Source organism: Poecilia mexicana, unplaced genomic scaffold, assembly GCF_051168715.1.
Source record: "Poecilia mexicana isolate PSO_F unplaced genomic scaffold, ASM5116871v1 scaffold_17, whole genome shotgun sequence".
NCBI classification, from domain to species: Eukaryota; Metazoa; Chordata; class Actinopteri; order Cyprinodontiformes; family Poeciliidae; genus Poecilia; species Poecilia mexicana.
In genome coordinates, this window is record NW_028263386.1 from 6,856,823 (window position 1) to 7,142,395 (window position 285,573).

Below are 285,573 nucleotides of genomic sequence, written 5' to 3' on the forward strand. Positions count from 1 at the left end.
AAAATAATCATTCATAAAATGTGGATGTTTATTCTGGCGAACGTATAGAAGATAACTGAATTGTAATTAAACGATGAGAGGAACACTTTCAAAGACAGTAGTCAAGGTCGATCAAGATGACATATTAATGGATTAATATGTCATCTGCAAAAGATTAAAGATGTTCATCTCTTGCACTGTCATTATGTTCATTTATTTCTGCTCTATCCATCTTCTGATTTTAACGTCGTCTGCTTTTTTTACATGCCATTTCTAAGAAAAATGAGAGATAAACCTGATTTTATGATTAGTTCAACATTCAAACTGAACATCCTATTGCAAGACAAAGATTGGCTTCATGCTATTGTGTCTGACTGGTTTCGTTGTTATATATGGGGATAATTACTACTTCCTTATAAGTTATTGATTTGGACATCTTTGGATTCAAATATCCTCTCCTGCGAGTTGGCAAAAAGCTAAAAGTAAGAATTTAAATATCTGCTTGCTCTGAAAGGAGGAACTATGCAAAATTTCTTCATCCAAGTCCAGCATAGTCAGCTTGATCAGCAGGCAGCATCAGAAGCAGCTCTGTCAAACAGCAGGGTGTGTGATTTCAGAGCACTGAAAGCCACTCTAATCCCTGCTGCTGCTTCTGCTGCTTTGACCTGCTGCATCCATCACTTCCCCAACTCACAGCTCATTATATAATAATGAAATCTGTGAAGTGCAACTCAAGCTACTGTCTTAAACTTTTATATAATTTTTAATCAGAAAAGCAGGGAAGAGACTGGAAAGAGAGACAAACCAACAAAGCCTAAATATATAAAACAAACCTCTGAAATACTTTGGAGCCGTAATAAAGTGGTGGTCCAGATTTTAAAATAATCAAGATTCATATTGATTGATTATTTGTGGAAAGTTCACATTACTGGTGAGATGCAAATACATTTTACTTAGCTAATAATATTTATACAGAAGTAAGTAAAATGCATCAACATAATAATATACCAAACTACACAGTTACTTTTTATTAATAGTCTACGAATATTTACTTTGTAAATATGAATTTAGCCCAGTCACATTTTGAAAGGAGTCTTCTATCAACTTGGCCTTAAATGCCACTCAGAGAAGAAGAAGACAGTTAAAAAGTGGGAACCAGAGTACAGTTTGCAAATGAATAAAAACCAGATAATCAAAACACTCACATGTTGAGACGATACCAGAAAATTATAGAGAAAAATTAGAAATTTCTTATTTTGAAAAGTCAAAAATATGCTAGAAAAAAATCAGAAAATTTGAGATTAATCTCAGAAATGTTCTAAACAAAAACATTTTTTTTGGAGGAAATGTTCTCCCTTCTTTATCTACACTCACCTTAAATTAATAAGCTGTCGTATAACCGTGTCTTCCATGCTACATCATTTATAAATCTGCACTTTATCCACACTAAAAGCTTGTCCTAATTTTCTTTTGAGTTTTAAATTTTTATGGTGTATATTCAAACATTTATGATTTTAGTAAAAAGTCAGAAACAATTTGCATGACTCAGAGAAAACAGTCGTAATTCTGAGTTTAAGAGCAGACGGTTTTTTCAGTGGCCCTCATCCTCTTTTGTGTGGACGCGCTGTGCGTAAACATGAAGTTTCAGTTCTAACCGCAAACGCCACCAGGAGGCGTGGCATGCGCTCTTTTGCATACAGAACCCGCAAGCTGCTGTCAGCAGAGCACAGACCGTCCAAACCGGAGCTGCACGCTGCAAGCGAAGCGCTGCGGGAGGCGAGAAAAAGAGTCCAACCGAGCCACGCATCCGCACCACTGAGAAAAGGAGCGGGCGGAGGAAAAGGAGGAGGAGGAGGGCGGCGCGGTGGCATCACCTGCAGGAATCCACTTGAGAAGTCCGCAAGGACAGGAGCGGAAAAAATGCGCTGAAAGGAGATCTGTCACGAACTCGCTCATTAACCAAAGATAAATCAGAGGGGAAACAGGTGGGAAAAATCCGCCTCCGATAAGTTTTTTCATTTAAAAATAAAGAGGAAATCCAGCTGGAGATGAATACCAACGATGCCAAGGAGTATCTGGCACGGAGGGAGATACCTCAGCTGTTTGAGGTGAGAGATGGAGCTGACATGATGTCTGAAGCGTTGCAATGTGCGCTGGAGAAGGTCTTATGTGTCATCTTTTACCAGTGAAGCAGAAAATATTACAGCTGAAAGCTTAAAAACAAGCGCATCGTGCTGGTTTAATGATTCAGAAGCCGTTTTAAAAACTGTAGTGAAACATATATATTATGCATTTTAAGTTATTGCAGATGTTTAGCAGATAAATGTAAAAATAATGACTGTTTCTGCAAGAATGCACGCATATTTAAACAATATAAGTGGCAGTCTTCCCACATTTCTCTCACTTCTCACATCATTACGTTCTGAGTTTGTAGCAATGTTGATATAAGATTACTTCTGCGTGGAGGACAGTAAATTATCTCCTCCACTTACTTACAGTCAATTCCCACTGTGTTGTGTGGCTAATGTATGCAAGCAATCAGTGCAATCACTGCTGCTTATCTGCAGTCATCATAACTACTATTTTGGTGCATGCAACTGATGCTCAGATGCTGTTTTCATCATCTGTCTGACCAAAAAGTAGATGAAACTTCTGGAGGCTTTTCAGGATGTATTAGAGGTGGAGGAAGGGTGGAAATCAGGAAGGAAGTCCCTGAGGAAAGTGTTGTTTGGGAACAGTTAGGGGAGAGGTTTTTCCTTTTTTAATAGTACCAATAGAAAGAAAAGGTCATCGGGGTCCTCACTGCCAAAAGGACAAAATCTTAACAAGCATTTTTAGTCCAGACTTGTGGAAATATCTTAGTAGACTTGAAATGAGGCAGAAACTAACTTATAAGTAACTTTTTAGCACAATATACTAGCTTCTTTTAGGGAAATAATTCATTAACATGGATTAAAAATACTAGTTTCACTGGCAGAATATTTCACTTATAACAAGACATTTTTCCAATTTTATAAGCAGAGTACCCAAAAACTATAAGTATGAGTAGTGATACTTCTACATATTTTTACTCAAGTAAAAGTAAGTAGCCGTCCAAGAAATTACTTAAGAGTAAAAAAGTATTATTACTGAGTAACTGATTAAATTATCAATAATATAATTTAACATTTAAAAATTACATCATTAGATGGACCAAAATATAAAGTTAAGTGGAAAAGTTTGTATTTTAAGGATGAAAGTGACAATAATTCAGGCAAAAAATAACAAAATCAGGCAAAATAAAATTTTTCCAAATCAGTTTCTTTCAATACAAAACTTATAAAACTTTAACAAAAACCGCAGGTGTGTGTCTGGTGAATTTCTGGTCAAAATATGTTTCTTCTTGATTGAGTGGGTAGAAAATCCAGAAATTTTACTCAAATAACAGTAGAAATACTTCATAATAAAAATACTGTAGTAAAAGTAAAAAGTATAGCGTAGTAAAAATACTCCTAAAAGTTTTTTTGTTTTGTTTTTTTCAAGAAGTTAATTGAGTAAATGTACCAGATTCTGGTTATGAGTGAAATAATCTATCAATAGAACCAGTTCTTTTTTATCAAAGTGAAGGAATTGTTGACTCTAAAGATCCCGTATGTTGCTGAAAAGTTACTTATAATTTAGTTTTGTCTTATTTCAGGTGTAATAAGATATTTGCAAGAAAAACTAGACCAAAAACACCTGGTAAGATTGTGTGTTTTTGCAGTGCTGCCCTGTTTTGCCAGACAGGGTCATGGACGAAATGAGATGATTGGTTCCCCAGCCGCAGCCCAGACAGCAGGCAGGTTTTGAACTTTAGATCTCATTAGTTGCTCAGCTCCACTTTACTCCCACAGAACAACAACGATGCGCTGTCGCCTCTCTCCTCTAACTTTACACCTCATCCTCTGCGCTCCCCACAGAGTCTGCTGACAGGTTTGATGTACTACCGGCCCGATGACCCCATCGACTACTTGGAAGGCTGTCTGAAGAAAGTCCGGGAGCTCGGCGGCACCGAAAAGGTGCGGTGGGACACTTTTGTGGGCCAGGAGAGGAAGTCCCTTCCTCCGCTCAACGGCGGCCAGTCGCGCCGGTCGCTCTTCAGAAACGGTGAGGCTGCAGAAAGGTCAAGGTCTTTTAATGCGAACTACTTGTCCATAAAAGTAGGAAAACGTTTTATCACAAACTGTATTATCAGTGTTTCACTGATTATGTGGTACACCAACACAAAAGAGTGCCGAAACATGAAGAAATATTTATTTATTTCAAACTGGTTTTTAAAAACAAAGAAAGCCAAGAACAAAATAATACGTTAAAAACATGTTGTGGTATTCATATGTCTATTCAGTTTGCTAAAGAACCAACAAATAAGTTATAATCCATTAAAACCAAATAATTACAAACTGACAAGAAATTAGACCTAAAGTATTTAGTAAGATTTTGTGTTTTTGCAGTGTAGATTTGCTCACCAGCGGCTTAGACTGAGCAGTTCAAGGCCTTTTAATGGGAATTTATCCACAAAAGTCGCCAAATGCTTAAAATATAACCACATAAAATATATTTCTATCTGCTAACAAACACAAAACTGCAATAAAAATGTTTTAAAAAGTAGTTACCCGGTGAAAGTCCTTGTTGGCCCCACTCACTAACCCGTGAACGTTCGCCTCCAGCCGGTAAATATCCCACAATGCACCTGTACATTTAAAATTTACAGCACAGCTGTGCACATGATGCAATCACATCCCAAATACTTTCAATATGCATTTCAGTTCAAAACCTTACCGTATTATCATGATGTAGTTTTTACAGCCATTTGTTTCAGCGCATTTGGTCACAAACTGTATTTTATTGATTATGTGAAACATCAACACAAAATAGCACCTAATTACCAAGAAATGCAATTTGTTACCAAGAAACTGGTAATTATATAGTTACCAGTATACTTACCAACACAAAACCTTACCAAGTATATTTGGTTTACTTTCTAGTGCAAATATTTTAGTTCACACAAAACTAACTTACATGTAACTTTTGAGCAACATATCGGAGTTTGTTTTAAGTCAGTAACTCCTTAATATTGATTAGAAAAAGTACAAATTGCAGATTATTTAACCTGTAACTTGTGAAAATGTCTTATCATTGTATTAAATTTACTTAAAACTAGTTTGTCTCATTTCAAGTGTGTTAATATATTTGCAGTAGAAACTAGATCAGATTCTTGGTAAGGTTTTCTGTTTTTTGCAGTGTAAGTATATGAAGTATATGCATTCATATTCTGCCATAACGAGTAAAAACTTTGGTGAAATTACTGTCGCAACTTCTTTTGATTATGTCTCAATGAGTTCTTCACCTCTGTCTGACACTTTGGGTTTTGTTCCTCTTTGGTTCGGTCAGTCTTGTTCCTGTTCTCCTTTAGTTCAGCTCCTCATCGTCTTCTAGTTATGTTTGTTTCATATAGTTATTTATTGTTACTCTAGTTTCATTCGGTTTCGTTTCATTGGGTCTAGTTATTTCTTAGTGTTTGTATTTTTGCTTGTTTGCTTCCCAATTTATCTTTGCAAAACAGCTGAAGCTCAGACTGAAGGGAGAGCTGGAGAGCTCATGTGAACTTCAACATTTAAGTCTTGCTGCAGATTATTAATTATATTTGACGAGGCCATTTTAACACATGCATACTCTTTGATGTTAGCTCTGCCTGCCTGTTTCGGGTTGCTGTGCTGCTGGAAGACAAACCTCTCTCAATCTTAAATTGTTTTCGGCCTCAAACATCTTTTATTCCCTCCATCGCAGTTTAATCGTCTCCACGCCTGCAGGTTAAGGCGAACGGCCTTGTGATTGTCAGATTCACTGCAAAAACACAAAACCTTACCAAGTATTTTTGGTTTAGTTTCTAGTGCAAATATTTTAGTACACTGGAAATAAAACAAAACTAATTTACAAGTAATTTTTCAGCAAGAGATATGAGCTTGTTTTAAGTGAATAAATGCTCAATGCTGTTGAGCAAATATTAATTCCAGCGGCTGATTATTTCACTTATATTATGGGGAAAAGTCTTGTTGTATATTTGACTAGAAACTAGACCAGAAATGCTTGTGTTTTTGCAGTGTGAGACTGGAGACAGTGGGATATTGTTTTATCACCTAACCTTGCCTTAAACTTCTCCACAACTCGGTCTTCATCGCGATGTTTCTCTACTAATGTTACAAGAATCAGAATTAACTTCAAAATTTGTAATTTGACTTTGCTTTTCCATTGCTCACAGCGTACACACATCAAGTATAAACATACAAACTTATGGAGAAATAAGATAAGAATGAGGGAACCTTATGTAAATATATTTGCAGACATTAAAAAAAAGGTTTGATGTGACAGTGCAAAAATGCTTTTTATGTCTCGGCAGAGTATCTGACTGTAAGATGCTCATCAGAGAGGCTATCTGGAGGAAGAAACTGTTTTTTGTAAACGCCCTGTATCTGTAACAGTTTGTGTCCAGGATGTGTGGGGTCTGGAGAGATGCTAGCTGCCCTTTTTGTGACCTTAGACTTGTAGTCAGCCCTGATGATTTATACTGATACTCTGATTACTAATTAGATAACTAATGGGAAAAAAAGGTTGAACTTGTTGTATCATTTATCATGAAAAATTTCTTATCATGGTGACAGTTTCATTCATTGTTGTCACAGTAAATCCCAATTAATGTTTAAAAACTTCAAAACTGTCCAGGTCAGGATTGTTTTTAACATTCTTCTCCACTGTTCGTTTAATAAATATCAAACTTGAAAATCAATAAAAACAAACAAAAACAAATAACTACCCATCGTAACCCCAGTTAGTGTGCAGTTTAGTGATATAAATCACATTTCTTTATGCGACTTGCGTCATAAAGAAAGCATCACAGATGGGAATGTTTAACAGTATTTATGTCATGCAGACATAAAAAGAAGTACCAGTAGCAAATAGTTCTTATCGACAGTAATTCCACATAATATTGTGATAAAACTTTAAATCCATACTGTAGGCTGAACTGGGTTTTATTTAGGTTTATCAGCATAAAGTAAGATGAATACCACGCTTCTCGATTTTTTATTTGTAAAAAAATAAAATAAAAACTCAATGTGATGCAGCAAGGACAGTCACGCATCATTATTTTTTCACTTAACAGTTATGTGCTACTGTTAGGTCTGTCATAAAATTACAATTAATCACATTTAAATTTATGATTCTAATATGAAAAATTGTGATGAAATACAAGGGACATGAATGCTTCGTAGTTCTGACAAAAGAAGTAAAATGTTTTACAGGTAATACCTAATTTAATAGCAAAAAATTGTCACGAAATGTACGTAAAAGTAAGAAATAAAATGTTTTTCTTTTGAAGAAAGCTAAGAGCATCCCATTCTGCTCCGTGTTTTAACGGTGAAGGGTGCTGACATTTGCAGAGCATCTTGAGGAGTTTATTCGCAGATCCTCTGTTCAGGCTTTTGTGTTTTCCTTTGAAGTACAGGACGGAGAATAAGAGGTTTCTTCCGCTGGCTCTAATGTGATGTGTATCCATGTGCGTCACCCACTCACGCTCTGAAAAGTGCCAAAAGTGAGACACCTGAGCTCTCGCTGCAAAATTGATGTTTTTTTGTTTTTTTTTGTTTGTTTGTCAGATAAGCCGTTTCCTGTTCAGAAACAGTGTGCAGTGTGCATTTAATTGCCAACGTGAATGAACTCACTTCACTGGAGACAAACTTGTGCAGTTAATCAGTAATCTTTGTAATCTTTGCTGTCCTTTCAGCGGTTATCAATTACAGTTACAACCCTGTGCAGGTGGATGCAGTGCGGAAAATCCCTGTTTATGCAAAACCTGGTCGAAATTTGCAAGGCAAAATCTAATTCAGATACACAGAGGCAGAATCGGCAGGCTAATGTTTTTATTTAAACTTTAACGCTTCCTTTCTTATTTTCCGAAGTATGGTATTTTTGCTGCTTTGAAAACAAAGATCTGCAACATCCTGTCTGTGTCTGAGCAAGTAAAAAAAAAATACCTGTAGTCATTCTGGTTATGCCACAAAAGATCGTACAAATAAGAAAAGCAGTGACCGGCAGGTTTTCGATTTCAAGAAAAAGAAAGTCTGAAAGCGGCAGTGTTTTGCTGAGCAGAGCGGCCGGCTGATGAGCGTTATTGATAAATGGAGCTTGTGGCTGAAGCTCATATCTGCCAGGTTTCAAAAGCCTGAGGAAAGGAAAATCTGCTCTGATGTCTTAATTTCATCCCTGCCTCCCGTCTGATTTATGCCACTGCAAAAACACAAGAATTTTTGGTCTAATGGACTATGATATTTTAACAAATATGATAGTTTTGTCTTATTTCTAGAATACTAACTTACAAATAACTTTTCAGCAAAATATGAAAGTTTGTTATAAGTCAATAATTTATAATATTGATGAAAAGTACTAGTTCCACTGGGAGATTATTTCACTTATACTCTGTGTTGGTTTATCACTAAAAATCTCATTAGAATGTGTTGAGGATTGTGGTTATAATGTGGGAAAATGTACAAAAGTTCAAAATTTAGTAATAGTTTTGTATAGTAGAACATAAAAGTAGAAGGTAGCAGATTGTATCAGTAATTTGTAAATGTATTAATAGCATTAGTGTTGTGACAGATACCGTGTTTCCCCGAAAGTAAGACAGTGTCTTACTTTCTTTTTATCCCCAAAAGCCCCACTATGTCTTACTTTCGGGGTATGTCTTATATTGGAAAAAAATTGTCGAATTTTTTGTTTTAACCATAAAATTAACGGCAGTGACAAGTGCAGGGGACGGCGCGGTGACGTATGGAGAGGGGGACGGCGCAGGCGTGGGCAGGAGGCGGCGCTCATTTGGATCAGACGGAGGCGGCAGACGCGGTGAGGTATGGAGGGGGGGCGGCGCGGAAGTGGGCAGGAGGCGGCGCTCATTAAGATCAGAGGGAGGTGGCAGACGCGGCGACGTATGGAGAGGGGGGCGGTGCGGACGTGGGCAGGAGGCGGCGCGCAGCTAGATGAGAGGTGTTTCCGGTTTATATTAGCCGACCCCCCTGAAACCCCCGATACGTCTTACAATCGGGGGTGTCTTACTATCGGGGAAACACGGTATGTATTCAATACTTAAATCACCAGAAACTGAATTATCTTGTTTTGCTTAGTTATGCAAGTTTTACTTGATTGGCCATTCAGACAATTTTCACTGTTAGTGTGAATACTGGTTGTAGATAATGTTCACTATAAATATACGGCACTAGCAAGCAGTAAACTTGCTAGTGCCAGCAGACAGAGACAGTGAAGTCTCTGTCTGCTCCCTGTATCAGTCATAATCTAGTCTTCTGATAAATTAGCCCGTTGACTCTGTTAAATGAAGTAAACTGTTAAAACATAGATATGCTACACAGAATATTAGCAACCATAACGACGCAGTTCTGTTAGCATAGGTAGCTAATATGTTGTTCTCTCTAATTTACTGTAAAGTCAACTCATCAATTCCTAAAACGACTGAGACGTTTCAGGAATAGTCGTTTATCGATGTATAAATATAACTTTGTTTCAGAAATCTGAGTTCATGTAATCTCGTTGCTGTCTTTGTGCCACAGTTTTGCCCGAAAGCCCCAACTTCCCCTACAGACGGTATGACCGCCTCCCTCCCATCAGCCAGTTCTCCATCGAGAGCGACTCGGACCTGTCAGAGACGGCCGAGCTCATCGAGGAGTACGAGGTGTTCGACCCGTCCAGGCCGCGACCCAAAGTCATCCTCGTCATCGGTAAGGGAGCGCTGCCAAAACGCCAACATTCACAGCGTGTTTTCCGTCAGATGAGAAGCAGAAAAGGTGTGTGAGTGTGTGTTGCGTCACAAACGGTCATGGGCGGAAAACCCGGAGAAGTCGGAAAATATCTTGGAAAAGTCTAGAATTGTCCCCACAAAGAAATCATAAAAGAAACATTTGAATCTAAACAACATCAACATGAAAAGGCGAAAGAAACAAAGAACTAAATGAATCCGCCATTCATCAAAGAAAACAAATAAGAATAATTTTTTAGGCCCCCCCGCCGTCTCTGAAGGAATGGTTCAGTCCAACGTGTAGGAGGAGCAACAGCAGCTGAAGTGCCGAGCTAGCTGTGGCTAGGCAGTACAAACACTCTTCAGTAAGTAAAAACTTAAAGCAAAAGACGTGTAACACATTTTATTTACTCTCACTGCTCAATAGGAAGAAACACATTAACAATAAAAATCAGACTGCAGTTCGTTATTTCATTACTTCGGCTGAATCATGATAAACTGCCTTGGAAATCAAAACAAGCATAACTCGTTACATTGCTCTGATAGACTTGAGCTTTTTTGTCAAAGGTAGCAAATATTTGAATCATATTTAGCCCTTTAACTGATATTAATGAGAACAGTTTGAAACGGGAGGGGGCAGAGGAGAGAAAGAGCAGATAGAAAAACAGAAAATTATGCCTTTATTTCTTACCATCAGTGTAGAGCCTTTATATTGGGTTCCATTTGTGTCAAAAAATAAGTAGAAAAACATGAGGATATTTTTCAATAAAAACCCTGGTGCTTTAAGTGTTAAGTTTAAGTTATGGTACTTCCCAGATAGTTGTTATTTCTACCTACTTATAGGTTCTTAGGCATCCAGGACATGGAAAAATCTATATTTATGAGGAATTTTATTAAATGGAGTTACTCATTAAACCTTGTTTTTATTTAAAGCCTTAAGTGTTTGTAAAGGTGTAGCAGAGATTAGATCAGTGACACTGAACCAAACCAAATATCAAAACATTTCAATATGAGTTTGACTTCTACAGTTCTCAATAATTTGTTTACTGACAAAAACACATGTTTGATGTGCATTTCCACTTGATAGTCATTTTTGGTCCTGCAGCTTTAACACATCAAAAAACTTTTTAATCCACATTTTACATGATGTTTCACTATAACTTTGCCAAGCCCCCCAAAGTTGATCTTAAGAAATTCCCCTGTTCATGGTCCCCCCACCGATAATGAGATAGGATTTCCTCCCTTGCAAACGATGCTCAGTGCTTTCATATTAAAGGATTTAGAAATGCAAAGATGCTGAAGTAGAACTTTGTGGTCTGGATAGGAATCTAAGTCTATTTCCTGGTATCCGAGCTCTCTACGTTTGTATCATCAGAGCTGATCTTGCTTCATGTTCCTCAGTGTGTTTGACACTCCTAATCTGATTTCCTTGGCGTGCCTGCTTTAAACTGTCAAATAATCTCATTTATCTTGTTAATCATTTCCACAACAACCTACCTTAGCTCAAACGCAGCCTCAAGTCGGTTTATAAAAAATCGAGAAGAAGCAAGAAAACAACTTCGGTCTCTTCTTGAAGCTCTTTTTTTTGAATGGCTCCCTGTGGAGGGGCTGATGGGTGTTTGTCCTCGCAGCACAAAGCCAGTCCCTGTCCGTCGCTTTAAGAGCATGCTGTGCCCCGGTTTTGAAGGGAAAAGCAGCATGGCAGCTGCTGCCACCTCTGCAGAAGATCATGTGAATGTTTTGTGTGTCAGGTTTCGCAGAAAGCTGTTAGCTGTGAGGAGGATGTTAGGATGTGAAGAAGAATTACAAAGTGCAAATACAAAGGACCTGTCACGACGACAAATTATCCCAGACGTTACTGCAAAAAATCATAATATTGTTGTTTTGAGACCATTTGCAAGTAGTGAAATTGTAATAATGCAAGAACACGATGTCAAAGATCAATAAACTTTAAGTGGAAGACATCTTGCATATCCAAAATAAATAATCAAAACAAATCAAATGGATACTAAAGTCCCGGTAAACACAATTTTCCTGAAGCTTTTTGTCATGCGGTCTTTGGTAGAAAGAGACACGAGGAAAACAAACAATCACGCAAATGGAAATTAGTAGTTTTAATTTATCTCGCTGTTATTTGATTTATTGCTTTTTGTGGCTTTCAAACAGATTTTGATTTTATGCTTGTCTGAATCCCTAAGAGGAAAAATTAAAATAAATACCTTCACAGTCCAGACTCTTGTGAAATTCACAAAATTATCAGATCAACAGCATTTTCTGCCATTTTTATTAGTAAAAATGTGCAAAAACACTTAAAGTAAATCCATCTTTTATTTTAAAAACTCTCACTGAAAAAAGACAAACAATAGAAATTTAATCTGAACACAATTCATGTTCCTGTTGAATATTTGCTTTTACAGAGAGAAGAACTTTTATCATTCATCTTTGAACAATCTCTTTAGACCAAGGGTGTTCAAAGGAGGGTCTGGGGGCCATTTACGGCCCCTGCACTCATTTTGTGCGGCCCGTTCAAACACAATCCATGGAACCTAATCATCTGAATTTTATTTTATTTACGACACACTATAGTCTCAACCTGGCAAAACTCAGAGATTTCCAGAAACCTGGAAATGAAGCAAAACTCTGAAAAAAGAGCATTCAGGTTTCCACAAGGTTTCCCTCGGCGTGTAAGATGATCTTACTCAAGTTTCTGTTTTTCTTCATCAACATTCAGGCAGTTTTACTCAAATGATCAACTTCATAAGGATCTGTCACTGTTTGTTTTGCTGGAATATAATCATTTTATGTTTGCAATTCTGCTTTAGGTTGATAAGAAAATGTTGACACCATTAATCCAAAGATATTCGGTGAGAAAATGATTTTTTACCAAATGTAGGAGGTTCACACGTACCTGTTTCTTTATGTCCTTCTCCTCCTCCACAAACACACTCTTACACACACAGGCCTGATTTCTCTCACCAACACACACTCACCCACACACACACGACAACAAACCTCCCCAAAAACATCAACAGCTCTCTCTCTCTCTCTCTCCCTCTGTACTCAGGTGGCCCTGGCAGCGGCAAAGGAACACAGAGCCTGAAAATCGCCGAGCGCTATGGCTTCCAGTACATGTCTGTGGGCGAGCTGCTGAGGAAGAAGATGATCCACAATGCCACCAGCAACAGAAAGTGGAGCCTGATCGCCAAAATCATCACCAACGGCGAGCTGGCGCCGCAGGTAGCCGAGAAATAGGGACAGAGACGTGTTGGCGGGGGGGCGGGTGAGATGGACTAAATATTTTGGGAGAAATAAGCGGCATGTCCAGACACTCGGGTCAGGTTGTTATCACAGCATGAATGCAACGAGGAACTAATTGGCAGAAGGCGCATGACAAGCATGCTGGGGAGAGAGGATGCTTATCTGTCTTATTAGCATCCATCTTTCTAAGGTAATTACTCCGCTTGGAAGAAAAAGAGCGCTGACCCCCTCCCGTGGCTGTTTACGCTTCACTCTTTCTAACAGAGTACCTAGCATAATTACAACACAATAACATATCCCCAGTTCAGCGTCTGACATTAACTGGCTTCACCTCAGAGGTTTTTTGTTCTCTACCTGTTATTAAAAACCAACTCAGAGCGACATCTCAAACAACAGAGAGCAGGAACCTTCGATAAAAACAGCTGCAGCCAAGATTAAACCGGCAAATGCTCAGCAAAACTGACAGGCAGCACAAGAGACATTTTCTTTATGCTCTAAAGTCTCGTTTTCAGTTTGGAAACTCTTTTTAGATTTCAGTTCATCCTTAAAGCTGCAATATGGAATTTTTACAAAAATGTTTTTTTGTTAAAACTGCAACCATGTTGTGACAGAATAATATGAGACAGATAAAAAAAATGGTCTTAGTGCTGTCAATCAACATCACGTACTTGCTGCTAAATGTGCTAATGGTGGAGAAACAACTTACTGTTACAGGAAAACCATTTTTCAGTGGCTATGCTAGCTTGAGCATTTACAACAAGATATGCTATCAGGAAGAAGCTCTACCATAACAGAGAGAAACACAGGAGGGTGATTGACAGCACTAAGACCCGCCCCCTGGCTCTGACTGGTTGTTTCTAGTTAGCACTGGGAGAAAGCAGAGGAGTTCCGTTTTTTTCAAAGATTATCTATCTCATACTGTACTTTCACAATAAAGTGACAATTTCAACAAATATGGGAAGAATATATATATATTTATGTTGAAAAAAGTTACATACTGCTGCTCTAAGCTGTCAGACAACTTAAATCCTCACAAGTGGAGTGAAAACTGTGGATAAAACAGCATAGATAACATCAGCAGTTTGACAGTATTTCAGACATTTAAAACAAAAAAAATAATCAGTTATTGATCTCAACTGAAGTGAAATGCTTACATTGTTTTTCAGCCCTAGATTGATGGATCATTAATATTAGAGAGTATAAGTAGGTAATACTGAAAACCATCTGAGTGATAAATCGTGTTTGCTCTTATTGTAAAATATTCTACTCCATATATTAAAATACCAAACAGGTGGAGTAACTCCACTCGTTTTTATTGAAAACATCTCCAGAGGAAGGTTTTTACGACCTTGTGATGTGTTGCCGTCGCTGCAAGGCCGTGACACAGACATAAGCCTTGGACCTTGTCATAAAGAGCCCGTTTTAGCTTGATGATTCTCATGAATTATCCGCACTAACCGCCTTACTCATCGTTCATCTTCCTTCTCCTGACATGTCTGAGACGTTAGTCGGTTCAGTCGAGATGAGGCAAACAGCAAAGTGGGCCAACCAGCGATCATAAATCAAAAAGTGGCTGCTTGGCGTCGAGTCATACTGTAAGTCTTGGTTTATTTATGAATTAAATTACGAAGCTGCGGCTTTAGTTATTCCTACATTGTTTCTTGTTGTTGCATAAGGAGTTAGCTAAGATTTGAGTGTGCCTTGTATGAAGGAAAATCCACATTTTGTCAGATTACCTCCAGAAATTTCTGCATTATTTGCTTTTTATCTGATAGACCAGCAGAAAAATGTGCTTGTTGGTGAAGTAAACAGAAAATTGAGACACAGATTTCTAATTTTGTTTTGCAGAAATCAGTGAAGTGTGTTGTGCATCTGTTTTCAAACCTATTTACTCCAGTAAGTCTAGATAAAACCCAGTGCAACTAATTAGTTAGTGGAGTCCATCTGTGTGTAGTTTATTCTCAGTATAAATCCAGTTGTTCTGAAAACACCATAGATGTTTTTTAAATGGTTTTTCGCTGAGCAACAGACAGGTCAGAGATGAAGTTGTGGGGAAGTTTTATTAAACAGAAGCTGTTTAATAAAAACAAAACAAAAACAAACAAAGTGCTTATAAAGCAAGATGGCCGCCCTGGGCGTGATGAAAAAAAAAAACATCCAGATTTTCCAAAAATTAAATCTTTACAAACTAAAACCTAAATGAATCAATAAAATCGATTTAATACCCAGCCCTACAGCCTGAACACAAAATTTCTACTCTGAATATGTGGTGGCAGCATCATGCTGCACAGTTAAAACAAACAAACAAAAACATAATTTTTACGGTAAAACACCATCAGCTCTAGTTGCCAGAATCCACCATAAAATTCCAGGTAAAACTGTTTTTTCCTTAGCAGTTAAATGTCTTTCTTGTTGTTAATTTTACGATGAAAAATGGTGCTGGAGTCAATATTTTACCACAATAGAAAATGTTTTAAATGTGTTTATCCATAAATAAACATGAAAACAACCTATAAAATTAATGTACAAATGTAAAATATACAAATTATTGTTTTCACTGATTAGTTTACCGGTACATCAGATGAACAGTTTTAAATAATTTATAGTTCATAGATTTTTCCTGTCACAGTTTTACTGTTAATTACCGTTGAATTACAGATATTTTTGTGGTCAAGATGCTCAAGCTTTACTGAGATTGAGTTATTTTACAAAGATGATTAATCAAAATGTCCTGAAAGGCTTGTAGTTGTTTTTCTAAACAGTGTTGACTAAGGAGGGATGAACGCAAATGAACTTTCCAGATTTTTATTTCTAAATTCTTGGAAAACCATGAATGTTTGTGGTCATAAATGTGAAAAGAGGCGACTTCTACAAGGCACTATTCAGGATCGATTGGAAAAAACTTGAGTTATGTTCATCACATAAACACATTTTTCTAAATGTGATTAGAGCTGTAATAGCGCTGAAGTTGCAAATGATCCAATAAGGCTGAAAGCTCAGATGAAGCAGCACTTCACTCAGCCAGAAGCTGTTTGTCTCTCTGAACCTTTTTCTCTTAGAAATCCCACCTGTCCTCTGAAAGGAAGCTCTTGGACTGTCGACAGCCAGCTCTAAAATTAAACACAGAAAGCACAATTGCTTTTATTCTCTTAGTCTCTGAAGTATCTGCATCTTCAGCAGAGAACAGGGCAGTTTTAGAACCAGCAGCGCATTATTTTGAGGAGTCGCTTCTCCTCACTCTTCCAGCCATTTACAGTCTCTCTCAATGAAACCATCTTGATCTTTAGATTAGTTTGAATCCCTGCATGGATGGATGGCAGCTCCCATTCGGAAACTAAACGCCTCGGTTAGTTGGGTTATTTTTAGAGCAGAGCATTGCATCAAGCATCTCTGCCATACTGCAAATTACTTTCTGCCCAGAGAGATGCGTTCGAACATGTTGACCTCCTCCAGCCATGGGGAAGTAAGTGATGCTAAGAGAAGTTGACGTCCTCTGGCTTCAGGAGGTCGTCGCTCTGCCGCAGTTACAGCCATTAAAGAAACCATTAGATAAAGATGAAGACATCAGTGGAAAATGCGCAGCTTCAGTCACCTGTTGTCACTTTACTACAACAAACTTTACTGGTTTTCATCAATTAAGTTCATTTGTATAGCACATTTCAGCAACAACTGTCAAGTGCCATCGCTACACATCAAAATGTTGATTAATGTTTTATTTATAATGAATCAAAAGCGACTCTAAACTTTTTAGTCTACATTTAAAGAATCTCGGTTTTTCGGCTGTTTTGGAGGTTTTTTTAAAGTTTGTTCCAGATTTGTGGTGCATATAAGCTGAATGCTGCTTTACCATGTTTGGTTCTGGGGATGCAGAGCAGAACCAGAACCAGAAGACTTGAGAGGTCTGGAAGGTTGCTATGGCGACAGCAGATCTTTAATGTATTGTGGTGCTAAACCGTTAAGTGATTTATAACGGTGCGTTCACAGAAACACCTCAGACGCTTCAAGTTTGACAAGTGTGCACTTTTGGTGCATCCACTCCAAACGCATTTTGAGCGTCGGACGCGCCTGGTTTACGTTCAAAGTTTATGTAGAGCGTCGGACGCATTGGACGCGCTCGACATGTCAAATGCTCAAAACGCTCGAAACGGTTCAAATCGCGCCGCGCTAGACACTCGAAATGAGCTGCAACTGACCGTCGACATGCCTCCACACAGACTATGAAAGGTAACCAGACGCTCAAAACGTGTTTAGTGTGAACGCACCATAAACTAACAACAGCATTTTAAATTCCACTCTCTGAATCTGAATATTTTTTAAGCACTGTAAATTATTATTTCTTTATAATCTGTTGCTGAAATGATTCTCTCTAAGGAAAACACCTACCCTCTCGGTTGTTTTGTATTGATCCAGAAATTAATGACCGCCCTGCAGATATGGCAGAATCTCTTTTATCGCTTTTTATTAAAAATAAAAAAACATCAACAGCTTAGGCACCGGATGAAGGCACTCATGAATCATGTTGCTTTTGTTATTTCTTTCAGGAAACCACAATAACTGAGATCAAACAGAAGATTATGAAGATCCCAGACGCCAACGGCATCGTCATAGACGGCTTCCCGCGAGACGTTGGACAGGCCCTGTCCTTTGAAGACCAGGTGAGTCTCTGTTATTAGACCCATCTGTCCTCGTCTGTCTCTAGGATGATATTCCCACGTTTACTTTTCAATCACTTTCAAGGAAAAATCATCACTGCAGGGTTGTTATTACACATGGATTTCATGGAAGTCGTCTTGCTCTCGGCTACAAGACAACATGTTGCTGTGGAAACGTTCAGAAATAACCAGAAAGTCGTACTTGTAAACATGAGCTGCAAGCTTAATAAAATATGCAAATGAGGCAGTCCCAGTCCAGCTTTCTGGCTCAGATGTGAGGACGGCATCATCAGCTGCTCTGTGGGTTGTGTAACCCCACAGGTTATTTAATGCGTTTGATATCAAGAGCTGAGCAACATCACAGCGTCACTGTAAAGGCATTTAGACGCTTTGATATCCACGCAGAAATGCCAATGAAGGTACTTTACAAGTTTAAAGGGGAACAACTGTGCAAAATTCACATTTTGCACGTTTTTTGGGTCTCAACTGCTTTTAAATACAAACAAACATCCAGCCGTTTCTTGGCAATAAGTTAATGTCTTTTGGTGTCTATTTCAAAAACCTTCTGAATGTAACAAATCAGCAGTTGCTGCCCATCACCTAGCAACCCCAGCGAAGGCTAGCTGGTTACCTGGCAACCCAAGCAGAGTTCCAGCACATTTGGTCAGCTGGTTTTTAAATATTTATTTAGGTTTTCACATTATATCAAAAAAAATATATAAAAAATTGCAATTCCAACCAGGAAGAAGGAAGAAAAAATTTAAAGGCCCTAAAACAGCTCATTCTGAAAGGAGCTCAAAAGGAGGTCAGACTAACATTTCATTATTTAAATTTGATTTTGTGTAAAAAATGTACTGAACATGTTCTTATAAACAATAGTCCTATTCTAACATGTTCAAAGACACTTCATGGGTTACAGCTAAAGCCTGTGAGAGTTAAATGATGTCAAAAAGTGCATCTGGAGAATTTCTCATAGTTTTTAATGTATATCTTTTAGTTACGATACTTGGATTATTTTTGGGAAAGTTTTTGTATAAACTCTTTTAGTTACACAACATTGGCAAAATGGTCTGAAAAGTCGACCACATCCAGCAGCTAAATTATTAGAGGCTGCTACTTACCTTTGAGCAAAGTTAAAGTTACACCAGCTGATAAAAAATGTTCTGCTGAACTAAGAATCAAATGGAGACTTTTTAAAAATCAGTTTGACAACTTGTCTTAACCATTAGCACCATTTTCTCAGGTATATAAAGTTTATAAAGGCGTAGAAACTGGAGCAGAGGGTATTGATCCTGATACTGAGTTGAAATCCTTGGATTTGAGACCAGCATGTTTTCTCCCCTTCTCTCTTTGCCTGTTTCCTGTCTGACTGCTCTCAGTAACAGCCCTGAGCACCATAAGGATAAAAAAAACAAAAAACAACACTTTCCTGGCGCTGTAGATAAAGTTCTGCTTGGCTGAGTAAACAGAAAAATCACATTTTCATTTCAGAAATCTCTTATTTGATAAGTGACAGCTCTGATTTACAGGGGAATCATTTAAGTGGTTTAATTTTTGATCCAGTGTTTATTTTTGTTGCTGAGAAACAGGGCACATTTCTGAGAAGGACAACATCCAAATAGTTAATTTGTTTGGGTTTATCTGTCTGTGGCATCAAATTGAGATGCTGTATTTTTCTCCTGTGCAACCTGGAGTTTCATTTATTTATGTGTGAAGTGTGTCGTGCCTTCATCACCACTTTGGCTGTTTCATCACTCCGTGTGCGTCACGTCCCTTATCAGCACTGGCATGAGTTCACACCAATCCCACTCATTGTGGGAGCAGAGGTAACATGGTGACATGCTGCTGCTGCTTTCTTATCCTCTTACCAAACTGTCCAATAATTATCAGCTAATGAACAGGTATTCATTTAGCCTTTTCAAGTATCTGAGCCGTTATAATCCAAGAGCACACATTTTCAGTCTGAAATCAGGATTTCATGTGTTTCTTCTCAAATCTTGTAATGCTTGTACTCAAAACTTCTCTTCGTGCTCAGACATAGACTCTGCTCGGACTCTCTGCTCACTTACAAAACCTTCTCTGCTTGCTTCTGGAACAAAAATGCACCGTCGCCTGGCAACCTCTCAGCCAATAGAATGAAAGTGCTGTACTGGGTGTATTCGTTTCCTTCTAGCGGGTATGCCTGTGTGGCTACTATCGATTGCAGCAACCTGCGCTAGTCACTGGATGTAGGGAGAAACATTGACGTCAGCTTTCTGCTCTAAGTTGCACTAAGCATCCGCCAGCAGTGATACTGATCGCTAACAGCTACTGATCGCTAATAGCTACTGATCGCTAACAGCTACTTATCGTGTTTTATGAAATTTTAAAACAGGGTCAAAGGAGATCGGCGGCAATAACGAAACCAAACGCTGTTTCTGCTAGAATTAAATGTGCTCGATTTATTTCCCCACAGATTACAGCAAAATAACATGCATCAAACACTGTTGCTGCTAGAACAAATATGCTCGATTTATTCCCCACAGAATACAGTACAAAACACTCTATGACTAAACACGTGATGCTCGATTCATTCAAGTTGTCAGCGCTTACCTCGTGAAACTTGGCCGGAGAGCCTTCGGCCTAGAGACAAGCAGCAGCATCAACGTAGCTGGGCATTCGAACGCAATCCACAGCAGACTCTGACAAAAACCGCGGGCTTTTTCATATTTTATCCCTTAAACAAAGGGATGCCTGCGTGCAAAGGGGGAATGGCCATTTCCATCCTTGCAGGCGAGCCATCCAATCAGAGGTAGCCGCTCTCTGACCATGAGCCAATCATGGCCTGAGAGCGTGAACCAGCAGACCAATCAGAGCCCAACCCAAGTCAACCAGAGCTAAGCACGCCCTGTTCACGTGATCCGCATGAGCTTGCAGCATGATCAATTTGTATCAAACACTGAGCAGAATAAGTTTTATCAAACAAAGAAAGATCAAATTATAAAGAACAATAATCAAATTATAAAGAACAATACCCTGAGCAGTTTTATCAAAGAACAAAATAAATGAATGATTATCAAAGAACATAAAAATACAAAATACCAGATCATATCGCTAATAGCTACTGATCACTAATAGCTACTGATCGCTAACAGCTACTGATCGCTAATAGCTACTGATCGCTAACAGTTACTGATCGCTAATAGCTACTGATCGCTAATAGCTACTGATCGCTAACAGCTACTGATCGCTAACAGCTACTGATCGCTAATAGCTACTGATCGCTAACAGCTACTGATCGCTAACAGCTCCTGATCGCTAATAGCTACTGATCGCTAATAGCTACTGATCTTAGGCAGGAGTTTGTTCACCCAACCAACCACATCCAGTGGCTAGCACAGGTTGCTACAATCAACAGTAGCCACGCAGGCATACCTGCTAGAAGGAATCAAACGCACCCAATACAACACTTTCATTCTATTGGCTGAGAAGTTGCCAAGCGACGGTTCCAAAAGGCGGTTCCAAAAGCAAGCAAGCAGAAAATGTTTTGTAAGCAAGCAGAGAGTTCTGCAAGAGCGTGAGGAGAAAGATTTGAGTAAACATTACAAGTTTTGAGAAGAAATACATGAAGTCCTGCTTTCAAAATAAAAATGTAAACAAAAATATTAAAAGTTTTGAGAACAAAAGACATGAAATCCTGCTTTCAGACTGAAAATGTGAGCTCTCGAATTATGGCAGAAAAATTCCCCCATAGTTAACTTAGAAATACCCATCAGCTGATACTCTGAATGTTTCACTCAAGGGATTTGATAAATCACCCTCTAATTCAGTAAAAATGTCAGAACAATAGCATTTTGTAGATGTTTTTTGCTGGAGATTTATAATGATTAATTTGAGCTAACATCACTATGCCAATAACTATGAGTTCAGCTTTGTTGGACAGGGTAGTAACTAGTTACATTTACTTGAATAACATTTTTGAAAAAATTTATGAAATTTTTCTGTTGCTTAAAATGAATTTCAGGGATGAAGCAGGTTTGGCTCAGAGAGAGGCTGCTTGCTAAACGTTTGTGTTGTGCTGCATCTCATCTTTGCAGTGACATGTAAAAAGGGCCGGTTAAAGTGGGCTGCCTTAGCTAATCAATTGGCTATATGAGATCTGCTTATGTCAGCTGATGGGCGACGTAAGAAGCCATTTCTTGTCAGGGACCGCATTACATATTCCTTCTGTGCCACCAGATACAGTGCAGGCACACAAATGGAAGTAAAGATGCATAAAAATATGTATCTGCCACGATATGAGAGTCCTGAATGACTCATAGCTTATATTATAGATATATAAATTAACACAGTCCAAACTACAGCACCACAAAGCAAACATTACAGATTGAACCCCACAATTAAAAGCACACACAGAGGAATTATTGATGCTGAAAGTTAACATAGTCACACATTTTTTGTAGTTTTTACAAGATTTGTCGTGTTTCAGGAGCTGCTGACTGTAAAATGTGCCTCCACTTCAGCCGTCAAGTTTAAGCTAAAGTCTCTATTTGCACTCATTATACTGTAGCTTCCCAGGAGGTTTCAGAGCTTTATTTAGCTGTCTCCCTCACAATGTTGCCATTTTGGTTCACTACCGCTCTTCTCGCTGCATTCGCTCCTGCAGACACCTCTCCTCTTTTAAAGCATAATTTCTGCCTGTGACAAATTGTCTTCAATGCTCAGAAACCGGCTGAAATAAGAAAGTCTATTCCTTTACCAGACTCAATATGGTTGGAGTTTGTGAAAATGGCTTTTTGGGCTCTTCTGTCAAACATCTGTAACATGGAGGGTTGCACTTCCAGCGGAGTGTGTTAAGTATAACTCCCGGGTTTCGTAATGAACTGTCAGTCTGTCTGCGATGTTCCTCACCTTTCATGTAGCGAAAGCAGGAAAATGCGAACAGGATAATGTCAAATAAGATTCAGTGCAACAGAGATATACTGTAAAAAGTCAACAGTAAAACTGAAAAAAGAGAATGTTAATTGGTCAATGGAGTTCATTGAACTAATTTTGTTTACATTTGTTTACCATAACAAATTAACTTAAATTAACTTAATAAATTAACTTAGATAAGCTTAATTTGATTAGTTTTTACCAGTTAATGCATTCTGCAGCAGTGCATTATGGCCAATGTAAATAGAACTGAAACTCGGAAATATTCTAGAAAAAACAAGGACATTTCTGCACTCCAAAAGTCAGAAAAAAACTCAGAAATTTTGAGATCTGTCTCAGAAATTTTCTAGAAAAAAAACAAAGAAATTTCTGAGCTCCAAAAGTTGAAAATTTGTTGGAAAAGTTCAGATATTTTGAGATTAGACTCAGAAATTTTCTAGAAAAGCCAAGGAAATTTCTGAGTTTCAAAAGTCAAACATTTTCAAGTTTTGAAACTCAGAAAATTTCCTTGTTTTTTGGCAGGAATTTGCTCCTATTTTTTTCCACATCTACAATCAAAAAAATCAATCAAATTTTATTTGTATAGCCCATTTCAGCAGCAAGGCATTTCAAAGTGCTTTACATAATTAAAATAAAATTAAAATAAAAACAGCATGTGACATTGAGAAAGAGAAAGACGACCCTACTACGACGCCGTAGCATTCCCTTTCTTTAGTTTACATTCTTCTTTTTTTGCATGTGAAATTTTTTAACCTTACGACCAGATGGAGCCATAAAGCGCTAGAGGGTTTTTTATTCTTTTGTGGGAAAGGATAATTTCTTTGCAGTATAAATGAATAATTTTAGCAACATTTATGCCATGTTGAATTTTACCAGCCTTCCCTTCATGGTTAGAGGAACCAAACCAGACATTAAACCATTAACTCTAATATATTATTTATCAGTAACTGTTTATGCACTGTGCAAAGTGCATTAACACTTTTGGTAAAACAAACCACCAGAAACTGCTTTACTGAACCGAAACCAAACAGCCGTTTTTCATTGTTGAAGCATTTCAATGAAGATGCAAATACCGGTAATGTGTAATTAAATGAGTTAGTTAATCATGCTTGTCCTAGTTGCCTGTTCTGCTCTTTAAAATGAGCAGAACAGGTCATGTTAACTCATCTCAAATGAGATGAGTCATTACTTCATCTCATTTTAATGGGCTATATTAGACATGTTTTGTCCCTACTGTTTGTTTTTTTGCCTCCTACTGAGTGACCCAAAAGAAAACAGGAAAAATAGTTTATATAGATGCACATGTGGATGGAAAATATTTCTGGTTCACGCGACGCTAAGATATAAAAACCTGACAGGACAGAGAAACCGCCCTGAGGAGAAGAGCAGTAAACACATTTAAAAATCCTAAAGGAGGATTTTATATAGTGTTTGCTCTCCTGCTGTTAGTAACTGTTGGATCACATGGAAATGTTTTCACTGTAGTCAAGTTTTTAGCTTGCAGGAATTTGTTTTTCAGCCCATTTTTATAACAGATTAACTCTTTTTACATGACTGTTTATAGCTAACGTATCCAAACTGCTGTGTGCCCCACAACCTTATTTGTCTCAGTAGCAGGTGTGATATGAGGCTTTTGATTTGCTTTATAATTGCATAATAGCAGAACAGAAAGCCGAGGATGAGGAAGAGGAGCAGGAAACGGGGAAACCTGGCCGTAGGAGGAAGATGTGTACGTGTGAATAATCTATGCATGAGGAAGACTCAAACACAGAGCTTCCTTTTTCTCAGTCAGATTTATAGATGAAGTTTGATGTGAGGTTCACGACCTGCTGGACTGGATTTTATTGCAATAATAAATACAAATGGGTGACATTAAATTCATGTTTGAATTTACCACTAAATCTAATATTTATTTAAGTTATTGGTTTTTCTGACAGTTAATGATTAATCAGATAAAAAGGGCATTTTCTTTACTATTTCACTTATAACCAGGGTTCTGCAGTAACTAGTTACATTTACTCAATTATATTTACTTGAGTAACTTTTTTTGAGAAAAAACAAAAAACTTTTAGGAGTATTTTTACTGTGCTGTACTTTTTACTTTTACTGAAGTATTTCTACTCTTGAGTAAAATTTCTGGATTTTCTGCCCACTGAATGAAAAACAAACATGTTTTAACCAAAAACTCACCAGACACACACCTGCAGTTTTTATTAAAGTTTTATACGTTTTTTGTTGAAAGAAACTGATTTGCCTGATTTTACATGAATTATTGTCATTTTCATCCTTAAAATACCAAAATTTCCACATACATTTATGTTTCGGTCCGTCTGTTGATGTAATTTTTAAAAATTAAACGATTGATAATTTGGTCCATTACTCTGTACTTCAGTAGACGTTTTACTAAATACCTTTTACTCTTACTTGAATCATTTCTTGGACGGCTACTTTTTACTTTTACTTCAGTAAAAAATATGTTGAAGTAGTGCTACTCTTACTTGGTGATATTTTTAGGTACTCTACACACCTCTGCTTATAACAAGTCATTTTTCTAATCTTATAAGTGAAATAATCTGCCAGTAGAACTAGTACTTTTTATACTCTATTGACTTAAAAGTCTTACGATTGGCTTTGTCTTATTTTAAGCATTCTAAGATATTTGCAGCAGAAACTAGACCAGAAAAGATTTTGTGTTTTTACAGTGCAGATTTGTTCATCAGCAGCCTTGGTTTCTTTTAATGTGAATTTATCCACAAAAGTAGGAAAATGCCCTGAAAGTTGACCTATTTTGTCCCAAACTGTATTTTTATTGATTATGTGACACAACAAAACAAAAAGACTTTGTGTTTTTGCATTGTGTCAACACTTATCTTGCTAACCCTTTCATGTTATTAACATAACTTGCTCATTTAGGATGTAGGTCAGCTGGTTGTTCGCAGCCTTCTGATGCGATTAGGAGCTTCTCTTCCTGTAGAAGTCGTATTTACCTCTCTGGACAGCATCTCTGAGTTGTTTCCCTCCGTCTGTGTGGCGACTGGACCTCTTCTCGCCGTTACCGTGAGGAGGAAACATCTTGGCTTAACGAGAGCTCCTGTGCTCTCGTCTCCCCCGCTCCGCGCTATGTGACAGCAGATTCCTCCCAGAATAAGCTCCCTGCATGAAAGCTGCCCCAAGGCTACAAAACAAATAAACTGGATGGCATAGTATGAGGCTGGAACAGCGACAACACAACAGCGACAATTCCTCTGCAATTACTGGCTCGGCGGTGGAGGTTATAAATTAGCTGTAATCGTGGTTATAATAAGCACCTCCAGCTGTTTAAGGCATGAAGCAGATTGGTTGTGATTAAACATAGTTTTATCTCCTCGCCTCCACATCTGCTGAGAGTGAAAACAATGGAGATAAATACATGGTTAAAGGCGAACATCCTCTTCCTCATTTGGCATTCAGGGAGCCTGGAAGTCACATTTAGCAGTGCTGTGAATTGATTAAGAAATTTAATCAGATTAAACACATTCTTATGGAAAAGGATTAGGACCACTGGGGAGAAAAGAATTATGACTTTTATTCTCAGGATTATTTGATGGCTTATTAAAGCCGTTTGTAGCTAGAAAAAACAAACTCAGACATTTTGAGATTAATCTCTGAAATTTTATAGAAGAAATACAAAAAATTCACATTTGCAAAAGTCAAAAACTTTTGAAGATTAATGTCAAAATTAATTTATCTAGCAAATTTTTTGACTTTTTGTGTTTTTTCTGTTGAACATTTCTTAAGGATCATTTCAAATTTTCCAGTTTTTTTATAGAAAATTCTCAAATTGATATAAAAATTTCCAAATTGTTTTAATAGAAAACTTTTTAAATTAATTGATTAATTTTAGAAATTCCACAGTATTTTTTTTCTAGTTAATTTTTGACTTTATAAACTTTTTTGTAGAATATTTTTAAGATTAATCTCAAAATTTCTGTTTTTCTAGCAATTTTTTTTTTACTTTTCAAACTTAGAAAATTTCTGTTTTTTCTAGAATATTTGAGCTTTTTCCAGTAAATATTTTTATTTTTGAAACTTTGAAATTTCCTTGTTTTTTTCTAGAAAATTTCTGAGATTAAGTTTTTTTCCAGCAAACTTTCAACTTTTCTTCCAGCAAACTTTCAACTTTTCAAACTCAGAAATTTCCAAGATTTTTTTGAAGAAAATAAATAAATAAATAAATAAATTCTGAGATTAATCTCAAAATTTCCGTTTTTCTGGCAAATTTACAGTTGATCAAACTCAGAAATGTACAAGTTTTATAGAAAATCTTTTAGATTAATGTCAAAATGTTTGATTTTTCTTCCAAATTGTTGATTTCTGGAGCTCAGAAATGTTCTTGTTTCTTCTAAAAAGAAAAATGTCTGAGGTGTTTGGTGGAAATTTCCTCCTTTTTCTATCCATATTGGTCATAATACGCCATCACAGAATTCTGACTTTAATCTCACAAAACATTTTGTTTTGTGTCAAGGAAGCATAATTGGTCACCTTTAAGCTTTTTAGATTGACGCATTACAGTTGACAGCGGTAATATTTAATTCCTCATATCAGAAATTGCTCAGTCACGCTTCACAAATAATAACCTCCAGAAGTAGTTGAGCTCACGAGGTTGTTTTTATTGATGCAGGTTTATTGGAATCGCTGTTTAGATCTCTTTTTAAAAGGGAGAGTGATGGTTTGAAGACGGACCCTGAGGTTAGATAAGGTGCCAGGGGACATTCAATGGAGATGAAAACACTCAGATAATACAAGCTTGCACTTTTGTTTGCAGCCGTGTCCAGGCGACCGGGCAAAAACAGCTCCTACAGTCACCGATGACTAGACAAGAGCTGATGCCCACTCTGTCGTTAATGTGCACAAGCAGCAGGCCTTGTATTCACAATCGAATAAAGTGACAACTGGTTATTAAACAGGGGTCTGTGAAGCTCGGGAGCAGAGGAGAAAACAAACAGTGCTGTCCTGAGACAACATGAGGCACTGACGAGAAAGTGGAGGAGCAGATGAGAAACATTTGATTTCCAACAAGCACGACGGAGTATTTGAGTTGTTAAAAGAAAATATAAAAGAAGAGCAAAGATTTAGCACTGAAAGCTGCAAGAAAAATGTATTTAAAAATAAAAGTACACAGCAAAAGGAATGGATGGCTGACAAGCAGAAAACAACCTGAATTAAACAGATTCAAATAGAGTTCAAGCAGGCTAATGGTGGTCTTTGTTTCTATAGTTACATTAACTTTTAATGCAACTTTGCTGACACTAAAAATTACATTAAGTCAATTATGATGGCATAAAATATGTTTGTTGCAAATTCTCAGGTAAATATGAAATATTTTCTTGCTTTTTATGTTTTTCAAAAGAACTGTGGTAAAAATAATCATCCACTAGGCAGAAAAAATAAAGATTTTATATTGAAGTGAGTAAGTTTATTGGGTCAGATGAGAGAATCCAAAACACCTGCAAAGACTTAGGATGGCAGTTTTATTTCTGGGGAATTTCAGGTCTTCTCTGCTTTAGCCTTAATTATTCTGTCACTTTACAGCATGGGCGTAGGTTTGGGTAGGGACGGTAGGGACATGTCCCGACCAATATTCACGGGATATGAAAAAGTCCCGACCAATTTTTGCCATATTGGCTCAAAGAACGTGGATCTACGATCTTTGATTAGCAGCAACAGGCGGTGCGCGGAACGGAAGCTTCTTAGTTTGACATTAATTATGAGCCTCCGAGACCGTGTCGGAACGGTGCTGTCGGGGGGGGTGGGGGGGGAGGGGAAGTCAGTTGAATCGTCGGACGATCTTTGATTAGCTGCAAAAGGCGGCGGCTAGCTGGGCACACGCGTCTCCTTCTGAGTCTCCGAGACCATGTCGCCACCAAAAAAGAAAAGGACAGACATTAGAAGTTATTTCGCTACGTCGGCTGTAAGTACAGTGAGTGGACCCATAAGTTAGATATCTATCACGCAACGCATTTGTTGTAAAGTCCGGTGTTTAGTAAGGTCAGCACTGAATGTGAGGTAGAATAGGTCTGTTAATTATGTAATATTTTTTCTTTTTTATTTTATTATTGATTTCTTCTTATCTGCAATTGTGTTTGCTGTATCCAGAGGATATTTCTTTTGATCTTACTTGTAACGTTTGCTGAATTTCGTAAAGGAAAAAGTAAAGTGTTCTTGAACTGATCTGCTGAGTATGACTGTATCTGGTTGATGTATGATATGGTTATGGTTGGGGGGAGGGGTTATTAAGCCAATGTGGTTCCCCCCCCCCTTCTCAAAAATGTTTAGTGCTCTTGGGCATTTCACTGTGCTGCCGGGGGGTGTCAAGGTCCCCACCAAAACTTAGACCGAACCTACGCCCTTGCTTTACAGCTTTTTATTATTGCTGACACTAAAACAAAGAAATAAAAGCCTAATTTTCCAGCTCTGAAACGATTGTCGCCGTAGCTCTCTGTTGCTAAGAAACATCTTCGTGTCGATTCAGGATCCAGCTTGGTATCTGACATATTCAGCTCGAATTAAACCTCCTGCAAATCCCTGTCGTCCAAAAGTTAAATATGACCTTCTAATCAGCAGCAGATAATGCAGAACAGAGATGGGAAGTGATAATACGCAGGTTGTGAGTGATTCCAAGTATTTTTCATATGTAATCAAATCATAGGCAGTAACTGATGTAGAGTGCTTCTATATATAGAGAGGAAAGTTGTGAAGCATGTCTGAAGGAACTGATTGTGTTATATTTATGATATATAACAATTTGAATCACAACTAATCAGTGCAAAACTAAATATTTCATGGATTTTAACTCGCTCCACCAGAAAAAGACTGAAAAATAAATCATAGTTTAAGTGAACTCACTGTTTTGCTGGTAAATGTCCTGAAGGATCTGCTGAAAACTCAAGTGGAAACTCCTCTCCTTGTCAGCAGCAGCTCCACAGCTCTTAAAGGCTCAGACAGAGGGAGAAAGCCTGGAAGACTGTCTGCTGTGATTAAAATACCCACACAGCCGCAGAAAGTAACAAAGTTAGACTGTCTGGAAACCTCACACACTGCAAAAACACAAAATCCTAACAAAATCTGCAAAAACACAAAATCCTACCAAGTATGTTTGGTCTGGTTTCTACTGCAAATATCTTAGTACACTTTAAGACAGAACTAATTAACAAGCAACTTTTAAGTAATTAATAGGAACTTGTTTTAAGTCAATAATTCCTTAATATTGATGAAAAAGTGAGATTATTTCACTAACATGGGAAAAATCTCTCACTATAAGTGAAATTAAGGACTTCAAACAAGCTTCTATATCTTGCTGGGAATTTTTTTAAATTAATTTTGTATTACTTCAAGTGTACTAAGGAATTTGCACTGGAAACTACATAAAAATACTTGGTAGGATTTAGTGTTTTGCAGTGTTATGCCTTGTTGCCTTGCTACAAGAAGCATATTTACTCAAGAATAACAGAAGTGATCTCAAAATATGTTAGATCCCCACAAGAATCACCTGTTTTGAAAAAAATATATAATTTTCTATTTTATTATGAAACAGAATATAAAAATTACTTCATGGTGCCTTTGGGTTCAATAAAGTATTTTTTTTTAATTTAATCAAATTAATAATTAGTAGAAAAATATTTATGGACATTAAGGCAATACAACCCTTTTATGATTTTACATGTTTTGTTTAGTTTTTATAGAAATAGAATAGAAATATTCTTGTCCTACAGTGGAGAAATTCAGGTGCAACATAAAACCTTTGGAATGTAAAGTCACAAATCAGCAGGCACTGCCCGTTACCTAGCAACCTCATGGAAGCCTTGCCTGTTACCTAGCAACCTCATTGAAGCCCAGCCTGTTACCTAGCAACCCCAGCGGAACTCCTCTATAATCGGTTTTGTTTCTTTACTTGTTTATTTAAGGATCCCCGTTAAATAAAGAGAAAATTACTAGAGGCTGTTCTAAATACAAACACACAAAATCAAAACACAAAAATACAAATTAAAAAATAAAACAGACATCAAAAAATACTTTCAAACACAAAATCAGCAGTGCACTATACAATGGCTGCTGGAAAAGAGAAGTGTTTTGTTGTTGACTTACTGTTCAGAAACCACTTGCTACATTCTTGCTGGTTGTGCAGGAGGCTCCACTTCCACTTTTCATTGCATCTGTTTGCAGCCATTTTCACGTATGAGTGTAAACGTTGACGTAGGGGGCCTAGCCAGGAGATTATTTGGATTTAAAATGACAGGAGCCCCTAAAACAGCTCATTCTGAAAGGAGCTCATATTAGGCAGACTAAAATCTCACTATCTGTGAAAAAAAATTAAATAAATTAAGATAGCCTTTAAACCTATGTTAATCTGTTCAAGAAAGCATGATATGTGACCTTTAAAACATCAGCCTTTATCTAATTAATCTACATAATGTTTGTCTAGGTGATGGAGTTAGTGAAATGTATTGACTTTTCAATAATATCCTAACTTATTGAATCCTATATGAAAGGGTTAATAATATTGATACTGAGGTGGATTACGTTGAAGTATAACTTCCAGAACTGACAACACAAATCTCAGAAAATATCAGTGAAACAACCTGAAAATGGAAACTCCTTCAGTGTCGTTGAACCGCCATACTTTGACCTTTAAAGGATTAAAAAACGATTCACTGACCCTCACATTCAGTGTTACTTTATGCATCATTCAGCTCTTCTCCTGAAAGGTTCACTTCTTTTCTTTAAGTCCTCGGCTTGGGGGAAAACCGTTTGGTCCTCTGAGAGTCTGCAGCATCCATTTTCATTACGCACCCCATGCGGCACTTTGTCCTTTAAAGCGTCAGAGCGGCCATTCATGAGCTCCCTTTATGGCCGCCCAGAGAGACCGTCAAGCCCTCCGTCCTCACTTACAGGCTTTTCACAAACAGAACCGCAGGGTGGCAACACTCTGTCATCATCACTCCTGTCAATCTGGAAGCAAAAATGCTCAGCCGACACTCTGAAGCTTACATTTATAGGTCACACATTCTCATCTTAGCAAACGTATACTCTGAAACCAGTTAAATGATCTGTTTTACGTCATGTTGATATAAAAAAACAACCCTGGACTGGAGTAATTTTGGTGATGATGTTGTAACTCTCTAACACTTCAGAAAAGGAATAAGACATCCTGTTCTGGCAGAAACCAATTACAGGATCATCTGAGAGCGCAGCGCTGATTTAAATGACGGCGTATTAGGGGCATTGTAGATATGAAAAAAAGAAAAAGAATTTGGTAACACTTTATTTAACGGGGTGTGCATAAGACTGACATGAAACTGTCAAAAACATGACGTAACACCTGTCATGAAGATGAAGGTGAATGTTTACAACTGTTGTCATGAAGTGTCATTTGATAAATAATGACACATTTGATGCAAAGCTGCATTAAAACTTGTATTAAAAGTTCATTAAAATGGTCAACTTCGCATTATATGTGTAATTATTTACCAAATGACACTTCATGACAAGAGTTGTAAACATTTATAAAGGTGTTATGTCACGTTTATGACAATGTCATGTCAGTCTTAAGCCACCCCATCAAATAAAGTGTTACCAAGAATTTCTCTAGAAAAACAAGGAAATTTCTAAGTTTGAAAAGTGGAAAATTTGCTTGAAAAAACTCAAATTTTGAGATGAGTGTCAAAGATAAAAAAAAAACTTAAAAAAAAAACTTGGAACTTCATTTGCCAAGTTGCAAATGTTTTACTTTTGAAACTCTTCAACAAGGAGCTTGTTTTAAGTGGAGAGTTCCTCAATATAAAGTGAGAAATTATGAACAAATTCTTAGAACAAATAAATGTGTGGATGTGCCAAAACTTTCTCCAGCTGAACAGAAACAAAAATGAAGTTATCATCTTCGGACCCAAAGAGGAACAATATAGAGTCAACGCCAAGCTTCTGTTATTACAGCTGGAAACTAGAGATCAGGCACAAGATCTGGGAGTAATGATGGACTCTGACCTGAATCTTCAGAGCCACATAAAGATAGTTACAAAGTCGGCCTTCTATCACCTGAAGAACATTTCCAGGATTACAGGACAATTGTAGACATTGTTACAGCAAGATCTAGAGCAGGGGTGTCAAAGTCAAATGGATGGAGGGCCAAATAAAAAATTTAGCTACAAGCCGAGGGCCGGACTGATCGAATGTTCATTGAAATTTTTTTAAATGACATATAGTCTAGTGAACCTAATTGAACCTACTGAAAACCTAACAAATATATTCCAATATGATCATATAAATAAAGCAATATTTTCTTATGGCTCTGTCAGTAATCTTTAATTTTCAACAGACACAACTGAAATATTTTTAAAATATAATTGGATTGAAATACAATAAAATAAAGTGCAAAAATCTATTAATCCACACATGGGCGTAGGAAGCGGGGGGGACGCAGGGGACATGTCCCCCCCAATATTGGAGAGAGCCACATTCGTCCCCCCCAATAATTTCACTGCAGTTGCGAAGAATTTTAAAATCTTCCACTCGCGTGCTTTTATTTTGAAGGCGCATAACAGCGCATTCAGCAGAGCGCTTCCTCCCCCTCCCCCCTCTGAACGGCTCAGAGTAAAGGCAGCAGCAAACAGAGAAGGAGGTAAACGATCTGTCAGGAATTTTGCTATGAATATCGCTCGTTTATAACATCTTGTTGTCAGTTTACTTTCATATATAGAACTAAATCTTTTTGGTTTAGCTGTTTAAATTCTGGAATAGTCACATGTCCAAAATTTTACTGCTAACTTTAACAGTTAGCTAGTCTAGTCACAATGATTTAGACTGAAACAGCAGCAAACTGAGCAACACCTGATCATACTCGACCACTTAACATGTGTTTATATTATATTATATTATATTATATATTTAGGAGAACAGCAGTGCTAGAATGATGTTGAAGAAAGGTGAAGAAGCTCTGGTGAGGTCTTCATTTAGTTTATTGAAATATGTATTAACTGTTTTTAATTTTTAAATAAACTAAACTATTTTATTATGAGAGGAGCAGGTCAGGGAAGACATAGGAGAGCCAGTTGGCATTTCAGGGTGTGAAGATATAAAAATTATATTAATTATGATAGAACCAGAAAGGAGAACAGGAGGAGACTGATGTCAGGTTAATTTCTTTCAACGTTTCAATATTGTTTCATTATTTCCACACCATAAGGTTAATGGTTAGAAGACAATAAAAAAAGTGCTTGAGGAGAGGTTTAAAAATAAATTAGTGAAAATTTTTGCTACACAGTAAATAGAGTTGAGATGTATAATAATGTATACATCTGAAAATTAAGTTTAAATTCTCATTCTGTATGATAAAAACATTTTTTATATATTTAGTTCACATTCTGACACTGTACATTACTAAAGTGTCTATTGTAAATACATGAATCCATGCAGGAACATCAGGCTGCAGAGAGTCAGAGGGAGGCAGAGACAGAAACACATATCCGTAGATATTTTAGTTAAATGTTTGTGGCTGAAAATGACAGGAGAAAAAAAACATTTAGTCTTTTTGCCTCAGTATTTTTCATGGATCTTTGGTAAGTTACTGAATGCAGGGCTGGAAAGTGAGACTGAGTTAACAGTGAGGAGCTCAGGTGTCTGTTAGACGTGAAAAGTATAATTTTTATTTATTTTGTAGATCAAACTGTTGCACTGATTGTTGTTAAAGAAGATCAAAACTTGTTTTTTTAGATTTTATTTTTGTTGGTCAAACTGGTGTATTGAGTTTAAAACTGTTGTGTCTTATTTTATGAGCTGTTTTCTACTTTGGTTTTAGAAATAAGTAGAACCTGTTCAATTGCCAGTCAATTTATATCAATGCATTTTGACCAATAAGATACATCAGAATCTGGTCGGCTCTGTGCTACCAGAGCATGTAGCTTGCTAGTTGTGAGGCAAATGCTAAAGTGAGTGTTCATCCTGGAATGACAGTCATTATGCTGCATAACTTTAATCTGATTATTGGATTGTAAATAGTAACATGTTAGAATACTTGTTACTGAAATAAGGGTCAGATTAGAGTAACACATTACTGATGTGTTGATGGCATAATTGTTTGACATTTCTGCTCAAGCTATTTACTGATCTGTCAGGTTTCCGATATGCGTCCCCCCCAATGACAGACTCGTTCCTACACCCTTGAATCCACATATGTCAGAGTCAAGGCATTTAGATGTGTCGCCGGCGAATTACGGTACTGCAAATTTAGATGTGTCGCCGGCGACACATCTAAATTTGCAGTACCGTAATTCCACCACACGTAGCGCTAAGTGGAAAAATTCCAACGGTTTCTGAAAGGGGAGACGTTGCACTTTCCAGCAAGTATCGGGTTAATACGGTAACTTCGCAGCTGCAGCTGCAGAGAGTGTAATTAATCCGGGGGGCACTCGTTTAATAGACGGTATATTTCGGCAATAACTTGGTGGATATTGAAAGTTCCGGTTGTTATGGATACATGGGTAAGTACATCATCTCACAGAACATTTAAAGAACTACTTACAGTTCAAATAAGGAAGATATTTTTTTTCAGACGGGGTGCCGGCTTGCTGCGGTCTGCGGGCCGGTTCTAATAATAAATCAAGATCATCCTAGGGGCCGTAAAAAACCTTCTCGCGGGCCGGATGTGGCCCGCGGGCCTTGACTCTGACATATGTGATCTAGAGAAACTCATCCATGGGTTTATCTTTAGTCGCATTGATTACTGCAACAATATGTTCACAGATCTGACTAAAAAATAAATCTGATCCAGAACGCTGCTGCTGCTAGAGTTCTGACTAAAACCAGGAAGTTAAAGCTCATCACCCAGTTCTAAAGTCCTTTACTGGCTCCCTGTAGCTCAGAGAACAGAGCTTTAACAGTTTAACAAGTAAGTTAAACTGTTAACTTACTGGTTAACAGTTTATCAAGGTTGTTGTCATGGCAACCTTTCAGACCTCTCAAGTCTTCTGGTTCTGGTTCTGGTTCTGCTCTGCATCCCCAGAACCAGAACCAAACATGGAGAAGCGGCGTTCAGCTTCTATGCACCACAAATCTGGAACAAACGTCCTGAAAACTGCAAAACAGCCGAAACACTGATTTCCTTTACACCAGGACTACAAACTGCTAAAGCTGCTTTTGAAACATTATAAATGAAACTTTGATCAACAATCGTTTCAATTGTTGATTTTTGTGTTTTTATGATGTAAAGCATTGTAGCTGAAATGTGCTATACAAGTCAAATTTGATTGATTTTTCCCATGTTACAGCTAAGATAATCTGCCAGTGGGACTAGAACTTTTTCATCAATAGTAAGGAATTATTTACTTAAATCAAGCTTCTAGAGATTTATGAAAAGTTACGCATTAGTTTCGTCTTACTTCAATTGTACTTTACTCCTTTAATCATGACGATATTTTAAACTAAACAAATACTTGGTAAATTCTGTTTTTTTGCTGTGTATGAGCTAAAAGAAACAGCTGTACATTTAGAAAATCATCCCAAGAATTCACATTTGTAGATATTTCTCATGTTTATTGGAAAAAGTCATGATACGTTCCCATAAAGCCTGCGGACACACCTGAGATCAGAAAATGATGCGCTGAATGCTGAAGGAGAAAAACTGGGATTGTTTATGCTGACAGATGGAGATGCCTGATGGTCTGCAGATTTATCAGAAGCAAAAGGAACAAAAGAAAATTTAATAAAGAACAAAAACACCAGATAACGCCGCCTTTACCACTCCTTTCTGCTCTGCTTTGTTTGCAGCAGCTGTGACGCCAATTTTAACTTTACTGTTTTACAAAGTGAATTTTTATCTGTTATTTTCTACAAAGGTGTGAAAATTCTCTAGTTAAAATAATGATTAAAAAAAAAAGTCAGTAGCAGACTGAAATACTACCATTAAAATGTCTTTTTTGTTTTGATATTTTGATTTGAGCCAGTGCATTCAGCAGATCGTCACCTTATTGATTTTGCTCGTTTTATTTGTATTTTGTCCGAAACCTTTTTAAGAGTTCCTAAGTTTTTTTTTTTTTTTACAAAACACCTCTCTGACTCGACAGGTGGTGCAAAAATTAACCAAGTCTGCCGTTTAGCTTCTTCCTCTCGTGTGACGTGAGGAAAAGATTAACAAGTAATAACCTCTCCAAACAAACACTGGCGGTGTCCTACTGTCAACATCAGCAGCCAAATGTGAGAGAAATACATGCATGTGTCCATGGTTTCCATGGAAACTGAAACTTTAACTGGAAACAGTGGCATGCACCTCTGTAGACGCCATTCGTGCTATTTCTGTCCATCGCAGTGTGCCAGATCAGATGCAGACTGAGGAATCCTCATCGCATGTATTTCATGTAAATACAGGAAACAAAAAAGTGAGACAGTATGAATAATGACTGTTATTACAAAAGGATAACTTCCTGTTCCAGTGAACTGGATGGTCAACCATCAGTAGCTGCGTTTTCATTCACCACATACTTGCACAATTTGACATTCTGAGAATAAATTTGCTTAATAGAAACTCACCAATTTCATAAAAAGCTCTCGTTGACTACTAAAATGTTTTGGAGCTAGAATGAGGTGGGATTTTTCCAACCGTATTTAAATTGATTTATTTTGCAAAACTGCAACAGAAACACTTTTTTTTTTTTTTTTTTTTTTTTACAATATACGAGTCACATGATCAATAACTAGATGTTACCGCTGGTGGAAATCACGAAAAAGAAGACGACAAGAAGTTATTTTTATCGCGTGATAAAACTTATTCACGTGATTTAATCGCATTTCTCATTTAATGGAAATTGTAAAATTGTGGGGGTTTTTACATTAGCAGAATATTGACAAAATTTTGCTCAAATTGGAAATGGAACGGTATCTTCTGATAGTTTAGTTGGGCAAAACTTTATTTGAAGGGGTGTGAATAAGACTGACATGACATGAAAGATTTGTCATGAAGCATTATGCATGCACTAAAACTCCATTAAAAGTGTAAACTTTGCATTATTTGGTCAGTAATGACCCTTTTAATGCAAAGTTCAACTAGAATTTGCATAAAAGGTCCATTAAAAGTGTCATTATTTACCGAATGACGCTTCATGACAACAGTCGTAAACATTCATGTTCATGATGGTTATGTTTATGACTCCGTCATGTCAGTCTTATCCACACCCCTTCAAATAAAGTGTTACCTTTAGTTGTAATAGTAGGAATCAGAGTAACGCTCATGTCAATGTCAATTTATCTATTAAACACTTTAAAAACAGCTATAAACTGCTTCAAAATGCTGTATTGTACTCTTAAAACCACAGATAAAAAAGTCTAAGAATAAAACACAATAAATTAAACAGGAAATGTAGATTACAATACTACTTACGTAAATGCAAAAGAATAAAAGTGATTTTTAAGGAGTGATTTGAAGTGTGGGCAGATCTACTTTTCTGCCTCCCCTGACCACACGTCACTGGCCTTTTGTTTTTTTGCTGTCATTTATGAATCATTTATAAAGTTGAGTTGTTTTTTTCACTTTTCTGGTGTCTTCCAACCTGGATTACAAAATGTCAATAATTCACCCACAGAAGCAGCCGTTACAGGGAGGCTGGCTGTTTTACATCGATTCAGGCCTCGTCTCTTCGCACTGGTTCCCAGTTCAGTTTAATTTTAAACCAAGTGATTAATTTCCAGGCTCTCTGGGGGACAGACCTTCTTAGTGGGATCTCAGCTCCCAGGTTTCTGGGATGAATCGTAAATCATTCCTGCTCTCACGGTTAAACTCGAAACATGACGCAGCCTTAGAGTTACTGACCCAACGCTGCAGAACCGGTTATAATACAGCAACTTCTCCCCGTGGTTTTAACTGAAGGCCAGAGAAGTAATTTACTTTACACCAGATTTTTTTATTTTTCTGGTTTTGTTAAACCTATCCTGTCCTAAAAGCAACAAATTAATGTTGAAGTGTCAAGAACGTCCTTGCAATACCTTCGCCAGACCAGTAGGAGGCAGGACTGGGAGATGTGGCTTAAAAATGTTAAAAATTATTTCCATTTTAATTGATTTTTTCTTCTCACTTTCTTTTCTGAAAACATTAATTAATATATTATAAATATTTTTCTAAAAGTTTATTTCAGTCGAGGGAGTATTAGGCCCAGGCTACGAAAATTTTAGGTTAATTTTACAAGAATATAGTCATATTAACAGAATAAAGATAAAATCTTAAAATATAAGAAAAAAGTTATTTTTTGAAAATAATATTTTCTCATAAACTGTATTTAATTTTATTCTAATATTATGATTTTATTCTGATAATATTAAGAATTTATTCTCATATTTTGATTTTTTGTGTATGACTTTATTTTTATATTAGTACAAATATATTATTATGAATATTATGACTTAATTTTTAAAGAAAAAAACCATCATGGAAACCCAAGGAATGTATTGGTAAAAAAAAATAAAAATCTATTTTTAAACTAATTTAATCTTCAAAAACCAATAAAATGGATTTATCACCCAGTCCCAGAATGACGTAATTTCAAACTAACATAAAAATACAACAATGGAATATTCTTAAATTTTTAGCTAATTTTAGCAAATCACCGTTTTTTCACTGTTTATTTTAACTATGACAGTATATGCAGGAATTTTTGCAATTTCAAAAAAATCCTGTTCAGTAACTTCCTGTGAGCGCCACAGTCCTGTGTTTGTCAAGCAAAAACATCGATTTCTTTCATGAAAACTCTGCCACAACAGTGTCTTTTGTAAAAGCTGCAGGTTATTTTCAGAGATAATACCTGCAGTCATTCAGGTATTTAAAACAAAGGGAATGGGTGTAGTTTACATCTTCATCCTCTGAAATCCTGCCTGAGATGAGCTCTTTGTTTCTGTGAACCTCATTTTAAACATGGCGACATTTTGACCCGACTGCGCCACGTTTCTGAATGATATCAACCCCTGCAGCTGCTCTCTGCTTCACTTCGGCGAAGTATTCAGCTCACGGTCAGATTACAGCCATCATGCATGAATGGAGCCTCTTCCAAGCTGTTCACAGCTTCGCACGTGATTTCTCTCTCTGCAGATATGCACTCCAGACCTGGTGGTTTTCCTGGCCTGCACCAACAGCCGCCTGAAGGAGAGGCTGCAGAAAAGGGCGGAGCAGCAGGGGCGACCCGATGACAACCCGAAGGCCATCGACCGACGCCTGACCAACTTCAAGCAGAACACCATTCCTCTGGTCAAGTACTTCCAGGAGAGAGGCCTGATCGTCACGGTGAGGCTGCCGTTTACTGCATCTCTGCTTTTAAACCATTAAAACGGGAAAAAATGATTAAATATAAATAAACAGGGCTGAAACTAACAATTATTTTAGGAATCGATAATTCTATCTATTCTGGTGATTAATCGATTATCACAACACTTAACTAAACAATTAATTGTTTATTTAGACAATTAATCAAATGTTCCTGTGATTAATCCAGGGAAATAATTGGCATGTTCTAAAGATTTTTCATTTATAAAATGAAAAATTTTGTAAAATGAAAACAAATGTATATTAGAAATACATTAAAAATGTCATTCAAGTCCTCTATTAGATGAGAAAATAAACATTTTATTGCCCAAAATGCAATAAAATAGCATTCCTTGAATAAATTTGATCTGGATGAAGCTAAAACATTTTGACAGATACAGGCGCCTTTATCTTAAATGCAAAATGCATATTTATTTCATGTAGTTTTGGCTTAATTACTACATCAGCTAGAATTGTTCTGAAAACGAACAAAACATCTCTTTTTTTCTAACTAAACTTCAAAACGACACATAAAATGTTTAATGTGAACAAATTGTGTCCGTGACCTCAATAGTGGCGACTCAGTCCATCTAAAATCTATATTTTTGAGTTTAATTCACAATGAATCAGTTATTTCAGACAAACTCTACATCCAAGAAGCTGATAATGACGCCAGTAATGAATCAGCCTCGGTAGAATATAAATGTCTGTATCTCATCTTCAGGCAAATTTAGACTCATTTGACGCCAATCTGATAAAAACGTCATCGACATTAGAGGAACAGCCTGAGCATAAATGCCAGCTGGAAATTATAAATCCATTTAATTGTTTATCAGATATGCGACTGTTTTGTAGAATAGGTCAGCATTGTCATCCTGCGTGAGGAGAAGGGCGACACTTACAGATCGCTACGTTTTGGTAGCATAACAAAAAACATTACTTACGCACGACAAGATAAATAACAGCAGGGACACGTGAGAAGGTCGCCTGAGCTGGACGCCTCTGGGATCCCCGTCGCCGTTCGAGGTTTGGTGCAGAAGCACATCGACCAAATCTCAATCTGCGCCCGCAGAGCGCTAATAGGAGAAGTGAGCTTGTGCAGCACTGAGGCTCTGGTGGGAGTCTCATCGATCTGTCCGCGTCTCGGGGTGACCGGATCTCCCTCCGAGAATACTGAACGACTCCTCCAACTCTAACAGACTCAGCTTGCATGGTTGAGTTTGAAAAGTGCATCACAATCTACAGTGGATAACACATTAATGTTGAGTTCTGTCTGCAACAACTGAAAATCTGAAATCTGTTTGATTCAAGGAAGTCAAAATGTTTTTGTTCTGTTGGTGATAACTGATTTTTCAGTGGTTAAGTTTATCGTAGGCACACAAGTGTAGCTCATTCTGGTTAGAGCTAAGGTAACAGCTCAGTTTTTTTTTTTTAAATGGGGGTTATGTGGGGCGGGAATGGGTTGTCAGTGTCTTGTCTGCAGTGCATAGTTGACTGAATGCATACAGCATATCAATACGAGTTCAACACATTCTGATAAATTAAATTGTCTGCACTGTTATACAAGCCGGATGAGAAAGAAAGAAAGAAAGAAAGAAAGAAAGAAAGAAAGAAAGAAAGAAAGAAAGAAAGAAAGAAAGAAAGAAAGAAAGAAAGAAAGAAAGAAAGAAAGAAAAAGAACAAGGAGGGAAGAGAGGAAGGAAAAAGAAACAAGAAATAAAGAAACGAGGAGGGAGGAAGAAAGAAAGATAGAAAAAAGGAAAATTAAAAGAAATAAACAAACAGAAAACAAAGAAGCACAGAAAGGAAAAAACAAATTTGATATATTCACATTTTAAAAACACTATGTATTTAAAAATACCTACTTAAATTATTAAAGATACACATATCAAAAACAAAAAACTTTTAAATCAAGATCTTCGTAGCTGAAAAAAGAAAATAAAAGATGCACATTAGCAGGTAAAATGAATAATGAAGCTTTTATTTGTCAAAAACGTCAGGGGGAAAGCTTGCATCTAACCCTATTAAAAATGTTAACAAAATAACTGAAAACTGAAGTCATTCATGAAAAATAGGTACAAGAAAACTGCACATCTTTGGAACCAGAGAAATAACTTGACAGGAATAAAAACTTTTATGCCTTGTTAAATTAAATGTAAGCAGGAGTCAATGAAGAGGCAGAGAGAAAAAAATCATAATTCTCATAAGAACTGTTTCTGTATGTATGTTTGGAAAAAATGGCTTGGAAATGTCATCTCTGTTGTCAAAGGATTGTTGTTCATATGGCAGAATTCACTTTGAAGCCAACAGAAATTAGACGATTTCTCCTTCAAATCTGCAGAAAGTCTTTTGTTTCTTTGTTGCTTTTTCACATTTCTATTCTTCCAGCCTCTTCTGAACTCACTTTGTTTCCATCAACCTGCACTGGTGCAATATCCATGTTTGCCATGAGGCCATTTCATTCAGCTATACGGCTGGACTTTGGTTTTAGTATTCATGAAAAGTTGTATTTGCTTCTTGAGATCCCCACTATGTGTGCAGAGCAAACAGGGCTGGAAATACATGGGTGACCCAGGAGAAAAACCTTAAGATCTCACAGGATGTGAGATTTAGATAACTTGGTGTGTTGGTGTTTGCACCGAAGCTCACATTTTTAGATTATCATAAAATTGTGTAACCTGAATGGAGGCATGTGGCGACACAGGCGCGATGATGAAAATTGTTATTCATGCAGCAAAGAAGTTGAAGTCACAGACAAAAACAACGAGATTCTCGCTGTTTTTCTCTTGCTGGTGTATTTATACCGGGTGAGGATCGAGAGGAGCACTTAGCAGGAGGCGCGGCTAACCAAGGTGTGAGGAGAGAGCAACTAATTAGGACAAACCACAGGTCAGAAATAAGAAAACAACACATAAAACTCAACACTAAAAACATAGAAACCCTAATAAAAGTTAAGGTTTTATTTATATAGCGCCAATTCACAACAGATATCGTCATTTTACAAAAAAGAAGTCATTTCAGTTCAGACTCAGACAGTCCATTTAGTTACCAAACATCAAGTTCAGTTCATGGTTCAAATGAGTTTAATGTGTTTTCTATCAGATTGCATTGACTCAGTAGCTGCATTTGCTTTTCAAATGTGCACAAATCTTTGTCTTTATCCTGCTAATGTTGAAAAAACTCAATTTTGTTATTGCAATGTTTCCATTAAATAAGGAATTCAATTAAAATGACAGGTGAATACGTTATTTCACGCGATAAATCATAAAAAGTCATGGCGCCAGTGTTAATCATCTATCAACCATCAAAGGAGACGTTAGTGTTTGATTCAGAGCAACAAACCTCTGATGCTTTTGAGCAGCTATATGAGCTGCGTTTGGGGAAATTGTAGTCAGTGATTTTACAGAAGAACTGTGGATTTGACATGTTCGAATTACAACTTTTTCTGAGCCAGCTGCACATTGTGCAAAAAAAAAAAACTAAAATAAACCATCATCCTCCAACCCAACCACTTCCTGTCGTCTTCTTTGTCATTTCCGTCAGAAGTAGCATCTGGTTGTTGACCGCATGACTCGTTTGATGCGAAAAAAGTGTTTCCATTGCAGTTTTGTGAAATTCTATTTCAATATGGCTGAAAAACCGCATCATGTTTCCACTAAGCAAATTTGTTTTTGTAAATTCAATTTGTTCAGTTTTATGGTCATTGGAAACAGAGCTGCAGATCTGCAACATTCATTTCTCCTGGACTTGGTGACAGTAGATAATCGTTTGCGTTTTGTGGATTTTTGCAGCAATTCCTCAGACTGAGCATGCATGTAGCGACAGTGGAGATAAAAAACTCCCCTGTAACAGGAAGAAAGCTCCAGCAGAACCAGAACCTGCGGTTTAAGGAGACAGAATAGATTGTGCAAAAACGAAACAGAAGCTCTGATCCTGCAGATGTTTTGTGATAAACATGTCTGTAATCCAAGCTCCATAAATCAAACGTTTTGCAACCTTACCAAAGCCTGATGGCAATCATTTAAAGGTAAAAGCAGATATTATTTTTTATTCCTAAACCATACTTCAGAAATAAATAACCGTGTTATTTGCAGCAGGCGTTTTGCAAACATGCAAGAATCACTTTGTAAATTTGCAACTAAAAGATTTTGTCTCAAGTCTTCAGAATCCAAAAGAAATAAACAGTTTATCATTTTAGCACATGTAACAATTTTTTTAGAAGTTACACTGAAGTGGGAAATAATTTTCTGCTTCACATCCCTCCAAAACCTTTGTGCAGTTCCCAGCGGAGTCCGGCTAATTAAGATACTAAATCAGTTATTCTGCAGGGTTGCATCTCTTTAATAATGAAACACATTCCTCTTAATCTGTCCCATAAAAAAGTAACCTTTCAAATTACTCACCGTTTAATCTCTTTTATTCTTGCAATTGTTTCAAGAAATGTGAGTTATACACATATCACTTACGTTTACCTACATTTAATTAAATACAAAACCTATAAATAAAAAGTAAATCCTTTAAATCTTGCTGAAGACATACGAATCCTGTCGAGGTAATGAGACATTTTTCATTCTTTCTAACAATAACAAAATGTGTGAAGGTCTCATAATAAAAGTAGCTTCATTTAATGGTTAATTGCTCAATGGTTCATATTCTTTGACAGGTTGGAGAGTTTTTTGTGATGTTTTTGAGTATTTAGTGAAGTTTGAGTCATCCTTGATAAAAGAAAACCAATTTCGTGTAAAAAGAATTCTGATAAACCTTTTAACAACAAAACATGAATTAAAAACTGTTGTTTTTCCCAAGGCTACAACACAAACAACTTCTTGATTCACTTTAAACCTCATCTTTCTCTGAAGTCCATGTGTGTTAGCATTCACACACTGACTTCACGTTAATCATTTGTGGTGTGGTAAACATAAAGAAACACTGAAAGTTTAAACTGTTACCGTTTGTAAAGGCAACGTTTGAAACTGACTCATGCAATAATAAGCGAGACGCAGCCATAAAAACAGCAGAGAAAAACTAAAAGTAATACGACCTTGTTCTCATGAAAAACTGGGAAATAAAATATTAAACTGAGAACGAAGCCACAGCGACTGAATCTGCTTTGTGTCGTCAAACGTTTTCATTTCAGTGAAACGTCTCTGGTTTAAATGTCCAATGCAGAACTTTAAAGGCAACTATTTCATGTTTTGATTATTAACGTTTTATGCACTGTACAATGGCTGCTGGAAAAGACAAGTGTTTTGTCGCTGACTTACTATTCAGAAACCAACTGTTGGTTGTGTAGGAGGCTCTACTTCTGCTTTTCAAAGATGTACCGTTGTATAATTCTGCATCTTTTGTCAGCCATTTTCACATGTGAGTGTAAACACTGAATTGGGGGCGTGGCCAGCAGCAGCGTATGGATTTAAAGTGACAAGACGTCCTAAAACGGGTCAACATGAAAGGAACTCGAAATAGGCAGAACTGCTCAGACTAAAATCTCATTATCTAAGAATGATTGCATGCAAAGAAAATGTAAGGATCTTGTTTTATGTAGCCCATAGACTCGTCTTAACCTCTCTGAGGAAGCATAATAGGTCAATTTAAAGATCCTGATCTTTATAGGACAAAAAAAGACGACAGAAATGTCTGCCATGCTGAATTGGAGCATCTGTGCAGACAGATCCTCAACCCAACATAAACCTTTTTCTGAAGCCAACTGCAACACATTAACCATAATATGCGATGTAGTACATGTTCATCACAGCCTTTGAAAGGGAGGAGAACCGACCAAGCTGGAAGAACTTTTAATTTTATGACAATAATCTGGACTGAGGTCTTCCAATGTCACTCTAATAAAACATGTCTAAACTTTTTGGGTTCATAGTTTCAAATATTTGATCAGCTGGTGAGCAGTTTGTTTTATCTTAAAAGTGATTTTCAAAAAGTTTTCTTCTTTTCTCCCAAACGCTGTATTTCTGTAAGACACCTGGAGAAAACCCAATTTCCTCTCCCTTTACAGCCGTAAATGAAAGCACGCCTGCAGCCACCGCTCTGTGATTTGAACGTTTTGAGACCTTATCGATGGCATGAACCTGCTGTAAATTGCTGTTGCCACTTTCTGGCAGGTGAGCGTGGAGCAAGCAGCGTCACTCGTCTTCGGTGTCTGTCTGGTTCATCAAATCTTCCCTGCAATCACTTCGTTTTACGCCTCAGAAAACAAAAGGCTGTCAGAAACAGAAGTAATAATAGTAATAATTACGTTTGGAGTCATCTCTGAGGTTGTTCAAAATCCAAAGTGAAGCCTTCTCTTCAAAATATTCATCTGACAACTCTGATAAATGGACTCACTTTTTGGTCAAAGAAATGGTTCGTCTTTTAATTATTTTAGCTTTTCAGCTCCTGAGCAACTTGGTTTTTGATTTATTTTACTTTAAATTAAATGGTAAGGAAACAGAGTCTCCTTACTCTGTTTCCTGATTGTTGATTTAAATCTTCCTTCATCTTCAACCCCATAAAACTGTTCAAATTTTACCAATAATCCATCAAATTTTAAGGCCAAAGCCATGAAGGTTGTTATATAAACAATAAAGAAATCTCAAAATCTTATCTGTGGGATTAACAGCTCAACCTCATCTTTACGTATTAATAAAACATGATTGATTGATTGATTGATTGATTGATTGATTGATTTGATGCTGAGCTTATTTCAGTGTGATTTAAGACAGGAGAAATCATGTTTTTGTTAAATTCAAGATTATGAGAAAAAAAAATCAGAATTCTGAAAAAAGTCAGATTTCACAGATTAAAGTTGGAATTCAGATTAAAGTCAGATTTCAGATTAAACTCATACTTCACAGATTACAGTCAGGTTTCACATATTAAAGTCAGAATTCTCAGATTAAAGTCAAAATTATGAGAAAAAGTCTGAATTTTGAGAAAAGTCTGAATTTACAGATTAAAATCAGAATACATGGATTAAATCAGCATTGACATATTAAAGTCAGAATTCTCAGATTAAATTGAGGATTCTGAGGGGAAAAGAGTCAGATTATTTTTCCAGTGGCCCTAATCCTCCTCCGTATCGTAATAACCGGAGGATATAATTGGAAGAATCTCAGCTGTGAGTCATAATGACTCCTAAACTCATGCATGGACTGATGTGAGTCTTAATTGTTTTTGCCCAGTGGAGGCCTTCGTTATTAGAGTAGCTTGTTTTATTATGTCAGCTCTGGTTTGTGGAGCTTCGACTTCTCTTATAAACACTGGATGTGAATCACTGCTGGATTAATACAAGTCTATTAATTGTTCGTCTTTTTTGCATTTAAAACCACATGGACACCAGTGTCTGAAATATTCTGTTTTCACTAAGTTTTCCACCTCAAACGTTACATTTAAGTGGCTGGGGGTTTTTTGCTGTTGTTTTTTACCAGCGATAGTTGCTCTCACAAGCATCTGCTGATCTCTGAAGGCACCAACTGCAAATTGCAGAGAGTGGAGATAATTGTTTGTTGAGGCCAGGACTGAAGCCGTCGTGTCGTTCTAGGAAATCTGGCTGAGCTAATTAAATATTCCCAGAGTGAGCTCAGCGCCCTCCTGCCTGCACGGCGTTAGAATCCAGGCAGATGTAAACAAACAAAGGAGGCATTTCTGGGGCGTTTTCAGACGTCTGTAAAGCATTTTATTATGAAATCCTGCTCTGGAAACAAACTAACACTATCGTTCAGTCGTTAAATCCATCTCTAAATATCCTAAACAAACGTTTGAGTCAAATATAAATCCTTGACAGCCTCTCATCTATATTTAACTCCAACTCTTTGAGAAGCTCCCAAAGTAAAAATAGCTGTATGATCAAACAGATTGCACTGAAAGAACAGAAACAGCTTCACAGTACAGGAGATGCTGCTTAAATCTCTGTGTGAAATACTTGTCTGTTTCCTCAAATCTTCTTCTTGTTTTGAGATGTTTGCGATTACAAATGTTAATCTGAACTGTGTAAAAGTAAAATATTATAATGCTGACTTTTTATTTGCTAATAATAGATTTTTAATAAGCTTAAAGATGCTACAGTTATCTTTTTAAAACAGGTATGCACAATATATTTGCATCACATAGAACAATATTAGTTACTTTTTAACACAAAGGCATCAGTCTGATCAGTGGAACTGGGCTGGTATTAACAGCTGTTTATTTCCTTCTGGTTGCCGTTTGTGTTTCAGGATGGGGAAATCACATGTAAAAGTTTGGACATGTCGAATTTGTTCATGTTTTTTTGGTGTCTGGAAAATTAGCTGTTTCAAAAACCTTCGGAATGTAAAAGTTACAAATCAGCAGGCACTTCACTGTTACCTAGCAACCTCAGCAAAGCCCAGCCTGCCTGTCACCTAGCAACCCAAGTGGAACTCCAGCACATTTTATCAGTTAGTTTTACTGCTGTACAATGGCTGCTGGAAAAGACAAGTGTTTTGTTGTTGCCTAACTATTCAGAAACCACTTGCTGCATTTTTATTGGTTATGCAGGAGGCTCAACTTCTGCTTTTCAAAGATGCACGGTTGTATAATTGTGCATCTGTTTGCAGCCATTTTCACATGCGAGTGTAAACGTTGAGTTAGGGGACATGGCCAGCAGAGTATTTGGTTTTAAAGAGACAAGATGCATTAAAACAGCTCAAAATAGGCAGAACTGAGAATAAAATCTCATTATCTAAAATGATGTTGTGCAAAAAAAAGTAATAAAGTTTTTTGTAGCCTAACCTGTTGAAGGAAGCATAATAGGTCACATTTAAATCCTTACTTTCTTTGTACACGTCTTCAAAACTATCTGGGAGTTTTGTATTCATTGGTTATTTTGATTAATTTTCCAAATTTAAACTATTTTCAGCCTAATTTTGTTCTGTCTGAAAAATACCAATGATAAAACAGTTTAATAAACAAATAATTCACAGCTAATGCTGATGATGCATCTCAGGGAATATTTTCACCTATTCCTGCTGTGTTCTCACAATCAGACATTTACACATTAAAATGAGAGAAAACATTTAAAACACCTCCAGGCTGAACGATGTTTGACTCCGGTGTATATTTGTGTGGATCGGCCTTTTTGAGGGTGATAGTTGTGGCTGTGAAGGGAAGCGCGGCGGCGAGCTGCTCTCCTGTGGCTCAGACCTGTCTGAGCAATGCTCAGCCTGATCCCCTCTGCTCCTCCTCTGCAGGTAGACTCCAGGGAGTCTCCCACGCATCTCACACTTAGATGCAGGCTCTCATTCTTTGGTGGGGGGGTTGTTGTTACCATGGTGACCTCCAGAGGAAGCTTGTTATCTGTAAAGGTCTATCCTTTTTGTACATTTCTGCTGACTCCCACTGTCACCACTTACTTTAAGTTTGGAGTGTGCAGCGAGTTTCTCTCCTGGCGAATATTCAGCAGGAAGTTCAGTCATAGTTCAAGTCAGAAGGTCCTTTTGTTGCTTTATAACCGCCATTAATATATATATTTTTTTGGTTATTGATTGTTTCAAGTTTATATTATTTTTAAATGAAACATTATGTATTAAGTAACATTTACAAGAAAATATGTGTGATTATAGCTAAGCGGCTAATTTCCATCTCTAGTCCCATTGGCAGGCTGATGGATATGATTTTAATAAGAAGAAGAAGAAGCAGCAGCAGCCTCAAACAACTACACAAAAAACTCTTCATAATGGAGAAGGGAGGGCAATTAGACAGTTGTTCGCAATTTTTAGTTTATATTTTTTCAATGACTTTCACTTTAAGTGAATAGAACTAGCTGAACAGCACTAAAAATAGTGTATAAGCTACGCTAAGCTAAACAGGCTAATTGTGAGAATTAAAGGGAGTAATTAAACACCTGTTTTTAATTTGTAGTCTATAATGAGCCAATAATTTTCACTTTAAGTTGATAAGTTCAATAGAGTTAGCTTAACGGCGCTAAAAATAGAGTTGTATACAATTAAGCTATGCTAATTCAGCAGGCTAATTGTGAGTAGAAAGGGGAGTATATTAAACACCTGTTTGTAATTTGTAGTCTATAATGGTTAAATAATTTGCACTTTAAGTTGATAAGAAGAGTTAGCTTAACGGTGCTAATAAATACAGTTGTTTATGATTAAGCTACGCTAAGCTAAACAGGCTAATTGTGAGTAAATTAGCCTGTACCCTAAGCCGCTATAACAAAATCTACTGCACAGACATGATAAACAGATCCATGTGTATTGTCTGGTTAAATATTTTGTTGTAATCAAAGACTGCAGTGCATTTAGATTAAACTGCCATTTTACTGTGGCACCTTCAGTCTGCGGTCACTTTTTGCCTTTCTGCTGCTGTAATTTCTTCTGAATGGCACATAAGGGTTTCCTGGAAGCAGATTAGTAAAGTGAAGTCTCAAGTTCACTCAGAAACCTTATTTGTCACGGCCCTCTTTCCTCCTGATCATGTAGAGGAAGCGAGCCGGGCTTCTGAAGGCTCTGAAAGGGGGCGATCGACACGCAGGAGAAGCTAATTAATGTGGTGTTAATAAAGCTTCCGGTGTGCTCTGAATGCAGAACGACCCGAGAGCGCCTCGGCTCGTTTCAAGCCTCATTCATCTGTCAAACTCAGCCGGGAACAAAGGGAGAAGCAACAAAAGGTAACGTCAAGAAAGTGTTAAACAGCACAGTTAATATCATTTTCCTCTCGCCTGTTTCAGCTGGATGCTGATCGAGATGAGGAGGAGGTTTTCTGCAACATCAGCATGACTTTGGATAACAAGCTGTTTCCCTCTAAAGAGCCCGCCGCCGGTAAGATCAGCTTTTTATTCATTAGCAGTGACATGCGGTAATTATGAAGGACTTGTGAGGACGCGTAAAACGCTCTGTTCAAACTGAAATAAAGACATTAGTGCACTTAAAGTATTAAGTCACCATTTCCATGGCAGAAAGTGGCTGGTAAAGCTGCAGGAACTTATTACTGCCGTAGATTATTCTTCTTTTTAATCCCGTTACAGTGAAAATAACTGAAGTTGGAGAAAATGAAAATGGTTTAGAAAAAAATAATACATTATATAGTCAACAATTGTGAAAACCAGTAACATTTTGTTTCATTTTGCTAAATACTGTCATTAAAATCATCAATGCACATCAAATATGTTAGTCAATGTTTCATTTCTTATGGTTCAAAAGCAACTCTAAGTAGTGAGCATAATGTGGAAAGACTTCATCTGTTAGAAAACATAATGCATAACAACAACTACGTTAAGACAAGTTAGGAGTTAAAAGCAATTTGAACGTTGTTCAATCATCCAAAACTGGAAAGGCAATGCAGTCTGCAAAAACATGGCCGCCTACCAAAATGTAAAGGCCAGGCAAGAAAAACATTAACCAGAGAAGATGAAATAAAGCTGTGTGGGTTTCTCCACCATCACTGTTAGGCAGATTTGAGAAGTAACTAGTTACTTTTACTTGAGTAACTTTACTCTTAGGAGTATTTTCTCTACACTGTACTTTTTACTTTAGTAATTTTATTATGAAGTATTTTTACTCTTACTTGAGTAAAATTTCTGGACTTTTCTACCCACTGAATGAAAAACAAACATGTTTTTACCAGACACAGACTCCTGCAGTTTTATTAAAGTTTCGTAAGTTTGTTAATGAAAGAAACTGATTTGGAAAAACATTTCATTTTGCCTGATTTTGTTATTTTTTGTTACTTACATGAATTATTGCCACTTTTGTCCTTAAAACACCGACATTTCCAGTTAACTTTACATTTTGGTCCATCTGATTGTGTAATTTTTAAATATTAAATGATTGATCATTTGATCAGTTACTCAGTACTTGGTTAATACTTTTATAACCAAATACTTTTTCACTCTTTCTTGAGTAATTTCTTGGACGTCTACTTTTTACTTCTACTTGAGTAAAAATATGTTGAAGTACTGCTACTCTTGCTTGCGTTGGGTACTCCACCCATCTCTACTTTTAGGTTATCTGGTCTCTTCAAATTGTCCTAAATTGCTTTTTTTCCCAAACATGTGACCCGTATCCAACTTTTTTATGGCCCATTTCTGATCTTCATCCAGCTTTTATGTCATTGATGTGAGACATGAATCATAATTCTGCAGCAGCAGAAGCCAGACGCTGTAAATCTGGACGTAAACAATGGCTGAAAATAATTATTAATTTATGAAAGAAGTCTGTGTCACTGAAGCGCATCTCGTCACAATCAAACCGCTCTTCGCTCTGACTTCACTTCTCTGCAGAAACTGCGATCAATGCGCCACAAAAGGCCGTTGCTTTTAGTCGTTCTTTCTTTTTATTAGCTTCGTTATGATCTTGCCGGCTCCCATTGCTGAATAACTTCAAACAGATCCATAGATGGCGGCGTCCATTATTACTTCTGTAGTCACTGCGCTGCTTTTTACAAACACTGCAAAAATACAAAATCTTACCAAAGAGTATTTGATCTAGTTTCTAGTGCAAATATCTTGTTACACTTAAAATAAGACAAAACTAACTCACAAGTAAACTTTTCAGCAAGATATAGGAGCTTGTTTTAAGTCAATCATTCCTTAATATTGATTAAAAAGTTCTATTGGCAGATAAACTAACTCATAAGACATTTTTTCCATGTAACAAATGAAATAATCTACCAATTGAATAGGTATTTTTTAATCAATATTAAGGAATTATTTATTTAAAAACAAGCTCCTATATCTTGCTGAAAGGTAATCTATTAGTTAGTTTTGTCCTATGTCAAGTCTACTAAGATATTTGCACTAGACAATAGGTCAAAAATACAGTTTTGCAGTGTAATTCTTCTGTAAACTGTTCACACAGAAGTCTGACTGCTTCAGCCTGGTCTGAATTACCTTTAATAAAATGTTTAAATATTTACTAGACATCCAGATGGAACTATAAAAACATCCCACTTAAAGAAAAAATCTTGAATCCTGGAAATTTAGTATTTATTTGCCGAATATGAGAAATGATCAAAATAACAAAAAGATGCAGCCCTTTCAGACCTCAAATAATGCAAAGAAAACAAGTTTATATTCATTTAGAAACAATAATACTAATGTTTTAATCAGGAAGAGTTCAGAAATCAATATTTGGAGGAATAAAAATGAGGTTTTCAACGGCGTTCAGTGCAGAGGGCTGTTCATTTTTACAGAGCTGTACTCTTCAGCTTCACCAAAGAGGCCCACATTCAGTGGAGGAAAGAAAAGCCATCGCCCACAGACTTCCTGGTTAACGCAGCCAGATTGAGAGAGTTAGCAGCTCTGTGAGAAACACAGACTGAGGTTGAAACTTCACACCCTGCAGGTTGTTATGTAAAACCTGATGAGCAGCTGCTCACAGCGCTGATCCGAAAGGTGCGACCAGTCGGTGCTCAGTCGGCGCTCTGAAGGCGTTTCTGTGCCGATTTCATGGCTGATGCGTTTCATAAGACGGTTAGCTAAAGGAGACGGACGAGGGCTTTGAGTTGGCAGGATGAAACCATCGCTGAGGGTTTCATAACGGATCATTTCACTGGACAATCCTTATGGTTCAGGTCAAAATGTTTAAAATAGTCGATTATTATTATGTTACTTATTTATTTATGAATTCAGGGAAGTTGTTTTGTTTGTTAGGTGGATCATTTTGTGTACAGGTTTTGTTACAAACTAACAATTTATTTATTTAGTGGATTCCCAAGTGTCCATCCATCCATCCATCCATCCATCCGATTATCAGTCCATCCATCCGATTATCAGTCCATCCATCCGATTATCAGTCCATTCATCCATCCATCCATCCATCCATCCATCCATCCATCCATCCATCCATCCGATTATCAGTCCATCCATCCGATTATCAGTCCATCCATCCGATTATCAGTCCATTCATCCATCCATCCATCCATCCATCCATCCATCCATCCATCCATCCATCCGATTATCAGTCCATCCATCCGATTATCAGTCCATCCATCCGATTATCAGTCCATTCATCCATCCATCCATCCATCCATCCAATTATCAGTCCATCCATTCATCCGATTATCAGTCCATCCATCCATCCATCCATCCATCCATCCGATTATCAGTCTATCCATCCATCCATCCATCCATCCATCCATCCATCCATCCATCCATCCATCCGATTATCAGTCCATCCATCCATCCATCCATCCGATTATCAGTCCATCCATTCATCCATCCATCCATCCATCCATCCATCCATCCATCCATCCGATTATCAGTCCATCCATCCATCCATCTATCCATCCATTCATCCGATTATCAGTCCATCCATCCATCCATCCATCCATCCATCCATCCATCCATCCGATTATCAGTCCATCCATCCATCCATCCATCCATCCATCCATCCATCCATCCTATAGTCAGTCCATCCATCCATCCATTCATCCTTCCATCCATCCTATAGTCAGTCCATCCATCCAACTGTCCATCCATCCAACTGTCCATCCATCCATCAGTCCATCCATCCATTTGTCCATCCGATGGTCCATCCATCCTATAGTCAGTCCATCCATCCAACTGTCCATCCATCCATGCATCCATCCATCAGTCCATCCATCCATTTGTCGATCCATGCATGCATCCATCCATCCAACTGTCCATCCATCCAAAATAATTTGATCCGCTCATTATTCTTCATCCTCAGTATTTTGGTGTTTGGCATCAAGTAAAACTGCAGCAGCCATATTTGAGTCTAATGGAGAAACATTTTAACCTAATTCTGATGTCATAGATGGTAAAACCTTCTGAAATCTCCAAATGACTGTTTAAAAATCGGATCTATAACTTTTAATTCCACTCCATCACAGCCACAATGCGTCTGATACTGTAAAGAAACGATGACGCTGCTGTTCCTCTTTGTTTTAAAAGCTGAGCATCATGGGCAGCTTCTGCAATTTAGTGAGGAACAGTTATTGCTCAAAATGAGGCAGATTCTCATTAGGAGGTGAAAAGTCACCATGAAGGTGACATAAAAGCAGCTTGTGACAAAAGCACGTTCAGAGTTTTGGTATTGACAGCAATGCTGCTGAATGGTGAATCTATTTAGAGTAATCTGAAGATAAAGGTTTAGGATAGGACCCGGGTTAGAGAGAAAATCCCTGCAGAATCGGCTGCTGTTTCAGGATTTCAGAATTAGCCTGACCCACAAACCACCCACATGTCTGTTTCTCTGAATGGTCTGTGTCGGATCGTTTGGTTTGAGCACATAATGAGACTCGGAGCCCATTCTCATTTCAATCCTTGACAATCCCTCAAGCTACTTGACAGCAAACTGACGCTCTATTCCCCCCAAACTGAGAGCAGTCAGCTACATGATGCAAATGTTAAAAACTAAACAGATGCAGGGGATGGATGGTAACATCTTCACATATTTTGCAGTTTTAAAAAGTACTTCCATAAACAAAATGCAGCTCAAACTGTGTCATATTTACACATGAAACTTCATTACATTATCTTTGTTGCACTTGAAGAGGGCAGAATCTCAGTGTTTCAAACGAGCGCACTTAAAAAACAAATCTTACCAGGTTTTTTTGGTAGTGCAGATATTTTAGTGCAACTTGAAATAGGACAGAAGAAACTAACTTGAACATTTCTGACTAGTAAGTCAATAATTTCTTACTATTGAAATTATTGTAAACTAGTTCCACTGGCAGACTATTTCACTTTTTCATCAAGATTAAGGAATTATTCATTTAAAACAAGCTCTCATATCTTGCTGTAAAGTTAGTTGATAGTTAGTTTTGTCTTATTTCAAGGCTAGCAGAACACACTTTGTAAGTTTCTAAGTTTTAAGTAATTAATGCTGAATATTTGACCATTTTGTTTGATCTTGGGCTTTAATTTTTCTCTGGATGTTTCCAAATATCTTCACCTCCTTCTGTTATCTCTTCAAAACAAACAGGTTACTCTGCAAATTAAAAATGCCTCGTTAAAAGCAGATTTCAGGAGGTAATTAGCTGCTGTCTGCCAGCGACGCTGAAGCTTGCAGGTTTGGATGTTTGCTAAAAACAATAAGAAATTTCTGCGTCTAGTTTGGTTTGGCTTCAGTTCTAAGATTAAAACGCTCGCAGCAGGGATGTAGAAGTAAAAATAAAGACGTGGAATGTTGTGCAGCATAAAAAGCTTGGATTCACGGAGAATGAGCTTCACACGTTTCAGTGATGAGTTGATGAAGGATATAAAAATAGACTCTAAGGACAAATCGTCCTGTAGTATTTTCGTGGCGGTTTCCCAGAAGAAACGAGGCCGTTGTCCTCTCTGGTTCTGGCAGCAGCAGCAGCAGCAGGAGTTCTGGGCCGAGGTGGCGCTGACGAGCCCCCCCCCACCTGACACCACCCGGTAAAAGCAGAGCCGTCTCCACGCTGACGGAGCCAGATGAACCCGGACAGGCTGCTGACTCTGTACTCCACTGCATCACGAAGCTCTTTATTATTATTATGCATCAAAAACCGAACAGGGGAAACGTTTCTGGATTAGTTTTCGTCTGAACATCTGAAGCTGCATCTTGAATTAATTTGAACTGTTAGGCAGAGGAGTTTTACTAAATTCACGGAAGATGATGATGAATTTATCTGCCAGTTAGAAACCAGAGCAGCTGTCTGGGATTTTAAGGTGCAGCAATTCGCCTGATTTCTGTCGCTCAAATAGATGCAAACCAAGGCCTGTCACAATAATCAATAAATCAGGTAATCGCATGATAAATTGAAACAAACTCACTATATTCCATTGGCATGATTTATCATTTCTCTTTTTTCTACCAAAAACTGAATGATAAAAATCTTCAGTCTGTTGCTTTGGTTTCAACAAGACTTCAAAATTAACTTTAGTTGTTGCTTTGTTTATTTAATTTGGATATTTAAAATGTCTTCCAGTTCCTCTGTGTGTGTGTGTGTGTGTATATATATATATATATATATATATATAGAGAGAGAGAGAGAGAGAGAGAGAGTACCCAAAGATTGTACTCAAGTAGGAGTAAAAAAGTATCAAGTAAAAAGTCAAGAACTGAGTAACTGATTGAATTATCAATCAGTTTAAGGACCAAAATGATGATAATTCATACAAGTAAAAAAAATAAAATAAAATCAGGCAAAATAATTTTTTTTCAAATCAGTTTCTTTCAATTAAAAACATATGAAACTTTAACCAAAACCACAGGCGTGTTTGGTGAATTTTTGGTAGAAACATGTTTGTCATTCGGTGGGTAGAAAATCCATAAATCTTCTAAATTAAAAGTAGCAATACTTTATAATAAAATTACTGAACTACATGTAAAAAGTGCAATGTGGTGAAATACTCCTAAAAGTAATGTTTTGTAATGTAATCAATCAAATTTCATTTGTACAGCACATTTCAGTAGCAAGGCATTTCAAAGTGCTTTACATCATAACATAAAAATACAAAGTCATGCAACATAAAATCAACAATCAAAACATCACATTAAGTCAAGTGTCGTCTTTAAATTTGTAATTGATTACGTTTAAAATCCAACTCTAAACAGGTGGGTTTTTAGTCGAGATTTAAAGGCACTCAATGTTTCGGCTGTTTTACAGTTTTCTGGAAGTTTGTTCCAAATTTGTAGCGCATAGAAGCTGAATGCTGCTTCTCCTCGTTTGGTTCTGGTTCTGGGGATGCAGAGCAGAACCAGGAGACCTGAGGGGTCTGGAAGGTTGCTATGACAACAGCAGATCTTTAATGTGTTGTGGTGCTGACCCGTTCAGTAATTTATAAACTAACAGCTGTATTTTAAAGTCTGTTGTCTGAGCTACAGGGAGCCAGTGAAGGACCTTAAAACTGGTGTTATGTGCTGCGAGCAGCAGCAGCAAATCTAACTGGTTTCTGCCCGCCGCTGCGTGTTTCTCAGCCCTGCAGGTCTCAGCAGGTGTGTCTCAGAAAACAGATCAACTGGAGCCAATTAGGATAACGAAGCTCCGGCTCTGAGAAAACTGTTTATCTGCTGCTGGAAGTAGGAAGCAGACAAGTGAAGGAGTTCTTACAAGAGGTGGAGGCCATGATTGATTTATGCACTTCTGCCTCCAGATGTTTCTCATTCAGCTGTTACAGCCTTACAAGGTTTTTACAGCTCGAAATGAAAAGGATTCATGGTTTTGGATTCTAGATGTTTTAAATCATGAAAAGAAAAGGATTTAGGAGAGGGAATGTGAATGTGTTACCACTTCTGCTCATCTCCGTCCCACATTCAGCTCTGGAAAAAATGAAGAGCCCACTGCTGCTGCACTGAACCCCATAGAAAACCTCCTCCTTATTCCAACAAATATTGATGTCTGAACTCTTCCCGAGTTAAAACATTAGTATTGGTGTTTCTAAATTGTTTCCTTTGCATTATTTGAGGTCTGAAAGCACTGCACCCTTTTCCTTATTTTGACCATTTTTCATTTTATGCAAATAAACACTAAATTTTTGCAGAGACATGTCAGGGGTTCATATAATATAATAATGTTCATTTTACTCAAACATATACCTATAAAAAGTAAAATCAGATAAACTGATAATTTTAAATGGTCTCCAGAGCTGTGTATAATATATTTATTCCCTTCAACATTGAATATGTTCTCTAATTAGATTGTGTCTGCTGTCCACAGATTTCTGTTAGATTAAGTTTTGGATTTTTCATGCAGTGAAGACATTTTTGCTCACAGTGATGCAGAAAAATCTTTAGTTTAAAAGCATGTTTTGAGTAAAAACTGAGTGGCATTTAGTAAAAACTTCATAATTAAAAAAAACTTTGGTCCTATGTTAATTAAAGTAACCCCAGAGCATGATGCTGCCACCTCCGTATTTTACCCTGTGTTGTGTAGATTCACTGCTGTGTCCTGTTTTCAGACAGACGGCCTTGTATTTGACTCATTTGTTTACAGAAAAACTGCAAATTAGGCCTACATCACCACCCCACCAACACCGTGCTTTACAGTTAGTTTGAGATTGAGTTTTTGGTAATCTGCTTTTCTCATCTGTTCAAATTGTTCCACTAATCTTGTTTTTATTTAGACAAATTTGCCAGGCTGTGCTGCAAAATTCTTAATAAATAAGAGCAAGTAGCTGCTAGTAAATAAAGTTCATTAGTTCTTAAATTTTATTGAAACATGAGTAAGGGGTGTACTTACTTCTTCATGCACATCTTTTCTCATCTGAAGAGTGTGTGCATTATGTTTTTTTACACATTAGAGTGAATTTAAATAATTTATTTAACCTAGTAAACAGCAGAACATTTTTATTATGTCCTGATACAGTAAACGGATTGAAAAAGGGTGTACTTTTTTCACTCTGCTCCTAAAATACCAAGCTGTTAAAGTGATCCTGTTACGAGTTATCGACTGGGTCTGTCTGTGTTCAGGTCCGAGCGAACTGGATCTCAATCTGCTGGGGGAAACCGGCAGCCTGGCAGAGGAAACCCACAAAGAAAACCAGGTGAGATAATTTCCCAGCGCTGGGAACATGCGCTGATAAACGCAGTGATTACTCAAACTGCACTGCAAAAACAAAACCTTACCAAGTATTTTTGGTCTAGTTTCTCGGACAAATATCTTCGTACACTTGAAAAGAGAAAAACTAATACACAAGTAACTTTTCAGCAAGAAACAGGAGCTTGTTTTAAGCAAATAATTCCTTGATATTGATGAAAAACTACTAGTTCCACTGGCAGATTATTTAATTTATAACATGGGAAAAAGTCTGGTTATAAGTGAAATAATTTTCTAGCAGAACTGGTATTTTTCAATAATATTGAGGAATTATTTACTTAAAACAAGCGTTTATAAATTGCTGAAAACTCGCTTGTAAGTTTGTTTTGTACCAAGATATCTAGAAACTAGACCAAAAGTACTTGATAGAATTTAGTGTGAAAACATAATGTGAAGCTTTCACCCTCAAACTTATCCTAAAAACCCGAGAAAAACTCCATAAAAATAAAAGTGTAGAAAATCCTGTAGTGTTTTCTTATGTTTATCCGAATCCAGAAGCTTCCCCTTTAGCCTTTTTAACCTCACTTTAATATCAACATTTTAATATTTCCCTCCGCATTTTAAATAAAGATTACCAACCAGATAAACTCTGATTTCCTCATCCAGCGCTCTTCTTTTCTCCTTGGTTTCTAACATGAGCGACAGCCTCAAAGCAGCTTTAAAAAATAAAAAGGTGTCGGTAAGCTCGTCTCAAAGGCCAGATGATTCAGCGCTGTAAATGTCCTGAGATAGCAGCCATTGTTGTGCAACGTTTGGCAGCGTTTCAGATCAGCGCCGTTCCTCCACACAATCTGGATGCTGCTGCTGTCGGTGGAGCAACAACTTCAACCTCTGTCTGATCTCTCATCCAACTAAACGACTCAAAACATCTTTCTGAGCTCTTTTCCACTTCTGATTCTCTACGGCTGTTTTCTAACCAGGTCGGGTTTGTTTCATATACACACACTCTCTGCGTCTCCCGTTTTTCTCTCCATGTCTTCAACTGAATGTTTTCAGATCAGGGAGCTGTTAGTGAAAAACACCCTTTGCCCCAAATAATAACTGCGTACCTTTAAGGTAGATTTCCACCTGATATTCCAGTAAACTTGGTTTGATTGGGGACCAAGGTTGCAACATTTTTACTTTCATGCTTCACTGTGTCAAACGAGCCAAACTAACTGAAAACCTGTTCCCCTCCTCGCCTGTGGGGGCGCTGCACCAAGAACAACTGAAGGAAACAACACAAAAACCTCTGAAGAAGACATGAGCTTAACTTCCTTCTTCACAAAATGAAAACAAAAATGGATTAGCGTCGTATTTTACCGTTTTTAGCATTTCGCTTTTGTCTTTGGTAAAAGACTATAAGCCATTACTCCCACTAGCAGTAGACTAGCTCATTTGTTTAGGTTGTTTTTACCCAGAATGCCCTGCACTGTGGTCCACTTCGTGCTTTTGGAGCTGTCTCTATTAAGTTTAGCATTGATACTGCACCAGAGTTCACTTCAACCGAACTGAGAGCGAGGTTTTTAGGCAAACCGGAGTTCACTTTTTGGCATTCGTGCCTGCTCTTAAAAGAAGAGGTGACAGTGATAAACTTAAGAGGCTTATATAAATATATATAAAGCCTTTTTTAATGTGTTTAAATTTTATATAATGTTTATATTGTTGTCTCTAATTATGCTAATTTATCACAGATGTCTCTTTTTTGGAGGCCGATTAGCCCAGCTCGATAGCATGTAGCTGAAACAGGTTCTTTTTAGCTCACATTAAGACCTTTATATATTTATTTATGGTTATTTCCCTTTTTTAGTTTTTCAGAACCGGGCACCCATTTATTTTTTTCCCACTACTTTTCTTGCTTTTTTGGTCCACATCAAAGATTGATTGCGCATTCACACCTCTCCAAACGAACCAGACTTTCTAGACAAACTCAAACTAAAGTTTGTCTAGAAAGTAGACAAAAGAGAGCTGGTGTGAACGCACCTTGATTGAATTTTGTTTTCATGAAACACTGTCTTACAGTTTCCCCAAGTTCTTTAAATAAAAGTCGACTTGAATTTATTTTTGAATGTAGCTTTTAGATCATTCTCCATCTATAAGATATAAAAGCTTGTTTTGATGACGTCCCAGTAAAATGTTTTTTTGCGCTCACTTTTTACTGCGACAGCAGCAAACTCCTGAAGCTCTTAGCAGGGACAAACTAAACCCTGATAGGAAGTGAAGGAATGGATTAATGTAGACAAAAACATCTCTGGATGGAGGTGACCGACGTTCACCTTTCAACACACCAGTGACCTGAATCCATCTGGCAAAACACAGACTTAAAACTCTGTGAACATCTGCAGAAGAGGAGTTCACCGGCAGTTCAAATCCAGTCAGCCGGCGCTTGACTGCAACCGTCAGGAAGAATGCAGCCCAAGAAAACCTAAAAATACAAAAAGCTACAGCCGTCCTGAGTTAGGTATGAAGACTGAGAGATAATATATTCAGGAAAATATAAGTGTTAGGGGTGAAAGTTATTGATAAGCGGCCATTTTCTTCTTCTATAAAGAGGGACAGACGTCGTTCTATAGCATAAAGACCTACATTTTTTACAATATTTTGAATAAAAAAACCCATTATTTTGTGTCAGTTGTATTAAGTACAGACTGAATAAAGATAAAATTGTGGTTCTCACATTGTTAAACTTATACATATTTATAAAATATAACAAGTCAAGAGCCTCTTAAGTTGATGAATAGAAGCAAAAGACTTTAATTCCCCATGAACAGAGAAGCTTTCAAACAGAAGCACAGTCTTGTTGCCAGAGTTGATTAGTAACTGGTTACATTTACTTATTTACATTTACTTGAGTAACTTTATTGAAAAATTTTACTTTTAGGAGCATTTTTACTTTAATTTGAGTAATTTTATTATGGAGTATCGCTACACTTAAGTAAAATTTATAGATTTTCTACCCACTGAATGAAAAACAAAACATTTTTTAACCAAAAATACACCAGACACACACCTGCAGTTTTATTAAAGTTTCATAAGCTTTACAGTGAAAGAAACTGATTTGAAAAAAAATTATTTTGCCTGATTATTTTCGTTACTTATATGAATTATTGTCATGTTGTACTGAAAATACAAATTATGTAATTTTTCAGTAATAAATGATTGATGATTTGATCAGTTACTCAATACTTGAATAGCGTTGTACCAAATACATTTTTACTCTTAACTTGAGTAATTTCTTGGATTGGACTTTTACTTGAGTAAAAATATATCTAAGTAATGCTAGTAAGTACAACTTTTGAGTACTTCCCCACCTCTGCTTGTTGCTGTTGAAGGAATATTAAACGTCATTCCATGAGAAACATTAATTAATAACAGCTCTAAAATACTCCGTCCCATCAGTTTAAGTTCCTCCGTCAAACCTAAGAAGCTTGTCGAGTGTTTGTTTACATTTCGAAACGGAACCGGAAACGTGCATTTTTCATCCCAAACCGGACTCTCTTCCCTGTTATGTGACGCTGCTTAAAAATGACCAGCGACGCCCTCTGCTGGACGGCGGCCAAACTACAACACAGAAGGTCAAAGAGGACCTTATAAGTTTAAAAAATTCACTTATTTCTATCTAATAAACCATTAATCGACAATAAATCGTAAGTTTATTAAATGTTTGCATCTCTAAGGGGTATTTTGCCTTTGAAACACATTCAGTCTAAAGGAAATGCTCAAAAAGTCCTTCATAGTCATTATTTCACCTGCTCAATAGGGGGAACTATGACCTGGAGTTTAATGAGAGTCCTTTAAGAGTCTGCTCATTCTGCATGAAGTGGCTACGCAGGGTGAAATAAACCCTGAATCTGCTCCACTTTTACAGGAAAACCAAACAAGCAGTCTGACGTTTTTACTTTAAGTTGATCACAGAGCCAGATGCTTCCTTACCCGAGTCCCGACTGTCCCTCCTCTCCCAGGGCTTCACAACCGGTTGACGCTCTTTGTGGAGCCAGAATACGTTGACCTTTGAATGAGGCTGATCAATGACTAAATGATGTCATCCACTCATTATTCAGACACGTTCAAAGCCTGGGCAGAGGCCGCTCTATTCATACTGTAAGTCATTAATCCGTGCAGAGGTGAAACGCAGAGAGGCTGGAGGGCGAGCAGAGTGCAAACAAACGAGGCGAGAACGACTCGCTGAAGACGGTCATGTCCCTGCGCAACCTCTCGCCACGCCGAAGGGGGACGCGGTGCGTCCTGCGAAGTGGAACAAAGACGCAGCAACGCCCCGTCACCCTGTGTTTGCAGCGTCTGATGTGAGGAGGAGATGGGTTGAGTAATCGTGCTGATCAAAGAGGATTGCAGCAGGAGGTTTTGACGTGTGCTGTCCAATCTCCTGGAAGTTTTTAACAATTATTCCCAAACTGTCCACCTGCTCTGATTAATTCCTGATGAATTAGCTGCGCCACGGCTGACATGTTAAAGTATTTATACCCGCCTTGCTGCGCTCATTGTAATTAGAGCTGCAAGTTCTACTTCGGGTCTCGACCAGCATCTAAGTAAAGATTTTTACCAATTAACCAATTTTTTTGGCTTTTGAATGTTTAACTTTTTAGAGAATCAGGATTTTTATTTTTTACCAATGCACTCTTTAGGTTTTCTTAGTTCAAAGTGATGTTAGTGCACCAAGTGCTGCCATCTTGTTTGACACCTTCTACTTATTTGGACTTTGAACATTAGAGCCAGGCCACAATTTCTATTACGAGAATAATGTCATAATAGTACAAGAATACAGGGGTAATATTAGAAACATTAACTAGTAATTTTATGAGAAATGTTACAGAAAAAAAATCTTTCTAACTTAAATTAGAATGGTTGAGAATCTTACTATTGGTTTATAAGGAAATACTTAATATATTTACAGATCAGCATCAAATTATTAGCAATAACAGGACTTTGAAACCTTTGCACAGACAACTATGTCTATTTCAAAGAAAAAAGGACCAATGTGATCTTGATCTATTAGCTTTTTCTCGCGAAAATTACTTTTCTCCTAATTTTAAGATGTTTTTCTGATAATATTGCATCTTTATTTTGTTAATATTATGATTATTAGAGGTGTGCCGATCGATCGACCACCTATCATAATCGGCCGATTTCCGTGAAAAAGTGTTTGATCGGTGATCGCCGATCACGGTCTCTTGTTGCCGATCACACAAACCGATCATCACCTGCATCTCATTTCCAGCCTGCTTGTGCAGCTGGTCTCCTCTTTCCTTCACACTGCGCAAACGCGCAGCAACAAATCCTAAGCGATGTGGAACTATAACTCACTGAGTGAATGGGGAAGTTTGCTGTTGCGGCGGAAAATTGAAGCACGTCAAAATGCATCAACACGACGAATCTAATATGGCATAAAAACAATGAGATACTTGACGGAGTTTGGCTACATCGAGGCTCATTGCAGTAAAAAAAGACATACGGAGGATCAGATAGCAGGTAAAGCAGCGCACAGCTACAAACACTCACCCGGATTAGCATGACGGTCAGAAAGCTAAACAAATAACCCGCAAAATTATTTAAGTCTTCGAGCTGCGATGTAAGACGCTGGTTCTGCTCTCCTGTTGAACCGCTGCTACAGGTAGTAATATTTCACAGACGGAGCTTCGCTTCTGCTCCACCTGGTAGTGACTCTCACCGAACCTCTGTTTAAAGCTGCAGCATCTAACTTAAAAAATAAATTTTACATACGTATTAAAACTTTCACTGACCTAACATGAGACAGATAATCTCTGAAAAAATAATCGATCTCCTCCCTGTTCTGCATAATTACTCCGCTCAGTCAGAAACAGCCACTCAGAGCTAGCAGTAATCAGCTAGCCGCCATGCTAACAGGAAGTTTTCATTCAGTAACTCAGGATTGTTTATTGTAATGGATCCTGGTTTTGCCTTTGAATGTTAAGTTTTATACTTGAATTTTTTTGGCAATGTTGAGAGGTTTTATTTTGGCTCTTTGTATTATTTAACCTTTTCAGAGCCTTCATATGTTATCAGTCTGTTAAAGGTAGTATATCAATAGCAGTACAATTTGCACAATGCCTGTTTTGTTTAGTTTTCTTCTTGGAAAAAGTTATTAAAAACAAGTTTTTGTCTAAATTAAGGTGAATTCATGGTTCCCTTTTCCACATAATGTAACCGGTAGTGTTTATGATAAAAAATGATAATAATTATGTGATCGGTATCAGTGATCGGCCATGATCGGCCCTCATGGGTGATCGGAATCAGAATCGGCAGGAAAAACCTGCTCGGCACATCTCTAATGATTATATTTTCATAATTAAACGAAAGTTATCATATCCTGGCCCTAATACTCCATTGTACAACCCACAGCCACTTTTTGTAAATATTTTCTGTCTTTTCTAAATTATTTTTTAGAAAAGAACGTCAGAAAAAAAAGAAATCAGAAATCTGAAGTGGTATAAAACAAACTGGAGAATTTATTTTTAAAATCTCTCATCTCCAGCTATACTCCTTTTTCTGATGGACTGAAAAGAAAACATGCATTTTTTTCTTCTACTTCACAATTATGAGCTGCCTTATGAAAGTCTGTCACCTAAAAATCACAAACAACTCAACCTGAAAAAAATGTTAGAACATGCTTTTGCATCTTTAAGATTCTGCCAGACAAATGAAATGAGCTTTTATTTCCTTTATACCTATTCTGCAGTTGCAGTGAATAATAATTAAAGTAGTGAGACTCTTTCTGACCTAATTTTTCATCAAAACAACTTTTACGTAACATAGAGGGGAAACTAGTTTGCCAGCCTTGCCTTAAACAAAGGCTGTGGCACAGTTTATAGCTGGTGTCATATTTTTATTCATGTTTTCAGGGAAGCGGCAGGGCTACGTCAGTGTGAAGCGACTGTATTTGTGTCACACCTCATTAGAGAATAGGTCCCAAAAGGTTCGGTCTTCCCTTGGCTAATGAAGCAGCGGCTGCACCACATCATTAACACCAAGGTTTCATTCACAAATGGACCCAAAGCTGAAGCGCCAGCGAGTTCGCAGCCAGAGCATCGCATCCGAGCTGAGCAGCTGCAGCTCTACTTTCTGCCAGCGGCTGTTTCCTGTCACTGCTCAGCCTCACGAGGCGATTAATGAGCAAAAATAAAAATAATGCATCAGCTACACAGAAGCATCTTCTTCCATGTCTGGCAAATCCAGAATGAGTGTCGCTTCGTAACAGCAATCCTTTAGAGCAGGAGGATTTGGAAAAGTCTCCACTGAGTTCAGATGATTTCCATTTAACTCTCCAGTTTTAAAAGCAAAGGAAAGGTTTCTTCTGTTTTCTTCCACCTCGATTAAATCATTATTCTAACTCCTTTTGTGAAAAATAGGTTCAAAGCCATCAGACCGGGTGGAAAACATAATTCTTTTAGTTTCTCCACAGATTCTCCTTATTCCAAACAAACAAAATAAAAAAAATAAAAAAAACAAAACACCAACTTTTTCCGGTTCCACCATCTTCACAGACATTTTGAAAAATAATGTCTGTCAAGCCCTTTCATGCATAGTAGTCACTACAGTGGACAGCTGTCTAAAAGCTATTTTCTTGCGTTTCTTGTGGATTTTTATGTTATAAATGCACACAGACCACTGAAGTGGACAATCATGCATCATACAACACACTGCCAACTACTGGCCATCCACTGCAAGTGCAAGAAAAATTTTCGTTAAATCCAACATGGCCGGCAGACAAAAAAGCAACTCGGGAATATCCAGTCCCTCTTTCTACTGTAGAGAACTGGAGCAGGTGAAAAAATTTTTTTTTATATATATATATATATATATATATATATATATATATATATATATATATATATATATATATACAGGTGCTGGTCATAAAATTAGAATATTGTGATAAAGTTCATTATTTTCCATAATGTCATGATAAAAATTCAATTGTCATATATTTTAGATTCATTGCACACCAACTGAAATATTTCAGGTCTTTTATTGTTTTAATTTTGATGATTTTGGCAAACAGCTCATGAAAACCCAAAATCCCTGTCTCAAAAAATTAGAATATTATGAAAAGGTTCTCTGAACGAGCAATAAAAATAATCATCTGAATCAACAAAGTAACTCTAAACACCTGAAAAAGATTCCTGAGGCCTTTAAAAACTCCCAGCCTGGTTCATTACTCAAAACCGCAATCATGGGTCAGACTGCTGACCTGACTGCAGAAATTTCTGTTTCTCACCCTCTTGCTTGAGGATGTCAGTGATGGCCTTCTGGACAGCAGTCAGGTCAGCAGTCTGACCCATGATTGCGGTTTTGAGTAATGAACCAGGCTGGGAGTTTTTAAAGGCCTCAGGAATCTTTTTCAGGTGTTTAGAGTTACTTTGTTGATTCAGATGATTATTTTTATTGCTCGTTCAGAGAACCTTTTCATAATATTCTAATTTTTTGAGACAGGGATTTTGGGTTTTCAAGAGCTGTTTGCCAAAATCATCAAAATTAAAACAATAAAAGACCTGAAATATTTCAGTTGGTGTGCAATGAATCTAAAATATATGACAATTGAATTTTTATCATGACATTATGGAAAATAATGAACTTTATCACAATATTCTAATTTTATGACCAGCACCTGTATATATATATATATATATATATATATTTAGAGAGAGAGAGAGAGATATCTCATGACATCAAGGAACCCCTAAAGAACAATACTAGTGATGTATTTTCCAAATAACTTTGTATTTGGAGAAAATTACAACTAATCACATAAAAAAATCCCCACTTGTTTTCATGCTTTAAGAAAATCAAAAGCACGTTGGAAAAATATCCTGACATGAAGAGCCATAATTCATGCATGAAAAAGTTCAGCTTGTCAAGCTAGAAAAGCTGATTTAATGGTTGGAGAAAGCAGCTATTTTAGTTCCCATTGACCATGTAATTGTCCAAACTGGCATTACAAAAATAATTTTGCTAGATGAAAACAGGCCATTCTGAAAAAATGTTTTTGGTTTTTAGGCTGTATGGAAATTTGTATATTTTGCAAAACTGCAATGGAAAAAAAAAATTTCACATCATGCGAGTCACGTGATCAACAAGCGGATGTTACTATTAGCAGAGAAGATGAAGACAACGACAGGAAGCGGTTAGAGGATGAGGCTTGTTCACCACGTGAACAAACTTATTGTCTTCTTCAGAGGTTTTTAAGTAATTTCCTTCCCTGGTGCAGAGCCACCACAGGCGAGGAGGGGAACAGGTTTTGATTAATTTGGCTTGTTTGACTCGGTGCTGTGTGAAAATGAACCACAACAGCTGAAAATATAACAAATGTTGCAACTTTGGTCCCCAATCAAACAGAGTCTAACGGACTCTCAGGTGTATCATGCAATTAAATGTATAAACAATGAAAGATTTATGTTAACATGCACAACAGAAAATGGGTTAAAAGCTCCAAATCAGATTCCAGTAAATGCCAAGTCAATGAAAGCAGTTAAAATCTATAACAGACGGAGTTATTTTTGGACGTTTGTGTAAGCCTGAGTGCATCGTCTCTACTGTATCTCCTCCCTACAAATGAACTGATCGGTGCGTCTTACTGAGGGTTTTGGTGTTCATGCATGAATATTTTATACCCATCGCGTGGGAGTGTTGTGTGCCGTGCATGTGTTTCTGCCTGTGAGTCATCACACCAGTTGGTGTACCCACATGACAAGCTGGCTTGTTACTGGCACCCACTCCTCCACACTGACACCATTTATTTATCACCAATAACAGCGCCGGGCTCCGCTTTTACCCGAGAGGCTCCACCGATCCCCAAACTCCAGCTATGCTTGGGCTTCACAGCAACAGGCATCCAAATGTTGTAATCACCTCTGCAGTCAAAGCACTGATTTTGTTTTTATTAAATCACAATAAAAACAAGTAACAGAAGTATTCACGCTCATGAACTTTGACATCCCTTTCTTTACTGAAAGGCTTTATTATAACATTGACCAAACATGAAGGCTGACTATAATATCCAGGAGTGTTTTTATGGGAGAGTTCTTCCATAAGTGCATTTCTGAGGTCAGACACTGATGTTGGACGGGAAGCCCTGACTTGCAAACTCCACTCCAATTCATCCCAAAGCCACAGAGCTGAGCTGAAGTGTTTAATGTTGACATTGTCACCACCTACTGGAGAGCCACTGGTACTACAATGCTCCCATTTGTAGTTGTGAATATAAAATTTTTCTTGTTTAAAATCATAAGGGAAAATATATTGAGTTTTATTTGTAATCTTCTGTTCACTTCCTGAAACATTTTTCTCCTCCACCACTTTATACATGCAGAATAAATCTGAAAAGAGCTCCCCTGTCATATTTGCTTTGCATTTGTTGTTTGACCAAAGTTAAATTTTTAGGACGCAATTTATTTTCTCACATTCATCCATTTCATTAGCAGCAGTTTGAGGATGTCAGATACCGCATCCTATTTCTGTAATTATGTTTTTTGGGGTTTATCTCCAATGTTTATCCAGTGAAAAGCAAACAGAAGCAGGAAAAAAAAAAGTTGCAGTTTTAATGTGACAGGCAGTCCAGATTTGCCCAGTTAGCTCTGAACAAGAAACTGCACATATTTAACTTCCAAAACATAAAAAAAGTCTTGAGTGTAACTAATTACTTCACCCTGACCTCATCTGCATGGATTCGATTTCTAAACGTCAAACAACTATAACTTTTGCCCTAATAAAATTAGTTTCACTGATGGAGGAAAACACTGTAGGTGTTGGAGCAACCGGAGTCATTCGTGATATGAGAGCGGTTTTTAATTACCTCCTGTTTACAGAAATGCAGATAAATCTTCTGGGAGTTGTGTTGGAAATTCGTGAAACATTTCATCAAAAGATCTATTATGTTTGCCGTGCGGCTCGCTTTGATTTTGCTTTGACAAAAAGAGCACAAAACGTATTGTCTGGAGCCGCCTCGGACTGGAACGAGAACACATTTCGCAGTTGTGCTTTCTTTTCTGCACGTAGCTGCCAGACAATCACCTCACTGAGCATTCAGTGCATGATGAAAGCCGTTCTTTAGACGTTAAGCGAAGCCTTTGCATATCCAAACGCATTTCAGTGGGACGTGAAAGAAAAGCAGGAGGTGATGAAAGCTCACGCTGAATTGTTAGGAGGGAAGACAATAGTTGTTTGTTTCAGATTTTTCTGAATGCGTTGCACAATCTGCACTGTTTAAAATGCCAACAGACTCACTGCTACATTAACTCACTACTTTGGATGCATTTCTTTTTTTCTTTTATTCAACTGAATAGAAATGACTCAGTTTTTGATGTGGTTCACATTGATTACCAGTCAGAAACTCAAATCTAATTCTCAGGTTTGTCAAATTTTGTACAGTTTTTATATCTTTGTTTCTGCAAATGCAACATTTGCCATCAAGGTTCTTCATCCGCCGAGAAGTATGAATAAATTAATATTCATATGCAGTGCAATGGGACACAAATCACAGTTTGGTAGGTTTTGTTTTCCTTTTTTTTAAATAGTTGCTGCTTCGACTGTTTGACGTGGCAGCACAGCAAATAAAAACTGATTAAAATGCTAAATAGCATGTTTCAATTGGCTTCTTTTAAAAAACACCCATGTAGAAAAATCTGGATATGAGGACTAGAAAATTTACTTAAAAGAATAAAAACATAATTTTTTATTCAGCCTGACCAAAACAATGCTCTGCAGACATTTAACTCATGAAATTTGAACATGTGATCTAATTTCATAAAATAAAACAAAGTGCTACTTAGTTTAGCACTTTTTCTGGGTTGCTAAGAAAACCAACAGGAGTTTCTCCATGCAAACTAAAAAAAATGACCATAATGAAGATAAATAAAACAATTCATATTTGACATTGGACACAATAAACAACATCTAAACTTGTGAATTATTTCAAAGCCATCTGAATTTCTAAAGACCAAAGAATCAGATTAAAACACAACAGATAACATCTTAACTTCTCTCCTTCTCCAGGCTGATGAAGAGGAGGAGTATGCTGAAGGAGCCACAGAAAGTAAGTCTACTAGAGATGCTAATTAAAAATGAGAGGGGAAAAATAACTTGTACGCCATATTTTCTGTCCCAGCTGCTGATTTAATTAGAAACAGCCTTTTATCTGGAAATGCCAAAAGTGTCGTAGCATTATTAGCATTATTGACCAGACGAATGAATGAACTTCCCTCTACGGCCGACGTCAGTTTGGGTTTGTCACTCTGCATCAACAGTATTGAGCCGTTATCATCTGGGGAGGCCGGTCAGTGGATTCAGGCCCGATGTCGCTCATCTCCGGCAGACGGACGGCAAAACAAACTCTGCATTCAAGCTGCTTAAAGAGCTGCATGAATGTCAGGCTTTAATGTTGGTCAGTTTTATTATTCATGCTCATAAAAGTTTAAATTAAAATACCTTCAGGGCTGTCACGATAAATTTTCCTGGATGATAAATTGTTCCAGAAATTATTTATTGCGATAAACAATAATATCAGTTTGAGACAGTTTTCAATAAAAACATTAATGCAAGAACACGCTCTCAAAGATAAAGAAAGAGACATTAATTTCCAAAGGACAATAAATAAAACAACTGAAACAGTAATTAAAATGTATTATGAAGTCTCTGTTACTAAAATAACTTTTCAAAAATATTAATCGCTGAACATTGGCAGGGAAAACAAACAAAAGTGGCAGGAAGTGCAAACTAACTACTTTGTAATGGGGGTCAAATAAATTTTTTGCAGCATTTTTCAAAAACAATGAAATCTAATCAACAAGTTTCAACAAGAACTGCCTTTTTTGGTTAAAAAAAATCTATTTGTTTTCCACTGAACCTCTGTGCTCATTTGCTCTGGTCAGATTTAGTTTTATAAGGATTGGAAAATTTTTCAGCACAAAAAATAAAAATGTTGAATGGCATTTCTGCCTAAAGGCGTCTTTAAATACCCAGTTTGACGTTTTTATTGTTGCATTAAAAAAAAAGACTGAAAAGGAGAAAAAGTCTGTGCGTCTTGTGAAATGTTTGAGTTGCGACTCGTTCTTACTTTTGAGGTTTTTAAGTGAACTGTTCACGGTCCAGGTTTGATTTTCAGAATGGACAGATTTACAGAGAGGTCGTCACCTTTGGAGAATAAAAATCTGGTTTTCAGGTCACAGAAAAAAAAGTGTGATCGAAAAGGCAACACAGCTTTTTATCTTGGTCTGGATCAAATGTTTGAACACATTTTGTTGTTCCTCTGACAGGTCACTGCACAGAAAAGAAGAAACCAAAGGTCATCTTCATGATTGGTACGTAAACCTTAAATCACTCAAACACCAACGCCTTATATGATTATACTAAAGATGTAAAGTATGGAGGGTTAGGAGTGACAAAATTATATAAATATACCATAAAATATGTGCGTTAATCTCCCATTAATTAATTAAATTAAATGCATCATAAAATTATTAAAAACATTAAGTAATTAAATTATTCAATTTAATTAATAATTATATCATGAAATTGTGAAATATGCAGTTAAATAATTACATGCAACTTGAAAAACAACCTTTTGAAATAAGTAAAATGTCTAAAGAAAACTTATTTAAAAATACATTTTGTTTATTTGATGGCTCCTGTTATGAAATAGTTTAAACGTTCAAACAAAGCCATCAAACCTAATTAGCAGAACTTGTGTATTCAAAAAGACTCAAACTGCAGTTCAGGTAAAAAACGGACACTTGTGTTCATTTTTTTAGAGGGGGGTGGGGGGGGATCAGGATTTATTGTTACGTGATGATAACAGCTGTGGTTACAAAAGAGCTGCACAAGAAGCAATTAAAAAGAAAAATAGGTCCAGCAGTTTAAAGCTGAAAAGCTTAAATCTCTAATGCATGTTCACATGCTTTAATGATTGTTACATGATGTTTGAATGCTATGAAAAGGCAGCATTTTTTTTCTCTGTGTCTGAGACAGAGCTGCATATTTTTTGGATGCAATATTGGATGGGTTTTAATGTTTTTATGGCTGTGGAGTTGTATACTTGGCTCTGTAAATGGGACCTCTCAGTGCTTTAGCCCACAAGTGAAACAGTTTAGCTGTCAAAGTTTAAAGAGGGCGGTAGAGACGTTGCGACGAAAGAAAAAGAAATGCGGCGATCAGTATTATCACATTATTCAACTTATAAATGCCAAGCAGACCGGAGACCAAAGTAAAAGCAGGAAGTGGACTACAGCGCAGGGCATTCTGGGTGAATACAATCAAAGCAAACGTGTGTCAAGCGCTGGCAGGTGAAATAATCTGTGGCTTTTTACCAAACACAAAAGAGAAATCCTGCAAACACTAAAATGTGATGACACTCCATTTTTGCTTAAGTTGCACTAATGTCTTCTTCTGAAGTTTGGGTGCCGTTTCCATGCAGTAGTTCTTGGTGCAGCGCCCCCACAGGTGAGGAAGGGAACAGGTTTTCAAAATGTTTGGTTCATTTGACAGTGCAGAGAAAAAGCAAAAGCATATGTAATTTTGCTCCCCAATCAAACCGAATCTACCGGTTCTTTTGTCTTGTAAGACAAAGGAACGTGGATTTCAGGGCCATCAGACGAGGCCACAACCTTCTCCTCATAAACGGAGAACAAATGGAAACAGTTTCCTGATTACTCGCATCATGTTCAACCTCTTACCAACACCTTGGTAAAAAGCAATCTAGTCAAGAAACGGCATCATCCCTCTGAGGAGAGTTTTCTAACATACTGTCCCTGTGTGGGATGCAAAAGCTTTAGAGAAATATTGTCCAAAATATAAATAAATACACCATACGATGCCCTCTCCCCTCTCTGGATGGCATATCCATTTCCTGTGGCCTCAGGGACGCACAGATTCCTCCCAGGAGACCTTTCATATCCCACCCATCACCTGTCTGTCCTCTGGATGGAGCTTCATCACATTTACCAACAGCAGATTCTGCCCTGAGCTGCAAATAACCACTGAACATATTCCTCCCTGCAAACACAACCAGCATTATTCAAACACTCACAGACGATTCAGGATGCCTAGACATCCTGCAGTCCATTAGTGGGCTCTACCTTTTTATTTTAGTGTCTAAATTCGAGTATATTTTTGTATTTTTACTGCACTTTGTTTATGTTTGCACAAGTGCACAATTGTTTATCCGTACAGCACCTTGAAATTAGGGATTTAATGTAAGAGAAACAATAATAAACTCTATTATAGCTCTAATATAAAACCTATTTGAGTAAAAGTGCATTATGTCCGTTACATAAATGACTTTCTTCATGACAGAAACAACTTTGCCTTGAGAATAAAAACATGGTTATTTTTTGGTCCTTTAAGATGCTCTACATCACCGTCAAGACCACATTTATTTTAGTGAGACATGAATAATATAAATCTGTGCAGCCGTCATCCGTTCTGCAGCTCATCCATTGTCATCTCTTGTGTTGGTTACAGCAAACACCTGAGGTGTTTCACAAAACCAGGATAGCGGATTAAGCCAGATGTCCTGGCTTAATTAATCCCTGATTCGTAACACATAAGTTACCATGGCGATATATTCCCTGCTCCACACCAGGCTTAGTTAAGCCGTTTATTGGGTTAAAGTTTTTTTTTGGAGCAAATGACAGGTATGATTATGATGCTTCGTTAGTTAAGAATGGTTTGAAAAAGCATATTTCCAAACCTTTTAAGTTGATAATTCCTTAATATTTATGAAAAAGTACTTGTTGGTAGATATGGGAAAATTGACTTACAAGTTAAACAATCTGCCAGTGGAACTGGAACTTTTCCATCAATATTAAAGAATTAGCAGCGTAAAACAATCTGCTTTAGCGTGCCAAAAAGTTAGTTGCAAGTTAACAAACTTGAAATAAGACAAACCGAGATATTTGCTCTAGAAAGTCGATCAAAAGTACTTGGTAAGATTTTGTGTTTTTGCAGTGAAGTGAGAACAGGATGGATGATCAGTGTATCAGTGTCATGGTTGGTGGTGAGGAGAGACGCAGAGAACCCGGGTTATGAAGAAAATTATGAATTTATTGATGAAACGCTCGACAGTCCAGTTCAGGCGGCACGGCAGAAAACTAAGCAACAGCTTGAAACCGGTAGCAACTGAAACTAAAGACTGATATACATGAGCTAACGCCGTCACAGGACCATACAGTTCTACTGTGACGACTAAGACAAAACTGAGAACTGACATTAGACGAGGATCTGACAAAACACAAAGACAACAGGTCGACTTAAATACACAGGGAGGGTAATCAGGTACGTAGACGCACCTGGGGAGCAATCAACAGGGAAGACAGACAGAGACTCACGGGAAACAGAATCACACAGAAAAACTCAAAACTAAACACAGAAACACGGATCATGACAATCAGGGGCCATAATGTGGATCTGACATTATGGGTTCTGTTCTAATATTTGGTGTTGAAGAACAAGACAAACCAAAAATAAAAGCTCTCAATTTACCAATTTGTGTTGATAAAGACCCTCACCTGTCGTCACGACATGAGAAAATGATGAGATCCTAAATACCAGGTACTGAAATCAGTTTTCTCTGTAGCTTATCCCCTTAAACATTAGAGGTTTCAAACATCAGACAGTCTTAAGGGTCTAAATAATTTATTCCAAGCCAGTTAAATCAAGATGTTTGACAATCACCACCAGGCGAAAGGAATTACACTAAAATGTAGATTAGAGGAGCAGTAGTCTTGGAATATAGTCGTTTCTAATCAATTTGACATAATTAAAAGGAGTTTATTCTCTAAATGACTCCTTTTCTCAGTAGTTTCTTTTCAAAAATGGATCCAATAAAGTCCAGTTTGGCTTATATTACCGAGTGAGTTAGCAACCAGGAAGGGCAGTTTACTGAATGTAAGATAGTCTGTGCTGTATTTCTCATCATACTTTCTGCATGACCACAAATGGTCATAAAATGAGGAAAATGTTAGCAGAAGTGGGCATCCACTCATTAAGCGTTTTAAAAACTGCTCAGAGACACATCCGAGTCTGCTGGGCTGACATTTTCCTCCAATTATCTGCTGCTGCAAAGGAAAAGCTTTTCCTGTCTGGCTTTGCATCAGCTCCTGAAATATTCAGACAAACTGCTGTTAATTAAGATCAGAGAGGATTTAGCTTGTTAGTTTCTGGGAAAAGGGTTGAAACACTCTAGTGCGACACCGATTAAATGACAGATATTAATGTTTCCTACCAACACCCAATCAAGGGTGGACACTTAAAAGAAAACAGTTCATTAATTTGTAGAAAAATAGAATAAAATAAACAGATACTTACATGCTATTAAACTGCTATTCCAGAAAAGCAGAATCAAAATAGTTCTAAAATTTTCAGATTCATTGCTATAAAAATATTGGCTATAAATGGTCTAAAAGCTGTTAAATAAAATCTAACTTGGTTAAAAACTAAGCAGCTTTTCCATTACAAATGTGTGCAAATCTTTGTTTATAATCTGCTAATTTTGAGAAAAAAAAAAAAAAAAAAAGCTATTTTGCAACTGCACTGTTTCCATTAAATAGGAAATTAAAATCACAGGATTAAAATCACTGTAGTTCATCTTATCGCCAATGGTGACATCCACATGTTGATCAGGTGATGCAAAAAGAACGTTTCCTTTGCAGTTTTGCAAAAATACATCAGTTCTGATACAGCAGGGAGAAAAAAAACACCTCATCCCAGTGGAAAAACTTTCCATCATAAAACGAGAGGGTTTTTTAGAAATTACTGCGTTTCCATAAAGCAAAATTATTTTTGCAATTTTAATTTGGGCAATTTTATGGTCAATGGAAACCCAGTTAATGTCAGAGAGCTGGAAACAGTGTGTAGCATCAAATAAGAGATTTATTAATAAAATGGCTGCCAAGACCCAAACACACTGGATCAGGACACAGTAAGAGCGTTTTTATGCGTCTGCAGCTAAGAAATGCTTTTATCAACAACGTGTGAAAATCCGTTCTGCTTGACTTAACATCCACAGTGTAGAGCTGATCTGTTGATTATTCCTTTGGATTAACAAAAAAAATTGTAGAGCAAAAAGTGTTTAATAAGATATTATTTTTACTTGAGGAGTTCTGGGTAGAACATATTTAAAGGCAAGTTTCTTTTTTTCACCTTAAATGCAAAATGTATATTTTGTTGTATATATTTTGGCCTATTTACTCATCTAAGAATATTCTTACAGCAAAAGGCATTTTTTGAGTCTCTATTCTCCAGTTAATGATTACTTGATCGTTAAATTAGTTCAGTAATCGATTAATCACGATTAATCATTTCATGCAGCTAAAAAATGATAACAGTCGCCTCTATTCAATACACTCTACTTTACCCGGTCGGTACGTAACCAACCTAAAACCAACGCAGATAAAGACCCTGTCATGGTGTAATGCTCATAAATTAGCCAAGAAGATTAATGATCACTGGCCGAAGGTTAAATCAATTAACTAATCAATAAGCCTTTGAACAGAGATGAAACCGATATTGACCGATCAGAATTACTCTTTAGATCCACATGAAAACGCTTTGTTACCCTGAGATTTAATTTAGAAAGTAAAAACCACAGTTTTAGTCAGCCGTATGTTGGAGCGGGCGTCCAGACGCTGCCGTCCTCATCGCCGCTGTTCTGGGTTCAGGTTTTGATTTTCAGACTCTCTGCCCATTTCCTCTCCAACACCACAAAACCAGCAGCACCAAGAAACATAAAAAAGAGCTGCTTTTCATTAAAAGTTGTGCATAAAGTTTTCTTCCATTTAAAATTTGCTCACATATTTCCACTAAAACTGGTGGAAAAGTTTTTTATATAGTAAAAGGAGAGATTATGGCTTTATGAGAAAATACTAACGTGAAATTCTAAGGATTTTATGTAAATTTCTCTTCGTTTCTGTCTCTTATCCTGTCTGCTGCTCTTGCTTTCATTCCTCTCATTATAGTCTCCTCTGTCTGCAAAGAAATTACCATTTTATTCCCTTACATTTAAAGAGTGAAATCCCCGCTGCTGGGAAATATTTTGTCGTGTGAAAAGATGCAATTTGTAAGCAGAATCCTGTGTCATCAGTCCAATTTTCCACAGAAATACTTCGATCTCATTAGGATTTATTGATGAATGAACCACAGATTATAAATGAAAGAAGTAAAAAATGTTTAATCCTATTGTAGTTTTATCGAAAACTATTAAAATCACAAACTGTGGCATGAACAAACCAGCGCTGAAGTGACATTTTACACAAGTGGAAAGTTTGGTGAAACTAAATTTAAAGTAAAAGATGGACCAACTGATGTTCTGATTATTGTGAATCTTTTAAACAAAAATTGCTGGCAAGTTAAATAAGATCAGTAGATTTTGGGTCAATTAAAAATCTAATAGTTGATGGTGAATGTTTTCGGTTTTCTCCAAACCAACCCAGAATATGTAAAGAAATTAAATCCTACAAGCTGTTGGAAAACTAGTATAAGAAAAGGAAAAATATGGTATTCTGTAAGCATTTAAGTTAAAATGTATTGCCGTACTGTGAAAACAAGAAGTAGTTTTATTGTAGCTGCAGGCATTTTTCCTTTTTGTTGTTTGACACCATTTGTGCTTCTGTTTGCAAACCATTTAAAGCAAAAAAAACAAACTAATTTTACATCTTCTTCACTCAGTCACACATCCACACTGAAGAGCCACAACAGAAAATAATGGAGTTGGTCCAACGGTCTAGTCAAAGTCTGGCATTCCCTGACTAAATATAGAAAGCTGAGTTTATTTTATTTCAATCTTCTTGAACATCAAACTACAACATTTCTGGAAAAAACAACTACACTTTTTATATATTAGTTTATTTGTTAAAATTTTTTACATTTTAACCGTCAATATTTTTTTTGTTTTTTTATTTCTGCATGAAACATGAAAAAACTCAAGAAAAGAGTAAATTCACCATTTTTAGGCTCCAGAAAACTGAATCTTAGGACCTTAAGGTTTTATTTAGATACCAGTAAACAGAACAAAAACACTGATACTAAAGAAACATAAGCAAACAAACTTTACTTTAAATAAACTATATTTAGCCCCGATTCGTTTTTACTTGTAATAGATTCTGAAATGGAGATGATGCAAACCAAAAAAAAAAAAAAAAAGATAGATCTATATAAAATCTGAAAGCTGTGAAAGTTTTGTTACGTTTCTTCAACTTAAATATTGAAAACAGAAAAATTTACACTTTTTCAGACTCAAATTTTTAGATTTTTTTCATTTTGAAATGGAAGAAAAAAATTAAGTCCTTGTGAAAATAACTTAGTGCTGATAAAGTGGATCCTGTAAGCTTTAAAATCTATAGTTTTCCACAAAATGTCCCAATTTTTGGCTTTATTTCAGTTTAAGCAATGACTGTGGAATTAAATATAAATTAAAGCAGATAAAGATCAGGAGATCTACAACTGATCAGGGTTTTACTCGCCTCCCAATAATCATGAAATCCTGCTAAAAGATGTCAAACTGACTCCAATTTGACTGTTTTTTGGAGTTTAACAGCTTGTTTCTGTTTTCATTAAGTAACATTTTTACATGACTGGGTGAATTTTAACAAAAACAGAAAAAACAAAAAAAGGGATAAAGAGGGGTCATAATTTTGAAAGTTTTCCTTCAGAATAAAAGTATTTTACACCTGAGGGAATCAGAAACCAAATCAAACCCGACAGCGCAAACATTAAAGAAAATTTACTTTTAATAAATGTAAATTTAATAAAGATGAAGCAGGAAGTCATCTCTCCTCCTTCAGTGTGTGTGTGTGTGTGTGTGTGTGTGTGTGTGTGTTCACTGCCAACCAGCAGCCCCTGTGTGAAAAACTGAGACGTCTTAATTAGTGGAGGCAATAAGCCGTCTCTGCTGCTTCCCATTTATCATTTAAATATCAGCCACTAAAACATGAAGAAAATGATTACGCATCAGAGCAGAATCAGGAAATTGAATTAAATCTGTGATTTTTCTTCATTTTTCCACCTTCCTCGCCTCGTGTAACATCACCTTCCTCATTTATTTCCTGTCACTGTGTCTCATCATGTTCTCACATTCTGGGATGTTTCAGCTCATCAAATCTGAGAGGAAATAGATGAAGCAAATCTGAATTATCTTAAGTACATTTGCATGTTTTGGTCTTTCATAACTGCATTTTTTGCTGAAAGCCAATCAGTTTTTAGAATAATTTTGCAGAACAGAGTCGATTTTGATGCGATCGCTTTGTTTTACTATAGCTTTTGTAAACATAAAAACTTTCACATCAAAGTCAACATAAATCGCTTTGGTCTGGAAAAAATGCAAAAATAATTTCTGCAACTCTGTTAGTTTCTATTTCTAAGTAGAAACAGAACCGTAGAAATCTGATAAAACAGGAATAAAAGTGATTTCTGTAAAGTTACTGTTAAACTTTATCATATTTTTAGATTTTCTAGTTATTCTGATTTAAAATGGTTCATTTATATCAACTTCTGGATAAATTGTTGCCACTTGTTAGGTTTTATTTACGTCGTTTCCTTGCATCTCTTCCTCCAGTTTCTTTTTAAAGTCCATTTTGCTGCGAACACAACAGTTTGACCTCAGTCACATGAAATAAGCATTAATTTTGGTATGATATTTTTTTTCTCTGTCTTAAGTTTGAAATTGACTCATTAACTTATGGACAGCAGGAAATCAATAATTTTTTAATCATATAAAGATTGCAGGTTATATCTGGATGCACAGGTTTGATTTTTCTGGTGGATTTTCTCAAATTATTATGATGTCAAAATTATACAAATAATCTGGTTTCTAGTTCTGAAGCTTGTTTGAGGATCAATCAGTAATTTTATTTTAAGTTTATTTCCTTTTTTCTGAAGTTTTTCTCCAACAATAACTCACAATTCTTAGAAGATTGAATTGAAAGCTACTTTTTGCTACTTTTTAATTTTTTAAATAGAGATAAAAATTGGAAAATAATTTATTTTAAGCTGTATTCGATCCATGTCATCTCCGATCTAAATGCATCCTGCTGGCTGTTAAAACGTTCAATCGGTGCTTTTTGATAAAAGTGCCAGATAAATCTATAATCTGTTGTTTCCTTCGGGCTGTGAGGCGAGCTCACATCGGTCTCTGAGGAAACGGGGACGTTTTGTTTCTGCATGCGAGAGCAGCGACAGTCCAACTCCCGGAGGATATCGATGAATATAAAGCACCAGCTTTTATTACTTGGCTCCAGGCTGCTTTGATAAATCACCCGGCTTTGCATTTCACCTGCAAGCGTTAAAATCCGCCTGCAGGGGTTTCCTCTGACCTTAAACCCAAACTAGAATGCAATTAGCAAATGGTAACAGCTTTATTGTGCTGTATGTAATGTCGCCGTCTTTGTTTTCCTCCCTGGTTTTATAGTCTGTAAAATATGAGCTGCATCTAAATTCAGGCATTGTGAGGATGGTGAGATCCATCTGAGCGGGAAAGATGTGTTCAAAACTAGCAGTTAAGATGGTAAAATTCAAAATATTCCACATCTGGCCAGCTGCAAACTGAAGACATGCAGGTTATTTAATATCCATCATAATGTTGAGAACAATGAATCCATAAAACAATTAATCCTTAAAGCTGACACAAGTGAGAATAACTTTTTTACAGCAACTTTCAACACCTTGTAATATGCAGGGCAGCCATTTTGGATTTGGAGGTCAGTGCTGGAGGGAATCAGTTCGAAATGGACTTAGTAATTGGTGAAGTCTACTGAGTTACTGAGTAACAGATCAAAAATATCAATTATTTAATATCTAAAAATTACATAATTAGACTAAAATACAAAGTTAAGTGGAAATGTTGGTATTTTAAAAATCAAAATGAAAATAATTTATATAAATAATTATAAAATAACAAAATCAGGCAAAATAAATTTTTCCAAATCAGTTTCTTTCAATAAAAAAACCCTTATGAAACTTTAATAAAACTGCATGCGTGTCTGTTTGGTGAATTTTTGATTTAAACATTGTTTTTCATTCAGTGTGTGGAGAATCCAGACATTTTACTCAACTAAGAGTAGAGATACTTCATAATGAAATTACTCAAGTAAAAGCAACTCAAATAAAAGCAACTAGCACAGGAAAAATACTTCCAACAGTAAATTTATGCCAAAAACTCAACCGAGTAAATGTAACTCTGGTTTAAACAACATATGTTCATTGCAAATATACAAGTTGGCTAAACATTTTACAAAATTACAGCAAAATAAATAGATAATTTAGATTTTTTTTTAAATCAGTTTGTGCAGTGCAGGTATGTTTTGTTAGTGAAAACCGATAATTATTTGATTTCCTCCATTATGTTGCTTGTCTTGTTTTCTTCTCTGTTTTCACTCCTAAAAAAAAAAGCAAGTGGCCACACACAAATAAAGCTCGCTCGCTCACTCACTCACCATCCTCATTCTGCCTCCTTGCTCTTCTCTCACCTTTCAATTTCCTCCCCTTCATCCTGCCTGCTCTGCGGGTCGTTCCCCGCAGCTGCTGAGGATATTGACTGATCTCCGTCTGTGTCTCAGGCGGGCCGGGTTCAGGGAAGGCTCTGCAGTGCGAACGGCTGGAGGAGCGGTTCGGCCTGCGCCGCGTCACCCTGGGCGACCTGTTGTGTAGCGAGATGCAGAGCCACAGCGAAAGAGGGCGCCACCTACAGGACATTCTAGAGAGAGGAGAGAAACTGCCAGAGGTTAGTCTTTAACTTTGACATTTCATGTGAGACTAACATAAGTAATAATATGTTAGGAAACAAACAATGATTTTTAAAGAATCTGAAAAGTGTGGCGTGCACTTATATTTAACCTCTCCAGAGTTTCCAATGAATGCATGCAAAAACCATGACGGCGTATTAACAGTATTCATAGAAAAAAATTTAAAAATTCATTTCAAACAAAAATGTTTCCAGAAATAAGTAAATTTCTGAGCTCCAAATCAAATCAAATTAAGTTTGTCAAACTATTTATGTTTGTTTAACATGACAACATAATAAAGTTAATATATTAGTTTGAACAAACTTAATTTGAAAATTTGTAACATTTAAATTTTAAGTTGGATCACCCATTTTATTTTTTCAGTGTATTTTTAATTGTCAGTTTTTAAAATAATACAAATGACGTATTCAGTAGTAAGCCTATTCAATTTTTGTTTGGTTTAATATTCAACCTGAACAAACTGAACAGAGAACACACATCAAGCACATGAATACTTCAAATTTTTCCTCCACAAGTGGCGAAAAACGTTGATTGAGATCCTGATAACTACATACAAACAATAAAATTAACCAATTGAACCCAAGTTATGAACCATTCACCACATTTTTAAAGAAATATTTTTTCAAAGAAGTTGCATTAATGATCAGGGTTTCCTCAAACACTTGGAAACTGAATGAGCAGAAAAGCTCTTTGCACCAATCTGATGGCAGAATAACCTGAACAACAGATCAAAAACAATAAACATCTTTGTTTTTGACTGAAAATGTTGCTTATTTTGTCAATATGTGGCTTTTGATGAAAATGTAATGAACTACAGATCCTGCAATTAACTCAATTAAACGTTTTAATTGATAGCAATGAGATTAAGCCAACATTAAGCTAATCTTTGTTGTTCATCTTTCGTTTTTTGTCTGGATTAAAACATCTGCAGCTGCAACCAAGAGCAACACAGCGACCATTTAAACCTTTAAACAATATCAAAACCGAAAGGCACAGGAAGCGTCATTACGTTCTCTGAATCCAGTTGGATTCTACACATAATGCAAGGCAAAAGCCAATTAAGCTAACAGAACTTTTTATCAAAAAAAAACTTGAAAAAATGTTGTGATTTCATAGAAATATCATCTGAGGATTAGATCACCAAAAGGCACATCTGGAGCAGATATGAGAGCAAGCGATTCGCCAACTGAACAGAAGAATCAAAGCTCAAACATGCTGCACTGAAACAGACCGATGAATGGAGAACGGAGTCACCAAACCAAGACACGAAAGATTATTAAGGCATAAAGCTATGAGATAAAAGATTGTTGATTCAGTATTAAAAGATTTCTCTCCTTGTTGATAACATGTTTTCCTGCCAAAGATTAATTTTGGAAATGGAGGGGGGACATTACACGCTCAAGACGGCTTAAACTGGCTTACAGAGAGACTGATCGGCTGTGCAGCGTACCAGACGGAGCTGGCACAGATGTCTGCGTGTGTTTACTGGAGACCCACGCTGTGAAACCACATGTGATATAATAAGATAAAAACCAATCAAAAAAAAAACTGTTATGTTCCTGGAATCCAACCAGGCAACCAATAAAAGTGATTTCATTACTGGGGTGGTAATGGTGTGAACTCCGCTCTTCCTAAAAGGAGTGAAAAAAGGAATCTGAAACAAACTTCCAAAAACTGCAAAACAGCTGAAACACCAAGTTCATTTAAAGGCCGAAATCCCCATTTAGAGTTAATTTTGAAACGTAATAAAGGAACCAACATTTTGATGTGTCATGACGGCACTTGGTAAATTGTCATGCTTACTGGTTTTCTCAGTTGTTGAGTGTGTGGCGTCATCAGAGGTGGGTAAAGTACCCAAAGATTTTACTCAAGCAAAAGCAGCACTTCTTTGACATATTTTTACTCAAGTAAAAGTAAAAAGTAGCCATCCAAGCATAAAAAGAATTTGGTAAAAAAAAGTCTACTCAGGTCCCCAGTAACTGATCACATTATCAATCGTTTAATATTTTAAAATTACGACATCAGCTGGACCAAAATATCAACTTAAGAGGAAATTTTGGTGTTTTAAGGACCAAAATGACAATAATTCATGTAAATAAAAAATAAAACGTTTCCAAATCAGTTTCCTTCAATAAAACTTCACACACAGGTGTGTGTCTGTGTCTGGTGGATTTTCAGTTGAAACATGTTTGTTCTTCATTCACAAGAGAATCCAGACATTTTACTTAAGAGTAAAGATACTTCATAATAAAATTACTGAGTAAAAGTAAAGCGTAGTGAAAATACTCCTCTAGTAAATGTAACCAATTACTACCCAACTCTGTCTAAGGCTTTGGATTTTTGTGTTTTTAACAAGGTATAAAGCACTTTAAAGTGCACTGATGCAGTTTAAAGTGGCCAAGCGTTACATAACACATTGATCCCAGGAACTGAACCCATCTCTGAGGTTCTGCAGCTTCAGTTCTCCGAGTTTAGCAGCAGCCATTTCTCCCTTCACTAATCCTGTCTTCCAGGTAATCTGCTACGGTGCACAGTGTCATTGTGCACTAAATCTTACATCCAAACTGATAAGCACTGTGCGCATATGTAGATTTTTATCAGTTTGACAAATAGCGCAGCCCTGAAGGAGTAATATTTCTTACTGTTGCTCAGGTTGGGCTGATATTTCAAGGCTCCTAAATGAGTCCAGTTTCCAACAGTATAAACCACTCGGTTTCGTTCACTAATAAGTGGTGAGGCTCGATTAAAGTATCTTAATTAATTCTCAAATCTAAACCACATAAACAAAATAAGCAACATTTTTTATTCAAAAGCGGTTTTGCTGCTAATTGTTTTTAATATGTTCTTTAGGTTATTCAACCATCATATCTGCTTAAAGTGTTACTATATCCATCTACCTTTCAGGTGTTTTATGTAGCTTCTGTAGAAATGTGGACGTTGGCGGCGTCTGTTTGCTGCTACATGTTTAGCATTGAGATGCTAATTTAGGTTTGACTAGCTTCACTAATAGGCTATCTCCTTTTAGCACAACTTGTACACAACAATAATCTTTTTCAGCGTCTCCTCCGGTCGTTTTTTAAAAGAAAAAAATTTACCTGGGTGTGTCAAGAGAAGCGGCTTTGTCCTCCATCGCTGTTGTATGCGGATGCAGCTTGTGCGTCAGAGTTGGGGGCGTACCGGAAACACAATACGAAAGGTTCCGGCTCGCTTTTAAAAGTGAGTTATTGCATAATAAATTAACACATTTAAATCTATGTAATTAACATATTAATCAAAATGAACATGTTAAAGTCCCAGCCTACGACGGAGTATTAGAGACACTGCAGATAGAGAAAGCAGTACATTTCTACCAAAACTGTTGAAATCTCAGAAATTTTTTACAAAAATGTGGACATTTTCTGAGTTTGTAAAGTAGAAAATTTTGGAGTTTTGAAGTTCAACTTAAAGTCTATTAATTTTGAAATTAATCTAAAAAAATTCGGAGTTTTTCCTCACATATTTTTACTGTTGGAGAGCACAAATGTCATTTTTTCAAGAACATTTCTGAGCTTAATCTCAGAATTTGAAGGGTTTTTTTGTTGTTTTTTTTTTGTTTTTAACCATAACAGCCCTAATACACCATCATACCATTCCCTAGTTGTTATCTTAAATCTCAAATGGAGATTCAATTTTGCCTTGTTTCTTGAAGAAGTCATGGGACGGTCATAGCACGTCTTAAAAAGCCTCTGACTGAAGAAACATTTGTTGAATCAATGCGTTCTTCTTTGCAAGATCATCTCCAAAGGTTCCAAAATCACCAGAAGAGAGCTAAGCTTCTTTAGTGGCTTCCTCTTTGTTTGAGCCACTTTATTTGATGCTGCTACTCCTTTCCATCAACACCAAAGGATCTAAACCACATTAAGCACAACAACTTGCCTTGTGACAATTTGCTGTTATGATAGAAAACATCAACTTGGTTCGATTAGGACAAAGGAAGAAATTTGATAAAATCAGAAATATCTTGAGCCATTAAAAAATCCCAGAAGGTTTAAAATGTTTTCCCCCAGGGGGTTGATTGGATGTTGATTAGCAGGCATTGGCTCAGTTTATTGTCACGTTGCTCTGTGGGTTGGAAAAGCTTAATAAGGACAATAATAAAGGCCTGCTCATAACAAACAAGTTTGATTTTGTTTCACTGCCAATATGAATAGAGGTGCATCAGGATTTAAGCTACAACAACAGTTCAGATTTAGTTTGTTTCTTTAAAAAAAAAAAAAAGAAAAAACAAGCCATTTTCTACATCCAGGCCTCCAGAGTGCCTTTTATCCTCCAAGTGTAGAAAACTATTGATTCCTCCACTTGTGATGTTCCCTGCCTCCGTCTGATGGATTTGTTTTGTATTTGTGGTCGACGGATGACAATTTCTCTCCCAGCGAGAGCTGCTTTGGTCCAATCACAGCAACAGCTTTCAAATCCAAACTGCCTCCCCTGGCATTACTCCAGTCCCTATTCTGGTCCACCTCTCCATCTCCTCACTCCTCCTGCTCATCTAACAAAGTCCTGATTCTGTGTCTCCATCTTTTCATGCAGTTGAAGCCAAAGAGGGGAGGCACTACAACCTGACATGCATTTACTGCTTCGGGATTCACTAGTGATAATACACCTCACACTAGCTGCATTTGCATTAAACAGAATTGCACAATTTGAAATTCAGAAAATAAATTCTCGCCAATTTTGGAAAAAGAAATTCACCTTTCCAGATAAAAAGTTTTTGTGCTAGGAAGAGGTGGGTTTTCAGCCATATCAAAATGGGTATATTTTGCAAAACTCCAATGGAAACACTTTTTTCAAGTTACCTGACTAACAATTGCATGTTACTACTGGTGAAAACAACAAAGTAGACAACAGGAAGTGGCAGGAGGATGATGGTTTGTTTTTGTTTTAGTCACATACTGTGCAGATGCTCCACCAGAGCTCTCAGAGCGTCACACAGTTTATAAAAAGGTGTGTCATTCTAACGTTGTTGGCAACAATTTCCCCAAAATATCGCATATAGAGCCGATCTTAAGTATAAAGGGGTTTTCTCTCCAATGCCTAAAGAAGAGGTCATAGCTGAATTAGCAAGCTTATTCACGTACAATTTTAATTTCATTTCTTATTTGGCGAAATAAGAAATGCAATCGCGAAATTGCAGAATATCGACAGTGTTGAAATGGAAACAAACGCAGCTGATGTTTCCTTGTAAATGCGGCAAAAAATTGAGGTTTACCTTTTGCTCATCTTCTACACAGCCATTAATGATTCTGTCTTGTGTTTGTCCATCAGCAGCTGTATTTCTATTACACACGTATGTAAAATGCTGTCACTATTCAGCTAATAACAAATTTCGCAATTGCTGCGTTTCCGTTAAATAATAACCGCAATGAAAACTAATGTGAATAAGCTTGTTCACAAGAAAAGTTAAAAATCATGACCCTCCATCTACTTCTTGTAGACTTCTTCTTCTGGTTGTTAATCATGTGATGCAAACAAAATAAAAAGTATTTCCACCGCAATTTTGCAAAATAAATCAATTTCCATCCACCTCATGCTAGCACCAAAACTTTTGAATTGAAAAAAACTTTTTAATTTGCGTGTTTGCAAAGCTTATTTATTTTCAAAATGTCAAATTGCGTAATTTTATGGTCAATGGAAAAGCAGCTACAGTGTGGTTTGGCTCATACAAGACATGTCCAAACTGGTCAAACAGGAGAGGATCATCATGGCTGATCTTCCTCCCTCCAGGACCTACACTGGTTCAGGACTTGATGAACTTTAAATAAAATAAAATAACAATAAAGGGTTAAAGATGAGGAAAATTTTTCTTAAGTATTTTAACACTGACCATTTTTCATAAAAGTACTAAATGATTTTTTTTTTTCAAAAAATAATGGTCACTTTATATTATATAAAAAATATAATAAGTAACTGCTTGTGCAGTAAAATAACTTACGTCTTCATTTCATAATTTCTCTGGACGTTTTAGGAACAATCAGGCTTGAGAACATAAACAAGCGCTGAACCGAGTTACAGGCTGCATGAAAACTCCCACGCACAGATTTGCTTCGACTTTCATCGACTGGCAGGAAAATCCCGAACGCTTTCGAGCTCGGCTCACGCTTAAGCCTCTTACCGCACATTAGGGCTGCGTCCCGTGTGTTTTCCAACATGAGAACTGCTCTATGCTTTTTTTAATATATACACACAGAGAGAGGACAGAGGAAGACTGAGATTTAAGAGGAGGATTAATAATTAATAATCCCACCGTGGGATTACCAAAGTGCTCCTCTCAAGGTTTTAAAGCTGAATCGTTCGCAGAAATCTCTCTCTCTGCAGAAGTTAAGGGGTTTTTTCATGCCACAGTGAGATAAACTGCAGTCATGTGAAAACTAACAACACCAGGAGAGTTGATTTGTTGACATGCTGCTACTGATTTGATGCATTTTTGATCATAGACCTGGACACAAATGCTTATGCTGCAATATATTTTCTGCTGCTGACGAAGTGAAATTGTAACATAAATCTCACCTTCCTCTTCCAATCTGAGCAGATTTTCTCCTGGAGGTCAGATTCAGCTGAAAAGCTTTTCCACACCAAACTTTTATTCAGCGATGACAGTTCTGACTTTTTGAAAGAAAAACACCAAGCAAGCATCAAGTAAAGTAAAAACTGCAGAGATTTTAGTGCACACAGCTCTACAAAAGTGGAAAAAACCAAAATCTAAATCCACCTTCTAGCCTTGCTTTTGGACTGAAAGGAACTAAAACCTTAAAATTGCATCAACTTTCTGTTGATTACAAGTCATATTAAGCTACATTCCATAATAAATATCATTTAGGAAGTTTACAGTACACTCCATTTTTACTGGCATACATAGTAACAAAAGAGCAACAGGAATCATAAAACTGGCCTGTGCATTAAAGGTAATTTATTATGCTTCCTTGAACAAGTTAGCATATGTCTATGGGGGATACAAAACATGCTTATTACATGTTTAGCACAAAATAATTCTTAGATAATGAGGTTTTAGTCTTCTCAGGTTTGCCTATTTTCAGATAATTTCAGAATGAGCCCCACTCATCGTTTACACTCGCACCTGAAAATAGCTGCAAACAGATGCCCAATTATACAACTATACATCTTTGAAAAGCAGAAGTGGAGCCTCCTGCACAACCAACAGAATGCAGCAAGTGGTTTCTGAATAGTAAATCAGCAACAAAAACACTTCTTTTGAATTTTTGAGAGATTCAAAAGAAGTGTTTTGAATCACTTCTTTCAACCCAGACTATCCACAATTACAACTCGTAAGCCAACTTTGCGTTTCAAAATGGCCGCTCCTTGTATCAACAGTATTAACCCTTGGTGGAAATGTGTATTTTACAAAAAAGTTAAGTAAGAATGCGTCTAATATTAATGTTACTTGTAGCACCTGAAATTTTAAATTGAAAATTAAAAGTGGTTTTTGCTTAAAGAAAGTAAAGCTTAAAATTATGTTTGTAAGAGGCAATGCAAACAGTGTCTATGTTGAAATTATTAACGAAAATGCTGTTACCTGTCAAACCCAGCTTCAACTTCTCATTTCCCAGGTAACTTAAACGCATCATAAATCCCAGATGCAAACCAGATAAATTAGCTTCCTGTCAGGTGGTTGAGCTCAATGTTAGGTGGTGACGTCCAAAATTATCACACTGGACTACGTAAATCACAGGTTGAAAATAACGTCATTTTCCTCACAGTAAATTGTGAATTATTATCTTCCCACCTGCAATTTTTAATATAGCATCGCAGAAAAGAACTAAATTACTGTAGATCTCAAAAAGCGTCTCAGACATTCGGAAAAGTTGTGCAGTTTCCAAACATTTTTAGGTCACATTATTAGACCAAAATGCACACAGGAGAACTGAAAATTGTCATAAAGTATATCATTTAATGGGGGGAAGAAAAACATATTTACAGGAGAGGAAACTGCAGCAGCCAGTCGAGAACAATGAAACCAGGGAGCAATACATACATTGAAGAGTGGAGAAGATGAGCTAATCAGAAGCAAGTAAAAACAGCTGGGGGGAGAACAGGCAGAAGGAAAACATCTGAGCAGGAAGCAGACTGAAAGGGAAGGTGGAAGATAAGCAGAGCAGACAAAATGGAGGAAGGGAAAACCTGAAACATAAAAAATTAGTAGAAAAGATAACACTAACAAAGACAGCTAATGAGGAAAAACAAGAAATCATAAAAAAGAACACAAATGAAACCTAAAACTCAAACACCAATGGATCACCACAATATAAATTTTGTCTAAAAAAAGTTCTGAATGTATTTCCAACAACAAAAACAACAACATGCATCTTCTAGGTGTTTCCCTGCTGCCACACACTTGACTTAATGAATGGGTGATTAACAACCTTCTGTTATTATTATTTTATTAAAAATATAAGATAATATTCAGTAATTATGTTAAAATAAATTTATTCCAAAAATCAAACTATGGGAATAAACATATGGATGTGAATCCCTGGTAGTTTTCTAGTGATAATTTGTTTTTTAAGTCATACATCAAGATTTAAAGGAGATCTATTATGCAAAATTCACATTTTGCATAATTTTATACTTCAATTTGTGCCTCTACTGCTTCTAAAAACAGACACATAGAACCATTATTTGGCAATAGTTCATGTTTTCTGGTGTCTGGAAAATGAACCGTTTCAAAAACCTGCCGATTCTGAGTCACATTCGATGGGCACTGCACCGTTACCTAGCAACCCCAGCCAAGCCCAAGCCCGTTACCTAGCAACCCAAGCAGCGTTCTGCCCGTTACCTAGCAACTCAAGCCCATTACCAAGCAGTTCAAGCAGAGTTCCAGCACTTTTGGTCAGCTGGTTTTCCTGCTGTATGCGCTGTACAATGGCTGCTAGAAAAGACAAGTGGTCTATTGTTGACTTACCATCCAGAAACCACTTGCTACATTCTTGTTGGTTGTGCAGGAGGCCCTACTTCTGCTTTTCAAAGATGTAGGGTTGTATAATAGTTTATCTGTTTGCAGCCATTTTCAAGTGCAAGTGTAAACGTTGAGTTGGAGGATGTTAAAGTGACAAAAGGCCCTAAAGCAGCTCATTCTGAAAAAAGCTCAAAATCAGAAGAACTGACCAAAGAAAAATATCTCATGATCTAAGAATGATTTTGTGTATAAAAAAACCATAGTAGGTCACCTTTAATTCATAACATGATGAATTATTTGTGTTGAATCTCAAGGAGACGCTGCTGGAGCTGCTGTGTGACGCCGTGGCGTCGGCGGTCCGACAGGGAAAGGGTCTGGTGGTGAGCGGCTTCCCCAGAGACCTGAGGCAGGCGGAGGAGTACGAAGCCAAGGCAAGGCAGCGCACTGACACTGACCCCACATCTGGTCAGAAACATGAATAAAAGATGGAAAAGTCAGAAAAGTTCATCCAAAGAGGAGGGAAGCGAATGAGTCAGTCATGCAGCAGTCAGAGACATAAATAGGTGTTAAAGGTGATATTTGCAGGAAGAGATGAGGCAAACAGGAAGAAATGAGATGGTCACAGTCGGGATTTGTCACATACGGATCCACTGAGACGTTTTCTCCTCTGTGGGATCAGATGGGGGAACCGAGTGCCGTGGTTCTGCTGAGCTGTTCTCCAGAGACGATGACCAGCAGGGTGCAGAGCCGCAGCAGATCCTCCTCTTCCTCAGAGAGCGCCCTGCAGAGGAGAGCCGAGAGCTTCTGCAGCGACGCCCAGGCCGTCATCGCTCACTATGAACGCAAAATGCTGCTGCACATCGTAAGACAGGGCGAGGGTTCAATTCCCTACCGATCCTCTGTAAATCCACTCAACTCAAAAACACCAAATCTGTCTAGTTTCTGGTGCAAATGTCTTAGCACACCTGAATTAAGAAGAAACTAATTCCAAGTAACTTTTCAGCTTGTTTTAAGTCAATAATTCTTGAATATAGGTTAAAACTACCAGTTACATGAGTTACATAATCTGCCAGTGGAACAAGAAGTTTTTCACCAATTTTAATGAATTATTTACTTAAAACAATCTTTATCTAGCTGAAAAGTTAGCTGGAAGTTAGTTATGTCTAGATAGTTTCACTAGAAACTAAACACAAAATATTTGGTAAGATTTTGTGACTTTGCAGTGAACACCACTTTGCATTTTGTATTTTCCCCCTCCTTTGAATTTCTGAATTATATTTTAAGGATTTTACTTACATAAAGGAAAAAATAAACAAAGGATAAATATTTTATGTAATTTGAATAATTTGATGTGTCTGTGGTCGAACACACCTAATTATGTGTTTGACCTAATTATTTGATGTGCATGGTGGGGATCTTTAAATGAGACTTTATTCTGAAAATAGAGCCTATTCTAAATGAGAATCCATATTTTCAGATTTAACAAAAGCTTTTTGTTTTGAAAGTAACTGGAACAGTTTTACTACAGAACTGGCCATAAAGTTAGTGAGTTTATGGATTATAGTTTGTGAAAGTTGAGCATTTAGATAATAAATGACTGAATGATGTATTTATTAATTGCAAACATAAGGGAAATTGAATTTTTGAACAGTTGACTCTTTTGTCCTAAAAGTTTTTATTTATTTCACCTTTAATTATCTCCTTTCATTATCTCACTCATTACAACTTCCACATAACTTCAAACTTTAAACCCCAACGTTTTTAACTTAAAGAGTTAAGAGAAATAATTACAGCAGCAGAGGTGTCCAATCTTCTCCAGTCTATAAACTGTAAGCAGCTTTCTATCATCTCCACACCACAGCCGGATAATTGGGAATATTATTGCTGCTTTAAAAGGTCAGCGGTGACCTTAAAGGCAACATCTGACTCACTGTGGACTTCACACACCTCACTGATGTTCCCACTAACATGAGGCCAAGTCAAAAACCACAGACCTTCTGTTTGGAGATGATCCGCTTCTTTAAAAATAAACTGTCTGAACGCTTGAAATGCCACATCAGCTGCATGCATGCGTCTGCGTGTGTGTGTGTGCGTGTGCATGTGTATGTGTGTGTGTGTGCGTCTGCGTGTGTGTGTGTGTGTGTGTGTGTGCTTAAATGCCAAGGTACAGAGGCGAGCCCAGACCTGGCAAAACGGGTTTTTAATTTAACATAAATACACAAATAAAGATTTATGTAACCTTTCAAATAAAACATTAATTTCTAATAGAAGATAAACAATGATTATGTAAATAGCTACATTTCCATTGGTCGTTGAGCTGTCCTCGCCCTGAGATTTTAGTTTTCACCGGCTAGGCAGCAAGATAACGACGCTCCAATAACCAGACTTGTCTTTCCTTCTTTTTGCTTGTTTGTAGAAGAATGGCGTCTGACCACTGCCTTCACTATGACCATCGTAAAACTGAAATATACAAGGCATAGGATTAGCTAACATTGCAAACTAGCCATGCTTACTGCAAGCTAACCAATACTTACGAACAAATCTCGTCCAAAACAACAACGTATCAAGGTGATGTCAGTTTAATTTAGGAACTCTCCGGTATTACGTTCCGCCATCTTGGATCTCTGTTTTCTTTTTTCAGCGTAACCAAACGATGTATCGAAACATCCACCAGGGGGAGTTCTAGTGTGGTTTACAAAAACGTGATCCAGTTTAACGTATAAAAGGCAGAATAAACATATGATTACGCAATTTCACGTTTTGAAAAAAAAAGGCAATAGCAAAAAAAAACTTGTTTTGATAAAAAAAAAAAGTGTTTGTCTCACACAAGTCACATGATCAACAACCGTATGTTGACACTGGCGTAAACCACGAAGAAGAAAACCACAGGAAGCAGTTGGAGGGCAATTTTAATAATTTATCTTGAACAAACTTATTCATGTGTGATTTTTATTGCACTTTTTTATTTAATGGAGGCACCACAATTTCAGAATTATGATTTTTTTGACATTAGTGGAATATTGACATTTTTGAAACGCAGCTAGCAACGTGGAAAATGTAGAAACGCCCACTTTAGTCTGCAGAGAACCTCCCCTCCATCAAACAGTTTAATGGCTGAAAAACAATGCAGGCAATAGAAGGCACTGTCCCTATTGCATAAAATTAATACAAAAGTAAATAAAGCTGGCTCTTTTAGGAGAAATATTTTAAGTAGTCTGATGTGTCTCTGGTCTGACACACCTGCTAATTACCTAATTATTTAATTCAGATATGTTGAAGAAGACACACCACATTTCTCTTGTCTTTCTTGCTTTAAACTTTCTATTATTTAGGAATAATAGAAAGTTGGCGACTGCAAGATAAAACAAACAAATAAAAAAGTAAAATAAACAGCTTCTAGTCCAGGCTGGGCTGTGAGCACTCTGTAGAAATGCTAAATAGTTTCTGAAAGTCCTTTGTTTGTCTCTGTCTGCAGATTGACGCCGAGCGGTCGCCACCTGAGGTTTTTGTCCACATCTGTCAAGCCATAGAGTCTTCTGCCACCTTCTGATTTCCACCGTTTACACCAGGGGTGTCCATTGTCCAGGACTGATTTTGTGTGGCCCCCAATCACAATTCGAAAATTACACAAGTTTTGATGCAGATGGAGACCTTTTGTTTTAAATCAGGGTAAAATTATTACCATTTAAAATCTTCTTGTATGGAAAATGTTTGATGCAATACAAAGTATTCGTCCTTTTATTACCACACTTTCTGCATTCTCTTTAATTTTTTAGCTAATAGGAACACATCTGTTTCATAATTTTTATTTAAAATTAGCTTTTAATGTATTACATATGGCTAAAGTTTTATCCAAAACCTGACCCAAATCCTGTTTTTTATAACTGAGACTACTTTGCCCCCCAAACAAGTCATTATAAGGCAAATGTGCAAAATCTTTTTTAACTTGTGGGTATGCAATGATTTACACGCCCTATTCTTACAAAATGTATAGTTTATTTGTTTATTTCCTGCAAAAATACAGAATATTGTTAAATATTTTGTGTCTAGTTTCTAGTGCAGATATCTTAGAACATTTAAAATAAGACAAAACTAACTTTCATGTAACTTTTCGGAGATATAGCTTGTTTTAAGTAAACCATTTATTAATATCGAACAAGTACTGATTCCACTGAGAGAATATTTCACTTATAAGACATTTTTTCCATGTTATTTGTGAAAGAATCACAATTAAGAAGTTATTTACTAAAACAAGCTCCTATATTTGACTTAAAAATTACTTATTAGTTGGTTTTGTCTTATTTCAAGTGTAAGATATTTCCATAAGAAACTAGTAAGATTTTGTGTTTTTGCAGTGTTTTAATTATTGTATGCTTAATTTATTGTTGAGTATGTAAAAATGTCATAATATTGTTTTAGAAATTGCATATTTTTTAGTCCACAAGTAAATCTGTCTTGATGATTTTGACCCATTTGACAAAAAGTTTGGACACTCCTGGTTTACACCCTGATGTTCAGCCGCTTGAAGACCTTCTTCTTCTTCTTCTTCTCTCACCTCCACATCACCCTCACACCTGCACCAGCTTATTGAACTCTTGTGGTATGCATGCCTCACCTGCAATCACTTGCTCCCTCCTCTTCATTTTGTTTCACCCACTTCCTCTTCCTCACATCAACTTCAGTATAATACTGCCAACTGCCGGACCGAGGCTCATAACTGTACAGAGAAAACAGCGACCCCTGCTGCCACTGGGTGCACGCTGATCGTTTCCACCAGAGATTGGAGACGTCGGTGTGTGTTCATTCTTGTGCTCAGCACTTTGCTTTGTAACGTAACAAGCATGCAGATCTAACAGTTAAAGCTTAAAACTGCCTTTTGTTCATTAAATAAAAATTAAAAAAACAGCGGAATATTAAAAGTATTACGATTACTGCATTTGTGTGTTTTACAAGTTCATTATATGGGTTCTTGTTTGAGTCTGGTAATCTGACATTCCAATAAAGCCTGTGCATTTGTTAAATCGAGTATTTCTCAGTGTTGTTTGTTGTGTCGCTCACCCTGTGATCCGGCAGCGCCATCTGCTGGAGCAAAAAAAGCATCACATGGTGTCAACGTCAGAAAGTTCCCTGCAACTCAGTAGAGAGATGAATACGACTCACAGACACATGTAAACAATATAAACAGCAAAATAAAAAAGGAAGAAGATTATATACGTAACCTCATAATACTCCGAGGGAAATACCACATACACAAATCTAAAATTATTCATGGTGTTACAAAAAGAGTCTGAACAGTAAATCATAAACACCTCTGATTCCATCAAGAAGGATAAAGGAAATATTAAATATTTCTGCAGTAAAAGAATTCATTTATTTTTGACACTTTTTTGGCAAATAAGTCATTGTTTACATCTTCTAAATTTCTTTATTTAATTCAATATGTGATTATGCATGATGATTTTTGACATTACATCTATCAGTATTTAGGTTTTTCACATGATAACTCCATACAAAATAACTAAAAAAGAAATCAAAGTTTAGCTAACAAACTCATTAGTCACAAGAAAACTTAAAATGCAGATTGATCTGGACCTGAGATTTTAAAAACTGGAAAACCAGCAGAGAAGTTTTTGTTATGAAGAAATGTGTTACATAGTTAATAAGAAAGGACTTCACATTGTTAAAGAAATGCAACATGCTATTCAAAGTGTCCTGTATTATATATTTCATCGGACAAAAGTTTCTTCAATAATAATAATGCATCTGTTAAGATAGGGTTTATTTTTTTAGTTTGAGGAATGCAGTTGGATCATTTCATCCTGTCTAGGAGTCCAATGTGCTATCCATTGCACCACAGAGCCTTTGAACAAGTCAGTTGAGTCTCAATAAGGCTGCATATGCTCTGTTTTCACTATGACTTGAAGAAAGATTGTCCTACTAGTTGGTACAAATATTCAAAATGCCTTGTATCATATATTTTTTATCTGACTACAGTCTCTTCAAAAAATGACAATGACCATTTATTAGATCAGAATTTGCTGAAGAAGTGAGTGACAATTTTATTATATTTGAGAAATGCATAATGTTATGACTCTGGTGGGACTTGAACACACAACCTTTGGATCACTTCATCCTGTCTAGAAGTCCAATGCACTATCCATTGCACAAGCCAGTTGGGTCTCAATAACACTGGATATGCTCTGTTTGCTGAATACGTGTGTAACAACTTTAATTATATTTGAGAAATGCATAATGCTATGCCTCTGGTGGGACTTGAACCCACAACCTTTGAAACACTTTATCCTGTCTAGGAGTCCAATGCGCTATCCATTGCGCCACAGATCCTTTGTACAAGTCAGCTGAGTCTCAATATGGCTGCATATGCTCTGTATTCACTATGACCATTGAAAGATTGTCCTACAAGTTGGTACAAATATTCAAAATAACTTGTCATTTTATAGGAAATAGGGTTTATTTTTTAGTTTGAGGAATGCATATAAGAACATCTCTGGTGGGACTCAAACCCAGCAACCTTTGAATCACTTCATCCTGTCTATAAGTCCAAAGCACTATCCATTGCACAAGTCAGTTGGGTCTCAATAACACTGGATATGCTCTGTTTGCTGAAGACGCGCGTAACAACTTTAATTATATTTGAGAAATGCATAATGCTATGACTCTGGTGGGACTCGAACCCACAACCTTTGGATCACTTCTTCCTGTCTAGGAGTCCAATGCGCTATCCATTGCGCCACAGAGCCTTTGTGCAAGTCAGTTGGGTCTCAATTACACTGGATATGCTCTGTTTGCTGAAGACGTGTAAAACTTTTAATTATATTTGAGAAATGCATAATGCTATGACTCTGGTGGGACTTGAACCCACAACCTTTGAATCACTTTATCCTGTCTAGAAGTCCAATGTGCTATCCATTGCGCCACAGAGCCTTTGTACAAGTCAGCTGGGTCTCAATATGGCTGCATATGCTCTGTATTCACTATGACCATTGAAAGATTGTCCTACTAGTTGGTACAAATATTCAAAATAACTTGTGTCATTTTTTGTCTGACTACAGTCTGTTCAATAAATGATGGTACAATTATCCATATGTTGAAATAGGGTTTATTTTTAGTTTGAGGAATGCATACAAGAACAAGTCTGGTGGGACTTGAACCCACAACCTTTGAATTACTTTATCCTGTCTAGAAGTCCAATGCGCTATCCATTGCACCACAGAGCCCTTATGTTTGAGTGTCAATACAGCAACAGCCTTTCTTTTATTATATCAGAATTTGCTGAAGATGTGTGTAACAATTTTAATTATATGTGAGAAATGCATAATGGTATGACTCTGGTGGGACTCGAACCCACAACCTTTGGATCACTTCATCCTGTCTAGGAGTCCAATGCGCTATCCATTGCGCCACAGAGCCTTTGTACAAGTCACTTGGGTCTCAATTACACTGGATATGCTCTGTTTGCTGAAGACGTGTAAAAATTTTAATTATATTTGTGAAATGCATAATGCTATGACTCTGGTGGGACTTGAACCCACAACCTTTGAATTACTTTAGCCTGTCTAGAAGTCCAATGTGCTATCCATTGCGCCACAGAGGCTTTGTACAAGTCAGCTGGGTCTCAATATGGCTGCATATGCTCTGTATTCACTATGACCATTGAAAAATTGTCCTACTAGTTGGTACAAATATTCAAAGTAACTTGTGTCATTTTTTGTCTGACTACAGTCTGTTCAATAAATGATGGTACAATTATCCATCTGTTGAAACAGGGTTTATTTTTTAGTTTGAGGAATGCATACAAGAACAACTCTGGTGGGACTTGAACCCACAACCTTTGAATCACTTTATCCTGTCTAGAAGTCCAATGCGCTATCCATTGCACCACAGAGCCCTTATGTTTGAGTGTCAATACAGCAACAGACTTTCTTTTATTAGATCAGAATTTGCTGAAGATGTGTGTAACAATTTTAATTATGTGTGAGAAATGCATAATGGTATGACTCTGGTGGGACTCGAACCCACAACCTTTGGATCACTTCATCCTGTCTAGGAGTCCAATGCGCTATCCATTGCGCCACAGAGCCTTTGTACAAGTCAGTTGGGTCTCAATATGGCTGCATATGCTCTGTATTCACTATGACGAAAGATTGTACTACTAGTTGGTACAAATATTCAAAATAACTTGTGTCATTTTTTGTCTGACTACAGTCTGTTCAATAAATGATGGTACAATTATCCATATGTTGAAATAGGGTTTATCTTTTAGTTTGAGGAATGCATATAAGAACAACTCTGGTGGGACTCAAACCCACAACCTTTGAATCACTTTATCCTGTCTAGAAGTCCAATGCACTATCCATTGCACAAGTCAGTTGGGTCTCAATAATATTGGATATGCTCTGTTTGCTGAAGATGCGTGTAACAACTTCATTATATTTGAGAAATGCATAATGCAATGACTCTGGTGGGACTTGAACCCACAACCTTTGGATCACTTCTTCCTGTCTAGGAGTCCAATGTGCTATCCATTGTGCCACAGAGCCTTTGTACAAGTCAGTTGGGTCTCAATTAGACTGGATATGCTCTGTTTGCTGAAGACTAAATATTTTAATTATATTTGAGAAATGCATAATGCTATGACTCTGGTGGGACTCGAACCCACAACCTTTGAATCACTTCATCCTGTCTAGGAGTCCAATGCGCTATCCATTGCGCCACAGAGCCTTTGTACAAGTCAGTTGGGTCTCAATATGGCTGCATATGCTCTGTATTCACTATGACTTGAAAGATTGTACTACTAGTTGGTACAAATATTCAAAATAACTTGTGTCATTTTTTGTCTGACTACAGTCTGTTCAATAAATGATGGTACAATTATCCATATGTTGAAATAGGGTTTATCTTTTAGTTTGAGGAATGCATATAAAAACATCTCTGGTGGGACTCGAACCCACAACCTTTGAATCACTTTATCCTGTCCAGAAGTCCAATGATATGCTCTGTTTGCTGAAGACGTGTGTAAATATTTTAATTATATTTGAGAAATGCATAATGCTATGACTCTGGTGGGACTTGAACCCACAACCTTTGAATCACTTTATCTTGTCTAGAAGTCCAATGCGCTATCCATTGCGCCACAGAGCCTTTGTACAAGTCAGCTGAGTCTCAATATGGCTGCATATGCTCTGTATTCACTATGACCATTGAAAGATTGTCCTACTAGTTGGTACAAATATTCAAAATAACTTGTCATTTTATAGGAAATAGGGTTTATTTTTTAGTTTGAGGAATGCATATAAGAACAACTCTGGTGGGACTCAAACCCACAACCTTTGAATCACTTTATCCTGTCTAGAAGTCCAATGCACTATCCATTGCACAAGTCAGTTGGGTCTCAATAATATTGGATATGCTCTGTTTGCTGAAGATGCGCGTAACAACTTAATTATATTTGAGAAATGCATAATGCAATGACTCTGGTGGGACTTGAACCCACAACCTTTGGATCACTTCTTCCTGTCTAGGAGTCCAATGTGCTATCCATTGCGCCACAGAGCCTTTGTACAAGTCAGTTGGGTCTCAATTAGACTGGATATGCTCTGTTTGCTGAAGACTAAATATTTTAATTATATTTGAGAAATGCATAATGCTATGACTCTGGTGGGACTCGAACCCACAACCTTTGAATCACTTCATCCTGTCTAGGAGTCCAATGCGCTATCCATTGCGCCACAGAGCCTTTGTACAAGTCAGTTGGGTCTCAATATGGCTGCATATGCTCTGTATTCACTATGACTTGAAAGATTGTACTACTAGTTGGTACAAATATTCAAAATAACTTGTGTCATTTTTTGTCTGACTACAGTCTGTTCAATAAATGATGGTACAATTATCCATATGTTGAAATAGGGTTTATCTTTTAGTTTGAGGAATGCATATAAAAACATCTCTGGTGGGACTCGAACCCACAACCTTTGAATCACTTTATCCTGTCCAGAAGTCCAATGATATGCTCTGTTTGCTGAAGACGTGTGTAAATATTTTAATTATATTTGAGAAATGCATAATGCTATGACTCTGGTGGGACTTGAACCCACAACCTTTGAATCACTTTATCTTGTCTAGAAGTCCAATGCGCTATCCATTGCGCCACAGAGCCTTTGTACAAGTCAGCTGAGTCTCAATATGGCTGCATATGCTCTGTATTCACTATGACCATTGAAAGATTGTCCTACTAGTTGGTACAAATATTCAAAATAACTTGTCATTTTATAGGAAATAGGGTTTATTTTTTAGTTTGAGGAATGCATATAAGAACAACTCTGGTGGGACTCAAACCCACAACCTTTGAATCACTTTATCCTGTCTAGAAGTCCAATGCACTATCCATTGCACAAGTCAGTTGGGTCTCAATAATATTGGATATGCTCTGTTTGCTGAAGATGCGCGTAACAACTTAATTATATTTGAGAAATGCATAATGCAATGACTCTGGTGGGACTTGAACCCACAACCTTTGGATCACTTCTTCCTGTCTAGGAGTCCAATGTGCTATCCATTGCGCCACAGAGCCTTTGTACAAGTCAGTTGGGTCTCAATTAGACTGGATATGCTCTGTTTGCTGAAGACTAAATATTTTAATTATATTTGAGAAATGCATAATGCTATGACTCTGGTGGGACTCGAACCCACAACCTTTGAATCACTTCATCCTGTCTAGGAGTCCAATGCGCTATCCATTGCGCCACAGAGCCTTTGTACAAGTCAGTTGGGTCTCAATATGGCTGCATATGCTCTGTATTCACTATGACTTGAAAGATTGTACTACTAGTTGGTACAAATATTCAAAATAACTTGTGTCATTTTTTGTCTGACTACAGTCTGTTCAATAAATGATGGTACAATTATCCATATGTTGAAATAGGGTTTATCTTTTAGTTTGAGGAATGCATATAAAAACATCTCTGGTGGGACTCGAACCCACAACCTTTGAATCACTTTATCCTGTCCAGAAGTCCAATGATATGCTCTGTTTGCTGAAGACGTGTGTAAATATTTTAATTATATTTGAGAAATGCATAATGCTATGACTCTGGTGGGACTTGAACCCACAACCTTTGAATCACTTTATCTTGTCTAGAAGTCCAATGCGCTATCCATTGCGCCACAGAGCCTTTGTACAAGTCAGCTGAGTCTCAATATGGCTGCATATGCTCTGTATTCACTATGACCATTGAAAGATTGTCCTACTAGTTGGTACAAATATTCAAAATAACTTGTCATTTTATAGGAAATAGGGTTTATTTTTTAGTTTGAGGAATGCATATAAGAACAACTCTGGTGGGACTCAAACCCACAACCTTTGAATCACTTTATCCTGTCTAGAAGTCCAATGCACTATCCATTGCACAAGTCAGTTGGGTCTCAATAATATTGGATATGCTCTGTTTGCTGAAGATGCGCGTAACAACTTAATTATATTTGAGAAATGCATAATGCAATGACTCTGGTGGGACTTGAACCCACAACCTTTGGATCACTTCTTCCTGTCTAGGAGTCCAATGTGCTATCCATTGCACCACAGAGCCTTTGTACAAGTCAGTTGGGTCTCAATTAGACTGGATATGCTCTGTTTGCTGAAGACTAAATATTTTAATTATATTTGAGAAATGCATAATGCTATGACTCTGGTGGGACTCGAACCCACAACCTTTGAATCACTTCATCCTGTCTAGGAGTCCAATGCGCTATCCATTGCGCCACAGAGCCTTTGTACAAGTCAGTTGGGTCTCAATATGGCTGCATATGCTCTGTATTCACTATGACTTGAAAGATTGTACTACTAGTTGGTACAAATATTCAAAATAACTTGTGTCATTTTTTGTCTGACTACAGTCTGTTCAATAAATGATGGTACAATTATCCATATGTTGAAATAGGGTTTATCTTTTAGTTTGAGGAATGCATATAAAAACATCTCTGGTGGGACTCGAACCCACAACCTTTGAATCACTTTATCCTGTCCAGAAGTCCAATGATATGCTCTGTTTGCTGAAGACGTGTGTAAATATTTTAATTATATTTGAGAAATGCATAATGCTATGACTCTGGTGGGACTTGAACCCACAACCTTTGAATCACTTTATCTTGTCTAGAAGTCCAATGCGCTATCCATTGCGCCACAGAGCCTTTGTACAAGTCAGCTGAGTCTCAATATGGCTGCATATGCTCTGTATTCACTATGACCATTGAAAGATTGTCCTACTAGTTGGTACAAATATTCAAAATAACTTGTCATTTTATAGGAAATAGGGTTTATTTTTTAGTTTGAGGAATGCATATAAGAACAACTCTGGTGGGACTCAAACCCACAACCTTTGAATCACTTTATCCTGTCTAGAAGTCCAATGCACTATCCATTGCACAAGTCAGTTGGGTCTCAATAATATTGGATATGCTCTGTTTGCTGAAGATGCGCGTAACAACTTAATTATATTTGAGAAATGCATAATGCAATGACTCTGGTGGGACTTGAACCCACAACCTTTGGATCACTTCTTCCTGTCTAGGAGTCCAATGTGCTATCCATTGCGCCACAGAGCCTTTGTACAAGTCAGTTGGGTCTCAATTAGACTGGATATGCTCTGTTTGCTGAAGACTAAATATTTTAATTATATTTGAGAAATGCATAATGCTATGACTCTGGTGGGACTCGAACCCACAACCTTTGAATCACTTCATCCTGTCTAGGAGTCCAATGCGCTATCCATTGCGCCACAGAGCCTTTGTACAAGTCAGTTGGGTCTCAATATGGCTGCATATGCTCTGTATTCACTATGACTTGAAAGATTGTACTACTAGTTGGTACAAATATTCAAAATAACTTGTGTCATTTTTTGTCTGACTACAGTCTGTTCAATAAATGATGGTACAATTATCCATATGTTGAAATAGGGTTTATCTTTTAGTTTGAGGAATGCATATAAAAACATCTCTGGTGGGACTCGAACCCACAACCTTTGAATCACTTTATCCTGTCCAGAAGTCCAATGATATGCTCTGTTTGCTGAAGACGTGTGTAAATATTTTAATTATATTTGAGAAATGCATAATGCTATGACTCTGGTGGGACTTGAACCCACAACCTTTGAATCACTTTATCTTGTCTAGAAGTCCAATGCGCTATCCATTGCGCCACAGAGCCTTTGTACAAGTCAGCTGAGTCTCAATATGGCTGCATATGCTCTGTATTCACTATGACCATTGAAAGATTGTCCTACTAGTTGGTACAAATATTCAAAATAACTTGTCATTTTATAGGAAATAGGGTTTATTTTTTAGTTTGAGGAATGCATATAAGAACATCTCTGGTGGGACTCAAACCCAGCAACCTTTGAATCACTTCATCCTGTCTATAAGTCCAAAGCACTATCCATTGCACAAGTCAGTTGGGTCTCAATAACATTGGATATGCTCTGTTTGCTGAAGATGCGCGTAACAACTTAATTATATTTGAGAAATGCATAATGCAATGACTCTGGTGGGACTTGAACCCACAACCTTTGGATCACTTCTTCCTGTCTAGGAGTCCAATGCGCTATCCATTGCGCCACAGAGCCTTTGTACAAGTCAGTTGGGTCTCAATATGGCTGCATATGCTCTGTATTCACTATGACTTGAAAGATTGTACTACTAGTTGGTACAAATATTCAAAATAACTTGTGTCATTTTTTGTCTGACTACAGTCTGTTCAATAAATGATGGTACAATTATCCATATGTTGAAATAGGGTTTATCTTTTAGTTTGAGGAATGCATATAAAAACATCTCTGGTGGGACTCGAACCCACAACCTTTGAATCACTTTATCCTGTCCAGAAGTCCAATGATATGCTCTGTTTGCTGAAGACGTGTGTAAATATTTTAATTATATTTGAGAAATGCATAATGCTATGACTCTGGTGGGACTTGAACCCACAACCTTTGAATCACTTTATCTTGTCTAGAAGTCCAATGCGCTATCCATTGCGCCACAGAGCCTTTGTACAAGTCAGCTGAGTCTCAATATGGCTGCATATGCTCTGTATTCACTATGACCATTGAAAGATTGTCCTACTAGTTGGTACAAATATTCAAAATAACTTGTCATTTTATAGGAAATAGGGTTTATTTTTTAGTTTGAGGAATGCATATAAGAACATCTCTGGTGGGACTCAAACCCAGCAACCTTTGAATCACTTCATCCTGTCTATAAGTCCAAAGCACTATCCATTGCACAAGTCAGTTGGGTCTCAATAACATTGGATATGCTCTGTTTGCTGAAGATGCGCGTAACAACTTAATTATATTTGAGAAATGCATAATGCAATGACTCTGGTGGGACTTGAACCCACAACCTTTGGATCACTTCTTCCTGTCTAGGAGTCCAATGCGCTATCCATTGCGCCACAGAGCCTTTGTACAAGTCAGTTGGGTCTCAATTAGACTGGATATGCTCTGTTTGCTGAAGACTAAATATTTTAATTATATTTGAGAAATGCATAATGCTATGACTCTGGTGGGACTCGAACCCACAACCTTTGAATCACTTCATCCTGTCTAGGAGTCCAATGCGCTATCCATTGCGCCACAGAGCCTTTGTACAAGTCAGTTGGGTCTCAATATGGCTGCATATGCTCTGTTTTCACTATGACTTGAAGAAAGATGGTCCTACTTGTTTGTACAAATATTCAAAATGCCCTGTATCATATATTTTTTATCTGACTACAGTCGTAATTTTATTTTATTTATTTTCTTAGTAACGCTATCGCTCTATTGTTGTTTTCTGTGAATCAAATAATAAAATAAAAGCCACAGACAGAAACATTTTTCACATACTTTTATTTCCACATTTCTCCTCTATCACTTTTTTTTTTACATTATTAATATTTTTTTTTTACATAAGAACAGACTGTTATACACAGATACTGAAGCAGGGGGAAAGGTGGTGAGGGAAAGAAGACAAAAAAACCATACAAAATGGCATCTACTCAAGCACAACAAAATCTATGTATATAAAACTCTGTGGGTCGCAGAGGCACCAACCACTACCTCAATTATTCATGTTTTAAATAGATTAATAAAAATACAATCTTTTTAAATGGACCTTTTAAAGTGGGTGGTGAAATTAAGAGATCTAGAGGCTTAACGATGGGATTCGATAATGGGGCGATGGAGAAAATGTGGTCGGCTTTCAGGGTTTCTCCATCTGCCCGAAGCGCGAGGGGAAGAAAAAAAAGATAAACAAAAAAAAAAACATCTTTTTTGTCTGTTTTTATTTTTTAATGGCACACAGCAACTAGCGGTGGCTACTTTTCACTTTTCACCATATACTTGAACACTCAACATGATCAACAACGGCACACGATGAGGGAGGAGGAGGCAAAAGAAAAATAAAACCCAGCTTTGTGAGGTTCTCAACATCATTTGCCTGCTTTCAAAGGAAAATAATGAAGTCGCTCTCCGTGTTGTAGTGTTTCCTAGTTAGTTTTAGTGAAGAGAGCAAAAGGAAACGGATGAAGCTGTGTGTGTTTGTTTGTTTGTGTGTGTTGGGAAACACAGTGAGGTCTGCAGAAATGCTCAAAGTTTTCAACCTTTTTTCTTTCTCTTTTTTTTTTAAGTATTCTTCTTCATTCTTGGGGAAACCACATGCACACGAAAACAACCCCCAAGTGTCTCCACTGGGTGGCGCTTCACCAGACCAATCACTCAATTTTCCAGTTTGAAAGCAGCATGGAGGAGAAAACTGGAAACGTCAGGGGAGGAGCTCAGGAATGTCGTGTGCCTTCTCGCTTTTGTTTGTTTGTTTGTTTTTTTTTAAATACAGTTTCTGAATAACCCGGCTGAGACGTTGCTGGGCAACCTGCATCAGAGCCGAGGTCTGCTCTAACTCTAACCCCGCCGCCCCGGCTCAGCGGTAATCTTGGGGTTACAGGATGGAGCCATGCACAGAGTGGCCTGCAGGACGTGTGGAGAGAGAGACGGCTTGGAGTTAGCGGCGCCTGGGACTCTGTCATCTGTTGGCGGGGAAGTAATTAGGGTCCAGGTAGTTGTAGCCTGCGCTCTGCGGCAGACAGTAGTCCCTGTCCAGAAAGGTGTCTGGCTGATACACCGCTTCCAGGTGGTGGTCGGGTTTATGGGTCTCCGTCTTGAATAAGCTGGAAGACAAAAGACGATATTATGAATCTAATGCAGCGTTCATACTGAACGGGATTTCAGCTTCTCTTTCACACTGCACTGTCACAAGAATTAAACTAATTTAAGAAAACTGTTCCCCTCCTCGCCTGCTGGGCGCTGCACCAAGAGCAGCGCCCAGCAGGAAACATGAAGACCTCTGAAGAAGACCTGAGCGCAACTTCCTTTTTCATAAAATGGAGTAGCACAGAACTGTCACGGTATCAAATTTTACTGGACGATAAATTGTCCCAGAAATTACTGCGATAAACAATATTATTGTTTTGAGATTATTTTTAAATAATATATGATGATGGAATAATAATAAAGCAAGAGCACATTCTCAAAGATGAATAAACTTTATATTGTAATGATCATTTAACACTGAACTGTGAGACATTTTAAACATTTAAAATAAATAAAAGAACAGAAACAACAAACAAAACTGTCCTGAAAAAAACAACAACAAAAAAACAGCTATTTGAGAGCAAATCACCAGACTGAAGGTTTTTATCACTCAGTTTTTGTTAGAAAGAGAAAAACAATAAATTATTGAGATCGTTTTAATTTATCATGCGATTAATTGATTTATTGCTTATTGTGACAGGCCTGGTGTGGCATCAGATTTTAGCAGTTATAGGTTTCCTCTTTTGTTTCTGGTAAAAAAGTAAAAAAAACTTTCCAAGTAATTTTGGCTTAATTTCTACTTTAAATATCTTAGTGCACTTGAAATAAAACAGAACTAACTTACTATCTTTGAAGCAGTGGTGCATTTAAAACAAATAATACAAAATATATATTAAAAAAATAAGGTAAAATAAATAACATAAAAATACCAAACAAAAATAAAATAGGTAATATAAATAAAAAAACATATTCCAAAACAATAAAATACCAATTTAATTAACTAGAAAAAAAGTTAAAATTAAATAAAAAATATAAATGCCACAGAATAAATTAATATTGGTATATTTTAAAGTGCACAATATTAAGGCATTTATACAGTGAGTCACATTTCCATCTGAGAGTTTTAGGAAAATTAAATGCTAAACTTTAAATATTTAGACTGACAGATTATCATTAAATTCTGTGTAAGGGAACAGAACTTTGCAACTGTTCAACTACTTTTTAAAAAACAAAACAGTTTGATGACTCAAAAATGTTATTCTTTAAATTTAGTTTGTTTATAGCCATTCTTCAAAAACATGAATGTATTTTCTAATCCACTCAGTTTTTTAAGCTTTTCTTGCAACTCTGTAGTTAATCTGATACACAAAAACGAAACATTTTCTAAACTGTTGACTGTGTGCTGTCTTTTATGACTTTATATTTTTGTGTTTTTATGATGTAAAGCACTTTGAATTGCCTTGCTCCTGAAATGTGCTGTACAAATAAACTTAGTAAACTGAGGTATATTTAGCTGGGAAGGTTCTCACCAGTCTGAGCAGTTGGAGCAGAAATCGACCGAGTTTTCTGGAGGACAGTCCTGACAGTGCCAACGGACCCCCTGGATGGGCTCCATGCCGCACACGTCGCACTGCGCAGCACGAGAAAAACAGATGCAGAAACATCAAATATTTATCTAATAATAAAGGACCAGTTCTTTAAATTTCCATTTACAGTTCTTGATGTTTGATTCAACAGGATATTTTTAAATGTGCTAATTAGTAAAAGTCTCCCTTCTATGTTTCCTGCTAACAATTCAAATAATTTTGAAAAGCAGCCATTTTCTGTTGTGTTTTGAGTTGAGACTGCTCTACATATTAGTCCATAATCAGTAGTTTATTAAGCGACTGGCTAAGTAATGAACCAGTTTTCTTCCCAATGCAAATCAAATGCTCTGTATTTGTCGTCGTCTTGTTACTTATCGAGTTAGCTGCTCCTCATTTTGCATTATTTATATCATTCTGCCTTAAAAACTCTGCACATAGCGCAACATTTTGGAGTTAAACTAAGCTGTAAACATTATAAGAGTTAATTTTATATCAGTTCCAAAGCAAAGGCATTCAAGAGACCAAAATCTGTGATCAAAAGTCACAAATTCACCACAAACGGGTTTGGGTGTTGCATGTTTCCGGTGCATTACTTCACATATGTTTATGAATGAACTACTACTTTTAACTACAGCTGTTGGTAAGATGAATATTCTGCTCTGCTGCAGAATTTATGCTTTAAAATGTCTGATATAAAAACATAATCTGGATTTTTTTTTTCTACTGATCTGCATCAAGTGCATATTTTTTGGGAGGTTTTTGACATCTGCCTTAACAGTTAATTACACTTCTAGAAAAATATGTGCAATTTATTGTATATAAGTGGTCGCAAAAGTGAGGGAAAAGAACTTCAGAAATGTTCTGGAAAAAACGTGGAAATTTCTGAGTTTCAAAAGTTTAAAATTTTCAACTTACGAAAATTTCTTCTGTTAAAAGTTGATTAAAAAATATTCAGTTAAAAAAATTTCCACATCTTTTTCTAGAAAATTTCTGAGATTAATCAAAATATTTGTGAAATTTTTCTAAAAAAAAAAACAAACAAAAAAAAAACTTTCAACTTTTGAAGCTCAGAAATGTCAAAAAAAAATTCTAGAAAATTTCTGAGACTGATCTCAAAATTTCTGAGTTTTTTGGCAGAAATTTACTCCTCTTTTCCCATCTACAATGGCCCTAACACGCCATCATAAATAAGCCTTCAAACATATCAGATTTTACAACCATGTTTTATTCCCCCTAATTTTCAACTTATGCAATTTCTGTAGGTTTATTCCAAAAAATCCTAACAAAACTCACGCAGGTTTGTGTTTAAAATGTGGAAGAGTGCCATGCAGAGCCGGCATGCTGTGCAGCATGCAGCAGGAAGTTGTTGTGTGTGCAGAAATGCGTCACCTTGTAACCCATGTGCTGCACCCCGGCGTTATCCTCCCGAATCTCCTGGAGTTTCTGTTTTTTCAACCTCTTCAGCTGTAAAAGCTCTTTGTACTCTTGTAGGTTCCTCAGCTCCACAGGAACGCTCTCCTCATCCTGAGATTGTTGACGTAAACAGAACAAAAATAAGAGCTGGGTGGAGTCAGAGCTGGCGAAGCACAAGCAAAACATCTCCAGGTGACACAGAAAACCCAAAATGACGGTTATGTTCTCCTCGTTTTTTTCTACAGTAAGTATTGATGGCTCTGATTTCTGCTGAACATGAGCAACATAAATGGAGCAGATATTTTTATTGTTGAAGCAGCAGAGCTGCGCCAAGCACAGATTGTCCTTGAGCCAAAGGTGAACAAAGAAAACGTTTACAATGAGACGCTTTGGCCTGAATAAGCATCAGGGAAGTACGAGATTTAGACAAAAGGTTTTTATTTGGAAATTACAAGACTAAATGAAGGTAATATATTTATGTTGCACGTTTTCAGGAACAAGGCAGTTCAAAGGGCTTGTATCTTTTCCACAATATTATGACAATAAGGTCATATTAGTAGAATAAAGATGTAATATTACCAGAAGAAAGTGATAAAAAATTTTTTTAACGAGGCTTCAATACAGTTAAGATAAAAATATTCTATCTGTGTCTTAATAATTTGATGCTGATGTGATAAAAGATGATTTTCTTATTTGTAAAACTTTTACCAAAGTATAACTTCACAAGATGATCAACATTTCTCATTTTCTTTATTATTTTTTATGTACAAGGTCTCATAAAATTACTACTTCATTTTCCTAATATTACAACTTTTTATTGCATCATTTCTACTTTGGTGATATTATGAGTTTATACTTGGACTATAATGACTTATTTTTCATATTAAGACTTTATACTTAAAATTACTACTTTATTCTGGTAATATGACTTTACTCTTGTATTACTACAACTTTATTTAGGTAATTATGAGTTTATAATGACCAAAATAGAAGGTAATTATACAACAAAAAGTTGTATTTTTTTGGTATTGTTATGACTTTATTCTCATGATATTCTGATTTTTTTTAATGTTATGAGTTTATTTTAATTATATTTTGAGTTTATTCTCGTATTATTACAACTTTTTTGATATTGTAACTTTATTCTGGTAATATTTTGACTTACTTCTTGTATGACTTTTTTCTCTCGCAATTTTTTGACTTTAATGTGTAATGTTTTTTTTTCTTCACATGGCCCCAATACTCTGTTGTAGACAAAATGCAATCTTTATTATTACTCCTTGCAGATCTTTGCTGCCACCATATCTGCCTTTAATATGAAATAATCCCCTCTTTTAACAGGGAGATGGGAGAAAACCATCTGTGTTACCAGCAGGCCTTGGGGAACCAGTTTTACTTAAAGGTTAGAGCCATCAAAGGGCCAGAGGAAATGTCAGAGCTTTGATAGCATCGAGCATCAGGAGCCGTGTAGTTCAAACAGAGGAGAAACACAGAGCTGGCTCAGCTCCCTGCCCTGATCCCACTTGTTTTCAACAGCAAAAAGAGCCGGGATTGGAGGTAAAATGAGAAAGGACTGAATGTTTCACTGATTGCAATGGCGTCAAAGTGGAAGAAAACTGATGTAATTTCGCTCAGTTTTAAATCGATCTGCAAGAAGAAGAAAGGCTCCAGGGCTCCAAAAGCATGGAGACTGACTTTTTACCCTTTTCTTGGAGATATTTTTAACATTTTAAACAGATATTTTCCCCAAAATAAAATATGTATTTCTTGAGAAAGTAGGAAAGATCAAAGTGTGTTTGTAGATGACATTTAAAGCTATTTAATTAATTTCAATCAAATAATCTTAGAGAATTTTGATTATTTCGGTCACAATTTGATTCAATAACAAATATTGATTTAAATACTAATAAATAGCATACAAGTAATTAATTGGAGTACCCATTAATATTTTTTGTATTACTTATTTATTTATTTATTTATTTATTTTTTTGCCATATGGTGGTATTACGTTACCAGTCTACATACATTTTTAAACTAAAATATCTGAATATAAAACGGTAGCAATAATAACAGGTGTGCTCAAGATGGAGGACAAAAGTTAAAACAAGACACGGCTGTATTAAAACTGAAGCGTGTGCACTGCAAAAAACAAAAAATCTTACCTAGCATTATTTGCTGGTTTCAATGCAAATATAGGCAATAAAACAAAACTAACTTACAAATAACTTTTTAATAATTTAAGTCAATAACTCCTTAAAAAAGTTGTTCTGACTGACCGAATCGTCAGCAGAAGGGTCCTGCACGCTGTGGTAAAACGCCGCGCGCTCGTCCTCGTCCTCCATGTAGACCGGAGGCTCGTAGGAGGTCAGGAAGGTGGACGGCCGGTACAGGTGCTTGTTTAGGTGATGCTGTCTCTTACTGGAGGCCTGCAGGAAAACCAGAGACGGTTACAAACAAAGGGAAGCTTTCTGAGCCTCAGCAAAACTGCAGTGTTTTCCCTTTGACAAGGATCTATAGTGAGGAGTCAAAATGAGGGGATAGTAAAATTAAAACTCAGCATAATCAGCAAGCGGTTTCTGGATGATAAGCAAAGGATTTAATTGAATTTCCCTTTGGTATTAATAAAGTTTTTTTTTTTATTTGAATCTGAAACCAGCTGGCCAAAAGTCCTGGAATTCCACTTGGGTTGCTAGGTAACGGGCAGGGCTTCTCTGGGGTTGCTAGGTAATGTGCTGGGCTTCTCTGGGGTTGCTAGGTAACGATGCAGCCTCAGTTACATTCCAGAAGTTCTTGAGATTTTTTTTTTGTCATTTTCAAGATTATCTTAAAGCCAAAAACAGCTGGGTGTTTTTTTTTTAAGTAATTAGTTTTTAGAAGCAGTAGAAACCCAGATGGAATGTTAATTTTGTATAATATTTCCCTTTAAGCTCAGAAAACAAGCTGTTATACAAACAAATCCGGAAATTACAATATTATACAGACCTAACTGAAAGACTGAAAGTAAACCGCTCTATTAAACAAGATTAGGCTTTAATTTCTAATATTTTATTTTACAATTTTATACATAAACGTTAGATTTTTTTATTTACAGTCAAATTTAGCTCAGTCAGACTAACACTCTATATTGCCTTTTCCAGTCAAAGACTCAACAAACCAAAGTTTGCATGTTAAATGTTAAAAGTTTATAACAGTATCAAAAGGGGAAAAATGGCTCTGGTATCCAAATACAAAGTTTTAAGAAAACCCTTTAATATCTGTAACTTTTAAGCTCAAACTTAAATATTTATATTTAAGTTGTAGAATTTGTGTTTAAGGTAACCAGTGTGTTTACAAAAAGTGAGTAAAGTAGATTCTTGCGACAGATTTAGTTAGCATGCAGACAAAGGCACTGAGAACTCTGCACTATTCCTCTGCATTTCTTTGTTTTACATCAGAAACTGAACATTTTAAATAAACCCAACAAGTTTTCTTTGTTATGGAAAACAAAAAAGCTCATTTACAAGAGTATTTGGGTTTTTAAATCTTATTTTAAAAACAGCCATTTCAAGGGAATTTCCTCTTTAAACTGGTCCATATTCCCCATTATGTGACAAATAGGCCCATCATCATAGTATGAGAGACATCCCATATCATGATGCTTACACCGCTGTGCTTCACAGAGTTCTGGGGCTTGAATTCATTGTTTGTGGGTTGAAAATGTTGCTTTCGTCTGTGCAGAAAACGTCACTCCATTCCTAAGGATGCACTGAAATAAAGATACCTGGTATTTATATTATAGTTTATGGCAGATCACCAATATTTACCTAATCTGGTTATTTAGTTGTGAGCACAACAACAAGTGGAAAACAGATTATCTTGGATTAGCTGCTGTATTTCCTCAGATTAATTCAAAGTTGGACCTCCAGGGATTTTCCTCCACAGCAGATTGAACCGATTATAAATTAACTCTCAAAAAACGCCCTTCAAAGATCAAGAGCGTTTCCATTCAAATAAATGTAATAATTAGAGGCCTCCTCTCTATATGACTGTGTTTATTGCATGACTTACTTTAAAAATGTGGGGAAATGTTTTGAAAAAATGTGCTTAAAATTACCACAACACATAAAAAGTCCAAAATAAAGAGAAATCACAGACTGAGAACATCTTTCTTGTGTGAAAAAAGTTAAATGCTGGACAAACATGTTTATTATCTCCTACTCAGATTAGTTTGCTTTGCTTTGTTTTTCCAATTTACAGACATAATTGTAAGTTAGGATTAGTGTGTCAGATAATAAAATAGTTTCATTAGATCTTTTGGACACAGATTGATCAAGTTTTTGTGATCTTGTTCCCAAAAACATAAAAATTGCGCCCTGAACTGAGAAGGATTCAGTCTTCCCGCGTTGCTATAACATTTATAGCAAATGAAGACAGCAAAAATGTGCTAACTTAGATAAAAAGAGGACACAAGTTAAAAGCAGATGAAAAAAGGAAGAGTTGGGCTCCCAGCCAGTACAACTGAATACATTTCTTAGCTTTTATTTGAGTATTAGTGTTACTTCGTATAGTTTGGCCGATGAGTGGCAGTTACCTTTTTAGTGTACATGCAGAGGTTGGGGGTTCTTCCAGGCACAGGGATACCAGCTTTTGTCAGTTTGATGAAATACTTTTGAACCCTGCTGGCAACCTGCGATGTTTCAGGAGGAAAACTGATTCATTAATCACTTCCAGCAGAGGAACAGCTGCTTGAAACAACCGAGTTCAAACACCTGCAGCAGCTTCGCCTATTAGCAAGTTTCACCCTAGGACTTGTTTTCCATTAGAAAAGCAAAGATAAAAAACACAAATGCTGCCAGTAGTCAGGCAGTTAATAGCAGTTTTACAATTATGTTGATGTTTTTCTGCTTTCTAACGTGGGTGTCACCTGTTTGGCGGTTCGATTGCCGAGCTCATCAGCGATCTTCTGCCACCTTTTGGACTCCACCTCTTCAGGCGGGAACTTAACAAGCAGCTGCTCCAGTTTTTTCTATGAAAACAAAACGTTCAGATAAATCTGGAGCTGGGAACATTTAGGCACTTGGCAAATTGATTCAATTACAATTCAGAAAGAGAAGGTGCGACTCCAAATCGATTGATGATGCAGCATTGACACACATGTCCTCATCTTTTTTTGCACCTCTAGCTTTGCGGTTATGATCAGCTTTTTTATTTCCAGTTGAAAGCTGTAACATAGCACCTCTTGTTTCAAAAGATTTTCTTCCAGCTTCACACATCATGCATAAAGCATGAATCTTTTCCAAGTGATTTATGTTAATGGGGTTATTTGGGTCAGAATTATGAATGTTCACATCTTGATGCAATGAAAATTTTTTTTTTTTTCTCCCACCCTCAGATAAAACTGTACAATAATCTTTTAAAACATTATAGTCACCAGGAAAATAGAAGGTTTTATGGATCAAGATATAATAGTAACTTGATCTGGTTTGTGTTGAATTTGCAAAGTTATTTAAATCTAACCAGAGATTTTATTTAACAAAGGTTAAAACAAAATGGGGGAAAATTAATCTAACGCTTTTTTTTCTTGTTTTCCTGGGGACTTTTGTCGTACTCTGAGGTTTTGTTGTTCAGTTTGATTCTTTTAAGTGAATTTTTATTGTCCAGACTGATTACCATGTGCAGGTTTTTGTCCAATTACATTCCAGCTATGAAGCGAGGGTGGAAAGCAAAAATCCTATAAGAAGTGTAGGCGGCAGCTCCTGCTGTGCATAGAAATAATTTAAAGAGCTATAAAAAGGTTCCCACCGTGTGAAAGCACTTAACATGTTTGGGTGGTGCCTGTTCTGCGCAGCTAGACTTAGATTTTACTCCTCCATCATGACAACACGTCTTTCTGCCTTTATTCTGTCCAGACAAAGTAAGAGCAGCTGGAAAATATTCTGCATTTTTCTGTTGGTTTGATGGACCAGGGTTTGTTTTTGGGTTAAGTTCTGTCTTATAATAAAAAAGCCAAATATACCAAAAAATATGCATGCAAAAGTAGCAACAGCTTTTGAACTTCTTTATGCTTTTTTCCCACATTATAACCACAGGCTTCAAAGCACTTCATAAGGATTTTATGTGATGGACCAAAGCGCAGCATCATTATAAAAAAGGGGATGATTTTAAAATTTTCGTATTAAAATCTATTTTAACTAAAACGTTAAAAGTCACCAGGAAAATAGTAACTTTAAATAGTAACTAACCTAATTAATCTATCAATTATTCTGATGATTAATTGGATTAAAATATGGTCACATTCTGCAGATTTTTTTAATTTAAGCCTTTTTAAACAATAATAGAAATACATGAAAAGATGCAAATAAACAAATAATGTAATTACTTTTTCAAATAAGAAAAAACAGTATTGCCTAAAATGCAATAACATCCCTTTCCTTTAGTGAACGTTTGATTATTTGTAGCAAAAGATTCATCTGCAGAAAAAATAATACTTCCAACATCAACATGTGAAAAGTCCAGGCAATTCTGCTTGACTGAACATCAATGTATGGCTGATCTGCTAATGATTTTATCCAATTGATTAAAAAAAAGTAGATTTATGTCACTTATAACAAGTTATGTCATAAGTGGAATAATCTCCCAGTGGAACTAGTATCTTTTTATATATATTCAAGAATTATTAACTTAAAACAAACTTCCATTTCTTGCTGGAAAGTTACTTGAAAGTTGGTTTTGTCCTTTTTTAATGCACTACGATATTTGCTTTTTGCAGAGAAGTCAGGCACGTGCAGAGGGGGGGGTTGGGGGGGCTTGAGCACCTGCCCTTTTTGCTCCTTGCCCAAAAGTGCCCTTTTGGTCCTTTTTTTTTTTTTTTTTTTGGTATTATTTTCAAAGCCCTCTTCTGACACATAATAACATGTACTAAAATTATTTTATTTTATTTTATTTTTTTGTACAACATAATAAGCCCTCCGGTCACGTTGTTACCTTTGACCTTTTGCCCGTGACGCATGACGCAGTTGCCTCTCGCGCTGTGAGATAAGGCGGCTAACTGGAGCTCAGCATAGCGAACGATCCAGATCATATGTCTATGTTCCAGATTACAGAACAGTTTTTGGTGAAATATATATATAAAAAAACGTTTTTGGTGAATAAAGTGGAGTAGACTTGCTACTTGTCAGATGACGGAAAACGTTTAAGTATCGTTTCTGCTTCAGCACGGAGTCGCGGTTTAATGAAATACAACAGACACCGACAGGCCTTTGCGCCTGGCTTCCTCTGAAGAACCTCTGAATGGGAGGAGACAGCCAGGTGAGGAAAAACTGTTCTTATCTATCGATTCAGTATTTTCATCATACAGACATTAGGCTGCTGTTGTTGTGCTATTAGCTAAGCTAGCTGCTAGCTAACGACTTTGTTTGCAAAGCTAGATAACAAAAAGCTTCTTCCCTGTGTACAAGGCACATCGCCCGTCCAAAACGTATCATCTCCATAATGGATAAATGTCCGATCTTCTAATTTCCTTTGCTGCATAATGTACATTGCATTTATTCTGGCGTTAGGTAAATGTGTCTTGAAAGATAAAAGCACTTAAATAATAGTCCAACAAGGATATTATTTAGAATTAAAAATAACTCACCCTGAATTGTTCGCAGAGTTTGTAGTTAAATTTTTTCCCCAATTATTCAATGGTGAAAAATAAACTAACCTCAGTTAAGTAAAATAAAATTGTAATCAAAACTTTTGGAATTGTAATGATTTCTTTTTTAAAAAAACAAATTGTTTTATTTAAAAAACTTTTTTAAATTAAATAACTAATTTTTGTCTTGTGAACTTAAAAAGTTATTTGCCAAACAAACTTTTATTTGCACACATCAGAAATCTTGTTGTGATTTTGGCTCCTGCACATGATGTCATGTCACAAGCAAAACTTTGAGTCAAACAAAAACTTAGAATATCAAGAAAAGATTTCTGACATGCACAAATAAGTTTGTTTTGCAAAAAAAAAATTCACTTCATGAGACAAATGTGTGATTTAAATGTTTAAAAAAGTTTTAAGCAAAACTCAGTAGGCTTTTCTCATGGTGACATGCATTAATTCAATTTTTGCTTTTGTGTTTTTTTTCTTTTTTTCTGCAGTTCCACCTTAAAGTTTGATGCAGCTCTGCTTTCCTGAATGGACCATCTTCATCTCCACTGCAGCAAACAGGCAGCTCTTTTTTATGATTACAGTCCACTAAAAGGTTGCTTTGTGCCCTTGTTTATATTTTTAATAGTGTAATTCTGTAAAGACAAAATATGTAAATCGGAGCTAAACCACCAGCTCTGATTTACATATCTTGCTAAATTGAGTTTGAATATCGCAATACTTTCTTATAACAAAATAGACCTGCAGAAAGAAATTACTAATAAAATATCTTCCATATGTATAGCTGTATGCTCTATATAGAGATTTACCTTAGCTTTGATTGTATATTTCACAATTTTGTAATTTATCATTGTTTATTAAACTCTGAAAGCTGAGAGGCTTTGTTCATATTCTGTCCTAGAATGCGGTTAGATGTGCCCTTTTTTCTTTTTTGAGCACCTGCCCTTTTAGTGGTCTCTGCACAGCCCTGAGAGAAGTAATAATATTAATTACACTGAGCCCCCCTCAGTGTAATTAATATTACACAAATCATGTTAAGATAAGTGATGTTCCTGCTCAAATTACATTTTTAAACACGATATACAAAGACAAATACAAAAAATCTGTAAAATAAAAATATTTTAGGAAATTGCATCTGACCTAAAACAAGAAAAATTTAGTCTGATTTAACTTCAGACAGAGAGAAAAAAGATGTGTGAATCTTTTTATTAGGTGAATGAAAATATCTGGTTTCAAATGTAAATAACGCTTTTATTACAAACCTAACCAAGCACTTTCAAGGATTTTTATACAAAACTCAAGCACTTTCCAAACCTTGAAAACACCTGCATGGATCTCAAAAACCCGTACGAACCCAATATTCTAGGAGGCGCTAAATGTAAACAGATAGCTGAGCGAATGCCAAGAAAAGTGAAATCAATACAAGTACAAATCTGTGTTGAACTCCTGCTACCAACCTGCTCCTCCACCGTCCACAGCTGGTTAAACGTGTCAGGCTTGTTTGGGTGGCAAATCCTCCCCCTGATCATCTGCCAACAACACACAGTGACAGGCATGTTAAGAGACTGACAAGACAAAAATAAAGCACATCGCCGCCGACATCTTGAAAGGATCTCAACATGCAAACTGCCAGGCAATATGAATCCTTCAGCTTGACAGAGAAAGGCTGGCTGTCAGACGTGGCTTGAGACGTGTCGCTGGGAGTGAGCGGAAAAAAAGCAGCAGCTCCTTTTGACTGACAAACAAAATCCTTTCACTATGCAGAGGATGTCGGCTGGGAGAAAGCAAATGTGTCGGCACAAAGTAAACAAGAAGAGCAGCAGGCATAACTGAGGGTTGTTAGCTCAGAGCAGGAAGCTCTGCACCTTTCTAATCCAAACAACCAAATTAAAACATAAAACCTGACTGCTGGCGCGATTGTGGGAGAGTGAATACACAGACACACGGAAGAAGGACAGAAGAGGCTCGTTTCCATAGATACTTTGTAATTTTTAAACACTTAACTGAGCAAAGCAGTAAGACTGAAAGGGAAGTTTGAGGAGGTGCAAAAAGGTGAAAACCAGCTGATCTGTGAGACAACTAGTGGGAGACGAGTGACTCATCAGCCAGAGTCAGGAACTGCTGCCGCTGCGTCTGTGCTAATGATGAGCATACAGCAGCGGATGGAGGAGTTCGACATTAACAACTCCATTAATGAATCCCTCATAAGATCTGTGAATATTCCTGATTCATTCAGAGTCTCAGAGCTTACAGTGATTTGTGTTTATTTTAAAATATAAACTACTGAGATTTTATGACCAGACGGTTTTACAGTGTTCAGGGTTTAAATGCAAAACGTGGAAGGATAAATGAGGGAAAGTAGGAGAGAGGGAAGGAAGGAAGGACACTATGAAGGAAAAAAGACCCAAGCAGCGTGTTAAATGAGAAAAGCAAAAAGAAAGGTAAAGGAGAAAAGGAAGAATGAAAGAAAAGATGAAAGTACCAATGAAAAGAAAGAAAAAGAAAAGCGATTAAAGGACAAAAAGAATGAAAGAAAGAGCAGAAAAACAAAATGTACAAGGAAGAAAGAAAGAAAGGTGGTAAACAAGGAAAGGAAGGACAAAAAAGTGATGGAGGACAAGGACAGAAAGAAAAAGATAAAAACAGAAGAAAGAAAAGACAAGAAGGAGGAAGAACAGAAGCAGAGAAGCTCCATTGAGACGACAGAGTTGGGAATAAAATCTCAATATTTTGCTGTTCTCTTATTTTGTTTTTCCGTACTTATCCGGACAGAATGTAGTAAACAAGGTAGGAAACACGGAGGCTGATATCTTTGACACCAGCCTCCGTGTTTCCCAGACTGTGGGAATCTGTACCTGTGTTTGCCTGCCGTTCTCAGGGGCGTCGCTGGTGGGAAGAGAGGAGTACACGGCTGACGATTCACCTTCCTTCTTGGGTTCAACAGGACTTTTTGGTCTAAGAGGCAAACCTGTAGCAAACAAAAAGAATCAAATCGACCTCCATGTCTACATATATGAAAATTAGATAAACAAATTCTAACTTCAGACTTGCCTTTATCAAAGATTAACTTCAGCTGCCGGGTTTTCCGTTTCTTGTCGCAGAACTCTCTCTCGAACTCCCCCAGACCGGAGGTGTACTGTTCCCAGGCGATGTCCGGGAGCTGGACGACCCGCTGGGGACACGGCAGACCCAGATTCGCCTGAGAGTCAGACAGAAAACCACAAATTAAATTAAACAATTCAAGTAGGGCTGAAGAGACTAATCAGATTAACAACGATAAATTTAAATAATTGTCAACTAATTCAGTAATCGATTAATCGTTAACCGAAGTAGAGAGACTCAGTAACAGTTTCAGACGAGAAATTAAGACAAAACTGGACATAAAATATATACATTTCATATTTAAGATAAAAAAAACACATTTGTCTGTAAATATGTTCTACGCAGAACATATTTCCTGGGTAACATATTTGTGGTTCCTGGTGCATCAGTGCGGCAGAGGGCTCTGTGTTTTGTTCACCTGTTTCTGCAGCTGCTCCACAAAGCTGATGGGTTCAGACAGAGCCTCCCTCTGCTGACGTGCCAACGTCTCCAGGTCCAGAATGGCCTGAGCTCGCTGCGCCTCCAGGACTACGATGGTCTGCAGCAGCCTCTGATAACTGGAGGAGAGGGAAACAAGGTTAGACCGGAGAGGAATGTCAGGACTGATTACATTATTTAACCGGAGGTCTGCAACGCAGCAGTGCATCAACACAGAACCTTGAAGATGTTTCAAATGCAGCCATTTTCCACTTATCTACAAGGAATATATGGGATGTCAATGTTAAATTCTCTGTCTAGATGCTGCTTCTGTAAACTGCGTACAAATTAAAGTTCAAAAACTTCAACAATAAAAAAGTAAATCGCACCGTCAGAACTGCACGTTTGACCTTTCTCCTCACAGCCTCTGGAGTAACTGAACCACTGCAAACCGAAGCATCACAGACTGAGCCTGGCGCCGATCCAAAGGCTTCCTACTGTACGAGGCTATAAGCTAATGTAGGAGATCAAATGGCCAGAGGGCATCAACCTCACTGAACACAACCAATCAGTGCAAAAGGAGCAAGCAGGCTTAAAGTACAGCAACCTTCATGTGCTGGAGAGAAGGCCTGTCATGACAGCAAATGCTACTGGATGATAAACTTTATCTCAATAAACGATAACATTGTTGTTCTGAGACTATTTTCAAGTAATGGTAATAATGGCATAACAATGCAAGAACACACAATCAAAGGTCAATAAACTTTAAATTATAACAAACATTTAACACTGGAACTGGAAGACATTTTAAATAAACAACAAATAAATTAATCATCCTCGTTGAGACCAAAACACCAGACTGAAGATGTTCATCATCCAGTTTTTGGTAGAAGGAGAGAGAAGAGTGGCTACTGGAGAGTAATTCTGATTAAAAGTAAACAGCAGGAAGAATGCAAACTTGTTTTGCTGAGTGCATGATATCTCTGCACTGCCTAAGCACAAAATCTTACCAAGTATTTCTTCAGATATGCTTCATAATTACGTACATTTTTAATTTCCACTCAGTGAATTATTCATGCTTAGACACTGGACAAAAACACAAAATCTTAAAAGGTATTTTTAGTCTAGTTTCTAATGCAGATATCCTAGTACACATGAAATAAGACAAAACTAGCTTACAAGTAGCTTTTCAGAAAGATACAGGAGCTTATTTTCAGTAGATATGTCCCCAAAACTGATAAAAAGTTATAAGTGAAATGATCTGCCAGTGAAACTAGTACTTTTTTGGTCAATTTTAAGGAATTACTGACTTAAAATAAGCTCTTATTTCTTACTGGAAAGTTACTTGTGATTTAGTTTTGTCTTGTTTCAAGAAAACTAAGATATTTGCAGTAGAAAGTAGACCAAAAATACTAGATAAGATGTTGTGTTTTTGCAGTGTGTTAAGCTGTTTTGGGAAAAGCAGGAGGACTTGGCTGTGCTTTCCAGCTCTCTGGAGTCCGTCCAAACGTCCAGGGATAAGTCTGGTGTTTTATTGCCACCTACTGGGTCTGTGGTCTGACAACAAACAAGGCCACATGATGAAAAACTGGCCTGGACGTGAATGTTTCCATTTTAATGTTTAATCACCGATTTGAAGACAGCAAATGATGGCAAAGCGGATATAAATATGGGATGTTCTGTCAGTGAACAAATTGCAATCTGTGATATTTCTGTTTAATCAGCAGCTCTGAAAATGCCACATCATGCCTGCACAAAAGTGACTCCAGGCCGCATCGATCCGATCTTTAAAAATCCTCCTCGCTCAGCAAAGGCAAACATCACCACGACACTAAAGCGTGATCAAATTACCAAGCAATATGAGAGCACTGACATCCCGTAACTGCTTTAAAAATCTCCAACATTTACTAGTGTAGACGACAAAACGGACCTCATAAATCAGAGCAGTTAGCCATGAAAATGTGGGGCCTGAACGGCAGCGTAAACGTCTCACCTTGTATGACAACTAATAAAAAACTGTCAGCAATACCGACAAATGCATCCCAAAATATTAAACTCTGCTTCCTGAGAGGTAAGATAACAGAAACAATCAACAAAGTCAATTTAAAATGCAATTTTCTGAGGCCTTGTTATTCAATTTGCACAATCAAGCGAATGAAAATAAAAGGTTTGAACGTTAAAAACAAACGTCAGGCTAAAAATGAAAGTTCACATCTCACAAGCAGTTATTTACAAAATAACTATAAACACCGAATTATGTGACATGATGGCACTGTGAAGTTATTGGCATACTAAAACTGCAAATCTGTCTGTTTAATCTATTTTTCCCCTTTAAGTATCAAACTTGGTTTTGTTTTCTTAAGTCAAATATTATCTGGAAAGATGTCAGATTTAGAGAGCAGAACTGAAGAAGGATTTGAAAGTCTAATATTTTCCCTTACATATTTCTTGGTTTTGCTTTTTTGTCACATTTACATGTTTCACATCATCAAATGTTAATATTGGATGAAGATAAGCCTAATAAATCCAAAAAGCTGTTTTCTAACGATGATTTCACTTATCAATGAAAAAAGCTATCCATAACAACCTGGCCTTGAGGGAAGAAGTAATTCTCTCCCTTGTTAAATCATGAATTAACTGCAGCAAACCCCGGCCCTAGTTATTACCCGACCTGCAGATATAATAACTTAAAAAGAATATCATTGGTGGCTGAAAGACTTCACAAAGCAACACATCATCCAAAAAAACAGTAAGAAAAGTCAACATCTGTCAGTTTGGTTTGGAAAGGGTTACAAAGACATTCCTAACACTCTGGAAAGCCAGCAGAAAAAAATACCCAACTGGAGAAAACACGCAGCGGTGGTGAGGCTTCCCAGGAGACGCCGACCAACCAAAATTACTCCAAGATGAAGTCGATGTTTCAGTCAGGAGTTCACAAAACAACCCAGAGTAACATCTAAATCTCTGCCTCAGTTCAGCTCACGATTCAAGAATCAGAAAGAAAGAGCGGGAAAAATGAGCTCCGTGTGGCTAAAACCTCCTGGAGGATGATGACCAGCAAGATCATCAAGGCTAAAGAGAACATTATTTGGAATGTGAGCATCTGGTTACATTTTACCAGAAATTTGACGCAGACCATCATACTGACGGTCATTAATGGTGGTGCTGGACGACTTGTTATAAATGATGGAATTGGGACTGAAAATCCTGCAGAGCATCCAGCCATCAGTACAGGACAACGATCCAAAGAACAGTAGCAAGGCCTTGTGAATAACTAAAAAAAATTTAAATTTTGGGGGCAGTTTAGCTAAAGTCTTGATTTCAGATACTCAACACCTCCAACGTGGCTGAATTGACACGTTTCTGAAGATTGGGATGAAATTAATCAGTGATCATTGCCAGCATTCGCTAACTATGGAGGCCAAGTTTGGGAAGAACAACCAAACTATCTACGAGGATAGACTCCTATAGTGCCAGGTAGATTTCGGCAGCATTTTTAATGAGCTCATCATTTGAAAACTGCTTTTTGTATTTACTCAATTATTTTTTATCTGGTGTCAAAATTAGTTTGATGATCTGAAACGCCTTTTCACACCACCAGAGAAAACTCCGTATTGGGGAAAACTTTTGGACGCGTTATGAATAATGACCTCAAAACAAGACTTCGCTATACTTCAGTACCTTGAATTTAGGCGTTCAATATTACGACTGTAAAGCTGGTTACCATATTTCTATTGTGATGCATTCATAGTCAGTAGTGTATATTAATTGATTCTGGTTTTGATAAACACACCTGAAATAGATTTTAAAATCACCAAGATGCTGAAGAAAAGCAACAAAATTTAAGACCACATTTTACCAGTGGGATAATAAATTAATTTGATGCGTAGAAGATTTATTTAATGAGAATGTTTTTCCCGCGTTTTTGCAATTCCAAACCAAATTTACTTTGGAAAGTAAAGATTTCTTCAGACAACTATGGATATGAAGCTTTAAATGTTTAAATTCTTCCCTAATCAGTCCCCTAGCTCTATATCTTTTAAATGTTTTAAAGACATTTAAAAGACTGAACTCCATAACTTGGAGGACTCAACAGCTACATTAGACAATCTAAAAAGGGCCAAGCAGAAGATCTAGGAGTGAACAGACAACCAATGGCTGAAATCCCCAAAATATATTCATTCTACTTCTGTATGAATCTGCAGTTTAGTATTTTTTTAAAGATTGTATTTATCCAAACTGGAGCTGTTAAAGATGTTTTTTCTGTTGATCCATCTTGTGTTATCAGATCCAATCTGGGCTTTATTTGGAGACACTACACGACTCTCCACACTCCAGACTGTAAGGTCTGTTTTGTGACTTTGATGCCACTACTGCATAGGAAACCTGTGCTCACTCTGCATTAATGAAGGACATAAAATTGAGAAAGAGAAAATAATTTTTAAAGGTGAAATCTGAACTTTTTTTTATTCAAATTGGGAATCTTTTATAGAATATCTTGGTGCAGATGTATAAATAATCTACAAAGTGTTCTGGAGATGTATGATGTCCTCTCATGAAGACTGTTCTGTTGCTTTTAAGTTTCTCTTGTTTTTCTATTCAAATAACTTCAATAAAGAGAAGTGTTTTGGGAAAAGAAGAGTGAAAAAGAGTGAACAATGAGCCAAGTTTGAACCTGGAACCAACACCCCCATCACTGGGTGACCCAGTCGCATTCTGACATCACTACACTACACTGACCTCTAAACTGCATTAACATGCTTTAATTTACTTACTATCAACGGCGCCACCTTGCTTTGCATTAATATAGCTGCAAAGTTATTTGATCTTTCACTGATCCATAAAAATAAAATATGGTGTTGGAGGAAAATAGTGTAGATTGACTGGCATCTGTTTTTCCCCCTTTTGCCCACCATAGAGTAGAGCTATTACTCTTTTCTTCTCCTCCTGTAATAATAATAATAATAATAATAATAAGAACATTAACAGCCATAACTGTGTTCATTCACTAATGGACTGATATGTCTGTTGGCTTTGTCTGATGCAACTTTGCTGCAGCAACATATTGGGCGATTTGGCATCTTCAATCCAAAGTAAAAGGAATTACTGTAATATCGATCTGTGTGCCAAGCTTTACGTCCACAAGTGACAGATTGTACTATTTATAATCTCAGCTTAATGGACAAGATTTTAAAGCTCAGTAAAAAAACAAAAGGAGTGAGGAAAACGTAGGGAAATTGTAACTGATCGCAATATTCAACAATTGAGTGATTTTCAGTTCTATTAACTACACATTAAACTAAAACCACACACTGTATTTTATGCATATTTACCACATGTAACATTTAAACATGACTATTTTTGCTTTATGTAATAAGGTCAAACAAGAGCTAAGGTACTATGATCCAATATCCCTCACATACTCTTTGTTGTGTTTAAGAGCCAGGTGGTCTGACTCAAAGTAATACACGTCTGGCTCCTCCTCTTCCTCTTCCTCCTCCTCTTCTTCTTCAACGGTCTCGCTTTGTGTTAACTCCTTGTCATTTTCTGTCTCCTTGTCCTCCATAAAGTCACTGTCCTTCTCACCTGCTCTACAACTAGGATTCACAGAACTTGGCTCCTCACTGGAGAGGCCAACTGAGTCTGAGCAAGAAGGTTCCTCTAATATTGGACAGTCGTCCTCCACCTCCCCTTCTTCCCTATAGGGACCATTGTCTGTCACAGGAGAGCTGGGTTTGGCGGGAGATGCTTTCCCACCAGACACAACTCTCCTGGGTGAAGTCCGCAGGGTATATCTGTGTTCGTTGAGCTCTGTGAAAGAAGGGGTCGTGCTGGACATTGAAGGGTTGCACTCTGGCTCTGTGGGGGATTGGGGTGTTGTGGGTGTGGGCATAGTTTCTCCTGAGTTGCTGTTGTTGACTGAACTACAGTTTACGTTCGCAGTAGAGGACGAAGTGGAGGCAGCAGGTTCCTGTACTGGTGATGGTGACCGGCCGTTTGTATCGCCCTCGCTCACAGTCACCTGCTCCTCGTAAGCCAGACCCAAGGGGTCACCCACCACATCGACTTCCACCTCCTCCACCTCCTGCTCTTTGGCCACTATCAACTCAGGAACAGGATCTTCTACAGCACCCATAAATGTTAGTGCAGATGAGGCTGGTGATTCTCCTGAGCCAAGGACCTCCATTTGCCCAGGTACAGAGATTTTAAAAGGCACAGAGGAGTCAGGGGATGAGGGAGCCTCCATTTGACTGCCATTTAGCAGAGAAGGGAAGCTGGTGGCAGAGGTGGGGGTTGCACTGGGATGTTCAGTGACTGTGCTAGTTTCCTCTGCATCAGTTTCTCTGAGTCCATTAGAGGCCTTATGGGAATTTTGTGGCAAAACTGGCCCATCACAATCCATGCAATGATCTTCCTTCACCTGTCGCCCAATTACCTCACCTTCCTGCTCACTGAGGATAGAGGAGGCAGGTGGTGCATTACAAGAGTTGTGGCTGGGTAAGTCTTCACAAATTAAGTCCTTGCAAGGCTCTGAGACAGAAACTTGACTTTGGGGATTCAGAAACCCTTGGTCCTCTTCATGTCCCAGAAACTCTCCAGAGAGAGAGCACTGCTTGGCCCTTTTGATTGGAGGCGAGGTATTCCGCCACTCTTTCCCTGTGTCACAGTTCTCGGACTTCTCTTGGTTAAGGTCTTTTTCCAAACGGGACATGCCCCGCTTCCTAGAGACGGTCGAATGATCCTCATCACCTGCAGGAATACTGGAGTCAGCTATGTTTCTCTGCAACATGTCCAGTTGCTGACCATCTTGCAAGGAGGTTTCCTGTGGTTTTGTGTCATGTTTAGCAGCATGCTTTGACTCCGGCTCAAAGTCTTGATCAAGTTCCTCACCAGTGTCCTGCTTGTTGTCTTGTTTATTGTCATTCGACTCCTGCCTCGACTCCTTGACGGCGTCCTGCCTCGACTCCTTGACGGTGTCCTGCCTCGACTCCTTGACGGTGTCCTGCCTCGACTCCTTGATGGCGTCCTGCTCCGACTCCTTGATGGCGTCCTGCTCCGATTCCTTGATGGTGTCCTGCCTCGACTCCTTGACGGCGTCCTGCCTCGACTTCTTGACGGCGTCCTGCCTCGACTCCTTGACGGCGTCCTGCTCCGACTCCTTGACGGCGTCCTGCCCCGACTCCTTGACGGCGTCCTGCTCCGACTCCTTGATGGCGTCCTGCTTCGACTCTTTAATGGAGTTCTTACTTGTATCCTGCTTGGAGTCTTGCTTAGAGTCCTTGCTATTATTCTGTTTTGATTCTTGTGTAGAATCCTTATCTGTATCCTTCTTAGACTCTTTACTATTATTCTGCTTTGTCTCTTGTGTTGAGTCCTTACTTGTATTCTGCTTTGATTCTTGCTTGGAGTCCTTCCTATTGTCCTGCTTTGACTCTTGCTTGGAGTTCTTACTAGTATCTTGCTTGGTCTCTTGCTTTGAGACCTTACTGGTATCAGGCTTTGACTCTTGCTTGGAAACCTTATTGGCATGCTGACTTGACTCTTGTTTGGAGTCTTTACTGGAATCCTGCTTTGACTCTTGTTTGGAGTCCTTACTGGTATCATGCTTTGACTCTTTTCTGGCATCATGCTTGGACTCCTGCCTGTTGTCCTTATTGGTATCCTGCTTGGACTCCTGCTTCTTTTTGGGGGAGCGTGCCCTAGGTTGGGGAGATACTGAGGTCTCCTCTGGCTGGGCGATGCTGCGGTTTCTGAGGGTTCGACCACAAAACTTCTCATCCAATCCATTGAGCCCCACTGATGACCTTGTGACACGCGAAGAACGGGACGCGGCCATACTACGGCGGGTGCCTACAGTCTCCTCATCCTGGTGCACTCTCCTCTGCAGCAGAATGTGGGCATCTGAAAGACACAAACCAATGCATTATAGTCATAAGTAAGAGGTACTGGTAATAAAACACTGCAACCTTTCTTGTCTCTGTAAAGTCTGTCTCACAAAGCACTATATATGTTGTAATTGTGCAGCTTTGCCTAGTAGAGTGTTTATTTTAAGCCTCAAATGTGAGCTTTACAATCTGCTTCTGTTTTAATACAAGTAGTTCTTGAGTTGTATTGAGAGAGTATCTCAATATTGTATATTGAGATACAATATATTGTATCTCTCAGTATTGAGAGAGTCCACTAACAATAATATCTTAAGAAAACAGGTGCATAAGTAGTTAAGAATTCTTGCGCACTTTTATTTTTGCTTAATTAAGCACATTCTATGCACCATGTAGAAAAAGAAATATTTACAAAGTGACAGAAATTACAAAGTGTGAAAATGTCAAGTCTGGCAGTGGTAGAACAAGTGTACCATATTCAGGCCATATGCCTCATGTCTTCCCATTCTGTCTCTGTCGTCCTTTCTGTCAAGCTACAGTTGAATAAAGGCCACTAGTGCTATACAAAAAGCTTTACAAAGAAAAAAATTAGTGAGCTGCTACTGTAGAACAATAAATGTTTTTAGTTGCAGTATGTGTTTTGTCCAGGACAGCGACGTGATGAGTTCCAGGAAAAACTTGGAACTCATCAAAATGTAGACAGAATAATAGAGGCATTGGTATAAAAAGTAATGGACCCTAGATGGGATAAACTCCTATCTAGGAGAATGTCTCGAAAATTTCGAGACATTCATGGAAAGTCCAGTGTAGTTTGAGTGAACAAATTGATGCAGGTCAGAAAACTGGATTGGTTGAGATTTAAGCACACCAATTTAAGTAGATCTCTATAAATAACATTGTAACTATCTAAATGTTGGGAATTTTGGGTTTGTTTGATGAAGAAGTAGAAGATGCACTAATAAACTCTTCCTATAGGAAGAGAAAAATCCTGAACAAAAATGTAATTTCGTTGTTACATTTTGTCACCAATCCAATTCCCAATAAATTGGGGCCCAACATGGGCCCTTATCCACGACCCTAATAATGAAGAATTTCATGCTCTACCAACTGAGCTAACCAGGGACAGCCAAGGACAAATGTTTTCCACTCATTATTGTTACTAATGAAACTAATACACCTGTCACTCCTAAAAAGGAGGATGTCAGATGATAATGATGTGATTCTGCTTATAACATTACACTCAAATTGTTACAAACAGCCATTATAAAAACAACAAATGTCTCGCCTGCTTTGATATCCACAACAATTGCAGTCCTTGTTGGCGTCCTGCAATTGCCACTGGACTACTGCTTTGATGCATGTTGAGTAAAACCTTTATTGAAGTTTTATTCAACAAACCTTTAGAAATTAAGCATAGCCCCAAAAGGTATTAAAACAGGAAAATGTGTGGAAAATATGTGTTAGTAATGTGCAAATGACATCCAAAACTTAGAAAAATACTAGCTCTTAAATTACAGTGCCTAGCTAATTAGAAGATACACGTACAACTGTCAGGATTAGTGAAGCTTTAGTGAAATTTAAAACCACACATTTGACAATTTGACAACACGTACTGACATTGGTAGTTTGCCTTCTATTTTCCCAATGGTGGGAAACTATATTTTCCAAACCAAGCCAATAAAAATCCTTTTTAGAATTCAGAAGTAAAATTCATAATGTGGCTCTGAAAAAATAAAATAAAATTCCCACCTTTTCCTCAAAAGGATAATTATACAATGACCCTAGAATTAAATAAGCATAAAAACTGAAACCTAGGGAGTTGTCTTAACATGTACAGTAATATTATACAATGATTAAATCCTAAATGTACAAAATATAAGTACATAAAAACAAATTTTTAATTTTTAGTAATTTTCTTATCTCTAAAATCATTGCTTTGACTCAGCCATATTAAGTAAGAAACCTCTAAGTGGTGAAAGGCATTTATCTCATCCTTTATTATGATAAAGAATTTAAATTTTGCTGTAAGAATAATAAATTCCAAATAACCATGCCTGAACACTTAAAGCTTTGTCATGATTGTTACCTAAACTATTTTCACCACTGTTGGCTCTATCGGAGCATGAATGAATAATTCATTTCAAAATATAATTAAATGCTGTTCATGTGCGGAGCTTGGTGACAAAAATCACACTTCTTTATGAAACGGGTCTCCAGAAGAAACCCTTGTTAAGGTGCTTTTTGAGCAGAATTTATTTTTACTGTGCAGAATTTATTTATTTATTTTTTTACACCACTGTACATTTAAAAAAAGGTGGGAGACCAAGATCAGATCTTTTAGTCTGAATTCAAGTTCTGCAGAGAAACCTGGTTCGGGCAAAGCTTGATAACTGATGCAATAAATATTTGCTAATTAGTATCATGCTTTCAGACTCTCTTTGCCTGAAATTTAATTATTGACACTTATATGTTAAATGCAGCACAAAACTACCTTATTTCAATGCTGAATACAGAAGGTTTTAACCAAATATTTTTAATAAAATCTTGTTGTAGAGCTGGAAATCTTAAATTTAATCAGTTTCCAGGTGCTGAATAGACTTACTACTCATTATCTGAGCTCTATATTCTCTACAAACCCAAAAATAATAATACATTAATACAGTTTACTTATTTTATTTATCACAAGTCATTACAGCTACAGTTATTACAGAACAAACTGCTTGTTTTCCAAATATTGTGCAGCCCCAGTCATATGCAATATTTTCATCCAGTTCAGTAGACTAATACCTGGCAACCAACCCGCCTCAAAGCTTCCTTTCATTGGTCACCTCCTGTTTCTTTCAGGGAGATAAAAACATGGTAGCAGATATATATATTCATTCCCACACACCCTGCTGAGATTACTGCTTATCTTGTGTAATATAGACTTGGTTTATAAGTAGACTGATATATCTGTCAGGAACGCCAAACTATGATTCCTTCGTACTCAGACGAGATAACACTGCAGACTTTGGTTGGCCATAAGGCTGTTGATCTCTGCTGCCAGAGGAGCCAAACAGCTTCAATCTTTACATAACCTTTCAGAGTACCCAAATATAAAAAATAAAAAAAGCAATGTACACAAAGCATGACAATGAATTTTCCAACACAATTCAAGTAAAAACAGAGCCCTTGAATGGTCACTCCCATTCCTGCTACAATATCCTGCTGGGAACAATATATGGGTGTGAAAGCCAAGAAACTGCTTCATAATGTGAACAGGAACACAAATTAACATGTAACTGTGTCTAAGAATAGTTGTGAATTTTCTTCTTGTGTTTTTTTAATAAGACAGAGCCAGCGTCTAGCGTTAAAATATCAAACTAAAAGCTCAAAAGGAAGATTGGGGGAAACACAGAGACACAACATGGAAGCTTTCATAATGAAATGATCAAAATATCCGACTTTACAATTAAAAGGCTTTCAAGTACTCATCTAAGCCAAACTATGCAATACATACACAAACAGAAAGTCTTGCATTATTATGCAGGATGAAATCTGTAATCAAGTTAGCTTTGTGCATGCAAATGTGTAATTAATTAGAGAGATGTTTTATATATATATATATATATATATATATATATATATATATATATATATATATATATATATATATATATATATATATATATATATATATATATATATATATATATATAAACCCCCACTCTGTTGCTTTACCCAACTGTTTTTCCTCAAGGATTCACAGTCAAAGACACAGAATGAAATATGCTCCAGATCAGGCTCCATCTAATAAATCTAACAAAAGGGGACAAGAAAAAAAAAAACCTTACTCTGTAAAGGTCGTATTGAAGTGACTTTTACAGAGAGATGATCTCACTGGGCGTCCTTCTACAGACGGTACAGGCATTCCTTCAGTCCACAGAGAAGTAACTCATATTTGATAAACTGGCCGTTCAGCTGCAGTGCTCATTTGCATTACATCTCAATCCATCAATCTGAAAGGCATGCTCTGTCAAAACTAATATATTTAAAACCGCTTTCTGTCTCTACCTTAGGCAGCTTTTTCCCTCTACGATCTAGATGCGTTTAATATTACTCCTACAAGTAAATACAAAAGCGGCCTGGACCCAGAATTACCATATGCACGTATTACTCACACTCCACTAAAGAGTCCAGCTGACAAAGCTAATGTGATTCGTCCATGCATAAAGGAAGCCAGACAGAAGGTTCACCCTTAGACTCGACACCACGAAACCAATTAAGTCACTTCATTTGACGAGCACCAAAGAAGGAGAAAACTAATCACTTCATCAAAATCATTACAGTTTAATTGAGTAACTATATGGAGCATTTGCTCTCATTTCTTTGTCTTGATAAATACTTTGTTGTTGATACATTTGTTCAATGCTGTAACCAGTTGTCGGCGGGAAACGTGATGCAAACAAAGCAAAGCAAAGTTATCATTTCATTGTGGATTTGGCTGCCTGACCTGAGTTTTTGTGCAATCTAATGTCAAGCATGCCTTACAGAGGTGTAATGACCGGAAAGTCGTAAAATCAGGAGAGCAAGTGGCTTGCACAGTGTTGCTGCAGACTTTAGGGACTGATGGGTTTTTCAGAAGAACAATCTTAAGCTGAAAAAAACACATTCTGAGCTGCAGAACTGCATAGAAAATGTACAAAACTGTAACAGTAATGTATAGTCTTACAACTACTGACAGGTGGACGTGATATAAGATGTTTTCACACCTGATAGTCGAGTGGACTTCATTTAATTTGGGACCAATGTTGTAACATTTGTTACATTTTTACACTGCAAACGACTTCAACAGTTTGAAAAACCTGTTCCCCTCCTCGCCTGTGGTGGCGCTGCACCAAGAACCACTGAAAGAAACAACACAAAACCCTCTGAAGAAGACATGAGGGCGACTTCCTTCACAAAATGCAAACAGATTTTGGTGGTTGTAGAATTTCTTTTTTTCTTTGGTAACAGACCACGAGTTACTTCTCCCAGACTAGCGTGTTTATTTTGGTTGCATTTACCCAGAATGCCCTGCACTATAGTCCCCTTCCTCCTTTTGGAGCAGTCTCCGGTCCACTTGGCATTCACATATGCATTAGAACAGCACATATGCATTTTGGTCCATATCAAAGTTCGATTAGCATTCCCACTTCCACAAATGAACCAGACTTTCTAGGAAATCTAGAGTTAAATTAAAGTGAACCAAACAACGCTGGTGTAAAAGAATTCGTCACAGTTTGCTGCAAACCAATCAGGGTGAACATGCTGACCTCTGAGGATGACATTGCAACAGCATGCTCAATGCCAAGTATAATAGCTTTCCCTGATGGTTGGAGTGTCTTTCAGCAGGATAATTCAATTCACTTCAAAAATACTTTACTAATCCCAAAGGGAAATTAAAGATTTAAGCAACGTGAACCAAGTTTGCACCCCGCCACAAAGCAAAAACAGCTCAGGACTGGATTGAGGAGAACAACAACAACAAATATTAAGGGTTGACCAGGCCTCTGCATTCAGGCAGATCTCAAATTAAATCTAGCATCTGTGGAACGTTCTGCACAAAGGCGGCTAATCCACGGAGGCTCCCCCTCACAATTCACAGGACAAAAAGGATATTTTGCAAACATTTTGATGACAGATACCAGAGCACAACATCAGGGCTCTAGTAGAATCCACAACTTGACAACAAAAGGAAGAGCAACACAATATTAAGTAGGAGGCCATAACATTATGCTTATTGGTGTGTCTTTCACAACCTACAACAGAAAAAATCTATTAGGACAATAATTAGGAAGCAAAGTAAAAAATTAGTCATGTTGCAGAAAAAACATGTCCTATTTATACTCCACATGTTTTGCTTTTACTAACATTTATTTGAATTTCCCTCTACTCTAATTGTATAACAATGATCTTAAATGGTATAAAGATTAATAAAACAAACTTTCTCCAACCTCAAAATTGTAATTGTTCTTCCCCAAATTGCTGGTGCAACCTTTATTTTATAAGTAAATATGGTTATTTCTTAAGAATGGACTAGATGAGAGACAAAAGTGAAGCTGTCTACAAGAAAGGGCGAAGCAGACTTTACTTCTTGAAGAAGTTTAGGTTAGTTTAGCTACAGCATTTGGTCTACAAGCCTGTTGTGGAGGGAGCAAACTTTATTACCATTATCTGTTAGCATAACAGCATCAGAGCCAGGAAACTGCTAAACAACCTGGTAATGAACACTGGGAGAATTGAAGAAGGATTTTTCAGAAAAATCCAGAAAATTGAACAACCGTAAAAATACTCTTCACGAAACTGCTTTACAACAGAGCCTTCAGTCAGAGGCTTCTTCATATCTATTGTAATACAGACTGCTACGGGAGATCCATCCAACACAGAGCCATCAAGATCTACAAAACAATATTTAATTTCATTTGCGAACAATAAAGTGTTTTTGAATGCTCTTTGTGGTAATAAATGATAATTAATGCCTTACAGGATAAGCGCAACATGCAAATGTATAACTAATCATACCGACTGAGCTGTAAATGATCCACTTCACGCCAGATTAGGTTAGCTTAAACTAAAATTTGAAGTGTCAAAGCGAAATGAAATTGTTACCTACCTAGGACACGTGCGGTTGTAATAAACATACTTCCTGTTCCTCTATAAAGCGCTTGTTTGGCTGTCAGTTGTGGTAACACGTGTTGATCTGATTGCATTACCAGTATGACAAATTTAGTTTAAAGTGTGGCATATTTTTTGGGAAAAATAGACGCTGCTCTCATTTAAGTGAAATAACACAGCTTTATGAACAGTAACTGATGGAAAGCCCTCTTGAGTTTTGTAGACTTTAAATTGCTTTAGCTAGTGTTCGCCTCTGTTGCTGACCTGAACTTCCAATACTTCCCAAAAGGCCTGCTGGCAACGAGAAATCCGCGAAATGGAGCTGCCATACGTACCGATGAGAATCGCTCAAATCCCCAACATCCCAGCTAATCAGATGCCGATAAAAGTTGGGAGACGTGAGGATGCAGTTAAAACCAGAAAAACTAGACGGCGTTGGCGCAAAACACGTGTGACCCGTTAACAGAAAGTCTGCAAGCAGGTTAAAGTCGGAATATTAAAAATACAACCTGACATTAACGCCAAACCAGAAGACTGGTCCCCCTGAAACGTTAGCGCCGTCCAACTTCCAGGGAGAGCACACTTAATCTATAGCATGTCGCTTAGCGGGCTAAACGTAGCAAACTTACTTACCATTAGCTCTCAGTGCGAGTTAAAAACGACACATTTTATCCCCAGACGATTACACATAAAATGCACAAGAGAAATAAGGAATGAAGTTACACCCTTTCCATGTCAGTCGGCGGATAAATAAACTGGAATCTGTCTGTTATGATCGACTAGTTAGCCGAGTTGGCTAACGTCAGCTTAGCTTTATCTCCAGATAGTTTCAGTATGGGGGGGGTCTATTTTAGTTGTCGCTAATCTAATAACATTAATAATAACTGCTTCAGATATTTACTAAATCGACATTCAGATAAATGTGACTATATTCCACAGTGTGTTTTTATAATTCAGCTGCTGCGTTCAAGCTCAAGTAGCACAGTTAGCCGCTAAGGCTAGCCGCAGCTAGCTGATTGTTCCGCGCACAACTTTGCCGATGTAATTAAGGTACAGCCACAAATTAAGGCCGCACGCCTTATCTAGTGTGCCACTGAATTTAAGTTTTGACATTTTCTTTTCCTAATACAAGCGCCCCGTGGGAGGTCCGCTCCTTAAAGGCTTTTGAAGCTGAAGAATTACACATACCTCACTTCCTTAAATTTGCCTTGGTCGCAGCCATGTTTTCAGTCCAGCCAACTAGTCTGGGGTGTGTGAGCCGACTCAGCCGCTCCGGTTAAAAAAGCAACACTTACCCTGAAGATTTTCTGCCTCTGCAAACTGTAATTCTGGCTATCAAATTACTAAACTAAAGACAGTATATAAACACATTTCCTCTCATTTTCTATCCCCATAGCGTGACATCAAATATGCACGGTGTTCAGCATGTTTGCATCAAGTTTTAATAGTGTCAGCCAGCAAAATAAAACATCAGTGTAGATCTTAGTCAAATGCATAAACTTGGAATACAGCATTTAGGTGACCTATCAGCCAGCACTTGAAGCTACACCATGCCCATACACAAAAATAATGCCTTTAATTAGATTGTTGATGATTTTCATTTCATACTACAAGATGCTTCTGATAGCTGTACAATTCTGTGAAGACAGACCATGTTATACGTGAAGAGTTGCATCTACATGCAGTTTCATGTGACTGTTAAGTTAACCTGTGCTTGAGAGATAAGCATGCATTACAGTCTGCCTGCCAAATATTTTCTACAAAAAAACAAACGATTGACATCATATTGAATCACTCTTTTTAGTGATAATCAAGTGCTCAATTCTGACCAACAAACTATCAGTACTCATACATTCAAATACAAACTAGACATGGCATAGTGCATGCCAAATTTGTGTCTACAGAACAGTGCAAAACACAAAAATCATTCCTGAGACTACTCGGCAAATTAGTCCCTTCATAACCTTTTGATATCGTCACATTTTCTCCTTTCCTTACCATTTTTACAAGAGGAATAATGTGTGATATATTTACAGCAAAGTATAATGTGATTCATCGATATTATTAGCAACACATGGACATACATTATGTGCTCATTTGGTCAAGACAAACAGAAAAGAAATATGGCATTCAGAGGAATTTGTAGCTGCACATACAGTAAATTTAAATGCTTGTTCCTGAAAAACAAACAACAAAAACAAAATATCCCAACATGTGAAATATACAGTGCTAATAGAAATTTAAGAGCGCTTTATACATATTTTTACAACATGGCAAGCCTTTTAAGACATGTAAAATCCCTCCGTCGAAAGGCTGTCACATAGCAGTAAAGATGAGGTCCTTTGATTGGATGCGTCAGAAATAAAAGTGCAAAATAAAAAGCTTCTTTTTATTATTGTATCCATGAATGTTTCTTTGTCTTGTCTCAAGTGCTGTATTAAACTGAGCGCGTCTCCACCTCGATTTTCTCTTCTGACTGCGAGGATTCGGCTTCTTGGTGGCTGACGCTTGGTCGGACCGTCACCAGAGGTCCCCCACCGTAAATGGAGTGGAGAAAGTTCCACGTCTCTTCAGAGATCTGCCCGGAGTCGGCTCCTGCAAGGTGAGTGCCAGAGCAATTAACATATTTCAAAGTCTTTTCAAAGTAAAAGAAACAGTTTGAACAAACCATAAAAAGACATGCCACTTTCTCTCACCGACATAAAATCAGACTTAAAGAATCTTTATTATTACTTACTTTATATCTAAACATTCATATATAATTTCTTAGTATTTGGTGGGTTTATTTTTTAAATAGTATTATTTGGGCCAAAGTATTTGTCATGTCATGCCAAAACACTGATTTTGTTGTCCTTAAAGATGCAGCATGCATGATTTTCCCCAGTATATTATAAGCCTGGTGGGCCACCAGGCTTTACTTGTGCCCCCACCAGGCTAAGCTTTGCTTATTTATGTAAGTTTTTTTTAATGTTTGCATTTTTTTAAAGACTTTATAGTTAGTGTTCAGGTATTAATCTTCCAATCTTTCAATAACACATGATTATCAAGTGATATTTAAAAAATTTCAGTCAATTTTAAACATTTTTTAACTCAAAAACACGACGGGCTGCTGGATGAATGACTGCCCTAGCACCCAACCACCAGGCGTAGCAAGTTTTCTGGGTGAAACCCTGCAGTATGTAACTTTTATTTAAAAAAATATATAAGTTTTTAACATATTTGATAAAACTGTCATCGTGTTGTAACAGTTTATGAGACAGATAATCTGTGAAGAGCTACTTTTACTGTCTGAAGAAGAGATGCATCGCTCCCGACCAAAAACAACCAATCAGAGCCGGGAGGCGGGTCTTAGTGCTGTCAATAAACCTCATGGTGGAGAAACAACTTACCATTACAGGAAAACCATTTCCCAGCCGTTATTGGTGGCTATGCTAATTAGCCTAGCATTCATCACAGAAAGCGAAGGCGGGGTTTGGGATGAGCCGCTCTAAGACCCGCCTCCTGACTCTGATTTGATGTTTTAGTTAGAATTGGGAGAAGGCCGATGAGCTCAATTATTTCACTGATTATCTGTCTCATACCAAATTGTCACAACATAGTGACAATTTTAACAAAGATATAAAAAAGTCTAATTTTCATAAAAGTTACATACTGCACCTTTAAGCCAATTTGAAACTAATGTGGCTGTCTGCTTAGCATCCTTGTCCATTTACATGCAGAAGACTGATTTTTGCCTAAGCTTTAACTTCCTTATTAATGTTTTGGAGACGGTGTCGTCAAGCTTGCAACCTTCCCGTCTTTTCCCAATTTCAATCTTGATTTCTTTTTTTTTTTTTACTTTGGTTTGGAGTCATTTCTTCTTCTTTGAGTGTCCTTTTAGCACCAGTCAGCATAGGATTTGTTTGAGGAGAATGAAACTCTTAGCAGCTTCAGCCAGCATCATCCTGGCTGAAGCCAGGCCCATTTTGCACTAAAACACATCCATCAGAATCCATGGCTGGACATTAGCATCCTGCTGATACTTGTATGTAATTATTTGAACATATGAACATGACAACATGGAGTCAAACTCAAGGTCCGGGGGCCAAATCCGGCCCGCTGCAGCTTTTTATGCGGCCCTCTAGACTCCTGAGAATGTTCAAGATAACAGGTGTGTCTCTATGCATTTTATCAATCAAATCAAAACAGTTTTTATCTAATTACATAAATGTGAAAAGAATTTCAGTAATTTTCCATTTTAAGAAGTATTTATCAAACTCTTAACATGTTAATAGTTTGATAATATAGTTCTGAGTGGTCCTTTGAGGACATTTATGATCTTGATATAACCCAAAAATGAAAATGAGTTTTACACCCCTGACTTGTGGTTGATCTAGAGTTTTGAAGATCAAATTTCTGATATTTTGGTTGAGTTCTTGTGATTTTTCCACAATGATACCTTGTGTTTCCTGGTGTGATATCATGAGAAATACATCCACAGGTGTGACTCAAATTTAGCTCAGATGTTGCCTAGAGGCACTTCAAACCTGACTTTGAAAAAGACATTAAAAAAATAAGCAGAAAAAGAAAATCACAACTCATCTAGAAAAGGTTAATCTGATTTTATGCCAGACTGTGAGACAAAAAAAAGGATGTTTTTTTATGCGGTGTACATCTTGTTCATACCTTGTTTGAGGATAAAATGTCCGTTCTTGTTAACGGATATTTTGGAATTATCAATCGGTCCTGGAGGATCTTAAAACGACAGATGAGAAGGAGAAACAAGTGTTTAATATCCACAGCAGTAATTCGCACACATGATGTCTTTAAAGACATATTTAATTGTAGCTGACACAAAGAGCAAACGTGTTAAAATGCCAAACGTTTCTGTCGTTCTAAGAAAAGTGAAGCCGACTTCCCGTAAGTTACTGAGAGAACGTAAATATCAGAGGAGCAGAAGTCAGAGAAAACAAAGAAATAAATAAAAAAGAGGCTTTCCCAAACGCTCCAGATGCAAGTCGTTATAAATAGAAATGACAATACAAAGTGAGGGAAGCCTAGAAAATGAAATGTATTCTGACACTTCATTTTGCTGCAGCATGACAGAATCCTGACTCAGGGGACTCAGGAAGTTCTCTGATGAAACATCAGGAGGGATTTTTTTTTCTGCTAAATTAATTACATCCACAAACAAGAAATATTCTATTCACAATTTATCCACATCTACACCAGTTCCTTACTTCAGGATGAAATATTTCCCACATTTTAATCATCAGCACACATCAGTTTTTATTCAATCTTCATATGACCTTTTAAGTAGACATTTAAACGGGACAGGGGGGAGGAAAGGAAAGACTTCAGTCCATTTACCATTGTCTTTTCCTTTGACAAAGCCCTCCCACTCACGAAACCACTGCATGCTGATGCAGTATATGACCACCGGAGACTCCTCCTCCTGGAACGCCTTGTTGAGCTACAGGGAGGGGGGAGCGGCAGAGAGGAAGTGGGGGAGGAGTGAGTGATGGAGACAAGAGGGAGGAAAGGGAACGTAAGATGGGTGGGGGTAAAACATATTTGAGGATGAAAGGATTTAGAAGAGAACAGATGAAAAACCTAATTAATTCTCTCTGGTAGTTCCTCCAATTAGAAGACAGTCCTGACACCACACTGCGCCAGTTTTAATGTTTCACAGAAATAGACTCGCGGTTATTTCAGTCTTCCTGTTTTTGCCTCCAATTCACACGTATAATGCATTTATTTCTCCTTGGAGCAGCGCCCGAGTGAGCGAGGCACTAACAGCTGCATCTGTCTCCATCCATTAATGATAAGGCTTTTATCGGACTCACTCCTTCTCATCTCATCAACTGGTTACAAAAAGACTGGAGGAAGGGCCTGAATGCACCCATTAGTCCTGGCTGCTCGGAGGCACACAATGCATTATCATTCACACCCAAAACAGCTTCTGCTTCGTCTTCGCTGCTTAGCCAGGCGCTATCAGATGATTTCAAACAAACGGAGCGAAGGGCTCACCCGGACAAACAGGTCCAGCTCCGATTTGCGCCGCTTTTCCACTTTTTCTATCTCGATCTGGCACGTGTGGCAAACGTACAGGTGGTTGACAGCAGGGCCCCCTCCGTACCTGCAGGCAAACACACGGGTTCGGTAAACACACACAGTATTCTCTGTCGAGTTTTACTGCAAATATCTGAGGAAACCTGCAATAAAGTCATTTAAAAGTAGCTTATCAGCACAATATAGAAGCTTGTTTTAAGTAAATATTGTTGGAAAAAGTACTAATTCCATTGGCAGATTATTTGACTTATAACAAGACATTTGTCCCATGTGATGGGTGAAAATATCTGCAAATGAATCTAGTACTTCTCGCCAATATTAAAGAATTATTTACTTAAGCCTTCTAGACCAAACGTGTCGGCAACAATCCAGCCAAATTTGCAGTACCGTATTTCCGCCACACGTTGCGCTATCTGAAAACTTCCAACAGTTTCTGACAGGGGAGACGTTGCGCTTTCCATCCAACATCAGGTTATTACGGTAATTTCACCCTGCCGTAGCAGGGAGTGAAATTAATCTGAGGGGCGCTCTTAATAGTCGGTAAATTGAGAAAATAACTGCTAGATACTGAAAGTTACAGTTGTTATGGACAAATGGGCAAATATATTTACTCAAAGGACATTAAAAGAACTGTTTACAATTAATAAAAGCAAAAATATCCAGGCGGAGATTTGAAACTTAGGCCTTAAGGGGTTAAGACAAGCTCCTACACCTTGCTGAAAAGATGCTTGTAAGTTAGTTTTGTCTTATTTCAAGTGTAATAAAATAACTAGGCTAGAAACTAGGCTAAAAATACTTGGTAAGATTTGGTGTTTTTGCAGTGCACTCCAAAAGGCAAACACAACCGCAGCCAGACGGCACCTTTACAGGGCGTACCTGCTGTAAAGGTGGTCCCACACGTTCTGGGGCAGCATCATCACCAGGTCGTCGATGTACGACGCTTTGCTGGGTGGCACGCCTGATAAAACAAAAACAAAACAAACAGACTCAAAAACTGTTTCTTCCCAAAGACAATAAACACCCTGAACTCTCACAGGCACTGATTACATGGTGGTTATATGTGTATGTGTGCATTTATGGCTGCGTGTGTATGTGTGTCCATATTCAGCTCTGGAAAAAACTAAGAGCAAACTGCACTGAACCCCGTTGAGAACCTCCTGGTTATTCCACCAAATATTGATTCCTGAACTCGATGCACAATTACACAACAGTACATCTTTGAAAAGCAGAAGTGGACCCTCCAGCACAATGAACAAGAATGCAGCAAGTGGCTTCTGGATGGTAAGTCAACAACAAAACACTCGTCTTTTCCAGCAGCCATTGTACAGCGCACGCATTGATAAAACAAGCTGACCCAACATGCTGGATCTCAGATGGGGTTGCCGGGTAATGGGCTGGACTTCGCTAGGGTTGCTAGGTAACAAAAGTTTTGAAATGATTCATTGGAGTGTGCTTCATAACATAATTTTCCAGGTGAAATACTTGCAATATATTAATTTTCAATTAATAAAACTCAATAATCCTTTACGAGGAAGAAATCAATCTTGCTAAAAATGTATTTATAGTTCATAGAAGCCTCTAAAACCTGACATTTACTGTTTTCTGTGGCTCAGAATAAGAGTCCCACAGAATGACAAAACTTAAGAATATCTTTACATCTAATGTTTCACAATGTTTTACTCTTTGAACCTTCTTTAATGAAATCTAAATCATGAATACACAATATAGCACAAATATGTCACCATCATGTCAGTGTGTGCAATATTCACACTGCAAATGACTCTTTGGAAAGCAGTAATTGTTGGCTAATATGTTCCAAGTATTATGAACCTGTTTTGTAATATTTAGTCAGTTTGACAGAGTCTCACAGCAGCAGATGAGCTACTGCCCACTCACTGCTGGCAGAAAAAAAATGCAATGTCAGTTTTTCTAATATTATGCAGCCCTAATCCAAATTTAAACAGCTGGAGCAACTTGCCAATCTCATAAAAACAACAAAAAAGCCATTTAAAAAATACAATGAAGGTTCAACTTTTGCTAAAAAAAAAAAAATTATAGCAAAAGTTCAACCTTCATTATTAAATATATATGAAATTATCTATAACTTTAGAATTAAAAATGAGGACAACAAGTGTATATTTTAACTTTTCACGCTTAAAACTGATTAAAATATAAAATATTTCCGTCTTTGTTGCTTTATGCAAACGCAGTTAAAACTTGTTTAACATCGGAAAACAAGGTTGACACTATAGTGCTGCAGATATTCTGCAGAAAAGCTTTACAGCAGGAGATTTAACTGTGACAAGTCAAGACAATGAACAGTGTGATTAAGAGGCACTTGAAAGGTACACAGGGCTCTAATTATCAGTGGTGGAGAAAGTACTCAAAAAATGTACTTAAGTAAAAGTACAAATACACAGACAAAAATGTACTCAAGGAAAAGTAAAACGACCACATTAACATTTGTACTTAAGTAAAAGTAAAAAAGTACTGGCTTTTAAAAATACTTAAGTATTAAAAGTAAAAGTACTTGCTGAATAATTAATACAATATCATTAAGTGAACCGATCGTATTTAATTTTAAAACATTAGAAATGTGCCATTTTAATTAACAATGCCACAGATAAAGCATGTTTTTATTGTGCTTACTCTTTAACAGTTTAGACTTGGATATGTGATTTGATGCATCATAATTTCAGGGATGGAAACATCTTGTCTCCTGTCCTAACATAGCATGAACTTCACTTTTTTGCCACTAGTGGCTTTTATTTTTAAAGAAATCCAACAGAAAGGGGTTGGAAAGAAGGTGGGTGGGGAGGACATGCAACCGAGGAGCCACGTAGCAGAGTTGTAGTCAAGACCACCGAACCTGAGACCAAGTCAAGACCAGCACCCCGCGCTACGTGACACAAAAAAATTAAGTTTTACTTATCAAAATTGCTTCTCAAATTGATCTGAAAGATCCACATTCCCATAAAACACCTAGATATTAAATACTTAGAGCTGAAATAAATTTAATCAGTAAAGATCCGTCCAGAAGAATCGGATCGTTCCTGAATGTCATATCAATGCAGACTTTGGTCACAGCGTTGTCCCATATATGAACACCTCAGTCAACACCTCCACACAATAATTCAGCGCAGGAGTGACAACTTTTTTCATCGCAGATGCAACATGTGTCTCAGTACAGCTAGCTTTGCTAGCATCACGTCCACAGATCTGACCTTTCTTTAAGCTTTCCTTCCAAGTTACTCTAAAAGTTGGACGAAGTCCCACCGTCTGTGAAAGCGAAGCGCTGCTGGTTTTACATGTCGCCATGTCTATGATTTATGCAGCGCTATTATATTACTGACGATTAGAGGAAACCACTGCGCATGTCTGAAGCTCCGTGTGCGAGTAAAGGTGGAGGCGATGGGTGACAACAGACACTAAGTCACGTTATTGCTTGGATTTTACGGCGCCACCTTAAGACCCTGAACGTCACATTTTAACGGACAAAAAAAGAGCAACGCGACTTGGATGTAACGAGTAACGCGACAGTTTTGTAGAAATGTAGTGAAGTAGAAAGTACAGATACTTACTGTAAAATGTAGTGGAGTAAAAGAAGAAAGTACCCATTATTAAATCTACTTAAGTAAAGTACAGATACACAAAAATTGTACTTAAGTACAGTAACGAAGTACTTGTACTTCGTTACTTCCCACCACTGCTAATTATAATAATCAGGATAAGTCATTAGCTTTCAGGGTAGCGAATGTTTGAATCCTCATCTTTTATCTAAGATGATTAAAATTCAAGTGAACATTTTCAAATAAAAAAGCAAAAGGACAACCAACCATATGAAGGTATTATTATAGAAAACCACCTCATGAGGACATATGCTGCCACAGCTTGCCTGAAAATACATTTCTGAAGGTGAGAAATTGTTATGCTCTGTCGGAAACACTAGAGCCGGCTGCTTTGCCCAGAGACGATCTTAGTTTTACTGCTCTAATATTATCTCCGTACCAATAAGACATGATGTAGCAACCTGCAGGTATTTGTTTTTGCATGCGCTTTATTGTAGGGTTTCTGCAGGTTTCACCAACTTCAGACTTTTTGAGACCATCATGAATGAAATTTAAGACCTGCATCGAAGCAGAAATGTACAAAACAAAATTGCATATTTTATATTAGCTCTGTGTATTTTTTTTTGGTGAGAATTGAAAACTACAGAGCAAACAGCAAATATAAACGGCGACCAGCTAACTGGCGATAAATTTGCACTTACCCATAATAACAGGAAAAAAAACTACATAGCAAGCTGGCAAGGGTACATTACAAGTAACTTTTCATCAAGACAGAGGAGCTTGTTTGAAGTCAGTAATTCCTTAATATTGACGCTCCATTGGCAGATATTTTCACTTACAACAAAACATTTTTCCCAAGCGATAAGTTAAATAATGGAGCAAGTAGTTTTTCATCAACATTTAAGAGTTAGTGACTTAAATATTGCTTCTATGTAATGCTGAAAATTTACTTTTAAGTAAATTTTGTCTCATTTCAAGTCTACTAAGATATTTGCACTAGAAACCAGACCATAAATACTTGGTAGGATTTTGTGTTTTTGCAGTGATTTTGTTTTATGAATCTAAGATATTTTTAAGGCCTTAATTTTAGATACATAAATTTAAGCATTTTTAAGGATGAGAGGACATCCTGTATAGATTAATTTCTTTATAACCTTAATGTTCTTGATAAAACTAGGAAACGATGGGCACAAACAGGCGCTTTTCAAGTTGGCAGTGAAATTGTCAGATCTGAGTTTTTCAGTGAGGGAATGACTTGCGCACCTCCATGAACACAAAGGAAGTCATCATTGGAAATGGGGCCCGGCTCTGCAAAGGTCCTGAATTTGTTGAGCCACTGCCTGGAGATGTAGAACTGCAGCAGGCTGGGCTCCATCATGCTCAACAAGCCCGTCACCCTCCTACGTTCTTTCACCGCGTCCTCGCTGCTCTTTCTGCGACAGAAACACATTAATCAGATGTGAGCCAGGAGTCAAAGCAGCACTGATTAAAATCAGAAAAGAAGACAAAGTTCAACTCTGGTGTCTTACTTATAAAACAGAACATAAGCCTCTGCATTCTGGACGCACGAGTCGGGCACCTCGGTCACACTTTGGTCGTCAAATTCATACCACAGATTATTCACGCTGTTCCTGCAGTACGCTATGTAGTGGCCACCTAAAACGAGACAGCGTTCACAAATCATAGCAAGTCGGCGAGAGTTTTTTTCTGCGTGCCAGTAGATGGCAGAGCTTCTGTGCCCACTCACTGCTGGCAGTGCCGTGGTGGCAGATGACGGACAGCAGGTCGTAGCTGGTGGTCTGGGCCGAGCTGTCTTTGGCCAGGAACGGCTGCAGGTCCAAGCCTTCGAGCGGGAATGAGACGTGTGTGCCTATCTTGGTGGAGTACATCAGCTCGTGTCTAAAGCGCTTCAGGTGAATACACAGGATCTGGAGCGCAGGGAGTTCAGTTTGATTATTTCACAAAAAGAAACATTCCTTACAATATGGATAAGGACGGAGGTTAAAGGGTCAGTATTATGTGTTTTCCAGCCACATAGGATCATTTTATAGTAAAATCAAGTGTCTGTTACCTTCACTTGTTATAAAAATGCTTAAATGAAATTTTACTTCCTAATTTAACACCTTTAAAAACTCTTGCTCCTTCTGAAACTCCACCTTCAGGAAGTCATCACCACATTGCCCTTAACGTTTTCACCAGCATTATACTGAGAATGTGATGCGCAGTTCCAACAGGTGTTTGCTAATTGCTGCTGGCTAGTCTGAAGGAGCTGAGTGCTCTGTGAGAACTCAGAAGTCTGAAAACTGCAGCTCAGAGGAGGAGCTGCGGCTCGAAGGCGGAGCTAGGTCCACCCAGCCGTTTTTGCACAGCTGAATGGTTGCCATGGAGATTAAAGGATTTCCCAAAAATGCACGAAAGGATCAAAGCGACACTTCATAACATAATGACACGATGTGAACTTCAAAATAAAGTAAATTTTACATAATATTGCCCCTTTAAATTGATTTTCTGTACCTCTGGTAAATTCTGCATTTTACAGAATTTCACTCCGTTTCTTAACCTAGGAAATAAAGATTAGCAGAGATTATTATAGGTGCAGTTTTGTTTTGCAGGAAAATAGTTCAGTTTAGGAAAAGCTACTTCATTCACTCACTTTTTGCATTTTTCACAGCTGTACATGTTGTCTCCTGCAAGCAAAGAACAAACTTTTCTTAAAACAGGAATCATTTGCACATGAAAAGCCAGATTTTTCTCCAATTTACTCACCTTTTAGTTCGTCTCTGGCAAAGAAAGCAGCAAGGCAGTCTTGTAGTGTAACCACTGGACCCCAGAACCAGCTGGAAAAGAAACAAAAACGTTCATTTGGCACAAGCTTGCAGGACACAACTGCCAGCAAAGTCAGCGCAGCCGTTTTACACAAACCTTCTGATATACTCCATGACAAACGCTATCCAGCCCTGAGCTGCGTAAGCTTCCCCGCAGGAGCCGGCTTTCACCAGGGAGGTCTGGTGGGACGCCGAGTGGAGCTTGGCCAGGTCCTCCTTCCCCGGGATGGGCAACGAGATATCCTGGAAGTTCTCCAGGGTCACAGATACCTGCAGCCATGGACCACACACTGAACATTCAGCCATGGACACATCATGGCAGCAAACACTGCAAAAACATTTAACTGAGTTGTAGAAAACTGTGCTTTAGGGCTGAAATGATTAATTGGATTAATTGATTTATTTAATAATCTGTTAACTGTTAACTAGAATTTGAAAAATAGGTCAATCGGCAGTATGTCTCACTTCCCATCAGCAATTGACAGGAAGTCATATATGAGCGCAAATATTGCAAATATTTTGAAGTGAGCACCAAAAAATAAAAAATCTGTGATTTTGACTGAAATAAAATCCCGAAAACAATCGTGAAATCCAGGAGGGACTGATGAGTGTTAAAAGACTTTCAATATTTAATCTTAACAGGTATTTATGTATATTTTATCAGTTAGTGAATGGGTTTTATCAACAGATTCTGGAACAACCGGCCCTTTTACACGGCTGTGTTAGAGGATAAGTCATTAGAGAACAGCCACACTGACCCGATCACAGGTGAGGCACTGAACTGAACTGACAATGGTCCCATCGAAGACGTCTGAGATGACGCTGCGGTATCTCCTCTGTCGCTTGTTCTTCGGCGGGGAGAACGTGGCGACCGCTGCGAGAAGCAGAAATGTGAAAACACCGGTTTACAGTCAGGTTTGCCAAGGATATTCCTGCCATCCTGTCCCACTCACATCTCCTTTTCTTAACTCTCAGCGTGATTCGGCTCTAATCATGACTGAGCTGAGCTGCGGGCAACAGAAGCAACAGAAGCGCCGTACCTTTCTTGTGTGCAGGGTTTAAGCTCAGCCAACCGGAGGTAGCTTTGGGAGGACTGCTGGATATTTTGGGAATATGTCCTTCTATAGTGACTGGACTTTGTGGTCGTGTGATGTTGGACATTTGGATATCCGAAAAGCAATCTGAAGGAAAAGAAATGGTATTAAGCATCGTACATTTACAGTGAGTTGCAGAGGTATTTTAACTACGGGTGGACGGATAAATTTTTCATGATTTACTTAATTTTGGGAGAGTTGGGGAATGTAAAATTGCATGTCAATTGGGCATAATAATTTGTTAGAATTTTAATTTTTTCTTGTTTTTACTTTTGTCTGTTTGAAATAAATAACTATATAAAATAAAACAATCAGCGATTGGCTGACACTTGAATGTGAAGTAGGGCTGCACCGATTGCAGTTTTCTGGCTGATCGTCGATTACGATCTTTAAAAAGATCTTTTTTGTCAGAAATGTTGCTAAATATAGCAGAAAAGTCGCTGAGTTGGCAACAGTGGGGTGACTATTGTTGACTCAGCCAAAATCTGAATCCTCAAGGTTTTTAAAGATCTGTAATCAACTATCATACAGAAACGACAATCTTTGCACAACATTTAGTTATGTTACAACCACTGAGATTTTATCAATCAATAAATCACATTTTATTAGTATAACATATTTGAACAGGAAGGCAGTTCAAAGTGATTTTCACAAAATGAATAACTGAAACGTTACATTTTTCCAAGTGCCATCATTTACACATCAAAATGTTGGTCAGTGTTTCATTTATTACAGGTGGGCTTCTAGTCTGGATTCAAAGAAACTCAGTGTTTTGGCTGTTTTGCAGTTTTCTGGAAGTTTGTCCCAGATTGGTGGTGCATAAATGCTGCTTCTCCATGTTTGGTTCTGGTTCTGTGGATGCAGAGCAGAATCAGAACCAGAAGACCTGAGAGGTCTGGAAGGTTGCTATGACAACAGCAGGTGTGATAGCACCAACATTAGGTATTGCATAATTGTGAAGAATGTCAAAAAAAAAATGTTTCCGTAAATAAAAGTCTAAAAATGTGGTATGCATTTGCATTCAGTTTTCCATAAACAAAGTCTAGAGCAGCTGATTATCTTCAGAAGCCACCTGTGCAGAGAGTGTAGGGTGATATGGAAAGCAGAGGGAAACACTGTAATAAAACATATTACCTGATGTTCTGCCCTGAACCTTGAGGGCTCCTTGGCTGCTGATAATGGGCATGGTGTCTGTGGTGGTGTCAACGTCTTTGTCGATGTCTCCGTTGTTTCCCCCCATAACGCCGTTAACCCCAGAGCGATACAGATCATTAATCATGTTCTTCTCCTTCTGCCACTCCCTGTTGGCCTGGATCTCATCCTGCTCAGGAATCAGCATCTCTGCCTCGTTGGTGTTGTCCATGACGACGCTGCCGCCCTGCACCTCGTTGTCAGCCCGCTCGCTGCTGCCGCAGGACTCGCAGGACTGGAAGTCGTTGTCCGACTGGCTGTGGTTGTCCTCCTCGGGGCTGTCGTCCATGGCGATGCTGATGGAAAGGTCGGAGGGCTCCGGCACAGACTCTTTCAGCTCCTCGTGAAGTTGATCCATCAAGCAGCGCAGAAATTCCTGGGAATCCTAATGGTTCAGCAGAGATCGAAACAAAAAGACGGTCAACTTTGTAATACATTTAACTGACGCTTGACTCTGACCATAAGAAATAAACAGAGTTTCTTTAAGCATCAACTCAAATTTAAGACTTTTTAAGACCAATGCAAATGAAATTTAAGACCTATTATGGGCTGTACAAAACATGTTCATTACATTTATTTCTCAAAAGTCACTCTAAGATAATGAGATTTTAGTCTGGCTCTTCAGCCTATTTTGAGCTGTTTTATGGCGTCTTGTCACGTTAAATCCAAATAAGCTGCTGCTGTCCATGTTCCTCTAAACTCAATGTTTACACTCCATATGAAAATGGTTGCAAACAGATGCACAATTACACAACCACACATCTTTGAAAAGCAGAAGTGGAGCCTCCTGCACAACCAACAAGAACGCAGCAAGTTGTTTCTAGATGATAAGTTAACAAAAAAAAAAGAACTTATCTTTTCCAGCAGCCATTGTATGGTGCATACAGCACCAAATGTGCTCATTTGGATTGCTAGGTGAAGGGCAGTGCCTGCTGATTTGTGACATTATTTTAGGAAACAGCTGATTTTTCAGACACTAAATAACTAACTTATTGCTAAAATATAGCTTATCGGTTCTTTCATGGGCTGTTTTTAGAAGCAGTAGAGGCCCAAGAGGAAGTAGAAAAACATGCAAAATGTGAATTTTGCATGTTTTACAATACGTCTCCTTTAAAGTCCACTAAACCTTCCACTTCAGAGTTTGTGTCCCACTAAATGCTACTTTGGGATCAGTAGTAGCAGCGGCGACGGTGAAAACTGTAACATTTCTGGGGTTTGTTTGTGGCTCTTGACAGCAGCTTTGCTCTTCCTCATATCATCATACAGGTTGGCAACAGGAGTGATCCAGTGGCGAAAACAAACAATGTCCAGGCAACTGGAGATAAATTTTTAGACGTTTCCTAACACATGACAGGTGTAAAAAAAAAAAAAATCTAAAATAAAACCCAGCTAGGTAGAATGTGGTATATAAGCAGATAGTTACCAGTAATCTCAAGTGGCTCGAGTCATAAAACTCAGACTTTTGTGTGACAGAAAAAAAACCCATAGAAAACACTAAACAGCCCTGACATGACAACATTTAAGACCTGTGATTAACGTATTTAAGGTGAACATGCATATTTTGATGAATTTAAGACCTTAATTTTAGGTACATGAATTGTTAAGAACACAGACACTCTGCTAAAACTCACCAAAGCATTACTTCATAGCCGACAGAGTGAAGCTTTCCCAGAGACACTCTTCTGAAATTACACACTAAAGCCACTTTTCCTCCTTGTTCATGCCAATTCTGGATCACAAAATCCGAAACCAAACACCGCTGAACGTGTAATCAAACTTAACGAACCTCAGAAATCCAATCGCCTCCTTCAAGCTAAATTAACTTCCCTCTCCCAGGAGCTGGAATGTTATCTTTATTCATAGCAATGCTAAATTCAGGGCCCTGCAGCTCAGCGTGGCGTGACAAATGAATATTCCTCACCCAACTCTTCCAAACAAACTCTGGCAAGCCAGGAGGAAAAGAGCTGTGAAATCCTTGCACACACTGGCTGAAGACAAGACGAGCTTTAGTTTAATATTTTTTATTATTCTTTACGTGTCCAAAAGACACAGCTTTACATTTAAAAATAGCATCAGCACGAATCATGCAATTGTCCGTTAAGGTGTGGATTTGGGTGCAGAGGAATGATAAATTTGAGTTATTAACTTTGAAGTAGACACTTCCTGCTGAGGGTGATGTGCAGTTTTATTTTATTTTATTTTTTTAACCCTTTACTAATTTGGCTACTTCTGAAGATTTTATTTTGGGGCATCAAAGTGAAGCAGTACTAAAGTACGATAGAGTATTAGGGCCAAGCTCTGAGATTTTCTTTTTAATTCAGAGAAAAAGTCAAAATAATAGAACAATAAAGTCATGATATTAGGAGAATAAAGTAGTAATTTTATGAGAACTCAAAAGAATAACACAAAATTTTAGTTTGACAAAAAAGATAGGAATCAAATTATTAAATTAGTATTTTATTTTTTTAGTATTATTAATGAACCACACAGACTTGCTGAGCTGATTTTACCTGATCTTGATAACTCTAGCAAAGTTTAACACAACTTTCTTCCTGTATTATTGTGTTTTTATTCTGCTACTATTATGACTATATTCTCATAATTTATAAAAAAAAATATCTTGGTTTGGCTCTAATACTTCATCATATGGGAGTAAAGTGTTTTATAAACGGTTCACATTTTTATTTTTCCTGTTTATTTTAAAACTTATATATAATCTGCCTTCAATTTCACAACTCTCTGCTACTTTCTAAAGCTTTATTACCCAAAATATTAATTGATATTTGTGGTAAAACTTGGAGAAGTTTTGCATGAGACTGTATGTTGCACACCGGTTTCATCATGAAGCACGTCCTACCTGCTGAGAATACCCTCTAAACATCGGGTTTATGGCTTTGATCCCCTGGAACAAGTTGGTAGGAACGACGTAGGAGGGTCTGCAATGAGAGGGGAAAACAGTCAGCTTTTAAAGAAAAGCAGAGATATGCTCAAATAATTTATATTCCAGCTTCTGCAAAATGTTTTCTCTGAAAGCAGCTATCACAAAGTGGTGAGGTTGTGTTAAAAATTACATCTGGACTTTCAGTGTAGCTTGTAAAAAACATAATTAGAGATGAGTAAAAGGGGGAGAAACAGACGATAATGTCCAACCTGTTCTTGTGCCACAGGTCTGACACCAGCTTCTGGTAGCTTTTGCAGAGAGCAGGCTTCTTGTCCGTTTTTACCAAACCACCACATTCAAGAAAAAACTGTGTCAAAGGGGGGCTGCCGTGAAAAGAAAGAATAAATATATAATTTATAGGATGCAATCAAAAATATTATTTTTGTTTGAAGGGAGCTCTGCAGTGGTTTAGTTCCCTCCAATTGTTCCATACTTCCTCTATTCTGTATTTTTACATGGATATAAATAAAACCTTATTTCACTTGCAGAGTGTTATCAAAAATTCCCATAGCCGCTATCCCATGTGGGGAAGACGTTTCATGTAAGTGAGAGCGAAAGAACATCAAAGCTAACGAAAGAAAACGGCAAAGGGATTTTGTTCAGCAGATGCAGAATGAACAGGAAAATGCCCCTGCGACTCAGACTCTCACATTGTTAACACATAACTGTAACCCTCTTCTTTAGGTCACAATGTTAACATACAGCTCTGGAAAAACTTTAAATGGCCAGTTTCTCTGATTTTACTCCTTATAGGTCTATGTACATAGTTCTTTTATTCTATGAACTACTGACAACATGTCTCCGAAATTCAAAGCAAAAATTTAGTGTTTATTTGCAGAAAATGAGAAGTAGTCAAAATAATAAAAAAGATGCAGTGCTTTCAAAGAAAACAAGTTCATATTCATTTAGAAACAACAGCACTAATGCTTTAACTCAGGAAGAGTTCAGAAATCAATATTTGGTGGAGAAACCAGGAGGTTTTCAATGGGGTTCACTGCAGTGAGCTCTTCATTTTATTTTTTTTCCAGAGCTGCAACTACCCAAACCAAACGGCTACTTAAACAAAGAGAATCTCAGAAGAGTCAAAGGAAACAGTGGAAAAGAATAAAGATGCAGAAGTGAATAGAGCAGGAGCTGATGTGTAACTCAGGAGCCCACGGGGAACTGCAAAAGGCCATTTCTGGCTTCTTAAATGGTGCAGTGCACCAACTCGCACTCAGCCATCTATCTCCCAAATGAACACAGTCGTGGTTATTTCTCACCGTCTGCAAGAAGCGAGTGGGAACATAATGAAAAAAAAGCAAGTGGATACAGAAAAAGAGTGCTGAAAGTGTGATAAAAGGACAGCAAGATGGAGGGAAACCGTCAGAAAGCGACTCTTTCAGAGGCTGATGCAGCAAAGAGGACGGGACTCACCAGTTGGAAAGGGCTTGGAGGGCAGCGTTCATGTAGCAAGTGTTGCCAATGTTCTTCAGCCCCGTCAGACCTGAAGAGCACAGAAAACCCCAGAAGTTGGAACAAGCTTCTCATTAATTATATTTAGAAATGCGTGGTGGCTCACAGGAAGTGTGGAAATGTTCACAAGACCAACTCGGTTCCAGGGATTAAAGTTTTACAGCAGGCACAGAAAAAAGTTCACAGTTTTCTCCACGTTTAGGGTGGAGTCAGGGGACTAAACCTTTACTCTTCTATGTAATTTAGAAGTTTTAGATTTTTTTAAATTACTTTTTTTTAATTCACAAACTAAGATTACTCTGCCTTTAATCAGGTGATGATATCAGCTTTAAGCTTATGATCAGGTGTGAAATCTGGGTGTAGTGATGAACTCTGACCTGAACCTTCTGAGACACATAAAGACAGAAACAAAGTCAGCCTTTTATCAACTGAAGAACATTTCCGAGATTAAAATACTAATGTCCCAGATAGATCTAGAGAATCTCATGCATGCATATTATTGATAATGACCTTTATTAAAATGCACAACTCAAACATATCTGCAGTTCTTTGACAAGTTACAAAAATGGATACAATAAATAATAAAATAAGACAAAAAATAATAAGAAAATATATTATAATGTTTTAAAGACACATAGTTACAGAGTTACACCAGTTCTGTCAGGATAAATGGACCAGAACGCCATCAAATTATTATGCAAGGAAAGCCAGTGTATTCACTCAGTTTTCTGGTGTATAATGTGACTAAGTAATTCTGAATCACAAATAATTTTAAACATAAGATTATTGAAGTTCTTGGATCTTACTCTATTGGTCTTGTATCCATAGTGTTTCTAGTCCACATGTATTAATACGTATTTTAGCAAAACCATAATGTGTTTATTTGTAAACAATACCCATGACATGAACTTTCTTATCATTAGATCCATGTCTGGAATCACTTTGAAACAAAAAATATTGGTCAAAAAGTTACAATTTCAGGAAATATATGGACATTTTTCCTGCCTCATTTCAAAACATCATCATGTCAAAAATCCTTGCTGCTTCCTTTAGGCGAGACGACAAAGATAAAACTATAAACTCTATCTAATCTACCTTAAAATCATTTCATTTACACCACATATTTATTGTGGTCGGAGCTTATTCCTCAGCGGAACCCTGCAGGACGCAGTGAGAGGAATGCCGTTAGGTAAAGTCTGCGTATTCAAGACTCTGTCAGCTTTGATGCACTGAGCCACGTCTGCAGCTGCTGAGGGACGCTGCTGCACATCCACTGTTGAGTGGAGCTAAAATGTTTAGCTGCAGTCGCTGGGCAGAAACGCTGTAGAACATGGAAATAAAAGATGGGACTGTTTTATATTCACAGCAGTAAGTAATTCATCCACAAACCTTTACTGCTCGTCTGTGGGATTTCTGCTGAGGTAAAACTGATGGAAGACTTGAGACGGGGTGAGGCAACACTCTCGCTCAGGTTGTCAGAGGAAAATTACATCTCTTTTCGTTTCCAATTACAGGCCACCCTTTGACCGAACCCAACTGCTGATTTTAACGTCGGCGCTTTTGAAATGTTTATATTTGAATTTGCATTAAAAAGCGAAGGAAAAAATTAATTTGAAACTTCGGGACGCACCAATCCATTATTTTCACTTTCAATACCGACACAGATATTTATCAGCCGATACAGAAGAGCAGAGCTTAACTGACTTAAAATACTTCTAATTTTTAAACACAGACATTAATGTATTGAATTACAAATTTATTTGAGAACTCTCCACCAGCACAGCGCACTTAAATAAATACACCACTAGGGGGCGCAGTGGGTAAAATGGAGACTGATAAACAGATGCCTTAGTCCTCAACGCGACAATCCCTCTTTCCTACGGTGGCCGACAGGTGCAAATGCGCAGCAACAGAGAAAACATGCAAACAAAAAAAGAGACGCAAACAAAAGTCCCTCCTGCTTTGCTCAACCAAAACAGCAGAAGATGCCTCAGCACTGCGGGATATAGTTGATCAGATCGACGGACTATTGACGTGAGGGCTCGACAGACAACTTTTCGCAAGTAAAGATGGACATAATATTGTGTATATTTTGTGATTAGAATATTACTATACTGTATTTATGTCCACCGGCGAAATACCAGCTAATGCTAGCTGGTATAGCGCTATAGTGCTTGGTGTTCAGCCCCCGCTCTGAAAGCTAACCGAGATTATCTTAAAAAGTTTATTCTCTAACATTGACTTAGATTATCTACGGAGCCCCTAAGGGGACATGGAGAAAAAAAAAAAAGGAAAGAAATCCCGACTTATTATCGCGAGATCCCGAGAAACTAAGTCGAGATCTCGAGATCCCGACTTATTATCGCGAGATCCCGACTTATTATTGCGAGATCCCGACTTATTATCTCGAGATCCCGACTTATTATCTCGAGATCCCGAGAAAATAAGTCGGGATCTCGAGATCTCGAGATAATAAGTCGGGATCTCGAGATCTTGACTTAGTTTCTCGGGATCTCGAGATAATAAGTCGGGATCTCGAGATAATAAGTCGGGATCTCGAGATAATAAGTCGGGATCTCGCGATAATAAGTCGGGATCTCGCGATAATAAGTCGAGATTTCTTTCCTTTTTTTTTTCTCCATGTCCCCTTAGGGGCTCCGTAATTATCTGACACAAGAGCCTACTATAGAAATGAAACAATATAATACATATTATAAAAATCATAACATTACATGTTATAACATTCACCAGCAAAGTTTACACAAGTGGCAAGCTATTATTTATTTATTTTACTCTGTCAAAGTAAGATACCTCCCAAATCTCCCGTTTTTGTTTTGAAGGTTTCCTAAAGACACGATGTGAGGAGGAAGGGAGAAATGTCTTTAAGGAGAGACGGATTCACTGCACAGCACGGATGAATCTCGCATCGGATTTTGGACCCAATCACTCTTAAACTAGAACTCGTCGGCTGGAAAACATGAGAAAAACCTGTGTGTGTGTGTGTGTGTGTGTGTGTGTGTGTGTGTGTGTGTGTGTGTGTGCGTGTGTGTGTGTGTGCTAAACATGTGTAGCCTAATATTATTCAGTATTGATCATTGTTTATTTATGTTTATATTTATATAAATATGCATTGATAAGACGAGAGCGCTCCATTAGGCGTCTGTCCTTTTATTATGTCTGTGAGAAACGGCCCGGTCTACGGAAGGCCATGGATATGGACGACCATTAGAGAGAAGCTGTAGCCTCCGGCTAGCTGCCTAGCCTCCATTTCGGCGTTATGTTGCTTAGCAACCGTGACAACGTGAAGCACAGAGCAGCGAAGGAAAAGAAAACGGACTCGAAGTTTGTTTTTTTACTCTTTATATCTGTATTATTCTTCTCCTTTTGTAATAAAGGCTGTTCCATAGTAAAAAAAAAAAAAGAAATCTGTCTGATTCTAAAATGTTTAAACATGTATAGCAAGGGATGTACGCAAATTATTCATTTTCAAATACTCTCCATATCTCAGGAAATAAGACATTACAGTTAAATAAAACTATTATGTTTAACTTTAATCAGTGAAACCCATTTGGTCAGGAATAAATTACTTTAGTGAACCAAAAATATTTACAGCTATTCCCTGGCTTAATATCTGTGTTTCACCTCCACTCATAGGGGAAAACTAGCGGGAGTTTTTGAAACGATTTGCCGGGAGACGTGCGTTCTCTCTCGGTGTACCGAACCTGGAGCGCCCGGCCAGCTGACAGCAGGCGAGGGGAGCTGGCTGTTAATGCAGCGGGAGCAGATCTCCGAAAACATCGGAGCAATATTCTAATTAAGTGATTTACTGTTGAACTGAGCAGATATTTGAGATCTATACATCTACATTCTCGCCTAAAAACTTTTTAAAAAATCATTTTGTGTAATTTTAAGTGTAATACAGCAAAAATAATTTTGTCGCCATTGCTGCTTTTCTGAACACCCGTTTTAAAGGATGCAGAGCCTAAAAGTGGACACAGCTGTTTTTTGTTCGACTCCCCCTAGTGGTCTGGAGCACTTCCGTTTTCAGCAATTTTGTTTGCATCTTTTCTTTTGTTTGCTGCATTTCATTTGTGGTTGTAGTCTTTTTTGATTGCGTCTCTTTTTTTGTTTGCATGTCTTTTTGTTTGCTGCATTTTATTTGCGTCTCTTTTTGGTTTGCATGTCTTTTTGTTTGCTGCGTTTTATTTGAGTCTCTTTTTTGTTTGCTTCATTTGCGTCTCTTTTTTCTTTGCGTCATTTTTTTGTTTGCATCTCTTTTTGTTTGCTGCATTTTATTAGCTTTTTGTTTGTGTCATATCTTCTTGTTTGCTGCATTTCATTTGTTTGCATCTCTTTTTTTGTTTGCAAATGCTGTGCATTTGCACCTATCGGCCACCGTACTTTCCTGTTAATCGACTGTAGAATAAAGGCCAACGGAGCCAAAAAAAAATCCTTAAAAAAATGTAAATAATACGCCAATATCTTGGTCAAACATTTAAAAACAATAAACTAACAATCCCTTCAAATGGTTCAGAAAGTGCAATTAGGAAATCTACATATAGTGTAAAATAACTAATAAAGCATGACGTCACTCAGCACAAAGCATAGAATTAGACTAAATAGATTCACCCTTATAGATTGGGAAAATCGTCACGATATCTGATCAAGAATTTAGGTTTGTATATTTTGCAACATCAAGACAGATATGGATATTAATATCAGACCTGTGCATCTCTACTTAAAACCACTTATTTAGAAAGAAGAACGGGGCCTTTCTAAATCATTTCCTTGTGTTTTTCACATAAAAACACAATTTGGTGAACTCACCTCTGGCCCGCAGGTCGTCCTCCTCTTCTGTCTCCATGTCCAAGTCTTCATAACCAACATTAGAGGGCAGCTTCAGAGACGTTGGGCTCCCAGGGGCCTTACTGTTATCCTAAAGCAACATCGTCCACAGATAACATCATCATATGTTATTTAGTAAACAAAAAAGCACAATTTTAACATTTTGCAACTGCTGAATCTTGTGCAGCAACACATGCAACCAATACAAACTGGGCTGTAACATTAACCCTTGTTGAAAAAGTGAAGGCGGCTCGTACCTGAACGTCATTCTGCGATAGGGGAAGAGGTTCGATGATGGCGTTTGGAGAGTGAGGACCTAATTTACGCTCCAGGAAAACCTCTTTGCCGCAAGCGTAGCACCAAACCCGAAGCGTCGTCAGATTCACCGTCAGGTTGTGCCTCGTCTCCTGCACAAAAATCAATTAAAACAACATTAATATCCCTGCTAGACAATCAAAGAGCAATTCCAAAGGAGTCCACACTCAAATATTTAAAATAAAACGTAGTAAATAACATTTCCTATAACGGAAATGCACAGAAATGTTTGAGGCTGGTGTAGTTTTAGATGGTTTCCTCTGGTGGCCTTGTTTCATGCAGCTGTTTGCTGCAGGTGAGACACACAGCCGATTTATCACAATGCAGTCTACAGAGGAAAACAGAACAGTCTATTAATATTTATTACAATGAATGATTTCAGAACAGTAAAATCATTTGCACTATGATGTATTTCTTTTCATAGAAACAATCCCTGTTTAAGTGGCTCTGTGTTTAATATGCGTTTTCTCTGACAAATATATTTATCTTGGAAGTCAAAGGTCAAACCTTAGAATGATATTTAAATAGAGTTGAACATGTTCTAGTTGAAGAACTGTTTTGGTTCTAACAAATATTATCAATATCTGCTAATATGTTTCTTATTTTAAGTGTTCAAACACAAAACACTGGCTTTAAATGATCAGCTAATTTTGGCTAGATGGTGTCATAATTCATATTTCATTAGATCTGAAACATATTATGCAATGAGATTAGTTTGAATTTAATGTAGGGCTGAAACGATTAATCAGATTAATCGTGATTAATTGATTTTTGAGATACTCAACTAATTCAGTATTTGATTAATTGTTAACTGGATTAAACAGATTTTTAAAAATAGCAATTTGCAGAAAGAAAAACACATTGAGAGTAGTAATTAAGCCAAAATAGTCCAAAAAACATATACACATATTGGAATTAAGATTAAAAAATGAATTTATTCTACACAAAACTCCTCAGGCGAAATAGTTTTAGCTTCACCTAGTTCAAATTCTGTAAAACAAAAAGAGAATAATCTCCTATTTAAGATACCAGATTATTCATCGATTATACAAAACATATGCAACAGATTAGCGCTACACCGTATTAATATTAAGTCAAGCAGAAAGAGCTTTTCACATGTTGATGCTAGAAGGATTTTTTAGCTGCAGATGCATCCTTTGCTGCAAATGATCAAGTGTTCACTAAAGGAATGCTGTAATTGCATTTTAAGTAATAAGATGTTCATGTTCCTATTTAAAATTTGTATTAAATTATTTGTTTATTTGCATCTTTTAACATATTTGTAACATTGTACAAAATGTGGTTAAAAAAAAAATCAGCAGAATGTGCAGATCCAATTTTTCATCACATTAACCAGCAGAAATAATCGATTACTAAAATAATATCCCTAATTTAATCTGGACTGAATTAGATCCTACATGACTGGATTAACTGTTGTCCAAGAATTGTGAATCTGCATCTTTTATTTCACCCTAAAATGGCTTTCAAGCCCTGTTTTCATTGAGAATATAAAAACAACTGAAACGTTTGGACTTGAACACAGGTGTGACGTTTTGGCTTATCAAGGCAAATGGATTCACAGACGTTAACACAAGAGGCTTAACTACATTCGGGCTGAGATTTTAGTGTCTTTTAGTGTCAGCTGTGTGCCGTGGAGGAAAATGTCCGAGACCCGCTGACCCACTGCCGCCCTGACACACAGCAGCAGTGAAACAGTTTGACTGAACATGAGCAGCAGCCAACCAGCAGAGCCTGTATTATTCATAAGGGAGTCCATTAGCCTTTGCGCAGCGGGCCAGGACAGATTTGGCAAAAGCGACACACCAGATGGAACACGGTACCCAAATCCCCCCCGACCCATTTAAAAGATTCATGAAGGAAAATGTACGAGGCAAACCATGAATAAGAATGCTGTAAATATGCCTCTTCACCAAACCTTATAGTGCCTTGTGTTGCAGTTAACTGCTTTGACACTGCTGTCAATTTATTTCAATTAGAAAAAACAAAATATTTCTACAACTATTCCCTCGTTATATTCATCAGCAAAGATTAATTTGGGGTTAAGTGCCTTGGCCAGGGGCACATCGACCTGTGGCAGGAGGAAGCTGGAATCGAACCTGCAACCTCCCGATCACAAGACAACAACTCTTCCCAGAGAGCCACAGTGGGAAGAGTTGATGCTGAAATGTGCTATACTGATAAACCTGACTCAACCCCATCTATAAAATATTAACAACATAAGCAGACACTGTTTGAGTTCCTTTCTACAAATAGAGTTCACTCTTTTTAACACTCAGATTTACAAAACTCTCAGGATTGTTGATCGACTGAAGGATAGATATATTTTTCTTTAATTATGTAAAGCACCTTGAAATGCCTTGCTGCTGAAATGTGCTATACAAATAAAATTTGATTGATTGATTGATTGATTTATAGAGTGGCCAGTTAGACGGTTGACCAACGGATGGACAAATACTTTAACCTTAGTTTCCTTATAAACAAAACAAAAACTTCCGAGTTCAGCTGAAAAGGAATAAATTTCAAACTGTAATCTCAGTAATAGTTTCTGCCAGATCCAGACAGGATCTGGTTCCTGGATGAATGGTGAAGAGAAGAAGATTAAACAATTTCTCCTTGCAGGCATTCAGCACACAGAAAGCATTTCATACAAGATTTAAATATGCAGTTCAATACAGAAAGAAGAAGATACAATTTTAATCCTGCACAGTCTAACTGCAGCGACAAGGCAGAGCAAATTACATGTTTGCCTTTTAAATCGGCCTTTACTCCTAACCCCAATTAGCCCTAATGTTCTGGGGAGGAAAGTTCCAATCAAGAAGACAAGAGGCTGAGTAAACTGCAGGACTGCAAAGAGGAGTGGTGGATACTGTAACCATGGAGCTGAGAGCGAATCTCCCCCACTTCCCCGAGGATCGAAAATTAATAATGGATGATCCGCTGCTGAAACCGAACTGAAAGCAGAGATCTAGGCAGAGAGTCAGTTCAGTGCAATTCAAAGGGCTAAAAGGATGCACGTGCTGGGTGTGTGTGTGTGTGTGTGTGTGTGTGTGTGTGCGTGCGTGCGTGCGTGCGTGCGTGCATGCGTGCGTGTGATCACAGGGAGAGGAGGTTAAAAATACATGCAGTGCTGTAGGTGGTTTTATTGCTCGTAATGGCTCCTGGGACTCTGATGTGGTATTTCAGGGACTTCAACATGCACCTCCTCTGCTTCCTCACTCAATCCTCCTCTTTTAATAGTTTCAAGTTAAACACCACAGTCTCGATGTGAATCTTTTTCTGGCTAAGACGCGTCGTAAAGGCTGGGAGATCTCTCACCTGGGAATGGACTGTGCTGTGGTCAGCATGGGATTCTCCACAGCCTACATATGCACAGCCGTTCTAGAGAGGAAAAGCAGCAAGGTGAACACAGCAGAATGTAAAAGAACAGAGTTTAATTATGAAAACCCACAATGCCTTACAAAAGTATCCATACACTTAGAACTTCTCAGCATTTTGTCATTATAAGATTCTACTGGATGATAAATTGTCCCATAATTATTGCGATAAACAATAATTTTGTCGTTTTGAGACCATTTTCCACTAAAGATAATGGAAGTTTAAGCCTGTCGCAATAAGACATAAATCAATTAATTGCATAATAAAGTAAAACAAACTGAAAGATTTCCATTTGGTTTACCGTTTTTCCCTTTTCTTTCCAACAAAAAGTGGATGATAAAAGTCTTCAGTCTGACTTTATGATTAATTTTATTTGTTGTTTTGTTTCTTTATTTTGGATATTTTTAATGTCTTCCAGTAAAAGTGTTAAATGTTCATTGGAATTTAAACTTTATTGATCTTTGAGAATGTGCTCTTGCGTTATTCTCCCATTTGTACCCTTATATTAGCTGAAATAATTAAAAACAAAAACTTTATTGTCTATCACACACAATCTAGGTCTGAAACAATTAATTGGATTAATCATGACTAATCAATTATTGAAATAATCATCAATTAATTTAGTAATCAAATAGTTGTTGACTGGAGTAAACTGTGTCTAAAATCAGGCCATAAGAACAGCAGAGTCAGAAAACAAATAAGATATACATTTTGACATATACATTAAAGATGCTAATAAACAGATCAGTCATACACTGTGTTGATGTTAAGTCAAGGAAACAGGGTTGAGTTTTTTATAGGTTGACGTTATAAGTATTTTTTTAGCTTCCATTACAAACTTTGCTAGAAATTATCAAGCATACACTAAAGCAGAGGTTCCCAAACTGTGGGGCGCGCCCCCTCGGGGGGGCACCGTGCCATTGCAGGGGGGGCGCGGGAAGCCGTCTGGATGCAAAAAAAAAAAAAAAAAAAAAATGAACACTGTATGCGCTGGGTTTTTACCTTAGAATGGCCAACTCTCTGTTATTCCTATATCGATTTGATACAGTAGAGGCTTCCACACTTCCCATATCTGTGTCCTCTGTCACTTTTATCAGCAGTTAAAACTGTTTAATCCGTTGTTAACATGTTGTAACCTGTTTTTCCGAGCCACCTTTAAACACAACATCAATGCTACAACACTCGCGCTGGGCTTAAACCTGTGCGGCAGTGAAGGAGACCTGCTGCTGCTGGGCGGAGCTACGTAGGTTTGTGTTAGAATCACGGCAGCAAACCAGCAAAACACAAAGAACTTTTCACAGATTTCCCCCCAAACTAACCGACTGAGTTGAGTAAAGCTGTTGGATGCAGGTAATGTTAGCTAAAAGATGACTAGCTAGTATCAATACGTCACCTTAAGTTTAACAAGTACCTTGTAGGCTACCGATGTTGGTGTCTATGTCCAGCTGCGTACATTAATTTTGCCCCCAAAAAAGTCGATTCACAGCCCCCCTCCCCTCTGTTGTCAGAGACAGGGAGTCTCTAAGATTCCTCCCCCCACCCACAAACGTCCTTCAACCAAACAGCTATTTGTAATCCATGGGGGGGGCCCAGAAAATGTTTGGGAACCACTGCACTAAAGGAATGCTGTATTGTTGCATTCTAGGCAATAAAATGTTTATTTTCTAATTTAAAAAACAAACAAAATTATTTTGTTGATTTCCATTTTCTTCTGTATTTCTAATATTGAAAAATAAATTTAAGAGGTTAAACGAAAAATCAGCAGAACACGTCCATTTTATTTATACGATTAATCAGTTAATCATCAGAATAATCAATTACTAAAATATTCATTATCTGCAGCCCTGATACAAAATAAATAAAAAACACTGCAGTTAGTCGTCGCAGAAGCATAAAAACCTTTGTTCCTAGGGTATGAACGCTTTTGCAAGGCACGATATCCATAGTCGGATCAGCTACCCAGCAGGCATCACCTTACCTCCAAACAAGCCCACAGGTTTGGTCCCCTGACTTTACAGTCTTGACATTGGCCCTGAAAATGAGAGGTAAAGATGCTAAGTCGTGGGTGTCCAGCTCCAGTCCTCAACAGCTGCTGTCCTGCCGGTTTTAAACGGACCTCGCTCCGATTTAAACGATGCAGCTGCCTTCATAGAATGTCATAAAGTTCTGCAGAGGTATGCTAATGAAGCATGGTCACCCTGTTTACATGACAATGATACAACAAAAATGGAATTTTTGTTCCATTTCTGTTAACACATTTACACGAAGATATTCTAATTACAATTTTTGTTTACATAGTAACGGCACACATCGAAAAGGTGTAATGCCTTCGCCACGCCACTAGTTGATGCTGGGGGTTTTGAAATCAGGTGTGTGGTATTAAAAAAAGTTCTACTTGAAAGCACGTTGTTTCCCCCCAGATACTGGGGGGAAACAAGCATTATGTGTTACTGATTAGGGCACAGCTGGAAAAAAGTGGACTGACTGTAGACACCACTATGCTAAGCAATTAGCACAACAGAAATAAAACTATGAATTACAGTTTATAGTAGTTTAATTACTCACATGTGATTTCTGGATAAGTTCCTCCTTGGTGATTTCCCCCACACAGTCCAGGTGGGGGCAGTCACAGCTGGACGCTGGCGGCATCCCTTACTGTCCAGTCTGCAGTCGAGAAGAACAAGCACATCAACACTGTTTGGTAAAATAAGCTTTAAAGGTTCAGTGACTTCCTGTGTTTTTCTCAAAAGGTTGCGCATAAACCCTCCCTTCATCTGATAGTAGACACAGAAAACAACATTAATCAGTTTACTGCAACGTGACATCTCCATGCATGACGAGTTTTTCCACGCCTGCGTGTACAGAAACATTTAACACACCGATATGTTGAGTAACGACTCAAAAAAAACATCAGGTCACACCTGGATATATGAAGTCTATCTTAACGGCATATTCCGACTCCAGGAGTTGACCTTATTTACTGTTGAAGCATAAAAAACTACAAGCCAAAGTGGTGCAACAGGAACGGCGAGGCTGCAGTGTGCAAATACCTTCTCAACGTTCCTGATCATTGTCAGCCATGTGAGCGGCCGCTTCGTTTAAACAGGGCAGCGGTTGTAATGTTATCACAAAGATAAACGACACACCGACAATAAGAGACGCTAAACTCAAAGTGAAAGGAATGTTAAAGTCAGCAACACGGAAGAAGAAGAAAATGGTAGATTGTTTTACATTAAATTAGGGCTGGAACGATTAGTCGTGATTAATCGATTACTGAAATAATCGTCAATTAATTTAGTAATCGATTAATCGTTAACTGGAGTATATGAGTATTAAGTCATATATATATATATATATATATATATATATATATGACTTAAAACAGGCCATTTGCTTAAAAAACATGCTTAGAGTAATAATTAATCAAAACATGCACAAAACATATTATATATATAAAAAAATTCCCTTCTCACCCTCCGCGGGTGCTCTCTCTCTCTCTCTCTCTCTCTTTCATCCTCTGAGCTCGGGTCCTCTACCAGAGGCCTGGGAGCTTGAGGGTTCTGCGCAGTATCTTGGCTGTGCCTAGAACTGCACATTTCTGGACTGAGATGTCTGATGTTGTTCCTGGGATCTGTTTGAGCCACTGCTCCAGTTTGGGGGTGACTGGGGATGTCGAAGTAACCATTCCTCCCTCAGTCTTTGCATGTAGCCCCTCTGACTAGGGTTACTTGAGTAGTAGCATTCCAACAGATACAGGTTTTCGTCTCTCGCCCATTTCCGTCTTGTTCCAGTAGCCCATTTGTCATCAAGGTGCTCTGGTTCCCCAGCACCTGACGCAGACCTTGTTTGGCCGGGCGACGTCTGAGCCGGCATGTTATGCATATCAATGTCTCTCATGGTATGAGGTAGGCTATATAGCTCCAAGGGTCTTGCCTAAGGACCCACACTGCATAGCTCAGTTTCACTGTTGTAACTTTTTGCCCCAGCCTGGATTCGAACCCGGGTCTCCCGGGAGGAAGACTGGTGACTTACCCATTGAGTGTGTGTGTGTGTCTGCAGAATGTGGCAGTTTCTCTATCCGTTTAATCAATTAATGATAATGATAATTGATTAGTTTAGTTTGGTACAATCCAATATAAGGACGTAAGACATGTTTGCTAAGGATTATAGCAAACATGTCTAAAGACTGTGATCTAGTGAGATGAGACCAAAGTTGAATTTCTTTCCCTACATGCAAGATGCTGTGTGAGAGAAAAACTAACATACCATCCCCACTTTGGAACACGGAAGTGGCAGCATCATGCTGAAAGGACAGCGAAGCTGGCCTGAGTTGACGGAAAGATCAATGGTGCTAAATAGAGGGCAATCCTTCAAGAGAAGACGGTGGCGGAGGTTCAACTTCCTCAAGTGAGGCCAGTTCCAGTTGATTTATGTGTCAGAATGTGTCCCAGATAAAATCCACACCCAAATCCAACTGAGAATCCAAACTGGAAGATTGATTTTGCCACACTACTACTATCCTTCCAAGCATCTCTGAACTTGAGCCATTTCACCCTGGAGAACAGCAGTAATTTCAGTCTCTAGTCATGCAAAGCTGGTTGACAGATACCCCAAAAGACTTGCATTCCAATTAAATACACTGAAGTTTGTGGCTGAACTGTGACAGAATGTGAAACGGTTCAACACTAAACTACATTATCTGGACAATTCATTATTTACTCATTTCAGTGAGGATTTATGTTCATTTTGCTCATCAGAACTTCTTATTGTTTGCTGATCAGTAGTCCAGAAACGGCTGCATTTTATTTACTAGTATGTAATTATACAAATTCAATTAAATAATACTTTTGTTGCTGTAACTCATCGTAGCAGTCAGTCTTCCAACAAACTAGAGGCCTCTGACTGAATATTGTTGCTGAAGGAAATGCCAACAGCTCATTATCAAGGCAGCAGAGACAATATCCCATGGCAACATGTCCTGCATGACACAATAAGTCATTGGCAAGCACTGCTAATCCACCCTGTCTGTTTTTGCCTCTCCTCTTTAAATTCCTGTCTTGTTTTGTGGATAGAAAGCCAGATTCACAAAGCCTCCTTTTCAACTCCTGTGGGACTATTTGAACTTTTGAGATGCTAATTAGGTGCCAGCAGATGTAAAAACTATACCACATTGCCCTGATTACACATCAAAACAACTGTCTGAAACCAGCGCATCGTCAAAAAGAGGCAGCATTCCACGGGATTTCTTCTCCTCTACAAAAACTTTACAAACCAACAGATGAATATTTGTAAAGCCACAGACAGAAAGAACATGTGAGGTGAGATGATCAAACGTCTTGTTTGAGGACCAGTGGCATCAAACAGGCAATTGTCACCATGCGTGCAGAAATCATGGTTCTTTATAAGTTGTGACATAAAGCAGTGATGTCAGAGTTTAAAGGGACGGTAAACAGAGGAGCAATGAAACAGAAATAAATCAGAAAAACTCAAATAAAGAAGCATGTGCACAAAAGATTAAAGCAGTTACTTAACTGCATAAAATAAATTCACAATAAGAAATTTTGCTGGACTATAAATTGTCCTTGAAGTTATTGCGATAAATGATAATATTGTTGTTCTGAAACCATTTCCAAGTAATATAATGGTAATGGCATAATAATGCAAGAACACATTGTCAAAGATTAATAAACTTTAAATTGTAATGATCATTGAACCCAGGAACTGGAAGATATTTTAAATATCCAAAATAAACAAAACAGAAGCAGCAAATAAATTTAATTATGAAGTGTCTGTAGGCAAAATTAACTAAAACAAAAAATAACCAGTTGAGACTGGAAAGTTTTGTCATTTAGTTTTTGTTAGAAAGAGAGAAAAGAGAAAAATGATAAATCATGCAAATGGAAATTAGTGAGCTTGCGTTCATTTATCATGCAATTAATTGATTTATTGTTTTTCAAGAGTTTGAAAAATAATTTATTATTCAGCTATTCACATATAGTGTGACTTTAACAAATAAAACACACGTGGAGGTAAAAACTGAAAAAGTAATATCTGCAGACTAGAAAACTTGCAATGCAACGAACTAAAGACGCAGCCACATTTTGTGCAGCACATCTGCAAACTGTCAGCTGCGCTGCGATTTACTTAACATGTTTAAAATATATTGCACCGTCAAAGCATCATTTAAAACTAAAGGCACAGCGGCGGCTCTTTAACAAGACATCTGAAAGGTTTATCGAGCTAAACGCTATAAAACACAAGCTATAATCCTCTAATACATTTATGGTTGTGATTTAGGAGGTTGATGGCTTTTAGAGTTATTCACAGCATTAAAGGAACATTAATGTTCTTCTCTTGCAAACAGGAAGTCATGAAAGCGTAGCTCATCTCAATGGGGAGATAACGTAAATACAAACATGTATTAAATATAATGACGTCCAAGTCAACATGCTCATTAATAATATGACTTATGAGAATAGTTTACAAAATGCAGACTCTTCCTTTTAAAACAAATAAACAAACAAGTAATTCATGTGGTGAAGCAACACTTAATTTCTGTCATTTTATCCTTCAGTCTAAACTTGCGCTGAACTTTGGAAGTGTGGTTGAAAGGTCAAGAGCAATAAACCCCATCAAAAGAAACACGCCTGGAAAGCTGGTTTCACTCTGCAGTGGAGACGGTGTCATTACAAACAACTTCACAGGCATTCTATACATTTTTTGGGTAATAAGTATCACATGCAACTCAAATTATACGTTTTCACACCACTGCTACATTGTGCACCCAGGTTTGGAGAGCATGTACGATTTATAAATGAAAACTGTTTCTCTCTGTATTTCTCCATAAAACTCAGAGCGATCAAAAATCTCATTGTCAGAGCTCGCTTTTCTTCTCTTGTCAAATTAATAATTTAATTGCCCAGATCTGTCAGACACGTCAAAAGCTACTGCAGTATTAATATTGCCATGCAAGTTTCATCATACACTTTACTTATTGCATTATATTATTAATTAAACACATTTATTGATTCTCATGGATCTCCGTTTGGGTGCCTATACTTATGATATATAGCCTTGTTTTGTTTTTTTAATCAAAAGTTACTGAGACAGTATGATTACTTGATTTTGAATAAACTGTTATTTTTAATGCTAATTGGTTTGTTGTGGTGGGTGAAAAAATGCTTTAATTAAAAGCAGTTTTTAAAACTGATTTTTTTTTTTTAAATGGTATTGGGTTTTGTTTGGTAAATCAAAAAAAATAATTTGAACTAAGATCAGTTATATTTGCCAAATTAAAAGATGTAACACACTCAATTTGACAGTATCTGATCTATAAGATTATAAAAAGATGTTTAGATACCTATTTACAAATGTATGCATTTTATTAGATAGATAGATAGATAGATAGATAGATAGATAGATAGATAGATAGATAGATAGATCTATAATATGCTCCTAATATTAATAACTACTTAAATATTTCAAATATTTAAAGTTAAAGTCTGTAAAGAAACTTCAGAATCAGCCAAATTATCATTATTCTTTGGAAATAAACAATATTTTCATTTCTACCAACTATTAGTCATCATTTAGATACATTTAATTGCCCCAAATTTGGGTTTTATCGTTTGTAATGTGTGATGTAAAGAGCTTCTAATTAAAATAGGGTCCCTGAGGGGCCCGTGTGCTGAGATCCCTAAGGGGCCCCGAGGGTGTTAATCCTGCTTTGACATGCAGGGTGGGGCGCTCACACAATCAAAGCAAAGCAAACAAAACCCGTGCTCGACTAAAATGTAATAATAATATTTTAATTGCATGCTTAGGTGCAATTCGTGGAAAAGCGAATATCTCGAGATATTTTCATATCTTGGTTTTGACAAGAGCAGACCAACAACAGGTTAACAAAAACCATTGTGCAGAAAACGTGACGTCGGCGTCGTTTACCTGGAAGCCAATAAGAAATAGTTAAAGAATCTAATGTTATAGGAAGAAAAAAAATCGACTCTTTATGCGGTGGTTATCAAAAAAGGAAACGGGTAACTTGTTTTTGGATTTAAATCAGATAGCAGAAGTGTGTGGTTCTGGCCTGGTCCGCTGCTCCTCTCAGAGTGAGCTGTCAAAATCAGGCGAGGCGTCACAGGCTGACTTCGCTGTTAGCATTAGCCCGATGGCAGTGACTGATCAATTTTAAAGCGGTTATTTGGGTTTCAACTTAACCATCGTATCTCTATTAACGTTAAAACACAGCGTAAACGTACTCTCACTGAAACACAAACAGAAATGTTTCCGTGTGACGCTTCGTCACTGATAACCATCTCGCTACGGACATGCTAACTGATTAGCCAGCTAAGGTTACTGATGATCAGTGACGAACCAACACAGGAGTCTTTGCTATCAACAAAAATAAAACCACCCGCGGTCCTTACCGGCTCGATATAAAGACACGCCGCTTCTCAAGTAAACTCGGCTCTTGTTGACGTCTCAGATAAACATTTGGTCTGTATTTCGAGACATTTTCTCAGAGGGCAATCCTTCACTGTAACGATAACGCTTCCCCCCTTCCCAGTCTCTCAGCGTGGTTGCTAACGTTACAACTGTCTCCGCCCCTTTTCGTCACAGGATACGATGGTCACACGATTTAGTGGAACACCGGTGTTGTGTGAAATACAATAAGCGTTAAATTCATAAACATATCGTTAAATAAATTAATAAGTAAATTAATTACTTAATAAAAGTAAATTAATTACTTAATAAACCTAAAAAAACAGAAGATTAAAAATAGACAAACAAATTCTGCCTATCCTACTATACAACCTCGTTTATTTGCATTTTTTATTTTTATTTTTATTTTATTTTTATTTTTATTTTTTTCAAATTTAGCAATAGTGGTATCCTTTATCAAGTCAGTATTATCAAGTACAATGATTATTCTCATTTACAAATACTCTCATCGATGACCTAAATATCATTTAGGGAAATAATTAAACAATATAAATTACAATAAGTGTAAATTATATATAAGTTATTGATTAAGAATCAGTATCATGTAAAGAGTATTCACACAATAATTAAATACATTGTGCAGTGAACCCATCCCAAGTGCCACCTAGTGTGAAAAAATTGGAATACCAACCAAACCAAATTTTCCCTGAATATTCCTTTGCTGTCATCAATGTACTTGGTGAAGTTTTAAACGAGTTATTCTCTCTCTTTTTTCTATTTGTAGTTATGGGCAGAGGTGGTGGAGTACCCCCAAATTTTACTTGCATTTTATTTGTTTATTTAAGGAGTTGCATGACTTCAATACATTTTTACTCATGTTTAATTAATTCAGCTATTTTGTAAAACGGGTACTCAAGTATTGAGTTACTTATCATAATATGTGATTTCATATTTAAAATTGTATCATCAGAGAAAGATTAGAGCAAGGAAAAGTATTTCAAATGATAAGATTTACTGTATGTTCACTTTACCACCAAATGGCATAAAAAGCTAAAATGGCCGTAGAACAATGAAGCTTGTGCACAAATTAAAGGAGTTTCAGGTACATTTTTGGTTAAAACATGTTTGTTCTTCATTCAGTAAAATTACTTGTAGTGTGTTTGTAGAAATTTTACTTAAGTAAAATTAGTGTTTTGTTTCCACTCTATTTAATAAATGGAATTCAACAGGGTGTGCTTTCTATGTATAAGAAAATATAAACAAAGTTAATGCTAACATTTAGGAGAGAAACATGTTAGTGCAGGAGATAAATTTACTCCTGCGCTAAGGCAGGAGTAAATTTATCTGTGGCATAAAATAGAGAGTTCATATGGTTATTTGCTGTGTTTATATATAAAGGAAAACATGAAGTTATAAGCAGTTCTATATGTGCTAATGGACAATTCCAGAAAAGAAACACAAGACCAAAAATAGTTGCTATAAAGAAGAAAGAACTTAGAACAAAAATAGAAAGTTAATATGTGCAAAATCTGCAGCAAAAATGGAAAACGTGAAATAAAGAAAAATAATAGAGTAATAATGGAGTGAGGAAAAGTCATATTTATGTCTTCTGTTAACAACAGAAGACATAAATATGAGAAGGCAATTTAAAAAAATATATTCTTCAAAACTTTATATGTTTGGATCACGTTTAAATCATTTTTGTCAACATCACTTCTTAAGCATGTACCTCATATTTTCACCTAAATGCCTTTAGAAGCACTTTGTACTATGCATTTATTTTAAATTTATATCATTATTTTTTATGTGGAGTTGTTGTACTGTAAGGAACTCATTATATTCATGTGTAAGAAATGCTTGAAGTTCTTCCCTTTAAAACAGACTGAATCAAGCACTGCAATACTACGCAAAACCAGAAGAGGGCGCAGAAACACCACTAAATAACCACAGACTTGAGGTTGTGCTTTTATTTTGAAGGCCGACTCTGGTTGAGAGCTGAATGCGTGCAGCAAGGCTCGAGTCCTTCACTCGTCAGTTACCAACCACCGAGGTCACCGGGAGTAGTGGACGAACAACCGGGTGCTGGAGCGGAGTCAGTGAGAGAACCTGAAAATGTACCGGTGATATGTCTTATATTCCTACCGTTTAACATCCAGACTGGAGATAGGCCGATAATTAATCCGCGGGGTTGTTTATTTTTAGCTAATTTAAGTAAGTTAGCCAGTCTGGTGTAAGTTAGCCTTTAGCTATGCTGTCAGGCCGTGTATTCCCATTATTTCTGGACCATGTGCTAATGTCATTATCAGCTGCAGAATTAGTGTCACCCAACAAGCTTTAGTTTTAGAAATATATTTTAAAAAAGGTTAAAAAGAACCGTGTGGCATATTAGTTGTTTTGAGTGTCGCAAATGCGAATGTCATTGCTTTTTAATTACTATGATTTATTTTATAGTTAAAGTAGTGACAGTATTCATATTAAATACCTTCCAAAAGTGTTTTAATGTAATGTTTCTATTTATTTTTGGTAAACTTGTGATAATAAGAACACTGAACAAAAAGGTTCGATGCAGAATTAAACTTCAATATTTTTAACTAAATATAGGGATTTATTAAATGCATAATGTTAAATAAAGAGTATAGTTCGTTTCAACTTTCACGTTTTTTCAGTTTGCTCGTTATTGAACCAGTAAAAGTGAAAATGTAGGAATAAGTTTACATTACAAATAGAACATCATTTTGTGAGTTATATTACAAAATGATGATAATGAATCATTTCATCATGAAATGATTCATTATTGTTTAAAAAATATATCTGTGCAAGTCAATATTATAAATAAAGCTGACCATCATAATTAACTATTTCTGTTTTTTTAAAAACAGATCAAGATCAATACAGATTTCCAAAGCAAATGATGAAAAATCTTGTGAATAATTTTTTTCTTTTTCTGAACTGTTTTTTCTCTTTGATTCTAAAAATCCTGTGCATATTGTCTTATTGATTCCTCATGTTACAAAGCACAGATATGTAGAAGTATTTTATCAATCACTAGAGAAGTAGTTACAATTTCCCAGCAATCTGAAGGAGGCAATACAGTTAAACTTGCAACGAACAGAAAAAGTAATTTCATCTAACTGGATGTGGCATAGTGTCCTGAACATGTTGCTATCTTTTATGTTCATTTAGATATTTTAGCAGAAATAAAGTCCAAATGCCTGTTTAAGGAAACTGGTTTTCAAAATATTGAGTGATATCTGTATACTGCCGTTCATCCATGGTGTTTTTTTGGTATTTGCACGTACTGAACATCTGAGGCTTTACATAACGCCGTCATTATATCCCCTCCTGAGCCCTTTGAGGTTAAATCTCCTCTGCTGTCGTCCTCAGCGGCTCCGGTGGAATGACGGCGAGCGCCAAGCTGCTGCCAAGTCATGGATAGAGCGCTGCCAAAATGACACACGAGACCCTGACGAGCTCCCAGTTGTCTCTCAAGGCCGCAGCTTTGCGAATGGTTGACCTACCGCTGTCCGTCTACAGCTCCCTGACACAGGTAAGCATGAGTTTTCCTGTGTGTTTCTTTATTTACAAGTAGATATCAGCATCATATTGCAGTCCAGATTTGAAATAAACATATTTTAGAAGCTTATGCGCATAGATTTGAGTTAAATTCAGGAGAAATAATGGAAGCATGAAACTCCAAACTGTTCAATAAAAAGAGATTGGAGATGCAGCACCTGGATAGGAAGATAATTTAGATGATAAATATTGAAAAATTATGTTTATGTATATTCACTTAATGCATGCCATGAACTAAAACATATCCAAATTTCAAACAGTAATTCCAGTAAGCAGCAACTTAAATTCATTTTCTTGGTTTCATAAAAAAAATGAATCTGAAAATCCCTTCATTTTCTGTTGAATATTCAGGCTTCCTGCAGCTGTTGTTTTTCTCTTGTATGTTTATAGTTCTGCTGGAAAAATAACCTTATGTCGTTAGGAAAAACTTGATCCGTGCATCAGTAAATAATAGGGATTAAAATTCAGCTGTTGGTTTACTGTTTGTGCTGCACACAGTGAAGTTTGTCCACTGGCTATAAACTCTCATTTTAAAAGTGAAAGGAAAAGTTGCAGCATGACTGCAAAATAAGAGATTCGTTTCAGTCCAACACTCACAATGCTATAAACAGAACGGTTCTAAATTGATTTATTATTTTTCAGAGTAATTCAGAAACAGTAAGGCAGATTCTTCATTTCATTGTTTGGCGTTTTGAAGAACATGAAGTAAAGAATCTGGGTCCTGTAGTTCATGTAGTCGGTCGTTTTCTGACATTGAATGTTAATTTTTTTCCTTTTTATAAAGATTTCTGTGGCTTTAAATAAGTTGTTGTCAATCAGGGAAACGGCTTCAGAATATTTTTACTCAAAAAGGTAGCTGTCCAAGAAATTAATCAAGTAAGGGTAAAAAGGATTTTTGTAAAAAGGCTACTTATGTACTGAGTAACAGATCAGAACAGCTGATTTAATATTTTATAACTGTGGCACCAGAGAGAAAAAAATCAGTTATGTTCAAACTAGTTAGGTGTTTCAAAGACTAAAATTAAATGCACTAATAAATAGCTTAATTACAAATTAAGCAAGGAGAAAGACATTTCTAAGATAAAACCTATGAAACTAATGCTGACAGTAGAAAATGTATATTTATCTAAGTAAATCCAGCGATAATATATAGTGTTTACTGAAACGTTTTGACCTATAAGTGGCACAACAGGCTCGACAGATGGAAAATAACATTTAAACAACAAAGCATGTGTACAAACAAGAGGTCTCACTTCAACATAAACTGTAGGTTTGTCTCTGTGTGTCATGCATTTTCAGTTAAAATATGTTTTTCATTCAGTGAAGTTACTCACACTGGGTAGAGTTTACAGACATTTTACTCAACTAAGAGTAGCGCGTAAAGAACGATACAGTAAAGCTGTTTCCAAAACAGTTACTCTAATTAATCTAGTTAATCTAATTAGTTACGACCTCTGCAGAGGAAGTTGTCCAAGATGTCTAATAAAATTTGATTTAAGGAAAAATGATTTCACAGTTTGTATTATAAACAGCAAATTACTTATTGTTTTCTTTTCTCTTGCAAATGGAAAAGCATGCTTTACTGGATGCATAGGGCTGCAAATCAATATTTATCTTAGATATAAAACAGTTTTTTTTTTTGCCAGCTGTAGACAAGAAATTGTGTAAATTAAGACCTGTGTTAACAATGTTATCCTGCAGTTTAACAAACCAGCTTTCTGGGTTTTTCCCCTTAGATGGTTTTACTTTCACATTTGCTTCTGTGTGTCCTTTGGTTTAGGAAATGTCCCGTAGTTTCCATTAGATACCCACATATTGCTGTGTTTCTCTAAAGGGTGTGAGCATTTGTTTGATATGAGACTTGAAGCTTGTTTGATATGATTAGGGTTGTCTGGTGGGAAAACGCCTTTCTGAAAGCTTTTATCGTTTGTAATGTTCAGCAACAGCGTTTGTGCAAAATCATCTCATTCTCAGGAAGTTCTGCAGTTTTACTGAAACTAAATCCCAGGTTCACTGATTCCCAAAGCTTTTATTTTATGCATCCAGTCAGACTGACCATTTCTAAGTTGTTTGCAGCATGCAACAATATTGTCAGTCACTTATCATAAGTGATAAAAGTTTCACAATTCTGTGAGATTTAACATCAGGAACGATTCAGCTGATAGAAAAAGGCTCCAGTGTCCCACTCGTTTGAAAGAAAGGCTGCAGAATCAATCTGCACACTGCAAAAACACAAAATGTTACCAAGTAATTTTGGTTTAGTTTCTAGTGCAGATATCTTAGTACACTTGAAATAAGACAAAACTAACGTACAAATAACTTTTCAGCAAGATATAAGAGCTTGTTTTAAGTTAATTCCTTAATATTAGTGAAAAAGTTCTAGTTTCATTGGCAGATTATTTCACTTATAACAAGAATTATTTTCTCATCAAAATAATTCCTTAATTTCACCAAAATTAAGGAATTATTGACTTAATACAAGTTCCTATTTCTTGCTGAAAAGTTAGTTATTAGTTAGTTTTGTCTTATTTAAAGTATACTAATATATTTGCACTAGAAACTAGACCAAAATTACTTGGTAATATTGTGTATTTTTGCAGTGTAGGGTTTCCCTCAGTGTATCATAAGCCTGGCAGGCCACCAGGCTTTACTTGTGGTCCCACCAGGCTTAGCATTGTTAATTTATCTTAGTTTTTTTAAATTATTGCCTTTTTTAAGACTTTATAGTTGGTGTTTAGGTATTAATCTTCCAGTCTTCCAATAACACATAATTATGAAGTAATATTTTCAAATTTCCTGTCAACTTTAAATATTTTTTAACTCAAAAACATGGCGACAGGCTGGATGGATGACTACCCTAGCACCCGGACCACCGGGCTTAGCAAGTTTTCTGGGGGAAACCCTGCTGTGCATTTTTAGTTTAATCAACTTTACTGTGATATATTAGCATGCAGTGTTTGATTTTGGGAAAAAAATCTCTGTGCTTCGTAGAATAAACTAAGAAAACATTAGCATGTTTGGAAGCTAAAATGTGTAGACTTCTTTTTAGGAGAAAAGTGTTGAATCATTGGGATTTTCTGGCCTCCAGGTGAGCATCAGCACCGGCACCAAGAAACTGGTGGCCGCCACAACCTTCGGCACCATCTCGCTCCTCCTCCTCGCTCGCCGCTTTCAAAGGAGGAAGGGCAGGAAGAAGGGCCAGTCGCCTCAGTGGGATCAGGTTGAGTTTGAGTTCGTCTCCCCGACGGCCGCAGAAAATGGTGAGATTTCCTGACACTCTTAACATTCAGACTGCAGCTGAAATCATTAATTTTAGTAATCAGTTAATTGTTAACTGGAGAATAGAGACTCCAAAAAGGTAATTTGATGAAAAAAACAATGTACTCAGAGCAGCAGTTAAGCCAAACTGGGCCAAAAATCTGTTCATTTTGTATTTAAGAAGGAGAAAAACCCTTTGTCTGTAAATATGTTTATCCCAAAACTCCTCAAATTGCAGAGTCTTAGCTTAACTTGGTTAAAAAAAATCTATAACACCATTTGCTATACAATTATTAATTGATTATTAAAAAATACTCAACACATCAGCAGAGAAGACTGAGCTTTTCACATGTTAATGTTGAAGTATTTTTTTCCCTGCACATACATTTTCTAAGCATTCACTGAACAAATGCTGTTTTTGCATTTTAAGCATTAAAATGTTTGTTTTGTTATTTAAAAAAGCAATGAAAAACTTGATGAATTATTGCAAATTAATCAAACTGAAATGTTTGAACTTCAAACAAATCTTCTCCACCTTTTTTTGTTGTTTTTTGTATCTTTTTTGACCTTCGTGGTGTAGAAGCACGTTTTCCTGCCGTGTTAGGACCTCACATCCTCGTTTTTAATCTTTATGTCCTTAGATAACACCAGCCAAAACATCAGCGTCACCTTCAGCTCGACGAATAGCTGCTCAGCTGGATCTGGGCTGGTTCTGACCACAAGAGATTACAGAAAACTGTCCGGGTCTCTGATGAGCCTTGCCTCGGTAAAACGAATCTCATCACCAGTTTTTTTTTTATTCTAGAAACTTAGAAAACCAGAAGTGTTAGAATAAATAGTTTTCTATTTTTAAAAGTAAAACATTCATTCCTGCAAGTATTTCCCATCACTCTGTGTAGTAGTTTGAAGCCTCCTGTTTTGTGTCTGCAGGTAAAAAGTGTGAACTCGTCCAGCAGCAGCACCTGTGCAAACGAATCCATCGGTTGGGATGGAGGGACGGACGCTGATGCGTGCAGCGTCGTCAACTTGTCTATCACCACACCTGAAAATCTCTACCTGATGGGTGAGAACTTCCTGTAACCTGATTATTTTTGTAGCCATGTGGTAAAACTGCACCAAATCCTAAGTAAGCCTGACACAATAGCCTGATAAATTCTCCCAGAAGTTATTAAAATACCTTTGCAACTTTGTGTATTTATTATGTAAACTTTCTTGCTGCTGAAACGTGCTATAAAAATAAACTTGATTGATTAATAATGGTATAAAAGATCAATAATCTTTCAATTCTAATGAACATGTGACACTGTAACTGGAAGACGTTTTAAATATCTAAAATAAATAAACAAAATAGAAATGGTAAATAAAATGAAATATGAAGAAAAAGGAGATAGTTGAGACCAAAGTACCAGACTGAAAACTTTTATCAGCCAGGTTTTCGTAGAAAGAGAGAAAAGAGAAAAACAATAAATTATGCAAATGGAAATGATTGAGCTTGTTTTAATTTATCATGCGATTAATTGATTTATCCTGAGGAATGCTGTGCTCTAAGACATGAACACGGTGTGCGTCTCTCTCAGGCATGGATTTGTTTGAGGAGGCGCTGCAGCACTGGGAGGAAGCGCTGACGTTCAGGAGCAGACAGGGTGACGACGACGACGACGCTGTGAGCTGCAAATCGGTCAAGACGGGAGCCGGAGATGCAATCGCTGAGCAGAGCATGGAGGTGAGAGACGAACTCGGCTTCCTCACTGGCTGCATGTTGGAGCAGCTCTGTCATGTTTGCTCTGATTTGCTCTTTTTCTTGACTGTTTGGACGATTATTCTCTCCAGTTTTGGATGCTTTGTTGCAGGAAGTATTTCTTTTTCCTTTCCCTTTTATAGTGTCAGTTATGATGCGTAACCGTGGCAACAAGTTTCTTTTTTCTTTTTTTGTCTTTTTTTTTTTTACAACTGGGAGTAGGTGACTACCATCTCAAAAGCTCACCTATTATCCCAGAGGTGTTAAAAAGGAGGTTTTATGAAAGACAGTCATACAACAATAGTTTTCAGTTAGAGGACTCTTCAGATTCGTTGCAAGACTGACTGCTACTGGAGATCCCTCCGGCCCATAGATGGATAAATGCACTTTATTTATCCCACCAAGGGGAAATTCATGTGTCACAGCAACAGAGAGAAATTTGCAATAAACATCTAACAATCAAATCTCAATTAAGAAAATCTATTTAAAATAACTAAGAATCTAAACACCATTCATAAAATTAGTTCTTTAAAAAGAAGCTGATATTGCGCACGGTAAAATAATGTGGATGCTTCACTATCTACAATGATTCTTTAAAGATGCATGGATGTTATGAATTACTACATTTAATTTGCCCTTTGGAATAAATAAATGTTTCGGAATAGGCCTGCCACAATACCTAATTTGGCTGGATGATAAATTGTTCCAGTAGTTATTGCGATAAACAATAATGTTGATTTGAGACAATTTTCAAGTAATTTGATCAATTTTAACGAACATTTAACACTGGAACTGGAAGACATTTAAATATCCAAAATGAAGAAATAAAACAACTTAAGCAACAAGTAAAATTAATTATAGTCTCTGTAAACAAAGTTGTCCTTCAGAAAAATAGGGCTAGTTGAGACCAAACCACCAGACTGAAGGAAAAGGATAAATTATGCAAATGGAACTTACTGAGCCCGTTTTAATTCATCATGTGATTAATTAATTTATTGCTTATTGTGACAAACCTATTTTGGACCTGAATTAAATAAATATCCTGAGAGAAACGGCCACATGAATGGATGGATTTTAAAGCTGATAACCAAACGTATATTCAGAGGACGTAAAATAATAGGCCGTGCATCGTGTCTAATGGAGAACTGATGATGATGAAGTTACAGGTCGGCTGTTTGTGCCATGTTTGTGTTCAGGACGTCATCAGCGCGGAGTTTATCCACAGGCTGAAGTCTCTGCTGCAGCGCGCGTACCGCCTGCAGGGGGAGTTTGAGGGCGTGCTCGGCATGTCGGAGCCTTCGTCCCGCAGCAGCAGCAGCCAGGGTGAGTCACCCAGGCGCTCTTATGTAATTCTTTATGCCAGCACATAACCCAGGTCTGCCTAATCCAAAGGTTGTTTGAGCTCTGCAGTATTATTTTTGAAATATGCTCTGCAAAACATCCTAGTTCATCCCAGAGAATATGAGTTTACCAAATGTTTTCTCCAGCTGGGTTTTTTAACCTAATCATCTCCATCATTCTGCTTACACATCGATTTTGGAGAAAAATGATGGACAAAATGGCGTTCTTATCTCACCTTTATGGCAGACTATTAACAACTAAATCAACATGATCTACCTGATAGCATTTTGACCCTCATTACCTTTTGTTCTGTTGGTTCATTTGTACTCAGTTTGTTTCTTTTTTATGCAATAAAAAATGGAAAACATCCCAGTTCAGTGTTTCATCAATCCAGACAACATTTAATTTCCCTACATTCTCTATCATCTGTTTATCCATCTATCCATTTATTTATCAATCTGTTTGTTTATCCATCCATCCATCCAGCAGTCCAGTTGTTTGTTCTTTAATCTGTTTTTTGTGCATCTATTCCTCCTTTAATCAGTTGATATTTTGCATTTAAAGCTTGACTTTGACAGAAATGTCTATCATGAAGTGAATTAGATTATTTACACAAATGAATGTCACAATTCATATCACTTAATGAATCACTTTGTTCACTTTTTGATCAGTTCAGTCCAGAAACAACATATTCAAAATGAAGTACGACTATTTCATTTTGGCCAATTGCTGAAAACGTCTCTCTATTCTTGATGTATTTCCTTTCATTTTCAGAGTTTATGCACAGATAAACTCCACTGAGTAGCTTCAGAGCGTCCATGTTGCTGCTTTTGGAAACTGAATGAACAAACTCAGCGAATGTTTGTGAATGTTTTCATTCTGCCTCGCAGGTCAAATGGCGGACCTTCTGGCCAGAGAGGAGCTGGACGACGTCTGTGTCAGAGACAGCATCAGCATCGCTTCCAACGACTCCTTCGTGTCGGCAGCTGAGGTAGGAAAAACATCAAACTTTTCCCTGAATCATCTCAAGCAAAAACTTAAGATTCCTGATTCAACTAACTTATTTCATTTTACTATGTTTTCACCAAAGCACATTTTCATGCTGTTTTTTTTTTTTTTTCTCCATTAAACCAAAATCTCATCCTTAAAAATTTGTACTTTTAACATTTTGGTATCAGTAAGTTTGGTTTTATTTTTGCACTTCAAGTTTGACTTTGATGCAACAGAAACGTCTTTAACCTTGTGTCGAAGTCTAAGGTTGACTCAAATAGCTGCAGGTAGCCAGAACTCAGTTTATCTTCTTTACTCATTAACTCTCCTTAACTCTCTGTAGGGGGTTGAACTTTGCATCCGGCACTATGGGTCATCTTCACCTGCAAAGTGCAAAAATAAACTGAACTGTTGTTCAAACTCATTTGTTTATGGAACTCCCCTGTTTGAGTCCATCTGTGAACTTGTTTCTTAAAATTAGTCCTATTTTGATGCTACAATTATTCACAAAATAAAGATTTGTTTTAATATATGTGTTATGTCTGTGACTTAACTGCAGTTGAGTGTGGAACATTTACTTAATTTAATGCAGCTTGCATACATATCCAGTCATAGCAGATTTAAAATCGAGAAGCGCCAACAAAATCTGTGTAATAGACCTTTAACACACTAAATCCTCAGCCAACTTCAATGTTGCTTTTCAAGATTTGTGGAAATAATAAACCCCAATTAGTTTGACTATCCTCTAATTATTCGGGACACATTCACACTCCAATGTCCAGAATGTTTCAAAAACTACTGAAAAATATTGCATTTAAGTTAAGAAAAATAAATGAAATTTATTTTATTTTTGTCATTTTGTCCATTTCTTTAAATTTATTCAAAACTGGAGATCATATATACTGATGGAAAACATGTTATTGTACTGGAATGCCTTACAAATCCATCTGGATATTAGAAAATATCTACAAATACCAACACAGAAATGAAGCTGGTCACATACACAAACTAAATGAATAACATCCAGCCACACAATATTCAGTCAATTCCTGCTCAGCTTCTGTTGTCACTATACAAACCTGAAACTGAAATACTATTCTACTTATTTAACCTGGGACCATGTGTTTGGTCAGCTGTCGGAGCACAGAGATCTGAGGAACACTTTTCCCCTCGGACATCATCCGTTTTACGAGGAGGCGCTGCAGATGGCTGAGGAGGGCAAAATCTCCTGCAGGGTGCTTCGGTAAGAAAGTTAACATCAAAGCCTGTTTGGTACATCCGTGAGACTGTTACAGCTCTTTTACAGCACAAGAGAGGAAAACAAAAAAAAAATCAACTTACTTTTAATCATCGATTAATGGTTTATTAGATTAAAATTAGTTCCATTCGATTAACTAATAATGTCCGTTTAGACATTATTTTAGTCTTGTAGTTTTGCCGCCATCCAGCAGAGGGCGCCACTGGTCATCCTTAAACGGAGCCGTTGGTAAACAGAAACAAAGATGGCGGCGGGCTTTTCGCTAACAGGAAAGAGAAACGGTCCAAAAGGAGTTCGTGTGGGGTGAAAATGCTCTTTATACGGTTCTGTTTTGAAATGCAAACACTAGATAAGTTCCTAAAGATTTCAACTTAATGGCGCTCATTCAGCCGAGCTGCATGACGAAAGCAGCATCAGCTTATCAATCAAAAACTATTGATTTGCTATGAAAGCGGCGCAAAAGATAACGCAGAAAAACTTTTAACATGATGCCAATTAGCACAGTTGATTTTGAGGGCTGACTAAGTGTAATAATGTGAGAAAACAACCATTATCTGTTCATTCGGTCAGCATTTAACACAAAAATGGTCACATATCATGTTGGGCGCCTTTATTCAATTAAGCATTTGAAAAAGATTTCCCTTCATGTTGTAAAGACGGTGGACTTTTGAAGAGAAAAGTCGGCTTTTTCAGGAAATGGCCGCACATCAATTAATAGTCAATTGGTAAAAACAAATAAATTTTAGATTAACTCATTAATCAATAACATCAATCTCTAGTCCAAACTCAAAGAAACATCAGAGAGCATGGTCCTTGTTGACTCTGAAGTGGCTGTAAAATTTATTCCCGCCTTTACCTCGACATATATAGCTTACACAAGTTAGTAAAAGTGGTGCTTAAAATCTAGCTTAGCTTTTGTTATTACTTATTCAATCCTTTTTAATTATTTAAATGAATTTCTGGGTCGCATTTGGAGGACACTTTAAACCTTTGTTGCATGTCTGTGTGCTGAATTTGGACACACCCTATGTTTAAAGTTCAATCTGATTAAAACTGAACTCATGTTCATAGTTCACCACTTCAAGTCAAATTTAATAGTTTTTATGAAAAATGTTGCAAAGGTCATGATGATGCAAAGCTTTTGAAGATCTCTCCTAAATCTGGATCTACAGAAATTAAAATCCTAACATCTATTTAGTTGACCATATTGTTGTTTTTTGTTTTGAGAAAGCATTATTTTAATGAAAGTCATCTCAACAATGTCGAACTTGTCGTCCCAGTTGCCTTGAAATGGATCAGAATCAAGTTTACTGCCAAGTTATTTGTGACAAAGATGAGGAATTTATTTTGTCGTCATGTGTGGGACACAAGAAAACATGTACAACCAATATATCAACATTTGTACATCAAATTATAAAGATGGTATGCAGAGACATTGCGAAGTGTGCAAGCCTTAAGTAAATGGGTTTATTAAATGGAGTAAACTGTGTGTTCATGAGTTTTATATTTTTACAGCATCTTAAACTGTTACAGAACCAGAGAAACAGCATTAAGTTACTGTTATGTACATACAAACCTCAGCTGCTCTCAGTGTTTTAGGTGAAGTTTTGTTCTCAATAATTTTCAGAACTGAGATACTGGAATGTCTTGGTGACTTGGATTTCCTGGCGAAGCTGCACTGCGTACGGCAGGCATGTGAGGTACAGTCCAACTTCATCATCTCACAGTTTTATCTGCAGAAAACTGATCAGATATATTAAAACATTATTTTGTCGGCAGCTCATTTTGAGCGACAGGGCGACCAGGATGTTTCTGGCTGACACTGGAAAGAAAATCTTGTCTTCCATTATAGTCAAAGCCCAAAAAGTAGGTCTGAAACGTGGCTTTTGTGTGTTAAATTATATTTAATGGTTGAGTTTTTCTCCTCTTATGGACGACTTTCTATTTTTCCAGAGTCCAAAGCGATTTGAGGAAGTGTTTGAGGAGCTGATTGTCTTCCTGGAGCATTCGGATCATTGGGAAGACACAGAGCTGGAACTGGCTTCACGAGGGGTTTGTTCGAAAACCCAGATTATTACATCGTTGTTCCACAGTTCTTCTTTGTTTGTTTAATATTTCACACTCTTCCTCACTAGGTTAGGCATTTGAACTTCTACGACGTTGTTCTGGACTTCATCCTGATGGATTCCTTTGAGGACCTGGAAAATCCTCCCATCTCGATCCAGAACGTGATCAACAACCGCTGGCTCAACAGCTCCTTTAAAGAGACGGTGAGGGAAAACTGCAGTAAAGTAGATCGATTTTCACGCCACTGCTTTCTGGCATTGTGTTGAATCACTTATTATTATTATTTCTCAGGCGGTGGCGTCAAGCTGTTGGTCAGTACTGAAACAGAAGAGACAACACATGAAGGTAGGACCATCTCCTAATGCATGGGTTCCCCAACTTTTCCATTTCATGGCCCCTTTTGGAAACCTACAGACAATACAACAAAATATGTAAAGAAGCATCAACTTTTAGAATGTTTTTTATTCACTATTCAATAATTACTTTATTCATGTAGCATAAATGTTGCCTCATACCATCTGAATTTTATTATCAGACAATATATTATGACTTTATTACCAGATAATACAAATTTTAATGAGTTTCCTCTTTTGATTATTTGAAAATAGGTAATATTTTATATTAATCACATTAGATTTTATTTTATTCCCACAGTTCTCATGGCTTGTTGCAGTAGTTTCCTCCACAGCAGCAAAGTTTCCAGTTTCTTGCTAAGCTAGCTTGATTAATTTGACTGGTAATCAGAAAATTAGCATCATTTAAATCAGTTATATTAACTCATATTTTATCTAAAAAAAATTGAATAACAGAAATCAAAAAAATATGATGAAAATTTGAGATTTTTTTTTACTTTTCCATTTTTTTTCTCATCTTGTGAATCCTCCACAGCGCCCCCTGGTGGCTCCTAGCTTAAAAACACTGTCCTAATGCATAACATCAATACTAAAACTGTTATTTCAATGGATATCACTTAGTTGTGAACATTTTTGCCTTTCCAGGTGTCCAATGGCTTCATCGCCCATTTCTACGCCGTGTGTGAACAGATCAGCCCCGTCCTGGCCTGGGGCTTCCTGGGGCCAAAGAGCTCCCTGCACGAGTTCTGCTGCTTCTTTAAGGTCCGAAAATCAGACTGATCTGTGGTATCTGATTTCATTCAGAACTTTTAAATAGAGATGATGAGTTCTCTTTTCAAAGGCTTATTATGGGAGATTAAAGTCCTTGAAAAAACTTGATTTAATTGCTACTCAAGTTGAGTAGAACATGATTTTATATTTAAAAATGATTCAGCCTGACCAAAGTGAAAATTTTGGTATTTTAAAGACTAAGATGAAAATAATTTAAATAACATAATTACAAAATAACAAAATTAGGCAAAATAAAAATGTTTGGAAATCAGTTTGTAAAAAAAAAAAAGAAAAACTGTGTCTGAGTCTGGTGAATTTTTGATTAAAACATGTTTGTTTTTTATTCAGAGGGTAGAGAATCCAGAAATGTGACTCAGCTAAGAGTAGAGATGCTTCAAATTGAAATTACTCAAAGTACGGTGTAGTAAAAATACTCCAAAAAGTAATTTTCCCCCCCAAAAAGTTACTGAGGTAAATCTAACTAGTTACTATCCAACTCTAATAATTTGCCACTTTGTTTAAAATGATCTCAGTTTTGTTTCTCGTTGGTTATCCTGCAGGCGTTGAATCCTGACCTGGTTTCATTTTCATTCGTTTCTCCTGCAGGATCAGGTGCTTCACTTCCTGAAGGACGTCTTTGACCTGGACAAAGTCCGTTACTCCTCAGTGGAGACGCTGGCCGAGGACATGCTGCACCTTCTGCACCGCCGCTCCGACCTGCTGCTGGCCTACCTGGGAGCCGACGCCCTGCGGCCGCTCAGCGGCTGCAGCGGCCCGCGGGTGCAGCTGGTACCCAGCGCGCTGCTGGAGGCACAAGTACAGTAAGCGGCCACACGCCCAATCCACCAGCCGCTGGACCAAAGAAAGTTATTTCCTCTGACTTTTTCCAAACCATGAGGGGTAAAACGGACCGTCTGAGATCAGTGTTTGCTTTTGTGGATCGGTTTGCCTTCGTCGTCGTCTGATGTGGCCTACTCCACGTTCACAGTGCCATATCACTCTTAGCTGGTGGTGCACCGGTCTCAGTTTTCTGCCTGATTGGCCGATACTGAAATGTTTTAGTCTGACAGTCAAATGTTTGCTCTGCGTTTGTGCTGCCATCATTCTAAAGAAATTAATGTTTCCAGAGATTATCAAAGGTCAACCAGCCAGTCCACATTCACAAAACCAAACTCAAACTGGGGGCAATCAACCAAGCTGTTTGTGCAGCAACATTTTTTTTGTGCTGCCATTATTTTGAAGATGTTAATAAATGTTTCCACAGATTAAGAAAGGTCGACTAGCCAGTCCACATTTATAAAATCTAATGAAATGTTTTAAATCAACTGTGCTGTTTGTGCAGAAAAATATTTTGGAGAAAGTTTGCTTTTTTCTTTTTTTTTTGTAGGACTTTATTTTTTTCCTCATTTTGTGGGTCAATATGCAACACATCAAAAGATTTAAGAAAAAAAAAAGTTTCCAGAAGCCACCAGAGATCAAACAAAATTTCTATGAATTAACGTTGCTATGTAAAATTTATTATCACAGTTAATTGATAAAAATGTGTCTGATTTTTGTAAATGTGGACTGGCTGGTTGACCTTTGATGACCTCTGGAAACATTTATTGGTGTCTGTAAAATGAGTGGCACAAATGAAAACTGTTGCAGCACAAAAGTTTGACGGTGATTTTGTTTGATTTGAACAAGATCAGGTGGCAACTTCACTCGGGTAATGTTGCTAAATATCGCAAGAAAGTTGGCGAGTTGGTAACAGCAACTCAGCAACCTTCAATAAGTATCGGCCGATCACTGAGCTCTCAAAATCAATTAGTCCAATTTATCGATGCACCGCTACTCTTAGCAATAATGTGTAGTTTTAACCCGAGGAAAAGTGTTGCGCTTTGTAAGATAAAGTTGTATTTATTGCGGTTTATTTGACACTGAAGAGATACGTAGCCATATTTATTTCAGTAGGAAGCCAAAAATGTCTGTTTTGTAGATGTTGCAGTTGTCTGTTGAGCTTCTAACATATTGCAGGCTTCATCACATTTATTTAACACCAACAATGCAATAATATTAGACGTATTTGCTGCTTAGACGAGCCTCTTGAACAGGAATTGTTTCCTTCCGACGCAGAAACTCTAAAACCTTCGTGTTATCTTGAAGCTGTGAGCTTTTAAGCAACTTGTGCCAGTCCTTTTTTAATATAAGCACAAGAAGCCTTAACATGAAAGCAATTAATTACTCATGATCATCCGTCACTGTCGGCTTCAATGTATTTTCACAGTGTGGCGTGCAGAGAGAAGTTTCACTGAAACACATAGAAATGTATTCAAAGTTGCTGTAAATCATTATTTTGGGAGATAAAATGTTATTCTAACAAGTCTGACTTTAAACACCCCACACCTCATGTATGTAGAAGCTGCTACTTTAAGCTGAAATTAACTATAAGTATTCAAAATAATGTAGTCATTTCTGGTAAATGCGTGTAAAAAGTCTTTAGCCTTCAATGTGTGCATGAAAAAAAAAACAGTTTTTGCGACTTAGGCTGTTAATAATTCATAAACCTGACATTTCCCAGTAAGGTAGCACTTTGTCTTCCCTTATTCACTGCAAAAGTTTCTGGAGTAAATATCTTAGTACACATGAAATAAGACAGATCTAACTTAGAAGTAACTTTACAGGAAGAAATAAGAACTTGATTAAAGTCAATAATTCCTGAATATTGATTAAAAAGATCCAGATTATTTTACTTGTGAAACAATCTGCTAGTGGAACAAACTTGTTTTAATATTAAGGAATTATTCATTTAAAACAAGCTGTTGTGCTGTAAAGCTACTTTGAAGTCGTCTCATTTCAGTTGTATAAAGATATTTGCTTTACAAAGTACACAAAAATACCTGGTAAGGTTTTGTGTTTTTGCAGTGTAGTAGTGTGAAGACAAACATGAGCTTTAAACTGAAGAAGGCCCATAAGGTGCAGCATGGATCAGTTCTAAGCACGAATGTACACAAAGTGTATTAAAATTCTCTAAAGCAATCAAGTATTTGCAAAAAATGACTCAAAGACTTTTTGCACATTTAAAAAGGTTTGAAACAAAAAATAAAAACTGGATTGAGTTGCAAAGAATTTGAGCTTCATTTTTCATTTCAGTCTGCAGGAATTTGATCTGGAAGTCAAATATTTCCTGTTTATTTGTCCTTGATATAAATTTATTAATGTGGTGTCGACTGATTAAGGTTAGATTTGTGGGCAAACTGTATTTTGTGTAAAATGAAGCAAATAAAGACTTAAAAAAAAAAACTAATTTTCCTTTATTCAAACAAATTTTAAAAATGAAACTCAAGCGGATAAATCCCGTTTGTAACAACTTTATTGGTGAACATGGCAACATATTAAAGGTAATTGAAAAGACAACCCAGTAATGTAATATACACAGCACATGAAACCTGTTTTACCTCTAAGGCATGCTTCTCGTTTTGTCCTCTACAACCCCTGTGTTCAAACACTTTAGCGCATCTCAGTCTAAAACAAAAACCTTTTTTAAAATTTTTTATTTACTACAAATAAAAACTGATAACCTCCAACTTTTCTGCCTAAAACACTGTATGGGTCATTTAAAGTTTCAGTTCCTGCTCTCATCCAACTTTCTAAAGCTTAAAAAAGGGGTACATTTGTAAATAAAGGCATTCAGAAACAACCTCTAAACACACTGTAGCATCATGAAAGAGTTAAAGTCAACGCAGGCTGGCAGAAACAAATCAATCTGAGCAACAATTTGCAATCACAGAATTTAAATTTCATTGCGTTTGCTGCTTTACCTTATCACTGGAGCTCTTGAACGGTCTACGTTCAGCAGCTGGACTGACTCAAAGGATTCCTCCTTTTGGGGTAGGGGGGGAAGACAAACTACGACACGGCCTGATTTTACGACCTAAAGCCTGCAGCATCCTCCAACACTGTGAGCAAGAAGTGAAGGCAGCAACGTTTCAATAGATGGTTTGCACTGCACTTTAGGGCAGATTTACACCACGACAAAATTATTCAGAGAACAAATAAATAATGATAAAAATGCATTTCACCGATTATTCCACCTGACATTTGAGCACATTGCTAACTTCTGGCAACAGCGTAGCATGCATTTCATTAAAACCCAGCGTCAACCTAAAGGTATCCGTGAGAAACAGACTTACCAGAAGGAAAATATGGAGCACATATTGACAAACATTTCTTATTTTTTGGGAAGGCAACCATCAAAACAAGTGATAACCCGTCATGCAGTTCATGAGTCAAAAAGGCTAAAGAATGAAATTAAAAATGGACTGCTCAGGTGTAAATATTAGGCACATTTCTTTACAACTAAGCATCAACGCATTGAGGCATATTAACACCACAGGTAAGCATTTCTTTGCATGAGTACACGTCATTTTCAGAGGACAAAAATACACTTGTTCCCTTAGGTTTCGCTTACCTGTGTTAATGCGGCAGAACCTAAGGTGCAAGGTCTGGAATGACACTGCAAAGATCAGATATATATATGTATATTGCACTGTTTGCCATCAGTGAACAATGCAGTCAAATATTGTTCCGACTTTAGTTCAACAGCCTGGCAGGACTGATCCGTCCACTAGCATCCACATGCTTAAATGGGACATGCTATGAACGTTCTACACAAGTACTGGCATTGGACAGCATTTCTGTTTTGGTTAAATAATAAACATGAGCTAACAAAAGCACTCAACAGGTCAGATGTAAAGAACGCAAAACCCAGATTTCTACCCTCGTATCAGAAAATCCATCACTACACATTCTAAATAAGTCATACTTTCAATGCAACAAATCTAAATTATGCAAGTCACAAGTCTCAGAAACATGTGGTACAAGAATCAAACTTAACTTTTTGCCTCTTTTCAGAACATTTCATACTTACCCAGATAAAAAAAGAGGGAAAGTGGGGTAATTTCTCACAAAATCTACATTTTTAGCAGTTTAGAAAGCATAAAAAAGTGAATTTCTTAGTTTTGTACTTACATTAGCGGAGGGCTCAACTGATGGATGGAGCTGCTGCTTAGCCACCCCCGACCCTACAACATCTATGCTTTTATATTGGATAAACACTTTGCAATGTTTTTATGTAATATGTAAACTTCATTGAAAGTTAAAAATACGGGATTGGGCAAGACAAAAAAAATAAAAATAAAGCTTCAACACATTTTTGTTTCATACAGTGGCAAATTTACCTGACTGTCCTGGAAAAAGGAAATATAAAAATGACACTAAAAATATATAACATTTCTTGAGACCACATTTTCTGAGGGACGTGTTCAGATTACCTGCTTACCGCATTATTTTGTTTTTTTCTAAACTTTCCTGTGGAAGAGGAAGTGGCTATCAGGGGCAAAACAGCAGTGCATAACAACAACTAGCTCAACAGCGACGCCACACATACCTGTCAATTCAAGAGCATCTACAGCTACAGTCAGCAATTTCAATGTTTAAAAATAAAAGAGAAACAATTTCTAATCAGCAAATTAATCATTCAGGATCACGTTTCTCAGCCTTATATAGACAAGTTGGAGAGAGACAGGACAGCACAACTTCAAAGTCGATTTTTATAGGACAAACCCACACATTGGCTACGTTTCAAACAGGTAATACAAAACAAAAACTTTCATTTAAACCCTTTTTTTAATGCATGTTTGTTTTGAACCACCCAAACTTACCAACACAGGAGGTTTCAGTTTGTTTTATTGCAAAAACACAACAGGCAATAGCATTTTTTTTCTTTTTCTTTTTTTTTTTAAAACTGAGATGATTTACATGGTAATGTCTACAGTTTAATAAACATGAGTTCTAACCACATTTAATGTAGATACAGGGCTGGAATGACCATATGTATAATTACCTTTACTAAAAACATAGCATTTACAAGAAAAACAGAAAGAAAAAAAAAACAGAAGAAAACAAAAAACAAAATAACCAAGAGGACGTGTTCGCCGGGTAATCTGCCATCTATGTGAAACACTTTCAAACCAAGGAAATTTAAGATCTTCATCAAGGCGTCTGCATCCAAACATTTAACAAAGGATTTTGTTTCGACAATGTAGCATTTACTTTATGTCCACTTCACATTACTGGCCCTGTGCAGAAGAAATACATAGAAGATACATTGCATGTTAACAGCAGAAACAGTGGACTCAGCTTCCCAAAATAAAAAGATTTCAAAACCTGCTGAGGGAGGAAAAAGAAAAAGTGAGGTTAGGTTGTTTTTTGCTGCTGCTGCGTTCACTGGAGCCCTGTAAAAACCTGAGGAAGGAATCTGGGGGGAGTTAAGGTACAAATGACAAGTGCTGCAGTCAATGTAGCGGGCAGATTCTTATTCGCGGCGTACCTGAGGGGCTTGTGGCGCTGCACCCATTGCCTGAGGGTTTCCGGTGCCGTAGTAGGCGGCCTGCTGGCGGTAGTACTCGGCCCAGGCGGCGCTGTAGTCCGGCTGGCCGCCGGGCTGAGCGGCCGCCGGCGCTGCCGCCGGAGCGGCCTGTGGCGCGGCTTGACCTGATGGAGCACAAACAAACGCTCCATCAGTAAAGCCAGTGATGGAAATAAATATCTGGGTGTCTATAGGCAATACAAAACATGTCATTTACATCCCCCCCACCCAAAAACATCATTAAGATTTTTAATGTGATCAGTTCAGCCATTCAGCTGTGCAAAACGCCTGGGTAGGACATCAATATATACACCAATCAATCAATAGATAGAATATTCTATCAGATCCACAGCATTCTGGGAGTTTTAAGGATTTTCACTCCCCTTCTCATAGTGGAAGCAACTGACTCACTCACTGGTTACCTAGCAACTCACTCATTCTTTGGTTACCTAGCAACAACCTGTTAAGTAACTGACAGCAGCAGTTTATTAAGGTTTCGCCACTTTGCCTCATAACAGCTTAAAAAAAAAAATAATGGCGTGGAGTGAAAACTGAATAAAATAGGAAGTTACACCACAGGTAGGCAGTTTTTCAGATATTTTATTGGAAAAAAAAACAACTAATAATTGATATTGATTAATATGAAAGTTTCCAAACTTCCACATTACAGAGCAGCCTTTCCACCGTGTTTCCCCACTGAGTTCCTTCAGACTAGCCAGCAGCAATTAGCAAACTCCTGGTGAAACTGCTCATCTGTTGAGCTCAGTATACGAACAACTCCTCAGCGAAACGCTGGTGAAAACGTTGAAGGGTTGATAGAGGAAACATGTCACGAGTTTCAGAAAGAGCATGAGTTTTTAAAGAGACAGAGACCCAATTTCAAGACGTTAGTCTTTTTTGACATATGAAGCATTTTGACAACAACTGAAAGTAACAATTACTTGGCTGTGCTATAAAAAGGCATCATATGTCTGGAATATGTGTAATACTGCCCCTTTAAGATGTTCACTTTGCCCTGTTTTTAGCTCCAACACCTCTCCTTGCCCTGCCGAAGAAAAGTAAATCCTCCAGTATGAAGGCGCGTCACCCTGATTTCAACCATCCTCCTTACTTCTAATGGCAATTGTTTGCTCTACATTTCGTGTAGAGGTATCAGAGTAAAGGGGGCCAAACTTTCCTTCCATTTTAACTTTATTTGTGTCGATTACATAAAATCTTGATGAAATATAGAGGTTTGTGGTTGTAATGTCAGAATTTTTGGAAAATAAGAGAGAAAATACGTTTATAGAGAGTGAGACTGTTGAAAAGCCTGTAAGAAGGGGAACGAACCCGCCACCAACATCTCTGGGTTGCGGGTCAGAAACCTTCTGCTTTTCTATTGGGTGGTTGTTTTTACAGCATCTCTATGATAGAGAGCTGCTAGAAGAGCCAACCACCCTAAAACAATCACCTTTTACCAGCAGGAGGAGTTTGATTTAAATAATCTGGACAATATGGAAATAAACCCTACAAGTTAAGGCTGCGTTCATATTAGTGCCGTTTAGTCTGCTTCAATCAAACTCTGGTTCGTTTAACTAGAAAGTCTGGTTTGTTTGGGGAAGTATGAATGCACAACCAAACTGATGTGGACCAAAAAATGTCTGAAATGAACTTTGGCGTTGTTCGAATTCATATGTGAATGCCAAGCGGACCAGAAATCGCTACAAAAGCAGGAAATGGACTACAGCGCAGGGAATTCTGGGTGAATACAACCAAAACAAACATACATGTGTAAAATAGTTTAACAGAGAAATCCTACAACTGCTACAATCTGACAATATCAACATTTTATGAAGAAGGAAGTCTTCTGAGATTTTCATGTCATGTCCTTCAGTGATTCTTGCTGCAGCGCCACCACAGGCGAGGAGGGGAACAGCTTTTGTAATTAGTTTGGCGTAAAAGCGAACCGCACTAACTGAAACAAATGTTACAACTTTGGTCCCGAATCGAACCGAATCTAACGGACTATCAGGTGGGGAAACTAAATCAGTTTACTGTAGCGCTGGCTGAATGTTGGGGTCACTGTCTGAATTAACGGCAATTCTGCAGTTTCAAGCTTTTCTGATTTAACACAAAATAAATAACTACTATCTGCGGTGAAAACCCCCTAAATCACAGTAATGCCTTCAGTACCAACCTTGTTTCTTGTAATACTCCTCCCAGGCTTTCGTGTAGTCCTGAGGCGGCTGATTCTGTTGACCTGCAACAACCAAACAAAACAAAGTGCGTTAATACACACAAGCACAAAACATCAAAGGGGAACAAACAAACATCCTACATTTCTAGCCACAATTCAAACATTCATTACTTAATTCAGTAACAGGGGTGGGGGGGGAAAATAATGACCCGTTGGAAATCTCTGGCATCAGCTCTGATAAAGCCCTAAAATAACGTCTCTGTGTCAACAGCTCAGTCCTGCAGATAATTCAAAGTCTTGCAGTCTAAACAGCACAGGCGGTGGAGGCTTACTGAAAAACAGCAAACCCGACAAAATAACCCAGACCTGAAAAAGAAGCGGATTCAAACCCCAGTGGCTGTTTAGACTGGCTGGTGTTAATAGGTGTACACTGAAACTACAATCATATACCCATTTTCTTGTAATATTCCTCCCAGGCCTTGGTGTAATCTGTCTGTCCACTCTGACCTGCAGCCTGTGGGTCACCTGTTAAAAAGAACCGTACTTGTAATTAGTGAATCTTTCTCAGCGGCCTCTCCTCCACCCGCTGTCAGCCTAGAGATGGTGGAGGAAAAACTACTCTGTCGCTCTCTGGGAAAGAGGTTATTTCGAAATGAAGCCAATCCGGCCTGCGTTCTGCTAGATACGCCAGTAAAACTATCCGACTAAGCTGAGCCTAAGCATGTTGCTGTAGAGGCGGACGGACACTGGGCTCACCTTGACCGTTGGGTTGAGCCGTGCCTGGAGCGCCGCTGGTCGGAGTCATGGAGGCCTGAGGCTGCTGGCCGTACTGAGCGTAGTACGCCGCCCACGCTGCCGCGTTGGCATCCGCTGCTGCTTTATCTGAGCACAAATTGGGTTTGGTCACATTTAGGTGAATTTAGACAGGCAAAAAGATAATTATCTTCTCCATATAAATTCAAGGATAATTTGATCCCAAATTAATTGAACACCTTCCAAATATAACAAACTGATATTTTTATATTACAACACAAAAACATAATGCTAGCTGTAACTGTTTAATTTTGCTTTGTAAAAGTTTCTGTGACTCACTTGGATCCGGCTGGCCCTGCTGCCAGTGAGGATAACCGTTCCCCCATCCTTGAGGCTGATAAGGAGCAGGAGGGCCACTGATGAAAAGAAATCATACATGGATTAATAAAACACACTAAACCAGGAACTTGAATGTGATCTACTACGCTTCCTTGAACATGTTAGGATTTGGTTTAGCACATTTTCCCCGCACAAAATCATTCTTGGATAATAAGATTTCATTCTGGTCAGGTCTGCTAACTCAACATTTACACTCTCACGTGAAAATGGCTGCAAACAGATGTGCAATTATACAACCATACACCTTTGAAAAGCATAAGTGGAGCCTCCTGCACAACCAAAAAGAATGCCACAAGTAGTTTCTGGGTGGTAAGTCAATAACAACACTTGTCTTTTTCAGCAGCCATTGTACAGCAACCAGCTTAAAAAGCATCCTGGAGTTTAGCTTTGGTTGCTAGGTAACGGTGCAACGCCCATGTATTGTGACTTTATCAGGAAGTTTTTAAAACGGCTCCTTTTCTAGACACCTAAAATGCCTGGGTGTCTTTTTTTTTTAAGCGCTTGGGTTGCTTTTAGCAGCAGTCGAGACCCAAACTGAAGTATAAAAATGTGTAAAAAGTCAATTTTGCATAATATGTCCCCTTTAAATGAACTCACTGTGGTCCTGGAGGGCCTTGGTTGTAAGGTCCAGGGTTGTAAGGTCCCATTGGAGCGCCTGGAGGTCCTGGTGGTCCCGGAGGACCATGCGGACCTGGCCCACCATGTGGACCAGGGGGACCATGTGGGCCTCCCATCGGAGTCACTGGACCCTGATTAAAGGCAGGAGGAGGGGAAAAAGTCAGACATGAGCCGCAACTTTATGTCTGGAGGGAGGATTTTATATGAACCCCAAACCAAACATCTCACCCCAATCTTCTCCTCCACCAGCTGCCTGGCGTAGTCGATCTGCTGAGGGTTTCCTCTGACGGTGAACATCTTTATGTTGGGGTCGGCGTTGGGTGGAGGATTCCTCTGCAGTTCAATCCTGGCTCCCGACTGCTGGCTGATGCCTTTGATCGTCTCGCCCCCTGAACCAAGACAAAAAACAGTCAACATTTTAATTTTCTGGTTTTCAACCTATTTTGAACTTAAGTTTTACTTTACTTTAGTTAAAGCAGGAGTTTTCACAGAGTTTGTTCACTTTTTATACAGTAAAATCCAAACAGTTTCAAGGTAAGTTAAGGTAAATAATCTTCCCACTCAAATTAAGTACAATATGAACAATCATTTGACTTTCTGTCTTTTCTCCTACAACTTTTATTACATAGAAGTGCAGACAGAATATCATACACTTTCCAAACACCTTATCAAAATTCAAGTATTTCAGGATTTCAAGCACCTGTAAAAACCCTTATTTCAACTAAATGTAGTAAATAAACAAGATGAACTAATGACCTTTCCCAATGATCAGCCCGGTCTTCATGGTTGGGACTGTAAAGGAGAACTCCTGCAGGCCACCAGGGGGCCCCATGTTCCAGTTGCCCTGCCCACGACCACGTCCCCTGCCCCCTCCGTGTCCCGGAGGGCCTCCAGCCTGGACGCTCCTCAGCAGGTCTGAGATTATCTCTGCTGCATGCTGGGCCTGGTCTGGAGGGCCCATGATCTGTGCTATCCTGTCAGGCGTGGTGCCGTCATCTGGAACAAAGGTACAGGCGATAGCTTCAGCGGCTACTCTGAGTCTGTCAACAACATGGTGTAAACACACCAACTAAACGTATCATCAGTAGCTGCGTTTCCATTGACCTTATATCGACTGACTAATGAATAAGTGGCCATTTTCTTAAAAATATGAGTTTTCTCTTGCATCAAGAGGGCCAACGGTCTTTATATAGCAAAGGGCTAAATGTTTGAATTAAAAAAAAAACATTTCAACACTATCTTGTGTCAGCTATATTAAATACTGAATACAGAACTGCATAAAGTCCATTTCGCATCCCAAACCGGACTCTGTTCGACTGTTTCTCTTTCTTGTTATGTATGGTATGGCCCCGCCATCTTTGTTTATGTACCAACTGGATGGCTTAAGGATGACCAGTGGTACCTCCTGTTGGATGGCAGCCAAATTACAACACCAAAAGGTTGAAAAACATTATTAACCAATTGGAACCAATTTTAACCTGATAAACTATTAATTGATGATTAATTGCAAGTTGATTAACTTTTTGCATCCCTAATGGAAACTAGTCAATTTTGTTTTTTGCACTTTATTTTACAAAACTGAATGGAAACACTTTTCCCATCAGTTATGATAAATGACCAGATGTTATTACTGGTGGAAAAGACGAAGAAAATTACAGGATGATGGCGTGGCATGTTCTTTTTTTTAATGACTTATGTGAGCAAACTTATGTGTGATTTTTAATTTAGTTTCTAATTTGACTGAAACCTAACAATTGCAAAAAAATTTAATTTTTTTTGACAGTGGAATATCGACAAAGTTTTGCGCACATTTGTAATGGAAACGCAGCTACTCACCATTAACCTGTGTTTAGGTCTCAGATTGGTTTGGGTTAGGGTTATACATCAGCTTGTCAGCGTGGTGCATGAGTTTTCATCACAGACCAAAACAACTTCAAACAAACTCCAAACGGTAGCTTGTTTTTGATTCAACCAGCTCACCTGGTTTGAACTGAATTCTGACTCCTGTGTCGTTCTGTATTTTCTTTATCATCTCTCCATTCCTGCCAATGACAATCCCAACTGCAAACCGCGGGACTGGAACCTAAGTGGTGGCAATAAATAAATAAAAAAAATTAAACACAGGATTAAAAGTTGCTAGCAGACAGTCAAACGGTGTAACGACAGACACTCACATCTAAGCTGTCTCCTCCTCCGACCCTGGACCCGTACTCGCCCCGCTGCTCCCTGAAGCCCTGCTCTCTGATCAGCTCCATCACCATCTCTTTGGCTTGCTGAAAATCAGAGAACAAGATGTCACTACATCTGGACAAAAAACATGCAGATTGATTAAAATCATATCAGGAAGACACCTGAATGAAGATGTTCAACAAAACCTTCTTCAAATCAAACTAAATGGCATCAAATAGTTGTGCAGCAAGATTTTGGTTTGTGCTGCTCTCATTTTCAGTTTTCAGAGATCATAGAAAGGCAATAAGACTCCCACTTTTTTTTAATCAAACAAATTTGGTGTCAATTAACTGACCAGTTTTGTTTGATTCGAAAAACGTAAAGAGACCAACTTCACTCAGGTCAAGAAAACTTTATCCTGAAGTTTAAAGACCAAGATTAAACTCACCTGGACTTTAAATGGGTCTCCGGAAATGCGGAGTGGCTTGTCTGCGCCCGTGTTCTGAGGTCCGTCTTGGATCATGACCATCTTCACGCCGGCTCGTTCCTGCATGTAGCAGCAACACAATCAGGTCGACCCAGTAAGCAACACCTTTCTGCTTTCCGATCCAGCATCCATTACACACCTGAAGGCTTTTGATGGTCTCTCCTCCCTTCCCAATGACGAGGCCAGCTTTGGAAGCAGGCACCATAATTTCCTGGACCGTCATTCCCGGACCATCGTTGTGGTGGAAGGCTGGAGCTGGACGCCCCTTCTCCACTATCTCAGTAAGAAGTCTCTTTGCGGCCCTGAAGGGGAGGATTTAATTGGACATGTTCACGATGTAATCAAGTGTATCATTTTATAAATGTACAAAAGTTTTTCTTGAATACTTACTGGATTGATTCTGGAGCCCCCGTTAATGTCACCGACCTGTCGGGCATCCCTCCGCTGTCTACAAGACAGAAACAAGTTTCAACTGGGGCAGCATCTTTTACTTATCAATTATTCTGACAATTAATCAGATCAAAGAAAAATCATTTAACTACTTGAGCCTTTTTCATACAATAATTTAAAATAATAAACTAGTCAATTTCTTATTTAAATAAGAAAAACATTTTATTGCTTAAAATGCAAATGTTAAACTCAAACTGGTTCAAACTCAGTGAATTAAAACCGAGTGAAGCTAAAACTGGGCCACTTCAGGGATTTTGGGTAAAACATTTACAGACAAAGGGTGTTTTTAATTCTAAATTCAAAATAAATATATATTTTGTACAGTTTCAGCTTAATTACTGGTGTGAATATGTTTGGGATTTTTTTCAGCAAAGTCTTTGTTGAGTCGGTGTACTCCAGTTAGCGATTAATCGATTACTAAATTAGCTGGTGATTATTTCAATAATTGATTCATCACGAATAATCATTTCAGCCCTAGTTTCAACACCTAAGTATAGATCCAATAGTAGTTTCTTAAAAATATTTTATTATTACAGACTTACCAGGAGCAATCTGTATTTTACACCCCGATTCCTGCTGGATGCGGGATATTTGTTCACCTCCTCTTCCAATAACTAAACAAGAGTGAAATATTTCAGTTTCACATAATAAGAACAAAAAATCGCAATTTACCTCACAAGAAAAAATGACTTACTAAATCCAACCATTCCATCTGGGACCTTGAATTCCTCTGATGTTGATCTAGAAATGAAGACAAAACCATGAGGGTGTGGAACACACACATCTGCCTGAGGCTGGTTGGTAGATCTGAGCTGAGTTTACCTTGGAGGACCGCCCATTCCTCCCATGGCTGAGAAGGCTGTGGGGAAACATTACAGTCCATTTGACAGGAAGTTAAACTGGTTTTTAAAAGACTTGAAAAGAGCAACAAAGACTTACCGTCATTTGTAGCTACTTTTTTTGTTTCTGGTTGATCTGTGATAAAAACACAAAATAAACCGCATAATCACATCTGTTTACACACACTTATTGATGCCGTTGAACCTGGAAATAACTTGTACATGTCATAAATGTGTTAGAAACTTCTAGGCTAAGGATACATGAGATTTTACTTCCGCTTTTGCTTTCTGCAGAACATTCAGACTACGACTAAACTTGTATAACAAGTCTTGGCTAAATACAATAAATCCCTAAAGCCAATCTAACAACACACAGTTTGTAGCTGCCATTTTAGATCATCTTAAAGTTTTGTTGTCAAAATATGGAAAACAAAGACTCTTCAACTACATTTTTAGAAAAGGTTCAGTTTGATTAACTGTAAAAACATCAAAAGTTAATCTGCATATAATTTATTCATAAACTTTAAAATCAAGCCTCTTCTACATTTAAATGATGTTTGTACAGTGTATTTAATAAACTTCTTGATAATTACTCCTCAAAATCTGTCTAAAAATTTTAATTCAAAGCCTTAAATGGGTAACAGATGTCTTTTTTTACATAAACAAATGCTTCATACATAATATTTATTTAGAGGAGTTGGCACCAAGTCATTTATACATGGACTCACTTTTGATGTTATTGTAACACTGCAAATCAAACCGTCTTAAAAGTCAAGATTTACATTCTTTACACAAACCACTTTTATCAATTTCTTTCACTAAACAACTGAAAAAAATGACATTTAGGCATTGCTAAAACAGCTCTGTAGATTCACAACAAAAGCAAGGGGTGAAGCATGCAACTGTTACGGTCTTCACTTGAAAACATGAAAAAAATCAATCTCTAATGTGGTTAGTAGGTTGTGTTAGTATTAATGCTGGGTTATAGACAGTTGAAAAGAGGTGAATGCACTGTAGAGGCTACTGAAAGAGAGGGAAGCATTAATCATGAAGAGTTGCATTAAGATCGATTTGAGCCACTGACCGATATTCAGGTTAGGCATGGGAAAATACCCACCAGCGTCCTCCAGGGGCCTTTTCTGGCCTCCGTAGCCAAACTCGTTCGTTGGTGGAGCCGCAACGCCATCTCCGCCGATCTTGGCTGCGATCTGAAAAACAAACACATAAGAAACGCGGGACTTTTAGCGTATTTTCATCTCCAGAACATCAAGTGGGGGCTGATGCACGCGGCCTGCGGCCTACTTCTGCCCGGAAGTCGAACCAACAAAGGACCGCTTTAAGTTTGCCTTAAAATGTTTTATTGATAAAATCATACAATATAATGGGGTTGATTTTACTAGACTGATTGTAATTTTGTTTTTTTTTTCTATCAAATTATGCAGCAGTGATCGTTTTAGATAGCTGTTTTCACTTTTGCAGTGGCGTAACATTAGTCATCCTCTTAAATTAGCCTAGCCTAGCTTAGTCTGTCGCGCTACCAACTGCAGGGACTCAACGAAAATCGGTCACTTCACCAATAAGTTCATAATATTTGTACCATTTCTTGCCCTAATCGTACTTCTTACCTGTCTCGCTCGCTGTAAAGCGTCTTTAAAAGCATCGTTCATCCCCCCACCAGCGTTAGAGGACGGTGGAGCCACGCTGCTATAGTCTGCCATCTCTGCTGCTGTTCTCCTTTGCCGCGCCACAAGATGGAGGGCCTCATTCACTGCCGACAGACGTCTGCACTCGCGGTAACTGGCTCGGTCTCGCGATAAGAAAAATAAAACGCGAGATAATAAAGGGGCAAAAGAAAAACCTCAAACAGTGTCTGCAGATAAAGTAGATTTAAAAGAATATCTGGGGCACTAGAAATAAATCTGACTTTAATCTCAGACCTAACTTTAATCGCCCACTTAAAAGATCTCTTAAATATTCCAGAAATTTAGTTCTCCTCCAGCCCAACTCATCGCTCTCATTTCTCCCAGGTTCCCATCTCAATAAAAGACTGGAAAAGTCAGAACTCTGGCTTTAATCTCATATACATGATCTCATAAGGTGGAATATTGTTAGTAACCAATTCTTAGATTAAAGTTAAAATTCTAGAATTAAAATCAGAAATTTGACTGTAAACTCATGATTCTAGTTTTCAAAGTAAGTTGGAAAACACGTTTAGTCTTAGAATTCTGAAATTATAGTCAAAATAATAATTCCAACTTAAACCGCATGTGTATTGTTTTTACAACAAAATGTAATATAATAATCATGTTTAATCTCAGTTCTGAAATTGAAGTCAGATTTATTTTTACTCACTAACAATTGTTATAAATTTATACTTTTAAAGAACAAAATTTATGGAAGTAAATATGTGCCATCAGAATTTGAATAAAAAATGCATCCGAATTCAATTTTTAAAAAAATTCAGTGTCATTATTTGTACATGTTTGCAATTTTCATATGTTAAAAAAATTCACATTCCTATTTCAAAGATAAAATTTTCAATATATATTTTTTCAGTGTTAAAAAAAATTCAGCATATAAAAAAATTCAACTTTTAAAAATTCAAATGCAATATTTTCAGTGTCCTAAAAATTCAACTTGCTCAAATTCGCCGTCTCAAATTCAGCGTCTAAAAATTCGCTGTACAAAAATGGCAAGGTTACTTCAGGTCACAGACATTAGCAATCGTTGTCAGATTTCAACACCCAGCCAATCACATGACGCAGGTGTCATAGTGAAGAAATACCAGCATCACCGAGGCTAGCGACCATGGAGGCGAATGCAAACCCAACCCCAACGGTGAGTCTATGCTTTCATATTTCTGTGGTATATTTTATTTTGCGCATGAGGTTTGATACATTATCTTAAAACTTGATTTAAAACACGGGTTTGGGCCGTTGTTAATCTTACACCATGTAATGCTAGCATATTAGTTCTCGCTACCTCCTAGAGACCCCAGTCCCTCCCCCCTTCTCCTTCTCTTGGATGTCCCACACCCAATGTTCCCGTGTTTTATTTCAAAAAGAAATACCACTTGCGCCAAGTCTAGAATCTTTTAAGATAACTGATGGATGGCGACTTTCCGGGTTTTGTTTGTATGCTGTCTTAGGTGAGACCGAGACAGGCAGTCTTAGTAAAGTCGTAATTTTCCGGGAGATGCTACCGCTAATGACCGCAGTCAAGTTAGTTTCAAGTTGGATATTCGATATTCGAGCTCCGGGGAGTAAGCGGCGTTTAGCTCAAGGTTGATCCGATTTATGAACGCTACTGTCGGCCAGCGGTTCTCCACCGCTCCCGGCCGCAGCGCCCGAAGGTTGACTTAGGGACTGTCAACAAATTACCGAACCAAACATTCCTGTCAAAGAAACGTTAATAAATGCCTTGAATTGTAACCAACGAACTAATTGTCAGTGCTAATTCAGGCTTTTACATGAGCCAAAATAGCATCTATAAAATTTTAAATTCAATATTTTCAATAATTTTAATATTAAATAATATAATGGTTTCTTCAATAGCTTCCAGGTCATGTGACCTAATGACTCAGAATCACTTTGAAATAATTATACTAGTCTCTTTAGATGAGGCTCATTTGTTTTCCATTTTTAGCCATTTTCCATTTTTTATTAATTTTTTTCGTCAAAATTTAGGGTTTTTCTTCAATATCTTCCAGGTCATGGGACCTATTGATTCAAAATCACTTTGAAATTGTTTTACTAGTCTCTATAGATGAGGCACAGTCATTTTTTTTTTCCATTTTAAATAATTTTCCATTTTTTAGGAATTTTTTTCACCAAAATTGAGGGTTTTTATTCAATAGCTTCCAGGTCATGTCACCTAATGACTCAAAATCACTTTGAAATAATTCTACCAGTCTGTATAGATGAGGCACAGTCATTTATATTCGATTTGAGTCCTTTTTATAATTTGTAGGTATTTTTATATTGGCTTCTAGGTCATCAATCAATCAATCAATCAAATTTTATTTGAACAGCACATTTCAGCACCAAGGCATTTCAAAGTGCTTTACATAATAAAAATATGAAAACACAGAGTCATGCAACAATCAAAGAAATTAAGTTAAGAACTGTCATTAAATTCGTAATTGATTACGTTTCAAATACAGCTCTAAACAGGTGGGTTTTTAGTCGAGATTTAAAGGCACTCAGTGTTTCAGCTGTTTTACAGTTTTCTGTACGTTTGTTCCAAATTTGTGGTGCATGGAAGCTGAATGCTGCTTCTCCTTGTTTGGTTCTGGTTCTGGATGCAGAGCAGACCAGAACCAGAACCAGAAGACCTGAGGGGTCTGGAAGGTTGATGCAACAGCAGATCTGTAATGTATTGAGGTACTAAACCGTTCAGTGATTTATAAACTAACAACAGTATTTTTCTATTCTAGTCTATGAGCTACAGGGAGTCAGTGTAGGGACTTTAAAACTGGTGTTATGTGCTCTATCTTCCTGGTTTTAGTGAGAACCCGAGCAGGAGTTCTCACTAAACTTTCACCCAATTACTCGAAATCAGTGTAAAATTGTTTTAGTAGACTGGAACAATGAGGTACGCTCATTTTTAATTCATTTTGACCCATTTTATTTTTTTTTAGGCAATTTTGTATTTAAAAAATATATTTCCTATTTTCTCTTCACCTCCATAGGCTGCCACCTTATCGTGATGAAAGGGTTTGAGTGCTGAAGTGACTCTAGGAGTTATGCTGTCAGGGGTTTCATACCCCTTGTAGGGTCACCCAATGCTAGAGGTGATGAACCAGACAAAGAGCAGCCCAAAGACCCTTTATGAAGAGCACAGTTAATGGATACAGTGTCCCCTCACCTGGACGCAGGTCACCAGGGCACCACCCTGGAGCCGGGCCTGGAGTTGGTGCTCCGTGGCAAGCATCTGGTGCCAAAACACATGGAGTCTGGCCAGGCTCAGCCAACAGTGGGTTCACCTTCCCAAGGGCTCACCAACTGTGGGCCAAAAGGGCTGGGTGCAATGTGGGATGTTAGAAGGCCGAGGGAGGGGACCTTGGCCATCTGACCCTGGGTGATAGACTTTTCATGGGCATCACCTCTCTGGTGGGAGCCTGAGCTGGTGTGTGAGGTTGAGAGGTTCTGACTAGAAATAGTCTCATCTCATCGCATGACCCGAGATGAGAGCCATGCGCTAATTAATGGAACATTTATAAACAATCTGATATGTAGTGAGAAAATGTAATGTTTCAGTTGTTGGTCGTGTTTCTATGACTTTGTATGTTTGTGTTTTTATGGTGTAAAGCTCTTTGAAATGCCTTGTTGTTGAAATGTGATATATAAATAAAATTTGATTAGATTTTTGGATTTGGGTGTTTTCTGTCCGAGGCCACGTTCGGCCCAACCGGGGTTCTGAAGGGATCCATTTTGGTGGCCTTGGGATCACACCTCTGCTTTTGGCAGATGATGTGGCCCTACTGGCTTCATCAGGTCGTGATCTACAGCTTTACTGGAGCAGGATGCAGATGAGTGTGAAGCGGCCGGGAGGAGGATCAGTACCTCCAGATCCAAGGCCATGGTCTTGAGCTGGAAAAGGGTAGAGCGCCTTATTTGGGTCAGGGAAGATTGTCCTGACCCAAGTGGAGGAGTTTAAGCATCTTAGGATCTTGTTCACTGTTGGAGTTCATTCATTTCTGTCTCTGTTCTCCACCCATGTCCGTTAACCAGTTTCAGGACCCGACCAGAACCACTCATCGTAAATGACCTTGAGAAATAATCAGATTTGGTTATATATAAAAACAAGCTTTAATGCTAAAAGATGATCAAATTCCACAAGCCATACTTATCATCCAAATGGAACATCATGCTTCTTATGTTACATTCACCGTCCAGCGTTGGGCCAAGTGAGGCAAAGATTGTAGCAAGTTTAGCTTTTTATTCATCTCTGCAGTCTGTACCCTCCCTAAATGGTACTCTAATCAGTTTCAGTCTGTTTACATGTCAGCAGTCACATATAAACATGGTTATGTATGCTGCAGCGTGTTAAGAGGCTAAAAGAGATGGAGGAAAATACAGAATCCATAAGAATGAGGGCAAAATGGACAGGAGATCAATAGAAGGATTGGTGCAGTAAAGTGGTCGCTGTACCGGTCTGTCGTGGTGAAGAGAGCTGGATCGAAAAGCAAAGTTCTTGATTTGCCAGTCGATCTACGTCCCTACCTTCATCTATGGCATAGGCTTAAAGGTCTTGACTGAAAGAACAAAATCACAAACTAACGGCCAAAATTAGTTTTTTCCATAAGGTGTCAGGGCTCTCCCTTAGTGATAGGATGAGAAGCTCAGTCATCCAGGAGGGACAGAGAGTAGAGCTGCTGATTTTCCACTTCGAGAGGAGCCAGCTGAGGTGGGTCAGGCATCAGATTAGGATGCTTCCTTGACGCCTCCCTAGTGAGGTCTTCTGGGCACATCCCACCAGGAGGAGGCCCACAGGAAAACCCAGGACACGCTGGAGGGACGATGTTTCTCGGCTGGCCTGGGAACGCCTTGGGGTTCCCCTGGAGGAGCTGGAACAAGTGGCTGGGGAGGGAAGTCTGGGCCTCTGCTGACCCCGCAACCCGACTGCAGACAAGGGGAAGATGATTGATTGATTGATTGATTGATTGATTGATTGATTTTTCTTCAATAGCTTATGGGTCATAAGACCCATAAGTTAATCAAAATCAATGTGAAATTATTCTACTAGACTGGATAGGTGGGGCACACTCATTTTTATTCCATTTAGCCCTTTTTATTCCTTGTCAGTGGGTCACATGAAATTTAAGCTATTAAACACCAATCTTTTTTTTTTAAATTAGTAAATTTAAATTATGTAAAACATTGATAAAGATCTAAAATGGGGAAAAATGTGGGTGCCTCATCTCTAATGATTTGTAAAACAATTTCAAAGTGGTTTTGAATCAATAGGACACGTCTTGGAAGCTATTGCAAAAACATACTAAATTTTGACAAATAAAATTGCTAAAAATAAAAAAAAAATTTAAATATGAAACAAATGACTGTGCCTCATCTATACAGGATACTAGAACAATTTCACACTGATTCTGGGTCAATAGGTCACAAGACCTTGAAGCTATTGAATAAAAATACTAAATATTGACAAAACAAATTGCTAAAAGATAAAAAAAAATATGTTAAAATGGAAAACAAATGTGCCTCATCTAAAGAGACTAGTATAATTATTTCAAAGTGATTCTGAGTCATTAGGTCACATGACCTGGAAGCTATTGAAGAAACCATTATATTATTTAATATTAAAATTATTGAAAATATTGAATTTAAAATTTTATAGATGCTATTTTGGCTCATGTAAAAGCCTGAATTAGCACTGACAATTAGTTCGTTGGTTACAATTCAAGGCATTTATTAACGTTTCTTTGACAGGAATGTTTGGTTCGGTAATTTGTTGACAGTCCCTAAGTCAACCTTCGGGCGCTGCGGCCGGGAGCGGTGGAGAACCGCTGGCCGACAGTAGCGTTCATAAATCGGATCAACCTTGAGCTAAACGCCGCTTACTCCCCGGAGCTCGAATATCGAATATCCAACTTGAAACTAACTTGACTGCGGTCATTAGCGGTAGCATCTCCCGGAAAATTACGACTTTACTAAGACTGCCTGTCTCGGTCTCACCTAAGACAGCATACAAACAAAACCCGGAAAGTCGCCATCCATCAGTTATCTTAAAAGATTCTAGACTTGGCGCAAGTGGTATTTCTTTTTGAAATAAAACACGGGAACATTGGGTGTGGGACATCCAAGAGAAGGAGAAGGGGGGAGGGACTGGGGTCTCTAGGAGGTAGCGAGAACTAATATGCTAGCATTACATGGTGTAAGATTAACAACGGCCCAAACCCGTGTTTTAAATCAAGTTTTAAGATAATGTATCAAACCTCATGCGCAAAATAAAATATACCACAGAAATATGAAAGCATAGACTCACCGTTGGGGTTGGGTTTGCATTCGCCTCCATGGTCGCTAGCCTCGGTGATGCTGGTATTTCTTCACTATGACACCTGCGTCATGTGATTGGCTGGGTGTTGAAATCTGACAACGATTGCTAATGTCTGTGACCTGAAGTAACCTTGCCATTTTTGTACAGCGAATTTTTAGACGCTGAATTTGAGACGGCGAATTTGAGCAAGTTGAATTTTTAGGACACTGAAAATATTGCATTTGAATTTTTAAAAGTTGAATTTTTTTATATGCTGAATTTTTTTTAACACTGAAAAAATATATATTGAAAATTTTATCTTTGAAATAGGAATGTGAATTTTTTTAACATATGAAAATTGCAAACATGTACAAATAATGACACTGAATTTTTTTAAAAATTGAATTCAGATGCATTTTTTATTCAAATTCTGATGGCACATATTTACTTCCATAAAAATTAAAATAATTCAGATAAATATAGCTACAAAACAAAACACTTCCAAATCAGTTTCTTTCAATATAAAACTTATGAAACAAACTGCAGGTGTGTGTCTGGTGAATTTCTGGTTAAAACAAGTTTGTGCTTCATTCAGTGAAGTTACTTACAAAGGGTAGAGTATCAGACATTTTACTCAAGAGTGATACTTCATAATGAAATTACTGAAGTAAAAGTAAAAAGTACATGGTAAAAATAATCTTAAAAGTTTTTTGTTTTTTTCCCCAAACAGTTACTCAAATAAACCAACTCTATATGTAGACAAAGATCTTCTCCCACATTAAGGTAGAATTTTATTTTAAAAATCCCAGCACAGCACATTTCCATACAGAGCAGACCTTAATGAACGCATCACAGTTTCTGTTATATGTGTTCGATCAACCATGCTTCAGTCCTGAGCAGGTTTAATGATTTCAAATCCTCATACTCGTTTTATTTTCTTGGTCAGAGCAGAGGTATTAAAAGTTGAAGTTAAACAGAAACCAGTCTGTTATACATTGAAACTCAGTAAACATACCAGAACAATAAAAATAAAACAGTCGAGTTCCTCAAGATTCCATGGAAGAAAACACATTTTCAAATTTCTTGGTCAGGCTGTAGTTTATTAGCGCACATGGAATCGCTCTCACGAAGCTGGCTCCCATGCCGTTATAATATCCTCTAAATCCGTTCCTCTCATAAATCCCAGTGAGTCCTGATAACATGCCAGAGGCGGGACGCGAATCTGAGATGAAAGCTGGAAAAGAAACCAAAGTATGATCATACGTTCACAGGCTTTCAGAAAATATAGTTGTGTTATAGAAGCTGCGTTTCCATTAACTTTAAAATTTGAAATTAAATTTGCTTAATGGAAATTGCATATTTTGAAGAAACAATTGTTTTTATGTACTTTTCTAAAAAGGTTTTATTCTAGGATGAGATGGTTTTTTTGGCTGCAACGAAATTAGTATATTTCACAAAACTGCAACGGAAACAGTTTTTGCATTTTATCAACAACCGTATGTTACTACTAAGCCTGTCACAATAACACATTTTGCTGGACGATAAATTGTACTAGAAGTTATCGCGATAAATTATGTTGTTTTGAGACCATTTTAAAGTAATATAATAAGGGGATAATAATGCAAGAACACATTCTCAAGAATCAATACACATTCTGGAGTGAACCACATGCCATACCAGTAGGTGGCAGTAATGCTTACCTGACTTTTTTGCCAACCGCCAATAAAAAAAATAAATAAAAAAAAATTTAAAAAAATCAGGAAGACGACAAACTTCTTCACGTGAATTTAAATTTTTTTTCTTCGTGTTTCGCAGTTGTGAAATTGCTTGTTTTATTTTTCACATTAGTGGAAAATCGACAAACATTTTTCGCACATTTGTAATGGAAACGCAGCCAGAGATGCCAGCTGTTACCCTGAGCCTGCTGCTGTGTCCGGATCACCGCCAGCGGGTAGCTGCTTATTTGCCCAGAAGCAAAAGCCACAAAACTGAAGAAAAACAGCTTGGAGTCACTACTGTAGGTGGGATCGCTTTTTGCCCAGCTCATGATAGACTGCAGTGAGAAGCAAATTTGTTTATTTCAGCAGGATATATGTGTTTGATCTTTGTGGGGTTGAGTTTGGCTCACCTGATGAACCGCACACTCCACACCTGCATAAGGGATCATGCAGAGGATGCTGGGCCTGAAGCCTCTGTAAAAGGACGACATGGACTCATGTTTGTAAATAGATCTGGCGCACGCCACCACGCCATGATACGTGCCGGCTTGCTGCAGGTTCAGCCTCACCTTCAACACCTGTGAAGCGGATAGAGAAGGTGGAGAGTAAAAAAAAAAAAAAAAAAACAATTTAAAGGTGATCTATTATGCTTCTTCAAGCAGCTTAGGATATCTCTGTGGTCTATAAAAAAAACGTGTTTTTTTGTTTGTTTTTTTTTACACAAAATCATTCCTAGGTAATATTTTTAGTCTGGTCACTTCTGCTCATTTTGTGTTCCTTTCAGAATGAGTTGTTTTAGGGCGTCTTGTCACTTTATATCCAAATAAGCTGCTGCTTACACTTGTATGTAAAAATAGCTGCAAACAGATTCCAATTATACAACCTTACAGCTTTGAAAAGCAGAAGTGGAGCCTCCTGCACAACCAAGAATCCAGCAAGTGGTCTCTAGACCGTGAGTCAACAACAAAACACTTGTCTTTTCCAGCAGCCATTGTGCAGCGCTAAAACCAGCCGACCAAACCTGCTGGATCTCCGCTTGGGTTGCTCGGTAATGTGGCTGAAGTTCTACTTGGGTTGCTAAGTAACACGGTGCCCATTGATTGTGACTTAATCGGGAGGTTTTTTAAAACAGCCCGTTTTCCAGACGCCAAAAAAAAACATACATTTGTTGCTAAAACAGCCAATTGTTTTTTTAAGCACTTATTCTGTTTTTAGGAACAGTAGAGACCCAGATGGAAGCATAAATATGTGAAAAATGTGAATTTTCACAGTTGGACCCCTTTCATGTGGGATTTATTTTTATTCCTACTGGATGCTCAAATTATTTTTAAATTCAAGATAAATTAATTTTAAAGCCATTTGCTCATCGTTTCCAGAAGTGCCAATGAAGTAAACATCCTTCCAACAGACAAAACAATGAAACGTTCAGAGTTGTCTCTGATACCTCTAATGGGTAGAAAGCAGCATGGGCCACGGCTCCAGAGACGCAACCCAAGCCAAAGCGCTGCTGCACAGTCAGAGGCTCCTGGCTTCTGTTTTGGGTGTAAACTTTCATCTGGGTGAAGCAGAGCAGCTTAGAAACAAGAAGCCATTCATGATTTATTCAGATGCTCGGACAGGCCTCACCTGTGCATAGATAAGACATTGCAGTGTGGACTGTGGAGTACCTTTCAGCACATTGACAACGTTGCCTTGCCACATCGAACGCAATCCTCCTCCTCTCAGCTCCTGAAAGCCTTGGGAAAAAGCCTTGGACCCAAGGACCTGCAGAGCAAAGAGGAAGGGCTTCTGTAATGCACAACATCTCAACTTTTTATGTCACATCAAAGTTTAGACCAGAGGTGTCCAAAGTGTGGCCCCTGAACTGATTGTGTGTGGCCCTTGACTTCAGTTCAAGAATTACACAAATTTGTAAATGGAAACTATTTGCAAAATTATCACAAAGTAAAATGATCTTACAGTAGAAAATGTTGGCAGCATCACCAATAATTTGTCTTTAAATAACCAAGTCGTTTGATTTTTCCTCATCTGTACAGTGATTTTTACTCAAAAGCAAATTTTACTGCACTGAAACCTGCTTTTAATTAATTTATTAAATGTGGTTAAATACAGCAAGCATTTTAAATCCTGGTTTTATTGATCAGAATTGACTGAACTGGGTTCTTTTTCCAATTGATACCTAGAAAATTAGCTAAACTTCTTACAATAAGATAAATCTGCTAAATCCTTTTAAAGTTTTTGATCTAGAATAATTTACACATCCCTTCCCGGTAACAAACTTGACTGCTTTTTAATTAAAGAATTCAATGATTAATTTATTGATAAGTAAGTAAAGGTAATTTTATTTGACTTTATGATTTTGCCCTTGTGACAAAAAGTTTTACACCCTTGGTTTAGACGTTAATGTTGGAATGTTTTCAAAGCTGGAAAAGCTTCCAAAACGGACCTGAAGTTGGGTCTTCAGTCGGTCTATAGGCGCCGTCGCAGTTCGAGAAACCGCATCTGCCAGACCAGCTGACAGAACAAACGTCTTCCAAGCCCCAAACCCAGACACGTTGTCTGGGAACTCGATGGGCATCGCTCGACTCTCCCCCACATCGAAAACCTGCAGACAGACCAACTCAGAGATTTACCCTGGATTTCCCTCAAACACGTTTTGTTTTTGATGCCAGAATCCGTTTGAAGGTTTTACCAGACTGTGTTTCCACGAGGAAACGAGCTCTCCGATGTTGTCCACCGGGTTTAGAATGATATAATGCAGGAATTCGTCCCAGTCAACCGTCATGGACTTGTCCTTGTCCATCCTAGTGAAGACAGTCAGGAAAACAGAAGCACAACTGTTCATGTTGACTGTTAGACTTTTTTCCCCAAACTGCAAGAATACAAATCTTTTGGTATTTTGGTCTACTAGAGCACTTCAAATAAGACAAAACTAACTTACAAGTAACTCTTCACCAAGATATAAGAGTTTGTTTAAAGTCAATAATTCCCTATTTAACTAACCAAAATGATTAATCCATTAAGGGAAATAGTGGGCAGAAGAAATCTTACATTTGTATAATTGTTTTTGCATTTGGCTTTGATATGACCACTCCTAACTCCTTAAACAAACATATGATGTCCTCCTGGTCAATCACTCCTGATCAGAGAAGAAATACAGAGAGTTACAAACACACACCGAGTCCGCTCGTCCTCCTTACACTGCAGAAACACATCTTACTAAGTATTTTTGTCTAGTATTTAGTGCAAATTTCATGGTATGCTTGAAAGAAGACCAAACTAACTTACAAGTAACATTTCAGCAAGATATAGGAGCTTGTTTTATGTAAATAATTCCTTTATATTGATATGAAAAGTAGATTATTTCACTTATAACAAGATATTTTTTCAATGTTATGAGTAAAATAATCTGCCAATGGAACAATATCAAGGAATTATTGACTTAAAATAAGCTCTTACAGCTTGTTAAAGTTACTAATGAGTTAGTTTTGTCATATTTTAAGTGTAGTAAGATACTTGAACTAGAAACTAGACAAAAATACATAGTAAGATTTTGTTTTTGCAGTGCATTTTCTGCAAGTTGTCAGACCCTGTATCCACGGTCACTTTAGTGCTGCAGTGTGTGCACCATAAACACAAGCTTATGTTTGCCTGTTTGACATTTACAAGCATGTTTTACTGTAAATGAAACATGTGTAACTCACAGAGGAACATTTATTATATTCCAACAGAGAGGACAACTCTTTGAAAAGCTGATTAAATGCCATGCTAAGCACTGAATTCACTTAATTTCAATTGGAGATATGACTCACCGCAATTATTCTTGTCAAGGTCATGAAAGTGAATTTTCCATTTCTTCTCTCTGTCCATCATGTAGCTGAGAAACTCTTTATAATCCAGCAGCCCATCTTTATCTTTATCATAAGACTCCATGATATGCTACAAGGAAATAACTCTTAAAATGGATCATTTATCTTCATGCACACTCTACACCCTTAAAGACGCATTACCTGGACCTTTCCATCTCCTGAGATGATCCCATGCTTCCTCATCTCCTCGTGGAGCTCTGCCATTGATATGAACCCATCCTTGTTCTGGTCCAGTTTCACAAACAACCCTCGGAACCGGTCCATGTTGCTTCATCAAAAAAATCCTTGTTTTTCTCTGTCAAACTATAAAATGCAAAAACAGACTGTGCTTCATTCGCAGGCTGTTTTAAACATGGTCATAAATGGCTTGATAACCAGAGATTATTGACCAGCAGCCCTGCTGACTCATCGAGCTGGGAGCTGATGCAGGGAAGGAGAGGAGACTGAGCGCCAGCAGGGGGCGCTGTAGCTGCGGAAGAGGCCGTCATGACCTTCAGATTTCACAACAGTGGCCTTTCTGTCTCTTCACATGCAGCAAGCTTAACTTTTATTTTATAATTACCAAGTCCTGTTTAGATTTACTTGTTTGATGGCACAGAACCTGCAATATTTCTACAACACTTTATAAAAAAATAATTAATAAAAAATACCACAGGAACATATTAAGGGTATTGCAGGTATTAAAAAGAAGAAATTTGGTACATAGAAAAACTCAGAAAATTTTAGATTAATCTGAGAATTCATAAATTTTAAATTTAAATCACAAATTTCCCAGAGTAAATGTTAAAATTTCTGAATTCCAAAAGTCCAAGATTTTTCTAGAAAAAACTCTGAAATTCTATAAAAATCAAGGAAATCTAAGAACTCCAGAGAGCGAAACAAAAAGAAAATTCAGAAATTTTGAGATTAATCTAAACAATTTTCCAGAAAAAAAACATGGAAATATTTGAAGTCCAAAAGTCAATTTGCTGGAAAATATTCAGAAAGTTTTAGATTTATCTCAAAAACGTTCTAGAAAAACAAGAACATTTTTGTCAAAAAGTCAAAAAATTTCTAAAAAAAAAAAGAAAGAAAAAGAAGAAAGAAACTTTGAGATTAATATCAGAGATTTTCCAGAAAAAACTGGAAATGTCAGTTTCAAAATTCGAACAAAACTTTTGACTCAGCCAACACAAGCACTTCTGGAACTGTAATATTGTGAAATTTTGCTGCTTTTCTTCAAGTTTGTGTAACCACTTAAAGTAGGCTACCAGATGCTTGGTAAGATTTAGTTTTTGTATCACAAGACATTAATAGCAATAATAGATTTTCTGCAAGCTGTATGTTCTTTGTGTGATTTTTGTGATTCTCTCAGGGTACTCCTGCTTCCTCCTACAGTCCAAAAACATGACAGTTAGGTTAACTGGTTTCTCCAAAATATTCCTGTGTGGTTTTTCTTTTTTTGGTTAAATATCTGTACGGTTGTTTGTCCTGTGTGTTGTCTACCATGCATAGCAGATCCTGCCATATTCTTCTTTTAGCAATGTTTCTCACAGCCTTTGTTCATTTGATTTGAGTGACTGACTCTGCTGCTTCTGCCACGCCAGATGGCTGCAAACACTGAGAACAACGTCTTGCTCCTGGTGTTTCAGCTGCCTTTGTGAAGAACCTTTACTTCAGGAGAAACCCAGTTGTCTTTACTAAAAGCACTAAATCACTAAGCAAAGCAAAGTATTTAAACTGAAAAAATAACACTGAATAAACTACAAAATGTACATTTAAAGAGCTATTTCACACATTTCAGCAACAATGCAGTTCAAAGTGTGTTACACCAACACATTTAGTCACAAACCCAAATCAAGCAAATCCACATCATATATTGTGATCAATGTTCTGGATTTATTGTAAATAACAGGCTTTATTTTATAAATGGGTGATTTCTGAGCGTAACATTGGGTTATATCTAGGGGTATCAGAGTAGAGGGGGCTGAATAAAAATGCATGTTTTCAATATTTATTTAGAAATATTTTGAAAAGCATGAATAATTCCCGCTTCACGGATGACTGTGTTGGTCAATGAAAATCAATAAAATAAATATCTGTTTGCAGTTCCAGCACAGAAAATGAAATAAAACTTTGTTTTGTTCTCTAATATTTACATCATCAATTTTTGTCGTCTTCATTAAAATGTAAATACTTTATTTATCGCGTGTTCAACTTAAATAAACAAATCAAAACGTAAGTATTAAGTTAAACACATTTTAACTTAAATACTGCGTGATCACCTGCTATTTTCTGACAGGTGATGGGATTGGACAGGAGTCAGTTTTCCACTATGACGTCATGCAGGTAAAACGTGACGCCTGGGGACTTTATTCGTCCACCTCTCACCTCTGCCAGCATGTGCAAAGGAGCCTCATTTAGAAAATGACGAGGCTCAGCATTTGTTTTCTAGAACAGCCGCTGGCTTTCACGGACAGACGAGTCCAGCTGGAGTCAACTACACCGGAAACTGGCTTTCAAAATAAAAACTGCTTTGCTAATAAAAGGACGTGTAACGTAAAAACAAAAGTAAAACAAGAACAAATGTTCTTTATGTTAAGCAATCACAAAATGAGTATTATTCAAAATGTTGTGCATATTAACAAAAATGATTAATTCGATTTTTTTCAAATACTTAAATTATTCTCAGGTCAGCCTTTTATATCATAAAAATGTTGTGAAATAATATGAACAGTTTCAGGATCGTAACCTTAGTATAATCAAAACAAGGAACAAACCAACAATTAAACAAGAACAAAAAGAAAAGCTACCTTTTGAAATGGGGCAATACGTCAAAAGAAAAATTGAGACATGAAGCAAGGAGACATGATTTAATGTTTGAACAACAAAACAGGCGAGCAAAATTAATGAATTGTGTGACAATATCAAACATGTTATATATATATATATATATATATATATATATATATATATATATATATATATATATATATATATATATATATATATATATATATATATATATATATATATATATATATATATATATACAAGACGGAAAATGGGCGAGAGACGAAAACATGGATCTGTTGGAATGCTACTACTCAAGTAACCCTAGTCAGAGGGGTTACATGCAAAGACTGAGGGTGGAATGGTTACTTCGACACCCACAGTCTACAATGACTGCCAAACAACTAGTAGCTCAGTGCTCCAACATCCGCAAACGGCAACTGCTATCACAACTTGAGATTGACGAGGTACAACACAAATGCTACGGCAAAAGGGAGGAGCCCAAAGGTAAGGTCAGGGGGGAGTTAACTACTCCCCACCCCGAGACTGGGTATGCAGCCCCAGTAATGAACGAACTATCAAAGCTGAACAAGACAGCAACTGACCTGAGAGAGAGAATCGTGGCCCAAATGAACACCAGGCAACCCCGACGCCAATTACAACGGCTGAGTGAAGTACCATCAGAAAGTCTCATTCAAGATGTGAATGCAGCATTGAGAACAATCCCTACCAACACCATAACAGAAACCAATGAGCTGATATACAACTCAGCATCAGTGATCCTTGAAATGCTTGGCTATAAGAGCAACCATGAGACCCAATATCCATCATGGAAAAGACGGTTAGAGGCTAAGATCAAGATAACAAGGAGGGAAGTGAGCCAGCTGTCAGAGCTCCTAAGGGGTGCAATGAAAAGATCAGTACCCAAGAAGTACAGCCAGATGTCCATACCTGAAGCACTCGAAACTGCCAAACAAAGACTCCAAGCCTTGGCCAGCCGCCTAAAGAGATACACAAGAGAGAATGAAGCCAGGAGGATTAACCGGCTCTTCTCCACCCAACCAGCTAAAGTGTACTCTCAATGGCAGGGTACTAACAACAGAGCAGACCCACCAAGGCTGGAGACTGAACAATACTGGAAAGGCATATGGGAAAGGGAGGCGTCCCACAACAGCAATGCACAGTGGCTAACCTCTCTACGAGAGGACCACAGCAACCTCCCTGAACAAGCCCCAGTAACCATCACTGTGGCAAATGTCCAAGAAAGAGTCTCAGGTATGAAAAACTGGACAGCACCAGGGCCTGACATGATCCATGCCTACTGGCTAAAGAAACTCACTGCCCTCCATGAGCGACTGGCAGCTCAACTGAACCAGCTGCTACAAAATGGGACTCACCCTGAATGGCTAACTAAAGGGCGTACAATCCTGATCCAGAAGGACCCCTCAAAGGGTTCAGTCCCATCCAACTATCGGCCTATAACCTGTCTCTCTACAACATGGAAGCTCATGTCAGGCATCATAGCGGCTAAGATAAGCGGACACATGGATAAATACATGAGCACGGCACAGAAGGGCATCGGCATAAATAGTAGAGGAGCCAAACACCAACTCCTTGTAGACCACACAGTCGCCCGAGACTGCAAAACCCGACACACCAACCTGTGCACCGCTTGGATTGATTACAAGAAAGCCTATGACTCAATGCCACACACCTGGATCATTGAATGCTTAGAAATGTACAACATCAATAGGACTCTAAGAGCCTTCATTGCAAACTCGATGGGGCTGTGGAAAACCACCCTTGAAGCCAACTGCAAACCACTTGCACAAGTGTCCATCAAATGTGGCATATACCAAGGAGATGCTCTGTCCCCACTGCTGTTCTGCATAGGTCTGAACCCCCTTAGCCAAATCATCAACAAGACTGGCTACGGATACCGACTTAAGAATGGGGCCACAATCAGTCACCTCCTCTACATGGATGACATCAAGCTGTACGCCAAGAGCGAGCGAGACATCGACTCACTGATCCACACCACCAGGATCTACAGCACTGACATTGGGATGTCATTCGGACTAGAGAAATGTGGCCGGATGGTTACAAAGAGAGGGAAGGTCGTCCACACAGAAGGGGTATCACTCCCAGAAGGAACAATAGCAGACATAGAGCACAGCTACAAGTACCTGGGAATACAGCAAGCAAATGGCAACATCGATGAGGTCACAAGGAAAGGAGCCACAGCCAAATACCTCCAACGAATAAGGCAAGTCCTGAGAAGCCAGCTCAATGGCAAGAACAAGATCCGTGCAATAAACAGCTATGCCTTGCCAGTAATCAGATACCCTGCCGGAATAATTAGCTGGCCAATGGAAGAGATGAAGGCTACGGATGTTAAGACTCGGAAGCTACTAACCATGCATGGAGGGTTCCACCCCAAATCCAGCATCCTGAGACTGTACACGAGCCGTAAGGAAGGAGGCAGAGGACTAGTGAGTGTGAGAGCCACTGTCCAGGATGAGACATCCAAGATCCATAAATACATCAAGGACAAAGCCTCAACGGACGATGTGCTCAACGAATGTCTCAGGCAATGGGGAACAGAGGACAAGGTGCTGGAGGAACCATCATGGGAGGACAAGCCCCTACATGGGATGTACCACCGACAAATAACTGAAGTGGCTGATATCAGGAAATCCTACCAATGGCTGGAGAAAGCTGGACTCAAGGACAGCACAGAGGCCCTCATCCTGGCCGCCCAGGAACAGGCCCTGAACACCAGAGCAATAGAGGCTCAGATCTACCACACCAGACAAGACCCAAGGTGTAGGTTGTGCAAGGAGGCCTCTGAGACAGTCCAGCACATAACAGCAGGGTGCAAGATGCTGGCAGGGAAAGCGTACATGGAACGACATAACCAAGTGGCGGGCATAGTATACAGGAACATCTGTGCAGAATATGGACTGGAAGCCCCGAGATCAAAGTGGGGAACACCCCCAAAGGTGGTGGAGAATGACCGAGCTAAGATCCTGTGGGACTTCCAGATCCAGACAGACAAGATGGTAATGGCGAACCAACCGGACATTGTGGTGGTGGATAAAGAACAGAGGAAAGCCGTTGTGGTGGATGTAGCAATACCAAGTGACCACAACATCAGGAAAAAGGAGCATGAGAAACTGGAGAAATACCAGGGCCTCAGAGAGGAACTGGAGAAGGCCTGGAAGGTGAAGACCACAGTGGTGCCTGTGGTCATCGGGGCCCTCGGGGCAGTCACCCCCAAACTGGAGCAGTGGCTCAAACAGATCCCAGGAACAACATCAGACATCTCAGTCCAGAAATGTGCAGTTCTAGGCACAGCCAAGATACTGCGCAGAAATTCGATAAAGCTCCCAGGCCTCTGGTAGAGGACCCGAGCTCAGAGGATGAAAGAGACCACCCACGGAGGGTGAGAGGGGAATTTTTATTTTTTTATATATATATATATATATATATATATATATATATATATATATATATATATATATATATATATATATATATATAAAGAAGAAAGTAAAATGTATTGTAAATGTAAAAATGTAAAATGTAAAAAAGAAAGAGAAAAGGAAGATCAATATTAATTATACCATAATAATAATGTATTATTATCTGTTGTACGATGATTTACAATGACGATTATTAACAATAATTATTATGTCCTAATAATACATTGTAATGTATATTGCTACTATTATTTTAATACAGTAATATATTTGATATTTATTTTATATAAATATTTGTCTCATTAATAACAATTATAAATAAAACGATATGATTAAGTAATGATAAGAAGAATAATGTTAATCATTTTATTTATAAAACTATTTTAATATTATTATCGTAAATAATTATTTTAAAGGTCATAATAATATTAAAGATGATGTTAATACCTGAGAAATAATAATAATTAAAAAAAAAGACGTGAAAAACGTCTTGACGTCAAACCGGATGCAGTTTAGTTAGATATTTCCAGCTTGATTTCAGCGGTGTCTCTGCATAGGAGGGAGCTGTGGTCTATTTAAAGAGGGTCATCCAGCCACGGATGAAATAGCAGAAGATCCAGAACAGTGGCTGAGACCCAAATGCTCCTCACCGAGTTCCGTATTTCCTCCATCTGCGGCTTTTCATTGTTCAACACTTCGCTTTGACAACCATCCGCCTGACAGAGCGGGGCCAGAGCTCCCACTGAGCGGCTTTTTTCTTTCTATTCACATTTTGTTAAATTAATTCTAATTTTTTGACACACTAGAAATGGGTAGAGACTACTACAAGACACTGGGGATCTCAAAAGGAGCGACAGAGGAGGACATAAAGAAAGCTTACAGAAAACAGGCGCTGAAATGGCATCCTGACAAAAACAAGTCCGCAGCCGCCGAAGAGAAATTTAAGGAGATCGCTGAGGCTTATGAAGTCCTGAGCGATCCGAAGAAAAGAGAGATTTATGATCAGTATGGAGAAGAAGGTAATGTGTGTGTTTTTGTCATTGTGTTGTCAAGCTGAATGCCGCTAGACTTCGCCTACAAAGCTGGATTCCTGGCTGTAAAAGACAGCTGGCTTTGATTCAAGTCCCCTTTCTTGCAGCCAGCAGGGCCTGGAAACTGATGTTCAGGACATCATGATCATAAAATGCTATTTATTATAATGATAATCTCAATGCATCAGATTAAAGGCCATTTTAAAAATGTCTGCATGCATTTTCACTGTAATATTCATGACAGAAAAACATTTTTTGTCCAAAAAGAGGCAAAAAGTTAAAGAATCCTGTAATGTATGGAAAGAAAATATCAGTACAGATGGCTCTGGGTGGGAACTGTAACCATCTGGTTCTTTTTATTATACCATCATTGGATCCTGAACATTGAAGGGAAAGGTGTGAAGTAAATGGGTGCAAGACAAAGCACAAGACTTTTTTTATTTTTTGCCAATAATAATGTCTCTATAAACCGAGCAAAACAGAATAAACTAGTGTTGAGAAACACTAGTCAATTCAATTCAGTTTCACTGATATAGTGCCAGTTTACACACACACACACACACATATATATATATATATATATATATATATATATATATATATATATATATATATATATATATATATATATATATATATATATACATACTCAAGATGGGAATTCAGTTTCTAATTCTGTTTCAAAATATCATTTAAACCAATCATGATGGCTTCTTAATCCTAACCACCTGTTTTTCATTACCTCATCCTAAGAATTTTGTAACAGTGAGTTAAAACTTGGTCTCACAGTACAAAAGAATAGGAAAAAGTAACAAATCTAAATGAATTTTCTGTCTGGTTTAGTTAGTTTTATTTGTGTTTTAGCATCTAATTATCCTTAAATGGTGAATGGACTTCATTTATGGAGCACTTTTCTAAGAACCCCCACCCCTAAAAGTGCCTTACTCTACACAGATTGGTAGACAACAATTAACCAACTTACGATTAATTGTTGATTAATAGTTTATTTAATTAAAATTAGTTCCAATTGATTAATTTATAAAATCCCATTGACCTTCTTGTTGTAGTTTGGCCGCCATCCAACAGAGGGCGGCGTTGGTCATCCTTGACCAGCGGCGCCCTGTTTGTTTCTACCGTTGAAGATTATTTTGCTAGCTTTCTTGCGAACGTAGCTATGGTAACATAAGAGTTCTTGATGAAAGTGTTAACTGCAAACCCGATAAAAGAATAGAAAGCAACTCAGTTTTAGCTTCATTATGGTCGGGGACAAGGTCAGTGACTGGTACTATGGTTTATTTGAGTAACATGAAATGTTGATAGAAAAATATGTGGTTGCTGTGCTAATGGAAAGCATTTTATTAATGTAATGGCCATGCATAACAACGGATTGTGAAAACGATTGTAATTATTGTTATTTATCTTTGTCTAGCTCTTCACTTCACTAGATTAGTCGCTAATACAAATGGCTTTTATAAATCACATAATCATCAGTTCGGGTCTTCTCAATTGACTAGATGCTACATGTTATTATGCACAATTTACTTTTTGCTCGTTTTAAAACTCCCATTTGGTTCTCAGTTGCTTAAAAAACAACAAACAAACAAACAACAAGTCTAAGCACTTAAACATAAAACACCCGGCCGTTTTTTGACAATGAGCTAATATTTTTGGAGTCTGGAAAATTAGCCGTTTTAAAAACCTTTCATTCAACGGGCACTGCTGTTACCAAGCAACCCCAGCAGAGCCCTGCATTCATCTAGCAACCCGCACAGAGCTACAGCACGTTTTATCAGCTGGTTTTCCAATTAAAATTCAAAAGTATTTTATTGATCCCAAAGGGAAATTAAATGGCGGTGTAACTCATATTAATTAAAATTCTTCAAAGCGTTATTGTAGATGGTGATGGCTGTTGGCAGGAAAGATCTCCTGTAGCTGCCTGTGTTACAGCAAATTCGATAAAGCCTCTGACTGTAGGCACTCAGTTTTTCTAAGAAAAAACCTTACAAATCTTTTACTGCTGTATGTGCTGTACAATGACTGCTGAAAATCACATGTGTTTTGTGTTTTTCCACTTGCTGCATTCTTGTTAGTTGTTCAGGAAACTCTACTTTTGCTTTTCAAAGATGTATGGTTGTATAATTGCACATCTTTTTTCAGCCAATTTCACACGATAGTGTAAACGTTGATCTGGGGTGTAAGGCCAGCAGCAGCTTATTTTGATTTAAAGTGACAACAGCTCACTCTGAAAGGAGCTCAAAAAACACAGAACTGCTCAGACTAAAATCTTATTACCTAAGAATAATTTTGTACAAAAAGTTTAATGAACATGTTTTGTATTGCCCATAGACATATTCTAACCTGTTCAAGGAAGCACAATAGGTCACCTTTAACAAAATCATCACTTTTATTGTGAAGTTTTGATGAATCCTTCCTGTTTTCCCATCAGGTTTGAAGGGAGGAAATGGACCTGCTCCTGATGGTCAAGGTACCAACTTCACTTACACCTTCCATGGAGACCCTCATGCCACCTTTGCCACTTTCTTCGGCGGTTCCAACCCCTTTGAGATGTTCTTTGGCCGCAAAGCGAATGGCAGAGATGACGAAGACATGGAAGTAGACGGAAACGACCCTTTTGGCTCCTTCACCACCTTCAACCTGAACGGCTTTCCTCGGGAAGGGCACGGAGGGCAGCAGCGTCGGAAACAGGACCCGCCTATCATCCACGAACTGAGGGTCACCCTGGAGGAGGTCTTCCAGGGCTGCACCAAGAAAATGAAAATCTCACGCAAAAGGTTAAATCCAGACGGCAGGACCATGCGGACGGAGGATAAGATTCTCACTATTGAGATCAAGCGGGGTTGGAAAGAGGGAACCAAGATCACGTTCCCAAGGGAGGGAGACGAGTCGCTCAACACCATTCCTGCCGACATTGTTTTTGTCATCAAGGACAAACCTCATCCTCACTTCAGGAGGGAAGGCTCCAACATTGTGTATCCAGTTCGTGTGAGCTTAAGACAGGTAAGATGATTTCTATTTTAGCACTTTAACTGAGGATGGGCGATAAATCAGTTTTATTAATTAATAAAATTTTTGATTTTGGAAGATTTAATTTTTGGAAAATCAGAATTTTTTTTTTTGAGCCAATGCACTCCTTGGGTTTCCGTAGTTCATAGTGATGTCAGCACCCCTACGGCCGCCATCTTGTTTTACAGGCATGTTTTCCACTGTCTAATTATTTGGTGTTTGATCTCAGGTAGGGCTGGACAATTTGGCTGAAAAACTTATCATGATGCGTTTCATATCAGTTGGTTTCAATAATTGTCGATTGCGATAATTATTGATTAGTTCTAAATATCAAATACTGCCAAACTAGTGCTGTGACCTTTCCTGTTTTAACCACAGTTTTTACTCTGCACTGTTGTTTATGTTTAAGCAGTTATGAGGCACAGTGGCAAAACCTGAAACTGCTGCTGCAAAGTTACTCAACAGGTTGTTGCTAGGTAACCAAAGAGTGAGAGAGTTAGTTAATGCCACCAACCTTGCTTAGCTGGCCATGAATGGTTGAGCAGCTAAACCATGTCTCTGCCTACATCCCCCAGAATGCTGTGCGGTTCTGTGTTGGAGTTCAGTGAATAATCTATACATTGAATATTCTATCAGACGTACTATCTATCGATATCAACCACGCGGTTATCGCAATATGTAGTGCTATTGATTTATTGTAAGTCAACTCTTCAATAGAATATTAGGGCCAGGCTGAGATTTTTTATTTTTAATTATGAGAATAAAGTTATAATATTACAAGAATACAGTTGTAAAACAATAGAGTCGAACTAATGTGAGAAAAAAAGTTGTTATATTCAGGGAATGTAGCAGTAAATTTATGAGAAGTCAAACACAGAAATTAAAAAGAGGAATGTTGAGCATTTTGTGAAGTTAAACTTTGGTATAGTTTTACAGATAACATTCAATCTTTTAAAACATCAGCATCAAATTATCAGTAGCAGGACTTTGAACAACTTTTTTCTCTTAATTTTTAGACATTTTTCTGGTAGAATTGTGTCTTTATTCTGCTAAAATTATGACTATTTTCTTGTAATTAAACAAAATTTCTCATATCCACGCTCTGATACTTTGTAATTTCTGTTTTAGAAAAGAAAGTGAGAAAACAAATCGATTAAAGTCGGACCTGGTATAAAAGAGAATCAGAGAGTTTATTTTTAAGCCTTAGTGCTGTAGTAATAATAGAAGCTGGGGATGAATTAGTCACATAAATGCGTTTCAGAACAGTCATCTGTGAGGCTGCAGCCCAAACTCCTCAAAGCTTGTCATAATCAATAAACTGTAGGTGGTCTGCCTGGTGAGCTTAAAACGACCGCTGAATGAGCATCGCCCTGCGTTACGCTCGCACTCCAGCCCTGCAATTATGCAATCTGGATCATCAACATTGATAACTATGAGCTGTTTCTCATGCCGCCCACGTGCTCATGATGTAAGAAGTGCTTCTACGGTTCCTCCAACTCTGCTTTGAAACTCACCTCTTCATCTTTTTTTAAAAAACGTGATCCCCACCTGCAAGCGGCTGCAAATCAGCTGTGCTTTGATTCTTGCAGGGGAGTCAAAATGAATATCAACTCCCTTTCCAGTTGCAGTAAAAACAACTGAAGGGACCTTTTAAACCGGTATGACTTTGATAGCTGTGATTTAAGAAGGTTATGTTAAATATTATCTTTCAGTCCCTATCAAACTAATAGTTAAAGAAGGGAAAAGACAACAAGATAATCAAGCAGTAAGAGAAAAAAAATAGTTTAATCACTTTCATGGGAAAAAAAACATTAATATTCTTGAGAATACAGCTAAAACAAGGCATTTATTTCTTTATTTCATTTACAGTTGAAAATGAACATGTGACATGTTTGAATAATCAAATGTTTGTAATAGTTTGTAGAAAAAAATCTTGTATGATCTACCTCTTTTCTCAAGTCAATTTGCTAATCTATAAGCAACTTAGAACACAAATTCACCCAAAGGTCAGATGGTGTACAGGAATGATTAAAAGGAATGCAAAAAATAAAAATAAAAACTACCACCATCTCAGATTCTCGTAAAGTGCAGTAAAATGTTAAGGTTCAGGGCCGTACTAATGGAAAACAACTGAAAACTTTAAGTCTGGGTAGGATTAATATGATAAAAGCCTCCGGCTATTTGGGGAGGTTAGCGACTGTAACTACCCCCGACTAGCCAAAATCAGCAAATATTTGAGATTCCCTCTAAAAATGCTTATAAGCTCCTATTTTAATAGTTAAATCACCAAATATACCTTTATATGATCCACTAGGTACAGTGGAAGCCATCTTGGCGCCACCGGGGAAGTTAACGTCCACGGTCTTTCGTATCTTCGCTCTTGCGGGTTTCAGCCAATCAGCATGAAGGAAAATAAATACCGCTCTCAGATCAGCTGCTATGCCAACACCACAAAATAGAGTGTTAACTAGCATTGCCGCAAAGTATTTTCATTTCCCAAATATATTTTACAAATACTTCATATATTTTAGGTGGAGGTTCACTGTATGGCATTTGCAAATCTGAGTAAAACATAAAATGGTTCAACGTTCTTGGACAACGTTCTATTTTGGTCGTAGTCTAGAAATGTTCAACCAAAAAATGACTAACATTAAAAACTCTTACAAACAGTAAGGTGGTACAGTGACGGTTTGGGTATACATAAAAATATGCAAGATATTTTATTCTGTCTAATGTGGGGCACATGATGGTCCAAAATACACCAACACCTCTACAGCAGATTGACTGAAAAAGAATCAAATTAATGCAATGGTCCAGTCAAGTTCAGTCTTCAGCTTGACTGAAACCCTGTTAAGAAACTGAGTAATTAAGAAACAAGCCTATGAAAACCTTATATAAAGTATAAGGTATTGCTTTTAAATGTGGTTTTCAAACTATTGAATCATTGGTGTATTTAGTTATTACCATAATTGTTTTAAAAAGTCATGAAAGCTTTATTTTTCACATAATGAAACTTTGTTATAAAAAGTGATTTTAAAAAGTGATTTTAACTGGAAGATCTTAATATAATTATAAAATAATCCAAGTAAACTAAAGTCAACCCCATTGCTTGGGCTTAAAGCAGCAGAAAAATATATTTGGCCAAAATGCTGCTTTTATCACATTGCTGGATTTTAAAAGAAACTAGGAAACTCTATCATTAGAAATTCAAATAAATTCAGAAAGTGGAGGTTGATAATTACATGGGGCAACTTGTAATTAACCAACAACAAAGCAATAATTATTTCTGCAATGCTAGTATAGTCTCAAACTCGTACATTGCTGTGTTTTGTTATCAACAGGATGCAAATGTTTGCTTAAACTCTTCAGACACCAATTTCCTCATTTGAATCTGTGTGATAATCTGCAAAGAAAAAAACCATATGTTGTCGGGACTGCACTTACTTTATTTAAAACAATTTAAAAAAAAGGCACATTTCATTTCATACTTCCACTTGTTGAAATCCAGTCATTAAACCAAAAAATGATGGATGTTAAGTCAAGGAGAAAGGACTGAGCTGTTCATGTGTTGATGCTTGTTCCAGATTTGTGGTGCATAGAAGCTGAATGCTGCTTCTCCATTTTTGGTTCTGGGGATGCAGAGCAGAACCAGAAGACCTGAGAGGTCTGGAAGGTTGCTATGACAACAGCAGATCTTTAATGTATTGGGGTGCTGAGCCATTCAGTGATTTATAAACTAACAGCTGTATTTTAAAGTCTATTCTCTGAGCTACAGGGAGCCAGCGTAGGAACTTTAGAACTGGGTTGATGTGATCTAACTTCCTGGTTTTAGTCAGAACACCAGCAGCAGCGTTCTGGATCAACTTAGTCAGACCTGTAAGGACTCTGTTCCAGTAATAACTGCGACTAAAGATAAACGCATGGATGAGTTTCTCTAGATCCTGCTGTAACGTTAGTCCTCTATTTCTGGAAATGTTCTTCAGGGGATAAAAGGCTGGATTTGTAACTATCTTTATGTGGCTCTGAAGGCTCAGGTCTGACTCCATCACTACACCCAGTTTTCGGGCCTGATCTCTAGTTTCCAGCTGTAATAACTGAAGCTGAGCGTTGACTCTAGATTGATCCTCTGTAGGTGAAAAGATAATAACTTCAGTTTTGCAAAATGTGCTTCAAGACTCGGATATTAATTATGTAATGTGCTTTTTTTTTTTTTTGCAATATGTTTTAGGTCTTTTTCTTTTTCTAGATTTTCTTTCTTGATCCTCCCTAATACCTTAATCGCTTTTCTTTGCAGTCTTTGTGCGGATGCTCCGTCACCGTGTCCTCCATAGACGGGAAGACGTCTCACATGAAGATCACCGACGTCATCAAGCCTGGCATGAGGAAAATCGTAGCTGGACAGGGCCTCCCGTTACCCAAAAACCCCGACCAGAGGGGAGATCTGGTGGTAGAGTTTGATGTGAACTTTCCGGAGACGTTGCCCGGGAACGCCAAGGACGTGCTGAAGCGGCACTTACCCACATAGGACAAGAGGACGAGGACTGAGCAAGCGGTCACTTCAGTCGAGAGACACTTTTCCCACAAGGACAGTTCCGACAGTGCACAGATGGACCCCCAGCCGATGAATGTGCGGCCTCTATTTTTGAGCTATTTGTTGTTTTTATAGATATCGTGCATGCTGCCAAGCTGATACAAGTGCAAGTGAGAGACTGCTTGAGCTCTGACTGTTATGTGAATCTGCACACTTTATGTAAGTGGCCCTTTGGTTGGAGATGGCTGCCAGAAATCCCTGTGAACCCGGGAAAACTTTTGTACTGAACAGAAAGTTTTGATTTTCTCCTGGTGTTCATTAGAGGCAATCTTCAGATTTGAATCTCTTTTGTTGTGAGTTTTAAACCAGAGGCTCTCATGCTAGTTGTGGTGCAAGTTACTTAGTTCAGTTTTAGATATTGTTTGACACATTTTTGGACCTTTTACATGCAGGACTTGAATTTCAAAAGCATAATCTAAAAAAATAAGCTGTGTATTGGTTATGATTGCTTCACAGCTTGCTGCCTAGGAATATCTGTAGTCTGTGTAGCAGTATTGCAAAAAAGGCTTCTTCGCAGCCCTTGGAAATGAAATCTCTACATTGAGTCTAATGATAAAATGGAATCTACATGTAATTTAATCTATATTTTGATAGTAAAATGTGAATTTTCTGATGTTGTAAAACACACGGTTAACTTTTTTGATGTGCAAAGATGAAAATTAAATATATCTTGGCTGAATGTGCTTTATAATGAGCGTTTATATATAGCTGTCCTGGTGTCAGCTGCTCATGTTCAGCTGCTAATGCCAACACCGGGGGCATTAATGTTTTACCAGTAGGGGGTGCCACTTCACTCATTATACGTCTACCTATCTGTCCATCTATTTATTTATCTGGTCTGAAATTAACGATTATTTTAGTCAAATAATAAAAAAAAATTGGCAAATTCAACATATTTTTCATTTAAGCACATAAGCCTATTTTATAAAATATTAGAAATTCATTAAAAGATAAAATCAAATAATGAAATTCCTTTTTTAAATAGAAAAAAAACATTTTGGTGAAGCTAAAACTATGCCAGTTGATTCTTACTAGAAGATATTTACAAACAAAGAAAAGTTTTCTTCGTTTTAAGTGCAAAATGTATATATTTTTTGTCAGTTCTGGCTTAATTACTTCTCTAAGAATGCTGTTCTTCAGCAAAAGGACATTTTCTGAGTCTGCATTCCAATTAGCAATGAATTGATTTCTAAATTAGTTGACGATTATTTCGACAATCGATTAATCACGATTAATTGTTTCAATATATCTTTCTATAGATATTTGATATTTGCAAATATTTGTATCCACTCGTGCATCTGTCTTGAAAGTACTTTGTGAGTGGATCAGCATGTGTTGGAGATTTGTGCAAACGTTGAGTCACAACCAGCCAAGGGAGGCTGCAGAGTAAACACACCTGCTCAGCGTGGGAGCTTTCCAGCTGGTAATCCTCTCTTTATAAAATCACTGCGTCCAACAGGACAAAGCTAATTGGAAATTGGGATCACCATTTTTCAGTTTGTGTCAACTGTGGCAACACTTCTCAGCCTCTCCTTGGAGTGTTTCACATGCGCAGTCATGTCCAAACCTGGCAAATTTAAAGTACTGGCAGGCCACAAAATTCATTACATTTAAAATGCAAAAATTTATTTATTCAGATTTTTCGTTTCTTTGATAGATTTAAAGTTTGATAATGAACAAATTTTTTTACTAAATCTTAAACTACAGTGTGAAATGTTCATAAAAAATATATTTTTTTACATATTTGTCAAAACTATCACCGTTTTGTGACAGATAATCTATGAAAAGATCGATCTCCTTCATCTCCCTGAGCTACTATAGTCTTCTGAAGAAATGCACCGCTCTTCGTCAAAAACAACCAATCGGAGCAAGAGGAGGGTCTTAGCGCTGTCGGTCAATCTCATGAAGGTGCTGCTAAATGTCCTAATGGCAGAAAAACATTTTATTTCCTGTTATTGGTCACCATGCTAACTACCTTAGCATTCATGGCAGTCTCTGTTGTGGTGACCCAGCTATAGTGCAGAGAGCAAGGGGGGGGGGGGGGTAATTGACAGCACTGAAGCCCTCCTGGCTCTGATTGCTTGTTTCCAGTTAGCACTGGGAGCAGTGGGAGAAAGCAGAAGAGTGCATATTATCTGTCTCATATGATACCATCACAACATAGTGATAGTTTCAACAATATGAAAAAAAATATTTTTCATAAAAGTAAAGATCCAAAATATAAAAAAGCTTCGGACTGTCCCCTTATTAAAAGAAAAACAGACAATTTCCAAATTTTGGGGGTTGTCATTTGTTTTCTGTTTTGTTGGCCTAATTTTTACTGTTCTTGACTTGTAGTCAGTGGGCCCATCAAAATCATTTCAGGGGCTAAAAATGGCCCAGCAGCCACACTTTGAACACCCCTGATTTAGAGGGATTTCTCGGTCTGTTTCCGTGGTTTTCTCCACAGTGGAAAGTTTCAGTAAAACCTTCAAAGGAAACATCCTAATAGGTTTCCTGTCCCAGTTCCTTTTATCAGCCACTTTCAGCTCCTTGTTTTCAGCTGTTTGTATCTGGAAATTTATTGTTTTGGTAATAATCTGTCACATGGCCGTATTTAGGTCAAAACATCAAACAGTGATGCTGCATTCCTTCCTAAATGTAGTCAATCTGTTGGCTGATTTTGTTTGTTTTTTTGTCCCATGGAAACAAATTTAATCTCTGTGTTTCAGTGGCTGAAGAATTTCAACTTCTTGTTCTGAATAACTCTACTTTACAACAAAAACACCACTACTGACTATAGAAACGCCATACTGGACCTCAGGCAGCTTTGATTCTTCCTCATATTCTGGTATCTTGATTTCTAAATGGAAAATGTACTTCTATCTCAAAAAAACTATAATTTTATCCACTTATCAAAATTTCAGCTCTTTGCGCAGCTTTATTTAAAGCACTTTTTCCTTCCACTCAACCTTTCATAAATGTGCTCAGTCTTCACTTTAAATAATCATCTTTTAAAAAAGTAGTCAACTATCTACTGGACACCTATCAAGGCAGCAGCCTTCTCTATATTTGTGTGGATCATAACATAACACATCTCCGTTAAAATAATTTTTATATCTGTCCAGTTTGTTTTGATATTTTTTAAGCAGTACAGTTTGGGGTTTTCAGTAAGTTGGAAACCGTAATCAACAAAATTAACAGAAATAAACACTCGAAATGCTGTATATTACTCTGTTTGGAATGCATCTGTATAAATTAAAGTTTTTGAATTTGATTACTGACATAAATTAACTTTATGACAATTTACTGAAAGGCACCTCTTTTTTGTTTACTTTATTCATGATTTCTTTTCTTTTTTTGGTTGATCCATTGCATATTTGGATACTTATTCTCTCTGCTTTTGGATGCTTTGATGTTGGAAGGATTTTTGCTCTCACATTTTTACTTTCAGACAGTTGTTATGATCTGTTACCGTGGCAACTGGAAGCAGCTGATCAGCATCTGTAAAGCTCAAAAAATACTTTGAACTATTACCCAAAATCTTAGAAGAGTTGAAAAGGAGGCTTGACCATAATGGATATATCCCCGACTTCAATATTTCTCTCCTTTGGCCTGACAAAAATTTAAAATGGAGCAGCAAAAGGAAAGGAGGTAGATTAGCAGCAACTGACTGTGTCATCGAGGACATGTTACTGAGAAATAAGATCTCTACTGTCCAGATATTGAGCTGTAAGCATGTCAACAGATAAGACTGTCATACAACAGTCTTCAGTCAGAGGCCTCTGCAGATTTGTTGCAAGACTGACTACTAGAAGAGAATCTTTTTGTTTACATCATAGTCTACGATACTTGGATTAAGTGAAATATAATATTTAATTTCCCGTTGGGATACATATTTTTGATTTAAATTGAATAAATAGAAAATAAATTGAAGGAACTTATCAAAATCAACAAAGTTGGGTAGTTACACATACTTAATTGCATTTACTTGAGTAACTTCTTTGGAAAAACATACTTTTAGGAGTATTATTACTACTCCGCAGTTTTTACTTTTACTTGAGTAATTTTATTAGAAAGCATTTCTACTCTTACTTAAGTGAAATTTCTTGATTTTTCTACTCAGTGAATGAAAAACAAACATATTTTAACCCAGAATTCACCAGACACAGACACACAACTGCAGTTTTTTGATAAAGTTTCATATGTTTTTTATTGACAGAAACTGATTTTTAAACATTTTCCTTTGCCTGATTTTGTTGTGTTTGGTTACTTTTATGAATTATTGTCATTTTCATTCTTAAATAACAAAATTTCCACTTAACATGACATATTGGACCATCTCATTGTATAATTTTTAAATATTAAATGATTGATAAATTGATCAGTTATTCAGTTATTGAGTAGACTTCTCACCAAATACTTTTTCTTTGTCTTACTTTAGTAATTTCTTGGACAGCTACTTTATACTTTTACTGATGTATTGCCACTCTTACTTTAGAACAATTTTTGGGTTCTCTACCCACTTGTGAAAATCAATAACAGAAATATAAATATAAATGAGTGTTTTTTTGTTATATTCTCTTAGAACTCAATGTAAAAGTGTTTGTTCTCTTTGTGTTTCATTGTTAAAGGTAAACTAATTGTTTTGAGGCGGATCCAGTCCCTGTTGTGGCGCACAGGTGCCTTGCTGATCCTGAGCTCTTCCCACTGCGCCTGCGTCCCACAACACGCTGACACACAAACAGAGGAGCTATTGTTGGCCGAGGACTGGGCAGCAGTCCGCAGGTTCAGTCAGGGTTTATCTTACCTGTGGAGATTTCGTGTGAGTTATTTTCAAGTTTATAGAGAAAAAGAAAAGAAAAGAGCAGAAGTCAGAACTTGACTGCGCGCAGGTGAGGAGAGGGAAAACAAGCGTTGGCGGAAGGAAGAGAGGAAGGAGGACACCGAGGAGGAAGTAAATAAGGACGAACCCGACCGTTGGGCTCTGAACTCAACAGGTCAGCCTCATCTTCGGTGTCTTTCAAACGGAGCGGCTCGAAGCGACGACAGAAACATGCCGTACGGACCGTGGAAGAAGAAAAACAAGGCGACGAAGGAGCACTTGGTCGAAAACGAGGAGTTGAGCGGCGGACACGCAGGTGCTGGGAGCCTGGGTAAATCCGCCGTGAACGGAGCGGGGCTCCCGCCTCCACCTGCCAGCTTGCGGCCCAAGCTGGTGTTCCACACGCAGCTAGCGCACGGCAGCCCCACCGGGAGGATCGAGGGATTCACCAACGTCAAGGAGCTCTACGGCAAGATAGCAGAGGCGTTCAATATCAGCCCTCCTGATGTAAGTAATAATAATATTACTACTGATAAAAAACTCACCTGTAGTACGAGGTGGGCAGAGTTCCTATAATTGTATTCAAATAAGAGTAGTACGACTTCAACTTGTTTTTCCAACTACGGTAAAAGTTAAAAGTAGCCGTCCAAGAAATTACTCAAGAGTAAAAAGTCTACTCAAGTACTGAGTGATTGACGGTAATTTAATATTTAAAAAATACATACAGACCATCCAGAATATAAGTGGATATTTAGGTATTTTAAGGACGAAAATGACAATAATAGATATAAGTAACAAAATCAGGCAAAATAATTTTTTTCCCAAATCAGTTTCTTTCATTAAAAAAAACTTATGAAATGTTAACAAAAACGGTAGGTCTGTGTCTGGTAAATTTTTGGTTAAACCATGTTTGTTTTTCGTTCAGTGGGTAGAGAATTCAGAAATGTTACTCAAATAAGAATAGAAATGCTTCATAATGAAATTACTCAAGTAAAAATAAAAAGTACAACATAGTAAAAATACTCCTAAAAGTACTCCGCCCCCACACCCCAAAAATGACTCCAGTAAATGTAACTAGTCACTGCATATATATGCTGTTACATTAATTATTACCTCCATCATATGCCTGAAGCAGTACTTTTGTTTTCAACTTGTGATGCACCTATCCAATAATCACTGATCAATACAGGCCTGGTTTCAGTTTATCAACCTTGGGCAGAGATAGAAAAGGGAAAAAAACAATATTCCCCATTATTTATTGAATAAACATTGATTGAAGCTGTTCCTGGTCAATAACAATCTTTGTTTGCTTCTTGGTCTGACCAACTAACAAAACAATGGCTGATTCTATCTCTTACAGATTGATTTGTGCATTTATTAAATGTGCCAAATCTTGAGAACACCTACTTTTTCAGCTTTCAGGCATGTTTTTTTCATCTAATTTTTTTAAGCTTTTGATACATAAATGGGGAGAATCTTGGAATAATTTTATTTCTGTTGATACTGCCTCTATCTGGAAACCTGCTGCACTTTCTATCTCGTGGTAAATGTTCATTACACTTGATTGTTTCAGTAATTAATATTTGAGCCAACCTAAGCTAAAAACACAGAAGAAAAAAAATCACTTGCTTTTTGCTGCGTTCAAGTGTTGAAGGTGGAGTTACAGAAAGTACACAAAGCTTTCTTACAATGCTTTTTCTAGAAAGCTTTACAATTTTTTCTGATTAGGTTTTAAATAATTATCCTTAATGTATTTATAATTTTTGAAATTCTAATTTAGATTCTGTTGCTACTTGATTAAAAAAAACTTCCTCAACATCTTGTTACCTTTTCACAAAGGATTTCACACCTGAAATATAAATCTGCCCAAAAGTTATTAGCATGTTGCTTCACTCTTAATAGCTTTACTATAATACCAGTGGATTAAGCATTTCCTGCATCACACCCATTTACATGTTTCAACACCAATTAGGTGGACAATGATCAAAATCTGTTGATTTACTTTGAACATTTTTATTGCTCGAAAATTGAAATTGAAATCGAAAACTCCCTCTGCTTTTAATCTGGAAATACATCAGCTGACAGCATTTTCTTTGCTGAACATCTAATTAAATTATGTAATTTATTACACAAAACATTAATTAACTAGTGGTAATCTTCTGCTACTCTTGTTTTTTGTTGTTGAGAAAGACTTTGCAGCACAATTTTTTTGTTTATGGGAAATATTTACTCCATCTAATTATATGATTAAAAGGAAAATTAGTTTGGATGTGTTATAAGCCTTAAGGAATAAATCAAAATCAGCAAGTCACACCTTAAATAAGAAAAATGGAACAGGTATTGCATGAGGTTGGTAACCTTTTTCTACTTTATACATGTGTACTCATTATTTTTATGTCCTTGTTGTTGAGTAATTCTGATTTAATATGTCTAAATCTCAGGTATAATCTTAACTTTCTGAAGATTTTACATTACTCCCTCTTTCCTTTGATTGTAGTTCTCATCCTCATTTAAAAATCAAGGCATTGGATGTCCTTTGATTGCATTTTATTCAGACATTTGTTCTTTTTGTTATATTATTCCTTTTATTTTGAGCTGAAATTTTCATTTTTCATCATAAAAGATGTCTTAGTTGGCTGAAATGAGCTGACTCTATAGATTTTGTGGTGGTGACATTTTAAGCATCTACCAGGAGATTTCTACCTGAGTGTATTTTTTTTTTGTTAGTTTACACAGAGACCTTCTTTGTATTTTTTTGAGTAATTTTAGTCGTGATTGTATTTAAAAAGGATAATCATGACTTATTTATCATCTAATTGATATCTTCTATCTAAATGTGAATATTGAATTCCCAGTCGGTTGTGATTCTTATGTTTCTCTCTCTGCTATAGTTGTGATTTGTTAAATGCACATTTTAGTTGCTACTGTCTCCATTTAGTTTTTATTCATCTATGTAGGAATGCTTGTATTGTTCTTAGTGGTAAGCAGTAAAATGTTAGTGTAGGTATTTATAAAGTTACTGAACTTTTACTGTGATATTGCAGGAAGGAATGAAAGAATGCAGTTTAATATGTAGCTCTTCTCAGAAACGGCTCCTGTGCTGGACATTAAGTCAGCTTTGTGTCATGTCTCCAAAGACACGCCTAGTCAGCTCTTTCTGGCCTGCCTCACCTTTTACACCTGAAGTATTGAGAGTAATCTTTGTCCCTTCTCCGTATGCTGTCACCGGATACCTTCCAAACTAAACGTATCTATATTTAGTCGTAGTTATGGTGTTTATTCAGCATCAGATTCCAGTAGATGCGAGGGGAAAAAAAGCTGTACATGGAGGTCCTGGAAACAAAAGCAGGTTCTGTGTCTGTCCTTTGAGGTTGAACTATCTAAGCTCTTCTTTTGAAAGGGGAGCATGAGCGGTATGTTTTGTTATGTCAGATATCTGAGCAGGAAACCATTAAGATCTGAGTTGCATTGGTTTACAGTGAATCACGCAGTTTGGTTAGTGATGCATCAGTTTTTTAAAGTCATCAACTATTTAAATGTATCCCTAATGAGTCCCAACTCTGTCTTTTTTTGTTTTATCTGAATGGGACAGCGGCGGTTTTTCTATGGCTGATTGTTCCACTGAGTCTGTTTGTCACGCTCATTAGGCCTTTCCTGTCTGAACTAGTTTTACTGAAGCTGCCTCAGTTTGTTCTTCTCACAGTGACAAAAGACTTTTGAACAAGTTGTATTGGAAGACCAGCGGAAATGATGAATAAAGGAATAGTTTGAAACGTTTACTCACCTTTTTAATGTGAATATAGGGCAGAAAGCCATTGTCTTCACAGCTGAGTATTCACTTTAAGTCTTATTTTGTAGATATTTGCAAGCAACTAAAAGTGATTTGGAGAAAATTCTTCAAATCAATCAGATTGCGAGACAGACCTTTTGATAGACTTTGGTTATGTTCACAAAGCAGGAAAATGGGACCAAAATCCACTTTTTTTGCAATCCTTATTCAGCTTTTTCATGACATTCTGAACAACCCAATTCCAAGTTTTTAATTTATTTTTTCACCCATCAAAAAACTGGATTGGTGCTACTTTCATATGTAGTGCCAAATCAGATATCCGATTGATTTTAAGGTATCTGTAGTCTGTACAGTCATGTCGCATTTTTATGTCATTTTATGCCACTGGATTAATTATTATCTCCATCATGGCCATTTATATTAACTGTTTCAACACAAATCAGTTGGACAATGATCAAAATCTGCTTTATTTTCATTGATTTGCTTTGAAAATCCAATTTTTATTCATCTGAAACGCATCAACAGTGAAAACTCCCTCTGCTTTTAGTTTGGAAATATATCAGCTCAAAGCATGCGCTTTGCTGAACTTCTAGTTTAGCTAAAATCATATAAATGTTTATACATAAAAATATTTAATTGGTGATAATCTCGTGCTACCTTTGTTTTCTGTTGTTTGACGTAGCAGCATCTTTTTGCTCCATCTAATTGTACGATTAAAACGGCATTAAAGACATTAGTTTGGATGTGTTACAAGCCTTCAAATCAAAAGATCACACCTTAAAAGAAAAAAATGATTTGCAACATGTCATAATTCTGCAGCAGAAGAAGCCAAATGCTGTAAAACTGGGTTGTAAACAATGGCTGAAAATTATAATTATGATCTTATGGAAGAAGCTACTGAAGTGCAACCGATCACAATCAAACCACTGTTGGCTCTGACTTCACATCCAAACACACTTCTTCACAGACGTTGCAGTCAGTGCATCACAAAAAGCCGTTTCTATTATTTGTTCTTTCGTTTTATTAACGGCCTTTATATTGTTATGATCTTGTGACAATCTGTTGGCTCCCAATGTCAATAAACCTTAAAATTAATCCATAAACGACTCCATCCATTATTACTTCCATAAACAATTTGCTACTGTGTGATGACAACGAGTTGGGATCATAAATTGTTCTCACAGAAGTTCAAATGCCGTCGCATTTAATTAGTATTAATATGAACAAAAAACATTGGATTTCATCAAATCTGAATTTAAGACCTGCAGTGTGAACATAGACTCAGTTCAGGCTCTTTCCATGTCTTGTCAGTTTTCTTCACACAGTCATTTTCATGTTGATTTGGATGTTTTTGAAAAATGAAATCCTGCTTCATCTTCGTGTGTTTTCTAGCAGATACTGAAGGCTTTGGTTGTAAAAACGACTGGCACTGTGCATCCATGACTTCCTGTAACTTCAGATTATTCATGAAAAACTTACCATATACGCAGATTTCTTTTCAGTATCAAAAATATTCAAAATAAAAGGCAGCTTAGGAAGCTGAAACACCTAGACACAATGCGATTGGCTGCCGCTTACAAAGCAACCAATCAAGGAGCACCATTCATTTTCTTTGCTGCTGATTGGCTGTAACCGACCAGAGAAAACCAGAGCTCTGTGGATGTTGGTTTCTGTGGTAGTGTAAAAAGATCTTTTAATGTAGATTAATGCATATTGAGATATATTTTATGTTAGAACTATTAAAATAAGCAGATACAAATGTTTTTATGTTGTCTTTCAATATAAAAACATACCATTTACCCAAAGCTGTTCTCTTGGTACTGGTGGTCCACTGTATTTTAATTTGTTAATAACATCTTCTATTAAACTCTACGTCCATTTGAAGAAAATAAAGCCAGAGCATGATACAGTCACTACCGTGTTTCACTCTGGGTATGGTTTTCATTTCCTGAAGTTGTTTTTAAATTAAAAATGACTTCTTAAGCTGTAATAAAAAATAAATAAAGTTGGGCTTCAACGGACATTAACACATTGTCCCATCAGGTCTTGGAAGATTTAAAAAGTTCTCCGTAGTTCAGTTTTTTGGAGAATATATGAGATTATTGCAGCATGAACAGAACCAGCTCTGAAGCTTTTTCAGTGTTCTTGACTTTGCTTCCTATCTGAACAGTTTCCATCTAGTCTTCTAGTTTATATTGACTGTGGAACCTTGTTTCTATCCTCATCCTGACCGATACCTTTAAACAATGTAATTCTTTTGATTTGTTGTAACCTCTCGACAGTCTCTTAGAGGTGTAACTGTTATGTAGACTCACTAGAAGTCATGGTAGGTATGAATAGGGTGAATGCTGAAACTGAATCAAATGAGGCTTTAAGTATAAAGTTGTGCACCTTAATGCGTGTTATTGCTCTTTATTTTTAAGTTGATTTATGGAGCATATTTGTGAAATTAGCACAGGGAAGAAGAAAAAGACCCATTTTATCTCTTATTTTATTTACACCAGTGATGGTTATTTTTCATCCTTTACCATCTTATTGCAGCTTTAAACTGGGTGTTGTATAAATCCTATCAGGGACTAGAAGAACGTTTACATTTACAGGAACCAGTGGAGATTATTTTTCCATTTTGGCACACAGAGAAAATAATTTCCTGCTTAAGTAATGCCTTAATACTTGCCCAGTGGGCAGGAGAGTAAAAATAACAGCTCAAATCTCAGCATGCTATCAGTATTATTAGTTAATTATGTCAGGCAGCTATTTAACTATTAAACTCATACAGTAGGAGTCACAGATATCCATGTTTGAGAAATCTAAAATGACTTATATTACTTATTTAAATTATTTTGGCTCTTTTCCCTTTGGCAGCACACCCGGTAACTTTTCCCCCCACAAATGTAGACTTTTAAAAACCTGAGACAAACGCGGAAAGATCTGATAGTGCTTGTTGTTAGACTGCACAGATTTGAGCACAGGAAGTCTCCTGTGTCCGGCTCTGTGGGGCCTGCCTGAAATCTAACCAGATAACTCGTCACATCTTCGTCCCAGAGGACTCAGACAAGCAGCTCTGCCCACCGAGCCTCCTCCCTTCACAAACACCACCAACGTTCAGCATATCTGTGATGGAACTGGACTTTATTATCGCTGGACAGAAGATGAAATCATCTTAAAGCTAGGTTTTTCCCAAACTGAAGTTCAGCTTTTCAGGAACAAAGCTATAAATGTAGTTTATTATTATTTGACTTATAAAAACCAACACATTTTTTTCCAGGGGTGCACCGATTTATCGGCCAGCCGATTTATCGGTGCTGATTTCCTACATTTTGGGAGATCGGCCGATTTTCACATGTGAAGCCGATCTTATCCACCGATGTTATCAACTTCTACAAGGTCTAAAAATCAATCACTGTGCTTTTCTTTTCTCCTGTGAGAGACGTTAGAGTGACAAACTGGCCGACCAGGTCCTGTCTGCACATTTACAGTTAATAATAGTCACCCCATTGTTGCCAATTCAACAACTTTCTTGATATATTGAGCAACATTTCAGACAAAAAAAAAATGGTATCGGCCAAAATCGGAATCGGTAAGTTAGGCTTTTTTAAAGATCGTTAATCTGCGATTGGCCAGAAAACTGCAGTCGGTGCACCACTAAGTTTTTCCTTAATTGAAAGGCATGTTCAATGGTTTTTCCCAATTTGTAGAGCAGCTAAGAGAACTGGGCCTCTCTGCAATGTCACATTTATAGCACAAAAGTACAAGAAACGGATTAAAGATGGAAGATGAAGATGGATTAAAAATGTTACTTGTTTCATACCTGTTGACACTAATTGTGGCAATAGAGATTTGGTTTTAATAAAAAGATGATTTCTTGTTTTCTTGATTATTATTATTCAACTATAAAGAATATCTGATGCCACTTCTTAGAAAATGCATGTTGACCTCCGTTAGCCTAACGGTGTACAATGATATTTATGAACAAAAATCCACAAAAAGAGCTGATATATTAGAGCTATGCTAGCTTGCTGTGACTATGCTGGGATTTATTTTAACTAGGCATTAAAATGTTGATTAAAAATACAATTTACAGCTTCAGCTATTGAAATTTTATGCACAGCTGTCAAATCCAGTCTGCACTCAAAACTAAATGAAAAGACGGTTTCACAATGAGCATCAGTCATTATGACTGTGACATCTGTTTTATCCGCTGGGTTCGGACTAACAGAAAACCTGGCCAGTATTTTAGTGAGCAATAAATCAAGCTGGTAATTTAAAATTAAACAACAAACATTTCAGTGAATTAAGATTTTTTTTGGGCTATTTGTGCATATAGAGGCTGTAATGTAAATAAAGAGAAAAAAATAACAATTTGGGGCAATTTTGTTAAAAAAAAAAGGTTACTTGTTCCAATAGTGTCATGAATCAGTTGTAAAAGAAAATAAATGCATGTAAATTTTCCATTTGGTGTTGAATTTCCACGGCATGAGAACCCTGAGTAAAAATCTCACAGTATTTACATTAAAAATAAAATAAAATGTTTGTTACTTTGGTCTCCAACATGTCCACTGTGACATTTTGTGACCAAAATCTGACTGGTAAACTTTAATTCATTACTCCTTTTAAGACAGCAGGTCAGACTGCAGCGGTTCCATCAACACATCAAGAGTCGTGATTATTTTTTAACAAACTGGCAGCAGCTAACAGCATCTCATTGTTTTCTTTATCTGGAACTTATTTGTTGTTATCTTAATAATAATGCATTATTAAATTAGTAATAATTTATTAAATGATGCATTATGTATTAAATAATAAATGTAATTATTAAAATAATGCATGATTTGTTATTTTCATGAATATATAAACAAATGATTTGTAATACATTTATTATTATAACTTTATTATAATTTCTAATAATTATATAACTTTGAATATATAATTTATGTATAAGTTATATACTATATAACTTATAAAATATATAAATGTAATGAGTAAAATTGATTTTAATCATTAAATTTTACTGAGTAAAATTTAACCCAAGTTAAAGTTTAGATTAACATATTTGCATGTGTATATTTGTTTATCACATTTATTTATGTGTTCTGTATTTATAGCAACAAGGTTTCTTTCTAAAACCCTCAAACGGGTCAGATGCACTGATATCTGTGAATCGGTCTGGAGCTGTTTCTATGTGGCTCAGTTCAAGGTCTGCGTTTTAACGGCCGTGCAGCTGGAGAGTTTCAGGTGTGGCTCCTGGACTTTGCCTCCTGTCCACCTGGTTACCTGAAAGCACACATGAATTTATTTGCCTGCCATTTGAATTTCTGAGCTGTGGTTGCTGGAAAGAGCCGCGCTTGCCAGTAGTTTCTGTTTTGCAGATTTCAGATGGCCGTGCGCGCGTGAGTGAGCCCGGCCAGACGTTTAACTGGGGGCTTCGGGGGATTAGGTTGAACAATCCCATCTGGGCGTCTGCCTGCTTTTCTTGCATTAACCAACTTCCTGAAGTGTAAATAAACAAGAAGTTAATTTAGGTTAAACTCAAATTACCCATTTTTTATTTCCAACATACTTGCAACAGGATGTTTAATCATTACCCAAAAAGTTTTACTCGAGTAAGAATAGTACTAATACTGCAACATATTTTTATTTCAGTAAAAATAACAAGTAGCCGTCCAAGAAATCACTCAAGTAAGGGTAAAAAAAGTCTACACAAGTACTGAGTAACTGATCAAATTATCAATCATTTAATGTTTAAAAATTACAGAATAAAATGGACTAAAATATAAGTGGAAATTTATGTTTTTAAAAACCCAAAAATAACTTATGTAAGTAACAAGATTAGGCAAAATAAACATTTTTCCAAATCGGTTCCTTTCAATTAAAAACTGATAAAGCTGCAGGTGTGTGTCTGTGTCTGGTAAATTTTTGGTTAAAATATGTTTGTTTTTCATTCAGTTGGTAAAACAATTCAGAAATTTTACTCAGGTAAAAGTAAAAATACTTCATAAAAAAACTACTCATGTAGAAGTAAAAAGTACAGCATAGTAGAAATACTCCTAAAATAATATTTTTTCCAAAAATGTTACTGAAGTAAATGTATTTAGTTACTTCCCAACTCTGTGGATATTTTGTTATAAATATAGTTACTGATTACTTTTCTCTTCTTAACATTTGAGTTTTGCTGCGAATATGTTTGAGCTATTAGTTGTTCAGTTTAAAACAGAATCAAATTGTCTTTTAACTGATTGTGTAACAAATAAACATAAGTTTCTTATGAAGCTGTTAATGGTAGAAATGTAAAACAATGTCATCGAACAGAATATATCAGGAAATTAAGGCAGCATCAGGAATAAAGTTTCACACAAAAGAAGTTCTTTAAATTTAAAAAAAGAAAATTGTAACAACATTAATAGTAATAATACTGTACAAGGTTTGTCATGAGGAAATGCAAGTTATCTAACTTTCCGTCTTGGATATGTCAGTGTTTTATTAACCTGCCTATTTGTCCTTATCAGTTGTTACTTAACGTATTTGAACTTTTGGCCATAGGACAAACTGAGCATAAAAAAAAATGGCTCAGAAATCTGAATCCGACTTACTTATTTTTAATTTTCTTTTCATTAAATCAATTAGGACTTAAAAAGAAAAAACATGTTCTGTCTATACCAACATTAACCAGGAGCATTTACTTTTCTGAACTCGATAAGTATCTTGTAAATGTCAGCTACATATGCTGAGGTGCGTAAATTTAGATAATCTTGTATTTAGGAGTGCACAGTTTCCAGTTTCCTGGCTGATCACCAATATTTAAAAAGCCTGATTTGCTGATTCTGATTTTGGCCGATACTCATTTTTATTTATTTACTCATTTCTTTCGTCTTAAAGTTGCTAAATATAGCAAGAAAGTTGGTAAGTTGACGGCGTGGTCTGTCCGTCGGCCCTCGCTCATTGCAGAGCAGAAGGGAAGAGCTGCTGATTTCTCAGACCTTCGTGGAGGCAGATAAGATCGGTGGATAAGATCCACATGCAACGGCCAGTCTCTGACACTTAAGTAATTGGTAAACCCTTACTCGTATTCACTTCAATTTCTGTTGGATTCAAAACTGCTTCTTCCATTAAAAGAAAACTTTAAATCTTTTGAAATAAAAACTGGAATCGGTCGAAATCTAACCTGGCTTGTAAAACCTGAAGATGAACTGGAAATTGGTTTAGGCCAAGAAAAGCCAGATTGGTGCATTTCTATATTCTAATACAGGGAGCATAAAAAAGCGAGTTAAAGGCCGACTGGAGCCTGACGTAATTGATGTAGGTCATTGTTTAGGCGGAGCAGGTTTGGAAAGTAGCACATGGTTCTGATTGCTCTGCGTTTAAAGCAGATTCAGCTGAAATCTGAAACAGAAAGTCAGAGTTGTTGCCTTCTGGGCGTGGCGATGTGAGAATAGGGCTCAACCTCAGGTAAACAGAGAAGCTAATCACCTCTTTTTGTTCAAGGAAATATTTTCACTTTTAAATCAATAAAGGTGAAAATATTTTTGCTTCCTGCTACTTCAGGAAGCAGAAGTAAATATTACATTTTGCTTTCTTATGATTTTTTTTTTTTCCCAGTTCTGGTCTGATTTTATTCTGCTATCTTCATATTAAATGCATTATTATAGTTGTCACCATCTTTTAGGACATATTTCTCTCCTGTCTGTAGTTTATAATAATGCACTCAGGCCTATTTGTAGATTTTTCTGTGGATCATGACTCCAAATTATTTGTGTAAAATTTGCTTAATTGTGGGTTTTCCTAAAGGAAATGCAGCTTGGGAAGTGGAAAATATCTAGTAGCAGTGCTGCTTGACACACTATTCGCTGGTACTGGGGAAACAGCCAATCAAGAAACTGCATTTTACTTTTCCTTGCTGCTGATTGGCTGTAACCTGAAGAGCGGCGATAAGGAAGAAAGCGGATATTAGGATAGGTGGTAGTGTGTAAATGGTTTGCATTGTGTTCATTAAGGATTATTAAGATGTATTCGGTGTTTGAACTAATAAAATAGATGGTTATAATCGATTTTAAAGAGTGTCTCAAATATTTATGCATTTCAGCTATTTGTGGTTCTGGTCCGTAACCCCAACAAGTACCAGCAGAAGTCGGTAGAGTGAAAGTAGCACTCTTTCAACATATTTTTATTAAATTAAAAGTAAAAAGAAGCTGTCCAAGAAGTCACTCATGTATGTGGTAAAAAGTCTCTTCAAGTACTGAGTAACTGATCAAATTATTAATCATTTAATGTTTAAAAATTATACCACCAGACGGACCAAACGTATAAAGTTAAGTGAAATATTTGGTATTTTAAGGACCAAACTGACAATAACTCATGGAAATAGCAAAAAATAAAATAAGTCAAAATAAAATGTTTCCAAATCAGTTTATTTCAATAAAAAACATATGAAACTTTAATAAAAACTGCAGGTGTGTGTCCAAGTCCAGTGAATTTCTGGTTAAAACATTTTTATTTTTCATTCAGAGGGTAGAAAATTCAGAAATTTTGCTCAAGTAAGAGTAGAAATACTTCATAATAAATTTACTGAAGTAAAAGTGAAGAGAGCAGCACAGCAAAAATACTCTTAAAAATAAATGTAACTAGCTACTCCTCAACAGTACGTTTTAAAAATAAATGAGAGAGGATTGGTAAATTATAAACTTTTCATTCTGGATTTGTTGGACATTTTTGTTATTTTTAAATCATTTTTATTACAAAAATATGTTTTTTCACCTTGATAACTGGTATAGTGTATTCTTGTTTAGTTAGCTTAATAAACTGACTGGTTTGTAGTTTAAGTTAATCAGAAACAGGATTTTAGCCCAGATCAGGGAACCACCTTATTGTCATACCTGTTCATCTGTGACACTTCCACAGTTTGGCAAATGATTGGCCAGTCTTGGATGCTGACAAAGATTTTTTCTGGGTTAAAACATACAGCTCACATCAGCAGTTCCTGTTAACTATTAAAACTACCAGACAGTAATAACAGTACATCAGTATTTCATACTGAGTATCTTCAACAAAACTAGTAAACACACTTTGTTTCTGGAAGGTTAGATTCACTAATCCTGGAGATGAATGTTTGTATTTGAGTTTTTTTCTGGGCGGTGTGCTAAGCACAAAGTATTCATACTCTATGCAGATTTAGGTTGTAATATTTTAGATTTTACCAATGAGTTTCTTCAGACTGTAAGTAAAATTAACTTCCCTGCTTATTAAAAATTAAAATATCCAGGACAGAAATTATAGGAATGATTTTATTGCTGAAATAGCAGTACAGATTTCTCCTATAATTAATATTATGCGAATATTAATAAAAAAGTAATCAATAGATCAGACCTACACTGTGTTGACATTAAGTCAAGCAGAAAGGTTTGCAAATGCATCCTTTACTGCAAATCCAATAAAGAAATGCAGTTTTGTTGCTGCATTTTAGGCAATAAAATGTTTTCTTATTTAAAAAATGTATTTACTTATTTGCATTTCCCTAAGTATTTCTAATATTGAATAAAATATTTAAAAATTTTATCTGATTACTCAATTGATCATCAGAATAATTGATAGAATATTATATTACAATATAAAATATTATTTTGCACAGCCTAACATTGGTATTTAAATGGACAAACAATGATAATGTCTGATTAAGTTTAGCTGCAGCATAATATGACTGCATTACTGGTGTAAAACTAGCATTTTAAACTTTTCTGTCAAGATTATTATTTTTACATAACAAGCAGAAGAAAGGCCAAGTCTTGGCAGCGGTGGACGATCTTTAATAGACCGGTAACGACGACAGCGCTCTTTCAGAAACACTTAGCAGCTGCTTAAGTTCAACACTTATGAGTGGTTTTGCTACAGTTTCACCTTTTGTTCCCAAAGTCTGTCAAATGACAAGCAGCAAATTGAGAACTGTTCATCTTTAACAGTTCAACTTACAATATTGGTCTGCAGTTAAAGATGCTGCAGGAGAAATTACTTGGTTTGTAGTGGTGTGATTAAATCATAAAGTCCAGAACCTATGTAACATTTCTGCTGCCTTGTTCCTGTTTTGTCTGATTTAAGGAGGTGGATTAACAGGAGTTGTTGGTGCGTAAGAAACGGGTTTCTTGAGATTGAAGTCGACATGGTTTAAGTGCAGAGTAAATTTCAGAGGGAGGTGCGTCGTTTGTCTCGTCTTACCTGTCTTCACAGGAAGGAAAAGTGATCCCTGAGTGTGGGTGGGTGGAGAGCTAAAGGAGAGAGTCGCTTTGATTGCAACATTACTGCTTGAAAAATTTCAATTTTTTATTTATTTTTGCACCTACATTAAGGAGAAGTATATTTTATTAAAGCTTAAGTTCAGGGATTCAACTCTCTCTTTGGAGAAATGTGACGTGCAGTTATTTAATCTGTAAAGTGTATTTTAAATTAGTATGGAACCCAGATTTGGATTGTCGTCTTTCCTTCCTCATCAGAAGATATTAAATTAAATTCTGTTTCTATGCTGTCATAGCAATTTTCGACCTCAACAATTGTCTTCATTGCTTTTTAACAGTAATATTGCCATTGGAAGACTTTATAATAAGGCTTTGCTGAAACCAGTAAAACAGGGAGAACTTACAGGTGATTTGCCTTTGTTGACGTAGGTAAATGATTGTGTTATCATTTGCCTAAATGTGTCAGCAATTTTTTTGTTTGCTTCCTCCTCTGCTTTAATTCACTTTTTATTGTACATACAGGAGAGAAGCTGTGTGCATGTCTGGTTTGTTTGCATGTAGGCCCTTAAAATATTTTTTTATTGGCTAAAATGCAATAACATAGCATTTCTTCAGTCTATGCTGACCAGGTGAAGCTAAATAATCCCACTGAGTTCTGAGTACAACATATTTATGAACATAAATGCAAAATGTAAATCTTCTTTATATAGTTTTGACTTAATTTCTGCTCTTTATATGTTGTTCTTTAGCAATTGACATTTTTTAAAGTCTGTATACTCCAGTTAATGATTAATCGATTACTAAATTAGTTGACATTATTTCAACAATTGGTTAATCACAATTCATTATGATTAATGCGATTAATCGCTTCAGCCCTACCTCTTGTGTGTGGTTTGTTTACATCATTTAGGTTTTTCCCTTAAGGTTTAGTTGATATAAAATGGAAATACTGAACAGTAAATTGTTTTGGAATGGATTAAAGAGCAGCAATGGTTTCTTACAACCAAAATCTGACTTTTTGTAAAACCAAATATTTAGGGAGTTTCTTCAGGGTCATATTTAAACATATTTCATTCAGTGTGTTGTTTTTTCTTTTTGCATGTGTTCAGTACCGGAGTTACATGCCGAACAGATTGCAACGAATCTCCCTCTGATTTGCCCTTCTGCCATGCGGTTCGCAGGGTGTTTGCTCCGTGCCACAGGTCGTGGGAGGTGCAGTAGCTGTTCTTGTGAGTCAAGTGTTAGAGCAGAGGCTTTCTCTGCAACGTGTGACATGAAGCGGCCGAGCAGGAGAAGGAGTTTAATGCAGCCTTGGTACGAGCGTAGGCGTCTCTTTGGTAATACCCTGGCCTAAGTGGAGACAAGTAGGGGGATGAGGCTTCTACACCCTCTCCTTTTATATCTCTCCCTTTTTTTAGTTTCTCTATCAGCAGTGGCCTCCCTCTGTTTTTAATCCTATTCTTTATAGTCTGGTAGCCCAAGGCAACGGACAAGGCCATGCTAGCTTATGTGTGCATGAGCAGCGCCTGTTGGTACACAAGCAACGCAAGCCTTGCTGACGAGGCCTGAGTGGATCACACTGTTTGTTCATTCTACCATGAAATCAGAAAATAACTCTTACTCTTTGTGTGTTTTCCTCAGAAATCAGCTCTTCAGTAAATCCAGTTTGGCTCAGATTTTCCCATAGTTGGTTGAAAAAGCAACAAAACATGTAGAACTTGATTCTCCAGATGAGTTAGCTCAGGATAAATGATTTACACCTCCTCACCGCTTTCGTCCTGGGGTTTCAGTGTCTGTCTTGGAAGTTTCTGTATCGTGTGCACACTGATCAAATTTCTCTCGTCTCACCACCTTGGGAGGATATTTCAGTTACAAAGGTGTGAAGCCAGATTTTCACATTCCTCGCACAGAAGGATAGGATGTTTCCCTCATTGACGATGGTGTTGGAGGATTGAAGACCACATAAATACTAATAACTTTGCAGTAATAAAAGCACAATCCTCTTTTTGGTTGGTATAAACTGTTATATTGGTTAAATTATGTAATCTACACCTTGCATCTTCACAGATCCTGTTCTGTACCCTCAACACCCACAAGATTGACATGGAGAAGCTGCTGGGGGGGCAGATCGGCCTGGAGGATTTCATCTTTGCCCACATTAAAGGGATCAAAAAGGAGGTGGAAGTGTATAAATCTGAAGACGCCCTTGGTCTCACCATAACCGACAATGGAGCAGGCTATGCCTTTATAAAGGTAAGAAGAAAACCTTTTTTCTTTTGCAAACGAGACGTTGGAGACACGTGAAAGCACCAACTGTGATGCAGTTACAGCAAACGTCTAGTAATGCTGTGAGCACAGCTTTTTAAATTTTTTGTTTTTACAGTTTTATAATTAACCACAATGTCAGTTATTATGCAAAATTCACATTTTGGATGTTTTTCTACTTCCCTTTGGGTCTCACCTGCTTCTAAAAACAACCTAAGCACTTAAAAAAAACCAAAAAAACACCTGTCCATTTTTTGGCAACAAGTTACATTTTTTTGGTGTCTGGAAAATGAGCTGTTTCGAAAACCTCCTGATTGTTTTGCATATCTGATGTGGACTGCGCCATTACCTAGCAACCCAAACTAAGTTCCAGAATGTTTGGTCAGCTGTTTTTTCACTGTATGTGCTGTACAATGGCTGCTGGAAAAGACAAGTGTTTTTGTTGTGCTGTGTTCTTGTTGGTTGTGCAGGACGCTCCACTTCTGCTTTTCAAAGAAGTACAGTTGTATAATTGAGCATCTGTTTGCAGCCATTTTTACCTGTGAGTTTAGAGGCATGGCCAGTAGCAGCTTATTAGGATTTAAAGTGACAAGATGCCCTAAAACAGCTCAAAATAGACATCAATATTTTAGAATTATATTGTTGCAAAAAATTTAATAAACTTGTTTTGTATTGCTCACAGACCTATCCTGACCTGTTCAGGGAGGCATAATAGGTCACCTTTAGGGAAAAAAATGGTATTGACCAAAGCCGGAATGGGTATGTAAAGGTTTTGTTTTTAAAATTGGTGACCGGCCAGAAAACTGCAATCAGTGCACCGTTAATCTGACGTATCTATTCTTAAAATCTAATTTGTCCATATTATTTAGTCATTTATAAGACCGATTAAACCCCACTGACTTGTTAACATGTTCCCTACTGTAGAGTGTTTTCATTGTAACCTTGTAGAGCTTCACCATGGTGCATTCACGGACTGAATGAAGATTGGATTTTTAATTCCCGACAGGTTGGTCAAAGGTCAGAGCTAAAAACCTGCAGATTGGGTTCACCAACCGATTTTTGCATCCATATTTATTATTCTGTTACACAAGTCATTATGCTGGTACCTTTATGTTAATCATCATATTATTGATTCCAAACAATGACTGGTAAGCTATCACAATCTAACATCAAATAGGGTTTTTATAGTAACATGACAATTACGTCACAGGCACACATACACGCTGCGTATTTGTCATTTTTAAAATGGTAAAATAAGAAAAAATGACAGTTTGAATGTATTTTTTCTGATAGCTTTAAACTTAATTCAGCTTTAATATTAAAAAGCTTCTTCCTGCCTGTCCTAAAACAAACATAAAACAGCAGAATCTCAGGACATTACAGTGTATTTTAGGTATTTTAGATAACGATACCTTCATCCGGTCCTCTCTATTCTGATATGACCTGAATGTGTTTCTTAAAAATGCAATCATGAAACACAGCTAAAATCTCAAGCTCTTATCTGGTTTAGTAATACAGGCCTGATATCTCTGGTCTCGACCAACTCGTTTCTTTCTTCTGGTAGCTTTTCAAACCTTTATGTGTTGTGAGTCATGATGCATTGTGATGTGTCACCTTGTGTAATGGATCAATCTGCTCACATGCGACATCATGTGCTGCTGCTGCTGCTCTGCAGCTCCACAGCCTGACAGGGACGACTACAGGGCACAGACGTAGAGTTGTAGCATGAGAAATATTAATAACTTGTTCTTTGAATATAATCTAACAAGGCTGTCTGTATTTTTACAATATCTATTTACTAAACTGCAGAAAAAGCAATTTTGTTAACAGGTTTTATTTAGGGAAATGTTTGAATTTGTGTAGAAAATTATATAAGAGCGCACAGTTTGCAACCTGAAGACAAAAACAATATGCTGGGCTTGCATTTATTTATTACATTTACATTTAAAACATTGCTTAGTTTGTTATTTTATGCATGAAGTTTAATACCCAACAGCTTTCTTTCTGCACATTTAATACCCAATATCTTTCTGGCATTTGTAGAAACTTTCAGCCTTTGCCTAAACCCGCTTATCTTTGCAGAATCTTTGGGAGTCTTTTCGTTTGTTCATTCTTTCTTCCTTTCATTCTTTTTTTTTTCTTACTTTTGTGCTGTTGCATTTTTTTAGTTCTTCATTTCTACTGTTTGTTCCTTTTTTCTTCTTCCGTTTCTACGTTCTTCCTTGTGTCTCTTAATTTTTTCTTTTGTCCTTTTGATTCTTCATCCCGTTTCTTTCTTTTGTCCTTTTATTTTGTTTCATTCTTTCTTTACTTTCTTGTCCTTTTTCTTTTATTTCTTTTTCATTTTTCTTTTTGTTTTCCATAAGTACTTTCTTTCCTTCTTTCTTCTTTCTGTCGTATCTTATTTTTTCCTTTCATCATTTTTTAGTCCTTTCGTTTTTCTTAATTTTGTCTTTTCTGTCGTTCTTTTTTCTTTCATTTGTCCCTTTTGTTTTCTTTTTTTTTACTTTTGTCTGTTTTCTTTTTTTTTACTTTTGTCCTTTTTCATTTTTTCTCTTATTTTTTCTTTCTTTCATTTATTTTCCTTTCCTTCTTCATTTTTGTTCTTTCTTTTGTTCCTGTTTCTTTTGTCCATTTTTTTCTTTTGTTCATTCTTCCTATAACCCTTTTCCTGTCGTTCTTATTTTAATATTTTCTTCTTTCTTTTGAGGATTAGAACCACTGAACAATCCTCTTTCATATAAAACTCTGCATTCAGCTTCAACGTTTTTCTTCTTTTAATCTTAGCTGCATATTTAAGAGCCAAAACCTCATTTCTTTGCTGATTCATCTCTCGCCTGTGATGTTCCAGTCTGCAGGTCATCATTTGTTAGTAAAAGCAGCATTCCTCTAGCCTCTAATTTATTTCTGTTTTATCTATTCCTCTGAAAATTGAACATGACCTAAAATTCCTCACTTCAACCTTTTAGTTCATTAATCTCAGTTTTCCTGATAAGAGTGAAATTTATTACCTCTGCTTTCTGGAAATTACAACTTCTTCACTTGTGTATGAAAGTCATCTAAACACATCCAGTTAAAAAATGAAGGAATATTGAGAACTGTTTAGATTCCCTTTGGAAAGCTTATATTAAAAACTCATTTCTACTTTGCTGTTTCAAACTAATTTCACATTTATTTTACACAAACATCTCATGCATCAAGGAAAGCCTCACCTCCAACCATACTTCTTTTTTTAATTTGTTGGTCAGCAGGTTTTAGTTTATGATGGGCCTGAATCTTGGAGGTTCCTGGTTGTTTCTGGCCATCCTAACCAGTTTCCTTTCTAGCTGAACAGTTGGGTCAAATGTTTGAAAGTTGGATTCATTTTGGTGTTTAAGTTGGACTCTGATCCCAAGAAAACAACATTTTTAATGGATAGCTGGCTGTTGGCACCGCTAGCTAAAAATGTGGTTGTGCTAACACTAAAGCACTAATCATGAACATTAGTTCCACTAATGCTAAGTGCTACACCAGCGTTGTATTAAGCTAAAGCTAAAGTGCTAACTTCAACCAGACATGTTGCAACACAGTATGTCGCCCTCACCAGGGTCAAAGTTGTTACTGCACTTTAACCTTACCCTAACCTAACTTACCTGTAAGGTTGCACTTCAGGAAGTGATTCTTTGTAACAAACCTTTCACTCATGTTTTTAGTTTTATAGTTGTTGAATTTTGCTAATTCAGGACATCAGTAGATTTTAAACTGTTTACTGTGTAAAAATTGCAACCTCTACAGAGTTGCATTGTGGGTGCAGAATGTTGTTTACTGCACTGGTGGAGAATGCACTGGAAAAATACAAAATCCTACCAAGTAATGTTGGTCTAGTTCCTAGTGTAAATATCTTAGTGCATTTGAAATAAGACAAAACTAACTTATTTTTAAGCAAAATATAAGAACTTGCTTTAAATCAATAATTTCTTAATATTGGTGAAAAGATATCAATTCCACTGAAAGATTATTGAACATGTAAGAAGATATTTTTCCCATGTTATAAGTGAAATAACCTGCCAGTGATACTACCACTTTTTCATCAATATTAAGGAATTATTGACTCTTAAAAAAAAACTAGTAAATCTTACTTAAAAGTTACTTGTAAGTTAGGTTTCTTATTTCAAGTTTACTAAGATATGTAACTAGAAACTAGACCAAAATACTTGGCAAGATTTTGCGTTTTTTCAGTGTGAGGATAGGAAATGGAACTTCAAAATAAGAGCATCTAACTGAACGGTGGATGACCAAAACTTCAACATAGATGTTGAACTTTAGTCAACTGAAAGTTTGCAAAACAGCTAAGTAAATTAGCACTTTAGAATTTATCAGGAAAATTAATTTAGGGGAAGCTAAGTGCGATAAACATTTTCAGTTGGTGAAAAAAGGCAAAAGCACTAAATGAAAAATTAGCTAAGCTATTAGACGTGTGTGCACCATTGGAAGATGCTAATGTTACATTTTAACATGTTTGAGAATGTGTGGAGTGTTGTAAAAAACTGAGTCCAGAAAACAAGAAGATTTTAAAGAGCTTCACTGTTTCTAGTAAAAACTATGATATCCAGCGAAGTTTACCGTATGCTAGAAAGTCAAACAAAACGTTTCTCTGCAACTTCCTGTGAACATTTATCCAAATGTAGATGAGAATGTAAATAGTTTAGCCTTTTTGCATTGTAGAAAAAAGCTAGTTTTACTTTGTAAAATTGTTATTAGCATCTTGTAGTCACATTCGATGCTAATCTGCCCTTCCTCTGCCTGCATGGCAGCGAATTCGAGAGGGCAGCGTCGCAGACGAGGTGAAGGTGATCTGCGTGGGCGACCACATAGAGTGCATCAACGGACGCAACATCGTCGGGACGCGGCACTACGAGGTCGCCCGCATGCTCAAAGACCTTCCCAGAAACACGACCTTCACCATCAAACTGATCGAGCCCATGAAGGCTTTTGGTGAGTTTGAAACGGACATTTCCAAGATGAAAGATACAGTTTTCATTTTAAATGACCTTCTGTTACTCTTTGAAGTTTTAAGCATCATTTTCATAGATTGGATCTAACAATTATTCCATTGAATTGATGATTAATTGATTAATTGTATACGAAAAAATGAAGCTTTTTTCACATTAAAAGATGTAAAAATGATTCAATTCAATTCGTTTTTTTAAAACAAAAATATTATATTATTGCCTAAAATGCAACATTAATTATTAATAATAATAATTTGGAAAGGCTTTATTGCCTCTCCAAATATGCAGTTTTTTCAGGAAATTGCCTATTCTTGAGTTTGCGATTAATCGATTACTAAATTAGTTGACATTTATTTCAATAATCGATTAATCATTTCCACCCTAATCATTGTAGTTCTACTATAGATTTAATCTGCAGATTGTTGTGGGTATTTATTTATTGATTGGACTGTTGTGATGTCACAGAATAATTGACTGATCATTTGAACTTTTGTTTAATTTCTAAAGCAAAATTGCTATTTTAGTGAGAACCACAATGATTAGAAACCAAACTGTAAACACCCTGTGAAGCCAAATATACGTTTTATATTTATCATATGAAGGATTCATTAAAAGTATGACAAGATTTTATCCTTGGAGTATAATATTTTAGATGTGAATGCCAGATAATTTCTTTTTAGTCAGCAGCGTTCATTGTTGCACAGCAGTTATAAATAAAAAGTGACCAGGTGTTTGGCATTTAATGACTCACATCTTAGTCACAGACTAAGAAAGAAGTTTGCATAAAACAGTTTTATTTTTCCTCTTTGACAGAAATGCTTGAGCCCAGGTCAAAGGGCGGCAAGCCGGGCAACGACAATAAGATTGGCACGGGGAGGAGCACGCTGAGACTTCGCTCCAAAGGTCCGGCCACAGTGGAGGACGAGGTATTTCATCCTTATTTTGTCCTTATATAACCAGCCACACAGCGATTAGATGATTCACCGCGATTTTAAAGGCTGCTCTGAATATTTATGTCTGAAGTTTCCTCCGTCGGCGGGTGACGGCTGAGCTCTGGTGTGAATGTCTGAATGAATTATTCCACCTCGGATTTGACGTTCTGACGTCAGGTTGTGTTATTGATGCTTTCTAAACTGTGTGGTTTATATGTCAACTAGATCAGAGTTGGTTAGTAACTACTTACATTTACTCAATTACATTTAGTTGAGTAACTTGTTTTTTTATAAAAAATTTTACTTTTACTTTAGCAAAAATATTCAGATTTCTAAAACATTTTCCCATTTTGTCAACTAAAAACTTGTTTCTTTTGTGTTTTTTTTATATTAAAAAAAGTTAATGTTGCATCTGTATTAAGCCACTTTTAATCTCATGCCTGATAATAAAGATTTGTCTTTATTGGTGTAATTTAGTTTCAGACATAGTTGGGTAGTAGTTACATTTACATGAGTAACTTTATTTCTTTTTTTTAATATACTTCTAGGAGTGTTTTTATTGCATTGTATTTTTTTACTTGTACTTGAGTAATTTTATTATGAAGTATCGCTACTCTTAAGTCTTATTTGACTAAGATTTTTGGATTTTCTACCCACTGAACGATGAGACACAGTTTTAACCAAAATTCAGTTTCCTAAGTTTTTTATTAAAACAAACTGATTTGGAAAGATTTTCTTTTGCCTGATTTTGTTAATTTTTGTTATTTATATGAATTATTGTCCCTTTTGTCCTTAAAATGCAAAACAATTCCACTCAACTTTGTAATTTGGTCCATCTGATTATGTAATTTTTAAATATTAAATGATTGATAATTTGATCATTTACTCAGTACTTGAGTAAACTTTATACCAAGTACTGTTTTACTTCTGAGTAAAAATATGTCATAGTATCACTACTGTAACTTGAGTATAATGTTTGTGTTCTCTACTCGCCTCTGAACTAGATGCAGCTGTTTGCTGAGACAGAAATCACCTTCATTGTTCTTTAGCGAGGGAATTCAGGTGTATCAGCAGCAAAATGATGGGCAAAATATTTAAACAGAAAATGGAAATAAGCGGCTGTTGGAAAAAATGTCTGAATACATTAGAAAGTGGTGATATTTCACTGAATCAAAACTGTGATCTTTGCTTCAGATTTAGATTTTTAGCTACTTATATTCACTTTGGTTTTGTTTAACAATGTTTTATGGAACAACAGCTCTGAAAGAATGGCAACACTGTTACTGTAGTGCAATTAATATCATGTTATATCTAAATTTGTCTTTTAATGTTTTACAGCTACTCCTTTTATATCCTGTTAAAATAAATTAATATTTTATTGAAGCAGCATAATCACACTCTGAAAATTAGAGGAAAATCCATTATGTCGTTCAGCTTTTAAATATTTAGTGTGAGAAATATCATTTTATGAAAAAATAAGTAACCTCCCTTAGTTTTTAGAGTTGATGCCATAAACTGGCAAATAAAAATAAAAAAAAAAACTTTTTTTTACGAAAATTAAGTCACTGCATTTAAAGACGTTAATTTTAATTTTTTTTTTTTACACATCTTTACCAAACATATCGCTCTTTCTAACATGGCATGTCTGAATAAACGATGTTGAACAATACCTTAAAAGTGACACCCAATTCTATATGAAGAAAAATTAAAGAAAAACAATTTAAATTGTAGGGTGGAAATTAACCTTTTTTGTTTGTCTTCTTCATAAATGGGAGTTGCGTGAGTGTATTCCTTTAAAAATAACAGCTGTGACTGTCCACGCTGTTTTAGTATTTTATTATTACTTAACTTGTGCCTTCAAGGAAACTGGACAAAAATATTCTAAACTGTTCTTGTTTTGCAGCCGACAGAATTTGATGAGAAAGCAATAAAGAAAGTAGACGACCTCCTGGAGAGCTACATGGGGATCAGAGACACTGAGCTTGGTAGGAAAATGTTTTATTAGCTCATGAATTTAAAATCACTCCTGCTGAAGAAGTTATTCTCAGTATATCTGTTTAAAATGTTAAAAATGTAACTAATTTTTTCACTATTATTATTAATTCAATTCAAAAATACTTGATCAAAAAAAGAAATTAAATGTCAAAACTCACATCACCCAGCATCCTTAGAGTTGTGGTGAATGGTGATGGATCTCAGGTAGCAGTCAGTCCTGCAGAGACTCCATTGAGGCCTCTGACTGAAAATCGTTGCTTTATAACAATCTCAGGAGCATCATGCCAGAATTACAGCATGAGTTATTAACAAGCACAGCTAATCCACCTCATTTGCTTTTGCTGCTCCTGTTTAAACCCCCATCAGGGGTGATCTTTGCCCACTTTAGCCAGGGTTATAATAGTTTTATTTCATTCTTTTTGTTTAATTCGGTTAGTTTTAATTAGTTTTTAGAGTGCTTTTTATAGTTTTTATTGGTTAAATATTGTTTAGTTTGAGTTTAGAGTTTGTTATAGTGGTAGTTTTAGTTTTTTTCATACTTAATTTTTAGGTGCAGAATTTAATTTTTTTAAAGAAGATACCATTTTCAAAACATATTTTTATCGTTTTCTCCCAAGCTTTTGCAGATTATTGTAGATTTTGCTGACAAAGTGCTTGTGAGGAAAAAAGAAAAAATCAATTTCACATCAGTTTGAAAGGCTAATATATATATATATATTCATAAATACAAAAATGAAGAATATATCTATAATTCCAGTATGTAAAGGCTTTAGCCGCCCAAACAGAAGTTTGGTGGAATCAACTGACTCACTCATTATTTGGTTACCTAGCAACTCGCTCTTTCTGTGGTTACCTAGCAACAATCTGTTGAGTAACTGTGCAGCAACAAACAACTGTTTAGAGTGAAAACTGGATAAAACGGGAAAAGTTACGCTACCAGTTTGGCAGCATTTCAGGTATTTAAAACAAAAAACTAGTTGATAATCGACTAATATGAAACTCTTATATCGTGATACATTTTTCAACCATGTCATCCAGACTTCCTGACGAAAACACATTTTTTGATCCAGTTTTCTGAACCATTTATTTTTGTTTTTTCTCCCCGCCTCTCTCCAGCTGCTACGATGGTCGAAGTCGGCCGTGACAAGAAGAACCCCGACGAGTTTGCCATGGCTCTAGACGAGTCCCTCGGAGACTTCGCCTTTCCCGACGAGTTCGTCTTTGACGTGTGGGGCGCCATCGGAGACGCCAAGCAGGGAAGGATTTAAGTTTTCTGCTGCATCCCTCACACACACACAGACACGCGCGCGCACACACACACACACACACACACACACACACACACACACACACACACACACACACACACACACACACTCCTCTCCCAGAAGCCGACTGGACAAACAGGCAGGCTGGCGTGTCAATAATGAAATTGGCGTGTAAAGACATCTGGAATCCAGTTTCTGACACTGGACCTGCCTCTAGTGTGCAGAACGTTGACTAGAGTCCAGATGTTGCAGAGGTTTGTCACAGTGGTTATAAATTGCACCTTCACAAACTTAAATCTCCTCTTTCATACTCTGAATCTATTTTTTAGTTGTGTATGTTTGGATATACAGATGTGCGGCACATCTTTTTATAAATTTTTCTTTTATGTATACATATATATGTATGAGAATGTTGCTGATTTTACAGCAACATTGTGTAATTAGAATGATGCAGATTTTTAGCAATGTTTCTCTCGTCAGGTAATTTTATTTTTTTTCTGGTAGACTACTTGTGATTTCTCGTTTCTTGTGTTGATAGCCAAGTTGATAAGACATTCCTCAGTAGCTGCGTTTCCATAACAAACATGTGCAAAACTTTGTCGATATTTCATGAAAAATACAATGTTTACGTTAAATAAGAAACAATTAAAAATAACATGAATGAGTTTTTTGCACCTGATAACTCATTAAAAACCATGCCGCTCCATCATCCTCCTACCACTTCCTGTCATCTTCTTTGTCGCCCCCACCAGTAGTAACATCCGGTTGTTGATCACATGACTCATGTGATGTGGAAAAAGTGTTTCCAAAGCAACAACTAAATCCTAGCGCAAACGTCAATGGAAACGCAGCTAGTTTTAGTCTAAAGGGTATATTTACATGTTTGTCCTATTTCTGTAAATTATTGTCAAATGAAATCGAAGGCGTGGCTACAGCGAAGACCTTTTCAGAGCCGTCTATAAATTTCCGTAGCCAGCTGTTTGCAACCATAAGGGATCACTGTTGTTGCATAAAAACAAATAAAATGTAACATATTGTAATCTCTTTTTTGTCGTGTCTTTAATACACCAAACTCATAAAACAACTCGATACAACAAACTTTTATTTCCACGTGTATAAAATACATCAAGACACATAAATCGGCTTTTCTTTCCCTTATGAGTTTAAAAAAAAGATGAGATTGTTCAATCACATGCAGCAGAAACGGAAGAAAAGCAGAACCTAGTACACGTAATATGGCAGGAATATATATGATAAGATAAAGTGAAAGTAAATCAGGTAGAAAGCAGAAGTAAAATACAGCAGAGGATCTTTGGAAGCACGTCGCTGCAGAGGGAGAGAGGATTAGTGGTCAAAAATTAAGGGTTTATTTTTATTAAAATACTGTTTATCTTTGGCACAACAGTCTTCAACCATGCTCCTACTTTCTAAACTATAGATTAGCAACTAAAACAAAATTTAAAAAAATAAACCAATTATGACCAAATGAAGCAAATTCTCTAATAACGTTTTTCTGATTAAATAAATTTGAGCATTTCTTTTAGTAAGAACTGAGGTTTCACTTAAAAAAAACAAAAACATTTATGTACATATGAAATTATAATCATCGACTTGTAAATGCCAAAGGAGTATTTATGCCTCTAATAAAAACAGTGAACAGTGTACGCAGCTGGGAGCTAACAAAAGGAACCGTGGCTCAGCTTGACTCGCTTACATCCTCTACAGACACCAAGTACAGTAAATTGCATTGACATTTACTAAAGAGTAACTTATAAACATACATGGTTGATTGATTTGAGAGCTTAGAAAACCATGCAGGACAGAAAGGAACGATCATGCACCCGTGGTTTTAAAAATCGGCTGAAACTGAGCCTACTTTCTACCGTTAGACGTATAAATATTAGAGGGGCTTCGCCAGCAGCTCGTCTAGAGGAAGTGTAGCCCTTACAGCCTCGGTGGAGCCCCGCAGCTCCTCACAGCTCGTCTCCTGTGTGGCCTCGCTTGAAGGCGTCGCCCGTCAGCTTCTCCTGCGCCTCCTTCATCCCAGACACAACTGACGGAGGAACCAGAAAGCAAACATATCAGCGAAGAATCATCCGAGTTTCTGCTTCCAACGCCACACGTTTTATTGTAATCTTTCTAAGTGTGCTTGGTGCGACAGCGTTTCAGGGGCTTTGTGGGTAGACAAACGACAGAGTAAATTTCTGCAAAAAAAAGTCCTCACATTTTGAGAATCTCAAAAATGTTCTAAATAAAAAAACTGAAAATTTCTGATTTTGAAAAGTCAAACATTTGTGAAGGAAATTTCTGATATTTTTGTTTGACATGTCTAAAAAGTACAACAAAAAACTAAGTTTTCTAAGAAATAATAATTCTGACCTCCAAACACCAAAAAATTTGCAAGAAAAATCTCTGGAAATTTCTGAGATTTCTGTTTGAAAAGTTAAAATCTCAAATTTTCTTAAAGAAAAAAAAAATTATTTAATTTAACTAATTTTATAAGTTAATTTCTTTTAGTATTAAATTCTAAAAAACTCAAATATTTGATTTTATTCTCAAAAGTTAAAAATTTGAGCATAAACTTAAATTGTCTTTAAAAAAGAAAACATTTAAAATGTCTGAGTTTGAAAGTCAAAAACTTACGAGAAAAAAACTCAAAATTTGAGATTAATCTCAGAAATTTTCTACAAACTTATAAATATGAATTTTAAAAGTGAAACATTTTTAACTTTTCAAACTCTGAAATTTCCAAGTTTTTTGGCAGAAACTTTGTCTCTAATGGCCCCAAAACGCCGTTGTGTCTGGGTTTGTTAATTTTTTTTATATTAAATTGTAAAACCAGTGTAAATTTTGTTTTTCACTCATCTAATTTCCTACATTTTTCAAGAATCTGCTGCACTATAATCAAGTAAACAACTGCATAGAAAAAGTGTGGAAGAAATAAAATCACCCAAAGTACAAAGAATCGCCTCCAGAAATCCTGTGGAACCACAATCAACACTTTCAAGGTTTAAATCAGTTTGTTTGAATTTGCTGAATCAATTTCTTTCACCTTGTTCTGCGCTGCTGTAGAAGTATTTGTAACTGGGATTCCCGTTCCTGTTGGTGATTTCAGGATGAACTTTGCCACTGGGATCTGAGGACAGAATAAGAGCCACACAAAAATCTCAAATATAAACAAAACAATAAAAGTTCATTTTTATTTTATCCTTAAGCATTGAATCAAATGTATAAAATCAATGTTAAATAAAATAGAGCTCATTTTACATCTTACAGATTTAATAAAAGAAACAAGCAACTCATTCAAGAAGGTATTGAATTCACTTTGCAAAAAAATGTAACAATCGAGGTTGGTGGCTACAACAAATGTAAATTTGTAGTTAAACAGCGATTAAATTTAAGAAATTTTGCAGTTCAAGTGACTAATCAAAAAAAAAAAAAAAAAAGTTAAATTGGTAGAATTTAGAGCAAAGTTTCCCAAAGTGAGGGTCGGGAACCCCAGGAGGGCCACAGGATGCCAACTTTGAGGTCAGAAGATGATTTTCAGAATCACAGTGATGTGTGAGCCCTGAGGTTTATGGCAAAATGGGAAAAAACTAAATTATTGTATTAAATATGAATGAATTATGAAATGAATGTCCTATTAAATAACTAAATATCCCCTTTAAATAGAGAAATTAAATTAGAAATATCATCTATTTAAAAATCCATGAGTAGAACTACATCCTGCACAACTTTTACACAAGGTGAGAAATACTTACTTTATTATTAAGCTAAGTTCCAGTGCAGTAGAATTGAAAATTTTATTTTTGTTTAACCGGGAAATGTTCGCTTGTTCTACAAAAAATGCAATAAAAACTAATTATCTCTGCAGATATTCTCTAAAATGTTCTCAGACATCTTAATAATCATAAAATGCAAACACTATTTGCAGCTTTTGAACATCTTTCTTGCTGGTTGTTTCTTTCGTCAGACATGTTTGCAGCTTCACTACAAACTGCAGCTTTTTTTGCAGAAACATTCCTGCAACAGGAATCCCAGAGGTTGTTCACCCAGACAACGATTTTCATACCGAGGAAGAGAATTCGAGGAATGTATCCGCCGTCCGGGCTGAAGGCCTGATCCTTCGGCTCCTCTTCATCCTGTTCAGACAGCAGAGACATTTACACACCGACTGCATGGAGTGCGAGCACTGTATGGAGCTAAATTGTGGCCATAAAGTTGAGTTTGTTGCTGATTTTTATCAGTCTTTTTGAAACTGAAGACCTTTTTTTTATTTTTTTACTTTTTTCCCCGGTTTCAAATAAATTTTCCACTTTACATTTTTTTCAGCTTCGTTACTTTTCAAATGTTTTTTTGATTTCAGAATTTCAGCATCAACATTTTTTTTAATTTCAAATGTTTTTCAACTTCAAATTTCTCCAAATCATGGAAGATTGAAAACTGAGTTACATTTTTTCTATTTTCAAATACTTATTTTCAGTTTTAATATTTTGTTTCAATGTTTCAGTTTCTAATAATTTTTCCCCATTTCAAATATTTAAGTTTTTAGTATTTTTTTCAGCTCCAAATATTTTCTGTTTCTAATCTTTTTCACTTTTAAGTCATTTCTTTATCCTAAATGTTTTTTCTAGATCCACATTTATTTTCCAATTTCAAAATTTTTCCCCCAATTTCAAATATTTCTTTTAGTTTCAAAATTTTTCGGCATCAAATATTTTTTCTACTTTCATTTTTTCTTATCAGATATTTTCAGTTTTACATGTTTTTCAGCTTCAAATCGATTTCAAACTGAATATTTTTTTTCAGTTTCAAATCACTTTGATTTTTTTCTAGTTTCAGATGTCTCTCCCCCTCCCTCCAAGTCTTTTCAGCTTCAAATAATTTTTTTCCGCTTCAAAGTCTAGCTCAATAAAAAGATGGACAAGTTTTTTGAAAAAGAAAATGAAGAAAGTGAGGCGAGAGTAAAAAGAGATGTGCTGAAGATGCAGTCCTTTCTTACCTCCAGGTTCACCATTATAAAGTTGTGTGCCAGTTCTGAGATTTCCTTGGATTCAGCAAATTTGGGCTTCAGCGCTGAAAATACAACAGTGGGATCATTTAGAAGAAAAAAATCACTGCTTTTAGTTTGTAATTAAACATCTTTAAATCTTTCAATTTTATAAATTTGATCCTTAAAATGCTAATTGAAAACATCAAAATACCTAAACTATGTACAAATGCTTTCACTTCATCTAGTGCTTAACAACATGGCTGAAACATGCATCACAATAATATCAATCAATCCCAAAAATGATCAATATCAATGATTATAAGCTTTTTGTTGTTTTAAACATCTGAAATACAGGCACAAATGGTGACATGACCTCTTGTTTTATCCACAGTTGTTTAATATTCAGCAGTTATGAGGCACAGCGGTGAAACTTTAAACTACTGCTGTGTCAGTTACCTAGCAGGTTGTTGCCAGGTAACCAAAGAATGAGCGAGTTGCTAGGTAACCAAAAAGATTCCACCAGCCTCATTTAGCTGGCAGTGAGAGGTGGAGCAGCTAACGTCCCAGAATGCAGTGCGGTTCCGGATGTGTTATGTATTTATTATTGATCATGTGTCTATTGCGATATTTATTATTTATTTATTGTCAAGTCTTAAGTTTTCCAACATCTTTTTCAACACACTTTTCTTTTGAAACTATTTTCAACCCTGACTGAATCCCAAAATACAGTTTTTGCGTCTCTTTTTTTATTAAGGACTCATTAAAAGAGCAGTAGCTGCTCTCAACCCCCTGCAGTAAAAAAAAAAAAAAAGGGTAAACGGTTTTATACCTTTACAGGCTCCACACCAGCTCTTGTGGATGATGACCATGACTGGGAGCCCGCTGTCAAAGCAACAACATGAGATCAGAAAAGAGCTGCAGCTAAATGAAAAAAAAAAAAAAAAAACTTCTTTTTTAGCAGTAACAGAGAGGCCATTGTTCATCTGCTCCAGTCTGCGGCCGTCATAAAGGTGTGGTGTTCCTTACGCTTTTTAGGTCACAGGTTAATGTTTGCCCAACTAGAAATGGAGCTTCAGCTCACCTGGCCTCAGCCTCTTTCTTGCCATCTTCCAGCGTCCTCCAGTGGATATTATCTCCAAATCCTGTTGGAACAAAGAACCGGTGTCGTATTTACACACAGCAGGGCGGGTCTGAGCGTCTGAGAACACAACACCAACCTACAACCTTTTACTTTCATACAAGTCTTAAGAACTATTATTTTAGACTGCAGGTTGATTTGGGTTTTAACCAATAGCATAGGGACCAGCTGATTGCTTTGGTATGCAACACCTTCCAAAGTACACCTTAATGTTAAGACTACAACTGCAGCTGACAATTACTTTAGTTCTCGATTATTCTGGCGATTAATTGGATAAAGTAAATTGGCACATTCTGCAGATTTTAAAATGTTTTTATATATTAGAAATACATTAAAAGATGCAAATAATCCTTAATAAAATAAGACTTTTTTTTGCTTGAAATGCAACAACATAGCATTCCTTTAGTGAATGCTTTATCAGGACTCATCTGCTGATAAAATATAACTTTTTCTACACTGTATAGTGAATGTGTTGATTATTTTTTTTGGATTAAATGATTAATATTTGGATAGCAAAATGTGCTTAGTAGGCGATTTGAAGCTAAAACTACGCCACTTGAGTTCTGAGTAGAACATATTTACAGACAAAGAAGGCATTTTTGATTATCTTAAGTGCACAATGCTTAAATTTTACAAAGTTTGGGTTTAATTACTGCTCTGATTATATCGCACTTTCATAAAATTGCTTTTTTTTTTAGTCTACTCCAGTCTGTTTTTTTTTTTTAAACTGTGATTAGCTGCTTCTATTCCCTGGATGGAGACAAAAACAGAGCCATTGTTCCCAGTAACTTTGTGTTATCTCTTTGTTTTTCTTTGACTAAGAAAGTACCGTCAGGGAAACGCTTATGTGTTCACCTGTGTCTTTTTGTTGGAACACAGTCATAGACTTGGCTATTGTTGTCATTAACTCTGTGTTTTTATTTGTTTATCTGTTAAACAGAAAGCGTCCTTGGCTCTCTGCTTCTGCTTTCTAGATAAGGTCGATAACAGAACGACTGCTGCTTTTAACTACGTTTATTCTTACAAAAGAAAACAATTTGTAGGCCGTTGCTGTTATTTTATCTGTTTCTTATGGATCAGACTGGATCTGGTTCTGTTGCATGATAGTTATTCCACTCCACTTTCACCTTGTGCTTTCCAAGGAAGGGAAAGTACAACAAAAAAAATATTAAATACATCTGGGTAGCATATTAAGTTATGTAACTTTTTACAACCTGGCTTTAATTTTTGTTTTTTTTTTAATTCTGATCAAATTTAACTGTTTCAAATTTAATTTCAGTAACGAAAGTCACTTTTTTAACGAACATGTTTGTAAATCTACGTTTTAGAATAATGTACATATATTTTTTCTTTTTGAGACAATATTTGTAACTATTACATTGGCAGTAAAAACCAGGCAAACCAGAAATACTGGAAGTGAATATCTGTCCGCGATGAAAAACGTTTTGAAAAGCCTGCAAGAACGCACACATTGTGAACACTTTCAATGAGGCTACAAACATGTAACCTACTTAAATCAATTTTACTTCAAATATAAACTCACCTCTTCCATTAGCTGCTTCAACAACCTCCTCGAAACACGAAATATAAAGTAAGAACTGAAACAATGAGAAAACTATGATAGGAACTACAGACGATTGCATTTTGGCTACCTTTCTTCTCATACAGTTGTTGCTAACAAGTAATGGTTAGCGATCACGACCCGGATGTCCAACCAGAAACGTTTCACAATAAAAGTAAGTTTTCTTATGCTGCGTTCCATTCACCTGGAAAATCAGACACGGCTATGAAAATGACGTCACCTCCAACCAGTGGTATTTGCTATTTTTAACACTCCGTGAGCAGACTAGCTTCAATGTATTCCTCTGCATTTTATCCATTTGTAATCTAACGGATTACATTTGTGAGTAGCTCTTGTACAGTGTTATCTGTTTGACTGACACAAAAACAGACAAAAATATGAATAAGGATAGTTAATTCCCCCCCCGCCCCCCTATTTTCCAGTCATGGCCGAAAACGTATCATAAACTCAAGGTTGACTGTTCCGGTTTATATTTTCCGAGCTAAGATGTGGAATTCCGACATCTGAGTGTAAATTAAACGCACCATTAAAGTTAGGAACCCGCCCCTCAAAGATGCGACATTTGCTTCTTATTGGCCCAGAGCATTTTTTCCCATTTCTCTGAAAACAGCCCACGTGACATCACATCCACACAACCGCGTGGTTCTCTGCGCTGCCTTGGACAAAGTTAAACGAGAAAAGGTCATTATGAAACCGGAAATGCATATGAAAATTTCAATTTAAAAGCTCTAACAGACTCGTGAAAACTGTTATTTTTTTACCTACTCCATGTGGTTTGATTGTGATGTACATTCTGCACAGATAAGTTATATTTTTAAAAAAAATTATCTTCAAATAATCTTGAATAATTTAAAAAAAATAAATGATTGAAAATTTATTCTGGAAATCATAACCGGAAATTAATTGTGCTAGTGCTAACTTGTGCTCTAGCCCGTGCTACTTCATTCGTAGCAAGATCTGTTCAACGGACACATAATCCTTTATTACAGGTAAATACGCCGTTTACTTTGATTAAAACACCTCGTGTGCTTATTCTATCGTTTGAATACTATCGCTAATCTTTAGAGAAGTCAGTATTAATTTCACTTTAATTATTTTGTGTTATTTTAACCTTAAAGCTAACGTTAGCCCAGTTAAGCTCGTTCTAGCAAACTACTTAGCTTAACAGCCGACGGAAATCTTATTTCGAAATAATAAAGTCTACTCAAAATCATTGTGTTGATTAAGTCCTAATTACTGAGTTTAATATCAGTGTTATATGAAGTGTTTTCAGGTTTCTGCTCAGTCATCATAAAGCAAGTTGTTTGTATATTTGTGTGTTTGTGTGAAGTCTGGTTTGGATTAAGTTTGTTTTGCTTCACAGAACACTATGAATCAAGAGAAGCTAGCCAAACTTCAAGCTCAGGTCCGGATAGGAGGAAAGGTACCGTTTTCAGTCTTGTTCGCATCTCTCATTTGGAAACCAGTTGATTCAGATTAGTTCTGCCTTGGGTCAGTTGTTTTTGTTAAGAAGTGTGTTGGTGTTTGGCACCTGCCACATTTTTCCTCCTGACCTCAGCATTTCTGTTGTCAGGCAGAACATTACCCCCTCTTCATCTGAGGCCTCTGAGGCTTTGGGCCCATTTTTCTACACACACTAGGTGGCAATATTTGTTATTTCTGGTGTACACCAACAAGCTTCTTCAGTCTTTCATCAGGTAAATTATCTGGGTTCACGCAGTTTTATACAAGTAGGAACTTGCTTTGTTTTGTATATATATATTTTTTAAACTATCACTCTGAAAACTCCAATATATCATCTTGGATAAATATTTGGTTTTAATTGCTTAGACTATATATATCCCCCGTTTGTTTGTTTTTTTACCAGTGAAAATACCTTACATTTTACATTATTGTAAGATTAAATTCTAAAAATATTATCAAAAATAACTTTTGATGGAATTTGCTGCTGGAAAAGCATTTTTTAAAGGCCCTAAATCAGTAGAAGTACCATGAATATCATCAATAAAACAGCATTTCATTTCCTTTTGGGATTAAAAGGGATTATTTGAATCTTGTTTAAGATTCAAATAAAGTATATTTGAATCTTAATTGTTTAAATGTCTGGTAGAAATACGGTTTTCTATTCTATATAATAGATCAAACATGTGATGTCACTGCTTTTGCAGAATGAAGGGTTAGAACGACCCCAAACACTGATTACTGACCAGGAGGAACAAAAAGATTAAGAAACGTTACACACAGATTCCAGGTTCAGAAATGTAAATCTAGGTGAACAAATAAAAGTTGGATAATTCATCTCAGACTAAATTTTATGTGTAAAGTCTTCGTTTTGCTCTTGGAGTAATTCTAGAAAAGTTCACCAACACATTTTGCTCCACCTGGTTCCCTGAAGTCTCAAAGCTTGAAAAATGATTTTGTAACCCGTTTCAGACTTTCAGTGAGTTTTTGTATTTGATCTTTTGTTAAATATCTTCAGATTGGATCATAATGTTTTGGCTTTTCAGATGTTTTGAGACCTACATGATGTTGCTGTACAGGTTCTGTTTTAAGTTTTCATTGTTCAGGTCTGCCAGTACTCAGGATTATTAACCTTAAATGCGGTTAATAATTCAATTTCTGATTTACTTGTTGATTGAAAATTATTTTTCTTTTACTTAATTTTGAACGCTTCTTGTTTCTTTCAACTATTTTGCTTATGAATGCATAAAAACCACTAAGTGTTGGTTTTAAAATTCCCAGTGTGTCTTTTTGGCTAGTCTGCTGCTGTTGGGATTATTTTATTTTTTAAATTTTGCACACTTGTTTATCAATAAAGTGTTCCAAATGTTTTTCACGAAATCTTTGTTGTTTTTAACCAGGTAAAAAACAGAATATATCTTTGATAAATGGGTTCAGTGTGCAGTCTAATCCTTTTTTTATATCACCTGTTGCTGTCTCAGGGGACGGCCCGCAGGAAGAAAAAGGTTGTTCACAAAACAGCAACAGCTGACGATAAGAAACTGCAGGGCTCTCTGAAGAAGCTGGCAGTGAACAACATAGCAGGAATAGAGGAGGTGAGCATCCGGCTTTTCTCTGTTTTGATATATTTTGTCTCAGAATCCTGAATCTTTTATCAAGTGTCGTGTCAGAAGACGCGAGGGAGGATAAAAGCCCGACTAAAGTGTTCCCCAGTCGTTTCATCATCCGCTTTATTTTTAGAGAGCTTTCAGAAAACACAAAGTACAAAAATAAAAAAGCGCAACTCCTCAAATGCATTTGGTGTTAAAACAGACTGCTGCTCTGATTTTCCCTCGGGTCAGGATAGACGCTCTAATCCCGACTCTTTCCCTTTTTTCTTAAGGTGAATATGATCAGAGACGACGGGACGGTGATTCACTTCAACAACCCCAAAGTTCAGGCTTCGCTGTCGGCCAACACCTTCGCCATCACAGGCCACGCCGAGACCAAGCAGCTGACGGAGATGCTGCCGGGCATCCTGAGCCAGCTGGGGGCCGACAGCCTCAGCAGCCTGCGCAAGCTAGCAGAGCAGTTCCCACGGCAATGTAAGAGCAAACGAACTAAACTGATTAATGTGTAAATTTATATTATTAAACAAATTAGATTAGTGAGGCATATTAAGAAAAAAGAAAGGAAGTGTCAAACACATATGTTATTTTTTAAAATTTGATTTAATTAGACGATGCCTTCTTGATTGCAGATTTGGAAAAAATAGGATCTGAGCATTGAAACCAAATAATTAACGTTTAAAGTGAATCCTTTCCCTCGTTTCTCAAACAAACATCCTGCAGACACAAACAGACTCTACCAGCTGGTTTTGGATGAATTTGGACAAATGTGAACTTTTTAGACTTTCAAGCTTTTGCACATTTCTTTGAAGACAAACTTTTGCATTTTATTTGCGTAGAGTCTCTGAATGCCCAGAGGAAACATTCAGCAAACCTCCAGCTGCAAGAAAAGCAGAGAAAACTGTTTAAAGATTGTTGAGAAGACGATGGAAAATTAGGGCTGCAACTAACATTTATTTTAGTAATCTATTGATTATTTTGATGATTAATCGGGTAAGAAAATGAGCACATTCTGCAGATTTTTCATTTAATCATTATAAATATATTAAAAGATACAAGTAAACAAATAATTAACTTTTTTTAATAATAAAAAAGTAAATTATTAAAAATGTAATAACATAGCATTCCTTTACTGCACGCTTGATCATCTGTAATAAAATATCTGCAGCTAAAAAATACTTCATGTGAAAAGATCTGCTTTTTTTGTCAATAATTTAATAATGATTGATAGGAAAAAGGTGATTAATAGGATATTTTTTTATATATATAGAGAGAATTTGAAGCTAAAACTGCAACTTTATGAGTTCTGAGTAGAAAATATTTGTAAATAAAGAAATGTGTATATTTTTTGTACAGTTTTGGCTTAATTGCTGGCATGTTCGTGTATTACTGTTAATGATTAATTACTAAATTAGTTTGTTTCAATAATTGATTAACTACAATTAGTTGTTTCAGCCCTACATTTAACACTTAATTGTAATTTTAAAATTCTTGCTTGTTGTTTTTGCAGCAATGGAGCTGAAAGCTGTGAAAGAAGAAAATGCAGAAGAAGAAGACGACGATGTACCAGGTAGAGATTCAGACAATTTACAGCAACTTGAGACGTAGAGAATTAAAATATAATCTCTTTTAGTTTCTTCTTAGCGTTCATTTATTTCTAACACATCATTTTTTCTTTTACGCCTCACAGATCTTGTGGAGAACTTCGATGAAGCATCCAAAAACGAGGCGAACTGATGACATTCTTCTTCTTCAGCCTGATGTTTTATATATCTATTCTCTTTTTTTTTTTTGTTTTGTTTTTGTTTTTTTAAAGTTTTGCAGACTTGCAAAAGTCATTTCCTCTGGTGGGGAAACTGTTTAAGGTGCAGTGCATCACCTACAGATAAGTGAATCATTTAGTGTCGACGTTCTGCAGAAACAGAAACATCATACAGAGTTTTGCTAGAAATTGTGACACTCAAAAGATTCACAACTACTTAGGAAATAAGCTTCTGACGTGATGAAACAGCTGGTATTTAAGAGATTCTTTAAATGATGATTAAAGTTAGTGAATGATGTAAGTAGCGTTATAACAAGGATTGTGCATTTAATAAAACCATTTTGGGTTATTCATGTTTCATTTTATTACTCTTATTTTATCCAACAGAGCATATTTCCCTTAATATCTTCCCTTATCAGCTGCTTGTTTTTAAATTTAGCAAAAATATTCAGATTTCTCAATTTTTCCCATTTTTTCATGTTACAACTAAAAAATTTAAGTGTTTTTTTTTTCTTGTGGTTTTCAAAGTTTATTTAAAAAAATAAAAGTTAATGTTGCTTTTGTATTAAGCCCCCTTTAATCCGATGCCTTCCAATAAAACATTTTTTATTGATGTAATTTAGTCTCAGACAGTTGGGTAGCAGCTAGTTACATTTACTTGAGTAACTTTTAAAAAATTTACTTTTAGGAGTATTTTTATTACGCTGTACTTTTTACTTTTACTTGAGTAACTTTATTATAAAGTATTTTTACTCTTACTTGAGTAAAATTTCTGCATTTTTACCAACTGAATGAAAAACAAACATGTTTTAACCAAAAACTCACCAGATACAGACACACTCGTGCAGTTTTTGTTAGTTTCATAAGTTTTTTATTTTAAAAAAAATATTTGGAAACATTTTCTTTTTCCTGATTTTGATATTTTTTGTTACTTATATGAATTATTGTAATTTTTGTGCTTAAAATACCAAAATTTTCACTTAACTTTACATTTTGGCCTGTCTGAATATGTAATTTTTAAATATTAAATGATTGATAACTTGATCGGTTAATCAGTACTCGAGTAAACTTTTTACCAAATACTTTCCAAGTTATTTTTTTCAAGACTACATTTTACTTTTACTCTGCATCCTGAAGATCAGAAAACACAGCAGAGACAAAGATGTGGAGAAATTTAAAGCAGGGTTAGTGTAGTAAGCAATAAAACAAGCTTTGGTGGAGGCAGCATCATGCTGTGGGGATGTTTGTTCCTACAACAGGAAAGCTGATGAAGGTTAACGGAGCAAAATGCAAAAAAACGTGGATGAAAATTTTCTTCTTGCACTTGAGTTTATTAAGCAACATTAGAGTAAAAATAAAAAGTTAAAATATTAATAATTTATAACCCTAATGTATGTGTATCTGTAGAATTTATTGTCCCTGGAGGAAATATAGGTGCAGCAGCAGTAAAATGGCAATAAAATAATTTATAAATGCTAATTTGAAAGAGGAGGGCTAACAGTGTCTGAATGGCTTTTCCACACTACATCCTGTTTCATTGATCACCTCTCCGTATCGATGCTGCATCCTGCTGATCAATGGCTCCGCTCGCTCTCTGCTGTCATCCCCGGAGAGGCCTGACTGAGTATGAAGGTTACTGAATGAGTCATTTCTTGTTTTATTTTTTTCTTTCTGGCTCCGGGAGCGGGACGGAGCTGTGGATCCGCCCCGGGCGCCTCACACCACCTCACCTTCCGCCCAGACTGGGCCGACATGTCCCTGCTGCTGCAGCGGCTGGACCCCGGAGCAGAGAGCGGGGCTGCGGGGAGCAGCAGCAGCCTGAGCTGCCCGGGTCAAGTTTGACAGAGAACCGCCATCAAAGCCGGAAGTCAACCACAGACACCTACACAATAAAAGCACGAAGCATTTCGTAATACCGAAATCGATCACTATTTTTTTTTTAAACTAATTTTATTGCGCATAGTCAGAGGTGGGTAGAGTACTCAAGAAATTGTACTCAAGTAAGAGTAGTGATGACACATTTTTACTCAAGTAAAAGTAGAATGTATCTATATAGGATATTACTGAGTAAAAATGTATGAGCTACTGATCAAATGATCAATCATTTAATATTTAAAAATTACTTAATCAGACGGACCAAAATATGAAATTAAGTGGAAATTTTGGCATTTTAAGGACAAAAATGACAAAATTAGGCAAAAGAAAAATTTTCCAAATCAGTTTCTTTCAATAAAAAACATATGAAACTTTAATAAAAACTGTAGGTGTGTGTCTGGTGAATTTTTTGGTTAAATCATCTTTGTTCTTCATTCAGTGGGTAGAAAATACAGAAATTTTACTCAAGAATGAGTAATGGTACTTAATAAATTACTCAAAAGTAAAAAGTACAGTGTAGCAAAAATACTCCTAAAAGTTTAGGTTTTTTTTAAAAGTTACTCAAGTATATCTAATTAAGTAAATGTAAGTAGTGTATTTCAGGAAAAACACTAGATATGTCAGCCTTTACTTTTAAATATAGAAATTAGAAATTTTCCAACAGTAAAAGCCCTGACCTTATTACTCTGTATTATACGATCTTTAGATCTGGTCCTCACAATCCTTTTTTAAAACCTCTAACATATTATGACCATTTTGCTTTGTATAAAGGATTTTCCCATTAAAGATGGTAAAAGTACAGCTGCTCATAATATTAGCAAAAAGTCATTGAGTTGGGAAGTGAATTGTTACATTTATTTGAGTAACCTTTTGGGAAAGAAAAAGAAAAGTTTTGCAGGAGTATTACTATTATTGACTAACTTTAAGGTTTGCTACGCCTACTTGAGTAAAATTTCTGGTTACTCTATTGGTAACTTCACTGAATGATGAGTAACATTGTTTTAACCAGAAATTCACCAGACAAAGACACACACACTTTCAGTTTTTATTAAAGCTTCTTCATATTTTTTAATTGAAGGAAATTGATTTTGAAATAGAATGTGTCTTTTGCCTGATTTTGTTATTTCTATTAATCACTTTAATTTTGATCTGTAAAATACCAAAATTATTCCCACTTGTATTTTGGTCTGTTTGATATTTTGATCTTTAATCTGAGGAGCCTTTTCACCAAATTTTTTTTTTTTTTTTACTTTTGCTTTAATAATTTCTTTGATAGGTACTTCTTACATTTACCTGAGTAAATATGTGTTAAAGTACTAGTGTTACTCTTACTAGAGTACAATTTCTGGGTACTCTATCCTCCTCTGACAGCATTATTCATCAAGTTTGTAAGCAAATAAGGAATTTAGCCCTGCTGGTTTGGGCCTTACACTCTACTTTCTGCTCCCTCACTTTTCCAAAAACTGGGCGGTTGAATCTTGATGGTGATTAAATGAACACAGGTGGACTCTGATAATTGGTTGTTCTGGAGGGTGTCATTGTAAAGGGGGGCTGAATAAAAATGTGCATAATACTTTCTGATTTTTATTTGTAAAATAAATGTCAAAACCAATCTAAATTTTTTTTTTTTGCACTTAATTATTTATGTTGGTGTAAAATGAAAGAAACAAAAAACTATTACTTTGAAAGGTAAAACCGGAAGTTGGAGGTGTCCATTTTGGAACTTTTAACATTTCTCCCTATTTTCCCAGTATTGAACCTTTTCGGGGGGAGGGATCCTCTGCACAACTACGGCAGGATAACGGCTGTACTTTTCGAGTAGTGCTGTTCGGGTCGAGCAGACGGCAGAGTCGGAGAGAGTCTAAACGGGGAGACTCAAAAATAGCTTCCAAAGGCGATTAGCTATGACGGGAGGAAACACTGGGGCTCCGCGGGAATCTACGTAAAAATAAGAGGATGAGGAGGATTCCTCCGGTGAGTAACTGGATTTGTTTTTATGGCATTTCGCCGCTCTGCTTAGCCCCTCCAACCGCCATTGCAACGGCAACTTGGTGTTAGGAAAGTGAGTGGACGGTGTTGGTAGTAATTATTATTATTATTTGTAAAGTGTGAGGAATCCCGAAAAGGTGCAGTTAACGGTCACTGATTTCTACGCCAATTACACAACACGCTCTGCGTGGCGTTTCAAGCTGTAGCTGTAGTGCTAGCACATGGAAAAATAAATGTAAAAAAATAAAGGAAAACACCTCCATTTGATATCGGGTTTAAGTTGAGCCGTTTTGAGGTGACCATTATAACCGGAATCCAACAACGTGACCACCGAGTCGGTGGCGGCGTGAGTGTCCGCGAGAGCAGCGAGCTTCTGCCGTCATGCCGCGCACGACTGCCCGCTGAATCACCGGAGCCATTTAACCCAACCGCTTTATATCCTTTTTATTACCCAAAATGAACAAGCCGAATTATAATGATCACTTCTGATTTTATGTCACATTTTGTGCGAAACTTATCGGTGGCCTTTTCTCGTGTGGCGGTGGGAACAGATGTGAATAAAGTCAGCTAAAGCTAACACAACAGAGCAAGTTCTTGCAACAAACAAACGCAAAACTGCAGCGATTTCCTTCAAATTTGCAGGGTCGATGTAGCCCTGCAGTTTTGTTTTCCACCTGTTTACCTTTGCTACCTTTGAAATATTTTTATGCAGAGATGCAGGGTTTGGCCTGCAGACACAGCTACAGTGTCACTTCTGGTTACATAACCCCAGCTAATGGTCACCTATGTGCTCATAAGAGTTGATCTCCTCCGGTCATCAGGCTGTTGTTGAGGTCAATATGTGGAGTTATGAGTAAACACGGCCTAAACCAGAGCCTACTTTTATTGTTTTCATTAATTCAGACATTAAAAAGTCCATTTTAGACAGAGGAGAAAGCAAGCAGCCTTCCAGGATTCCTAGGCAGTCTGGAAAGTATGAAATTAGATTCAACTATTTTCCACATCTGCTTAGGGATGGAAATAAAAGGAAATATGTGCATTTACTTTGCTCACATCTCTGTCCTCTTATTGATGCGTTTATGTGTCCATCCATCCATAACATTTATTTTTTGTTCTGTTCCAAAAGTTTGCAAGTTGGGGCTCTTAAAAACTTTGCCTAAAAATGATAACCATCTTTTTATTTATAGATCTAACATAACAAATGCAGGTTTTCAGTAGTTTTTCCTCTTTTGTTGTGGAATAAATGCATTGAATTTCCACAACAAAAGATGTGTTTTGGACTTATTTATACATCTGAGAGAAGAAAATGTATTTATTCTGGTTTTGGTTGCTCTTTTTTACAGTTTTACATTTTTCTTTATTTTAAAGTAGGGATGCACAATATATCAGCACAAACAAAGGTATTGGTCAATATAAAAAAAATTAAAAAAATTTTTAAATCACTGGGCTTTTTTATCGGTCCAATAAATAAAATTGATCCGATATGAACAACCAGTATTTATTTTTATCTTGTTGCCATCTGTTTCTGGGCTTTTTGTTCTCCAAAGTTGTCGAAACAGCAGAGAAATATGTATGTATGATATCAGTACATATCAGTAGTCAGCCATAAGATCAATATCAACATCAGATATTGATATTAGTCCAAACTTTCATGTCGGTGAAAACTTATTTTAAAGGATTTGTCAAATGTATAATTGGCTGAATCCCATCAGCAGTTTAGTAATCAGTGCAGCTTTGATGTGTTTCTTCTAAAAGCAGATACTTTTTAGTGATGCATCGATAAATCTGCCCTAATTTCCTTAATTTTGAAAAATCTGTGATGGCCGATACTTACATGTGCAGTCAATCTCATGCACCAACCTTATCTATTTCGGCAAAGGTCTAAAAATCAACCCATCCTCTTCTGTTCTCCTGAGAGAGGTTTGACTGACAGACCAGCCCACCAGGTCATGTTTGGATGTTTGCAGCTTACGATAGAAACCCCACTGTTGCCAACTCAATGAATTTCTTGCTACTTTTAGCAACATTTCAGACAAAAAAACCCCCCAGAATCATAAGGTCAAAAGATTGTTGATCTGCGATCGGCCAGGAAACTGCTATCGGTGCACCGCTAATGCTTTTTTAGCAAAGTTTTCTACACTGAACTGCTGCCATCTCTGTTGCCTGAACTAACTGGCAGTTCTTTCAGGACATGAAACATAAACTGGACATTCGATGAGGGTTTCTGCTGTCGTTAGAGAAGGTGACACCGAACCTCCATCTTAAGGTGGTTTTGAAAACCCAGAGGGGCTCATTGAGTCGAGCGATCCGGCAGGCGCCCAATCAGGCTGCGGTGTGTGCAGAGCGTCCCCAGATGTAGGTTACTGTACGCTTTCAGAAATTATTACAAGGCTCTCCCTGATGGCAGCTCGTCTCCCAGCGCCGCCTTTATTGTCTGGAGGTGGTTAAAGTAGATCAAAACCTAAAGCGGAGAGCTCGTAATCACTCCTGACAGTTGCTGTGAAGCAAAGCAACTCTCTCTACTTCTATTTTTTTTTCCTCTTCCTCTTAAAAATTCAGTGGCTTTAGCTTTCCGACCCCACCTGTCTGAGCTAAACTGTAGTGGGGTATTCCCCTCTTGTGCATTTTGCTTTAATTTACCACAAACACACAAAGTTTCCGTGGGTCAGAGACGGACAACTCCCAGCGTTCTCCAGAATTACATAATCCGCTTGTCACTCAGTCATGAGACAGCGTTGTTAGAAAGTGATGTCAGGCCATTCTTAAACGGAGGAAGTGATCATTTGAGGTTTCCTCTGTCCGCCCTCAGTAGCCATCGTCTGGCCGTGTTTGGATCTGAAAGCGCTGCTTGGCAGGATGTGAACTTGCCGACCCGGCATTTCTGTTGTTCTCAGGAAAAGTGTAGGACGGATCCTGAAGTATGGAAGCTAAACGCCTGAATCGCCATCATTTTGTTTGTCATCCATTTAATCTGCTACTTTATTTCCTTCCTCCCAGTTACTGGTCCTCACCGCAAAAACACAAAATCTTATTTTGTCTACTTTCTAGTGGAAATATCTTGGCACACTTGAACTAAGTCAAAACGAACTTACAAGAAACTTTTCAGCAAGAGATAGGCGCTTGTCTCATGTCAATAACTCCTTAATATTGATTAAAAATGACTTGTTCCATTGACAGATAATTCACTTATAACAAGACATTTTTCTCATGTTCTAAGTGAATTTACATTAATAGTTGGAACTGCAACTTCCTGTAGGGACTACGTATTTTATCCTTCTTTGTTTTGACTGTCAGAATTTACAAACTAATGTAATTAGTGCCATTTTATAGCACAACCAAGTAACTATGTTTCCTTCAGTTGTTATAAAAATCCTGTATATATCGAATATGACTTAAAATAAATTTTACTTTCTGATTTGATGCCTTGAAACTCTCTCTTTCTCAAACTCCGCCTTCAGGAAGTCATCACAGCAAGGTTCCTCTATTAAAATGTTTACCAGCGTTGCTCTGAGAAGTAGCTCATATAATGAGCTCAGCAGTTCCACTAGATGTTTGCTAATTGCTGCTGGCTAGTCTGAAGGAGCTGCTCTGTGAAGCGGAAGCTCAAAAACTTGGAAACTGCTTCTCTGAGGAGGAGCTGCGCCTCAAAGGCGGGGCTAGGTCCACCCAGGCGTTTTGCACAGCTGAATGGTTGCCATGGAGTTTAAAGGATTTTTCAAACGTGTACGAAACACTCCAGTGTGTTCATGTAATAAAGGGGAAAAAAAAAAGTATGATTGAATGGCCCAGAAAAACTGTAATCACTAGTCATCCTGGGCTGACACAAGTCCATCTGATTTTCTAATGTCTGCAGAAATCCTCCATGTTGCTCCAAAATCAGCCAGTAAAAGTCCCAGAGGAAATGCCTCAGGACTTCATCATCATCATCTTCATGCTGCTATTCACAGCTTGCTTTACTCCCTCTGAAAGCCTCCACTCCGTTGCCTTTTTAAGACATGTCTGGACAGAATGAACGTGGAGTAAGAAACGGATAATTGAGATCATTTACACCTGAATTAACAATTATCTTTTTGAAGGACATTCTGAACTTCTCCAGTTTTTATCCAGATAAAAAGTAAAATCACAACAAACTTTGATGTGTTTGCCACAAATGCAAAATAATTTAATTTTACGAATCAGACAGAAAAGTTGTCTGTGAAAAAAGTTTTTGAAGCATTTTTCTTTAAAAATGAACATGAATAAATGTATAGTTACTTTAGAGCAGGGGCGTCAAACTCAGTTTCATTTTGGACCAAATCAAGATCATGAATGTTCTGAAAGAGCCGGTTGGGCCAGAATGTATTGATAAAACCCGTTAAAATGTTTCTCACCATTTTTGCAAAGAAAATCTGCAATAAACTCTCAATTACGCATTAGTGGGAAAAAGTGCAGGGATTTGTTGATTTTGCATGAATTTCCACAATAATTTACAAGAAACTGGATGGACTAATTGATGCAATTTGACAGTAAACAGATAAAAACTGCTTTGAATTGATTGATAAAATAATATTTAAGCACATTGTTATCTTGACGATTCTTCATATGAGTCCAGAGGGCCACATAAAAAGCTATGGCGGGCCAGATTTGGCCCCCGGGCCTTGAGTTTGACACATTAGAGTCTAAAAGTTTATTATTTTTATCTTGTCATTTAAATTGTAAATTTGTGGATGTTCTTGGTTGTTATCAAACATTTTGCATATAACACAGACGTCAAACATCGCCATCACACTTTTTCCCTTGAAAAGTGTCAGGTTATGAAGTGTTTTCTTTGTTGTTTTTTTCTGTATATATATTCAACTTTTTCTAAAGTGTATGTTGTCTTGAAGCTTCAAGAACCAGAAGAAACTGAATCTCTTGCAGAGATTATTCCTGCGCTTTTCCTATGCGCCGCTGCAGTCATAATTTGTCTCATTTTTGTAAAATAAGACCACGTTATGGCAAAAATATAAGAAAAAACAGAACCTAATGTGGAATACGAGTCTTCTTTATGTTTGTAGATCTCCTTTTGAGTTTTTACGATCCATCTTTCTAAGCAGGCTGCTGAGAAACCCAGACTTCTCCGGCTCTCTTTAATACTTTATAAGCAGAACAATTTGCAGGGCATTTATTCTTAATTTGACTGGAGATTGTGGACCGTCTTAAGAGTTTAAATTAACTTGAGGCCAAAGCGAGTGGCTTACTGACCCAGATTCTGGCTGCTTTTATCTGGTTTTTTGATTTGTCGGAACAGAAGTTGGAATTAAAAACATTCATTTACAGTAATGAGACTCTCAGCAGTAGGTCTGGATGCAGATGTCATGACTTCTGCTTTTCAACCATGTTTGGTTTTAGAAGGAAATTATAAAGTACACGGGAACAGGGCAGGAAAAATATTGAGAAATAAATAAAATAGCACTTCTAGCATGAGGGACTTGGTGTGTGTGAGGAAGCGAACGTGTGTTTCCCAGTCAGGAAACAAACAGGAAACTGTCTTGTTCTGACAGCATGGAGCTAATGAACTGTTTGGCATCTCGGTTGGTCCGAGTTCCCTCGTTGTTTATGGCCTCGTCTCATTTCATTTGGCAGCCATGAGAGCTTTTCCAGTCAGGTGGGATTCCTCACATCGCAAAAACACAAAACCTTACCAAGTATCTTTGGTTTAGTTTCTACTGCAGGGGTGTCCAAACTTTTTGTCACACGGGCCAAAATCATAAAGTCAAAAGGACTGGAGGGCCAAATAAAGCTGAACAAATAAAGGGTTCAGGTTTGTTACTGGGAAGGGATGTGTAAATTATTCTAGATCTAAAACTTTAAAAGGATTTTGCAGGTTTGTCTCTTGAAAGACATTTAGCAAATTTTCTCGGTATCAATTAGAAAAAAGAACCAAATTTAGTCAATTCTGATCAATAAAATCAGGATTAACTAAATTTAGCCAAATTTAATAGATTAATTAAAAGCCGATTTGAGTGCACCAAAATTTGCTTTTGAATAAAAATCACTGGATAGATGTGTAAAAAGCAAACGACCTGGTTATTTAAAGACAATATGGTGATTATGATTCTGTCAATATATTGATATGCTTTGTCAATATATTGACAACAGTAGGGGAGGAATGTTGTTTCCTGTTGTTATATTGAAAGGAAATGAAATCTCTATTTGGAACATGTAAAATATCCGAGAAAAAAAAATAATTAAGACGAAAACAAACAAAAAAATATTGGAGTAATGAAATGTAAAAAATGGTAAAAATTCTACTCTTTCCAAATTATTGTGACAGGCCTAGATCTGTGTTTTTGAGTTAAGAAATATTTCAAGTTGACATGAAATTTGAAAATATCATTTGATAGTTATGCATTTTTGGAAGACTGGAAGATTAAACACCAACTATAAAGTCTTAAAAAAACAACTAATAAATTCACAATGCTAAGCCTGGTGGGGGCACAAATAAGGCCTTGTGGCCCGCCAGGCTTATAATACACTAATATCTGTACAATTAATTTCTTATGATGCAGTCTACACCATATTTATTGTCTACAGTTTCCTGCTACATTCACCTTTAAAGGAAATATATTCACACAACAAAAATGGCAAACATTAATGGTGTTTTAATGAATCGGATTATTATCTATAGCTTTAAATATTAATATTATATTTTATGAGACCCAGCTGGACTCACACATTGAGAGCAGCTATACTGCAGTGGAAGCAACTTTTGAAATTCTTCTTTCACTTAAGCCTCCAATGAGTTTACAAGTCTAAAAATACAACTCCGCCATGCACTTTGGCTGGAGATGCATTATTCAGCACCTCTGCAGAGTAATTAAACCGTGATTAGGGTTGTGCTCCTGTCTCCACGGAGTTGCATCTTTGTGTGTTTTGGGTGTATTCAGAGGGTTGTGGTGCAGGACCGCTTCGGTTTACAAGGAAAGGCTTCAGCTGAGGTCAGCGCGAGCAAAACTTTGGCTCTGTTCAGAGAATGCCAACGTTTCCCTTTGCTTTCCTCAAACTGCATCACCTGACTGGTGGATTTCAGCTTTAGACTGTCATGGAAAAGTGAACTGACTTTATCCATCCTATGGATTAACTAAGACTGATGCACGTTGTTTAGTAATTATACCCTACACATAGGCACGATGCAATAAATCAACTAACAGCATGATAAATCAAAATGAGCTCAATAATTTCCATTTGCATGATTTATTGTTTTTCTCTTTTTGGATGACAAAAGTCTTCAGTCTGGTGTTTTGGTCTCAACTAGCTGCTTTTTTTAAGTATAATAATTTATTTGTTGCTTCTGTTGTTTTGTCTTTATTTTGGATATTTGAAATGCCTTCCTGTTTCACAGTTAAATGATCATTAAAACCTAAAGTTGAGAATGTGTTCTTATACCATTATTATGCCATTACCATTATATTGCTAGAAAATGGTCTCAAAAACAACATTATTGTGTATCGCAATAACTTCTGAGGCAATTTATTGTCCAGCAAAATTTGTTATTGTGACAGGCCTAGTTGGAAGCAGTGAAAACTCAAATTACAATTTAATGTAAGCGCAAAAGAAAGTTTTTTTTAATAATCAAGTATTGTGTAATGGCAGACAAACTCATGGGAAAGACAGTCATCAAGAAACGCAAATATAAAACATGGCAGTTAAAAAAAAATCACTTTTTGTGGCAGACATTTTCAGCTGTATAAAATTTTGTTTATTTTGCAAAAGTCTTATTG

At 37.1% G+C, this 285,573-nt stretch overlaps 11 protein-coding genes, 1 long non-coding RNA gene and 26 other non-coding genes across 42 annotated transcripts in view; 6 read left to right on the forward strand and 32 right to left on the reverse strand.

Moving 5' to 3' along the window:
- Positions 1-1,698: 1,698 nt before the first annotated feature.
- Positions 1,699-97,135, forward strand: ak5 (adenylate kinase 5). Its single transcript, XM_088014746.1, has 14 exons — positions 1,699-2,087; positions 3,918-4,104; positions 9,612-9,779; positions 12,861-13,033; positions 17,596-17,709; positions 39,722-39,913; positions 50,622-50,712; positions 59,293-59,366; positions 71,426-71,465; positions 72,685-72,729; positions 82,975-83,138; positions 92,425-92,541; positions 92,790-92,972; positions 95,586-97,135. Exons 1-14 carry the CDS (start codon positions 2,028-2,030, stop codon positions 95,658-95,660), a joined length of 1,683 nt encoding a protein of 560 aa, XP_087870872.1. The 5' UTR covers positions 1,699-2,027; the 3' UTR covers positions 95,661-97,135.
- Positions 97,136-98,368: 1,233 nt separating this feature from the next.
- trnar-ccu (transfer RNA arginine (anticodon CCU)) lies at positions 98,369-98,455 on the reverse strand. The gene is given in 2 exon segments: positions 98,369-98,404; positions 98,419-98,455. It is a non-coding gene; the product is annotated as a tRNA-Arg (tRNA).
- A 329-nt stretch (positions 98,456-98,784) lies between these two features.
- On the reverse strand, positions 98,785-98,871 carry trnar-ccu (transfer RNA arginine (anticodon CCU)). Its single transcript is given in 2 exon segments — positions 98,785-98,820; positions 98,835-98,871. It is a non-coding gene; the product is annotated as a tRNA-Arg (tRNA).
- Positions 98,872-98,968: 97 nt separating this feature from the next.
- On the reverse strand, positions 98,969-99,055 carry trnar-ucu (transfer RNA arginine (anticodon UCU)). Its single transcript is given in 2 exon segments — positions 98,969-99,004; positions 99,019-99,055. It is a non-coding gene; the product is annotated as a tRNA-Arg (tRNA).
- A 399-nt stretch (positions 99,056-99,454) lies between these two features.
- On the reverse strand, positions 99,455-99,541 carry trnar-ccu (transfer RNA arginine (anticodon CCU)). The gene is given in 2 exon segments: positions 99,455-99,490; positions 99,505-99,541. It is a non-coding gene; the product is annotated as a tRNA-Arg (tRNA).
- Positions 99,542-99,638: 97 nt separating this feature from the next.
- trnar-ucu (transfer RNA arginine (anticodon UCU)) lies at positions 99,639-99,725 on the reverse strand. Its single transcript is given in 2 exon segments — positions 99,639-99,674; positions 99,689-99,725. It is a non-coding gene; the product is annotated as a tRNA-Arg (tRNA).
- Positions 99,726-99,932: 207 nt separating this feature from the next.
- Positions 99,933-100,019, reverse strand: trnar-ucu (transfer RNA arginine (anticodon UCU)). Its single transcript is given in 2 exon segments — positions 99,933-99,968; positions 99,983-100,019. It is a non-coding gene; the product is annotated as a tRNA-Arg (tRNA).
- Positions 100,020-100,125: 106 nt separating this feature from the next.
- trnar-ccu (transfer RNA arginine (anticodon CCU)) lies at positions 100,126-100,212 on the reverse strand. The gene is given in 2 exon segments: positions 100,126-100,161; positions 100,176-100,212. It is a non-coding gene; the product is annotated as a tRNA-Arg (tRNA).
- A 372-nt stretch (positions 100,213-100,584) lies between these two features.
- Positions 100,585-100,671, reverse strand: trnar-ccu (transfer RNA arginine (anticodon CCU)). Its single transcript is given in 2 exon segments — positions 100,585-100,620; positions 100,635-100,671. It is a non-coding gene; the product is annotated as a tRNA-Arg (tRNA).
- Positions 100,672-100,765: 94 nt separating this feature from the next.
- On the reverse strand, positions 100,766-100,852 carry trnar-ccu (transfer RNA arginine (anticodon CCU)). Its single transcript is given in 2 exon segments — positions 100,766-100,801; positions 100,816-100,852. It is a non-coding gene; the product is annotated as a tRNA-Arg (tRNA).
- A 333-nt stretch (positions 100,853-101,185) lies between these two features.
- trnar-ucu (transfer RNA arginine (anticodon UCU)) lies at positions 101,186-101,272 on the reverse strand. Its single transcript is given in 2 exon segments — positions 101,186-101,221; positions 101,236-101,272. It is a non-coding gene; the product is annotated as a tRNA-Arg (tRNA).
- Positions 101,273-101,599: 327 nt separating this feature from the next.
- trnar-ccu (transfer RNA arginine (anticodon CCU)) lies at positions 101,600-101,686 on the reverse strand. Its single transcript is given in 2 exon segments — positions 101,600-101,635; positions 101,650-101,686. It is a non-coding gene; the product is annotated as a tRNA-Arg (tRNA).
- A 94-nt stretch (positions 101,687-101,780) lies between these two features.
- trnar-ccu (transfer RNA arginine (anticodon CCU)) lies at positions 101,781-101,867 on the reverse strand. The gene is given in 2 exon segments: positions 101,781-101,816; positions 101,831-101,867. It is a non-coding gene; the product is annotated as a tRNA-Arg (tRNA).
- Positions 101,868-102,200: 333 nt separating this feature from the next.
- Positions 102,201-102,287, reverse strand: trnar-ucu (transfer RNA arginine (anticodon UCU)). Its single transcript is given in 2 exon segments — positions 102,201-102,236; positions 102,251-102,287. It is a non-coding gene; the product is annotated as a tRNA-Arg (tRNA).
- Positions 102,288-102,614: 327 nt separating this feature from the next.
- trnar-ccu (transfer RNA arginine (anticodon CCU)) lies at positions 102,615-102,701 on the reverse strand. Its single transcript is given in 2 exon segments — positions 102,615-102,650; positions 102,665-102,701. It is a non-coding gene; the product is annotated as a tRNA-Arg (tRNA).
- A 94-nt stretch (positions 102,702-102,795) lies between these two features.
- Positions 102,796-102,882, reverse strand: trnar-ccu (transfer RNA arginine (anticodon CCU)). The gene is given in 2 exon segments: positions 102,796-102,831; positions 102,846-102,882. It is a non-coding gene; the product is annotated as a tRNA-Arg (tRNA).
- A 333-nt stretch (positions 102,883-103,215) lies between these two features.
- On the reverse strand, positions 103,216-103,302 carry trnar-ucu (transfer RNA arginine (anticodon UCU)). Its single transcript is given in 2 exon segments — positions 103,216-103,251; positions 103,266-103,302. It is a non-coding gene; the product is annotated as a tRNA-Arg (tRNA).
- Positions 103,303-103,629: 327 nt separating this feature from the next.
- On the reverse strand, positions 103,630-103,716 carry trnar-ccu (transfer RNA arginine (anticodon CCU)). Its single transcript is given in 2 exon segments — positions 103,630-103,665; positions 103,680-103,716. It is a non-coding gene; the product is annotated as a tRNA-Arg (tRNA).
- Positions 103,717-103,810: 94 nt separating this feature from the next.
- trnar-ccu (transfer RNA arginine (anticodon CCU)) lies at positions 103,811-103,897 on the reverse strand. The gene is given in 2 exon segments: positions 103,811-103,846; positions 103,861-103,897. It is a non-coding gene; the product is annotated as a tRNA-Arg (tRNA).
- Positions 103,898-104,230: 333 nt separating this feature from the next.
- trnar-ucu (transfer RNA arginine (anticodon UCU)) lies at positions 104,231-104,317 on the reverse strand. Its single transcript is given in 2 exon segments — positions 104,231-104,266; positions 104,281-104,317. It is a non-coding gene; the product is annotated as a tRNA-Arg (tRNA).
- A 327-nt stretch (positions 104,318-104,644) lies between these two features.
- On the reverse strand, positions 104,645-104,731 carry trnar-ccu (transfer RNA arginine (anticodon CCU)). Its single transcript is given in 2 exon segments — positions 104,645-104,680; positions 104,695-104,731. It is a non-coding gene; the product is annotated as a tRNA-Arg (tRNA).
- A 94-nt stretch (positions 104,732-104,825) lies between these two features.
- On the reverse strand, positions 104,826-104,912 carry trnar-ccu (transfer RNA arginine (anticodon CCU)). The gene is given in 2 exon segments: positions 104,826-104,861; positions 104,876-104,912. It is a non-coding gene; the product is annotated as a tRNA-Arg (tRNA).
- Positions 104,913-105,245: 333 nt separating this feature from the next.
- trnar-ucu (transfer RNA arginine (anticodon UCU)) lies at positions 105,246-105,332 on the reverse strand. The gene is given in 2 exon segments: positions 105,246-105,281; positions 105,296-105,332. It is a non-coding gene; the product is annotated as a tRNA-Arg (tRNA).
- A 328-nt stretch (positions 105,333-105,660) lies between these two features.
- trnar-ccu (transfer RNA arginine (anticodon CCU)) lies at positions 105,661-105,747 on the reverse strand. The gene is given in 2 exon segments: positions 105,661-105,696; positions 105,711-105,747. It is a non-coding gene; the product is annotated as a tRNA-Arg (tRNA).
- A 333-nt stretch (positions 105,748-106,080) lies between these two features.
- trnar-ucu (transfer RNA arginine (anticodon UCU)) lies at positions 106,081-106,167 on the reverse strand. Its single transcript is given in 2 exon segments — positions 106,081-106,116; positions 106,131-106,167. It is a non-coding gene; the product is annotated as a tRNA-Arg (tRNA).
- Positions 106,168-106,495: 328 nt separating this feature from the next.
- On the reverse strand, positions 106,496-106,582 carry trnar-ccu (transfer RNA arginine (anticodon CCU)). The gene is given in 2 exon segments: positions 106,496-106,531; positions 106,546-106,582. It is a non-coding gene; the product is annotated as a tRNA-Arg (tRNA).
- A 94-nt stretch (positions 106,583-106,676) lies between these two features.
- Positions 106,677-106,763, reverse strand: trnar-ccu (transfer RNA arginine (anticodon CCU)). Its single transcript is given in 2 exon segments — positions 106,677-106,712; positions 106,727-106,763. It is a non-coding gene; the product is annotated as a tRNA-Arg (tRNA).
- Positions 106,764-106,990: 227 nt separating this feature from the next.
- On the reverse strand, positions 106,991-138,229 carry zzz3 (zinc finger, ZZ-type containing 3). The gene is made up of 12 exons (XM_015005588.2): positions 138,096-138,229; positions 127,812-130,290; positions 122,390-122,528; positions 121,921-122,068; positions 121,725-121,837; positions 120,327-120,398; positions 116,149-116,250; positions 115,816-115,911; positions 113,522-113,671; positions 111,222-111,356; positions 109,776-109,876; positions 106,991-108,323 (listed from the first exon to the last, which is right to left on the reverse strand). Exons 2-12 carry the CDS (start codon positions 130,223-130,225, stop codon positions 108,179-108,181), a joined length of 3,615 nt encoding a protein of 1,204 aa, XP_014861074.2. The 5' UTR covers positions 130,226-130,290; positions 138,096-138,229; the 3' UTR covers positions 106,991-108,178.
- Positions 138,230-138,326: 97 nt separating this feature from the next.
- usp33 (ubiquitin specific peptidase 33) lies at positions 138,327-173,178 on the reverse strand. Its single transcript, XM_015005592.2, has 24 exons — positions 173,016-173,178; positions 167,155-167,253; positions 166,568-166,621; positions 164,530-164,592; positions 161,136-161,285; positions 160,861-160,969; positions 155,995-156,064; positions 154,788-154,901; positions 154,495-154,573; positions 151,581-152,022; positions 150,393-150,533; positions 150,111-150,226; positions 149,450-149,622; positions 149,294-149,364; positions 149,181-149,214; positions 149,042-149,087; positions 148,275-148,455; positions 148,057-148,183; positions 147,791-147,960; positions 143,835-143,916; positions 142,917-143,025; positions 142,257-142,359; positions 141,573-141,641; positions 138,327-139,502 (listed from the first exon to the last, which is right to left on the reverse strand). The coding sequence occupies exons 2-24, from the start codon at positions 167,236-167,238 to the stop codon at positions 139,345-139,347; spliced, it is 2,745 nt and encodes a 914-aa protein (XP_014861078.2). The 5' UTR covers positions 167,239-167,253; positions 173,016-173,178; the 3' UTR covers positions 138,327-139,344.
- Positions 173,179-175,034: 1,856 nt separating this feature from the next.
- Positions 175,035-191,488, forward strand: miga1 (mitoguardin 1). Of its 2 annotated transcripts, none has more exons than XM_015005599.2 (16): positions 175,035-175,145; positions 176,416-176,578; positions 179,693-179,864; positions 180,504-180,628; positions 180,793-180,925; positions 181,440-181,585; positions 182,797-182,923; positions 183,832-183,932; positions 185,065-185,174; positions 186,817-186,889; positions 186,969-187,055; positions 187,143-187,241; positions 187,325-187,459; positions 187,548-187,601; positions 188,255-188,371; positions 188,987-191,488. In XM_015005599.2, exons 2-16 carry the CDS (start codon positions 176,480-176,482, stop codon positions 189,203-189,205), a joined length of 1,797 nt encoding a protein of 598 aa, XP_014861085.2. In that variant the 5' UTR covers positions 175,035-175,145; positions 176,416-176,479; the 3' UTR covers positions 189,206-191,488. The 2 variants fall into 2 exon arrangements, with proteins under 2 accessions (XP_014861085.2, XP_014861086.2); XM_015005600.2 differs by having other exon boundaries at positions 175,038-175,151.
- Positions 191,489-191,714: 226 nt separating this feature from the next.
- On the reverse strand, positions 191,715-204,475 carry fubp1 (far upstream element (FUSE) binding protein 1). 4 transcript variants are annotated; one of them, XM_015005596.2, is made up of 20 exons: positions 204,306-204,474; positions 203,765-203,888; positions 202,781-202,816; positions 202,664-202,700; positions 202,536-202,582; positions 202,384-202,455; positions 201,782-201,839; positions 201,531-201,693; positions 201,353-201,451; positions 200,910-201,008; positions 200,716-200,818; positions 199,492-199,731; positions 198,964-199,124; positions 198,715-198,866; positions 198,058-198,134; positions 197,722-197,847; positions 197,416-197,490; positions 196,966-197,028; positions 194,751-194,914; positions 191,715-194,499 (listed from the first exon to the last, which is right to left on the reverse strand). In XM_015005596.2, the coding sequence occupies exons 1-20, from the start codon at positions 204,396-204,398 to the stop codon at positions 194,491-194,493; spliced, it is 1,998 nt and encodes a 665-aa protein (XP_014861082.1). In that variant the 5' UTR covers positions 204,399-204,474; the 3' UTR covers positions 191,715-194,490. The 4 variants fall into 4 exon arrangements, with proteins under 4 accessions (XP_014861082.1, XP_087871186.1, XP_014861080.2 ...); XM_088015060.1 differs by lacking the exon at positions 197,416-197,490; XM_015005594.2 differs by lacking the exon at positions 191,715-194,499 and having other exon boundaries at positions 194,506-194,914; positions 204,306-204,475.
- Positions 204,476-205,550: 1,075 nt separating this feature from the next.
- Positions 205,551-211,080, reverse strand: LOC148154728 (uncharacterized). The gene is made up of 2 exons (XR_015765845.1): positions 210,682-211,080; positions 205,551-209,303 (listed from the first exon to the last, which is right to left on the reverse strand). It is a non-coding gene; the product is annotated as an uncharacterized LOC148154728 (long non-coding RNA).
- A 360-nt stretch (positions 211,081-211,440) lies between these two features.
- On the reverse strand, positions 211,441-216,702 carry slc25a24l (solute carrier family 25 member 24, like). Its single transcript, XM_015005606.2, has 10 exons — positions 216,401-216,702; positions 216,203-216,329; positions 215,442-215,529; positions 215,083-215,194; positions 214,837-214,995; positions 214,017-214,154; positions 213,835-213,945; positions 212,801-212,968; positions 212,587-212,725; positions 211,441-211,906 (listed from the first exon to the last, which is right to left on the reverse strand). Exons 1-10 carry the CDS (start codon positions 216,521-216,523, stop codon positions 211,719-211,721), a joined length of 1,353 nt encoding a protein of 450 aa, XP_014861092.1. The 5' UTR covers positions 216,524-216,702; the 3' UTR covers positions 211,441-211,718.
- A 6,364-nt stretch (positions 216,703-223,066) lies between these two features.
- dnajb4 (DnaJ heat shock protein family (Hsp40) member B4) lies at positions 223,067-231,838 on the forward strand. The gene is made up of 3 exons (XM_015005602.2): positions 223,067-223,532; positions 225,991-226,562; positions 230,863-231,838. Exons 1-3 carry the CDS (start codon positions 223,322-223,324, stop codon positions 231,091-231,093), a joined length of 1,014 nt encoding a protein of 337 aa, XP_014861088.1. The 5' UTR covers positions 223,067-223,321; the 3' UTR covers positions 231,094-231,838.
- A 3,994-nt stretch (positions 231,839-235,832) lies between these two features.
- Positions 235,833-262,464, forward strand: gipc2 (GIPC PDZ domain containing family, member 2). The gene is made up of 6 exons (XM_088014568.1): positions 235,833-236,470; positions 252,041-252,226; positions 257,032-257,212; positions 258,043-258,155; positions 260,065-260,146; positions 261,273-262,464. The coding sequence occupies exons 1-6, from the start codon at positions 236,195-236,197 to the stop codon at positions 261,422-261,424; spliced, it is 990 nt and encodes a 329-aa protein (XP_087870694.1). The 5' UTR covers positions 235,833-236,194; the 3' UTR covers positions 261,425-262,464.
- A 45-nt stretch (positions 262,465-262,509) lies between these two features.
- txndc12 (thioredoxin domain containing 12 (endoplasmic reticulum)) lies at positions 262,510-269,267 on the reverse strand. Its single transcript, XM_014976282.2, has 7 exons — positions 269,099-269,267; positions 267,499-267,559; positions 267,247-267,299; positions 266,427-266,500; positions 265,497-265,566; positions 264,477-264,560; positions 262,510-263,477 (listed from the first exon to the last, which is right to left on the reverse strand). The coding sequence occupies exons 1-7, from the start codon at positions 269,217-269,219 to the stop codon at positions 263,398-263,400; spliced, it is 543 nt and encodes a 180-aa protein (XP_014831768.2). The 5' UTR covers positions 269,220-269,267; the 3' UTR covers positions 262,510-263,397.
- A 757-nt stretch (positions 269,268-270,024) lies between these two features.
- On the forward strand, positions 270,025-274,316 carry LOC106909812 (transcription factor BTF3 homolog 4-like). Its single transcript, XM_014976283.2, has 6 exons — positions 270,025-270,126; positions 270,501-270,560; positions 272,080-272,193; positions 272,481-272,682; positions 273,716-273,775; positions 273,896-274,316. The coding sequence occupies exons 2-6, from the start codon at positions 270,507-270,509 to the stop codon at positions 273,940-273,942; spliced, it is 477 nt and encodes a 158-aa protein (XP_014831769.1). The 5' UTR covers positions 270,025-270,126; positions 270,501-270,506; the 3' UTR covers positions 273,943-274,316.
- Positions 274,317-276,826: 2,510 nt separating this feature from the next.
- zfyve9a (zinc finger, FYVE domain containing 9a) overlaps positions 276,827-285,573 on the forward strand; it is a 43,411-nt gene continuing 34,664 nt past the window's right edge. The window contains exon 1 of the mRNA XM_088014586.1: positions 276,827-277,816. The gene's annotated coding sequence lies outside the window, so the exon portion shown is untranslated. The remainder of the gene's footprint in view (positions 277,817-285,573) is intronic.

What these genes read in the sequence shown, in the direction of transcription:
- ak5 (XM_088014746.1), top strand. Translation starts at nt 2,028, where the DNA reads ATGAATACCAACGATGCCAAGGAGTATCTGGCACGGAGGGAGATACCT. An exon ending in CTCTAAAGAGCCCGCCGCCG is followed by an intron (nt 50,713 to 59,292) that starts GTAAGATCAGCT and finishes GTCTGTGTTCAG; the next exon opens with GTCCGAGCGAACTGGATCTC. An exon ending in AAACCCACAAAGAAAACCAG is followed by an intron (nt 59,367 to 71,425) that starts GTGAGATAATTT and finishes CTCCTTCTCCAG; the next exon opens with GCTGATGAAGAGGAGGAGTA.
- zzz3 (XM_015005588.2), bottom strand. Translation starts at nt 130,225, where the DNA reads ATGGCCGCGTCCCGTTCTTCGCGTGTCACAAGGTCATCAGTGGGGCTC. An exon ending in GCAATCGAACCGCCAAACAG is followed by an intron (nt 115,912 to 116,148) that starts GTGACACCCACG and finishes GAAACATCGCAG; the next exon opens with GTTGCCAGCAGGGTTCAAAA. An exon ending in ACCCTTCTGCTGACGATTCG is followed by an intron (nt 111,357 to 113,521) that starts GTCAGTCAGAAC and finishes CAACAATCTCAG; the next exon opens with GATGAGGAGAGCGTTCCTGT.
- usp33 (XM_015005592.2), bottom strand. Translation starts at nt 167,238, where the DNA reads ATGCCGCCAGCGTCCAGCTGTGACTGCCCCCACCTGGACTGTGTGGGG. An exon ending in AACTTATCCAGAAATCACAT is followed by an intron (nt 166,622 to 167,154) that starts GTGAGTAATTAA and finishes TCTCATTTTCAG; the next exon opens with GGCCAATGTCAAGACTGTAA. An exon ending in GACCTGTGGCACAAGAACAG is followed by an intron (nt 154,574 to 154,787) that starts GTTGGACATTAT and finishes CTCTCATTGCAG; the next exon opens with ACCCTCCTACGTCGTTCCTA.
- miga1 (XM_015005599.2), top strand. Translation starts at nt 176,480, where the DNA reads ATGACACACGAGACCCTGACGAGCTCCCAGTTGTCTCTCAAGGCCGCA. An exon ending in GCGTACGGCAGGCATGTGAG is followed by an intron (nt 186,890 to 186,968) that starts GTACAGTCCAAC and finishes TTTTGTCGGCAG; the next exon opens with CTCATTTTGAGCGACAGGGC. An exon ending in TGGAACTGGCTTCACGAGGG is followed by an intron (nt 187,242 to 187,324) that starts GTTTGTTCGAAA and finishes CTTCCTCACTAG; the next exon opens with GTTAGGCATTTGAACTTCTA.
- fubp1 (XM_015005594.2), bottom strand. Translation starts at nt 204,398, where the DNA reads ATGGCAGACTATAGCAGCGTGGCTCCACCGTCCTCTAACGCTGGTGGG. An exon ending in TAAAATACAGATTGCTCCTG is followed by an intron (nt 201,840 to 202,383) that starts GTAAGTCTGTAA and finishes TCTGTCTTGTAG; the next exon opens with ACAGCGGAGGGATGCCCGAC. An exon ending in GGCTCAACCCAACGGTCAAG is followed by an intron (nt 197,491 to 197,721) that starts GTGAGCCCAGTG and finishes TCTTTTTAACAG; the next exon opens with GTGACCCACAGGCTGCAGGT.
- slc25a24l (XM_015005606.2), bottom strand. Translation starts at nt 216,523, where the DNA reads ATGGACCGGTTCCGAGGGTTGTTTGTGAAACTGGACCAGAACAAGGAT. An exon ending in CTGCTTTCTACCCATTAGAG is followed by an intron (nt 212,969 to 213,834) that starts GTATCAGAGACA and finishes TCCGCTTCACAG; the next exon opens with GTGTTGAAGGTGAGGCTGAA. An exon ending in GACACAGCAGCAGGCTCAGG is followed by an intron (nt 211,907 to 212,586) that starts GTAACAGCTGGC and finishes TTTCTTTTCCAG; the next exon opens with CTTTCATCTCAGATTCGCGT.
- dnajb4 (XM_015005602.2), top strand. Translation starts at nt 223,322, where the DNA reads ATGGGTAGAGACTACTACAAGACACTGGGGATCTCAAAAGGAGCGACA. An exon ending in TGATCAGTATGGAGAAGAAG is followed by an intron (nt 223,533 to 225,990) that starts GTAATGTGTGTG and finishes TTTTCCCATCAG; the next exon opens with GTTTGAAGGGAGGAAATGGA. An exon ending in TTCGTGTGAGCTTAAGACAG is followed by an intron (nt 226,563 to 230,862) that starts GTAAGATGATTT and finishes TTTTCTTTGCAG; the next exon opens with TCTTTGTGCGGATGCTCCGT.
- gipc2 (XM_088014568.1), top strand. Translation starts at nt 236,195, where the DNA reads ATGCCGTACGGACCGTGGAAGAAGAAAAACAAGGCGACGAAGGAGCAC. An exon ending in TCAATATCAGCCCTCCTGAT is followed by an intron (nt 236,471 to 252,040) that starts GTAAGTAATAAT and finishes GCATCTTCACAG; the next exon opens with ATCCTGTTCTGTACCCTCAA. An exon ending in CGGCCACAGTGGAGGACGAG is followed by an intron (nt 258,156 to 260,064) that starts GTATTTCATCCT and finishes CTTGTTTTGCAG; the next exon opens with CCGACAGAATTTGATGAGAA.
- txndc12 (XM_014976282.2), bottom strand. Translation starts at nt 269,219, where the DNA reads ATGAGAAGAAAGGTAGCCAAAATGCAATCGTCTGTAGTTCCTATCATA. An exon ending in AAGAAAGAGGCTGAGGCCAG is followed by an intron (nt 267,300 to 267,498) that starts GTGAGCTGAAGC and finishes TTGCTTTGACAG; the next exon opens with CGGGCTCCCAGTCATGGTCA. An exon ending in TTATAATGGTGAACCTGGAG is followed by an intron (nt 265,567 to 266,426) that starts GTAAGAAAGGAC and finishes CTGTCTGAACAG; the next exon opens with GATGAAGAGGAGCCGAAGGA.
- LOC106909812 (XM_014976283.2), top strand. Translation starts at nt 270,507, where the DNA reads ATGAATCAAGAGAAGCTAGCCAAACTTCAAGCTCAGGTCCGGATAGGA. An exon ending in AGAGCAGTTCCCACGGCAAT is followed by an intron (nt 272,683 to 273,715) that starts GTAAGAGCAAAC and finishes TTGTTTTTGCAG; the next exon opens with CAATGGAGCTGAAAGCTGTG. An exon ending in AGAAGACGACGATGTACCAG is followed by an intron (nt 273,776 to 273,895) that starts GTAGAGATTCAG and finishes TACGCCTCACAG; the next exon opens with ATCTTGTGGAGAACTTCGAT.